Raw genomic sequence first — 264,110 nt, 5'->3', positions numbered from 1 at the left:
TAACTTCGTGGTGGAGTTGCTGTTGTTCTCAGTTACTTCCACTTTCTTATAATATCACTAACAGTTGACCATGGAATATTTAGTAGCAAGAAAATTTCATGGATGGACTTTTTGCACAGGTGGCAACCTATCACTGTACCACACTTGAATTCACTGAGCTCCTGAGAGCGACCCATTCTTTCACAAATGTTTGTAGAAGCAGTCTGCATACCTAGGTGCTTGATTTTATACACCTGTGGCCATGGAGGTGATTAGAACACCTGAATCCAAAGATTTTAGAGGGCTAGCCCAATACTTTTAGCAATACACTGCATTTAGGCATTTGTTAACAGTAAAACACTCCTCTTCTGAATGTACAGGCCCTGGGCTTTTTCTGCCTCCAAACCCCTGTGTGCATGAACACATACACTAACATAAGTGTAAATATATGTGCTTAAGTGCACATTTGGAGACATTTGCTTTCAGAGGCATAAAGAAGAAAAAAGCCAGACACCCCTAGGAGTGGCAATTTTTACACCCATGCATGAGGCATTGTCCACACAGGTGCACTTAAAGCTAAAGTAAAAACCATTTGTTTACTTGTACCTACTGTATAACCACTTCAGCTCTGGAAGATTTTATCCCCTTCATGACCAGGCAATTTTTTGCTATTTGGCACTGCGCTACTGTAACTGGCAATTGCACAGTCATGCAATGCTGTATACAAATGAAATTTTTTTCACACAAATAGAGCTTTCTTTTGGTGGCATTTGATCACCACTGCGGTTTTTATTTTTTTAATATAGAAATAATAATAATATAGAAATTAAAAAAGACTGAAAATTAAAAAAAAACAAACAATATTTTCTGTTAAACATATCCAATAATAAAAAATATCCAATAAAAAATAAATAAATACACTTTCTTCATACATTTAGGCCAAAATGTACTCTGCTACATGACTTTGATTAAAAAAAATCCCAATCAGTGCATATTATTTAATCTGCAGGAAAGTTATAGCATCCATAAACTATGGTATACACAGTGGTGAAAATAATTATTTGATCCCATGCAGATTTTGTAAGTTTGCCCACTTACGAAGAAATGAAGGGTCTATCATTTTTATAATAGGTGTATTTTAAATATTAGAGACAGAATATCAAACAAAAATCCAGAACAAATCAAGTTGCAGTTCAGTGAGTAAAATAAACATTTTATCCCCTACCAACCAACAATAATTTTGGCTCCCACAGACTGGCTATGTGCTCATGTGGTACACAGATTAGTCCTGTCAATTTAAGAAGGTGCTCCTAACGACAATGCATTATGGGTATAAAAGACACCTGTCCACGAAATATCTTTCTTCCATTCAAACCTCACCATCATGGGCAAATGACCAAAGAGCTGTCAAAGGACACCAGGGACAAGATTGTAGACCTGCACAAGGCTGGAATGGGCTACTACACCGTCAGTTTGGTGAGAAAGAGACAACTGTTGGAGAGATTATTTGCAAACGGAAGAAATACAAAATAACCATCAATAGCCCTCGGTCTGGAGCTCTATGCAAGCTTTCGCCTCATGGGGTAAGGATGATCATGAGAAAAGTGAGGGATCAGCCCAGAACTACACGGGAGGAGCTTGTGAATGATCTCAAGGCAGTTGGGACCACAGTCACCAAACAAACCATTGGTAACACAATACGCCATGGACTGAAATCCTGCAGAACTTGCAAGGTTCCCTTCTAAAAGAAGACACATGTACAGGTCTGTCTGAAGTTTGCCAATAAACATCTAAATGATTCAGAGAAGGACTGGGAGAAAGTACTGTTGGCAGATGAGACCAAAATTGAGATTTTTGGCATTAACTTGACTCGCTGTGTTTGGAGGAAGAAAAATGCTGACCATGGCCCTAAGAAAACATCCCTACAGTCAAGCATGGAGGTAGAAATATTATGCTTTGGGACTGTTTCTCTGCTAAAGGTACAAGCTGACTTTGCCGACATTGAAGGGCCAATGGATGGTACCATGTATTGTAAAATCTTGGATGAGAACCTTCTTCCCTCAGCCAGCACACTGAAGATGGGTTGTGAATGGGTCTTCCAGCATGACAATGACCCAAAACATACCGCCAAGGCAACAAAGGAGTGGCTCAAGAAGCACATTAAGGTCATGGAGTGGCCTAGCCAGTCTCTAGACTTTAATCCTATAGAAAATTTATGGAAGGAGGTGAAACTTCAAGTTGCCAAGCGAAAGCCCAGAAATCTTAAGGATTTAGAGAAGATCTGTAAAGAAGAGGTGACCATAATCCCTCCTGAGATGTGTGCAAACCTGGTAACCAACTACAAGAAATGTTTTACCTCTGTGCTTGCAAACAAGGGTTTCTCCACTAAGTCACATTTTGCTTGGGGATCAAATACTTATTTTACTCACTGAACTGTAACTCAATTTATAACAGTTGTATCATGTGTTTTTTTCTGGAGTTTTGGTTGATATTCTGTCTCTATCATCTAAAACACACCTATGATAAAAAATGATAGACCCTTCATTTCTTTGTAAGTGGGCAAACCTGCAAAATCTGCAGGGGCTCAAATAATAATTTTTCCCCACTGTATATTTGAAAATGGATCAATACTGATGTACTGACGGACTATCTCATTTCTTGATGCTCTTAAAATGCCAGGACTGTACAAATACACCCCAAATGACCCCTTTTTGGAAAGTAGACAGTCTGAGGTATTTCATAAGAGGTATGGTAAGTTTTTTAAAGTTGTAATTTTTTGTCACACTTTTTTGGAAAATGAAGAAATTAATTTTTCTTTTACAGTTTTTTTTTAATGAACTGTTGTTACCAGTTCAGTACATAGTCATGATATCACTTGTGTGGCAGTGATCAGGGACACTGACTCATACCTCCCAACTTTTTGAGATGGGAACCTATTAGCAAATGTATGAAGGCACAGGACACACCCCATTGTGACATCACCTTAAAGGAGAATTATATAAAAAAAAAAGCACCCACTTTAAAGTGCTTATTTTTTTTACCAGTACTATTCCTTCATACTAGCTTTTGAAATTTACAAATGCAACAATTTAGAAACTGGATGAAAGGCTTAGCACTGTGAAATACTCTTTGAAAGACAAATAGGGCATTTTGTATACAACTGTATAGATCAGACCAAAATGAGGAGGAAAAAGGGACAGAGGGACTTTGTTCCAAATTAGGGACAGTCCCTTAAAATCAGGGACAGTTGGGAGGCATATTGACTGATGATGGCATGTTAGCAAAAAATACGTTTTTATTCAATATTTTATTTTTTTTTTAAACTTGATTTTTTTAACTTTGCTGGTACAATGAAGATCATGCTTAGAACTGTCATGAATGGATTAAGTTCATGACAGTTCAGGATAGTAGTGATCTGTGACTGGCTACAGCTAATCAAATGATACAGGGTGCTGTGATTGGCCCAGGTATCATGTGATAGCTGTGGGCTAAACACAGCTCACTAGTAAGAGAAGCAAAGCTATTATGATGAAATGGTTAATAAAGCTTGCCCGCACTGTGCTCTTAATGGTCAGCATGCCATCCATGGAGAGAGCTGTGCCACAGCCGTGACTCCCACGTGCATGCACGGGAGTGAAGTCATCGCAGCTCAGCCATTCAAACAGCTACAGCCCTCAAACCCAGAAGGAAACTGAGTGAAGATGGAAACCCTGTCAGCGGTGACAGTGCGATGCTGGAGGCCCTCTTAAGGTAAGTATTTCATAATGTGCTAGTGTGCAATGCATACTAGAACAGGGCTTGAAATTTCCACTCGCCTGCTCGCCAATGGCGAGTAGAAATTATGGTGGGGGCGAGTGTGTCCCCCAGGGCTGTCTTCCTGAGCAGGCTCGGAGCTCAGGCCGGATCTGTCATTGGAACTGGGAGCTGTCAGACTGCTCAATAGCTGAGCGCAGTGACAGCAAAGCAAGGAGTGTGTGCTGTGCTCTCTGCCTCCCCCTAGAGTGCAGTACCCGGCTCTGTGAGTGAACAACGAAGTACTGCAACTTTTTATGGGGTGTGTGTGTACATGTGTGTGTGTACATGTGTTTGTGTGTATGCATGTACAATTGTTCATGTGTCTGTGTGTATGTACATGTGTGTATCTGTACATGTGTCTGCGTGTATGTACGTGTCTGTGTGTGCATGTACATGTGTGTATGTACGTACATGTGTCTGTGTGTACATGTGTCTGTGTATGTATGTACATGTGTCTGTGTGTATGTACATGTGTCTATGCGTGTGTATTTTTGTGTATGTACATATATCTGTGTGTATGCGTGTCTGTACGTGCCTGCATGTGTATACATGTGTCTGTGTGTGTGTACATGTTTCTGTGTGTGTATGTGTATATACATGTCTGTGTGTGTGTACAGGTGTCTCTGTTTGTGTGTGTTTGTTGGTGGCGAGTAACTCTAAGGCCTGGCTAGTAGCCCACGACTTGAATTTTTAAGCCCTGACTAGAACATTATGCCATTATCCTGTAGATCTTATTTATTTATTTTATTTTACTAACTATTAACTAGTTTACTAACCCTGTGAGTGTACAGGGTGAGGGCTCTGCGATGGGGCCACACAAAGAAAAGAAGGAACCCAGAGCGCTGTTGGGGGACCCCAGATGAGGAGGTTCAGGGCTGCAATACCATTCCATAGAGCAGGTAAGTATAGCATGTTTTTTATCAAAAAAAGACTTTACAATCACATTAAAGTATAACTAAAGGCAAAAGTTTTTTTGTTTTTTTGGGTTTTTTAAGGTTTCGGATGGAGTGGAGAGGAATTAGAACACCTGTCAGGTTTTTATTGTTGTCTGTGTCCCCGTTAGGGAAAGTCACCCCCTCTATTTGTCCATTATCATTATCATTAAAAATGAAAGTAAACGAAAAACCTAAATTTTAGGTTGCCACTAGAACAGAAACAGGAAGGAAATCTTCACTAGTTCTGCTGACACTAGTGACAACAAGGAATTTCCTCACAGGTGGTTGAGATTTTACTGTCCCCCGACCTCCCACCTTAAAGTGGAACTTCACCATGAAGGGTAAGTTCTGTTTGATGCCCCCCCCCTCTTCTATTTTTGCCACTTTGTTATGAAGGTGGAGCGGGTACCTGGTCTTGATAGGTCCCTACTCCCACTTCCATTTGAATTGCCACGACGAACCACCAGAAGTTCTCCCCCCACTTGCAACCTTCTAGGACACGTCACAGGTCCCAGGAGGCTGCAGGACCATTCACGAAGCACAGTGCAGCTCGCTCATGCGCAGTGGCCAGCCAGCTGTGAAGCTGCAAGGAATCACAGCTGGCTTCCCACAGTAAACATACCAGTGCTGTGGACCCAAGGAACCGGTTCAGGTGAGGATGGCACTGGACCCCTGGACAGGTGAATATCCTTTTAGTAAATTCAGCAGATACAGGATTAGTAGCTGCTGACCTTTAATATTTTTCAAACAGGGTGAAGAACCACTTTAAAGTACAGTGCTGTGAAAAAGTATTTGCCCCCTTCCTGATTTTTGTGCATATTTGTCACACTTAAATGATTCAGATCATCAAAAACATTTTAATATTACACAAAAATAACCCAAGTAAGTACAAAATATAGATTTTAAATGATGATTTCATTTATTAAGGGAAAAAAGCTGTCCAAACTTGCCTGGCCCTATGTGAAAAAGCAATTCCCCCTAAAGCTAATACCTGGTTGTGGCGGCAACAGCTACAATCATTGTTTGCGATAACTGGCAATGAGTCTTTCATATCGCTGTGCAGGAATTTTGTCCCACTCTTCTTTTCAGAATTGTTTTAATTCATCCACACTGGAGGGTTTTCAAGCATGCCCAGGGCCAGTGCTAGATTATTTTGCACCCTAGGCAAGACCAGCTACTCGTGCCCCCCCCCCCCAATAAATAAATACATTTTAAAAACAGTAGAAAATATTAAATCAACAAAACATGAAACTGCAAAATTTCTTTTAATTTGCAAAAATAAATGCCATTAGATGCCACCAGCATCAATATTAAAGACAAAATCAGTGTCACGGATGGACTGTATCTGTGGCTGGCAGTGGCAGGGTGACATTTCCAGTGAGTTGAGGATGATGGATCTACACTCTGACAGATCCCAGGCTGGAATTCCCAAGGCAATAGAGGGAGATAAAATGCTGTGACAGCAGGCACCCCAGCCCACACACACACACACACACACACACACACACACACACACACACACACACACGCACAGAGAACTGAACTGAGTGATCCCACACAGTGACAGATCTGACACAGCACACCACCACCAACACTGACACAGATCAGCAGGCCCATCAGGCACTAGATGGATGGGCCACACTCACACAGACATGAGACATCAGAGTCAGACATTACCCTCCTCTGCAGGCGCAGCTCCTCCAGTGATGAATGGGAAGAGAGGGGCTGGAACACCATAGTGATCAGCAGCTGCTAGCTGGCTTGCAGTAAGGGACTGAGTCTGAGAAGAACACTGGAAGGAGCAGCAGCTCAGCTGCTACACTGGCCCCAGACATCGGGCATATTTCTCTGTCCTTTCTTCCTTCCCTCTGAGAGTGTTGGCCCAGGTGCCCCTAAATGGCAGTGTGCCCTAGGCGGCCACCTAGTTTGCCTAGTGGAAGCACCGGCCCTGATCATGCCACAGCATCTCAATCAGATTGAAGTCTGGAAGTCCACTCCAAAACCATAATTTAGTTTTTTTAAACTAATCAGAGGTGGGCATGCTGGTGTGTTTTGGATCATTGTTCTGCTGCATAGCCCATGTGTGCTTGAACTTGAAGTCAGGAACTGATGGCTGGACATTCTCTTTCAGGATTTTTGATAGAGCACAGAATTCATGGTTCTATCAATTATGGCAAGTTGTCCAGGTCCTGAAGCTGCAAAGCAGCCCCAGACCATCACACTACCACCACCATGTTTGACTGTTCTTTTTATGAAATGCTGTGTTAGTTTTACGCCAGATGTGACAGGACCCACACCTTCCAAAAAGTTAATCTTTTTGTCTCATCAGTTCACAGAATATTTGCCCAAAAGTCTTGGGGATAATCAAGATTTATTTTTGGCAAATGTGAGACAAGACTTTGCGTTCTTTTTGCCTCTCCCATGGATGCCATTTTTGCCCAGTCTCTTCCTTATTATTGAATCATGAACATTGACCTTAACTGAGGCAAGTGATGCGTGCAAGTCTTTTTAGATGTTGTTCAGGGTTCTTTTCTGACCTCCTGAATGAGTCATCGTTGTGCTCCTGGAGTAATTTTGGTAGGCCGGGCACCACTGTGCCAAGTTTTCTCCATTTGTGGATAATGGTTCTCAGCTTGGGTCACTGGAGTCCAAAAGCCTTAGAAATGACATTTCCAGACTGATGCATGTCAGTTACTTTGTTTCTCATCTGTTCTTGAATCTCTTTAGATTGTGACATGTGTTGCTATTTTAGATCTTTTAGCATGCTTCACTTTTCAGACAGCTTCTATTTAAGTGACTTCTTGATTCAACAGGTCTGGCAGTACTCAGGCCTGGGTGTGGCAAGTGAAATTTATCTCAGCTTTCCAAAAAATATGGTTAATCACAGTTCATTCATGATTTAGCAAGGGGGCAATTACTTTTTCACATAGGGTCAGCGAGGTTTGGACAACTTTTTTCCCTTATTAAATGCAATCATCATTTAAAAACTGCATTTTGTATTTACTTGGGTTATCTTTGTGTCATATTATTTTTTTTGATGATCTGAATCATTTAGATGTGACAAAAATGCCAAAAATAGAAAGGAGGCAAATGCTTTTTCACAGCACTGTACTTTAACCACTTCCCGTCTGGCCGTTGTATATAAACGGCCGGACGGTGGCAATGCAGGGGTGGGAGGCCGTTTATAAATGGCCTCCCCGCCCCCTGCTTGTGCGTGCTCCCTGGGAGCGCGCAGCACCGCGATCCGGTTCCCGCTGTGTCTTCCGGACACAGTGGAACAGTGATCGTCGTACGGGACCTCTGTGTGAGGTCCTGATCATGTGATCACTGATTGGCCAATCAGTGATCACATGCAGAGTAGTAAGCAAGATGTCACTTGTGACATCATTGCTTACTACTTGTGAAATCTGTGAATGATCACAGAGGTCACTTGGTAAAAAGCTATTCACAACAGCCTTGTACCATGTGACAAGCTGTGACCAATCACAGCTCACACAGTATTTCTCAATGGCTGCAAGAATTCAGCCAAAGAGAATGAGAAATTATTGCTTTTACAGCCTTTATGGGTGTAAAAGCAATCAGTTTAAAAGAAAAAAAACAATCTTCATCACCCCCCATAAGTAGTACAGTGTCACCATGGTGACACTGTACTGCTAGGGTGACAGTATGCAAAACAAAAACCATAATTAATAATATAAAAAATAAAATAATTTTTTTTTAAAAAATTATAATTTTTGGTTATAAACTAATTTGGGTTATTTTTTTTTACTAAAAAGATAACTGAATTAATTATCAATATTATTATACAGGATTTATATAGCGCCAACAGTTTGCGCAGTGCTTTACAATATAATGGAGATAGTACAATTAAAATACATTTCAGTACAGAAGGAATGTGAGGGCCCTGCTCGTGGAGCTTACAATCTAAAGGAAGGGGGAGGTGATACAAAAGGTGATAGCTGTGGGGGATGATCTCGCGGAGGTGAATCAAGTACAGTTCTTTGGTGGAGGTGGAGCAGGCTTCCCTGAAGAAGTGAGTTTTCAAAGATCGCCTAAAGGCAGGCAGGGTGGGGGCTGACCGGACATGCTGTGGTAGGGAGTTCCAGAGGATGGGAAAGGCTCTGGAGAAGTCCTGGAGGCGAGCGTGGGAGGAGGTGATGAGAGAGCTAGAGAGGAAGATATCTTGGGAGGAGCGGAGTGGGCGATTTGGGCGGTATCTGTGGATGAGGTTGGTGATGTAGCTAGGGGCAGTGTTGTGGATGGCTTTGTAAGCTGTGGTTAGTATTTTGAATTCTTTAAGTTGGGTTAGTGGAAGCAAGTGAAGGGATTGGCAGAGAGGGGCAGCAGTCACTCATCGGTTGGTAAGGTGGATGAGTCTAGCAGCAGCATTCATAATAGACTGAAGGAGGGATAGCATGTGTAATGGTAGACCAGTAAGGAGGGAGTTGCAGTAATCAAGGCGGGATGTAACCAAGGCGTGGATAAGTTGTTTTGTGGTGTCATTGGTCAGAAAGGGGCAGATTTTGGAAATGTTCCGGAGGTTGAGGAGGCAGGATTTAGCCAGTGATTGGATGTGGGGCCCAAAGGAGAGGTCAGAGTCTAGGATTACGTCTAGCACCCTGGCATGAGGGGAAGGTCCAATGGTTGTGCTGTTGATCTTAATGGTAAAGTCATGAGTGGGGAATTGGGGAGGAGGAAATATTACAAGCTCAGTTTTTGAAAGATTGAGTTTAAGGTGGTGATGTGACATCCATGCTGATATGTCGCTTAGTAGATTTGTGATACGCGAAGAGATTGAGGGGGTGAGCTGGGGAGTGGAGAGATAGATCTGGGTGTTATCAGCATAGAGGTGATATTGGAAGCCATGGGAGGTTATCAGTTGGCCCAGGGAGGAGGAATAGAGAGAGAAAAGGAGGGGCCCAAGGACAGAACCTTGGGGTACCCCAACAGAAAGAGGAAGAGGAGCGGAGGAGGAGGAGTTGTATGTGACACTGAAGTGCGCTGAGAAAGGTAAGAGGAGAACCAGGAGAGAGCAGAGTCACGGAGGCCGATGGAGTGGAGTTTACTGAGGAGGAGCAGGTGGTCGACTGTGTCAAAGGCAGCGGAAAGGTCAAGGAGTATGAGTATGGAGTAGTGGCTGTTGGTTTTAGCAGTTAGTAGGTCATTAGTGAGTTTTAGTAGGGCAGTTTCTGTCGAATGTTGTGGGTGGAAGCCAGACTGTTGGGGATCAAGAAGGTTGTTGTTGGTGAGGTAGCAGTTCATACGGTTGTTAACAAGGCGCTCGAGAAGCTGGAAGGCAAACGGGAGCAGGGAGATGGGTCTTATGTTATTCAAACAGGTGGGGTCCAGCGAGGGTTTTTTGAGAATGGAGGTAACCAGTGCATGTTTGAGTGGGGAGGGAAAGGTGCCCATGGAGAGTGAGAGGTTGAAGATGTGGGTTAGAGAGTTTAGGATAGAGCAGGAAGGAGGCTGCAACAGTCATGAGGGGACAGGATCCAGGGGACAGGTGGTGAAGTGGGCCTTGGAAAGGAGTTTGGTAACTTCCTTGGTGGTAACAGGGTCGAAGGAGGAGAGTGTTGAGTGTGGTGTTGTGCCTGGTATGTTGATTTGAGGAGGAAGCTTGACACTGGAGATCTCATCACGAATTGTGTCGATCTTCTTCTTGAAATGACTGGCAATCTCTGTGCAGTAAGTAAGTTGGTGGGTGGAGGCAGTGGGGGGTGGAGTAAGGAATTAAGGGTAGAGAAGAGTTGATGAGGATTGGATGAGAGGGTCTTGATGAGAGTGTTATAGTAGGTTTGCTTAGCAGCGTGGAGGCTGGAGTTGTATTTGAGAAGAGCGGATTTGTACAGAGTAAAGTCTTTCAGGGATTTAGTTTTACACCATGCTCGCTCAACTGAATAAATTTTGTCCAAGATTTATGATGAAATACTATTTATTTTCAACATTTTATAAGAAAAACACTTTTTTTCAAAATTTTTGGACTTTTTCATTTATATAGCAAAAAATAAATAAAAATCCCAGCGGTGAATAAATACCACCAAAATAAAGCTTTATCTGTCTAAAAAAAATGCTAAAAAATTCATATGGGTACAGTGTTGCATGACCGCGCAATTGTCATTCAAAGTGTGATAGCGCTGAAAGCTGAAAATTGGCCTGGACAGGAAGGGGGTAAAAGTGTCCGGAAATGAAGTGGTTAAAGTGGTTCTTCGTCCTGTTTGAAAAAAAAATAAAAGTCAGCAGCTACAAATACTGTGACAAATATGTAAAAAAAACCCAGGAATGAGCAAATACTTTTTCACAGCACTGTATAACTAAAGGTAAAACTTTTTTTTTTTAGTTATGGATAGAGTATAGATGGAGTAGAAACCCTGTCAATTTTTTTATTGGTGCCTGTGCCCCTGTTAAGGAGATTCACCCTCTCTATTTGTCCCATTTACCATTATTATTGAAAGTGAAAAACAAAATCCCAAATTTTGTGCTGCCCCCAGAAAGTAATGGAGGCGAGAACTTCCAATGGTTCTGGTGACTTGGGGGTCTCCAAGGAATTCCATTAATTTGCAGAGATTTCCTCTTACTTCCTGCTTGGCTATGGGACAAGAAATGAAGGTAAATCTCTGCAATGGGATAGATGGCGAAAAAAAAAAATCAAAAAATTCTATCCAAAATAAAATAAAAGGTTTTGCCTATAGTTCTACTTTAAGCTGCATGGGGGCTGGAGGAGGTGGTGCACATGCCAAGACCACAAAACTTTGCTCCACAGTCATGGCAAAAAATTATACTCCATGTCACATTCCAACGCCACATGGGACCCATTTAAGTGAATGGGCCTACACCCCAACCATGTGTAATGCATGTGGTTGTGTTACAGGATTTCGAAGGTTAAGGCAGCCTTCCAGCTGCAAAAAATAAAAAAAAACAGGTGATCAAATATGACTGAAAGAAAGCTGAATTCATGGGAAAACAGGATGTAAATTTCATTTGGGTGCAGCGCTGCACGACCGCACAAGTGCCAGTTAAAGTAACGTAGCGCCGTAACGCAAAAAAAGGCCAAGTCAGGAAGGGGGGGGGAGAGTAAATTCTCAGGAGGGCAAGTTGTTAAAGCTGATTTCCAGGAATGTAGCCACTTTGTAAAAAGTGAAGACACAGTATGCAAGGAGCTGCATAACATCTCCTAGACTTATCTCTGTTATTTAGATCTGCCAGTGCTCTGCCAGGGCATACACTGAGATACTCTGAGAGGAGAGAAGCACACAGAGCAGCTATGCCAGCCCCCCCTCCCGCTGGTCATTCACAGAAGTCTTTGTATTTTGTGAGGTCACAAAATAGCAGAAGGTCCAATATCAGGCTCCCCGAATTACAGGAATAGCTGTTTTCCAGGAGGGCAGTGAAACTGTCAACACTGTCAAAAGTAAATAAGAAAGTCCAGGAGATGTATTGGACTTAACTGACAGTATGCTTTCACTTTTTACAAAGGAATTCAATTCCTGGGGTTCAGCTTTAAGACCCCCATTTGTTCTTTTTCTGACCAATTTGGAAGATTTCTCTTCACTTCCTGTCCCAGAAACACAGCTGGAAGTGATATTCCCATATATTCCTTCACTCTAAAGTTAGGGAATATCCCTTTTTATACTGCTGTCACCAGAACAGGCAGATTTGTCCTCTCCTCCTGTTTCTTCGACAACTGAAAAATCTTGGGACGCAGACAACAATATAAAATGGACATAGCCTCTAACCTTTCCACATTCTTTTCAAAAGCAAAAACACATTTTGTCTTGACATACACTTTCAGTTATAATTAAGTAGGCCAGATTTAAAATGTATTGAAAGAAAGCAGTTTAAAGTGGCTTTTTGTAAATGTTACCTTTTCAATACTTTTTATTTGCTGCTCTGTCCATGGCCTGACAGGTCTTGCCCCTTTGTTACTGGTCTGTACACCTGCAGCAGTGCCAGAGGTGCTCAATGATATGACCAGCTCTAATCAACCATCTCAAGCAAGTTGAACTGTGTTCTGCTATAAAGTGAAACAAAAAGAAAGCGTACCAACCTTGCGCATTACCTCAGTAAACTGTGATTATCACATCACAAGGGTAGACTCTCAAAAAAAAAAGGCTGACGCGTTTTGAAGGGGTCCCTTCTTCATCAGAGCACTGATGAAGAAGGGACCCCCTTTGAAACACGTCAGCCTTACTTTTGAGAGTCTACCCTTGTGATGTGATTGGCACTGGTTCTACACTCCTAAAGTTCCTTTGAGGACCTATATGCTTGATTTACATCATTTTTTGTGAGTATTATTCTCAATTTAATAAAATCACAGTTTACTGAGGTAATGCGCAATGTTGGTGCACTTTCTTTTTGTTTCACTTTGCAGTACTGGTCGGGCTTCCCCAGTCTTGTTTAGAGCCTCACAACCTTCTATGCAAACGTGGTCGAATTTTCTCAAGTTCCGTTTCCATCCATCCACCCTTGCTCTGGGTCATAGAGCGCAGGAGAGGTTGTTTCTGTTTCCACTGTGTGTTGCTATGTCAGCTTGTACAATGCTTTCTAGGGTGACACTGCTGAGCATGCATACAGTAGAATCAAACTTTTTGACCCTGAAGTCTTTTAGCCTTTCCTTCCTATACCTCCCTTGAGTACCAGAGTGATCTTTTTTTGTTCTGGAGATGCTTCAGTTCTGTACTTTAAACTTTTTTTTTTAGCTTTTGTAGTCTACCATAACTTTTTTCTTTACATGGTACTAAGGTGTTTCTTGATAAAAAAACAAAACAAAACAAAAGAAAAACGAAAAAAAAAAATCACTGTGCAAATATCATAGCTTTTGCTCAGCTGTCATAAATATTGCTGTATTTTGCCTGTGTGCCATCTAGTGGCCAAAATGCAGCATTTCCCTGAAATATCAAAATGAGAAAAATACTTCATTATGGCCACTAGATGGAGATATCAATCATAGGAAATAAACATATTTTACAAAATACAGGGATTATTTGTGACAGCTAAACATATACATAAAACACTCACATAGAACATTTTATATACATTTTCAATGCATATTTGTATATTTGCTAAGATTTAATTAGGGAAAAAAAGGAAAAAAATAATCATTTTTCAGTAATGTTCCTTTAAGCAACCTTTACATAATTTGCATATCCTCAGATGTTTACACCATAAATTGTCAAAATCTTATTAAAAGGATAGCACAAAAGTGTGATTTTATTTATCGTAGGGGAAAGGTGCCAAGTACACAGGAAAAAGTAATGTGTTTTCATAAATTGTAAGCATAACTTTAAGATAAGATCAATTTACATGAACAAAATAGCATGATGACGACATTTTCACAGGTTTGCGATTGCTACAAAATTGTATTTTGCCTGCTTTGGCACTTACACATTAAACACAAATGCTGCCCACAGCATGCCTCTGTAGGGGTTCTCTTATTGAGCCTCTGTAATTGTCTCTGACAATAGCTCGTCCCTGTAACCTGTCCAGCAAGTGACATAACCTGTAGGCATGGGGTCATTACTTGATAAGGCTGATCAGAAGACAATCTCATATTTATGGCAGAAGCAGGTAATTCCTATCTGACCACACTGGGGAGAATGATCCGCAAGACAGGTTTGTTGAGTCACTGTTTATCTCCCCTCTCTTGAACATATATGACAAGAGAGAGGCTCTTTTTACTCAAAACATAGTGTGATTTGCTCTATTGACTTTTCCATTCAATGATATGTGCACTTACCTGACAGCGGGCTGATAGTCATACCTCAAAGTGGTTGTAAACCCTTACATATACCCAGTGAAGTGACTGTTCTCTGGTGATACACAAATCCACCTACATATGTTGTACTTGTTTATCTATAGCAATCTTTCCCCTACATCCATTCAAAGCGCAGAATTTGCACAGATCTCTCAGCTCTGAAAAGCAGGGGGTGGGGAGCTGAGGGTACAGTCAGTGAGGATCGCTCTGTGAGAGCTGATTGGATGGACAGGACACACCCTCCTTAACACAGCACACAGGAACCGAGCTGAGGCTGTCAGGAGGCTATGCTCTCCTCTGTCACCATTTTTCTCTTGGTGTCAGAAAAACTTGTCAGAAGTGACTCATGCTGATAGCAGAGAAACAAGGCAGAAGACAGAAATGACACTTAGTGCTTTGGATTGAGACAAGTGCACACTATAGAGCAGCGGTTCTCAATCTGGGGGTCGACCGACACTTTCACAGGGGTCGCCTAAGACCATCGGAAAACACATATTTCCGATGGCCTTAGGAACCGAGACACCGCTCCTCTATCCGTCTCCAGGTGTGGGCGGGATGACATGCCGTCCCTGTCATCTGGACACACCCCCGGGATCAATCCTTCGCCGGTGATTGGCCGCCGGAACTGTAGCTCAGGAGAGGCACACAGGCGGCCAATCACCAGCGAGGAGGTGGAGCTTGGAGAGGAGGAGCCAAGCGGCACCGCGAAGATCGAGCGAGTGAAGAGGAGGAGAGCAGCCGGAGAAGGAAGACATCTGACCGGTAAGTGTCTGTACCATGGGAGAGGGAGGGAGCGAGTGAGCGAGCCCAGGCTGGAGCAGGGGTCAGCAAGGTAAGTATCATTGGTGTCAGTGGGAGGAATAGTGCCCCATCATTGGTGTCACTAATACCAATGATGGGGCACTATTCCTCCCCCCACTGACACCAACGATGGGGCACTATTCCTCCCCCCACTGACACCAACGATGGGGCACTATTCCTCCCACTGACACCAACGATCGGGCACTATTCCTCCCCCCACTGACACCAACGATGGTGCACTATTCCTCCCCCCACTGACACCAACGATGGGGCACTATTCCTCCCACTGACACCAACGATGGGGCACTATTCCTCCCACTGACACCAACGATGGGGCACTATTCCTCCCACTGACACCAATGTTGGGGCACTATTCCTACCACTGATACCAATGATGGGGCACTATTCCTCCCACTGACACCAATGATGGGGCACTATTCCTCCCACTGACACCAATAATGGGGGCACTATTCCTCCCACTGACATCAGTGATGGGACACTATTCCTCCCACTGACACCAGTGATGGGGCACTATTCCTCCCACTGACACCAATGATGGGGCACTATTCCTCCCACTGACACCAATGATGGGGCACTATTCCCCCCACTGACACCAATGATGGGGCACTATTCCTCCCACTGACACCAATGATGGGGCACTATTCCTCCCACTGACACCTATGATGGGGCACTATTCCTCCCACTGACACCAATGATGGGGCACTATTCCTCCCACTGACACCAATGATGGGGCACTGTTCCTCCCACTGACACCAATGATGGGGCACTATTCCTCCCACTGACACCAATGATGGGGCACTATTCCTCCCACTGACACCTATGATGGGGCACTATTCCTCCCACTGACACCAATGATGGGGCACTATTCCTCCCACTGACACCTATGATGGGGCACTATTCCTCCCACTGACACCAATGATGGGGCACTATTCCTCCCACTGACACCTATGATGGGGCACTATTCCTCCCACTGACACCAATGATGGGGCACTATTCCTACCACTGACACCAATGATGGGGCACTATTCCTACCACTGACACCAATGATGGGGCACTATTCCTACCACTGATACCAATGATGGGGTACTATTCCTCCCATTGACATCAGTGATGGGACACTATTCCTCCCACTGACACCAATGACGTGGCACTACTCCTCCCACTGCAAAATTACAGTTATGAAGTAGCAACGAAAATAATTTTATGGTTGGGGGTCACCACAACATGAGGAACTGTATTAAGGGGTCGCGGCATTAGAAAGGTTGAGAACCACTGCTATAGAGGGATATGCTTTGTTCATATATCACGTCTGAGGTTTACAAAACAAAGCACCAGTATATTTATTACTATATATGCAGTCTAACTGCATTACCATGATAAATAATGAGGGTTCAACTGGCGTTTAAGCTTATACAGCCATTGATGAAATGCTCCATGTGAATGTCAAGGTGTGTGAAAGGTTTATTTTGAATTTGTTAAAGTCTTTTCGATACCAAATCAAACATTGTAATAATTGTATAGGCAGCTTTGGGATTTTACATTATGCATCTGATACAGTAAGTGTACCATTTCAAAGTTTCACCTAAGAATTTTAATAGCATGATGCTCTCAGTGCAAAGAGCATCATTGTCCTTTGGAGTCACGGTTATTATTTCATGTATAGCCAGTGATTCTTCAGACATGCGAGCTTGGTATGCTAATTACAGATCTTCTCATTCTGAATCATGGGGATGGGGACTAATGTAAGGTAGTCCATATATTAATCATCTTTTTTATTCAACCAGCTGGTTGAATGAAAAAAAAAAAGATCAATGTGGATGGGGGAATCACTCCCGCTGAGTTATTTATATACTGACAGCCATAGCCAGTGGCATTGATTGATCAGGAAAAACCTGACAGAAGTATAGAAGTTGATCAGTAGACTTCTGTAAAACCAAGGTGCCCATACGTGGGACCCTGCTGTAGCGTCTGAATTTGGATCCATGTATGGTCAGCATAACTCTACACAAATTTTGCTGTAGCTGTATTGTGCTGTGCACTTCCCATTCTTCACAGGTTCTCTATATACAGGCAGACTAAGGTTTGTGTACATGGGCATTTATATGTTTACAGCTGAAGCAATGGTATCATTGCAGTATAGGCATAGCAAACTGCATGAGCGCTGAAGAAGTCAATGTAAATGCAAAAACAAATCAAAGCAACTCAAAAGCAAGCCAAAGAAACACAAAAGAATACTGCATTTGACTTCCTTCTGTGTCTAATTCCCATGCCCAAGAAGTCCTATGATGATATTATCATGGTCAGAGATACTCCCTGCAACAGACAGTGCTGTCTTCCACTGTTAAAGCATACAGGTGATACTTGAAAAATTAGAATATCGTGCAAAAGTTCATGGGATCCTGGACATGGGTCTCACATGTCGTATTCCTCTTGTCAAGCCGCTCCTGAACAACAAACAACATCAGAAGTGTCTTACCTGGGCTAAAGAAAAACAGACCTGGTCTGTTGCTCAGTGGTCCAAAGTCCTCTTTTCTGATGAGAGCAACTTTTGCATCTCATTTGGAAACCAAGGACCCAGAGTATGAGGAAGAATGGAGAGGCACACACTGCAAGATGCTTGAAGTCTAGTGTGAAGTTTCCACAGTGTGTGTTGATTTGGGGAGCCATGTCATCTGCTGGTGTTGGTCCACTGTGCTTCATTAAGTCCAGGGTCAACGCAGCCGTCTACCAAGAGATTTTGGAGCACTTCATGCTTCCTTCCACAGACGAGCTTTATGGGGATGCTGACTTCATTTTCCAGCAGGACTTGGCACCTGCCCACACTGCCAAAAGCACCAAAACCTAGTTCAATGACCGTGGGATTACTGGGTTTTGGATTTGGGGTTTTCATGAGCTGTAAGCCATAATCATCACAATTATGACAAATCACGGCTTGAACTATCTTGCTTTGCATATAATGAGTCTATCTCATATATTAGTTTTCACCTTTTAAGTTGCATTACTGAAATAAATTAACTTTTGTACGATATTGTACTTTTTCGAGTTTCACCAGTAGTAAGAGACAGGAAGGAGAGCCAGTTGTGGCAAGAAAATGGTGGCTGAGAAGAGGTATCTACTCATGGACGGGTGGGTTGTGCCCACAAATGGGAAAGGTATTCAATCAGTGAGTGCTCCTGTGTGGAACCAGTGCTGCAAAGCCAGTGATTGCAATGGACATGCATTGATTGATTGATTGGGTCATTGTCCAGACCTGGAGCTGCAATGGCAGCTTTCCAGATGTGACTGGTGGAGTGTGAGTCAGTCTGTGTAGGAACCTGTGGAGCCTCGAGAGCATGGGTGTCAAACTGGCGACGCTCCAGCTGTTGTCAAACTACAAGTCCCATGAGGTATTGCAAGACTGACAGTTACAAGCATGACTCCCAAAGGCAGAGGCCAGTTTGACACCCCTGCTCTAGAGGCTGTAAAACACGACTGAGCCACGGTTTATCCACTCACTCTCAGCTTTAGCTGCAAAGACAGTGGAAGTGTGTGTGCATATGCCTTAGCTGCAATGCTGTGCATCTCTGTGTGGCAAAAATTATCCCCACTGTCACGTTCAGTGGGCAGTACCACCCACTGAACACAATACATTCAAATGAATTGGGGCGCCCCACAACTGTGTCCAATGCTCACTGCCTGTCAAATGCTCTCTGAAGAGCGATACGAACATGGATCACTCTTCAAAGAGCGACATGTGTAAGCTATCCCTAAGAGGTTAGCACTCTGTCTAGTTAAAAAGAAAAAACAGGATACCAAAACTTGTTCTTACTGTGTTGTATGAAAAACAACCTCTGTGAGTGTAAACTCAAGTGCTCCTGTAACATAGTTATATTGCCTGTTGATCCAGCCTGTACTTTCATTATGTCTCTTTTTTCTTTAACAGGGTGACAGTGCTGTTCATTCTACAGTACTATTGTGCAGCATCATTTGCATTCTGTGCAATGGGCAGTCTTAGAATCTGTACACACGATGAAAATATTAATAGTTTTTTTTTGCATGCTAGTCTTGTATCAAAAATGAAAAGGGTACTAAAGTTACAAATATTCTCGTATGATAGAATACAACTTCGGAAGTGATGTAATGTATTTTTTTTTTTTTAAATATTTATTGATTTTCAAAATATTAGGAAATTTAAAATCCACAATAGAAATTCTCTACATTCATATACCGTATATTCTCGAGAATAAGCCGACCCGAATATAAGCCGAGGTACCTAATTTTACCACAAAAAACTGGGAAAAACTATTGACTCGAGTATAAGCCGAGGGTGGGAAATGAGGCACCCCATTATTGGTGTCAGTGGAATAGTGCCCCATCTTTGGTGTCAGTGGGAGGAATAGTGTCCCATCATTGGTGTCAGTGGGAGGAATAGTGTCCCAACATTGGTGTCAGTGGGAGGAATAGTATCCCATCATTGGTGTCAGTGGGGGGGTGGAGGAATAGTGCCCCATCGTTGGTGTCAGTGGGGGGGAGGAAAAGTGCCCCATCGTTGGTGTCAGTGGGGGGGAGTAATAGTATCCCATGATTGGTGTCAGTGGGGGGTGGAATAGTGCTCCATGATTGGTGTCAGTGGGGGGTGGAATAGTGCCCCATCATTGGTGTCAGTGGGGGGGGGAGGAATAGTGCCCAATCGTTGGTGTCAGTGGGGGGGGGGGAATAGTGCCCAATCGTTGGTGTGAGTGGGGGGGAGGAAAAGTGCCCCATCGTTGGTGTCAGTGGGAGGAATAATGCCCCATCATTGGTATCAGTGACACCAATGATGGGGCACTATTCCTCTCACTGACACTTGCTGACCCCTGTTTCAGTATGGTGCTGCTGCAGCCAGCATATGTGGTTGCAGCAGCACCTAAGCACGGCACACTTACCTGCATCTCCTTCACTTGATTTTCGCGGGGCCGCTCAGCTCCGCCTCCTCGCCGGTGATTGGCCGCCTGTGTGCCTTTCCTGAGCTACAGTTCTGGCGGCCAATCACCGGTGAGAAGGCGGAGCCGAGCAGCCTTGCGAACATCCAGTGGACGAACCGAATGAAGGAGCAGCCGCGCTTCCTGGACCGGATCGTCGTGGGACCAGAGCCAGGTAAGAGATAGCAGCCCCCTGCCCACCCCTGTACTTAGTTTCCCTTCTGTTCTGTCCCCCTGCTAGACATCTGCAGACGTTGACTCGAGTATAAGCCGAGGGGGGCGTTTTTCAGCACAAAAAATGTGCTGAAAAACTCGGCTTATACTCGAGTATATACGGTAACAACAGTATCTAATTTAAACATTAATTTCCCATATTTTCCTTATTTCTCCCAATCCCCCCACTAGCAGCTCCATAGTCACCCCCCCACCCTAACCTCCCACCCCACCCTACATCCACCGCTCTTTGGCAAGAGAAAAAAGAGGCTCTAAATCGTGCTCTCATCATAAGGGGGCAAGAAAAAGAGAGGCCTTACTCTCGTCCATTCACACTTGATCTAAACTCTTCCCATTTTTTCCATTTCGCCTGATATATCCCCATACCATCTTCCTGGGCATAAAACAGTTTCTCTAATCTTACAATATGGTCCATTCTAACTATCCAGTCTTCTTTTTTTTGGAGCTTCTACTTGACGCCAAAATTTTGGAATCAATCCCTTGGCTGCATTTAGAAAATACCATATTCCTGATTCTTTATATTTATGTACTGCTATTTCTGTATTATGTAAAAGGCAGGTTCCAGGGTCCTGACTAATATCAATTTCCGTAATCTTTCTAATTTGGTGTACCACTTCTCTCCAGAATATTTGTATCTTTGGACATTCCCACCATATGTGATAAAACGTGCCTATCTCTCCACACCCCCGCCAACAAAAAGGTGACTTCTCCCCACTCATCTTATGTTCTATACTTGATGTAATGTATTGTATTGTTTTGTATTGTAATGTATTCTTTAGTTTCTGAGCATGTGTGGTCTTGGTCTCTCGATTTGTTATGAACAAATACTGTACTGATTAAACGAAAATCATTCATTCTGGTATTGTGTGAGAAAAATTTTCATGCTTGTCCCTTCAGATAATTCCACATGAAGTGTCGTGATCTGCTCTCGAAAGCTGTGTACTAAACAATCAGATTATCGGACGATCACTTTAAAAGCAGTATTTTTCATCTGGACTTCTCCTCATGTGTACTCATCGTGTATACCAGGCATTAGTCAGAAATTTCATTAAATGAAGTTTAAAGTAAACATGTACCCAGACCAGGGGTGGACTGACAACTCATTGGGCCCCCAGGCAATAGGGGATCATGGGGCCCCCGGTGTCCTTGCTCAAACTCAACAAAGCCTATGAAAAAGGTACCAGGGGCATCTCATGGGGCCCCCTACTGACCCCGGGCCCTCAGGCAGTGCCCGAGTCTCCAAATGGTCAGTATGCCCGTGACCCAGACTATACTGTACATACTAAAGTGCCTATTCTGAACAAGTCATAAAAGAACTTTATAACAAACCCTCATTCATGCGTTCTAGTCAGTGGAACAATGAGCTAAACAAGACATAAAAAGATACTTCTCTGACTTGCTTACATGACTATAAAAACATTATTTTCTTTTAAGTTTTTCAGACTGGACCATAGGTACATAGGTAAACTTTAGTATATATATATAAAAAAAGAAAAACCGGCATCTTTGCACGTACAATGGCATATGATATGTCCGATGCACTATGTGTTTTGTCATAGAAAAATGCCAATTCATTCTTCAATCTACTTGTAGAGCTACCCCTGACCAAGCCACTTGGTAACTTGGGTTCTCTGTTCTGCACCTCGGCTCCAAGAACATCTCAACCCTTCTGACACACCTGGTTGAATGAAAGTTGCTGCAAAGAACATGAGTATAGGTACTTATAACTCAGCTGTGATTTAGCAACAGGAGACAGACAGACGACCATTTAGTGATACTTGAACTCAATGTGTTGGTACAGGTTCCAATGAATGGTGATTTGAGCATAAATGAGTATACATAATGTAGGTTCTTCAGATACAATCTGCAAGACCGTATAATCACTATAGGCTAAATGGTTAGCACTTCCACCTGGCAGTACTTTGGTTGTTGGTTTGAATCCGAGCCACAGCACCACCTGCCTGGAGTTTGCATGTTCTCCTTGTGCCTGTGTGGGTTTCCTCCAGGTACTCTGGTTTCCTCCCACACTCCAAAGACATGCTGGTAGGTGAATTGGCTCCAGTGTAAATTGGCCCTAGTATGTGTATGTATGAATTTGAGTTAGGGACCTTAGACTGTACACCCCTTGAGGCTTAGGGATTGATGTGAATGTACTACATATGTAAAACGCTGCATAAATTGATGGTGCTATATAAGTACCTGAAATAAATAAATAATTCCAAAGTAACTTAGAAGAGAGTTCTGTACCACTAGACTGGGATTAACTAATGAGTCAGCAAAGTCATCAATAAACAGTACATATAAGCAGTAACTGCAATGTGAATAATAATACCATAACTAGTCTAGAGTGCACTTCATGGCTAGGATGTGGTGCAATGTCTCCTGGGAAGGTACCTCTGAGCATTAGCAATAGGTAGGTGTCTGTGTAACAGCTGTAAAGGGACAGTCTTTAGTCTTAACTCTTCAGCCGGCTAGCGTTGGGCCCAGTCGTACCATTGGTGCACTTGAGAATAGTCCCAGTTAAGCCTACAGGAAGCAATAAGGCTACTAGATGGCTATATGGTCAGTTCCTAAATGGCTTAGTCTCTCAAACAGCCGTTAGTAAATTCCTACAGCAGCACCTCACAAGTCCCAGTGATACTATAGCTCACCATCAAGTTACACAGCGAACAGTCCACTCTCTGCTTTGCTCCCAGGTGACTCTAGTTGTCGGCTCCTTCGAACTCAGCACTGCGGATCCCACTCAAGCTTTCAACGTGCAGTAGTGATGGTGCACACTGGACAATGACGTGCACTCTCTGGACTCCCTCGCGGCAAGAGAAAGCTGTGTCTGGTACAGCCTGGGGAAATGCAGCTCTTTCCCTTCCTCCTGGCAATCTCTCCCTGGGGAATGTAGAAAAAGCTCTTGGTTAGTTACACAATAGAATCACTCCTCCCTGTAAAGTATAACCTTTGAAGTATTATAGCTATATCTGCATGCAAGATCTAAAACACTGCTGCTTCTGACGGTTGATGTCCCAAGATTTGAAGTGAGATTTGGTATGCTGCTCACTGTTCTCCTTGCTGCAAGCACTGCCACTACCAAGATGGCTGCTGCTATATAGCGACACATTGCAAGGCATGGTAAGTCAATAATCAGATCAGCTACAGGGAGACCACCTAATAACTGATCTTCTACCTGCCTTCTTTGGGCACAACTTATACAGTTCAGTTCTTATTTAAAGCCCTATTCCAGCCCTCCCTCTCACCCACATTATTTGGCTTCACCCCCTAAGTCCCCCATTCAGGTCCAACACTGCTGTTGTTTCCCCCTGAGGCTGGCGGTCGCTTCCACTCCCCTCCCCTCCTATGATGTCCACCTCTTGTCATGGTAAATTGTCATAGATGCGTTCATGAATTCCTCAAAATGTGTTTAGTGAGTTAATTCAGCTTCTAAATTCTCTTCAACAAAAATAGAAGAGATATTGTTCTGCTTGGATTACACATAGACCAATATGCAGGAAAAAAAGTGGTTGTAAAGGCTGCAGGTTTATTACCTTAATGCATTGTCTGCATTAATATAAAAACCCTTCTATTTCAGTTCCCCAACAAGCAGCCCCCCAAAAACTTACTTGAGTCCAATCTCGATCCTGCACTGTGCCTGATAGCAGTGCAGCTGCTCTTTCTCCTTCCTCACTGAGCTCAGTGAGAGCAGCTGGAGCCATTGACTGCTGCTGTCAATCAAGTTCAGTGACAAGGGAGAGGGGGTGGGGTCAAGCCACACTGTGTGTGTCTATAGACACATACAGCCCAGCTTAGAATTGAGCCTGTGTGCCACCATAGGAAGCAACTTCCTATAGCGGCATACAGAGAAGAGGAAGAGCCGAGAGTGCTGTGAGGGGACCCAGAACAAGAAGATCGAGGCTGTTCTGTACAAAACCATTGTACAGGGAAGGCAAGTATGACATGTTTGTTATTTTTTAAAATTAACTTTACAATTGCTTTAATAGCGTAAAAGTATAAAAACACCCTTTTTATATTTTTGGTATCAAGAGGATCATGAATGGATTATATACATCTTCAGGAAAGCTTTGTAAACAGACTCAGTTCTACCCATCAGCAGGCCCGGACTGGCCATAGGGCGCACCGGGCATTTGCCGGGGCCGCCTGGACAGTAGGGGCTGCTGGGCGGCACATAGAGGAACCAGACCACACATTTCTCAGTTCCACTATGTGCGACCTGGCTGCCCTCCTATACATCTCCTGTATGCCGTGGGCTCCTCTATGCTCCCCCTTCGCCCCCCCCATCTCTTGCAGCGCTGCCGCCGGTTCCCCCCTCCCTGTGGTTGCTTCAGAGCTTCTCTCAGCATATTCTGTTCCCAGTGCTGACACTTCCCCGCTCACCACAGGTGGGAGAGGAGAGAGAAAGCTGGTTCTGCCCCATTCCCTTCCAGCCTTGTGTCTTCTCTTCCCCCTTCTTCTTTCTCTCTCTCCTTCTTTCTCTCTTTCTTTCTCTCTCTGTCTCCTATTTCTTTTTCTTTCTTTCTTTCTTTCTCTCTCCGTATCTCTCTTCTTCCTTCTCTCTATCTCTCTCTCCTTCTCTCTCTGTCTCTTTCTCTCTCCTTCCTTCTCTCTCTGTCTCTCTCTCCTTCCTTCTCTCTGCCCCCCCTCTCTCTTTCTCTCCATCCTTCTCTCTCTGTCTCTGTTGGTTCTATTGACCCTTAGACCCCTGGTCTAAGTTCTCTGTCACTCGTTCTGTCTCCTCAGGCCTGGAGAAGCATTGGTTACAAGTAATCACACATGAGACCGTCTTGTAAGTAACCAAAAACTTCTAATTTATTCCACAACGAAAGCACTCTTATATAGTACAATATAACGTGCAAGTGAGAATACAAGCATTTATGTCAATCCTGAATAATGATGAGAAGCAAAATTTAATTTTCCCAAGAATAAGGAATGTCTATAATATTACATAAAAACTTATCTGCTACATACAATAGAATCTCGCTAGATACTTTTCAAGGCTGTGAACATGATCTTTCTCAGGCATTTGTAATTAGTTATAAGTAACAAACAATTATTTTCTCATGGAACAGAAATATTTGACATTTAATTGTATCATAACAGAAACAGGTGCTTGTTAATACAAAGAAATAATTGGATACTTTTACCGTCTCTACCAAGGCTAAGCTAAGATAAAAGATAGAAGAATTTTGTGAGTATAGTTCTGTAATACATAACTGACATAGCATATTTTCATTAACTCATTCTGGTTATAATACAAAACAATTAATCAACATGGAATATAAAATGGAGTGGGAAAAACAAAATGACAGACCTAAAAGCCATACATTTCCCTTCAATCCCCTCTTAAAATCATTATTTACATATATGATTTTTATTCTCCCTTATACAACATAGTTCTTTTTCTGCTTCTTTCTATATTTGGCTAGATAACTATTGTACTCTTTGGGTTTTGGGTTCAGTGGGGCAGTTTGTTCTTAGATCTCTTCTTCATACATAGTTATACCTATACCTTTGTTCATAAGCTTCTTAATACACGGGAAGATGTAGCAAACCACAAAATCTATGGTAATCAATATAATCAGGATAATAATAGCAAGCTGCACTAGTGTCTGTTTCCAGCTAGTGAACCACCCAAAATACTGATCCCAAGAGTTGTCTAAGCCGGAGTTCTTCTTAAACTCTATAGACAAGTTTTCAAATTTCTTTATGACTAATGTGACTTTGCCATTTGGGCCTGTGTTGTTTAGGATATAAATGCAACAAATGTCTACCATGTCTATGTATTTTGCATGTACCACTCTTCTCAGCTAGGATCATATCTAGGGCCATCCTGTTCTGGAGTGTCATCTGTGAAATGGCTTCTAATTGTTCAGCAATTCCCTTTAGGACATCCCTAGTATAATTAACAAATCTTTTTTGATTGTATTAAATATAATTTATCCTATCAACGTTCTTGTTTACGGTAACAATGAAAAACATAGACTCAAATCCAGTTGCTGCTTGGTTTTTGGCCTTAAATTCATCTGGAACCCCTCTTGGTACCCCTATGGTATCTATATATACATAGCTAACATCATGTGCAGTATGATACATATTACACAACCAGAATAAGTGGGAGTTATGGGAACATTGTACACTTTGGCAGTAATCAATAATAAAGGTAGCAACCTCAGTATTTGATGAATTATACCACAATATGGTGTGGCCTGAGTCCTGTATTATCACCACTTCACCATGGCTAGATGCCAACAAAATCAGTATGATCAGGAGAAAGTGGCAGAACCATGGTCCAAAATTGGGGAAGCAGTTCATCTTCTTCAGGGTCAGGGTTTTCTACCCCCGTTAGTACCCCCTTTCCTTGATTGTCCTGTTCGAGGTCAGGGCTTTCTGCCCCCGTTAGTACCTCCTTTCCTTTTTTCCTTGGGTCTGGTCCTGGGCCTTTCTCGACCAGCTTCGCTCTGGAAGCATGGATCCAGATGGAGCTATGTTCAGTGAGAATTGCTGTTCTAGTTACTGCTACGACCGTAGTTTCTGGTCCATAGACGAAATCCTGCTGTTTCTCGTCAGCGGTTTCACCACAATACGATCTCCAGCCTGGAACGGGTGGGTATTTTCCTGTAAAAGAAACGGAAACTTGCGGATAATATCGTTCTCTTTTTGTGAGATACATTTCTTGCCATCGGGAAAACACATTTGTGATCACACAAGCTGGTTGTTGTCCTCCCTTTTGTTTGGGGTATGTGTGTAAAGTCAATTTGAAAAAGATATTGTGGGGTGAGACAGGTGTTGATGCATGGCTTTATTTGGGTTGTTTGGGTTACTCCTGATACATGTGATGCATCTTTTCACATAATCTTGTACTAACTCCACCACTTCTGTAATATAAAAATCTTTTTGGAGTTGTTTTAGGGTTGCCTTCCATCCTATATGTCCTATCCCATGGTATTGTGCAATGTATATCGGGGCGCTACACCGTGGGATGCATGGTTTCCCCTCTTTGCAGATTAATCCAGTCTTTGGATTCTTCTGTAAAATAGGGTAGCACCAGTCTTCGAGCTCCTTTTGTGGAAACTGACTGCTACAAAGTTGTGATCAATTGAAAATCATCTGGGAGGATGGGCATAAAGTGGGCATCTGCAGTAAAGCAAATTATTATTGAGCTACCTTTTTTGCTTCATAATCTGCTAGAGCGTTACCTTTTGTTATATCATCGTCCCCTTTGGTATGTGCTCTGCAGTGTATGACAGCAAGTTCCTTGGGAAGTGTGAGAGCCTTGAACAAATTGGCTAATAGTTGGGAATGGGCAATCCTTTTCCCATCAGCTCCTATGTAGCCTCTGAGAAACCATAATACACCATGGTCATACACTGTTCCATAGGCATATTAGAATCCGTGTAAATAGTGACAGACTGATCTTTGTACAATTCAAAAACAATTCAGCAGCCTGGGCTGATTGAAAAGGGATTGGTTTTACTTCTATAACAGTGTTAAGGAGTTTAACTACAGTATAGCTGGCATGATAAATTATCATTTGGCCTAGTGCAGGAGCCATCTATGAAAACAACATCAGCATTTGGGATTGGAATCTTTAATAAATCTAGTCTGGGTGAAATATTAGCCTCAATGGATTTGAAGCAGTCATGAACCTCGGGTCCTAGATCGTTTGACAATTTGAGACCCAACAGTGCGTTTAGGATCATTGCTGGACCTGGGTTGTTATACTTGATATGCAACATGGGGTTGCTCATCAAGATAACCTCATATCCGCTGAGTTGTTTGGAGAACATGTGCTGAGTGTGTATATTTCTTAGTAAAATAGCTACATTATGTGTAGTGTGCAATATCATAGGGTGTCCTAAGGTGAATAACATAGACATCTGCACAGTCATAACATAAAATGCCAACACTTAGAGACACGCAGGCATGCCTTGGACCTGAACTGGCACCATTTTTGAGAAAAAAAACTACAGGGCGAAGTCTGCCTCCGTGCTCCTGGGCGAGTACACCAGCCATGGTCTTACAATTGTCCCTTGCATACCCATGAAACATTTTTACATAATCAGGAAGGCTAAGGCCTGGGGCAGTTACCATTGCATTTTTCAAATACACATATGCATCAACCATGTCATCTGACCACTTAACAATTTCTGACATTTTCTCTGGGTTGTGACTTATCATAATAGGAACAGTCAGGTGTCCACTGGCGGCAGTAACCAATGGCTCCAAGAAAGGAGAGCATATCTTTCTTGGTTTGTGGGCGGGCAAGTTTCAGGAGAGCCACAACTCTCTTTGGACTGACTTTCCTTTCCTCCTTTTGTAAACACAAAACCCAGATATTCAACACTTATTTTACACCATTGTAGTTTTTTCTTTGACACTTTGTGTCCACCTTCAAAAAAACATTTCAACAAACTCTCCCCATCCCTCAGGCTGGCCCCCTTAGTGAGACTGCAGAGGCAGATGACATCCGCGTACTGCAGCAGGACTGACCCATAGTCCGGTGTCCACCCCCTCAGAGTGACCTGGAGAACAGTTGCGTAGACTACAGAAAAATCTACAAAAAACCCTGAGGCATTAAACAGAAAACAAAAATGGGCTGTGTCTCTGCATCAACAAGGACGCTAAAAAATGCATTTGCTAAATTAATTACTGAAAAACATTCAACATCAGACGGTATGGCTGTAAAAAAAATGGAATGTCAAACACCAACAGAACAATGTTTTGTAACACAGTCAATGTCCTCTATTTCTAAACATTTAATTATTAACATGTCTCCTACAGTGAGAAATGAATATCCCTTGATCTGTGTTGCCACTTTGTATCTGGTTCTACCTGCCTGTCCGGGACTGAAAATTTTATCTATTCCTGCTTTATTTGCCAAGTCTACTAATAGGGACCCTGATATCTCTTTTAATCCTTCAGCAGAAAAAGGTTTCCTCATCCTGTGTGGAATCAGGAATTCCTTGGGTGGGGGTTCTGGTTGGTCTTCCACCGTGTCCTGGACTGGGACAGGGGATAGGGCTGTGGGTTGGATTTGCTGCTGTGCTGCAATGAAAAAATCACGTCCTCTTTGGAGAAGGAAAGATATATTCTGACAGTATGGAGCTGACAGTACGCAACGGGTCTAGTGACACATAACCACTTATCACTCTCAACAAAAGATAGACAATAAGAACTTAAATATTGACTCTATTTCAATTACTTTCACCCGTTCACTTACCAACCGGGTTCACTTATTTTCATAAACAAATTATCTTATACTATATGCATTTGATGATAGAAGCAAAGAAAAGAAAGTTGGTTACCCTCAACAGACTAGTCAAGACTCTGTAATTAACCTAGACCCTGTCTAGGTATTTCAAATGTAGACCCCGTCTACATAAATCACCTTTCCTTATCTGAGTCTCCCGGAGACTCAATGAAGTATTCCCAGAATACTCCTGTCACAGTTCAGAGATCGAGAGTTAAGTCAGAGCCCACGGACAGCCGGACAGACAGACAGATTTTGTTTATCTTACCGGGTGACCGCAAATGGGTTGACCTCCCGATCTCGGTGGGACCTCCAATTGAAAGGTTGTCCATAGCCCCTGGCTATCAGTCTTTATAGTCGGTTTCAGGTATGGACGCGTCGGGGAGATTGACTTCACCTCAGAAGAGAAAGACATACACACAGTGATAGGTGAAATTAATCTCTCAAGTTTATTATCGGGAAGGAAGGTCTATTTACAATATCTACAATAACGTGACTATTACTATCATAACCTTTATAATGTATCAGCAAACCACATTTACACAATGTACATGTCATTACATAGACCTCCCAGTTGGTGTCACCATGCGTTCACCTTTCTCAGGTCAACAACCAATAAGGTCTAGCTGAGAGGGTGGTGCGTCTTACACCTTCTGACAATAGGTCTTCAGTGATTTCGGTCTGTACACTTACCACCCAGACTTACTACTCATACAAAACAAATTATCTTATACTTCTATATGTAGAAAATAATAAACTTTAGACACAGAATGAGTGACTATAGGCAATCTCCCTGAGATTTCTTAGTCTCCCGGAGACAATTTTACTAACACTCCCGGAGTGTTCTGCTCCCAGAGCACATATTGGCTTAAATGGATATCGGACTAATCAGAGCCTCCCAGTTTCCTTGTATCCAACTTGTACAGGTTATATAGAAAATAATTCTACTTACCGGACAAGTGGATGGTTACTGAGCGGGTGATGCCGATATCCCGGACGAGCCCCCAAAACTGTTGGTTCTATTGACCCTTAGACCCCTGGTCTAAGTTCTCTGTCACTCGTTCTGTCTCCTCAGGCCTGGAGAAGCATTGGTTACAAGTAATCACACATGAGACCGTCTTGTAAGTAACCAAAAACTTCTAATTTATTCCACAACGAAAGCTCTCTTATATAGTACAATATAACGTGCAAGTGAGAATACAAGCATTTACGTCAATCCTGAATAATGATGAGAAGCAAAATTTAATTTTCCCAAGAATAAGGAATGTCTATAATATTACATAAAAACTTATCTGCTACATACAATAGAATCTCGCTAGATACTTTTCAAGGCTGTGAACATGATCTTTCTCAGGCATTTGTAATTAGTTATAAGTAACAAACAATTATTTTCTCATGGAACAGAAATATTTGACATTTAATTGTATCATAACAGAAACAGGTGCTTGTTAATACAAAGAAATAATTGGATACTTTTACCGTCTCTACCAAGGCTAAGCTAAGATAAAAGATAGAAGAATTTTGTGAGTATAGTTCTGTAATACATAACTGACATAGCATATTTTCATTAACTCATTCTGGTTATAATACAAAACAATTAATCAACATGGAATATAAAATGGAGTGGGAAAAACAAAATGACAGACCTAAAAGACATACATTTCCCTTCAGTCTCCCTCTCTCCTTTCTTCTCTTTCTCTCTCTTTCTTTCTCTCTCTCTCTCTCTCTCTGTTTCTCCCTCTCTCTTTTTCTTTTCTTTCTTTCTTTCTTAGTTGTCTCCTACAAAAAAATGTAAAAAATTTATAAAATATAAAATTGTAAAAAATGTAATAAAAATGAAAACCTAGACACTAGGTGGTAGAACTACCAGGGTTGCAAAGGTCGCTCTTGTGATTGGGCCCTGGCATTCCACCACCAGGCTCTGAGGAAAGGGTCCCTGAGCTTGGGGCTGCTCAGTCCCAAATGCCCGAGCCTATTTTTTATCCCAGTCCGGTGTGGGGTAGCCAAACATCAGTAAAGTATTTTGCTGCTATTTGAAACCATGTCTCATATGAACCATTCAACATGGGGAATTAGCCATTTTCAAAGTAGTTCTGGTCTCTTATTTGCATGGTGACAGTTCTATAGAAGGGCAGAACCAAATCTCCTGCCCATATAAGATTTGACAGCTGTTACAGCCTTGCTATTCCTCCTGAACAGCATGTTGCATGTTAAAGATACTCTGTATTTTCATATTAAAAAGCAAACCGAGATATCGTTCTAACTCATAAGGAAATACAACTGTTGGCAGACAATGTTATGTGATTGATAATACATTTCTTACTTATGACAATATATTTAACATAGATTCTAAAATATGTTGCAAATAACTGGTGACAGACAAGCTCATTTTAAGGATGAATCTATGTTGTGCATTAGAAAATTAAATGATTTAGCTGGTAGGCTGTCATAGCTAACAGCACATTTTACACATCATAATTGTACATGCAGCATACTATAGTACTTTGAGCAAACGTTTGCATTCAGTTTGCCCCTATGGCAATGTACTGTACATGGTGTGATCATTCAAAGGAATTTCTGGTATTTGGTAACCAAATTCTCATGATCTTAGTTTAACTGTTGTCAGAGCAGGTGTGCGCCTGTCGTTTAGCCTTCTCAAAATACACAAGATTGGCTAGCCTTGCTCTCAGACACCCAATTCCACTGACTAGTCACTGTGCATACATTATGTTTTGTGTGACAATATATCATGTACATGATAGGACTGTAAAAAGTTTAGCTCCGGAAGATTTACCCCCCCCATGACCAGGCCATTTTTTGCTATATGGCACTGTGTTACTTTACCTGACAACTGCGTGGTCATGCAACACTTTACACAAATTAAATTTATATAATTTTTTCCCCACAAATAGAGCTTGCTTTGTGGTATTTGATCACCTCTGGGTTTTTTTTTTGCGCCGTAAACGAAAAAAGACCAAACTTTTTTTAATGTAAAAAAACAAGATTTTTTACTTTTTGCTAAAAAATATATCCAATAAAAATTTTTAAAAAATATGATTTCTTTATAAATTTAAGCCAAAATGTATTCTGCTACATGGTTTTGGTAGAAAAATCCCAATAAACGCATATTGATTGGTTTGCGCAAAAGTTATTCCATCTACAAACTATGGTGTATATATACTAGTAGTGGCGGTTCAGGGGCTTATAGCGGGGCTATGATATTGCGGGGGACAGTCTGACACTTTGTGGGAATCAGTGACACTAATACAGTGATCAATACTAAAAATATACACTTTCGCTGTATTAATGACACTGGCTGGGGGAGGGTTAAACATCTAGGTTGATCAAAGGGTTAACTGTGTGCCTAGCTATGTATTTTGTGTAGACAGTAATGTGTTTTTACAAGGCAATCTGCTAGATTTTCTTTCCCTTGTTTACATAGCTGTGTTCTGTCAGTCTCCTCAGCAATCAATGAATGGCGCTCATCCATTGGCCAGCACCTGTTGATCAGCTTCTGCTGTGTCTAATCACAGCAGAAGTGATGCTCAGGCAGCGAGTGCGAGCCCACTATGGCAGAAGTGCAAAATCACATTTATATATTGATTTTGCACAGAATGTCTGCCCTGCTATAGAGCGGACAGCAAGTGGTTAATATGATGCCTGTGGGACTACAGTTGATTTGAATTCTGTCATGTGAATTTGGCCTTACAGCTGCAGTGAGCATAAATACATACATAGGGCCAATGATTTGTGTTCATATAATTCAGGTATCTCGTTGTGGTTTATTTGATGCATAAATAGATCTGTACACATATCACAAAAAAAAATTGCTTTTTAAGAGGTTTTTGACAGGCAGTTGGAAGGTGATATGTCACCTTGTCACCGCCTTTTTAACCCTCTAATCGCGGTTGCAGTGCAGCCTCATTCATTACCACATGCCAAATGCTACAGGACACTGGGGTCCCAAGGCAGGTGTGGGGGGTGCGCGCGACACACTGGGTGACACCTACCGCACGGGGTGACACTGGACCCGCTCCAACGATCCGATCCATCCTGTGGGGATCGTTGGCTTTCTTTACAACTTACCTTTTTGTGGAGCGGGTCTGGTGTCATCACCGTATAGGTTGCATGCCGACGATCCCCGCAGGATGGATCGGATCTACCGATTGGGGGGCATAATGGATTGGACTCCGATCTTTTATGCTTAATCGGCAGATCTGAACCATGCTGCGGGGATGATCGGCATGCAACCTATACGGGGTGACACCAGACCCGCTCCACAAAAAGGTAAGTTGTAAAGAAAGCCAACGATCTCCACAGGATGGATCGGATCGTTGCAGCGGGTCCGGTGTCGGGGTGCAGATCCGATCCCTTCTGCGGGGATTGTCAGAGGTGGTGTCACCAACCCTAGAGACGCCCCTGCTACAAGGGTATATAAACTATCACAGCATGTGTACGGCATGTGTACACCCTCAGCCGCTGTCTTTACAGCTTCAGGGGGAAAGGATGGGGGTGGGGGGGCATAACAAGGAGCCCAACCACATGTTTTTACCTCCCCTCAACCGTATGTGTAAAAAAAACCTTTAACCCATTCACTGCCAGAGCCAACCTTGTGCAGTACAGCAAACAAGGGGTTAAAGCAGGCAGTGTTATGTTGCTTTCTCATCACTTGCTTTAACCCCTTGAACCCTGAAGAAGCATGCAGTTGCCGTGCGCTTGCAGATTGGCCCCATATACTTGAATGGGTCGCGATTGGCAGCCACCAAAAGCAGCAGGGGGCTTAATTCCTGGTGCAGCATGTGTACACCTTTGGCTGCTGCCTCAGGGTAGGGATTGGAAAACCATGGCTCAACCACAGCAATAAAAAAAATTGACAAGAGTCCTAACCTTTCCATCCTCTACATAAAGTGATTTTAGGCCCTATGGATACTGGGCATTTAGCCCATGTGTATTAAATTCTGATGTTTTCATGCGCTTGGTAGGTACTTGCGAAAATCTAGACAGGCTGAAATACGTAGTGATTGGACGCTGTACTCCAGGGTACAGGCTGTATGCATTCAGGAATGTAGGACCAGAATGCAGAACATGTGCAAACATCCTTGAGCGCATACAGCCTTAAAGGATAAATTTACCTTTCATAACATGTTAAATATTACACTGATATTGAGGGTATAACATGTAACATGTCATGAATAGACCAGCCCTTGCTTCACCTCCCCCAACTTTCCTCCCGCTATCTGATAAAATTTTAAAAAACGCAGCTGTGTAGGGCTCCTCCCACAGTGAAACAATGATAAAATAAGCACTTTTTCTTATGCTTTACTTCTGTAAACTAAACGTACATCTTTTAAAATAGACTTTAGTTACTAAAGTCTCTTTTTAACCACTTGCCGCCCTGCCACTGTATAAATACATTGGCAGGGTGGCACGGGCAGGCAAAACCACGTTTTAAAACGTGTGTTTTGTAAACAGGTAGGGGGGGCACGTGAGGTGCGCCGCCGCCCTACCTGTCCCACTGATCACAGCCGCGGGTGTCAGTCGCCGGGTCACAGCCGGTCCTTACCGGCTATCTCCCGGTGATCGGCGGCAATCAGTGACAGAGAGCACAGCTGCAGTAGCTGTGCTTACTGTCACTTCCCTGACAGCTCGAGAACAAGCTGATCGAGACAGAAAAGTTTCTCTCTCTCAATCAGCCTGTCCCCATCCAGCACACACCCCCGCCCCCTAGTAAAACACTCCCCTCCCTGCAAAATAAACTTAACCCCTTCCTCCCCAGTGCCATTAGTACAGTTTTAGTGTTTTTTTTTTTGCACTGATCACTGTATTGGTGTCACTGGGGATGTCAGTGACCCCAAATCAGTACCCCCCCCCAGTGTCAGAATGTCCGCCGCAGTCCCGCCATAAGTCGCTGATCACCGCCATAAGTCCCTGATCGCCGCCATAAGTCGCTGACCGTTATTAGTATAAAAAAAACTAAAAATCCCAGTATCTTTCCCGCCATTTGTAAACGCTATAACTTTCACGTAAACCAATTAATTTACACGTATTGGGTTTTTTTTTTAGCAAAGACATGTCGCAGAATGCATTTTGGCAAAAATTTATGACTAAATTTGGTTTTTAAATTTTTTTTTACTGGACATGTTTTATAGCAAAAAGTCCAAAATATTGTTTTTTTTCCTTAAAATTGTTAGCCTTTTTTTATAGCGCAAAAAATAAAAACCGCACAGGCGATCAAATACCACCGAAAGAAAGCTCAATTTGTGGGGAAAAAAAGGATGTAAATTTCATTTATGTACCATATTGCATGACAGTGCAATTGTCCGTTAAACTAGCGCTGTATAGCAAAAAAATGGCGTAACGTGCAGTATCTATACCATAGTTTGTAGACGCTATAACTTTCACACAAAGCAATCAATATACACTTATTGGGATTTTTTTTACCAAAAACATGTAGCAGAATACATTTTGGCCTAAATTTATAACCAACTTTGAGTTTACTATATATTTTTTATTGCTGAAAGTAAAAAATATTGTTTTTCTTAAAAATTTTTGGTATTTTTTTGTTTATAGCGTGAAAAATAAAAAGCGCACAGGTGATCAAATACCACCGAAAGAAAGCTCTATTTGTGTGAAAAAAAGGACGTAAATTTTGTTTGGGTGCAGCATTGCATGACCGCGCAATTATCAGTTGAATTAGTGCAGTGCCGAGTAGCAAAAAGAGGCCTGGTCATTAAGGGGGGTAAATCCTCTGGAGGTCAAGTGGTTAAAGATGCAGGAGATAAAAAAGATATAAAATGTTCACTACAGGTTTAAAGCTGTAAAACTTGATATTTTGATTGCACCCTATTGCTATTAAGCTATTGCTGTTATGTTTAAATTGACATAATAAAGCTATGTTATAATTGCAGTTTTTTATATTTTGGACTGTTTATTCTAAAGGAAAATGTAATTTCATAAGCTTTAAGGGGGCGTGGTTGGGGGACAGGCCGGGGGTGGGGTTGGAGGCAGACCAGGCCAAGGTTGGGTGGGGTAACTGGTGGAGAGTTTGGTTTGTGCCTGGCTAGTAGGTCTAGACTCGAAATTGTAAGCCCTGATATACACTGTATATACAACCATCTTGGTCCCAGGAGATGGCATATTACTTCTGTTACAAACAGAGCCAATATGTAAAGAGATAGTGTGAGTCAAGGAATAACTTATAACTTATAGGGCTATTCCTCTTCCTGGGAGATTGGGTAGCTACTCTTTTTACCTTAAAGGTACACACCTTTTGACCACTACTTGTTAGTAACATGTCAGGTACAAAATAGAAGGGTGGTTGCCCAGCACCTGCAGGTGATTCATGTAGTCAGGACTTTGTACAAGTTGTAAGTTGGTGCTTGGAGCAGGAAAAGATTGTGCCTTTTGTGCTTCTTACAGGTCCCAGTTGGAATTGCCTTCCCTGGCAATCATTTCTGCACACCACCCACCCTGTTATCCTCAGGTCCTCATTCCTCTTTCTATCTTGCATAAGCATTTTCTTCTGGTATGTAAGGCATTATGATGCAGTTAATGCAACTTATTGCTCCCCCTGATCTCGAGAGAATAAAACACTCACTGTCACTCCAGCAGATTCTGATGTAGTGTTGCCTGATAGCGGAATTTCAGTTGGCAGTTGTTTCATCAAAACAGAAGGAAACTGTTTCTTTTCTAATCAGGAGTGTGTGTTTCACTTTTAAACTACTGTTACTTTAGTAACTATTGTTTTTTTCCTTTCCATGGTGTCTGGCTTCAGTTTTCATAGACCTAAACTTTCCACCAAGGTGTTTCCTCATGACCCCTATTCATTAGTTATACACAAAGTCTGGAAACACCCAGACAAGCAATTCCTTGTCTCTGGGTCACAAAATGGACAACTCCTCCCACAGCTCACATTCCTGTGTCTCCTCTTAATAAAGCTTTGACAATTCCTATCATTTCCATGTCCTTTAAGGACCCTACTAAATCAATAAGTAAGGATACGATGATTGCTGAAGGATCAAAAGGTTGATTCTCAATTTAGTGATTGAATTGATCACATGAGCACAACATTGAATTTCAAGTGGGATGACGCGCTGGATGCTAGCAAAATTATGTTTCTAGTATCCCCTTTTTCTGTCCAGATCCACAGAGCAATATGCCTTACAGTAGAACTTCACTCTATCAGTCGACATTGATTACTTTAAATCTACTATATATACTGTTAGCATTAGAAGATAGATAGGAAAGTATATCATATTGTTTTAAATATTTTTTTTACATTTCTTCGGTTACTTCCTGGTTTCAAAGCCTAGGCAAATGATGTCATGCATCACAGGAGTCTTCAAGAAGGGAGGAGGGGTTTTCTCAGCTAAGCACACCCTCCTACCTTGCATGCTTGAGCTAAGGGTAGATGGATTCCAGGAAGTAAATGCTACATGAATCATTTGCCCTTACTCAATATGGCCAGGGCCAAACATTCTACACAGTGTTTTTCAAAGTGATTTCTCAGACAAATAAAGCAAGGAGACAATGATGAGTGGGCGAGTTTGCTTTGAATATTAAAAATTAATTAAACAGAGTTTTTGGTTTGTGGAACCCAGGTGCAGTGTGGTTCCATTTCAGGTGCTGGTCAGTGGAGCAACAGTGTAAGAAGACTTTGTTAAGACTACCCTTGGTGGAAGAGCGGTGCACAAAATCATTAAATAGGTGACAGAGAGGTAAGAGTACTCACTTACCCCAGATACGCAAATATAAGTGTAGCACTACCCCCTTAGGAGTTGCTGAAATTTGGGTCCTCCTATAGTCCTGCACAGCCAGGCAACACCCATTTCCTTCACTCAGATTTTCTTCCAGGAGACAGTAACCAGTCCTCGAGCTTCTTTTGAAGTTTTATTAGGGGATTGAACTTGGATGGGGTAAGGGGTGTATGTGATGCCAATGGCTCCAAGGTCCTCTGCCTGTAGATGAGCCCCTCTCCATCTGGGCCCCCTCCCAGGGTCCCTCTCTCCAGCCTCACTTCCTTTCCATCTTCCATGCAAACTCTCATGCTGCTGAGGATGGCCAGGATCCCTCGAGAGTGCAGACTAGCCACTCCTTATGTCCGCCTACTGCTTCTAGAACTTTCTCCAAAGTTCTAGTGCAAGGGGAAGTCTCAAAGAGCTAGTCTGCAGAGCCTCTCAGCTTCTGACCAAAATTTGACCCCTCTGGTTGTTGCACCAGGCTACTGCTCAGCCTCTAACAATTGAAACTAGAACTCCCCCTAGCTACCTAGGAGGGTGCTACATAAGGATCAACTGTGTAGGTTGACACTTTACATTACTCCAAGTCATGTTCCACAAGTTTTCCTCCACCCCTTCAGGCTTAGGAAGTTCTAAATGTCCTTGGAAAACCAAGGGATCCAAGCCTGCAGATGCAAGGTATCTGTTTTAGCATGAAGGTCCACCTTAACATCGCTATCAGAGGAGGGGGATGCCTGATGGCTCTTGTGAAAATTTAGGAAGCTTGCATAGCCAATGCATGAGTACTGGAAGTAGTATGCACAGGTTACAAAATAACTTTTCACCTTCATCCTCCACCTCAATTTATCTCAAAGATGAACATATCTCCTTTCAGCTATTCAGGGGTTGTTGAACCAGGGATTATCATTTTCTTTTCTCCAGCTGAAAGATTTATTTATTTAAAACCTGCTTACAGAACAAAGTTGGCATTTGTTCTTCTCAATCGTTTCAGATATAATCTATTAGATATTATTTCCTCCCTTCACTGCGGAGACTTTGTAGCATCCATCATAATAAAGGATGCGTTTTTACACATTCCGATCCTTCTGTGTCATCAGCAATTTCTTCGATATGACACAAGTGACAACCACTACCAGATTGTGGCCCTTTCCTTTGTTCTTACTTAAGCCTCTAGAGTATTCACAAAGGTCCTCATACCAGTTCTGGGTCTTCTTCATCTCAGAAGTATTCCAGTCAGTAGATACTGGGGCAATCTACTGCTTAACTAGTTGCCGACCGCAGATAGCCGAATGACGGCTGCACTGCGGCCGGCCAGTTCTGGGTGGACGTCATATGACGTCCTCCCAGAACGCGCTCTCCTGCGTCCCCCAGGGGGCACGCACCCGGCGATCTCCGTGATCGCTGTGTCCTACGGACACAGCTGATCACGTGATGTGGTAAAAGGCCAATCACAGCGGCCTTTTACCACGTGATCAGCGGTGTCCAATGACACGCTGATCAGAGGGAAATGCAAGTGCTGATTCTCGGCTGCACTTTCCTCACGCTGTCAGATCGTGAGGAAAGTACTGCCGAGAACCGGCAGTTGTCAGAGCGAGGATCGGCACCGATCATCAGGGCACTGATGATCAGTGCCCTGATGATCGGTGCCCAGCAGTGCCACCCGCAAGTTCCGCCCACCTGTGCCCAGCAGTGCGCCCACTAGCTCTGCCCACCTGTGCCCAGCAGATCACCCACCTGTGCCCAGCAGTGCACCCACCTGTGCCACTCTGCAGTGTCACACACCTGTGCCCAGAAGTGCCACCGACCTGTGCCCAGAAGTGCCACCCACCTGTGCCCAGCAGTGCCACCCACCTGTGCCCACCAGTGCCACCCACCTGTGCCCACCCACCAGTGCTGCCCACCAGTGCCAACCACCAGTGCAGCCCAGCAGTGCTGCCAGTCAGTGCCACCAGTCAGTGCCCAGCGGTTGTGCCAGTCAGTGCCGCCAGTCAGTGCCCAGCAGTGATGCCAGTCAGTGCCGTCTATCAGTACCCATCATCAGTGTCACCTATCAGTGCTGCATATTAGTGCCGCCTATCCGTGCCACCTCATTAGTACTGCCTATCAGTGCCCTTTAGTGCTGCCTATCAGTGCCCATCAGTGCTGCCTCATCAACGCACATCAGTGAAGGAGAAAAATTACCTGTTTGAAAAATTTTATAATAGAAACAAAGAAACCTTTTTTTTTTTCTTTCAAATTTTTTGCACTTTTTTTATTTATAGCGCAAAAAGTAAAGTAAAGTAAATACCACCAAAAGAAAGCTCTATTTGTGAGAAAAAATGATCAAAATTTCATATGGGTACAATGTTGCATGACCGCGCAATTGTCAATCAAAGTGCGGCAGCGCTGAAAGCTGAAAATTGGCCTGGTAAATAAGGGGGTATAAGTGCCTGGTAGGCAAGTGGTTAAGGAACAGACCTCTCTGACCTTGAGATTTAATGTGTGAATAATGAAGCTGACCTTGACAACTGGAACACAACATAGAGACGGTATCTCTGCTTCCATCACATGCTTGGAGTACTCAGGACTTCTCTTGGATGCCTTTAAGGCCAAGGTCTTCCTGCCCAGGGATAAACTGACAAAATTGCAGTCAAGTTCAGCATTAATCCCAACATCACTCTTCCCTGCTGAGCTGCATGTGAGTGCTGTGGTTAAGGTTATTAACCCTTGGAGCAGTCCCATTTGCTTAATTCCACTCCAGGACTTTACAACAGAACATTTTCACAGTACTGTCTCTGGACAAGGTAATTCAGTTGAACCAACAAAGCAAGATGTCTCTGTCATGGTGGCTGCTGTTCCAAGATAATATCAGAGGACAGGATTTTATTTTCTCTTTCACTTGAACATTGTTACAATGGTGACTATAGGTAGTGTCTATCCTGTATTTGAACACCCTGCGATTTTGCAAGTTCTCCCACTTAGAAATCATGGAGGGGTCTGAAATTCACATTGTAGGTACATTCCCACTCTGAGAGACAGAATTTTAAAAAATTCAGGAAATCACATTGTATGATTTTTAAAGAATTTATTTGTCTTGCACTGCTGAACAAAAGTATTTGAACACCTGAGACAATCAGTGTTAATATTTGGTACAGAAGCCTTTGTTTGCAATTACAGAGGTCAAAAGTTTCCTGTAGTTCTTCACCAGGTTTGCACACACTGCAACAGGGATTTTGGCCCACTCCTCCACACAGATCTCCTCTAGATCTGCCAGGTTTCGGCGCTGTCGCTGAGCAACACAGAGTTTCAGCTCCCTCCAAAGATGTTCTATTGGATTTAGGTCTGGAGACTGGCTAGGCCACTCCAGAACCTTGATATGCTTCTTACGGAGCCACTCCTTGGTTATCCTGGCTGTGTGCTTCGGGTCGTAGTCATGTTGGAAGACCCAGCCACGACCCATCTTCAAAGCTCTGACTGAGGGAAGGAGGTTGTTGCTCAAAATCTCACAATAAATTGCCCCATTCATCCTATCCTTAATACAGTGCAGTCGTCCTGTCCCCTTCACAGAAAAGCACCCCCAAAGCATGACGTTACCACTCCAATGCTTCACAGTAGGGATGGTGTTCTTGGGATGCAACTCGTCCTTCTTTTTCCTCCAAATACGACGAGTTCTACTTTGGTCTCATCTGACCACATGACTTTCTCCCATGCCTCCTCTGAATCATCCAGATGGTCATTGGCAAACTTCAGACGGGCCTGGACATGTGATGACTTGAGCAGGGGAACCTTCCGTGCAATGCATGATTTGAAATCATATCGGCGTAATGTTCTACCGACAGTGACCTTTGAAACTGTGGTCCCAGCTCTCTTCATGTCATTGACCAGCTCCTCCCTTGTAGTTCTGGGCTGATTCCTCACCTTTCTTATCATCAGTGATACCCCACGAGGTGAAATCTTGCATGGAGCCCCAGTCTGAGGGAGACTGACAGTCGTCTTTAGCCTCTTCCATTTTCTAACAATTGCTCCAACACTTGATCTATTTTCATCAAGCTGCTTGGCAATTGCCCACTAGCCCTTTTCAGCCTTGTGGAGGTCCACAATTTTGTCTCTGGTGTCTTTTGACAGCTCTTTGGTCTTGCCCATGGTAGTAGTTGGCGTCTGACTGACTGTGGGGTGGACAGGTGTCTTTAAAGAGCTCAGACAAGTGCTACTAAGTTAGATTAATGAGTGGAGTAGAGGTGGAGTTTTTAAAGGCACAGTAACATGTCTTTGAGAGCCAGAATTCTTGCTGTTTTTTAGGTGTTCAAATACTTATGTTCAGCAGTGCAAGTCAAATAAATCCTTTAAAAATCATACAATGTGATCTCCTGAATTTTTTTAAAAATTCTGTCTCTCTGTCAAGGCCCTACCTTTTCCCTGAGGTTATGTTACTCCATGTGCTGGCGTCCATCTTGGATTCTGCTGTGCATGGTGGGAATCCTTTTATGCCTTCAGGTCTCTGAGGTCCATCCCCCAGAGGGGCGTGGCTGATGACATATAAGCCTGTGGCCCGCACATGCTCTTTGCACTTGTGTCTTGTGTCTTTGTGTTGCTATTACTCTGTTCTGACTCTTGTGACTCTCCTGGTATCTGATTCGGCTTGTGACTTGACTATTCTTTGTATTTTCCTTTGATCTGACCCTCTGTTGATGAACCCGGCTCGTGACCTGTGATTCTCGTCTGCTGTCCTGTACTGTTTTGTCCTGCTGTTGTTGACCCCGGCCTGTCTGACTACTCTTTTGTCTCTTCCACCAGCTACACGCCATTGGCGGCGGCCATTACCGCAGCTGAGGTGTCTCGGGGGCCGCGACCTGGTTCCTGGCTGCGTCAAGTCCATCCCCACCATCAGGGGTCCTGGTGAAGGGCAGCCTGGGACTTAGACTCCGCACCCTGAGGGACTTCAGTCTGTGGGTGGTGGTTGTCGTCAGCCAGTGCGTTACATTGTTAGGCCTGCCTGTCCGTTCCTGCCCTGACACTCTCAGAGTGGGAATGCACTTACAATGTGAATTTCAGACCCCTCCATGATTTCTAAGTGGGAGAACTTGCAAAATCGCAGGGTGTTCAAATACTTCTGTTCCTCACTGTATCTGAGGTGCACATTCCCAGGGTGGGGAACTGGCAAGAAGCTTTTCTCAGCAGACAACAACTGGATCCATGGAAGGTGTCCTTTAGTTGGTGGTAGAACAACACTTGACCCATAATCAGGTGTCTTTCTTGTACATTTTTTGTAAGGTCCTCTTGCTAATAATTCACTGATTCATATGCTCATCCAATAGGTTGCTCCCCCTGTTCATCCCCACTATGAACATTGGATTGTAGTCTGGTATTGTCAGTGTTACAAACCTATTTGGGATATTTCCATGACCTTGTTATAACCTAAGGTAGCCTTTCGTGCAGCCATCACTTCAGTTAGAAGGGTTTCTGAGTTATCACCATTGTCCTGTTTGGATTGGATTTTACATTAGAACAAAAGTTGTTTTGAAACCAAGGACCTCCTTTTTGTTTGTCTCTTACCTTATTAATGATATTATGTTACTTTCTTTGTGTCTGGCACCAATTCTCCCCAAGGAGATCTTTTTTTATTGCCTGGATAAGGTGCAAGCCACCAGGGTTTACCATTCAGCCACTGATTCTTTTAGGCAGATTGTTTTCCTGTTTGTAATTCCAGAAGGCCCTAAAAGAGCTTCTGTTGCTTCCAGATCCACTATTTCTATGTGGATTTGAGAGGCTGTTTTGCTGGTTTTGTAATAAAAAAAGTTAGGCTGGTTCATCTGTGTTGTCTAGGTGTGCCTGCTCCTTTGTTTCAACTGCTTTTGCATATTGCTAGGATGCTTATTAATATTAAAGCTACAGTTGCAAGAAAAAGTATGTGAACCCCTTGGGATTACGTGGAGTTATGCAAGAATTCAAGTTATTGTTGAAGTCACAACAATAGAAGAACACAGCCTGCTGAACATAATACTACACAAACATTAGATGTTGCCATGGTTTAATTGCACATAACATGTAACATTCACAGTGCAGGGAGGAAAAAGTATGTGAGGCCCTAGCTTAATGACTTCTCCCAGAGCTAATTGGAGCCAGGAGTGAGCCAACCTTGACTCAAATCAGTGTGATGATATTGGATGTGTTGCTGACAGCTGTCCTGCCCTTAAAAAACACACACCTGTTTTGGGTTTACTGATTTCAAGAAGCACTGTCTGTGAACCATGCCTTGCAGAAAAGAGCTCTCAGAAGACCTACGATCAAGAATTGTTGACTTGCATGAAGCTGGAAAGGGTTACAAAAGTATCTCCACTGTGAATGTTTACATGTTATGTGCAATTAAACCATGGCAACATCTAATGTTTGTGTAGTATTATGTTCAGCAGACTGTGTTCTTCTATTGTTGTGACTTAGATGACGTTCAGACACATTTTATGCCCAATTCATGCAAAACTCCACGTAATCCCAAGGGGTTTACATACTTTTTCTTGCAACTGTATATTCATCAATGGACTATAGAGAAAGTGGGATTTTTGTACTCATCGCAAAATCCTTTTCTCAGGATGCATTTAGGGTCACAACTCCTTCCCCCCAATGGTTATTGCCTCAAAAAGGCTGGCCTCCAGTTTTCATGCTTTGTAGTGTCCATTTCTCCTATAGGTTGCAGGAAAACCCTTAGGTTGCTCAATATCATCAAAGCTGTGTCCCTCACTGAACTCAAAGAAAAAACAATGTATGATCAGTAGAAAAATCTTGTTTTTATTTTTTGCATGGCATATGTGAACTTTTGGATTGTGCTTACCTCTCAAAAAACAGAGTTATTTATTATAAATCTCTTATACAAAATGTGTACAGTTTTCTTACATTTATAAACTGGAAAAATTAAACTTTGACAAAATAGATACTTATCCTATCTAAGATAGTTACTCACCATATGGAGTGGATTTATTAAAGGCAAATAGACTGTGCAGTTTGCAAGTACAGTTGCACTTTTTTTATTTAGTAAATGTGGTAAAGCTTCACTTCATACAGAATACCCAATCAGGTTCAAGGGAAAAAAAAACATTTTTGCTTGCACATGATTGAATTATGCAAATCAGCAGAACTTTACCACATTTAATAAGCTCCGAGGAAAATGAGTGCAACTGCACGTGCAAAGTGCACAGTCTAATTTGCCTTTAGTAAATCAACCCCTATGTGTCTCTGTTTGAACCCTTATCTGTATAGTCAAATCCTTTCCATACTTTATCATAAAATGTAAAAGATAAGTGGCATATAAGGATGAAGGTAGTGGTGTCTAGGGGCGTCCCTAGGGCTGGTGTCACCCAGTGTGGTAACACTTGGTGTCACCCCTCCGACGATCTCTGCAGGATGGATCGGATCTGCGGATACATTATGCTCCCCAATCCACAGATCCGATCCATCCTGCGGGGATTGTCGGCTTGCAACCTATACGGGGTTAACTGATCTCTCCACGAACTCCACCAAAAGGTAAGTTGTAAAGCAAGCCGATGATCCCCGCAAGATGGATCGGATCTGCGGATTGGGGAGCATAATGGATCGGACTCCGATCCATTATGCTCCATTATGCCCATTATGCGCGCACCCCCCGCACCTGCCTAGGGACGCCACTGGTAGTGTCAAACAATCCAGCTTGGTTCACTGTCAGAAGCCTTTATAATAGTCAATTACTCACATAATCAAATGGCCTGGCTATGCAGGTATACATTATTAATTTAGCACTGTAAAGGGTCCTCTACCCATTTTATTAATATTTTTCAATTAGTGATAAATACATGAGTTTACTTTGTTTTTTTTTTCATTTTATAGCAGTCTGTGTGCAGTCTGTTTTCTATTAGTGTTGCTCAAATATGGCAACAAAGAATGTTCAGGATTTGAAAGATATGGAATTCGAACTCCACTGAAGTTGATGGGGAAAAACATTCTGTTTTTGTTTCGGGCCCCATGTTTCTATTTAAAAAAAAAGAGAGAGAAAGAGGAATGTGTACAACAGTGGGGAGGGGCGATGTTATGTGCTTTTCGAGTGTAACATGATACAAAAAAGGTATCCCCAGTACACTTTCAAGCTAGTCCTCAAAAACTAACTAATCTGTTTAAATACTCAGGTTAAAAATAGAGGTTTTTATTGCATACCTTTGCAAAAACACATGGAAGCCACACTACGACATCAAGGCACCTGTGATGGCATGTGGTCCTAAAACCATCTGATTTTCCCAACTGTGGGACATATATAGCAATGCATAAACAAGGAGCAGGCTCACCCTTACTGAACATGGCAGTGTGATTTACACATGCATTTGTAAATGTACATAGATTATCCCAAATCTTGAGGTAGTCAAGCATATCAAAATTAGTATTAAAAAAACAAACATAAATAAATAAATACATACTCTCGGGAAAACTCAAAAACACATGACAAAATACAGGACATATTTGCAAATGAGGGCAGCTAAAAAAATTTTTCTTAACCTGAGTAATTAAACAGATTAGCATGTTTCATGAGGCTAGCTTGAAAGTGTAGTGGGACCTCTTTTGTACTGGTTTGTATACTGCCCTACCTATTTGTTCTTTTCCCTTTTTGCTAGTTTTTTCCTGTCCCCGGGCTCTCGGGCAGTGCCCGAGTTTCCAAATGGTCAGTTCGCCACTGAGTATTAGCCATGTATCGGTCTGCTCCCCAAAATGCCCTTACATCAACATTGCCAGTGGCTATTGCACACTTTTCATTTGGAAAGCTTTTGGACTTCTTGACCATTTAGGAATTCCTAAACTCATGTGGCCCTCAATGGAAGATAAAGAAAATAAGATTTTTGTACTCACTTTAAAACATTTTTTTTAGGTCCATTAAGGGACACAGGAGTTTCAGGAATTTGGGAAAGTGGCGAACAAAAATGTTAATCCAACCCAACCCTGCCTATAACCACATTCATTTTGTAAGCAAACAATACAAAAAGTGAATAACACAGAGGGGGAAAGACCCTTGTCCCTCAATGGACTACACAAGAAAGATTTTATGCTCCTATGTACGTAGCATTTCAGTCAACTTAAAGAATTGGGAGGCAGCGACAGCAAGGGGTTACTATGTTGATGCAAGTTCAAAAGCCCTTTTCAATACTGGTAAATTGCATCTTTTATTCCAATAATACATGGTGACCTTCCATTAAGGTTCTTCTTCAGGCATTCCCTGTTATAGTTTGACAATATTCTGTACCCCAAATGTGCCCCTGCATTGCTACCCTGTCATTTGGGCTTTTGGGGGAGACTATAAGTGACTTTTTTAAGTCCCCTTACACAGGCATATACATTGATGTTACCAGAAACTCACCATGTGAAATGCCCTGTAGCCAAAGTTAGCATGCATGCTTGTAGACAGGACCCATACAGAAGAAAATATATTTGAAATATATTTTTAAAAAATTCCTCCAAAATATATTGACATATATTTGAAATACTATCATTTTTGCCATATTCATTATATTTCAAAATATATTTCAATGTATACACACTGCATGTTGAAATGCATTTTTTATATATTAGAAAATATATGAAAAATATTTTTAAAAATGTATTTTTTTCAAATATATTCTTCAGATTTTTTTAATATATAAAAAAGTCATTTTAACATATAATTTTATATATATTTGTAAATGCATTCCAAAAATGTAGATTTGTATTTTTAAAGACATACAGTATATATAAAATGTATTTTCATATATTTTGTAATAAAAACACATTTCAACATACAGTATATATATACTTTCCCAAATATATTGAAATATATTTTGAAATATATTGAATATGGCCGAAATTGTAGTATTTCAAATATATGTCAATATATTTGGGAACAATATTGTTAAAATATATTTCAAATATATTTTTATTCCATGTGGGGAGGTGGCGGCAAAAAGACTGCAGGAGACCAGCAACACTGAGATGCAATAAAGGATGAAAAATATGCATTTTATTTTTAGGAAATGACAATTGTTTATGATATACAGTGCTTCAGTAAACTAAATACCATTTAGTAGGGATTAGCAGCAGCTTTAATATGTGTTTATTTATATCTGCCTGGATCTGTATTGAAAAAATGAAAGACTCCCATTGCTGAACTCTTTTAAAAATTCTGGTTGCCTAGCAAACCTAGTGCACTAGCGCTGTTAATTACGATTGAGCCCAGAGACACCCAGGCAACTTGCCTTTTCAAAAGGACATAAGGAATGGGAGCCTCTATAGTGCTCTCAGTCCAGGTTTTATTCAGCTGTCAAGTGATTTAAATTAGAAAAGTAGAGAGAAGCAAAAAGATTTTTTTCATAATGGCATGGGTCAGGTTGGCCTTTATTTCTATCGTGATAGGTTTCTTTTATGCAAACACATACTTTATACAAGGTTCTCCTGACATATATTTTAGAAAAAATATTGCAACATTAGGGCTTATTCACACTTGTCCAACTTTGATGCATGGAAATAAATGTCAAGTGGAAATTCCATTCTTTTTAATGTGGCTAGTTCACATGATTGTATATGCTGCAGTTTAGTGTCAAAGACAAAGGGAAACTCTATGGGCCAATTCACACTCGAATGGGCAATTCACGTGTGCGATACCATGCACGCTCCATTCACACAGAACAGTGTAACTCCATTTAAAGCATACTTGTACTTTCAGAGAAAGTACACTTATCTTTTTGCTTACCCCCCCCTAACCAACCTAAAATATCCATCCTTTTATTTAACCGCTTTCCTGCCCGCCACCCTATAACAGAAATACTGCTACAGGGCGGCAGGGCTGCACAAAATCACACACACACATATATATATATATATATATATATATATATATATATATATATATATATATATATGTGTGTGTGTGTGATTTTGCATTTCCATGTAGGCCTCAGCTGTTGATCACCAGGTTCCAGCCAGTGATTCCCCGCCGGCATCCAGCGAATGCCGAGTACCACTGGCGGGGGGTGAAACCTGTTTGTAAACAATACCAATCTCTCCCCTGCCAGCTCCTGCACATTGCTTTGTATTGCTCTGCACAGCAGAGCAATACAAAGCAATGTGCTAACACAGTGAAACACACACAGCACACAGTAAAACAGCACACAGTTAACCCTTTGATCGGCCCAGATGTTAACCCCTTCCTGCCTAGTGTCATTAGTACAGTGTTGGTGCTTTTTATTAGCACTAATCACTGTATTAGTGTCACTGGGGATGTTAGTGACAGTTAGTCCCGTCCCCCCCTCAGTGTCAGAATACTCGCCACAGTCCCGCTATAAGTCACCGATCGCCGCCATTTCTAGTATATAAAAAAAAAATCCAGTATATATACCGCCATTTGTAGACGCTATAACTTTCACTAAAAACCAATTCATTTACATTTTTTTAGCAAAGACATGTAGCAGAATACATTTTGGCTTAAATTTATGACGAATTTTGATTAATAAAATTTCTTTACTTGACATGTTTAATAGCAAAAATATTGTTTTTTTTCTCAAAATTGGCGGTCTCTTTTTGTTTATAGCGCAAAAAATAAAAACCGCGCAGGCGATCAAATACCACTGAAAGAAAGTTCCATTTGTGGGAAAAAAGGGCATACATTTTATTTGGGTGTCAGTGTTGCATGACCGCGCAATGGTCAATTAAAGTAATGCAGCGTCGTATTGCAAAACATGGCCTGGTCTGGAAGGGGGATAAATCCTCAGGAGGGCAAGTCGTTAAGATGTATACTTACCTGGACTTGACAGTCGCAATCTGCAGGAGGTTTTCGGAGTCTGTGGCTGAAATCTTCTTTTTGCCTAGCTGGGCCTGCAAAACAAAGTTATGGTAGGCACAGCCAAGCAAGGAATAGCGGGAATGAGGGAAAAAAGAGAACTGTACTTTCTCTTACAGTACAGTTATCTTTTAAGGAGGGGCCGTCATAAATATTTTGGTGTAATAGAAGACACAACTTACAAAATATTATACCTTGTAACTGTCATAACAGAGGCTGAAACTTCTACGGATCTGTAATCCCAATGGTGCCCAACTCTGAGCCTATAAATGAATATTTGTCTTTCCTAGTTGCATTCGGCAGCGGCACCCATAGGGCTTGTTCATGCATAAAGTTGGGGCGATTAAACGGCACAGTTTTACTGCCCCCAATCCCAACCCCCTTTAGCCGCTGAGGCAGCAGCCAAAGGTATACACATTCTGCAGCAGGAATTTACCCTCCTGTTGCTTTTGGTATGTGCTACCGCCTGCTAATTGCAACCCATTCAAGTAAATTGGGACACTCTGCAAGCACCCCGCAACTGTATGCTTCTGTAGGGTCCACGGGGTTAAAGCAGGTGGTGAGAAAGCAACACAACACTGCCTGCTTTAACCTCTTGTTTGCTATACTGCACAAGGTTGCAGGGCACTTACAGAGCGGCCTCATTCTCATTCACTTGAATGGGTCATGCTTGGCAGGTGCTACACACACCAACCATGACAGGGTGTACAGGGGCGGACTGACAACTCATGGGGCCCCCGGGCAATAGGGGATCATGGGGCCCCTGTGTCCTTGCCCAAACTCAAAAAGCCTATGAAAAAGGTACCAGGGGCATCTCATGGGGCCCCCTACTGACCCTGGGCCCTCGGGCAGTGCCCGAGTTTCCAAATGGTTTCCAAATGGTTAGTTCGCCCCTGAGGGTGTATAACTCCTGCTGTGGCTGTGTCCTGTGTACACCCCTGGCCACTGCACCTAAAGGGGGCGCAGTGGGGCGGGGATGGTAAAAACACATCTTAACAAACTGCAAATGTAAACAAACCCTTACTGTTCTGAGCCCCCTATAAGGCTGCTTTCACATTGATGTGCTGTAGTTTACCTGCACTGCGGATGCAGTACAGTGCATCTGCAACTTTCCTGAGTTAGCTGCGCTTTACCATAGACTTCTATTATATCCTGCAGGTGTGATACACTTTCTGAAAGCGCACCAAAACTCCCGCATGCAGGAGTTTTGGTGCTCTTTCAGAAAGTGCACCAAACACACAGGATATAATAGAGGTCTATGGCTAAGGTCAGCAAACCTGCAGAAAAGCTGCAGGTACACTGCACCGCACCTATGGTGTGCATAAATCGCAGCACATCAGTGTGAAAGCAGCCCTATATTATTATGCCCAATGTATTGCTTCACACTGATCTGAAGATCTCTTCTTTCCTGCTGCTGGCACCACTCTGGAGATCGCTAGTCGGGATTAGAGGTGGAGTGTAGTTGGTATCACTCCACATGTGACAGGAGCCAGCACCACAGAGGAGGCATTGGCTTATGCAGCTCTTGCTCCCTACTACAGCTCCAACTTTACAAGTAGTCCCTTTGCATTGCACTCTGATGCTCTGGGATGGTGGGTCAGTAAGCCCAGACCGTGATCTACCACCTGGCCGCAATCTATGGGTGGCTGGCCCCTGTGTTAAGGTGACCCTGTCTGTAAACTAAAAAGAGCCATATGCTACAAAAATCCTTTCAATGATGAGAAATCTTCCTGAAGTCTACAGAGAAACCCAACACCTCTGGGAGTGTCAATCTTCTGGTCCTAAGATGTGCTCAGTTCCGCTAACATGGTACCTCTACCACAGGGATAAATAAACAGAACAAGGAAAGGGCAAAAATAAACAGACCACAATCACACATCCTCCTCCTCACCGCAAGCGAACATGGAGTCAAGCCACTTATCCCAAATTTTATATTTAGCGGGGCATCCTCTATGCATATAAATAACCTTCTTGTATGGTAATGTACTGTTTATTGCAGCGACCCACTGCGGAAACGTAGGTGGCAGTGCTCAAAGCCAAGTACGGGCAATCAACAATCTGGCCATAAAAAGAGTTTCCTGTAAGAAAATAGTTTGAAGTTTGTCGGTTTCTGAACTAAGGAGAAAACCAAGTAAGCATTGCTTAGGGCACAGAGTCAGAGGGGAGCCCATTTTATCATGGAGAAACCAGACCACCTGAATCCAATAGCCCTGAATGAGGGGACAAGACCATATGAGATGAAAAAAGGTACCGTCAGAAGCCCCACATTTAGGACAGAGTGGACTGTATCGTGGTCTGCATCTAGATAACCAAATAGGTGTTAGATAGGTTCTATGTAGTATATATAGCTGGGTGAGGCAGTCCGACAATTTCGGGGAGACCAGCTTATTTGAGGTCAATACCTCTTCCCACAGTTCATCATCTAGCACCCCCACGTCCACCTCCCATTGGATTTTAAGTCGATATGCCAATGCAGGGGGTAGAACGAGGGCATTGTAGAATGCAGAGGTAAGTTTTTTGGACTCCGTACCCAGAATCACATCCATAAGGTATGTAGAGTCCAGCTGCAGAATAGAGCCACCAAATTGGGCATGCAGTGCATGGAGAAGCTGGAGATAGCAGAAGAGCATAAAGTTAGGGAGGTCAAATTCCAATTTAAGGTCCTGAAAGTATTTAATACCAGCAGTAGTGAACACCTGTGAAACATACAAAATCCCCTTGTTGATCCATAAATGAAAATTGGGAAGAGTAGTTTCGGGTTGTCCCATAAAGGGGTGTGAGCGTGTATGCAGGGAAATAAATATATAATGCAGCGCTAAATACATAAAGTGATAAATTCATATAAAATGAAGTGCAAAGTAATAGCGCTAAAGTTACCACAACATATATAAAGTGTGTCGTCAAAATTGACGAAATTAAATATGAATGGAATATTCAATAGTGACAATAGTGAAAAAATTCCACACAAAAAGTTAATAATGATGAACTGATTAGTAATGATGAATAAATCCGAAAGAAATTGGATATGAAGAAACATATAATGAGTCCAGAGTGATCCGTAAATCTCCGTGCACGTGACTTCCGTGATAAGGGTTTGTAGTATGATTGTACTCACCAGAAGCGCAATGATAATGCGCATGAATATATATCCAAATAATCATTGGTGAACATCTGGGCTCAGGAGGGGAAAGGGGCTCCGCTGGCACACTGACAGCACACAAGGAATGACTCCAGACCTCACACTCTACCCTCACAGCACACTGGGACAGCTCCGTTAGTACCTCTCCACCAAAGATATGTTTTGCCAAAAAAGGAAATTCTCCACCTTGAATGGCTCGCAAAAACAAGCCACAAACAAGAGTAAGAATCAAAGATGGCCGCCGGCCTTCCATGTGGTCTCGGAGGCGTGACGTCAATGCGGCAAGGCTCCTCACTGACGCATTTTGTGCGCATGCACGTTATCAAAGGGAAATTCCTTTACCCAATTACCCATTTACCATCCTTGAAAGCTCAATGTTTTCTTACTATTATTCAAATAGTTTACAGTATTTCCTGTATAAAAAGTCATTTTCCTGACTGAATGCGCAAAGTTGAAATTTTTTATACAGTATAACTGGCACTCTCAATTTCTTTGAAAACTTTTTTCGGCACACCCTGCACAAAAAGTTGCCTACCCCTGAGTTAGAGGAAGAGAGTCTTGGGTCCTAATATTTACAGTAACCATAGGTTGCTCAGCTATTTCCTTTTCTGCAAGGGTGACAGTACCCTATAGTGTGTAATTTATAGAACAGCCTAAATACTGTATACAATGCATTATGTTTACTCATTGCTGCTTTGTACACATGAGCACTGAACACTTGCAATAATTCAAAAATTATACAGTATATCATTACAACTATTTTGGGTGGCAGAGCTTATAGAGGAAAATACGCTATAAACACCAGTGGATACAACTGTCAGTATTAATTTTAATGCATTTTGAGTACCTGCAGCATAGATGAAGTACCGGCTGCAAGCTTCTGAGCATAGTACAGGGAAGGACACTACATTATTTTTTTTTTTTTGGTGGGGAGGGGGGACTAGGGTGCAACTGTCTGGCAGAAAAACCTTAAAATGGACTTATCTTTCTATTTTAGGGTTGCAGCAAGAGTCCAAAAATGTGGCTACCAAGTAGAAATCTATAGGCTTCATATCTGTGATCAAGGTGGGCAACCTGTAAATAAACAAACATGAAGTTCACCAAACTGTCTGAATCTAATGCCATAGCATGCTCCACCTTCAATGCAATCTTTTGCTAACATCAACATCAGCAGCATCTCTGACATGCTACATGGAGGGGCACCACCTTTGTTCTTAAGGTGCTGCATTATCCTTCAGCATAAACATCCCTGACTAGTGGTCAGGTTGTAAGCAGGTTAGAATTAGCTAGATTAGTGCTGTTCCAGCCGGAAGGGTAGGGGCTAATGTTCTTGCAGTCCTTTCATTGACATTATTGGTTCTGACCCACTGCAACTGTATAAATTGGGACAGTGGGCTGGATCAGAGAGTGCAGGTGACCTGTACCCCAAAGAACTACTGTGAGAGAAGGCCGATTCATGTGCCTGGCCCCTGTCATTTCCCTGGAACCCTTCAAGATAATTCCACCTAGGTAAGGTGTAGAAATGGCGCAACTATCTTGTACATCTTAAAGACTTGGGTTCGCCCTGAAGGGCCCAACTTCTGGAACTTGCCTCTGTTGGATGTCGCAACTACATGGACTCATCTCTGCAGGTATGACAGGACAGGACATTGCCTAGTTAGTATGAGAGGCTAGGGACTTAGGAAAATGAATGGGCTGCCAAATCTCACTGCATGGGAAGCACAGGAATCACACAGGAATGCGGACCACATTTCTGTGTGATCCTGGTGTGAACCAGCCTGAAACAGATGACAAGTCCAACAGAGTATTTAAAAAAAGATAAGATGATCAGAGATGAGTCCCTTGAGATAACTAAGTTGTTCCTTTCAAAAACCTTTAGCAAGGATACAGACACTCCACATTTTGACTGAAATCTACTGGTCAGTTGTGACCATTCACAGCACAGAGTTCTGTTTTTACAAACACACAGAACTCTGTGTACACAGAACAGTAATCTGGATGTTTCTTCTCCCTGAAAAGCAGGGACTCAGTGGTGATCAAATACCACCAAATTAAAGCTCTATTTTTTTGAAAAAAATTTAACCCCTTCACGCCTAAGGGTAAAACAAATCTAAATGCCTAAGCACAATTTTGCATTGTTGACATGTGTTAGTAAAACCGTACATATCATCACAATTACTTTGTACATCCAGGTGAATTATGCCGCATTTTTTCAGGACAAATTGGGCTTTCATTTGGTGGTAAATGGTAATGGATATCTCCTGATTTTTTTTTATATTATCAAAGGAAAACTGGCCTAAAATAATAAAAAAAAATATTTTTTTTGTATTTAACTGTGTGTTTCTTGTTACTACCATAACTTACCACCAAAGAACAACCCAAAATAAATTCTCCAGCTCTTGACGATCGCAGCAATACCATATATGTGTATGTTATTTGTTGTTTGTACTTTGTACAGCCCAGAAACAATAGTGCGCATTTTGCTTTTGTCTTTTTTTTTACCTAAAACACACTGACACTAACTGACACTGATACCAATTTTTTTTTAAATCCTGACCTTTGACCCTGACCTTTTGACTTTGACCTTGACCCAAACACTAACCCTGGCACTGAACTAGATCAAACCTTGATGTAGGTATTTTTCTTTTTTATTTATTTATTTTTTTATTTCTTTTAATAAACTTTTTTTCCCCTCTATGCCATGAGTTAGAGAGATACAATGTACCTCTCTCCTCCATTCATAGAGAGAGAAAAAAAAACAAGTGGGACGGGCTGCACAGTGACTGATCACTGTGATAGCCAATCATGTGATCCGGAATTGGGAGTCCTGGGTCCCGATCGTTAGAACGGGACCCTGGGCTCTCAGTGACACCGCAGTCTTTGTGCTGGGAGTGCGTCTTGCGGTCGCTTCCAGCACAAAGATAGGTACACAAATATGCGGTCCCACAGAAAAAAACCCAGTTCTGTGAGGCCACATATTTGTGTTACGTCGGCGTCAAGGGGTTAATTTGGGTACAGTGTTGCATGACAGAGCAATTGCCAGTTAAAGGATAAGTTCACCTTTGGGCACATGCTACTTGTTCCACCCGTTTTTAGGGTGGAACACACAACATGTTCCCATTCCTGCAACCGTTGCTCGCTCCACTGCCATTAGTGACAGCAACTGGGGTATCCTTTCCCCTCACTAGTGGTCACTATTTTTAGAAAAACTGGGGCGGGACTCCACCTGCCTACCCGTGTCATTCATTCACAGAGTTGGGAATGGGAAGCTTCAAGTACCAACAGCCTTTGTGGCTGTTTAGTTGTAGTTCTCAATGAACTACCATGGTGCTGTTGAGTGCTCAGTTCATTGTCTCTTCCTGTCAGTGTGTATCTGCCTGCCTGTATGAGGTACGAGCAGACAGATACACTGACAAGTTTGCAGTGGCGAGTTCTGCATGGCACCCATGATCTGCTGATCGCGGGTGCTATACTTTATAGGCTCCATGTAAACAGCTCACCCCCAGCCCCCTTACCTGAATCAGATCTCAATCCAACGATGTGCCTGAGAGCAGCAGCACTGTTCTCTCTTTACAGGGACTGAGGCAGCAGCAGGAGCCATTGTGTTGCACATACGGTAAATAATTCAACTGTGCGAAGGATGGGTCGGGTGAAACCAGAAGTGTTTTATTAGGAATGGATGTGACTGGATATGTTCACTGTAATCACTGTCCTCTATACCTTACTAAATATTTCCATATACATTAATAAGTATTTTCATATACATTAATAAACATCTTTAATTGCAATACTGAATATCTAGACCTCTGCAGATATGCTAGTGACCTATTCTGCATAACAATAGCGTATTACAATAGAGAAATCACATTCCCTGTATCTTAGCGCCAAATCACATAGCTGCAATATATATTCACATTTATGCTACAAGTAATCTGATTGCATCATAGTAACAGCGACATTTACTAACCACCAGGGCACATGTTAAGTCATTTTGTCCTATTTATCATGTTAAACATCCTCCTGCTTACCATTAACAAACACAGAAAACCCTTAATTACATGTGACTGGATATGTTCACTGTAATCACTGTCCTGTAGGAAACAAAGTGTTAGACTTTTTGTTCCTACTTCTGTGTCTGCCTATTATCACAGGAAGTAGTTCTGCCCTCTTGTGATGGTACAATAAAAATGCAATCACTAGTATCTTCTATTGACAAAGATAGATTACTGTTATATTAGGTATTAGGCTTTGGATTTAAATTTGATGGGGCTGCCTATTTTCTACACCTCTTACACTCTCCCCCACAAATTTGTTATGTCGTCCCTGACATACGCAGAATTTTTTTTAAGAAAACATTCTTTTACTTGTCTAGTAGTAACCATAGGAAGCCAATGGTAAGTAGTAACCAAGTTACTTGAGGAAACATCCTCCCTGTGACATCTACTCCCTATTACATCACAGCTTCCCACCAGGCCCACAGCGCTATAGTACCTGGCAAGATATAGTTGCGTGTAACCAACTATTTAGTAAAACCCCTTTCTATACATATTTGTATAGGTTACTAAGTTTAGACAAAGGTGATGAGAAACTAGGGAACATCTTATTACTTTTATACCTTTTTATCATAATGGCGGAATACCCATTGTACATCAACAATGCAGCATAACGTTGCCATCAACTGCTCTGTACTTTTATCAGCCGACTCTGTCTCTTTGTAACATCTAGTTCCCTCACCTAAAACTGTTTCCGCCTGAGCTACAATATCTGCAGTACAAATGCAATTACATTTTTCCTTACTTGAACCAACAGAAAAGCAACATATAATTATTCTGGTTTTGGTAATTAACTTTGGTATAGTGTCCCAAATAGTAAACAATGGATCAATAAACATAATTACTTCTACCAACTTCTATAGTCTTCAGCAGGACATTCTGAACTGAAATACCAGCTAGAGTCAACAGGTAATGTAGGAATACTGTCTATAACCTGTATAGATGAAACTCTGGTAACACTACTGGGTTGACCTAAAGTGTCATATGTCAAAATCTTTGGTTGTCTCCTGTTCCTGTAGGGTTGTATTCTACATTGAGGAAGTGAATCTGAAAGGTCCTCATTCTCCTCTACATCATTTTCAACAAGTTGTTCTGTGTTCTCTGTTGCTGGGCATTCTTCTTCTATACCTCCAAATGCATACTCAGTTTGTTCAATTTGATCTATAGGCTCAGTCTCTCTGACTCCTTCTAAATCATACTCACTTACTTCCAGCTGACGTGGATAGAACTCAATAGCTTCTGGATTTAGCTCTGTACTTTCCTCTGGGTGGTCATGCTGGGTGACTGGGATGAAAGATCTCCAGTTTCTTTGTTCGTGATCTGATTCATTTTCTGATTCTCCCTCAGATATCTGTGTAGGTTGTTGAGTTGTATTTCGATCCTTCACTTGCTTTCTTGCATTGGTTCTTTTGGGTATCTGTTGACCTTGGTCACTAGGTAGATAATCACATGGCAATAGTAAGTTGCGATGTAAAATCCTTGTTCGGCCTTTTCCAGTTTCTGGTTTGATTTCATACACTGGACTGTCTGCACACTTCTTTTTAAGAACAACATGTATGGTATCTTCCCAAAATGATCTCAATTTTCCTGGACCTCCTCTTTCGGTAAGATTTCTGACTAGAACTTTGCTACCTGGTAGAAGTTCAGCTCCATGAATTTTCTTGTCATAGTGTTCTTTTCCTCTCTGTGCAGCTTGAGTAGCTATTTTTGAAGCAACCTTATAGGCCTCAGACATTCTATCTGTCCATATGTTCACATATTCAGAGTAGTTCTTGTATTTTTCAGTTACTGGAGTGTCAAACATACTATCAATGGGTAATCTTGGAGACCTTCCAAACAGTAGGAAGAATGGAGATTGTCCTGTAGCTTCACTTCGAGTACAATTATATGCATGGACTACCTTTGCTAGTGAATTTTTCCAGTCCTTTTTGGAATCTGGTGACAGGGTACGAAGCATTGATAGCAGGGTACGATTAAATCTTTCAACTTGCCCATTACCTTCTGGGTGATATGGCGTTGTGTGAGAATTTTGGATGTGGCAGTGCTTCCCTAATGTCAAAAACAAGTGATTTTCAAACTCTCTACCCATATCATGGTGAATTCTGGTAGGAAATCCGAATTTCAAGACAAAATCATTAAATATTTTGTCAACAACAGTTTTTGCGGACTTGTTTTTGGTTGCATATGCCTGAGCAAATCTTGTAAAATGATCCATTACCACTAAGATATACTCATATCCACCTTTACATTTCTCAAGATGAAGAAAGTCAATGGAGACCATCTCAAAAGGATACGTTTTCACAATATTGTTCAACGGGGCCCGAACAAGCTTATTTGGCCGTTTGTCTTTCAGACAAGTATATTGACGTGTGATGTAATGCTCAGTGTCCCTTTGCATATGTGGCCAAAAGAATCTTTCTCTGATTAAATTTACAGTCCTTTCTACTCCTAAGTGTCCCATCTCTTCATGTAACTCCTTCCATACTAAGTGATGGTACAACTTGGGCAACACTAGTTGAGAACCAGATGATGTTTTCCGTCTCAAAATTTTATTGTCGTCGAGGTAGAGTTTGGTCCATTGTTTCATAAGTATGAAAAGATCAACAGGTTCACCTTGTCGTTCCTGTTTGGATGGAAACTTGTTTTGGCTTTTATACTTCCATACTTTTCCAATCACAGAGTCTTCCTTCTGTGCGGTTCTTATTGTCTCTTTTGGTATTTGAGTTACCTTCTTTGGTGCTGCATCGGTTGTATTGGCAATCGTCATTGGACATAGCCAAGGTATCCTTTCTTTTTGATGTGCTTGAATTGCTTGGGTTATGGAAGTGATGACTTTGGGGTCTACTGCTTGTGAACATTGTTGCATGTATTGTTCAGGACTCAATGGCATACAAGAAAGTACATCTGCATCAGCATTCCTTCTCCCAGGACGATATTTAATAGTGAAGTTGAAGTCAGCTAGTTCTGCAACCCATCGATGTCCTGTAGCATTCAATTTTGCTGTAGTAAGCACATAGGTTAGTGGATTGTTGTCAGTATATACAACAAATGATGGACAGTAATATAGGTAATCTCGGAATCTATCACATATTGCCCACTTCATTGCTAGAAACTCGAGCTTCCCTGAATGCATGTGGTAGTTTTTTTCAGCAGGTGTGAGAGTTCTAGACCCATAAGCAATCACCTTTAGTTTCTCCTCTTGCTCTTGGTATAATACGGCTCCTAGTCCTTCTTGTGAGGCATCACAGTGAAGAACAAAGGGTTTGGAATAATCGGGGTAACCCATAACTGGAGGATGAGTTAACACTTCAATGAGCTGGTTCAGTACTATCTGATGATGGTCAGTCCAGGCTATAGACGGATAGGATGGAAGTTGACCTTTTGACTTTGGGATTGGTTTCCTCCTCTTCTTTGTCTGGTTATCTGGTGTTGAGGTTGTGGTAGGTGTCAAACCTGCTGACAATAGTTCATAGAGAGGTTTGGCAATTCTGGAGAAGTTTTGAACGTAAGGGCGATAGTAGGAAATAAATCCTAATAGTTTCCTGAGTTCTCCGACGGTCTTTGGTTGGTTGTTTCTTAAGGCAAGAACAGATGCTGTGTCGGCCGGGTCCATAGAGTGGCCTTCTTTTGACACAATCTTGCCCAGGAATCTGACTTTATTTTGAAAAAGTTCACACTTCCTGGCTGTTAACTTGATTCCGTGTTGTTGGTAACGTTGGAGTACTGACCGGACATGCTTCACATGCTCCTCGAATGATTTACTGTGGACAAGGTTGTCATCTAAGTATGGTAGACAAATCTCATCTCTCAGTCCTATTAAACATGTCTCCATACTGCGTTGGAATTCGGCTGGTGCAGAGCTCAGACCAAAGGGTATTCGGATCCATTCATACAAACCCCAAGGTGTAATGAATGCTGTCAATGGTCGACTGGCTTCTTCCATAAATCCTTGATGGTATGCTTTCCCCTGGTCCAGCACAGAAAACCATGAACTTCCTCCTAGACTGTCCAGCATGTCTTGGATTCTAGGAATTGGATGACGGTCGGGAATGGACTTCTGGTTCAACTCTCTATAATCGCAACACAGTCTTAAACTGCCATCTTTCTTTCTTACGCACACAATGGGTGAGGAATATGATGATTTTGATTCTGTAATCCATCCTCGATTTATCAGATCCTGCAGATATTCCTTAACTTCTTGGTGCAGTGGTTTCGGCACAGACATGTAAGTTCTCGTGACTGGTGTACTGTCTTTGAGACGAATCTGTAACTGTAAAGAAGGAATACATCCTACATCAGAGTCATCTTTGGCAAAAGCATTGCATTCTTCCTTTAGCATTTCTTTGACGATTTGTTGATCTTCAGGAGGGAGGTGTTTCAAAGGCACTGGCGGGTCCCAGCACTCCTGTTTGTCATCCCCCACCCGCGGATAAGTCTCATTTGGATTTAAAATTTTCCCTTTTGGTCCTACCTTGAGTGTCTGTGGTTCAGAGGTCACCGAATTAGTAAACACATTTGCTGATTGTTTCAATTGTACTTGAGCCGGATATGTGGTTTTTATGGGCTCTACACCTCCAATCTTTGTTTGGCCTGGTAACACAATGTCCCGTTTAGTTGTATTCCAAACTGGAATGGTCAGTTTGGAGAATTGTCCTCTTTGAAATGAGACTAGTGTCTCACCCATATGCAGTCCATCTGGCAGGTGATAAGCCTCACTCGGTGTAAACAAAACTGTCTGAGCCTGCAAGGACGGTTTGGTGTGAGCACTACACCGGATGTATGTTACAGTATTTGCAGGGATTCTTTGGTTCTTAGTACCAGTCTTTATGATAGCACCACTGGTTTCCCTACAGTTGGCTTGTAGTAAGCTTACAAGGACTTCTGCTTTGGGGGTTGGCAGTTCCAAAGCTGTTCTTAATATGTCCACAAAACCTGGGATAACTTTCTTCTCATCAGCAACTGTCTCTTTGAATGTTTCTTCAATTATATTATAGCCGATAATTGGCTTCTCAGCCACTTTCTCATCCTCAGAGACTACTAGTGGTACTAATAACTGTTTGGTAGTATTACTGCTCGATGTAAGCTGAAAGGTTACCTCAATCCAACCTGAGAACGGAATCTTTGTCTCATTGGCTGCTTTCCCTTGGAGTACCCCTGGTCCCAGCAGTTCTTCAAACGATCGGAGCACTGTGTGTGGCAGTACTCGCTGTCTCCAACCCTCATTGATAATGCTAACCTGAGAGCCAGTATCCCATAAGGCCTGGACAGGAGTGTTGTCTATTTCACAGTTCACAAGGCATCTCTTTCCAATAAGACCCAGTAGCTTGTGCTTTTTCAAAGTGATGCCATTCACATTGGTTGGCAATTTTTCAGCTGTCGGGGATAGTCTTTGAGCAGGGCAGGTTGGCGTTTTCCTCCAGTAGTCTGCGTTTAACTTTCCAGCCAGGGCTCTGATGGTAGGTTGGGGACTGGTTTCTTTACTACTGACATTTGCATTTTGGGACGCAGGTTTGGTTCTGGCACAGGTTACTGTCGGTCCCTTAACAGCAACCTTCTCCCGTTTAACTGATTTTGTTTGGCCGCTCTGCATTGTCTCGCCCTATGTCCAGCTCGACCACAGTTAAAGCAATGGTCACATGCAGTTCTCTGATCAGTCTTTTCACAAGATTGACAAGTCCCTGTCCTTTGTCCAACAGTTGTTCTAGGTCCTCCAAAGCCATGCTCTTGTCGAGTTCTCGAATCTTGGAGAAGTGTTTTCATATCGAATATTTCTTGTTGCAACTGTATTACTATCTTTTCAAGGTCAGAGTTACTCTTTGAAGGCTGTTGGATTGCCAGACTACTTGTTTGTGATGGAAGCAAAGGGAGGGTGCCTGGTACCTGAGAACAATGGAGGATGTTGGCCTGGCACTCTCTTCCCTTCGTCAGGTTACTGTGCTCAGATTTCTTTTGTTTCTGCTCCCTTTCCATCTCCATATTTGTAGCCTCATTCATCTTCTCTATGAGCAACTCATCTGAGACTGTAGGATCGTCCAAGTGTTGTTTTAGTTGGAACTTGATATGGTCACTTCTCAGTCCGGTGCCCACTGACCTTAAGAATTTCTTTTGTATAAATTCAGTGCCAAAGTGTTCATCTGAACCTTCCCCTTGTGAAACGAACAGCAAACGGTCCTTCAATGCAATGGCCCTAAATAGGAAGTTCTGGGGAGTCTCTTTACTATTCTGTGATATATTGATCAATTGTTCATATAGGTTGGAAGCATTTTCCTCTTTATAATGGCTTTTTAGGATTCTCTTAAGTGGCACTAGGGTCAGTCCACTCTTCAGCTCTAGCATGCCTCTGAGACTTGACCCAGGACTAATGGCTTTCACTACAGCTTCCACAAGCTCCGACTCGGGATATCCCTTTTGCATTCCCATGTCAATCTGGTGCATGAGGTTAGTATAGGACAGCTTATCTTTCTGTTCCTTTTCACCTATCTGACCAGCAATTTTAAAGTCCTTTCTGATTGTAACTTCTGGCAAGTTAGTATGGGAAAGTCTCTGAGCAACTAGATTAGGGTCTTGATTTGCAGGACTTCTTTTTGAGTCTTTGTCTTTAGTGCTAAGTTCTTTCATCTGTCCCTCTATCATCTTGGCCGTTTCTTGAAGTTTTTCCTGTATACTGTAGTATTGCTGTTTTAAATCCTTTAACTGTTGTTCTGCTTGAGGGTCTTTGCCACTATCGCTTGGTGCTTCAATGTTATCTCTCTTCTCTAACTCACCAATGAATTTCTTAGTTGCCTGCAGAAATTGTGTCACCACTTCTTCACTTTCAGTCTCTACCAGTTCATCTAACACCTCATTCACTATCCGCATGTAATGGCGCCGGGTTTTTCCTTTTGCCATACTTGCTTCAGAGGCCTTTATAAACTGGCAAGTCTCCATGAGATCATTGACTGTCATGTGAATCAGGTGTTCACTGATTTCGTCTTGCAACTTTTCGATATCCATACTCCTGTTTTTCTGTAACTTCACCACGGACAACGTAGTCACTCCTTTTTACTTCTGTGACCTTTCGGCGTTCCTTTCACCCGGCCCCATGTTGGGCGCCAATTTTGGTGCACATACGGTAAATAATTCAACTGTGCGAAGGATGGGTCGGGTGAAACCAGAAGTGTTTTATTAGGAATGGATGTGACTGGATATGTTCACTGTAATCACTGTCCTCTATACCTTACTAAATATTTCCATATACATTAATAAGTATTTTCATATACATTAATAAACATCTTTAATTGCAATACTGAATATCTAGACCTCTGCAGATATGCTAGTGACCTATTCTGCATAACAATAGCGTATTACAATAGAGAAATCACATTCCCTGTATCTTAGCGCCAAATCACATAGCTGCAATATATATTCACATTTATGCTACAAGTAATCTGATTGCATCATAGTAACAGCGACATTTACTAACCACCAGGGCACATGTTAAGTCATTTTGTCCTATTTATCATGTTAAACATCCTCCTGCTTACCATTAACAAACACAGAAAACCCTTAATTACATGTGACTGGATATGTTCACTGTAATCACTGTCCTGTAGGAAACAAAGTGTTAGACTTTTTGTTCCTACTTCTGTGTCTGCCTATTATCACAGGAAGTAGTTCTGCCCTCTTGTGATGGTACAATAAAAATGCAATCACTAGTATCTTCTATTGACAAAGATAGATTACTGTTATATTAGGTATTAGGCTTTGGATTTAAATTTGATGGGGCTGCCTATTTTCTACACCTCTTACACTTGCCTCCTTCTGTTGTCAGTCAAATCCTGTGAAGAGGGAGAAGGCGGCAAGGCCGAGCCACACTGTGTGTGTCATCACACACAACCTGGCTCGGGATTGAGCTTGCACCAGTGTGCCCATAGGAAGCAGCTTCTTATGGTGCCACACGGAGAAGAGGAGGAGCTGAGAACACCAGTGGGGACCCCAGAAGAGGAGAATTGGGGCTGCTGTGTGCAAAACCATTTCACAGAACAGACAAGTATGATGTTTATTATTTAAAAAAAAAAACATAAAAAACTTTACCATCACTTTAAGGTAATCGTCTTATGTAAGGCAGTTTGTATTATAGTGAACAATTAACAAATATTCATTTGGCCTACAATTACAACTACTATTATCTGCTGGTGTCATTCATTCTATTAGTTGTATTGGTTGACAGTGTGGGTGTTGTGAAGCTACAGTTTGCATTTGGACTTTGAATAGATTTAGCAAAGTAAAAATCTGCCAACTCTCTTTATCAGTCATGAGGATTTTCCTTTTAATGTGTAAATAGATGTCAGCTTTTTACTTAGGCTGGCCATAGACTCTGCAATTTTCTTTCCTGCAGCACAGTTAGTGTTCATGGGGGGGGCAGTTAGCTGTCTCTGCTGGGAGAACGCAGTGATTATTGCTAGCGGCAGTAGCCAATGGCACGAATCACATCCTGAAAATTAGACATGCTGGTTGTACCCAAGTTGATCGATGGATCGACTTGTGTACAATCAGCCTGCCCATAGATGGATTAAATCTGAGCTGGTCTCTGTTGAACGGGCCCAGATTCTAACCATCTATGGCCAGCTTAAGCCAGCCATCAAACTGGCATTCACATCAATATATATATATATATATATATATATATATATATATATAATTTATTTAAAATGAATATACGTGTCCTATACATATGACATGAGGAAGTCAGGGAGACAGTAAACAATAGGCAGTGCCAGGACAGAAAGTGCTAAGAACAAGGAGCAGAAGAACAACCTGAGTGCTGCTGATGTTTAGGTTGACCATCTATGGTGCTACCACTGTCCTTCAGCACCCTCACTGTCAGGCCTACATCAAAAATAAGGGCACAATCGAAAGCTACTCTGACTCTGCGAGATTAACCAGAGGATTGGAGAATCCTGCTATCCAAAAACACACACCCTGAGTGACAGGGCAAAAGAGTTACAGGAGCTCAAGTTTGTAATTAAGAAAAAAAGGTAAATTCTTCCCTCAGGTCAGGGCCTTTCGAGAGCACAAGTCTCAAATGTAGAACAGGGGCGGACTGACCATTCGAATACTTGGGCACTGCCCGAGGGCCCGGGGTAATCAGGGGGCCCCATGAGATGCCCCTGGTACCTTTCATAGGCTTTTTTGGGTGTGGTTTGAGTGTGGGTGAGGACACAGGGGCCCCATGATCCCCTACTGCCCAGGGGCCCCATGAGTTGTCAGTCCGCCCCTGATTTAGAAGTTAAGAAAAAAAGGACATAAGAGGTAAGGGGGTGTAAAGGCATGCAGCATAAAATCCGGGATAGTTGGGGACTATGCACCAGGCGTAAAGAAAACCGCATAACTGCAACAGGGGAGGATTCTCCTTCACTTCGAGCAGGAATGTAAACTCTTTTCTTCTGCAGACCTTACCTGCACCTGAAACAGACATGGCAGCTTACCTTAAAATCAAGGGAAGCACTTTTTTTTTTTTTTTACCCCCCCACCAGGGGCGGACTGACAACTTATGAGGCCTCCGGGCAATGGGGGATCATGGGGCCCCTGTGTCCTCGCCCATGCTCAAACCACACCCAAAAAAGCCTATGAAAGGTACCAGTGGCATCTCATGGGGCCCCCTATTGACCCCGGGCCCTCGGGCAGTGCCCGAGTACCCGAATGGTCAGTCCACCCCTGCCCCCCACCTCCCTGCCTTATGTACAGATATTCCTGAATTCCTCTCGTTCACCAGAGACCTAACTGGCCCTCTTCGCTGCATAGTTGCCACTTGCCAGGTGACCCAAATTTGGCAGAAAAGTACTGATATGTTCACGTGTATGATAAAGTATTGTGTAATTTTTGTTTTCGTTATTGTTCCGAAAAGGTTGACAAAAATAACAGGGATATTGCACTGAATATTATTCTCTGTTTTTGTTCTATGTATGTAAACATGACACTGTCCTGCTTCATGCTCAGGCTAGGTTCACACTAATGCGGTGTGGTACATCGCATGTGATTCGCACAGGAACCGCACCGCATTCCTATGCAAATCACATGCAATTTGTGTGCAGTGCGATTGGAGCCATACATTATGTACCGCTCAAATCGCACTGCACCTGTGCCAAAAAGGTGCAGGACCCTTTTTTGGGTCTGCACTAGAATCAGATCGCATGGGTATTCACACCTATTCGATCCGATTCTGCACATCGCACCGCGTTTTGCGGACCGATTTCAGGGTGTTGTTAACTTAACATACACACCCGCATTGGTTCGCGTGAATGGGGTGCGATTCTGATGCGGTGCGGAATTCGCACAGAACCCAGCCTCAGTGTGATTTTCAGTATCTGTTCCTATTCTGTATGTAAAGATGCTGCACAGTACCGCTTCTCTTATCTTGTATGTTGAGTATGATTTTCAGTGTATGTTATGATGTCTGCATGGACACTGAGTGCTTTCACTTCTGCATCCTGGAACCGATTTTTACCATATGTTGTTATTTGCCAAGTGCCCTGGACAGATTTCTAGATCTGCTGAACATCTTTGTGTGCATACGTACATAAGTCTGTTTTTTACTATGTGGGTGGTGCAGCCCATTAAACAATTTATCCATATCCAGCATAAATTGTTCTATCAGGTTAACATCTCTGTTGCAGCTTTAGTGGGCTCCGACTCCGGGTGCACTGCTCAGATAGCTGGACACATACACATCACTACCAAGCGCATATATTTTATAAAGCAGATATAGATAGGTGTCTCTACATATTTATATGCTCATATTGGTGGCGATAGAATATTTATGTAGGCATAGTTATATTTTGTATATAATAAGCTGTGATGGTATAGAACTAGATCTGTCTAAACAAAATGATGGGCATGCTGTTTAGTATAGTTGTATGGCTGTCTCTCTGCAGGCTTCTAGGTAGATGGGTATTCTACTATACTACGGCAGGGAGTACAGTTTTGCAGAAATATCAGCTCTTTTGCTGCTCAGCAGTGGGCAGACCACAGAGTTCAGAAAAGCAATAAGTCTGGTCTAGTTTCAGAAATTGTTCTTGTAGTGAAGTCCCTCCTTACCCACCTTGTTCAGCGATGGGTGCAGGGCTTTTTCATTCCCTTTCCCACAAAGTCCAGCACTCCTGGATATGCCCAGGGGATATAAATTCAATGGTTTCCCACCCTTAGATGCTCAGAGTGACCACCCATAATTGGACAACAGTGATTAAACTTGCTGACTGTCATCAGGTGGGGAGGTCCTCTGTCGTTTTTCCTAGCATGACTAGCACACAGCTTCATCTTAAGCCACAGTCACTGTGGTGGGTAGTGTGTTGGCTAGGGTTGCCACCTCATCCTTTTAAACCAAACGCATATGAATTACACAGGTTCTGAGGCTAATTTAATGCAGGTAAGGTACTACGTGAGCTTAAGTACCACCTTAACCAGCCATAGAACCTGTGTAATTAATATGTGTTCGGGTTTAAAGGGATGAGGTGGCAACCATTGTGCTGGCCCTCGAGTACTGCCTTTCAAGTAGGTGGCACTGTATCTTCAGCCGCCGCCTTCTACACCTATCCCTGGGACTTCTTCCACTACCTGGGCATCCAGACTAGAGACTCCTTCTGCCTTCCCTCTATGGAGCCTGCTTGGAGATCCATGTGGTCCACCACCTGGGCTACCAGCTACAGCCAACCTCATTGTGACAAAGGTGGTAGACCCCTTTCCCTTTCCCAGGAAACTGCAATTATGTGTTTGCATAAGATTGAACTCTACTCTGCTGTTTATTACTACCAGTAGTAATTTCTTATTTTATGTTCTCTCAGCTACTTTTTTTCTGTATTGTGCTGCCACCTAGCAGCATGTGTGGGAACTACCCCTGTACTGCAATTGCTGTATTTATTGCTATTATTTAACCCCTTGATGCCGAGCGCACGCAGATATGCAGCTTCTTGGTGTCTGGGCCTTGAAGCCGAGCGGCTGCACATTTGAGTGCCATTAGAAAATACATATGTGCTGAGAGCGCGCACCCTGCACGCTCCCAGCACATATGTCCGTGACTCACGGAAAGGTCCCGATCTCCCCATGTGATTGGGACCTTTTCAAATCATGTGACTGCTGTAAAAGCAAATCACGGCGGTCACATGACCCTACAACCCCGCCCACCTCCCAGCTTCTGAAACTCTTAGAGGGTCGGGAGGTGCCAGTGTGAAGTGGTTAAAAATAAATAAGTGATGTAGCGCTGCTATATAATAGCTCCAGAAAATGAAAAAGTGACATAACTGAATAAAACGTCCATACTAAGTCCATAAATGGACATTTATGGACTTAGTATGGACGTTTTATTCAGTTATGTCACTGTTTCATTTTTTGGAGCTATTATATAGCAGCGCTACATCACTTTTTTATTTTTTATTTGCTCTACTATTGTGGGAACACAATTTAATTTTAACAGCGGTCACATTTATTACAATTTTTATTTTATTTTCTGCTTGTGTGTTTTTCTTTCTTTTTTTTCTCTCTCTCATTATTGAGGTAGCGCGGGGGTTTCACTCCTATATTTAACTGATGGCTATTATTTGTTGTGCTATTGCATATCCCTGTTACCATCCTGTTTGCACTGTGCATTCATCCAGCATACATTCAAGGAAACTCAGGTTGCACATTGCTGTTTGCCTGATACCTCAACGTAATGTTTTTACCATTTCAGAGAGGAAGAATGGGGAGTATAAAGAGCTTTGTGCTCTATAAATGCAATTAGCAGATAAAAGTAGTGATACCATGTGTAAATGCAGATCAGGAGACTCAGAGTGAAGTCAAATCTCCACATTTGTTTACCTGTTCCATATCAACGATCCAGACAGTAATGAAGACATTGAAGGAGGAATTAGATTTGCAATAAGGTTTATACTGCTGTCTGTGTCCCTGCTGCGACAATCATTTCTTGTCCCAATGGATACACCGGTAGCAAGGAGTATTTCTGCAACAATAACACAAGGAAAATCTGACTTCATCCTCTCAATACTCTTTACAAAACACAATTTTACCTGTGGAAGGGAATCGGGGTGCCCCTGTAAAGTGAACCACAACCCCATTAGTCCTGTAAAATAATAATCTGAAACTTTTCAAAGACCAGTTATACTTGTGCACAACACAATAGAAACATGCTCATGTGCAGTGCATTGCAGTGGCATTCATTCCAAATGGCATCCCAATGCATTGTACAGTAGAGGCCTATGCATAGCAGCACAACCACAATACTGTGCACTGTGATACATAGGCCTTGGTTCAAAGTGACAGCTGAGCCCTACAGATTAAATTCAGACTACATTCATGCAAAATTCATGTACTAATAGATTGTTGCAGCATAGGCGATGCATAGATTATTACAGAATAAGTGACTCGTGCATTTATGTAGCATACCCAATGCTGCAGTTATCCATAGTATGAGAGTGTACTTTAACACAGCACACATTATCATGCGTCAAAACATGTGTGTGCGTTGCATGTTCTGTTTTAACCACTTTAAGTCAGGACACTTTCACCCCCTTCCAGTCCAGACCAATTTTCAGATGTCAGCGCTATCACACTTTGAATGACAATTGAGTGGTTATGCAACACTGTACCCATATGAATTTTTTAGGATTTTTTTGAGACAGATAAAACTTTATTTTGGTAGTATTTATTCACCACTGGGGTTTTTCTTTTTTTGCTATATAAATGAAAAATTCCAAAAATTTAGAAAAAAAAAGTGTTTTTCTTAAACAATTTTGCAAATAAATAATCTTTCTTCATAAATATTGGCCAAAATGTATTCAGCTATCTTTTTAGTAAAAAAAACAATAATCCAAATTAGTTCATAACCAAAAATTATAATTTAAAAAAAATTTTTTTTACATTTTTATTTTTTTTTTATATTAATATTTTTTTTTAACATACTGTCACCCTAGCAGTACAGTGTTACCATAGTGACACTGAACTACTTGTGGGGGGTGATGAGGATTTTTTATTCTTTTTTTACACTGATTGCTTTTACACCCATAAAGGCTGTAAAAGCAATCATTTCTATTTCTCTCTCACTGCATTCTTGCAGCCATTGAGAAATACTGTGAGAGCTGTGATTGGTCACAGCTTGTCACATGGTACAAGGCTGTTGTGAATAGCCTTGTACCATGTGACCTCTGTTATCATTCACAGTTTTCACAAGTAGTAAGCAATGATGTCAGGAAGTGACATCCTGTTTACTACTATTCATGTGATCACTGACTGGCCAATCAGTGATCACATGAATCGAGACCTCACACAGAGGTCCTGTAGAGTGATCAGTGTTCGGACACAGAGGGCACCAATCGCAGTGCTGCGCGCTCCCAGAGAGCGTGCATAGGCAGTGATCGCGGGTGATGTTTACAAAGTGGTTAAGCACCACTTAAGGCCTTTGTTAGACCTCAGTCCATGAGGCCAGTATATTCACCTGTTGAATCAGAGCTTCTTCACAGACAACTCAGCCCTCCAATAAGACATGGCAGTTTAAAGTGGAACTTTAGTCAGAAAGTCCTATTGGACCACTTCAGGCATGTATACCCTTTTGCATGTACAGGTGTGTTCAAAATAATAGCAGTCAGACATCACTAACCTGATCAATCACTGTTTTTGGTAGAAATGATATTTCTACATGGCAAATAATTTACTAGCAGGTGTAGTAGAGTAATAGAAATCCAACAGACCCAACAGTCATGACATGCATGCTGCTGATTCTGTGTAATTGAATCACTAATTGAAAGGGGCATGTTCAACATAATAGCAGGGTGGAGTTCTATTAGTGAGGTCATTCATTCTTTGAAAAACAGGTGGCAATTTTTGCCCTTATTTAAGGAAGGAAGGCAGCAAATGTTGTAAATGCTGGTTACAGTGCATTTCTCTCTGAAATTCTGAGGAAAATGGGTCGTTCCAGACATTGTTCAGAAGAACAGCGTACCTTGATTAAAAAGTTGATTGGAGAGGGGAAAACATATAAAGAAGTGCAGAAAATGATAGGCTGCTCAGCTAAAATGATCGCAAATGCTTTAAAATGGCAACCAAAACCTGAAAGATGTGGAAGAAAGCGAAAAACTACCATTCGAATGGATAGAAGAATAGCCAAAATGGCAAGGACTCAGCCAACAATCAGCTCCAGGAAGATCAAAGAAGGTCTAAAGTTACCTGTGAGTACTGTTACAATTAGAAGACGCCTATGTGAAGCCAAGCTATCTGCAAGAAGCCCCACTGTTGAAAAAAAAGACGTGCTGAAGAGGTTACAATTTGCCAAAGAGCACATTGACTGGCCTAAAGAGAAATGGCGCAACATTTTGTGGACTAATGATAGTAAGATTGTTCTTTTTGGGTCTAGTGGCCGGAGACAGTTTGTCAGACGACACCCTAACACTGAATTCAAGCCACAGTACACTTTGAAGACAGTGAAGCATGGTTGCACAAGCATCATGATATGGGGATGTTTCTCATACTACGGTGTTGGGCCCATTTATCGCATACCAGGGATCATGGATCAGTTTGAATACATCAGAATACTTGAAGAGGTCATGCTGCCTTATGCTGAAGAGGAAATGCCCTTGAAATGGGTGTTCCAACAAGACAACGACCCCAAACACACCAGTAAACGTGCAACATCTTGGTTCCAAACCAACAAGATTGACGTTATGGAGTGGCCAGCCCAATCCCCGGATCTTAATCCAATGGAAAACTTGTGGGGTGACATCAAAAATGCAGTTTCTGAGGCAAAACCAAGAAATAGAGAAGAGCTGTGGAATGTAGTCCAATCATCCTGGGCTGGAATACCTGTTCACAGGTGCCAGAAGTTGGTTGACTCCATGCAACACAGATGTACAGCAGTTCTCAGAAACAGTGCTTATACAACTAAATATTAATTAAGTGATTCAAAGGAACGCAAAATCTTCAAATATTTTTCAGTTTATATAGTGAATGTTTGAGTTTGTAAAGAATACAAACACTGCTATTTTTTTGAACAGTCTAATATTCACTTTTCTTCCATTTTTTTAGAGGAACAACACAAATTTAATATATTTTTCTTCATGTTTTGATTTGGAATAGAATGTGTAGTGCTCCCAATGCATTTGTGTGTATGGAAATAAAAGCTATTAGAAGGATTTTGAGCTTTATTCACTTTTTTCAACACACTGCTATTATTTTGAACAGAACTGTATAACGATGTAAAATATTATAAATAAGTTCCTATACTGTTTAAAATCCAGTAATACACTGTGTCACTCTGCTCTGTACATGCTAATTTGCTCTCTATTTTTCAGCATTGTCCTAAAAATGTAGAGGCTGATCTGTTGACAGTCAAACATTTACTGCTGCTCAGGGGCTTTGGGCTTCAGCAAAATGGCAGCCTATTGCAAAAACAAACAGGGACAATGCTGGAGGAAATTTACAGCACATGATCATTTGATAGTATAAATATTAAAGCGGAGTTCCACTCAAAAACGGAGGCTCCACTTATTTGCTTCCTCCCCCCCTCCACTGCCATATTTGGCACCTTTTGGGGGGGGGCAGATACCTGTTTTTGACAGGTACACGCTCCCACTTCTGGCTCAGTTTGCTGCGGTGAAGTGAGCCAGAAGTTGGGCCCCCTCCTCCCTCCCGCAGTCTCCTGGGAACTTTCACAGGTCCCAGAAGACAGCTTGAGCTGTGAAGTTGCAAGCTGTCACAGCCTGGTGCCCACAGTGGAGATGCCAGCGCCGTGGAGGAGAGAAGGAGAGAAGGGACGGCAGGGGTGGGAACATCGCTGGACTCCAGGACAGGTAAATGTGTGTTTATTAAAAGTCAGCAACTACAGTTTCTGTAGCTGCCAACTTTTAATAAACACAAAAACGTCTGGAACTAGGCTTTAATGTGGAATGTACATTCCTTGTAAAATGCAATATATGGTTGTTCTCTGGTCATTGTTCTGTCTTTGCTACACATTTCCCTGGGTGTAACTTGGCATGCAGCTAAACCCTCCTATTCTGCAATAAACCAGACCAAATGTAATCTTGAATCTTTATTAGCAAAACAGGGTGGGCTGAAACTACTGGGAAAAACAAATGAGAAATACATAGAGTTAATGTATGAAAAATACAGAACACAATTAAATGATTAAGCTGTAGGGGATGAAAGTTCAGTCCACAACATGTGGTTCAGGGATGATGGTCTCTACCTTAGTTCTTAAAATGGAATCTGAGCTCTCAGGATGCACCTGTTTCTTTTTCTTAGAATAAAGGATGATACAACAAGGAATTAGAGTATCACCTGTTCATTCCCAAAATACAAGAGAAAGAACCCCCTTGGGACTTTAATGCAGTTAATGAAATGCCACACACATGTTCATGTATGTAAAAAATTGTATACTTTATTTTACTAAATTATTTAAGAAAACCTTATATTTAATATCTCATCAGTGGCTCAGACACAATTTACTCAACATTAGCCCCTATCAAGGGCCAAAAAATACATATAACAATGATCCCCAATAACCCTGACACGTTTCAATCATTCCAATCCAAGATCTTCAGGGGTCATAAGAAGAAGGCGATTTCTAGATAAATACTGTATATACAAAATGAATAACATATCATAATTCCAACCATAATACAGTAGTTACATATTCCTCAGAAATATACTTACAATAGATCAATTGAATAACCAACATGTATCAGAGCAGCCTTAAAAACACAGAATCCCTTGCCTCAATGGATGGTAATGTGAGTAAACTGAGGGTACACGAATGGTCACATGAACATCTCAAGATATTGACGACAAAGAGAGGAGTCAATCAAAGCCCTCACCCCAGCAACAAAGTCACTCTGTGAGGTCACTTTATAAAGAACATGAAATAGTAAGTATTATGTGGTAAAACCTCAAAAAATGAAAGGCAGTAAACAAAGGAGAACTACTGTGATTACTGTTTAAAAATTAAAAAAATGTACTAACCATTCAACAAACAAAAAAGACAAACTATTCCTCTTCCACATTGGTGGGGGAAGGGGGGGGGGGTGTAGAGTTCAGTCGTTCAAAACATTCACTATATCATTTGATCTGTAATGGAAATTATGCAGACTTATTGTAGTTACAAACAGATATGCAGTATTATTATTATTACATAGGATTTATATAGCGCCAACAGTTTGCTCAGCACTTTACAATATAACGGGAGACAATACAGCAACAATACAGTTCAATAGAAGAGGGATAGGAGGGCCCTGCTCCTCGGAGTTTACAATCTAGGAGATATATAAGAGCTTTTACAAATACATACCATTATGTCAGAAGAATGGGGTAAAAGTGCCCTTTAGCAAAATGCCAATAAATGCTCCTTCTAAAGGGAAGAAGAGAAATAAACCACATAACTTCCAAAGTATAGGATGTTCAACAAATGGAAGTGGAAGAAGGAGCAAATAATAAGGTAGCAATACCAGGGAAAACCCCTCTCAGCATCACCCATGCTTACCCAAGATCTTCAATGTTACAAGGATTTCCACCCCTGTCAAGACAAGCCAACAATAACCTCCTTTTACGCTCGGGTATTTATACTCCGATGTATATTAATTACCTCATTAATTTTCCATGATTAAGTCCAACCTGTGCCGCCAATAAAGAACATTGCCGCTTATGCCACCATAGGACGCCAAATGGCGCCCACCATGTGGTCATCCCAGCACCCATGAGGGAGAGAACCTTCCTCAAAGTCTGCTGCCATCCCAGAAGCAAATGTGACATCACGCCTGCATCTAGCACCAGGACATCAAAGCCCACATTGGGCGCATGCGCAATAGTCAGACCTTAGGATGTCATTGCCATGGGAGATCGCCCCCTGCAGACGCTGCAACAGAGCAACCTGCTCCATCCGCACCACAGGGGGCATGAGGGGTGGAAATGGTGGACGATGCCAGCTGACATGACCACCCCTTCACGTGCTGGGTGACCAACAGGAAACTCACCCATCCAGCCAGACACCGATATCCATCGTAAAGACAATCGAAAGACAAACAGATATTAGAGTAACAAAATTTTACACCAAGTACATTTGCATGTTCCATAGTTCAAATAACATAATATACAATTCTCCTATAAAAAAAAAGTCAGTGCACATCTTCTAAATTAATGTACATCCTCTAAATCAAAATACATAATCAAATGAGATATTAAGTACATGAGCAAAAAACATGGATAGGCAAATAGAGGTCTTTTGATTGAATTTGATCAGTTTTTCCTGAGGTATAACCCTTCAGAAACAGATGGAAAGATATTGCCTCATTTAAACCTGGAGGGACAGAGGCCTGTAATTTGTATATCCATTTCTGCTCTGATTGAAGAAGCTTTTTGTTCCAGTCTTCTCCGCGATCAGGAATATGTACCCGATCCACAGGAATAAATTTCACTTGGGGAACCCTATAGTTGTGTACCAAAACTTTATGTCTGCCAATTGGCAGATATCGGTTCCTAAGTTGCATGCTATAGATGTGTTTCTGTTAGGTCTTACCTAAATAAAAGGCACTGCATTTACAGGACATCATGAACACCAACCCTTTGGTCTGGCAATTGGCAAAATGCAAAGTGTATAGTGTTCCCCATTGAGTAACTACTTTTCAACTGAAACTACTCTTCAAACTTCCTTTGCCCGAGATAATAGGGCATCCCGTCGGATTCACAGGATCCTTATGTATTTTGGGCAAACTGTAGAAAGTAGGCATTCTAGGTAACTTTACTCAAATAAATTCCTACAGTTTTTAGAAATTATACCTGCTCCAAGGGCATTATGAACTAATTCATAAAATTCTGATGTAAATGCTTCAATCAAGGTTACAGGAATGGGTCTAAACCAGCAATTGTTTTGTAAAATCTTATAGCACATCTTTTTATACTGTATGTTGTCCATAATGACTACATTTCCTCCCTTGTCTTGGGGTTTAACCACTTCCTGTCTGCCCTTTTAGCAGAAGTACTGCTAAAGGGTGGCACGGGTGCGCAAAACCACGCATATATACAGTCAGGTCCATAAATATTGGGACATCAACACAATTATAACATTTTTGGCTCTATACACCACCACAATGGATTTGAAATGAAACAAACAAGATGTGCTTTAACTGCAGACTGTCAGCTTTAATTTGAGGGTATTTACATCCAAATCAGGTGAACGGTGTAGGAATTACAACAGTTTGCATATGTGCCTCCCACTTGTTAAGGGACCAAAAGTAATGGGACAATTGGCTTCTCAGCTGTTCCATGGCCAGGTGTGTGTTATTCCCTCATTATCCCAATTACAATGAGTAGATAAAAGGTCCAGAGTTCATTTCAAGTGTGCTATTTGCATTTGGAATCTGTTGCTCTCAACTCTCAAGATGAGATCCAAAGAGCTGTCACTATCAGTAAAGCAAGCCATCATTAGGCTGAAAAAACTAAACAAACCCATCAGAGAGATAGCAAAAACATTAGGCGTGGCCAAAATAACTGTTTGGAACATTCTTAAAAAGAAGGAACGCACCAGTGAGCTCAGCAACACCAAAAGACCCGGAAGACCACGGAAAACAACTGTGGTGGATGACCGAAGAATTCTTTCGCTGGTGAAGAAAACACCCTTCACAACAGTTGGCCAGGTCAAGAACACTCTCCAGGAGGTAGGTGTATGTGTGTCAAAGTCAACAATCAAGAGAAGACTTCACCAGAGTGAATACAGAGGGTTCACCACAAGATGTAAACCATTGGTGAGCCTCAAAAACAGGAAGGCCAGATTAGAGTTTGCCAAACGACATCTAAAAAATCCTTCACAGTTCTGGAATAACATCCTATGGACAGATGAGACCAAGATCAACTTGTACCAGAGCGATGGGAAGAGAAGAGTATGGAGAAGGAAAGGAACTGCTCATGATCCTAAGCATACCACCTCATCAGTGAAGCATGGTGGTGGTAGTGTCATGGCGTGGGCATGTATGGCTGCCAATGGAACTGGTTCTCTTGTATTTATTGATGATGTGACTGCTGACAAAAGCAGCAGGATGAATTCTGAAGTGTTTCGGGGAATATTATCTGCTCATATTCAGCCAAATGCTTCACAACTCATTGGACGCCGCTTCACAGTGCAGATGGACAATGACCCAAAGCATACTGCAAAAGCAACCAAAGAGTTTTTTAAGGGAAAGAAGTGGAATGTTATGCAATGGCCAAGTCAATCACCTGACCTGAATCCGATTGAGCATGCATTTCACTTGCTGAAGAGAAAACTGAAGGGAAAATGCCCCAAGAACAAGCAGGAACTGAAGACAGTTGCAGTAGAGGCCTGGCAGAGCATCACCAGGGATGAAACCCAGCGTCTGGTGATGTCTATGCGTTCCAGACTTCAGGCTGTAATTGACTGCAAAGGATTTGCAACCAAGTAATACAAAGTGAAAGTTTGATTTATGATTATTATTCTGTCCCATTACTTTTGGTCCCTTAATAAGCGGGAGGCACATATGCAAACTGTTGTAATTCCTACACCGTTCACCTGATTTGGATGTAAATACCCTCAAATTAAAGCTGACAGTCTGCAGTTAAAGCACATCTTGTTCGTTTCATTTCAAATCCATTGTGGTGGTGTATAGAGCCAAAAATGTTAGAATTGTGTCGATGTCCCAATATTTATGGACCTGACTGTATATTGATTATTTTGCAGTTCCAGGTAGGGGGTATGTGCAAGATGTGCGCGTGCCCTACCTGCACCGCCATTCGTCTCCTCGGCTGTCAATCACTGTTTACTCACCGGCGCCCAGTGATTGCCGAGCATCTCCGAAGGGGGGTTTGTAAACAATACAGTTTTCTCCCCTGTTAGCTCCTGCTCACTGCTTTGCAGGGCTGTGCATAGCACAGCCCTACAAAGCAGTCTGTTTACAGTGAAGCACACACAGCACAATATGTAAAACGGCCCGCAGCTAACCCTTTGATTGCCCCACATGTTAACCCCTTCCTGCCCAGTGCCATTAGTACAGTGTTAGTGCTTTTTATTAGCATTGATCACTGTATTGGTGTCACTGGGGATGTCCGTGACACCAAGTCAGTTCCCCCTCAGTGTCAGAATGCCCGCCGCAGTCCCGCAGTCCTGCTGTAAGTTGCTGATCGCCTCCATTACTAGTAAAAATTAAAAACAAATGTACAAATGCACAGGCGATTGAATACCTCTCCTCCTCTCCTTTTAGATGAATGAAAAAAAAAAAAGACTCCTGGGATGTATGACATAATTTCATTCTAGGCTAGAAACGAGGAAGCAACTGAAGAAATGTAAAATACAAAAATAATACATCTAGTAAATATCATATAGCTTCCTACCTATTTAGAAGGATTAAATATAGTTAATGTTGATTGAGAGAGCTTAGTTCTGCTTTAACTGCTTACCTGCTGCCGTATAGCAGATACAGTCAGGTCCATAAATATTGGGACATCGACACAATTCTAACATTTTTGGCTCTATACACCACCACAATGGATTTGAAATGAAACGAACAAGATGTGCTTTAACTGCAGACTGTCAGCTTTAATTTGAGGGTATTTACATCCAAATCAGGTGAACGGTGTAGGAATTACAACAGTTTGCATATGTGCCTCCCACTTATTAAGGGACCAAAAGTAATGGGACAGAATAATAATCATAAATCAAACTTTCACTTTGTATTACTTGGTTGCAAATCCTTTGCAGTCAATTACAGCCTGAAGTCTGGAACGCATAGACATCACCAGACGCTGGGTTTCATCCCTGGTGATGCTCTGCCAGGCCTCTACTGCAACTGTCTTCAGTTCCTGCTTGTTCTTGGGGCATTTTCCCTTCAGTTTTGTCTTCAGCAAGTGAAATGCATGCTCAATCGGATTCAGGTCAGGTGATTGACTTGGCCATTGCATAACATTCCACTTATTTCCCTTAAAAAACTCTTTGGTTGCTTTTGCAGTATGCTTTGGGTCATTGTCCATCTGCACTGTGAAGCGGCGTCCAATGAGTTCTGAAGCATTTGGCTGAATATGAGCAGATAATATTCCCCGAAACACTTCAGAGTTCATCCTGCTGCTTTTGTCAGCAGTCACATCATCAATAAATACAAGAGAACCAGTTCCATTGGCAGCCATACATGCCCACGCCATGACACTACCACCACCATGCTTCACTGATGAGGTAGTATGCTTAGGATCATGAGCAGTTCCTTTCCTTCTCTATACTCTTCTCTTCCCATCACTCTGGTACAAGTTGATCTTGGTCTCATCTGTCCATAGGATGTTATTCCAGAACTGTGAAGGATTTTTTAGATGTCGTTTGGCAAACTCTAATCTGGCCTTCCTGTTTTCGAGGCTCACCAATGGTTTACATCTTGTGGTGAACCCTCTGTATTCATTCTGGTGAAGTCTTCTCTTGATTGTTGACTTTGACACACATACACTTACCTCCTGGAGAGTGTTCTTGACCTGGCCAACTGTTGTAAAGGGTGTTTTCTTCACCAGCGAAAGAATTCTTCACTCATCCACCACAGTTGTTTTCCGTGGTCTTCCGGGTCTTTTGGTGTTGCTGAGCTCACTGGTGCGTTCCTTCTTTTTAAGAATGTTCCAAACAGTTAATTTGGCCACGCCTAATGTTTTTGCTATCTCTCTGATGGGTTTGTTTAGTTTTTTCAGCCTAATGATGGCTTGCTTCACTGATAGTGACAGCTCTTTGGATCTCATCTTGAGAGTTGAGAGCAACAGATTCCAAATGCAAATAGCACACTTGAAATGAACTCTGGACCTTTTATCTACTCATTGTAATTGGGATAATGAGGGAATAACACACACCTGGCCATGGAACAGCTGAGAAGCCAATTGTCCCATTACTTTTGGTCCCTTAACAAGTGGGAGGCACATATGCAAACTGTTGTAATTCCTACACCGTTCACCTGATTTGGATGTAAATACCCTCAAATTAAAGCTGACAGTCTGCAGTCAAAGCACATCTTGTTTGTTTCATTTCAAATCCATTGTGGTGGTGTATAGAGCCAAAAATGTTATAATTGTGTTGATGTCCCAATATTTATGGACCTGACTGTATACTGCTACTGGGCGGCACAGGTGTGCAAAAATCACATATATATACGTGATTTCGCACTTCCAGGTAAAGGGTGCTCGCGAGCTGTACCCGCGCCACCATTCATGGCCGCAGATGTCAATCACCGGATAAATTAGTTTATACCATTTTACAAGCAAGACCTAACAAATTGCAGTTAAACATGGACACTAGATGTCACCACAGAGATAGTTATAAATGTTATACCATGATAGTTACAGTATATAATGTACAGGCATACCTCGGTTTATGAATTTAATGCGTTCTCTGGGACGTTTGGTATTGTGAAACATTTGTAAACCGAAATGTGGTTTCCTATAGGAATGCATTGAAAACCAATTAATCCGTTCCAAACGTCAGAAAAAAGTACAAAAAAAATGTCTTTTATCTGTTCCAAACTCTTTATAAACTCTTAAAAGGCATAAATACTGTACAGGGACATGATTAAAAATTTCCAGAATGTCTCCAAAACTCGATGCTCCAACACCTCCACACTCAATGCCACGTGCTACCCACAGACTCCAGCATGCACGAGGCCGGCGCTATAAACTTCCCAGGCGCAATTCATCCTGGGGAAACTTGCTTCATATTGTGAAAAAAATTCGGTAATGCATTGAAAACCATTTAATCCGTTCCAGAGGTCAGAAAAAATAAAAAAAAAAGTCTTCTCTGTTCAAAACTCTTTATAAAATGCACTTTGAAGGCATGTATACCGTCAAAATCTTTAAGGTCCTTAAAGATTAAAAAGTTTTTGACGGTATACAGGTAAAAAAATGGAATAATAAGTCACTTATGCAGGCCATAGATGGGGAGAAAAACGGCAGATTTTCGGCCGATTAACGAACTATCGGTCGGTCTAAAAAACTTACCTGACCACCAATTATTACGAAAATCGGCCGATTAATGAGTAACCTATAACGGGAAATGATGTCATTTTGTGGCCTTTGTGATCCTTTTTCGGAAAACGATCGTTCGTTTTTGACCATCAATGAGGATAAAGTCGGGCGTTTTTCGAAAATTTTCCAACATCACCGATAATCTGAAAGTCCAAAATACACGAAAAACGGCCGACAAAATCGTCCACTAACGATAAGATAATCGGCCGGTTTTATTTTCGGACGAAAAATCGGCCGTTTTTCTCCCCATCTATGGCCTGCATTAACCAGAAAAAAATTGACCTTATGGCCAAAATATTATTAGAGGAAAAGGATTTGGTCATCAGACCTGCGGATAAAGGGGGAGGAGTTGTGGTCATGAATAAATCAGACTATCTAATTCAAGTACAGAATATCCTCCAAGATAAGGATACTTATTCAGAACTTCCAGGGAACCCTTTAGTATCATACAAAAAAGCTTTGAAAGTTTTAATAACAAAAGGATCAGACTCAGGAATCCTAAATAAAAAAGAGCGGGATTTTCTGTGCCCCACTGTACCCAGGCATCCGGTCCTCTATTGCCTACCCAAAATTCATAAGGACCCATTAAATCCTCCAGGTCGCCCCATTGTGAGTGGCATAGGGTCCTTATGCTCCCGGGTAGGAGAATATATTGATTTTTTCCTACAGCCAATAGTCCGCAATACTCCATCTTTCTTGAGGGATTCAAAACAAGTCCTGGTTGAGATTATGGACATAAAAATAGAGAAACCTACTTTTTTGGTTACTGCGGACGTTGCTTCACTCTACAGCAATATTAACCAAGTGGATGGTTTAGAGGCAGCGGAATATTATCTAAATGAGACCATAGATATACCACACATACAGAAGCAATATTTATTGGAACTATTAAGCTTCACAATGAAGCATAACTATTTTTGGTTCGACAATAAATATTACTTGCAGATCACAGGCGTCGCAATGAGTGCAAAGTTCGCACCAAGCCTGGCTAATATTTTTATGTCTAGATGGGAGGAGGAAGTTATATACTCCATGGATTGGCCGCATTTACTACACTACTGAACTTTTTTATCACTTTGAATCATAACAGCCTGAACATTAAGCTCACTTTTGAATATAGCTACAGTAATATAAATTTCCTGGACCTCACTCTCATTAACGATGGGACTAAGATTACCTCCAAAACCCTTTTTGAAAGCACGGACAGAAATGGGTACATCCCAAAAGACAGTTGCCACCTACCGAGGTGGCTAGATAACATACCCAGGGGACAATTCCTTTGGATACGGCGGAACTGTGGTAATATGCAGGATTACATTGCACAGTCTAACATACTCAGAACTAGATTCATAGAAAAGGGCTATGACAGCCAACTATTGGATTTGGAGATTGACTGAGTGGCTAGTCTGGACAGGACCAATCTGTTGACTACACAACACAAGATCCAAAAGGAGATATTCTGTCCCTTTACAACTACCTTCTTGATGCAATATAAAGAAGTTGCCAAAATTATTAGGAAGAACTGGAACATCCTCAGGAGTGACCCAGTATAGTGTAAAGCCTTACCAGAGCATCCAGAAATCATTTATACAAAGGCACCTTCACTGAGAAATAGACTAGCCCCCAACATTGTCAATCCTCCCAAACAACTCACTTTTGATTTTCTAAACAGAAAAGGGTTCTTTCCATGTAACAGATGTATGATATGCACTTGCAATGGTATTCACAAGAACCCGATCAAAAGTTTTCGTTCTAATTCAACTGGCAGATCTTTTGACATTCAATCTACTATTACATGCTACAGCTCCTATGTTGTCTACCTTTTGGAATGTAGTTGTGGTAAACAATATGTAGGTAGAACTACTAGGAGACTGCGAGACAGACTGAGGGAACATCTAGTCAATATTAAGAAAGGTTATAAGGAGCACTCCTTGTCTATGCACTACCGCCAACGACATAAGAATCCCCATTCCCTGCGATTTGTGGGTATCGATATCATCAAAAGTAGTTGGAGAGGTACCCACAAAAAAGGAGCAGTTTCTATGCTCGAGACTAAATGGATATATCTCCTCCAATCCCAATCTCCTCAGGGACTAAACGTGGAATTAGACATTAATTGTTTTATTGATACTAGCTGATAGACCATTCAAGATCTGAAGTATACTGGTTTTAGAATTTAAACATATCAGTTTTATGTCATGTTTATGATGGATTTTAATGATATCGTTTTTTTAACCCTATTGGTTTTATTTTATGTGTTTGACGTATTTTATGCATCATTTTGCCTTTATCTATATTCCCATTAGATACGAGTCATTTGTATTTATATTGCTATAGTGATTCGATGTACCTAATCTCACCAAATGAGGAGTGGTTTAAATCGAGATATGGAATTTCTCTTTTAATAATGAAATAAGCAATTTTTTATGATTGAATAAGCTATTTATATTACAATGGGGCATTAATTATGTTCCATGTGTAATTATAGCAATTTTTCTTGCCCTATATTGGTTCCCAGATTGTAGGATCTTGTTCCCAATAAGATTACTGTCTAGCTTACATTCTGCATGTCCATATAATCAGACTATATGGAACAATGCTTTTTGGGCTTCTAAAAGATGGCCACCGTTGGCACCAATGCGCATGCGCGCACGTTTGATGGCCGTCCGCGATTGCCAATGTGCATGCGTGAACCAAAGCAGCGGCGCTGCCGCATTACGGTGCGCATTGGCGCCATTCTCATTATTTAAACACTGCACCTACCATTGGCACAGTCCCTCTGATGATGTGTATTAACACGATACGCGTTAGGGAAGTGCCAATCTTTATATCTCTTGTACATGTACCTCTGGTCTGGCCGTTCACGAGCAGCTGAACCTTTATTGTAAGTTTACTTCTGATTGCTTATCAACTTTAATAAACGTTATCACACTATTTGAGGCCTTTTTTCCACGGGCTCTTTATTTCTGGGGAGCCTGTAACTCTGAAGGTCCTGTGGCTGGGGGCTGTACATAGCAAGATCACATCTGCAAGTGACATCCCTGGATCCAGGATACATCTCCTCCACAGACGGATGACATCTAGTGGTCACCCCACAGATGACACCTGCTTGTTCCATTAATACAGTGGCTGGATACATCTTCTGCACCGACGGATGACATCTAATGGTGGCCCTACAGATGACACCCCCTTGTTCCAGTGATACAGTGGCTGAGTACCAGGGGCAGGTCTTAAATGCCCCATGCGCTATTTATGCGCTATCTGGTTAGTGCATTATTTGACTATTCTTATCACCACAAAAGTCACTCTTTATTTATGGTTTTTGGCATATCGAAGACTGTATGCACACTTCACCTCAGCACTTTTGATGAACTCTCGTTGGCACTCTACTAATCCACTGACATCAAGTCATTATATGTGTTTTATCATATATTTATGTAAAATTACCATTTGTGTAGCGCTGCACTTTTATTCTTTATCATTTACTGTGGAGGTTCCCGAGGTGCCTTTTGTTGCCAGCGGCTACCATATTTTATACACTCAATTTTTTATATATAAGTTGTAAACCGAGGTACGCCTGTATAAGTCCAGTATAAGGTGATGGATACACAATAGGTGTTCCAGAACATAACCCACCAGAACATGAAGATGTAAATGGGTCTGAAGGTTGTTCCAGCTGTAGCTGCACAAGGAAGTTTGGTGAAGAAGGGTGCGCAACCCTGGTATTGAAATTAATTTTATAGCATGATATGGATGTGACTGTTCAATTTTTGACTCGTCTGCAATGATTTGGCTGTGAATTGAGTAGGCCAGGCACAAATCTGGGCTCCATCTCAAGATGAAAAGCCCACTAGAAAGAATTAATATAACTGTAAACATTTTATTCTCTTTGTTCTCCATCTCAGTTTGGAATCTATTTTAAAATAGTTACCATTCAGCAGGTCCTCAAATGTGCACAAGTTAGTAGTTTTCATTCATACCCTGCTACATAACTTACATTGGTTTTGCATCCCTGAAATAGCAAAATATGATTTTTTTTCTTTTTCATTAGTGATGAATTCCCAGCCTGTTTGGCTGCTGCTACACTACAAAATGGATCATCAATTCCCCTAATTTTGATGTCTACTGCACTCTCTCCAATGTTCTACTCAGGGATGGACTGACAACTCATGGGGCCCCCGGACAATAGGGGATCATGGGGCCCCTGTGTCCTTGCCCAAACTCAAAAAAGCCTATGATAAAGGTACCAGGGGCATCTCATGGGGCCCCCTACTGACACCGGGCCCTCGGGCAGTGCCCGAGTTTCCAAATGGTCAGTCCGCCCCTGGTTCTACTAGATATTTGTGTGCTGTTTTCTACATGTTTGTAATAGCAATACAGAACATGGTACGTGCATAAAAACAATGGTTATTCATTATCCAATCACAGACAGATTAGCTTTACAATATTTATTTGAATTATTTTTCGGTATGGAAACTGTGAGTAGAAGTTGGGAAATAACAGAAAAGATGAGCAGTTATGTATTAAATTTTCACACTATCGGATTTAGCATCTTAACAACTGTTAAATTTTAGTAGCGCAGAATCTGCTTCCAAAGTCACTGCTTGCCTTTTCACAGTGTCATACATAAACCAAAGAATGGCTACAGCTGACATGCTCCCTCTGAGTCACACTGTCATGCACACATCAAATGGGTGTGTTCCGAAGAATGAGAGCAGACAAAGAAACCAGGAAGCTAAACCTGCTTTGGGTGTCAAACTGGCGGCCCTCCAGCTGTTGCGAAACTACAAGTCCCATCATGCCTCTGCCTTTGGGAGTCATACTTGTAACTGTCATTCTTGCAATGCCTTGCAGGACTTGCAGTTTGGCAACAGCTGAAGGGCCACCAGTTTGACACCCGTGTCTCCTACTCACTCAGAAGAACACTTTTATAAAGGAGAATCTCTACAATGCCTTACTCTTCTCCACATTGTGACAATTTGATTTTACTGTAAATACATGCTGCCGTTGATGAGTAATCAGTTTATAAAGTATGAAACCCTAACTGCCTGACAAGGATTTTCATTATGAGAACTAAGGTCGTTGGGCAAGTTGTGCTGCCAGCAAAATGTTGGTCATGGTACAAACAAATAACAAGTGGAGCGTTGAATGATCGCCACCCAGCAGGACAATAAAACTGAATTTGCAGGTAGCATCTCTACAACCATCCAAACCAGGCTAGGTATTGCAATGGTTCATAGACTAATTTTTGGGTTACATAAATGAGCATATTGGCAATGATGAAATATGGCACCAGATGATGAACTAGAGGTGGTCAGGTAGCAGCCCAGGCTCAGCATTAGGAGTATCAAAGCGCAATGCCAGAGCGACAGAAGGGATCATCAGCAGATGGTACCAAGACAGTGACAGGGTTCAAAAGCTCCCAGTTCTCTTTCTTAAATATATACTTCATGGAAAACTCAGGATCTGTCTCTTCGGCAGTGCCCCTGTGGGAGGCGCATAAAGCCACGGTGCGGGGTCATGTTATACAGCTGGCGGTGGTTCGGAAGAGGGAGCAGGAGCGCCGACTTTTGGAGCTTCATTCTCTGCTGGCCTCTGCGAATGCTCATTGGAAGTCATCTCCATAAACGCGCCTCTTCGGAGGTGGAACGGGCCTCGCTTTGGAGCAAACACAAATTTTATTCCTGTGCTAATAAGCTGGGTCCGATGCTGGCCAGGAAACTCAATTCTGTGGGGCAACCCCATAAATCAATCCGATTGCAACTTCCTGTGGGTGGCTGTACTTCTAATCCCCAGCAGATTGTCTCCCGTTTCGCAGACTTCCTTTCGCGCCTTTACGCTAAACGGGATCCCTTCCCTGTGGCTCAGGCAGATTCATTCTTCCAAGATCTCTGACTTCCTGGATTATCCGAGGCAGCGCAGATGGCCCTCAACGCCGGTGTCACCGTATCGGAAGTGCTCCAAGCTATCACATTTCTATGGTCCACCGCGGCCCCAGGTCCCGACGGTTTCTCCGGTCTCTATTATAAGAAATTTGCAACCCTGTTAGCGCCCTTCTTGGCTGACTATTTTAATGAGTTATGACAGGGCTCTTTGCCCTCTCCAGACGCGCTTAGAGCTCATATCTCCATGATTCCTAAAACGACCGATGTTGTGCAGGAACTGCAAGCCTTCCAGCCCATTTCTCTTCTTAATGAAGACATGAAGATATTGGGCAAGATTCTTAGTTTTTGTATCAATAAATATTTGCGTAGTCTAGTCCACAGAGACCAAGTGGGTTTTGTCCCTAGGGGGCAGGCGGGTGATAACGTTCGTAAGGTGGTCCATCTTATACATTTTCTACAACAGCGTAAAATCCCAGGATTCTTATTGTCCTTAGACATATATAAAGCCTTTGATTCCCTATCCTGGGAATATCTGTGGTTTGTGCTGTCTCGGGGTTTTGGGGATTCTATTCTTTCTTGGATTCGAGTTTTGTATTCTTCCCCTTCGGCTTCCGTTAAGTACGCTGGTATTTCTCAGATTCCTTTCCTATTTGGCAAGGGATGAGACATAGCTGCTCCCTGTCCCCGGCACTCTTTGTCCTGGTGCTTGAGCCGCTGGCTTTGGCGCTCCGGACCGATTGTAATGTGTCGGGGGTTACATACGCGGGACAGGAGTTCAAGTTGAACCTTTTTGCGGACGATGCTCTCTTGACTCTCACTAATTCCCTGACGATGCTTCCAAACTTGCAACAGGTTCTGGAGTGCTTCTCCTTGATTTCGGGTCTCCATATTATTTGGATAAGACTGTCGCTCTCAATATTACCTTGGCCTCAGATTTGGTTTTGCGCTTACAGTCCCATTTCCGTTACAAATGGGCTTCTTCTTTTCTTGGATACCTAGGCATTTGCTTGACCCCCACCTATGATTCATTGTTTGCTGCAAATTATTATCCATTGCTTCGCTCTGTGTCTTCTCTTATGCATTCTTGGCAATTTCTGGACCTGTCTTGGATAGGACGGGTTAATTCGGTGAAAATGACCATCTTGCCGAAATTGTTATACTATTTTTGCATCCTCCCATTGCGGGTTCCTCCTCATTTTCTTCAGTTGATTCAGGCGAAGATTATGCGTTTTATCTGCGCCCCAGAGTCTCCAAAACTATGCTTTTTGTTCATAGACTGCAGGGTGGTCTTGGGGTGCCTAATGTAACTAGGTATTAGCAGGCGAGCCAGATTGCCCCGCTGTCTATGTTGCACACTTCCTCAGACGTTCCTCTCTGGGTCCTGCTGGAATTACCTAATTGTGCCCCTATTGTGACATCGAAGCTTCTATGGCTTCCCCTGCCCTGCGCCCTATGGTCCGATTTTGCTCCATGGCTTACAAGTGTGGGACTCGGTACGTTACTTCAGTGGCCTAATGTCACCTTTCTTGCCTTTGCTCCCAATTACTAACAACCCTCTCTTGCCACCAGGTTTGGCTCAACCAAGGGCGTTTTCTTGGTGGGTGGCCAATGGTTTTTCACAGGTGTGACACTTTTTGACTTTTCAGACTTTTTCAGTCCTTCCCTACCTGGAATTTTCTTCGGGAGTCATGGGATGTCCCTCTGGTGGAATTTTTTCGTTACCTTCAATTGCGGCATTGGTTGATCTCACTGCGGGGCACTTCTGCTTTCCTGTACCAGAAATCTGCCTTTGAACTGCTTTGCCAACAGCGTCCAGGCGCCCTGGGCCTTATTTCCCTTCTTTATGCAGCTTTGAACAGATGCACGACGCATACTTCTCTTTCATATGTTGTTCAGTGGGAGCGCAACCTGGGGGCAGTCGTGGTCCTGGAGGACTGGAATAGGGCCTGGTCACTTATAGCTAAATGTTCATTTAATACGACCACGCTGGAGGTGGCATACAAAGTATTGTTTCGTTGGTATTTGGTTCTGGTTCGTTTGGCCCAGGCAAACCCTGCCTGCAGTGATCGATGCTTTCAGGGTTGTAGCCATCATAGTGATGTATTGCATATCTGGTGGTCATGCCCAAGACTGTTTCGTTTTTGGTCTCATGTGTTTGGCCTTCTTTTCACCTTGTTCCATCTCTCCTTACGCCAGGATGCTCGGTATGCATTGCTACATTGTCCCATACCGGGTCTCTTGGCTCATCAGCAAAAGCTGGCTTCCTATTTGTTTTTGTCGGCAACTAGAACAATTGCACAGCGCCTGGAAGAGCCCATTTGTCCATCTTCAGGGGGTGCGGGACCGAATGACCACTATGATGCTCAATGAACAGATGTCAAGTATCTGCAACAACTCCCAACGTATATTCCTGAAAATATGGGAGCCGTGGTTGCAATATGCCTTTCCCACGCTCCCCCCGGCTAGTCTGGGGATGTGATGTTGTTCGGTATTGGTGTTCTTGGACTCCTGCTCTTGGTTTTGTTATCTTTTTTCTTTTATACTCCTCCTTCCTTTCCTTTTTTTTTGGTTTGTTTTTGGTGTGGCAGTGGATAGCTGCCTTTAGTTTGAGTTACTATCGGTGTTATACTAATGCTTTGTCATTTAAGTGCCATTGATAGCCCCTGCATGGGTGTACCTTTTGCTCTGTTGGTGTTAGAGCACAGTTTTTTCAAATTTTTTATGTGCCATTGATAGCCCCTGCGTGAGCGTGATTTGTTGCTCCTGTGTTAAACTGTTAAAAATTAATAAACACCATTGAATTACAAAAGCTCCCAGTTCTGCTATGTTGTCACTGGGCGGCAATGCCTTGTGTATAGTGGGGAAGGAGCCAGAGATCATTTTGGGAGGAGATTGACTGTGCTATGCAGGCACTGGACAGATGAACACAACTGATCATCAGTGCCCTGATGATCGGTGCCGATCCTCGCTCTGACAACTGCCGCTTCTCGGCAGTACTTTCCTCACGATCTGACAGCGTGAGGAAAGTGCAGCCGAGAACCGGCACTTGCATTTCCCTCTGATCAGCGTGTCATTGGACACCGCTGATCAGGTGGTAAAAGGCCGCTGTGATTGGCCTTTTACCACATCACGTGATCAGCTGTGTCCGTAGGACACAGCGATCACGGAGATCGCCGGGTGCGCGCCCCCTGGGGCGTGCAGGAGAGCGCGTTCTGGTGGGACGTCATATGACGTCCACTCAGAACTGGCCGGCCGCAGTGCAGCCGTCATTCAGCTATCTGCGGTCGGCTACTAGTTAACTGATAATTGCGCGGTCATGCAACGCTGCACCCAGATGAAATTTACGTCCATTTTTTACCACTAATTGAGTTTTCTTTCGATGGTATTTTATCAGCTGTGCGGTTTTTATTTTTTATGCTATAGGCAAAAAAAGACTGACAATTTTGAGAAAAAAAACTATATTTTGGACTTTTTGTCATTAAACATGTCCAGTAAAAAAATTTAAAGAATCAAATATCATCATCATAAATTTAGGCCAAAATGTATTCTGCTACATGTCTTTGCTAAAAAAAATCCCAATGCGTGTAAATCTATTGGTTTATGTGAACGTTATAGCATTTACAAATGGCAGTAAAGATACTTGGATTTTTTTCTTTTTCCTACTAGTAATGGCAGCGATCAGTGACTTTTAGCGGGGCTGTGGGACTGCGGCAGCTATTCTGACACTGGGGGGGAACTAACTTGATGTCACTGACATCCCCAGTGACACTAATACAGTGATCAGCGCTAAAAAACAGCACTGACACTGTACTAATGGCACTGGGTAGGAAGGGGCGATCAAAGGGTTAACTGTGAGGGGCGATCAAAGGGTTAACTGTGTATAGGGAGTGTTTTACTAGGGGGTGGAGGGTGTGTGCTTGATCGGGATTGCTCTGTTGTGCATAGCCATCCTGAGCAGTGTGCTCGAACTGACAGGGGGAAAGACTGTTTGTAAACAAAACAGTCTTCCTTCCCGTCGGTGATTGTTGGTAATCACCGGGCGCCGGCAGGTAATCACTGGCCAGGACCCGGTGATTGACATCCGCGGCCGCGAATGGCGACGTGGCAAGGGAGCACATGGCTCGCATGCGCCCCCTACCCGGAAGTGCAAAATCACGTATATATACAGCAGTATATATGCTATATGACGGCAGGTGAGCGGTTAAAGCAGAACTAAGCTCTCTCAATCAACATTAACTATTTTTAATCCTTATGCTTCTAAATAGGTAGGAAGCTATATGATATTTACTAGAGTTATTATTTTTGTAGTTTACATTTCTTCAGTTGCTTCCTTGTTTCTAGCCTAGAATGAAATTATGTCAAACATGCCAGGAGACTTTTTTTTCCATTCATCTAAAAGAAAGGCTCTCAGTTAAGCACATCCTCCTGCCCACATGCCTGATCTAAGGGTAGATGGATTCCAGGAAGTAAATGCTGCATGAATCATTTGCTCTTACTCAAGATGGCCACAGCCAGAAATGCTGGGGGAATGTTTTTCAAAGTGTTTTCTCAATAAGATAAAGCATGAAGATATGAATAGATGGGTGAGTTCACTTTGCATAATAAAAATTAATGACATTTCGTTTTCAGTTTGTGGTGCTCAAGTATAGTTTAGTTCCACTTTAAGGCCAGGTGCAGTGCCACAGTGCATTTCCCAGGGTGGGATCCTGGGAGGCAGATATATGTTCCTCTACTGGCCTGGTGCTGTGCAAAAAATACCTTTCTGTGTAATTATTATTTTCTTAAGACTCCAACAGAAGTTGATTGTCTTGTGGAGGTCATTGAATATTTTCAGCTGGGAACTTTGAGGACAGTCCAGTCTCTTGCTGCATCATTCCTTTTTCCTTTGTCACTAATTTTTAACTTCCCCCCACATTATTTTTTCTTTGCCCATCTGGCTTTCCTTTTCCACAACCTATTCCTTTTTTCCCTTTTTCGCACCCTTTTCCCCCATTCTATGTTTCCTTCCTTAGTAGTAATAGCCCATCTCAATTGGTTTGTTTCTTCCTTAAAGGATAAGTTCACCTTTGGAACATGTAACATGTTCCTTTAACTGCAGCCGTGCCCACCCTCCCTCTGATGGATAGTATGGGGAGAAGTTTCCCAGTACTATCTGTCAGATTTGAAAAGGATGCGGTTGTGCGGGGCGCAGCCCACATGGCCACGTCACTCATCCACAAAGTTCTGTGAATGAGTGCTTACAAGTCCTGACAGCCTTAGTGTCTGTTGACTGGTAGTTTTCATTGAAGCTTCCTGTCAGAATATCTGCTTGCTCGTATATCCCATACGGCAAGCAGATTTTTATTTGGTTTTTATTTATTTCAGGTACTTATATAGCGCCGTCAATTTATGCAGTGCTTTACATATATATTGTATATTCACATCAGTCCCTAACCCTCAAGGGGCGTACAATCTAAGGTCCCTAACTCACATTCATACATACATAAACTAGGGCCAATTTAGACAGGATCCAATTAACCTACCAGCATGTCTTTGGAGTGTGGGAGAAAACCGGAGTACCCAGAGGAAACCCACACAGGGAGAACATGAAAACTCAAGGCAGGTGGTGCCATGGCTGAGATTTGAACCAATGACCCTAGTACTGCCAGGCGGAAGTGCTAGCCATTTAGCCACTGTGCTGCCGTAGACCTGCATGGTATCCGCGATCTACTGAGTGCTGGTGCAATGCTTTCCAGGCTCCTTTTGACAAAAATAATAAATGCATATTTTTACCTGCAAAAAAATGTGCATATATTATTTTTGTCCAAAAGGTGAACTTATCTTTTAACTATTTCCCTCCTCTTTTTCTTCCTTGCTAAAGCATTTATAAATCTAAAAATCAGTGACCATGCAGGTGATGTCTTCTTTTATCTTGGACATGAGGCTCTTCAGGATTTTGACCGTTGATATGTTGTGTGGAAACAGATATCATTATTACATTGGTTATACTAATTCTTCGAATAAATAGTCTGAAGCCCTGTAGAGAGGGTCTTTCCCCAGGAAGGAGAGTTCCCAGCCTCAGGGGGCTATTTCCCTTGAGGCAGACTATAGACTGTGTTACTGCTCTGTGAGGTCTCAGCGGTGGAAGAGCTGGAACCTGGGAGTAATCTGGTACTGACTGCAGGACATCACCAAAGGGATTTAGTCTAGAGAGGGACTGTCTCACTCACTGGGTTGTCCTGAGGAGGCTGGAAGGTGGCAGCTGCCCTGGGGACTTGTGAGTAATGACCATGATTTTATTCTTGGTGCCTTTGTGCTTTTGGGGTATGTGTCAGAGGTAGCCTGGACTGAGACAGCTCTTATAGGGTCTCAGATACTGGCTATTCTCCGTCCTCACCAGTGTTATAGACTGTGAGCTTAGAGAAGAGTGCCCACCTGTACTGTGCAGTGTTCCCGAGATTGCATTGGGTGCTAATAGCTGTGCAGGGTGACCCTATGTCAAAGAGACTTGCTGTATGGAAATAATTGCAGTTGCTTAAGGAGAAGACTCCTCTAATTGCTACTAACCATTATGGAGTATCCTATGCCCCTGACCCCTCTCCTGTTACACGTTTGATCAGAAATACTGTAAATCAAAAAAGACAACCCCTAGACTGATGGTGCTGAAGTGCGTGGACTGTTGTTTGGGTGAAATGGCCTCGGTACCGTACAGGAGAACCAGGTAATACCAGTGGCCCCTACAGGGGTAGTGCTACAGTACATGGATATATGTAATTTTATTGTCCTAATAAATTATTCTATGCAGTATCCAATGGCTGTGCCTTGGCTTTTGCTTTTTAGTTTATTCCCCAAATAAGATGTATTATTTATTAGTATAAACTACAAAATCAGCTCAGCTGCACTAAAGATGATCCTACGGGGACACACCCCTCCTCTTCCTCCATTGCAAAATGTTCTTTCACAAACTACAGTGCCTGTAACATCATTTGTGAATGGGGGAGAGAATTATGTGACTGATCAGACTCTCCCCCATTCACAGATCATGATACCGGCACTTTAATATGTGGAATAACTTTTTTCAGTTGAGGAGGAAGAGGAGGGGTATGTCCCCATCGGATCATCTTTAATGCAGCTGAGCCTGGAGACCTGAAGCTGTTAACTCCAACAGCACCGAAAGTTGAGCAGCATGAAGAGGACATTTCTGGTGTACTGACAGTCCATTCAATTTAACGTATGTGTGTGTGTTTGCATGCGTTAACACACTAATCCCTCAGAGCCCATTAATTTTACTACACATTCCTGCAACATGTAATAACGTGATAAAATGCATGCATCACTCTAATACATGGCAGCACACTAATCACAGTGGGATGCGTTGTGGTGCCAGTCGTTACACATAACGCACAATGTGTGTTGTGGTATGTGGAAGGAGCAATTTTCCTTGTGTTGGTGCCAATTAAAAATTAACTTGGAGTAACTCAGGACCACAAAGCCCAAGAAGCACTCAGTTGATCCCACTGTTTTTTTAGCCACTATTGTTACCTACAATTATATTTTGCCATTTCAATTGTCCATTTTTAAGGACCCAATCAAGATGGGTTCACTTTGTTGTGTTGTAGTAACACGTGCCTTACTGCAACAAGCAAAAACAAGTTGGTACACTGTGGTGCTGTTCATTCCTAAATGGCACCTCACCAACGCAAATGCATTGCAGTATGCCACAATGCATAATAACGCACTACGTGCATTGCAAAGGTAGCGCATATGCCTTTTTCAATGCACCAAGCAGCTCATTCTAATGAATGGGTTGCCTTAAAATGCATGAACCTGTGGCATAATGCACATTACAGCACATGTATTAACATGTCACAACAGTGTGAATCCAGCCTCATAATGTCTATACATCAGACTTAAAGTTTAACACCAGGTAAACTTTTACTTTAAATAGTCCCTTGGGCCTGGGTGAAAGAAGAAAAAAAACTGGTTCCTACATCCACACAAACGAGTTGGATGGAGGAATCCCCTCCACTGGAACATTGTATTCTGACAGTGAAACCTGGTGCTGTCAGCATACATTGATCAGCAGCTGAAGCCACTGATTGACAAACGTTTTTCAACTGTGCTGCCAAACAGGAATGGCCACAAAATGATCAGAGTCCAGTCCGTCCCTGTTGAACCGGCCAAAGTTCAATCCATCCATCCACCTTAAGGCTTTAAAAATGAGGCGTAAAGGACAGGAATATCTGGTTCCAAATGAGGGACAGCTGGGAGTTATGGACAGAGGAATTTGGTTCCAAAAGTCCCACAGTCATGTGCAATAATGGTAAACTGTATGCCAGGGGACATTTCTAGGAACAAATATTCAAAGCCTTGGAAATAATAGCGGTCATAATCACAGCAGTAATAAAGAGAGGGAAGAACAACACTCCCCTGCAAGCAGCAATTTCACTGATAGAATGTTCCTTTAAGGCACTAGTCACTAGCAGATCTGAAGCAACAAGTGACCAATCTGGTAAAAGTGATTGTTGGGCACAGGACAACTCTTCCTTGGGTTGCAAGGCTTTTGGCACAATAGGGAAAATATTTCCTTAGCAGAGTGAATTGATGATGATGGTGACACAGTGGTGGTTTGGCCTGTGGACCGACTTTCCTGCTATCAGTTGTGATGATAAGGCTGTGCTAAGTGTAGTCAGACAATAGCTGCTAAAGAAGCTAGGCCGCAACTTCTAATAACTACGTGCAATGTCCTCAGCTGTGTGCAGGGAAATAGCTAAGGTGGAGCAGGTGTCAGTGTTCCCTGTCCTTAATAATGCTTGGGACTCTCTCACCCGAGGGATGGCGTCTGGTGGTCACTCTTTCCTCGATGGTGAGGCCTTCACACACTGTTCCCACCTTCAGTGTTCTGTCCAGTCACCTGCTAACAGATTAACTTTCTCCACAATGCAGCAAGGGCAGCAGACTCTCCTTGCCTCCTCTCTCTCTATAGCCTGTTCCAGTCCTCCTGCAGTCAGCACAATCTTCTCCCCAGATCTCTCCCCTCTCACTCCTCGTCTCATCTCCCAGCCAGGAGCAGACTGACCATTCGAGCACTCGCACGCTGTCCGAGGGCCCGGGGTTAGTAGGGGGCCCCATGAGATGCCCCTGGTACCTTTCATAGGCTTTTTTGGGTGTGGTTTGAGTGTGTGTGAGGACACAGGGGCCCCATGATCTCTTATTGCCCCATGAGTTGTCAGTCCGCCCTGCTCCCAGCCTTTCATATATGTATGCCTCTGCCCATACGCAAGCTCATCTGGGAAATGTAGTTCTTTACTTCATCTTGTGTCTGTTTTAACATCCTGCATCCACTTGTAGCAGGGTGTTACATTTGGAAAATGAAGAAATTTAATTCTTTTTCCTTTGTTTTTTTTTTTAATATACTGTCGCCAGTGCAGTACAGTGTCATCATATGACTGATGTGGTGGTGATCAGGGATACAGAATGGTGATGGCATATTTAAAAAAAAATAAACTAAATAATTTATTATTTTTAAACATTTTTTTTGTAACTTTTTTTTACTAATGTTTTTATTATATGCTGTCATCAGAGTACTTCAGTGCAGTGTTACCATAGTGACACTGTACTACGCTTGGGGGGTGATCAAGGATTTTTTTTTTTACACTTTTATTGCTGTTACAGTGATGATCACTGTAGCAGCAATGTTTTGAACTGTCATGAATGGGTTGCATTCATAACAGCTGTAATTACTATTGTGCACTGTGATTGGCCCACAGCTATCACATGGCACAGGATGCTGAGAATGGCCCAGGTACCATGTGATAACTGTGGGCCAATCACAGCATCACAATACTAAGCACAGCTGTTATGAATTACACCCATTGATAACAATTGTGTTTACATTGTGACCATGTGGCCATGTACTAGGAGCCACAATCTGCTGTGTCTGGTGGACATAAAGGTCATTGCGTGCCCCTCAGCTGGTGACATACAGGTACAAGATTCAGCCTGCCCATGCTGCCCCCCCCCCCCACAGTAAATGTACTGTGAGTGGGCAGGAACTAAATGCTTTTACCTGTGTATATCCAGTGACACTCATCAAAAAATTTAAAAACAAAAAGTATAAAAAAAATCTAAATCAAATCAGTCAATCAACAATGCTGTATGTTTCTTACATGCAATAGTGTTCTCCCAACAAACACTCACAAACACAAGCATACATTAAGACTACAGAAATATTGCATCCATGGCTGATCATTTGTCCCCAACTGCTGGTTGTGAATAGCAGCGGGAAGCTGCAGCACATCTCAACCTGTCATTGCTTTGTACATGATTCCTTAGTGTAGCTGTTCATATATACCTGGAATTCCTGCTAAAGGAATCCACTTGTGGCCCTAATTACCATGTGAATGGAGTGTCAGGGAACTTTTACACAGCCACACTGCAGTTTGGCTGCAGTGCTGGTGCAACGCAGGTTACCCGTGGTTTTTGTGTGGGTCACCAGCACTTTCCAATAAACTTCTATTAGATTGGGTGTTTTTTGGTGTGTTTTCTTACAGCGCACCAATGACTTTTGGTGCGCTTTCAGAAAATGCACAAAAAAATGCCCAATCTAACAGAAATCTATAGGAAAGAACAGGTAACCCGCTGGAAAATCGCAGGTACACTGCTCTGCACCCACGCTGCAGCAAACTGCAGCATGTCAATGTGAAAGAATTCTTAGGACTTATTAACAATGTTGCATTTTAACACATGTTGCAAATTCCAAAACACGAGTATTCAACTTCCCCATGATAAAAATAGCATTCTCTTCCCATCTGGGCGCTGCAGTGACATGTATTTTGAAAAATACAGCATGTGTATTTTTCTCACCCTTAAGTGCTTTTGGAAGGCCTAAAGAAGTCAATGGCAACGCATCAAAATGCATGCATTTTGATACATTGGCAAACCCATTTATGCTGAGCTTGTGCATATATGCAGCGTTGCGGAAGTGGGCCTTCTTCTGAGGTACCGCATAAATGTGCGTGGAAGTAAGGTGCATAGCGGACTCCCATTGTGAAGATCAAGTTGTCATGAAAAGTTCTCGGCCTTGTACTAACGATCGGGTGCCCCGAGCAATGGCTCTTGATCAAATTATTGCTGTGATTTTCTGGCTTTAACAAGAAATCAATCAGTAAAACCTACCCCTGTGCTATCTTTCTCCTCTGAATGGAGAGACTACTCAGAAAAGAAGACTGTAAAGAATAAAAAAAGTTTTGTGAAATTTTTTTTTTTAAAAACATAAAAAGAAAATGACTAGACCTGGGCTTGATCTATGCTAGGCCCCTTTCACACTGATGCGGTCCGGTTTCACCACACCGTGGTTGCAACTCAGTGTGCCTGCAGGTTTGCTACTCTTTCCCATAGAGTTCTATCATGTCCTGTAGTTTTGGTGCACCTTCTGAAAGCACACCAAAACCGTTGGACATAATAGAACTCTATGGGAAAGCCCGCACTAAACTCACGGGTACAGTGCGCTGCACCCAGGATGCACTCAAACTGCACTGCATCCATGTGAAAGGGGCCTTATTCTCAGGCTCAGGGCCAAAGATCAGAGGTCACTATCAGGGTACAAGGTCAGGGTCAGAGTGTTTTAGGTATGCCAATAGGTTGTATTTCAACACAATGCACTGGTACACAACATTGTGGTGTGAACAAGGCACATAGAAAACCATTTTTTCTATGTGCCCTTGCAGTGACCTGTGTAGATTTGGTGTGGAAAAGTGCAGCTCACTTCACATGGTGGGAATGTGCCCTATATATTTTCCTTTAAAGGCTAAATCTACCTTTCCTACAATGCTATATTTAGGATGTAACATGGTGCCTATCAAGACCCCCCCCCCATCCCCAAAATGCCCCCACCTACCTGAACTGCGGAATTCATCTCCCCACAGGATTCTGGCTCTGCTATGATTCATTCAGAAATCTGTAAATGGAGAGACCAAGTCCAAGCAAAGTGGGAATAAATGAAAATAAAATATGTCCCTAGGGGGCATCATTCCAGTATGTACTAGTGTGGAACCATGTAATATATTGTAGGATGTTAAATATGCCCCCCCTGGTAGGATCCAATAGCAGTACATTCAAAAGTCACAATCAATTAGCAACTTCTTTCTTTTTATTATACTAAAATGTGGTTCTAAAAGATAAGTGAATAAATTTTGGACAAGATTTATGAAGAAAAAACACTTTTTTTCATTTATATAGCAAAAAATAAAATAAAAATCCCAGTGGTGAATAAACACCACCAAAATAAAGTTAAATCTGTCTCAAAAAAATGCTAAAAAATTCTTATGGGTACAGTGTTGCATGACCGCTCAATTGTCATTCAAACTGTGATAGCACTGAAAGCTGAAAATTGGCCTGGACAGGAAGGGGGTAAAAGTGTCCGGACTTGAAGTGGTTAAACAGCTGATTCCGACTTTTTTGATGAAAAAAACCGAAGGTGCAAGCTAGAATGTATTTAGCTGTATTTCTCCTGCGACCTGTTTTCAGGTGACAGTGGGCTGAAGCCTGCTGTTGGCTGACATCACTTACTGGTCCAGGCTGGGGAAAGATCTCGACTTTAAAGTCGGGATCCATCCCAGAGTCTGGAGCAGCACCTGGCTCTCCCTCTCCACAGCCAAGCGCTCTGGTGAGCGCTGGGTGGGGCAGAGCAGACAGGAATGACTGACACTCAGCGCTCTCTGCACAAAGCGGCTGTGAGAACTCAGCGATCAGTGGTCATGTGATTGCTGAGTTCTCACCCTTAGAGTCCATGGGGGACAAACGCATCATCGGACCGATGCTGCATCCACCTAGGTAAGTATGACTTTTTTAAAAAAAAGAAATACAGGTGTACCTCGGTTTACAAACGCCTTGGTTAGCGTAATTTTCGGTTTATGAATGAAAATCCATTGAAAATAATGCCTTGGTTTATGAATTTTTTTCGCAATACGAAATGTTTGTCGGTGCTGATTTTTAAATGCAATTCCCGGCTTTTTTTTTCTTCACTATAGCTCACAAGATTAGCTGTCACTTTCCCCGGAGTTAAAGGAAACATTGTTTCTTTTAACCAGTACACGCCCAGCCAATAGCCAAAAGGCGGCCGGCAAAATGTACTGCATTTCCGGGTTGGACGCCAAATGCGTCCTCCCGCACATGCTCAGTTTGCGCTCCTGCAGAGCCGCGCAGCGGCGCAATCTGTCACCGGCCGTGTACCTCGGACACGGCCGATGACAGATCTGAGTATCGGCCCCGTTGCCAGTACCATGTGACCTGCTGTGACCAATCACAGCAGGTCACATGACAGTTGTATACAATGGATGGCTTCATTCATGCCATCCATTGTATACTAGTGTCTAACTGTGAATGGTCACAGCTAATCACATGCACATGTCATGTGATTAGCTGTGGCCAAATCACAGCTAAGCACAAAAAAAAAAAAACCTTGAATGAATTGATGTCATTCAGGTGAATGCTTGCTTATAGCAAAGTAATTCTTTGCTATAAGCAAATTGTGTAAAAAAAAAAAAAAAAAAAATGCTTATCATTTCCCCAAAGTAGTACAATGATACTATGGTAACATTGTACTACTTTGGACATAGTGAAATATGAAAAAGAAATCTTTAAAAAAGAAAAAAAATGTAATAAAAAATTAAAAATAATAAAAAACATAGCTCACAAGATTAGCTGTCACTTTCCCCGGAGTTAAAGGAAACATTGTTTCTTTTAACCAGTACACGCCCAGCCAATAGCCAAAAGGTGGCCGGCAAAATGTACTGCAGTATGAAATGTTTTTCATACTGTCAGCAGTCAGTGTTCCTGATCACCGCCATGCCAGTTATATGATGACGCTGTACTACACTGGTGACAGTATGTAAAAAAAGAAATAGTGAAAATAATTTTTTGCATTTTTTCATTTTCTGAAAAATTATGACAAAAAAAATACAACTTCAAAAAACTTGCCATTCCTCTTATGAAGTACGTCGGACTGTCTACTCTGCAAAAAGGGGTCATTTGGGGGATATCTGTACTGTTCTGACATTCTTGGACCTCAAGAATTTAGATTGGTCGTCAGTACTTCAGGACTGATCAATATTCAGATCTATCCCATAGTTTGTGAACTCTATAACTTTCCTACAAACTAAAAAATACATCCTAATTTGGGTTATTTTCACCAAAGACATGTAGTAGAATACATCTTGGCTTGAATTTATGAAGAAAAATTATTTATTTGCAAACTTTTATAACAGAAACAAAGAAAAATGTGTTATTTTTCAAAATTTTCAGTCTTTCTTTGATAATTTAGCAAAAAATAAAAACTCCCGGCGGTGATTAAATACCACCAAAAGAAAGCTCCAGTTGTGTGAAGAAAATGATAAAATTTTAGTCTGGGTACAATGTTGTATGACCGCGCAATTGTCATTCAAAGTGTGAGAGCGCTGAAACATGAAAAATGGCCTGGGCAGTAAGGGGTAAAATTGCCCGGTATTGAAATGGTTAACTTGGGGAAATAAACTAAAGAAACTTTCTCTTTTAGCTGGGGGAAAGTGACAGCTGAATTTCAGAGCTATAGTGAAGAAAAAAAAAGCGGTAAATATATTTAAAAACCAGCACCATAATAAATTTAAAAAAAACCCCTTCGGGACTGGTCTGGATTTTGAGGGGAACTCCCACGCCAAAATTAAAAAAAAAATGGCGTGGGGGTCCCCCCCCCAAAATCCATACCAGACCCTTATCCGAGCATGCAGCCCGGCAGGTCGGCAAGGGGGGGCGAGCGAACGCCCCCCCCCCCAAATCATACCAGGCCACATGCCCTAAACATGGGGAGTCTGTTCCCCACAACCCTGTCCGGTGGTTGTGGGGGTCTGCGGGCAGGGGGTTATTGGAATCTGGAAGCCCACTTTACCAGGGGCGCCCCCAGATCCCGCCCCCCCCCATGCAAATGAGTATGGGGTACATGGTCCTGATACTCATTCACAAAAAACAAAAAGTATAGTGTGAAAAAAGACAGGACACTGAGCCACCCGGGGACATCACGCATGTGACCCCACCCCATGTGACATCAATGATGTCACATGGGGCGTGGTCACTCAGGTGATGTCCCTGGGTGGCCCTGCCCCTGACCTATTTAAGAACTAATCATCAGTTTACATCTGTTTTTCATCCGTTTCCATCAGTTTTTTAATCTGTTTGTTATCCATTTCTGTCTGTTTTAATCTGTTTTCATCCATTTGTTTGTCCGTTTACATCCGTTTTTCATTCATTCCAAGTTTTTTTTAACGGAAGAAAAATAGGATTTTCTTCCGTTCAAAAAAAAACGGATGTTAACAGATGCGGACATTAACAGATGTAAACAGATGATCATCCGTTTACATCCATTAGTCCATAGAAATACATGGGTGTCTGTTTTTCATCAGTAAATGGACAGATGAACAACGGACATACAGAACGCCTGTGTGAAAGAGGCCTTACTGTGGTAAAAAATGAACGTCAGTTTGACCCTACCAACGATCTGAAAATCATGCAATTGTTTCTGAAACAAACATTCTAGTGTATGGCTGGCTGTAGTCCATTGATAGTTCCTGCACCTTGGTCCAGATACTTCCTGAACCTTGGTCCAGATACTTCCTGAACCTTGGTCCAGATACTTCCTGCGCCTTGGTCCAGATGCTTTCTGTACCTTGATACTTCCTGCACCCTGGTCCAATTGCTTCCTGAACCTTGATACTACCTGCACCTTGTTCCAGATACTTCCTGAACCTTGATACTTCCTGCACCTTGGTCCAGAGACTTCCTGAACCGTGATACTTCCTGCACCTTGGTCCAGAGAGTTCCTGAACCTTGATACTCCCTGCACCTTGGTCCAGATACTTCCTGAACCTTGATACTCGCTGCACCTTGGTCCAGATACTTCCTTTACCTTGATACTTCCTGCACCTTTGTCCAAATACTTCCTGAACCTTGATACTTCCTGCACCTTGGTCCAGATACTTCCTGTACCTTGATACTTCCTGCACCTTGATACTTTCGGCACCTTGGTCCAGATACTTCCTGTACCTTGATACTTCCTGCACCTAGGTCCAGATACTTTCTGTACCTTGATACAGCCTGCACCTTGGTCCAGATACTTCCTGCACCTTGGTCCAGATCTGCAACTGGAGGAATAGTCTGCAGGCACCAAAGCATTGCACCCATGATCTGCCGCTTGCCCTTGCCATGTTTAGCAGGATCCAATGCAAAAAACGAGGAAATGCACATTTGTGTCTTTAATCAACAGGTGCACTTCTTGCTTTTGTAAAGGAGAACTATGCCTTTAATCCTATGGAGAGATGAGTGTGTCTGCTGACTTGTACCCACACAATGAGCTGTAGCAGGCTGAGCAGGTGACAGGTCTGAGAAGTGTCTGAGCATGCTCACTCCCACACCTGTCACCCAGCCAATGCATGCTCAATCCACCCACAGGAAAGCCCTGGCCGGATTTTCCCACCCTCCATTCTTATCCATTTGCTGCCAGGCTAAGCTCGGAAATGAGGATCCTGTAATAGAATAATTAGCGGTGGGGAAGCTCTCCTCCTCCTTCTGTCACTCAGGCGGAGGAAGGCAGAGCTCTCTATGACATCCCCTATGGAGACATGAGATGATTCATCAGCAGTGGGATGCTGCGCACTGAGCCCATGGAGGAGAGGAGGCTGGGAGACCATTAAATCCTGGCCTGAGCTCAGCTTCCAGCATCGTCACCTTCCACTACTGGAAACATGGAAGGCATCCTGAGAAAGCTGCAGAAGGAAGCGACTGGCAATAAATACAAGGCGATCAAGGATCACTGTGCCATGGCAATAGGTAAGAAGACAGTGCTGCACCTGTCACATCCTGGCTCCTCCTCTTGTGTCATAGACCTTTCACTCTGATCATGGCTGCATTCTCCTCTATACCTTCATCTATGCAAGTTGGATCGCTGACATTGGCTGAAATCTGATGCATGCTTCCTTGCCTGCCTATTGACAGATGTGGCTTGTTTACATGTGCTGGTGTATTTATTCCTGTGCTGCAGATGTCATTACCAGGCTTGCCATACACACTGCCTAACATCCTTCTAATATTTCTCATTTATATAGTAAACTTTCAAAGCTAAACTCCAGGCAGACCTGTATGCACAGCTGAAAGCGTTTCTCCTGCACCAGATCCTGTACATCCCAAAAGATTTGTAATGATGTCCATCCAGACCTATGATTTACATAGCTCTGCCTGATGGCAGAGACTGGTTGGTGACCTGACTCTTCTCTTCTGCAGTTAAGCAATAAAGCCAGGTCAACTTCCTGCGCTGGGCCTGTGATTGGACAATGACTTAGGATGGCCATACATTATACAATTTTCTTGAGATCTTTGCTTTAGATTTACCAAAAATCATATAATAGGAGGTCAAACCTAAACAATACTTTCAGTTGTATCCAATCAGGCAAGTCCTTGCACTACACAATTGAAGGTAAATCCAAAGGAAATTGGGCAGAAATTGTATAGAAAATTGTATAGTGTATGGCCAGCCTTACCCTAGGTCCACACCTAAGCATTTAGACGAAGTGCACTACAGTCCAATTAACATGATTTCCAATAGGACACGTTCACATCTCCGTGTTTTCAACCTGTGTGTTTTTTTTGGAAAGGGTCAGGGACTTTTTTTGAACAAAAAAAGTTGCATGTTTGGTTCTACAGATTTCAATGGAAATGCTGCAAATGCGATTTGCATTTTAAAACTGCCTAGCAACAAGAAAAATTTATCAAAAACGCAATGCAGAACCGGCTCAAACACAACCTGCATAGGTATGAACCTACCCTTAGAAAGAGCAGCCTGTCACTATCACCTCCTGTCTGCATATATTGTTTCAGAGCACTTGATTGGCCCCTGCTTGCTGTCCCTCCCTCTTTTAGTATGAGCTTAAAGAGGAACTTCAGCCCCCCCCCAAAAAAAATACTGTAGCTGCTGACTTTTAATATAGGGACACTTACCTGTCCAGGGATCCAGCAATGTCCTCATCTGAGCCACTTTTTCAGTCGGCATCTTAGGTAAAGGAAGCCGGCAATGAAGCCTGCAGGCTTCACAGTTGGTTTCCTACTACACATGCATGACCCGCACTGCACTTTGTCCCACAATCTTCTGGGACCTGTGATGTGTCCGAGAAGGCTGTGGGGGGCTGACCCCCAAGTACCTACCCCCCCCAAGTTCCAAATGTGGCAGTGGAGGGGGGAGGATGCAAACAAACGGAACGTCCCCTTTTGGGTGAAGTTTCACTTTAAGGGCCCATTCACACTAGGATGCATGCTGCATTTTTCTGTGCGCTTCACATGCAGTTCTGTGCAGTGCAGTTGAGCCCAATCATTTTGAATGGGCTGTAATTGCATTGCAACAAAAGTAGTACATGCAAACGTGCTGCAAGCAGATTGCAAGGTACTGTGTTTGCACATTTGGGGTGTTAAAATTGCACTGACACCCACTGCAGATTTCAAGGGCAGTGCGTTTTTGAATGCAGGAAACCCACACAGAATACATGCAGCGCATTCTAGTGTACTGCAGGCCATACATGGTTCAAATTTGGAACAATTTTTTAGTCCAAAAATCGAAAACATCGTTCACTCGGTAATCCACCATCAATGATTTCGAAAATCGGCCGACCAAGTCATAAAGTTCACCTCCTATAACAGGCAAAACTTCTGTTCCTTCCAGGTCATGGCTCATGCGCATATTCTTTTCGTAAAAACGATCGTACAATTTGACCATCGAGTCGAAAATCGGTCGTTTTTCACAAATTTTCCCAACATGCCCGATCACCAAAAAGGGGAGGAACCACGAAAATCAGCCAGTGCCATTGACCCACTAACAGAGCAAAAATCCTCTGATTATTCTTAGGCCCGATTTTCGGATGAAAAATCGGTTGAATTTCGACCCATGTATGGCCAGCCTTAATGGGCCCTTACTGTACAGAGGAATAAATGTGGCTGATGTTAATCTCTTGCCTTCGAGCTAATACACACTAGTGTGTTGATCTGTGTTTTAGCACACTTTTACAATGCAGATCAATGCACAGACAATAAACAACAATTGTTTTCTATGTGTCCTATTCACACTACAATGCCGTGTTGCATTGAAATGCACCATGTATAGATTGCAACGCATGTAAAATGCATGTCAAGGCACCGCAACACAAGTATAGAGAAAAAACGGTGCCTTGTCATTTATTTTGTCGCTAACCCACAAACAGGAGCAAGATGTGTCGTCACAGAAAACATGCAAAATACATAGCATTTTAATGCTCATCACGCAAGTTAACAGGCATTAAAACGCACCTGCAATGCATGGAAACGTACATTCATTTTCCCTGCATTTTACTGCAAATCAGTGTGAAATCCGCTTTAATGCCCTTGTGTTGAGGTGTGCGCTGTGTTCTGCGCTGACAGTGTGCTCCCATGACAGCAACTGAGCTGTCACCAACAGCTCCTGGTCTCTGGTTATGACTGAGAGCCAACAGGACAGGCTCCAAACGATGTGACCACAGTTGCTGCCATTCACAGTGATCAGGAAGTCTGTTTGGCTCCCCTTGCCTTAAGAACCAGTTAACGGACAACAAGGAGGGGCGGGAAGGGGTTAAAGCTGAACTCTAGGTATGATCTTACATTGGTCTAGCTTGGCACAATGTAAGTATGTATATCTCACACCTGAGGAATTCTGGGGAATAATTGTAGTAGTCAGTGCTATTGATAGCAGCAATCTTCCATGTCCGGTGTTGAATTGCTTCCCCACTGTACCATGACCTTAGGGGGTCGCTTGCACAGCACTGATAGCATTCACAGAATGCCACATTTTTTCACTAAATACAAGGCATCTGATTGGATGATCTCCACCTTTTCCAATCAGAGAACACCTTGTATTCCTTGAAAAAAATGTGCATTCTGTGAATGGCAACTGAGCCGAGTGAGCGACCCCTTGTGGTCAGTATGCAGCATTGAAGCCACTTGACATGGGACCTGGAAGATAGCAGCTATCACTGTAGTATTGCAGACAGATTTTTAGCTTCCCCAGCGACTCAACAGGCATGAGATATGCATATGTACCGCTTTTGCCGCATTCCAGATGCATTGCATACAGAAAAAATGCAGCAGGTTCTACTTTTGTTGACTGCACTAAATGGACTGCATTGGTGTGAACTAGGGCCATTGGCATACATGGGAAACACTGTGCTTGCATTTTTGATGCAGATTAACCAGTTTAAGTCCAGACACTTTTACCCCCTTCCTGTCCTGGCCAATTTTCAGCTCTCAGCATTTATTCACCACTAGGATTTTTATTTTTTTTGCTATATAAATGAAAAAGTCTAAACATTTTGAAAAAAGTATTTTTCTTATAAAAGTTTGCAAATAAATAATCTTTATTCATAAATCTTGGCCAAAATGTATTCAACTATCTTTTTAGTAAAAAAAAAACAAAACCCAAATTAGTTTATAACCAAAAATTATAATTTTTTTAAAAAAATTTTGACATTTTTATTTTATTTTTTTATATTATTAATGTTTTTTTTTTTTTTTTTTTTTTTTTCATACCGTCACTCTAGCAGTACAGTGACACCATAGTGACACTGTATTACTTGTGGGGGGGGGGGGGGGTGATTTTTTATTTTTTTACACTGATTGCTTTTACACCTATAAAGGCTATAAAAGCAATCATTTCTCCTTCTCTCTGGCTGCATTCTTGCAGCCATCAGGAAATACTGTGTGAGCTGTGATTGATCACAGCTTGTCACATGGTACAAGGCTGTTGTGAATAGCCTTGCACCAAGTGACCTCTGTAATCATTCACAGATTTCACTAGTAGTAAGCAATGATGTCAGAAGTGACATCTTGCTTACTACTATTCATGTGATCACTGATTGGCCAATCAGTGATCACATGGTTGGGACCTCACACAGAGGTCCCGTACAGCAACCGATGCCATGCGCTCCCAGAGAGTGCGCTCAGGCAGGGAAGCTGGAGGACGTTTATAAATTGATCACAGCTTGTCACATGGTACAAGGCTGTTGTGAATAGCCTTGCACCAAGTGACCTCTGTAATCATTCACAGATTTCACTAGTAGTAAGCAATGATGTCAGAAGTGACATCTTGCTTACTACTATTCATGTGATCACTGATTGGCCAATCAGTGATCACATGGTTGGGACCTCACACAGAGGTCCCGTACAGAAACCGATGCCATGCGCTCCCAGAGAGCGCGCACAGGCAGGGAAGCTGGAGGACGTTTATAAATTGATCACAGCTTGTCACATGGTACAAGGCTGTTGTGAATAGCCTTGCACCAAGTGACCTCTGTAATCATTCACAGATTTCACTAGTAGTAAGCAATGATGTCAGAAGTGACATCTTGCTTACTACTATTTATGTGATCACTGACTGGCCAATCAGTGATCACATGGTTAGGACCTCACACAGAGGTCCCGTACAGCAACCGATGCCATGCACTCCCAGAGAGCGCGCACAGGCAGGGAAGCTGGAGGACGTTTATAAATGGCCACCCACTCCTGCACTGCTCCCGAAGTGGTTAAATAAACCCTGCACTGCAGCTGGTATGAATCAGCCCTGAGTCAAATTTAGGTATTTGTACACGTTACATTTAAACATATGTTTCATGTGTTAATACATATCAGCATTAATTAATTAATTTTTTTACCTGTCTAGAGTTCAACTTTTAGGCTCCATGTACACAAGCCTACCCTGATTGGCGGCCGCGGGAAAACGCAAATCGCGGTAACAGCAGTACTGCGTTTTTGACATGGTTTTGCCGCATTTTGCATTTTCCCGCTGTTGGCGGTCAAAACGTTCCTATCCTGAACGCGATTCTTTCCGTGTTCAGGAGAGGGAGGTTTAACCTTAGCTAAATGCGGCAGCTCCTAAACTCTGCTAAAAGCCTATGTGTACATGGACATAAGCTTTTATGGAGTTGAGTTTAGGAGCTTTGGCAAAAAAATGCCAAAAGCTCCTAAACTCAAGTTTAGGAGCTGCTTGTGTACATGAGCCCTTCAGGAATATACTTTCACCTGAAGGAATGTTGTTTTTTTTTTTTTTTTTTTGTTACTGTGTACTTATGTTTTCGCTGTGTCCTGTATTTGTTATGTTTTGTGGTGATCAGCAGTATGTAGAGTGTTTCAAGCTGGTACGTTGTATATGAATCTGTACTTATTTAAATTCTGTGTTTGGACATATTATTTTTTATTCCTTACAGGCTACGTGGTTCTGTTTGTGTAAATATAAACTGTCTAATGGTTTTTCAGTGACATGTCGTCACTTTGGGGTTTATTTACTAAAGCTGGAGAGTGGAAAATCGGGCTCACTTCTGCATAAAAACAAATCAGCTTCCAGGTTTTAGGGCCAATTCACACCGGTGCGTTTTTTGCGTAGCTGTAAAACAAAGATCAACAGGACATCTGAAAAACAATTTCCAATGTCAAAATGTATGCCAGCGGACATCAGTGTATGTCGACGGACGTCAACCTGCATTAAAACGCGACTAGAATAGCTGGAAATGTACATGCATTTTACCCCTTGTCAGTGTGAATTGGCCCTTATTGCCAAAGTGTAATTGAACAAGCTGAGGTTAGAAGGTGATTGCTTTCTATGCAGAACTGAGCATGATTTTCACTCTCCAGCTATGTAAGCTTCGTTGTGTGCGTATCATTAGTATGTGCTCATTCCTGCCTTCATTCTGTATTTGGAATGACTATTTGTAATCCTGCTCTATTGAATTTACAGGTGTTTGTCTTGACCAGGGGTGGACTGACATCATGGAGCCCCTGTGTCCTTGCCCAAACTCAAAAAAGCCTATGAAAAAAGTACCAGGAGCATCTCATGGGGCCCCCTACTGACCCCCGGCCCTCGGGCAGTGCCCGAGTTTCCAAATGGTCAGTCCGCCCTTGGTCTTGACCATATGTAAGGGAGCCGAAAAGTGCATCTAAAGCCAACTTTTTTTTTTTTTCCATCTTCGATAGATTGGGGAAGGGTTACAACTATTTCTTGCTCAATGGCTCTGTCTTGAGGCCTGCTCTTTATCTTGCACGCTCTCTCTCTGTCTTGTGAAAACTCCCTCTGGCTTGTGCGCACGCTGTCCCTCTGTCTTGCCCACACTCTCTTGTGTGCACTCTTTCTGTCTTTTGCGTGCTCTCTCTCTTGCGTTGCCTTTTGCATGCGCTCTCTCTGTCTCTGGTGCGCACGCGCTCTCTCTGTCTCTGGTGCGCACGCGCTCTCTCTGTCTCTGGTGCGCACGCGCTCTCTCTGTCTCTGGTGCGCACGCGCTCTCTCTGTCTCTGGTGCGCACGCGCTCTCTCTGTCTCTGGTGCGCACGCGCTCTCTCTGTCTCTGGTGCGCACGCGCTCTCTCTGTCTCTGGTGCGCACGCGCTCTCTCTGTCTCTGGTGCGCACGCGCTCTCTCTGTCTCTGGTGCGCACGCGCTCTCTCTGTCTCTGGTGCGCACGCGCTCTCTCTGGTGCGCACGCGCTCTCTCCGTCTCTGGTGCGCACGCGCTCTCTCCGTCTCTGGTGCGCACGCGCTCTCTCCGTCTCTGGTGCGCACGCGCTCTCTCTGTCTCTGGTGCGCACGCGCTCTCTCTGGTGCGCACGCACGCTCTCTCATGCACACTCTCTGTTTTGCGCACTCTCTTGCTGTCTTGATCTGTCTCTCTCGCTCTCTTGCTTACATGCTCTCTTTTGCTCGCACGCACGCTCTCTCTTGTGCTCTTTGGGGCTTTCCCTCTCTCTTATCTGCTGACTTGATTTTCTTGCACTTCCTGTTGTGTCGGTGAGGCAGAAAGTGAAGGAAAACCTCAAACTGTAGAAGTTTTTTTTTTTTCTTTAGATTTTCTATGAAATAATTGACATACTGTATATTCTCTTGTGCCAACTGTTGCTTTCACCAGAAGCTAAGTGGGACAATTTGCAGAGACAATCAGAAAGAAGTGATGTTATGGATTTACTAAACTTTAAGCAGAACTCATGATAAGGACCTGATCTAACCACTTGGACCTGTAGACACATGGGGGAAATTCATAAATGGTGTGGTAGACACCCTTTAGGCTAAGTTCACACATGCGGGTCGGGGATTGCGTGCTAATCGCATGTGTTCCTCTACCCACAGCACAAAACACACTGCTGCCATTCATTCCTAATGGCACCCCCATGCATCGGAATATGTGACATTTTCAGATGCGTGAAATCCTTTTCGTCTGACAGCGTTTTGAAAAAAGGGTTGTTTTTCTGTGTGTTTCTAGAAGGTACAGCTTTCCACTCAAATGAATGGGCTGCTGTGCCTTTGCAAATGCAGAAAGAAGGACCCGCACAAGTTTGAAGCCTAGCCTTGGAATTCCATCGTGCTTTAGCACCGAAACGGGCTCTGCGGCCATTGTGACTAGTTTCCCATCAGGTACACCTCCCCTTTGACTTGTCATTTCCCAAATATAGCCATCCTTACTGCCTTTGTTTACATTCAGCTTTCAGACAAGGAATCTCCCATCTCACAGCTGAATGGGGCTAGCAATAGATCCCAGTGTGGGGTCACATTCATGACATCTTCCCAGCACTGGCATGCCCTGCTGTGAGCATTGGTTTACAGTTTGTGAACAGGCAGGTTTTTTTAATGCAGAAGAGACAAACTTTTCCGTCTGCCAAGATAAATGAACTCCTGCGCATGCATGGGACTGACATCATCTTGGCGGCAGTACAAACTACCTGAATTTAATGCATGTGTCAGTACTGTTACGGATACAAATGCTTGCCTAAATTTATGAACACATAATTGTCATAAATGCCTTACCACAATCCAAACACAGCCTTTTGGTGCCCTGAGCCACAGCACTCTGCTAAGATCAAAGAATATTTACTTACTTTACTGGTCCTGAATTGGGTTGGAATACTATATATGGGTGTAAATAAGCTTGCATAGGATGACTGTAGCTCTACCGATGATGGCAAAATTTGTGTCCCTTGCCCTGTTCCTGGTCTCTCACCTCCAAATTTCCTGTATCAGCCTATAGATTAGCAGATCTTCATCCTCTCCATCCTCTTGGGTCTTTTTGATAAAGGTATCATCGCCCTAATTCCTATGGCATTAGAGGTTTTTCTCTAACTCATTCACTGTTCCCATCCACCTCATCATGGATCTCAAGTTCTGAATTTTTTTTTTTATTTTTTTTATTTTGATCCAGGATTTCTGCATGGAATTCAACATATCTGTTATCTCCTTTCACCAGGTAGACAATCTACTGATTGACTTCTGTACAACAAGCCTGTTAGAAAATTTCCACACGATCAGCACCACCGTCTATAGCCAAATAGCTGTATTTTGATAGTGGGTAAATCTCCCCGCTGTCAGAACACAATAGCTCAGTGGGGAGGATTTCCCCATCCATCTCAGAATTGGGTCTTTTTTTTTTTTTTTATTCAATCAGCTGATTAGCGTTTCACTTGTCGCTTCCCCTGTTTGTTCCCCTGTGACTTTGTGAGATTTGAATTTGGTTCTCTGTGCCCTTCCGAGATCACCTATCAGAGATATTCCCTTCTCAACTCTCGCCCACGAAGTGGTGTTTGCTGTAGCCAGCCCCCTGGATGAGTGTCTGAACTTTCAGCCTTGTTCTGCAATGAAACCTTTCTGGTATTACCTAGGGACAAGGTGGGGTTGAGATCCAGGACTTTCTTTTTCCCTAAGGTAATTTCACCTCAACCAGGACATTGTTTTTCTGTCTGGCTCCAATTGACCAAAAGAAAATTTAGGAGGTTTCTGGTACTGCGTTCTGGTATGAATGGGCCCTTACTCTTTCAGTATTATGTAACAGAGCTACTGCCTGACTTGTTTTCTACATTCTACAAGTCAGATATTCAGGTCTCATCTGATGCCAGGTTCAGACGTTATGTCCTTCCAGTGGCTACAGTTCCCAGTTTTCTGTTGTGTTTTTTGGGTCCATTAACCTTTTGTTGCTATGGAGGGATTTCTCTTCTTTCCTGTCAATTAGACATAACCTGAAGCAATAGGAACTCTTTCCAAAGTAAAGTTCCTCTGAGTTGTCCCAATATAGGTGGCACTGTGGCAATAAAAAAAAAAAAAAGCTTTTAGATACATTCTTCAGTGCAGGAGAAATACAGTATATGCACTAGTCTTTAATTTTTATAAACGTACATTATGCTATGCTTTACTGAGATTTGGAATAAAGTTTTGTCTGCTGGGTTTTTTTGTCCTTTGGCATGCCTGTCCGCATTTCAGCTTATCTTTTAGGAAGAATGATTTTTATTTTTAATGATTGTGTGTCAGGAATATACTATAGTTTTCTGGTTGACTGCTGATGTTTTTTCCTATTTTATATATTCTACATTTTTTTTTTTCTTTTTAATTGTTTTGATAAAGGAGTTCACATTACCAACTGAAGGGCTTTTACCCTTAAAGATCTGTTCTGTCCCCTATGGGACAAAGAACATGTAGTACTTTGCCCCAGGTTTTTAGGTGTATGTGCTAGCTATGAGATCTCACCTGCACCCTTCCCCTCCTGTCACAGCCAATCCAACAACAGCTAGGAAGGAGAAGGATGCTTCATAATAGCAGCTCTGAACACTTTCCCCAGACGACAGGCAACGCCAAGAGGAAAGCAGGACAAGTGCTCCAAGCTGAGACAAACTGCCATTATGAAGTGTTTGTCTCTTTCCTAGCTCCTAATTCCTCATAGCTAGGGTCAGAAAGCACCTATCCATATGGGACAAAGTGCTACATGCATTTTGTCCCATCAGGGATAAGGGGACAGCGCAATTGTGTGTGTGTGTGTGTGTGTGTGTGTGTGTGTGTGTGTGTGTGTGTGTATATAATATAATATAATATGAGAGCGAAAAATCCTCTTCATTGTTAAATGAATGTTAGAAAAAACATCAACCACTTTGACAACAAAAAAATTGTTTTGTATTTGACCTTGTTGTGAAGTTAAATTGACTATACTGCACTGCAATACTCTGCAAACATTTTTCTGAATGTGAAATGCTTCCAGAACCCGAAATTGTACTCTACCAGTTTCAACTAGAGAGTTGACCCCTTCCCTGTGCTTCTTAATTTGTCAGTGAGGCTGCCTAAGGAAGGTCAAATCACAGAATTCCTAAAAGAGACCCTGTCACAAAAGTAAAAAATCTTATTAATGCACATACCCTTAAAGAATAAGCTGGGTACTTATTTTTCCCCAATGTTGCAGAACATTGATCCATTGATGAAGATTTGTCCCCTGACTTCTGAGAGTATCAATTTTCTCTGTCACCCAAAGTGTTCAGTGGTCCTCTCTGTCGACCTCCGTGTCATTACACAAGTCAAGGGACTGAGGGGCGAGCATGCAACTAGATTACAGTGGCAGTTTAGTTTTTATTCACCACTATAATTATGCTTGCTTGAATATGTATGTTTTCTTTGACATCATATGAATTTTCATAGTTTACGTATGCATAATGCCTAGATTGTAAGCTCTAACAAGCAGGGCCCTCTGTTTCCTCTTGTACCAAATTGTATTGTAACTGTAATGTCTACCTTCATTTTGTAAAGTGCTGTGCAAACTGCTGGCACTATATAAATCCTGTATAATAATAATTTGCTATCATCCACAGAAGTCCTAGAAACCCCAGAAGGTGTAACAAAGATCCTGCCATATCAACTGAGGTAAGTAAATCTGAATCTGGCAAAACCGTATCTCCTCTTTATATTATATCTTTGGTAGCAGATGATATTCTTTCTATGTGTCAGTTTTATTTCGTATTATTTGCATTATAAGAATTATATTTTATTAGTATGAACAAATATTTGAAAACACCTTCTACTGTTCTGATGTGTTTAAAAGTTGGATATAAGGGTTGCCCCCCACGTCTCCCTTCCTCTGTATTATAGCAGTGAAGACACTTGTCATTAAAAGAGAAGTGTGGGAATGTTTTTACAATTAAACTTGTGTAAGTGGATGCAGCATCAGTCCAATGCTGCATCTGTCCCCCGCCAGATCTAAAGGTGAGAAATGAGTGATCGGACACCGCTGATTGCTCAGTTCTCCGTGCTGTTCTGAGCAGAGCTGTATGCTCTGCCCCTACCCCTTCCCCAGCACTCAATCGGGGGGTGGGAGCGGCTGGGTCAGACTTTCATCGGCTCGCTGAGAAGCTAAGACAGGTGCCAATCCAGGTTTCTGAGTGGATCCCAACCATATGGTCAGGATCTTTTTGCAGCCTGGACCGGCTGTGTGATGTTAACTGATAGTGGACTTTAGCCCGCTGTCAGCTGAAAACAGGTCACAGGAGTGCAGAACGAACTGCACTCCTGTGATCCACAGGAGAAGTAGAGCCAAAAGAGCTTTGGTTGTACTTCTCCATTAACATCCACCATATTCAATTGCCGTTAACTTCTGACATACATATATTCAGTACTGATTGCACCAGTGATGTAAGTTTTGCATAGCCTACTGGGTTTTCTAGAGTGCACGGCAAGTGTGATTTCCTGTAGGACTGTGGTTTGCTCATATTAGATGTACAGAAGGAGCTGGAATAAAACCCTTATTAGACTAATACAGCTGTGTGTGCCATTCGAACTTCAGCTATTTGTCTTTGTAAACAGGCATTTTTAGGCAGGACAGTTAAGGTTAGTTGTGCGTGTTCTTGTGTTTTTTTTTTTTTTGACTATTGTCACAAGGTAGGTCTCCTCCACGGGGTGATATAGAGCAATAAAGACCTGAAAAAGGAGTTTTATCCTAAGCCAAACAAGATTTTCAAGCCCTCCTTATACACTTTTCCATTCTAGCAAGACAGTTAACATAACTTTATAATAAAATTTGAGTAGGAATATATGTCCACATTAAAGAGGTTTTATTAATCGATCCCTTTTTAATGTCTGGCTTAAAATGGACCCTGCAGTCATAATGCCATTATTTTGAAGATCTCTTGCTATCGCTGATCACTGGGAGTCGTTGTTTTTTGCTGCATTGTTGCTGACCATCCAGCCTACGGCTAGATATCCAGATTGCTGTTTCTGGATATAACAATGTACCAAGTGATGGCTTCATTGCTTTCTAATTACTCAGGAGAACCATTAGTGGGTATGCAAGCAATATCAATTCAAATCTGCTGCCCTGGTTCCTGTCTGCTGGAAGAAACGTATTAGTCATAGACCACTACACTTACCATAATTTGAGTTTTATGTTCTTCCAGTGGAGCAAGATTGCAGGAAACTCATCATGTGTCCTCGAAGCTGGTTTCACTTTCTGAAATAGAACGTTAAAGTTTGGAGTGTCTGGCCTGCAACTACACAGTTGTGTCTTGTCCAAAATACCAGCTTTCTAGCAATAAGGCAGTTTTGAGCAGTTGGGTGTTCAGTTGCTTTACAGTTTATGTAAAAGGAAAGCCATGGACAACTAAGCCATGTTCCTGCATTCATTTCAAGGCTGCAGTTTTGTCGGAAGTGCATTTTATTCGAAGCTACAAAATGCAGTGACCCATAGCTTCTAATCAGATTTCAGTTTACTACATAATCAGGTCAGTAAAACATTAGTATGTTGGGATCTTTAACTTTGCACATAATAATTGTCCTTTTTATTGTCTCTACTAAATAAACCTATTTGGCTTTGACACTGCTTATTCCCCAAAACCCATACCAGCAATTGATGCTTTCATAACTATAATGTTCAGTACATATTTGGCGCTGTCCACTGATTTAATTCTATACTTAGTACAGGGTATTTATGAAAACTAAACTACAATTATATATTTTGACCTTCTCGAGCTTTGTACAAGCTTGTGTTACAGTTTGTTGCAAATCATGTGTGATTTTTATATGCTAACTGCCATCAGACACTGAATTTTCATTTTTAAACTCCTGAAGTATTTCTAATCTTTCTTGTTTTCATAATGTTTTTGTTTAGGGAAAAGTGCCTTTTTCCCCTTCAACTTGCTTTGGAGTCCAAAAATACCAAGCTGGCCCAACATGCACTGGCTGGAATGCAGGTAAGAGACCATAAAAGTTTTAGTTTATTCAGTTACATGTGTCCTGATAATAGCTGTGCAGAAGTTTGTTTTAGAGAAAAAATACACCAATTGGTATTTTGTAAAAAATGGAAAAAAAAAAAAATCAGTCCTGCACAGAAAAGTCACCTCTGTGCTGCATACCAGTGTTTCTCAACCTTCTTTCAGTCAAGGTACCCTTTTAATATTCTGCACAATCTTGAGGCACCCCAGTCTCAAATGTAAAACACTAAACTAATAGTTTTACATACTACAAGGCATCATACACACACATAGGACACCCATCACCTAAAGACCTGGTGTAAGATGGAAGAATTTGGGTTTTTAGAGCACTAGGTTGCCTTTTCATTGGGGTGCAACCTGTATGCTAGAGATGGTTTACACCTAAATGGAAGGTGTCTGCTGTGCTGGAGGAGAGGTTTATGGGAAGGCTGGAGGAGCATTTTTAAACTAGGATTGAGGGAGGAGGGAGAATTAGATTATAATGGGGCAGACAGATCAGAGAGAGGTCAGTCTAGGTGGGTGGAATGGGGAAAGATGGGGGAGGGCTATGGCAGATAAGAAGGTTCCCATGTTACAAACAACCATTGGAATTGGTACCATTTGTATGAAAATAAAAAATATGCAAAATACGTGTGCAAAAGGTGTCATTGAATTTAAAGTGTTTGTTCACCAATGCTAGAAGTCTGCCAAGCAAAATAGGTGAGTTGGAAACTTTGGTGCATGAAGAGAACTATAATTTAGTTGGTATTGCTGAATCTTGGCTTCATTCTTCACATGACTGAGCCATTAATATTCCTGGCTATATTCTCTTTCGGAGAGACAGGGTAAGTAGAAAGGTGGTAGTGTTTGGCTCTATGTGAGAAGTGATCTCAGAGCGAGTGTGAAAGAGGGCCTAGTTGATGGAGAGCGAGCTAAGGCTGAAGCATTCTTGGTGGAACTGCACATGGGGGTGCGTACTACAAAGGTAATCATTGGAGTTTGTTATAGGCCTCCCAGTGTTAATGAGGAGGTGGAGACTCAGCTCCTTGCACAGATCGAAAGGGCTGGGACCGTAATAATAATAATGGGTGATTTTAACTACCCAGAAAGTGACTGGAGTAATGGTACTGCAGGAACAGTTAAAGGGGGAAAAATGTATAAACCTACTACAGGACAATTTTATGGTACAGTTCATAGAGGCCCCAACTAGGAATGATGCTCTGCTGGACCTGGTAATCTCAAACCATGCAGAGCTTATTACTAATATTCATATAAAAGAACATCTTGGCAGCAGTGACCATAACATGATTTAGTTTGTTAGCTGTAAACATCAAAAACACAGGGGGAAAATAAAAACACTAAATTTTAAGAGAGCTAATTTTCCAAGGCTGAGAGCTGCTCTCCAAGAACTAGACTGGGAGGGAATATTGGCATTGATGAACACAACACAGAAATGGGAGTTCTTCAAAAAGACTGTATGTGAACACACTGCAAAAAATATTCCTACGGGCAGCAAGTTTAAAAGGCTAAAAATCAAACCTATGTGGCTTACGGCCAAAGTTAAAAAAAGCTATAAATAATAAGAAAAGAGCTTTTATTAAATATAAAAATGTGCCTCCAGTGCTGACAGAGCAGGGCAAACAAGGATGCTGTGCAGGTGCCCATTGTCATCCTTATCAACCGATGATGTCATTGGTTTTTAGGATGCTGTCAACTAGAAGGTTGTAATAGTGAACCTGTGGCTTTTTGTAACTAAGAGGCAGGCTTGATCCACCAGCTGGCTTGTATGCAATTTTAGGCGTTTTGCCAAGGCACCCCTGACGAAACCTGAAGGCACCCAAGGGTGCCTGGGGACCCTGGTTGCATACAATAAATAAATGTCCTCAGCATATAGGGAAAATCTCTATCGTTGTGGTAGTATACTTCTCACTATTTTTAGCCAAAATATAAGTGGCGTTGACCACACAATGTCATAACATATTTGGCTAAACAGCCATCTACCAGGGAGTCAACAACTCAAAGATACAAATACAAAAGAATAAAAAAAAACACAAAAAGTGAAGAACGTTAAAGGATGACCCAACGGTATTTACAATATGTACCAAATAAGTCTATTTCCTGAAAGCTAGTTTAAAATTTTATTACAAAATTATATCAACTATGAAGAAACAATACATACTGTAGAACTGAATTTTTGTGCAAAAGTACACATATAAAAAAAACAAATGGCAAATGTCATAAGTCAAGTCAATGTGTTTCGCTGTAGTTACCACTTCTTCAGGACTTTATATTAGTAGATGACAGATGCCAACCATAGATAATCTTTAGTCCAAGATCAAAAAGGATACAGAATAAATACGTTACATAGGCATAAATCAACAATTCTCCACCACATTTACAAAATTCCAAAATGGAAAGTGGGAGGGGACATGAATGGGAGGAGCAAGAAAGGAGGAAAAACAAATCTATACACACCAAATAACTTACAGAAACCACATAAATAGAGAGAAGAGTATCTCTATTCATGTTTTTGCAAGTTATTGAGTCTATATATGTTTGTTGTGTATGTTTGTTTTTTTTTTTGTTCTTGCTCCTCCCCTCCATGTCCCCTCCCCTTTCTATTTTGGGGACAGGGTTTTTTTTTAATAAGTCTTATGGTATTTTGCAAATGGGGTGGAAATTGTTGATATGTTAAATTTGAGATATGAATGTGCTGGTAGTTAAGGGGTAGAGCTCCTGTCCGATTTTCATGGTTGTCTGTGTCTTTGTTTTGAGAGATGTTCTTACTCCTGTACCAGTGACGGGGAAGGGGGGTCAAAGGGACAGGAAGTAAGGGGAAATCTTTCAGATACCGAAAACAAATTTTATTCAAAACTAAGAAAATTCAAGGATGTAGATGAAAGGCAGCCAAGTCCTATTTAAGAGTAAGGTACTCTCACTGCAATCACACAACTTTTCTGTAACATAATTTTCAGGGCTTTCACTGGGAATCTAAGGGGAAATATAGGAGTTTGTTGTCGAAAAGCTGGTTCTCACAAATCTTTAGTGACAAACCGACCACACAAAAGTCCATTGAATGCAGTTGCATCAAGGTTGTGATGAGGCTACCCATTTTCATGGTGCACGGTGGAAGGCAGTATCTCGTGCTGAATGTGATGAGCCTTAAGGTTGTGGTGTGTTTTTTTTTTTTTTTTTTTAACATGCTGCAAAAGTTGAAGGTGTTTTTATTTAACCCTGAGGGACTGTGTTGTTGGGCTTTGGGCTTGTGTTGACACCATCAGTTTGAGATGATGCTTTTGAGAGAATTCAGAATTCATTGACAGGAGTAGTTGACCTGCAGTTTTTTATTTCAGGTACTTATATAGCGCCGTCAATTTACGCAGCGCTTTACATATATATTGTACATTCACATCAGTCCCTAACCCTCAAGGGGTGTACAATCTAAGGTTCCTAACTTGCGTTCATACATACACATACTAGGGCCAATTTAGACAGGATCCAATTCACCTACCAGTATGTCTTTGAGGTGTGGGAGGAAACTGGAGTACCCGGAGAAAACCCAGCAGGCACAGGGAGAACATGCAAGCTCCAGGCAGGTGGTGCTGTGATTGCAGTTGATTTGCTTCAAATTAGTTTCGCATTTCCATAGTCCTGTATGGAGATGTAAAACCCATTTAAAGCTAATAGAGGCTTGTCATCACAGGCAGTAAGGTTTCGTTTACACTAACCATGTGGCAATAGAACAATGTTTTTTGACTTTTTTTTTTTTTTTTTTTTCGTGGTATTTCTTGATTATTATTTTTTGTGTTTGTGTGTCCTTCTTCTTCTTTTTTAATAATAAAGCGGAAATAAAACATTTACTGTAAAAAGAAAATCTATGTATTACTTTTGGTGTCATAAGTTTAAAAGTTATTAATGTAAAAATTATTTTGGTCCACAGCAGATATACAGGAGTAGGAACTCAAGTTGTTGAGGACTTGGGGCCCATTCACACATCATGATCTGCTGCAGCGCCTTAAACACACATGCATTAGTGCCCGCTATGGGAAGACAGCCCATTCATTAGAATGGGCTGTTTATTGCACCACAAGGGATTAAAAATCACACATGCAATATTTGGCAGTGTGATGCCTTGGCTTGGTTTGTTGCAATTCAGGGGTGCTGGGAAGGTTCATTTTGGGTGCATTACTGCAACATGTTGATGTGAATAGCCCCTTAGAGATGCAAAAAAGGCACAGAGTCTAAAAAACGACTTCACGTCAAACACTGCTGTTGGATATCTGTTTATCCTACGTGGTTTGATTTTTGACCGGTGTGCAATTCGATAAAAACAATCACATTTACAAACACTCGAATAGCCACAGCTTCCTTTCCAATCGATTTTAAGAATCAATTTAGTTTGAATTCAGTCAAACTGAATCTGTCGGACAGGGCGTAAAATTATCAATCTTTGCATCAATCCACAGCACTGGGATACTTTGTTCATGAATACGATCATATTACAATTGGATTATGAGATTATACGGTGGACGCTAAGACGCGATCTATATGATATTATTGTAATTAGTTGCTTATAATTGTAATTAGTTATGTATTGATTGAAATCCACCTCCGTATGTGGGATATGGATCAAATGGGTTGTCAACAATAGACTGACTATTTCTGTTAGAAGAATTTGATCCGGAAAGGCGTTTATTATTTATCAAAGCATGTATTGCCACATTAGACTTGCATGTGTACCATAGATATTTATCTAATGTAGAAAAATAGGTCAAACATATTTCAAATGATCAAAGTGGACCTAGGATATTTTTTTTTTTTTTGTAAAGAATGACAAAAATAACCTTTCCCTATAATTTTAGATAATATAAATTACTTTCTCAGTCAAAAAAGGTGACAGTCCTAACTGTAAAGACCCTAGCTTTTTGGTTATTATGCTCTGATATTTCTGATATACAAATATATACCTTCTTCAGAGGAATAATGTAAAATAAACTGCCTGTTTCAGTAACATGCTAGTGACTATAAAGATAAAGAAATACTGTGTATCCCACCCGTTCAAAAGGGCTAAAAATTAATGAATTGATAACTGTGTGTTTTTACTTTATTGGTGAAAATATATACATTGTTCTGAAACCTCTTTCTGATATACTGTTCGTAAGTTACTATTTGGATTCAGATGACAGGTTGCACAGTGAGCAGAGTCAGTGACCTCAAAGCTGACGCATTTCTTTTCTGCTACTATTTTTTACTATAGAAGCTTCTGGCTGACGACAGATTTGTATCCGTGGAAACAGACTCAGATGAGCGGCAACTACTTAACCAAATGCTCAACGCTGTTAAAGTGACTCCATCCCTACATGAAGATCTACAGGTTGAAGTTATGAAGGTATGCAGTATATAATGAATTAAAGGGTACGAATGCACAAAGCACAAATTGTGTATAATGATATTAAAACAAAATCTTGCAGGCACGTATGGCCTCATGTACACTGGGTGCTAGCCCATGTGACTCCAGCATTTAGGTGTGGGAGGAGGGCCTTGAAGCACTGTCTATCCCGGCTATTGCCAGTCTGTAAACATCTATGAGAAGCTAAAAGCTACTGCGGCTGAACTGTTTTACCTGGCAGAACCAGTATCTGCTCAGGGACAAATGGTCAGAACACAGACTGCTTGTATTCCGGGCACTTTTTTACTGGGTGCATACTGATTCTGTGCTCCATTCAGCCACAGCAGCTGTCAGCAGCAGGGCTGGATGGGTGCGCTTGCATCTTCCAATGATCAATAGGTGATGCTTTAAACTCAGCAGCAGGGCCGGATGGGTGCGCTTGCGCCTTCCAATGATCAATAGGTGATGCTTTAAATTCAGCAGCAGGGCTGGATGGGTGCGCTTGCGCCTTCCAATGATCAATAGGTGATGCTTTAAATTCAGCAGCAGGGCTGGATGGGTGCGCTTGCGCCTTCCAATGATCAATGGGTGATGCTTTAAATGCCTTTACAGCTCATCAGTTTAGAGTAAACTGTAAATGATGGCCCTGGAATTATTGCTCTTACATGTGTGGTTTACATACACTCTGTGCGCATGTTTTGCATTTTTTGGGGCAGGACAACAGAGGTGTGTGTGTGTGTAAAAAAATAAATATATATATATATATATATATATATATATATATATATATATATATATATATATATATATATAAAATTACATTTTTCTCCCCTCGCCCTTCAGGACCGCACCTGGGGAGAGCACAGCTCCACCCATAACACAAAAGAAACACCGCAGCTTTAAAGTCCACCTCTTCCACCATGCCCTCAGTTATGGTGTTTCTTCTGCCATGGTGGAAGCGCCGCAGGGAACCTGGACTGGGGGGGGGGGGGGGCTGTAAGCTGCGCACTCTGCAGGATAGAAGAAACAGAGGGTCCAGCAGCAGCGGTGGAAGCAGGCTCATCCTGCAACAGCCTACCCCAGGTAAGGGGGATACAGTGGGGCCCTCTATCCTTACAGTGGGGCTCGTTTGGTGTTTTCACTTTGTTTTTGTTGCCTTTCATGGTACGGAAGCCTGCTGCTGTGGTACAGAGGTGACTCCGCTCTGCTCCTCAGCTCGGGAATGGGGTGACTTAGGGGTTTTTTGGGCTAAGTCTCCCCCCTCTGTCTCTCGCCCTCTCTCGCACCTTGACAGTGGGTTTTGAAGGTGGGCTAAGGAGGGTCCAGACGGAGGGGAGCCTGATGTAGTTTTTTATGTTGCCCTGCTCCTTTTTTATGTTTTAGGTCAAGGCCACGGTCAAGACAAAAGGGGTCTCGCCAATTAAAAGAAAGTGTCCATCTTGTAGGAGTTACCTGAGAGATTCATGGCCGAAACCACTCTGTAAAGCATGTGTGGCGGATTAGCAAATGAAGCAATGCAGTGATATGTTTGCGGCTGTCAAAAAGGAATTGTCAGAGACACTGGGATCGGTCCGATCTTTGCTGGATAAACTGCCGACGCTTCACCCTCCTTTGCAACAGAGCACATCGTCCAGTACTCGGCCGTCCTTTTCAGGACAGAAGGATATCAGCGACTCAGATGAAGAGAGAGTGCATCCTCCCATCCCTCAGAGATTCGGAAGAGGAGGATGGTGAGGAGCAAGTTGCAAGCTCATCCAGATACAAACTTTCATTGGAGGAGGTGGACGACCTGCTGGAAGCAATATATATAAGACTCTGGAGATCCAGGAGGAGAATGTCCAACTGTCAGTCCACGATAAACTGTACCAAGGCCTGGGACAAGCTAAACATAGTCTTCCTGGTCCATCGGGTTTTATCAGACTCCATAAAGAAAGAATGGAAGGATCCAGAAAGGGGCCCTTTTTTCTCCAAATCCCTAAGAAGAAGGTTTCCCTTTTGAAGAAGACGTGTCCCTGGTGTAGAATAAGAAACTGAGATTGTATGCAGCCTTCTCCCAGGTTTCAAGACGCACGGACCTGGCTTTTGAGGATATGGGCATTCTGAAGGTTGCAATGGATAAGCGGGTAGACTCTCTCCTTAAAAAAGCATGGGACTCTTCCCTGACCAACCTCAAGCCGGCTATGGCCTCCATGGTGGTGGTGAGAAATTTGGAGTGCTGGTTAAAACAGCTGAGGGATCATGTCGAGGTGGGGACCTCCAGGAGGGAGCTTTTGGAGTCATTCCCGGTCCTTCTAAAAGCCGTGAAGTATATGGCTGACGCATCAGCTGAATCTGAATCAGAATGACGGCCAGATCTTCGGCATTGGTCAACTCAGCTAGGAGAGTCATCTGGCTCAAGACTGGTCGAGAGACTCGGCTTCTAAGATGAAGTTATGCGGAATCCCCTTTTCTGGGGACCTGCTCTTTGGCTCGGATCTGGAGTCAGTGCTGGATAGAACAGAGGATAAGAAAAAGGCTTTCCCGTCAAAATAAGAAGCAACTGGTCAAAGATATTTTGTCCTTTTTCACAAACCCAAAGAAATAGGGAACAGATCCAGAGAGTTTCCAGAGAAACAGGGGTGAAGGAGGGGTACTCTTCAGACCCCCAGAGCTGCTGTCCAAGAGCCAATGACATCTCTCTTCCGGTGGGAGGGAGGCTTCGGGCCTTATCACTGTGGGAAGGAGCAACATCCAGTGCCTTCATCAGTAATATTGTGTCCCAGGGGTACAGCCTGGAGCTCTCCCGGACCCCACCAAACAGATTTTCTGTGACCAGTCTCCCAAGGTGTCAGGAGATGGCCTCAGCAATGACATCCCTTTTGAAGGAATTGATGCAGCAGGAGGTCATCATTCAGGTGCCAAGGGAACAAGAAGGGGGTTCTACTCGCACATCATCTTAGTCCAAAAGCCTTCAGGGAAGTTCCATCTAATCTTGAATCTAAAGCTACTGAACAGGTCCATTTGGTGCAAGCACTTTTGCATGGATACAATTTTTTCAGTAAGGAAGCTTTTATCCCCGGGTTGCTTCATGGCAACTATCGATCTGTGGGACACTTATCTTCATATTCTGATTGCTCAATCTTCTCAGAAGTTCCTCTGACTGGTGGTCAATCTGGGATCGTCCATCTGAAACCTGCAGTTCAGAGCTCTACCCTTCGGCCTGTCATCTTCTCCAAGGGTGTTCACCAAAGTCATGGTGGAAGCACTAGAACCTCATGAGGTTGAGATTTGTTTTTGGTGGTGCCATACTTAGACAATCTACTTATGTTTGCAGAAACCAGGATGCAGCTGCTGTTGGATCTTCAGATGACTCAGGCTCATCTGAGAAGCTTGGGATGGCTGTTAAATCTGGAAAAGTCCAACCTGATTCCGGCCCAGAGAATAAGGTTCCTGGGTTATATAATATGAAATTCACCCTAAAAATGCTCAAAAAAAATTCCCCAATATGCTAAATAAACTTGAAAGACCATACAGTCCCAACCCTAAAAGTCAAATTATTCACCAGTGTCCATAAATAAAGTCTTTCAAATTTCCGATTCCAACAAAGGAAATAAACTCCAAAATCTTTGCTGTCGAGCCCTCCAAATTGGCTCCAAAGGAAACGTGAACCTCAAAATAAGAAAAAACTTTGATAGTGTATTACCATTATTAAATCAATCCTAAAAAATTAACAAATGTGCACTGTACACTTCAAATAAACGTGACCCCATATGTGATTGTGAACACTGTGTAACAACCGTGATCGTGCATCACTCTGTGAATTAGAAACATTTCAGAATTATTACCAGTGACATTCAGTGTGTACTTCTACAGTGTAAGGAATGAATACCCTTACCAAATTGCTATAATAACACACTAGTAATCCAGCAGGGGATATATTCATTAATCTCCAAAGACATCTTCACAGCCTGAGTAATAATCCCATAGATGTCATCACAGCCTCATTGATAATCGGAAGATGTCATCATGGCCTCAACAGCAGTACTCCATAGTACCCTCAGTACCCATGCTCCACAGATGTGTATATATAAATATATGAAAAAGGATATAGTGTAATTCTGCTTTGAAATATCACAATACACTTTATTATTGCTCTTACATGATTCACATTAAAAAAAAGCCTTATTCCCATGACTGCAAACCTCGAAGCAGCGTCCAGGAGTTTTTGGTGTGATTTTTTTTTTCCACTTCTCAAAATGGCCACTCCGCTACTTCCGGTTCCTCCGCTTATGTCCGACTTCACGTCCCTTGATGCGTTTCGTCACTTCCAGGACTTATTCATTCTCAATTTAGAGCGGGTCCTGCCATGGTCATTTCCGAAGGCTGAACACTTAACGACAGACGCGAGTGCATGGAGGTGGGGAAATCAGTCGGCACAGGGCTCATGGTCCAAAGCGGAGGCCAGGAAGTCCTCCAGATGGAGGGAATTGAAAGCCATCCAGCTGAGTCTTCTTTCCTTTCATCAGTCTGTGAAAGGGCAGCACATTCAGGTCCTATTGGACAATACAACAGTGGTAGCTTCCATTTTAAGGCAAGGGGCACAAGGAGCAGGGGTCTCCTGGAGTTGGCTTTAGAGATCCTGTCTTGGGCAGAAAAGAATTTTGGCCTCCCTCTCGGCCATTCATGTAAAAGGTTCACAGAATTGGCTGGCGGATTCCTGAGCAGAAGAAAAGTAGTAGAATCCGAATGGGGATTGAATCAGGGAGTGTTCCAGCTGATCAAGGAAGCTTGGAGTGTTCCTCAGGTCAACCTATTTGCAAGCCACCTAAACACAAAGGCATCGGTGTTTTTCTCCCACAGGGAAGACCAGGCTCTGGGTCTGGACGCGTTCGCTCATCCCTGGAATTACCCTTTGACCTACGCATCCCCCCCACCCATTTTCAGCTCATTCCTCTAGTACTTTGAAAGTTCAAGCAGGAAACAACAAGCTTAATTCTGATAGCACCCACTGGCCAAAAAGGCCTTGGTTCTCGACACTTCAGAACCTATCCTCCAAACCTCCCTGGATACTGCCGGTCAGAAAGGATTTGCTAGTCCAGGGGCCAGTGCTGCATCCAGAAGTGGAGCGATTCAACCTAACAGCGTGGTTCTTGAAGAACTCTTAAGACGAAAGGGGCTGTCAGAGAAGCTTATCACCACCTTACACTCAAGCAGGAAATAAGTGACTAGAGCAATATATCTGAAAGTATGGAGAAATAATTCCTGGTGTTCAGAGAAGAGTTTCCAGGTGAACAGTCATGTCAGTCCTGGAATTTCTCCATGAAGGAATGGAGATTGGCCTAGCTGCACTCACCCTTAAATCTCAAGTAGCAGCTTTATCTGCTTTCCTGGAGAGGTGCTAATTTAGGTTTTTTTAAAGCTTTGGCCAGGACCAGGCCAGTTCCAGTTAGTTTTTCCAAAATGGGATCTGTCTTTAGTTTTACAGGGCCTCTCAAAGAAACCGTCTGAGCCCCTGGAGGAGGCGTCGGTGCGAAATTTAGTTTCTAATTGCTATTACATCAGCTCGAATTATTAGTGAGATCCAGGCGCTGTCAATTTCTAAACCTTTTTTAGTTATTTTTCCGGACCGGGTGGTCCTTAGAACGGATCCAGGATTTCTCCCAAAGATCTCTTCATCCTTTCATTGTACGCAGGAAATAGTATTGCCTACCTTCTGTACAGCTCCAGCTAATCCGGGGGAAGAGGCTTTCCATATGCTAGACGTGAGAAAATGTCTGAGATTTTTGGAGGTGTCTAAAGGGTTTAGAAAGTTGAACTCCTTATTTACACTCTTTGCAGGAAATCGCAAGGGAGAGAGAACCTCCAAAAGTACTCTGGGCAGATGGCTCAGACAGGCCATCAAAGAAACCTACGGGACACTAGACAAGGTACCTCCAGTGGAGGTTGCAGCACACTCTCTACAAGATCGATGGTGGCCTCTTGGGCTGAAAAGGCTGGTGCATTTCCAAAACAGATTTGCAAAGCGGCTACATGGTCCAGTTTCTCCACATTTTTACGGCATTATAAAGTGGATTTGTTGGCCGTGACAAACCAGTCTTTTGGCAGGAAGCTCCTGCAAGCGGTGGCCCCACCCTATGGGTAAGGTACTCCGTTATCTTCTACAGGTGCTGTCCTGAAGGGCGAGGGGAGAAATCCTTAGTTAGACATACCGGTGATGGTATTTCTAGGAGCCCTTCAGGACAGCAGTCTCTAACCCCCAGCATGTCAGAGGTTACTCGGCTATAACTGAGGACATGGTGGAAGAGGCGGACTTTTAAGATGCGGTGTTTCCTGTGTTATGGGTGTAGCTGCGCTCTCTCCAGGTGCTGTCCTGAAGGGCTCCTAGAAATACCGTCACTGATAAGTCTAACTAAGGATTTTTTTTTTAGCTATTTTAATTTTTATTTTTTTTTAACAAGGGGCTAACAAGCTATCAGGGAGTCTATTAGACCCTTACAGTCTCCCCTGCCCTCTGCTCCATCTGACTGAGCACAGGATTTCAACAGCTGTGATTTTGACAGCTCTGCATCAGAAGTTCTCTGAACTGAGTACTTCAAATTCACGTTGCTGCAGAGGAGTTAGGAAAACCAAAGTTTCCACCATCTTAACAGTAGATGTTGTGCTCCCGGGTGGAGTGGAAAAGCCTGGGAACCTCCTGGGGTGGAATATGGGGGGAATGTTGAACAGTATGCACCAGTCACCATAAAAGTGATCAGGTGGCTATACATCCCAGTGCCAACTGATCAAAATTGAAAGGAGCTGACTGCTGTTACTGCAGGCAGGAGCTTGTTTCACATGGTTTACTCTTTAGGAGGGCAAGTGAAAGTGTAATAAGTACATTTTATAGAAAAAATGCACATATTCGAATTGAACTCCTGTTCTTGGGTCAAAATCTTTTTCCTGCATTGACATGCTGGCTTAGTGATAACACAATCCTAAAAGAGAAATAAATCCTAGTCCCTTTGCAATTTTGGGCTGTGTTAAAAAATGTTTAAAGATCTTTTTGAAATTGAATATACATGCTTATGTGCTAAATGGAAGATTTTGTTTGCCTTCAGCACATACACATCATTTACTTGCTATAAATGCTGTGTGAACTGGAGAGACTGGAAAGTAGTGCTTACTTTTCTGATCAGATAATTGAGTTTAAACAAATGTCTCCTCTTGGAAAGTCAATAGTTAAAGTGTGCTTAGGAACCAGAATAACCTGTTGGCTCATTGCCATCTGGTATGCTAAACCTGGGCTGATGTCCCTGTACAACCAAACAGGATTAAGCTTACTTTTGTAAAAAAAAAAAAAAAGATGAGCTTGGGTCTGCTGGAACACTGCCTGTATTCTACTCTCTGCAATCTAGTACTGGAGATAAATTATGCAAGCATTATTAGCCAGGTGTATTATAGTAGATGTAGCCCCTTCCTGAATGATGTTTAGTTTGCACAAACACTGCACATCATAAACCATTGCCTTTTGTTTTGTTTTATAAGGCTTTATTCAAGATTGATAAATATAACATGCATATCGATGACACAGCAGCCTTTGTGAATTGTAAATCGAGAGCACATTTTTTTTTTTTTCTTTTTTAAATGTTTTGCACACACATGTAAAAATCTTCATTTTTGGCCAAAAAATACTTAACCCCCCCAGAACATTCTAAATTATATGAAGGCAGAGGCCCTGCAGAATAAACACATGATATTTGCACAACTGTTAGTAATCGCAAATTTTTAGGTAACAATATAATAAAATTAATTTTAGTGTAAACACACAATATCTATCTTTTTTTTTTTTGCATTGAGTAAAGAAATATCAAAATGCCAAGTCTTAAAATTTGCATGCACCCGTGATATTGCATAAAAACTATGGTACCCAAAGATCTCCATAGGTGAAATTTTAACAGCCTTTACAGCTCATCAGATTATCCAGTTACTCAGGAGCTCTTGTGCTAGAATTATTGTGATGCAGCAATAATTGCACATGTGGTGCGACCGCGGTTTACATACGCATACCAGTGCTCACTCAGGGGGTTGGGGCAATGTAATTTTATATATATACATACATACATACATACATACACACATTTTATTATCAATTTAATTATTTTAAACTTTTTTTCCTGTTTCTTTTACATGTGAGATTAAGGCATGGATATGTCACACTCTCACACCACTCTCCATCCTTAAAGTGGAGTTCAGGAATGGCACCTTTGCGGAGCGGGTACCCGAAATTGACAGGTACCCGCTCCCACTTGCGCTGCGATCGCCTAGGCAATCGGAAGCGGAAGTTGTCCTCCTACCCTCCCTCCCCATAGACTTGTGGGACATGTGACAGGACCCAGAAGATGATGGGGCCATTCAGGAAGCGCAGTGCTACTCATGCATGTGCGGTTGGCACCCGGCTGTGAAGCTACAAGCTGTCACAGCCGGGTGCCCACACTGAAGATGTGAATCGGGCTGCAGCGGGGGCACCGCGGGATTGTCCGACAGGTGAGTGACTGTTTTTTAAAAGTCAGCAGCTACAGTTTTTGTAGCTGCTCACTTTTATTTTTTTACAGAGTAAGTGGAACTCCGCTTTAAAGCAGTAGTGAAAAATCTTCTCCCTGCAAGTTAAGAGCATAGTGTGCATGTATGCATCGCATACTAGCACATTGTAAAAAACTTGCCTGAAAACGAAGCCCTCCAGCAGGGCGCTGTCACAGCGCCCTGGGGTTTCCATCTTCACCTGGTCTTCCTTCCAGGTTTGCTAGCTGTGGCCGTTTGACTGGCCCAGTTGTGATAATGTCACTCCCCTGCATTTGCGGGAGTATCGACCATGGCTCTTTCAATGGAGAACACAGTGTGTGGGAGTATCGGCCACGATGCGCCGTCCATTGAGAGCACAGTGTGTATGTGTTGGTGGCATCACTGGCGCTACTAAAGTAAATATCTCCTAAACGGTGCAAGTTTAAGAGATATATTTATTGTACCTACAGGTACGTCTTATTATAGGCTTACCTGTAGGTTTAAAAAACCCCCCAAAAAACGGGACTCTACTACCACTTTAAGCCAGTGGTCGTGGTCCCAGGATCCCGGTAAGAATGGGAGAGTCCGAAGACCATGTGGGAGGAATATTTTAAGAAAAGGTGCACATTTCAAATTGAAATTATAACAGAAGGAAATGGGGAAAAAAAAATTGCCAAGCCTCCGATAGTGTAGCTCAGTTTAAGAAGAACCTCAATATACAATTAAAATGCACTCACAAATGTTCGAATTGACAGGGATATAGTAACTTGAGGTGGGACGATCGTGAGAGAGTTCAATCCAGGTGGGTACCGCTGGATATCCGAGCCTCTGTGGGAAGTGGTGCAGTAATCTGGACTTTAATCTGGGAGCTGTCACGAGAGAGCTGTCAGAAGCTGTCAAATGACCTGTCAGACCCTGGGACTCTGTAGCCGATGGGGACTCTTTTTCAGAGGCTTGACCTTGCCTCCTTACTCAACTTTTTTAACCTACTTGATAATTTTTATGTCTATATTTGCATTCATATTTACATCCTTATGTTTCAACTTAGTGGGCTTTAGACAATTTGAGTCACCCCCATTTTTCAATATATGTGCGGTCATATACAGTATATGTGTATGTATCTATGTGTGTGTCTGTAAAATATATATATATATATATATATATATATATATATAATAATATACAATCACTGTTCAGCTAAGGTAGCTCAGAGAGTGTGTGTGGTGTTTTTATTGTTTTTGTTTTTTGTGTTTTTTAATTTATAACAACATATTAAAGCTGATATGAGATTTTCAGTGATTGGGTTATGAATTCTTGAACTATGCAAGCAACCTTGGGCAAATGGAGAGAATTAATATATATATAATCAACAGTTCTTCACTGCTAAGTCCATCCTGCCTGTGCAGAGCAAAGTAACGGGATCGATTTAAAGTGTACGACAGTTAAGCTGGCTTTACACTAGTAGAATTTCAAGCGAATGTTCATACAAATATATTAGTATGAACAGCAGTATGAAAATTATTTGTACGAATGTTGTTCAAAATTGCTGCAAAATTTTGTTTACTTTTCACATTTGATTTTGGAGTGAATGTAATTTCCTAAACAGAAAAAAAGCTGAAATTTGTTCATTTGAGAAAAACGTTTCATCCTGCTCCTTTTTCATCCTCTCGTATTATGGTTGAAAACTAGCACTGATCTGACCCCACTAATGATTAGAAAAACAAATTGTTCTTAAAATGAAAAATTTCAAATACAATTCTACTAGAGTATTACCAGCTTAAGAGAGGGTGAATCCCCAACAGGGACACCGACCATAATAAAACATTTATGGGATTTATAGCTTTACCCTATTCTGTAAAGATATCTTTATTTTAGTGTTTCTCCTCTCTCGCTGTCCTAGTAACATGGTGTCACTGATGTGGTTGACATCTGCATCCTGAAATCTTCCCCAAAGTAACTATCCAATGCTCACTCCTGCATCCTTCTTTCATTGAGCAACCAAATTCAACTCCGACTTCACAAATTATTTTGTTTGGCTAATTGAGCACAATTGCTATCATTACAATATAAAATCTTTTGGGAATATTTCCCAGAAGGTTGGCGTATAAAGGAGGTGGGGAGTGTAACTCCATATTAATGCCCATGGCTTGGGAGTGGGATGTCAAATTTCAACTTTTTCATTTGAAAGACATGGGGGGTGTCTTATGCACAAATGTTCACCCTTCTGATAACATTGCTCTCTGAATGTCCTTTTAGTTCTAAATTGGGTGGAGTGAAAGCCCAAGGATCACTTATGTTTTTGGTAAGTGTTTACATTTTTTAAATTGTTTGTCCTACCCATTTGCAGGTTCTCCTGTGCATAACCTATACATCAACCTTTGATCTGAATGGGAGTTCAGTCCTGAAGATTGCAGAGGTATGTTTTAGGTTTAAGCATGCCATTTCAGTTAGTGTGCAAGTGTTGTCTTCAATTTTTACCTTCATCTGCTCTAATAATGCATTAATATGAACTCCTAAAGTTGAACTTCTGACAAAAGTTATTTATTTTTGCTGTCTGTGGGGGTTATATCTCCCCATCTACTGTTACATTAGATGATTGCTCATTCAATCCATAAAATATGTTTTGCCTGGAGTTCTGCTTTAAGCTCTTTCAATTAACCCAGCACTCATCTGTATGCGTTGCTAATCAATTCTATTATAGGAGGCCATGAAAATAAGAATGATTTTAAATACAAGCTGTCTTTAACCCCCATGCTGCCAGAGCCAGTTTTGCATTATATGCATACATGTTAAGATGCACATTTTAGGCCTGAAAATTCATGAAAACCTCCAAACATATTTTCTGAAAACTGACCCTGAAGAATAAAATGGTGATAGTTCAAATTTTTTTTATGTCAAATGATATTAGTTTAGATTACCCCATTTTTTAAAGTAAAATATAAACAATGAGGTTGCGCCGAGTAAATAGAAACCAAACATGTCAAACCCTAAAATTGTGTGCGCCCATGAAACGGCAACAAACACAACATTTTTCAGACAATGCTATAAAAGACTTTACAGGTCATCAGTTCAGAATTAATTGTAAATGATGGCCTTAGAATTATTGCTCTCACATTGGTGTGCGCAGATTGGTGTCTATTAGACCACTGAAACTGTAAGTGGTCCAATGCACTTCACTTCCGGTTTCTCAATCGCTAGGGAAGATAAGCTAATGGACATTTTTCTTTTCTCCCTTTCCCCAATCTGTGACACCTGCTATGCCAGTTCCAGGTTCTCAGATGGGACAGTGGAGCCCAGAAAACATGGAGGGGAGTCTGAAAGCTGACAGTCAAGTTGTGAAATTTACATGCATCCAGGAGTGGTGTAAAACCTGATGCTGCAGATGTAAGTACAGCAAAATGTCTCTCGGTATTAAAATCCTCTTTCTCCAAAGCTTTCAAAAGCACCACCTCTCCCACACACACTTAATAACTGATATAGAGGTTGATTTACAAAAGGCAAATAGGCTGCTTACTTTCCAAGGGAATTTTCTGTTACCTTAATGAATGTGGTGAAATTCACTTTGCAACAGATACTCAATCGCTTGCAAGGAAAATAAAACAAAAAACAAAACCGTATTTTTGTTCAGTGATGGAAGTCACTGAACAAAGGGAACAGCCTACCTGCTTTTAGTAAATCAGCCCCAAAGAGTGAATCCTCTTATCCTGACCATAAATGTTGCACTTGTGCAGCTAAACAATAAATCCATGGATTATGGGTGGCTATACCTCCCTCATTTATTGAGCATTGTAATGTTTCTATACACAACCTTTTTCTATACATAGCATTAATTTTTCCATAAGTGCTCTGCACATACCAGAGCATTTGTGAAGTACATCCAAATCATTTATGAGTTCAGATCTACCATCTAAGGTAAAGTTGACTTCAATTCCATAGACAATAATGCAGACCTACTGTAATTTAATTGGCAACCCTGGGAAATGGCCAGAGGTACGGTATATATTCTAGTCATAACATTTTCCAAGGAATGACCAGTGTCTCCTAAAAAGAAAAGAGCATGTCAACCGCATACAATGCTAATTTTTTTACATATAGCCCTGTTGTAATGCTATAATGTACAAAACATCTAAGACAGGCGGGGCAGCCATCTGCACCGGGAGAAGACAGTGATTATTGCTAGCGGCTATAACAGCCGCTAGCAATAATAGTATGTAAATTTTGCAGGCTGGTTGTACCCAAGTTGATCGATTTTGATCAACTTGGGTACATTCAGCCTGCCTATACATGGTTCGAATCTCGGCCTGTTCAGCATTCAGCAGATTTGAACCATCTACAGTAAGCCCGGATTAATTGTCGTGGCTAGTGGTTTATAATTAAAAAATAGAGGAGACAAAGGGCACTGTGATTTACTCTGAAAACAAGAATCCTGATGCAGTATTTGAACAGATTTCAATTTTCTAAGGCCAAAATGAAACTTTTCTATCACTACCCATAAACAGGATCATTCAATACTATCAAATGCCTTAGTAGTATCTAAAGGAAATATTTTAGTTCCCATAAAGGTATTTGTTCATTTGGGAAAGTACCCCAAATTTTAGGAATGACTGTTATTACCTATTACTGTGTGATATTTGTGTTGTAGAACATTTTAATATATTGTCAATAAGAGAAAAATATGAATTTGCTTACGCAAGCAAAGTATGAGTAAAATGTACATTTAGGTAGTGTATTTGTGCATAAATATTCTATTATCTAGAAATGTCCTTTTTATACTAGAAAGATTTGCCTCCTACAATAGAATTAAAGGTTTCTACGGGATGTGTTTAAAGGTTTTAAGTGTATAGAGTATATATGGCCACATTATGCTGTATAGATTATCTATAGCTATAACCAAATTGCTGCTCTGTATTATCTTATTTTCTAAGTGACCAGTCTTTATTTTGCATAATCTTATTTATTTTGCACCTTTTATATTAAATGATTTGTACCAAGAAGTCTTTGTATAAGTTCACTTGAACCCTTATAAGTACATCCCGTCTTTGTCTTGTCTGTTGTGCTATGCTTTTATCCCTTGTCTTTTTACTTTTCCATCTGTAGTTGTGTTTGGCATGCCATAAATCAGGATCTCCTCAGTTGCATGAAATAAGAGCTTCCATTGCACAAATCCTGTTTGTTCTATGTGGTCGTATTTTCCCTGGTCCTCTGCAGCCCACTGCTCTCCTAGAGGTATCATGTGTTGAAATGCCACATGGTTTTTATTTACTTATTTATATTGCTTAATAGTATTTAAAGGAGATCTTTCATTATTATTTTTACAGTTCTTTCCCTTTTATGGGTCAAAGTACATGTAGTACTTCATCCCATGTTGCTAGGTGCTTTCTAACCCTAGCTATGAGGTCCTGCACTCCCTACCCTCCAGCCGCAGCCAATCCGACAACAGCTGGTAAGGAGACAGCAGCTTCATAACTGCAGCTTGTCTCAGCTTAGAGCACTTTCTTGAGGCATGTAATGGCAAGGGGAATGCTGAGGTAGGGGGGAAAAGTGCTCTGAGGGAGGGGGGAAAAGTGCTCTGAACCGAGGCAAGATTCCCTTAAGAAGCAGCTGTCTCCTTTCTAGCTGTTGTTGGATTGGCTGCAGTGGAGGAAAGGGGGGGGGGGTTGTGCAGTTTGGACCTCTAAGTTAGGGTTAGGAAGCATCCAACATAGGACTAGATATTATATATACTTTTGGCCAATAAGGGACAGAAATGTAAAAAAAATGATCTTATTTAATGTGTTTTTGTGTATATATTGAGCCTGATTTACTAAGGAGGATGAAAATCTTCACTCAAACTATAGCCGTGTTTACTTTGAATACCCAATAATGTGCAAATGAAATAAACAGGATTTTGTTTTCCATGTGGTTGAATCATTGCAGTGAATTTTCACTCAAGTTTACAAAAAATGTGAATGAGGCCTTTAATTGCTGCATACCTGCAGCTGGAGTTGGCTTTAAAATGTCTAGAAGGTCAAAATTCAGGTGCAGCAGTTTTTTCCCTTTATTGCATTGAAACCGCAAATCTGCATACAGGTCAAATTTCCATCACTGGAGCTTGTGGGCACAAACTCTTTGCCCCCCTTGGTGATGCCCCTGGTAGGGTGAAGTATTACACAAGGCATATTCTAATTTTCCTGGTCCTAATATGGCTTAGAATATTGTGATTTGAACCAATGAGCATAAATGTTCACATTCCTAAGGGCCCATTCACACTTTGACATTCATGTGCATTGTGTTTAATGCACGTGTGTTGTTTCACAAGTTAAAATGCCACAAAGAAACAAGCAGTGCTACCCCAGATAAAAGGATGGTGGATGGAGAGGGGGGGGGGGGGTGTAAGGTCTCAAAATAGGGAAGTTTTGTGGTGCAATTCCCCTTCACCCGAGACAGAGCAGTAGGTTTCTGCTTAAAAGGGGGCTTGCATCCTGAAACATCCCTCCTTTTTTAGACAAAGACTTCTCCGTGTATGTGCCACTTTTCTTTATACTGGATCTGATGTGTATACTTTGTTATATGTATAGCATTGTTTATACCAGGAGTCTCCAAACAAAGGGCCAGTATACTGCCCTTCAAGCTTTAGGAGGGCCAGTGGGAGTAAACAATGCCTCATAATTGCTATCAGTGGGAGGAATAGTTCCCCATTGATAGTATCAGTGGGAAGAATAGTTCCCCATTGATGGTGTCAGTGGGAGGTATGCTGCCTCATTAATGGTGTCAGTGGGAGGAATCGTGCCCCATCATTTGTGTCAGTGGAAGGAATATTGCCCCATCATTGGTGTCAGTGGGAAGGATAGTGCCCCATCATTGGTGCCCGTGGGAAGAATAGTGCCCCATCATTGGTGTCGGTGGGAGGAATAGTGCCCCATCATTGGTGTCAGTGGGAGGAATAGTGTCCCATCATTGGTGTCAGTGGAAGGAATAGTGTCCCATCATTGGTGTCAGTGGAAGGAATAGTGTCCCATCATTGGTGTCAATGGGAGGAATAGAAAGGGAGAATGTCACTAACACACCGAGAATCACCAATATGGGTCCAAAAGTTTTAATTAACAATCACTTAGTTACAGCAAGGCAATGTTTCGGAGTCTCGCAGGACCCCTTCATCCATCACGTGCCTGATGAAGGGGTCCTGCAAGACTCCGAAACGTTGCCTTGCTGTAACTATGTGATTGTTCATTAAAACATTTGGACCCATATTGGTGATCCTTGGTGTGCTGGTGACATTCTCCCTTGCTGATTCTGTTTGGTTCCAGCCGACGATCGCTGCAGCACCCACTTATACACACAGCCATTTTTAACGCAGGAACGCATGCGTTTAGATTGTACACTTGCAGTGGGAGGAATAGTGTCCCATCATTTTGTGTCAGTGGGAGGAATAGTGTCCCATGATTGGTGTCTGTAGGAGGAATAGTGTCTTATCATTGGTTTCTGTGGGAGGAATACTACTTTATCATTGGTGTAAGTGGAAGAAATATTGCTCCATTATTGGTGTCAATGGGAAGAACAGTGCTCCATCACTATTATCATTGGGAGGAATAGTACTCTATCATTGGTGTCAGTGTGAAAATAGTGCCTCAAGGGCCAGCTAAAGGTATGCAAAAAGGCTGCATCTGGTCCCTGAGGCCAGATTGGAGACCACTGGTTTATACACAATATAATGTCACCACTTTACTTTACATACACACTTTTTTATACAATAGCATAAAAAATTAACTTATTGAGGGTTTGTTATCCATTGCTTTCCATTTATCTATGGAATGATAGGGAAAACTTCTTCATTGGGTATTTGGCACCCATTTCTCTTTTTGTTTAATTTTTTTTAGTCCTTGTATTGCAATTATATATAGGTGTGCAAAAGTTGTATTCATTTAGTGTAAACTTGGGTCACACTTGGGTTCTTTGTTTGGTTGAGTTATGTCTTTTCTGTCTTCTGCCCAGCTTTGTATTGAAACCTATGTTTCAAGCTGTCATCAGCGAAGTATTAACACAGCTGTGAGAGCCACACTCAGTCAAATGTTAAGTGACCTGACATTACAGTTACGGCAGAAGCAAGACAGCCCGGTGAGAATTCATTTCAATTTTTTTGTCATCTTTTCTTATAAAGTCATGGCTTGGACACCATTGTGTAAAAATGTCAAAAAACAAGATACTTATTAAGGGAAAATTGTCATGGCAAAAATATCAAAATGCTGCCTTTTGCTGAACTCTTTCTTCAAGTGTTATGCTGGTCAACTGGGTTCTGTACTTGTAGTAGTCTACTACAATTTTAAGTTTTAAATAGTAGAAACAGGGCCAGCACACCTAAAGTTACATGCACATTTAATGAAGATGAAAGACATCAGTACCTAACATAAGACTGCTAAGGCATACAGAATATGAAACTATGCTAGAAATGTACAAATTCGGTATACCATGCTTGAATGAGGTTAGGACATCTAGTGGCTGAATGGGATTACTGTGGGGGACAGCACTGGAATGGTGGCGAGTATTGCAATGTTTTTTTTTTTTTTTTTTTCAAAGAGACTAGTTAAAATATATAAAAATTGCCTAGAGCTGGACTTCAAGCGAGGTTGCTGCATTTTAAACAGTACAAATAACTAATAATCATCCTATCAACACATAGGGAGCAGCTTTTGCATTTTTAGTTGTTGTTTACAACCTACAAAAAACCCACAAGAAAGAAAGGATACAGCACCTCAATGTCTAATGAACAGGATATATTTATTGTGTTACTTGTTTCCAATTCCAAAAATGTTGATGTTTTTCGAAAATCTACATGAAAACAGGATGCAATCATTTGCATATTTCATAAACACCTATTTTGTTCACAATAGAAAATAGAAACTATATCGAATGTTTATAGCGTTTGCAAACTATGGGATATATCTGAAAATTGATCAATCCTGAAGTACTGACAGCCAATCTAATTTGTTGAGGTCCAAGAATGTCAGAACAGTACAGATATCCCCCAAATGACCCCTTTTTGCAAAGTAGACAGTCCGATGTTTTTTATAAAGGCGAGTTTTTTGAAGTTGTAATTTTTTTGTAATTTTTTCAGAAAACTAAGAAATTAAAAAAATGATTTTCACAATTTTTTTTTTTTTAACATACAGTCACCAGTGCAGTACAGCGTCAGCATATAACTGGCATGGCGGGGATCAGGGACACTGACTGGTCACGGTACAAAAAAAAAAAGATTTTTTTTAAATTTTTTTTTATTATTTTTCATTTTTTATTACATTTTTTTTTTCTCTTTTAAAGATTTTTTTGTTCATATTTCACTATGACCAAAGTAGTCTGTTACCATAGTAACATTGTACTACTTTGGGGAAGTGATCAGTATTTTTTTTTTTTTTTTTACACAATTTGCTTATAGTAAAGAAATACTTTGCTATAAGTAAGCATTTACCTGAATGAAATCGATTCATTCAGGGGTTTTTTTCTTTGTGCTTAGCTGTGATTTGGCCACGGCTAATCACATGACACAGCTGGGCTGTGATTGGCCCAGCTTGTGCATGTGATTGCTGTGACCATTCACAGCTAGACACACTTGTATACAATGGATGGCATGAAAGGAAGCCATCCATTGTATAAAACTGTCATGTGACCTGCTGTGATTGGTCACAGCAGGTCACATGGTACTAGCAACGGGGCCGGTACACAGATCTGTCATCGGCCGTTTCCGAAGGTACACAGCCGGTGACAGATCGTGCCGCAGCACAGCCCTCCGGGCATGCGCAATGTGCGTTCGTGAAAGGAAGCCATATTGCGTCCACCTGGAGGAATGAGCTGTTGCCCGGCCGCCATCTGGCTATAGGCCGGGCGACAACTGGTTAAACATTTGATATGTTTTCTATTGTGAATAAAATATGGGTATATGAGATTTGCAAATCATTGCATTCTGTTTTTATGTATATTTTACACAGCCTCCCAACATTTTTGGAATTGGGGTTTTATTATTATTATACATGATTTATATAGCGCCAACAGTTTGCTCAGCGCTTTACAATATAAAGGGAAACAGTACAGCAACAATACAGTTCAATACAAGAGGGTTAGGATATTAGGGTAATATTTGTAATATCTCAACAGAATACTGAAATTCTATCATTTGTGATTGATATATATCTTCCTTTTTTTTTTTTTCTCAATAGAATACTGAAATCCAGGAAGCATTACTGGAATTCAGGAGCCAAGGTATTTTGCAGTTGTCTTTTATGTGGGTCAGTTACTTTAGTATTCTATATTAAAAGGAAAGTAGGCTAAGAGTAGAGGAGATTAATTCTCTCTGGCTGTGTGACCTGATAGTTTTTTTTTTTTTTTACTAATATCAACCTTTTTAAACTGAGCTCTGTTTTATTAGATTAGTCAAAGGCTTTATAGCTTTATATTTTCAGCTGGGATCTACTTTTTTCCCCATTCATAACATTTAATGGATTTCAGGCCTATTTAAAACTGGAAGTAACTGTACAATAGAGTTCAGTTCTATTTACAAAACATTGCCTAAGTCCATTCTGCACACATATCTAAAAGGGAAACCAGAGATTCACTCAATATCAATGTTTACCTTCTTACAACGTGCTGTGTGTAGTAATAAAACAAAGCAGTGCTATGTTAATTAACACGGTTTAGAAATCTAAATGAATTTTGTAATGTTCAAGATTTATCTAATTCCGATTCGATCCAACAAACTCCTACATTCATTATTCTGTGACTTTGAATTCTCTGTGCAATTGCTGTGACAGTTCTGCTAGGTGATTGCTATTTTTGAAGTTTTCTAATGATGTGTTATAGGGTGGGGTCAGCATCCTGGTTTTTGCGTTGAATACTCTACCAAGCTGAAAAAACTTAAGCCAAGTTGGCGTCTAATGCACATCAATCAGCAAAACTATTCTAGTGTGCTTTTGAATGCTTCTTGCCTGTAAAAGATGATGGGTGCAATAGTTTGGAAAATAAAACGGCAGAAATATAGTAAATCAGTGGATAATATTTGTGTAGCTATAGCATTAACCCTAGAAAATCCACTCATTCATGGATAAAAAATTTTATATTTTGTTCTTTAACATAAATAAATTTGTATATATAGAAGGCAGATTGTTTCCCTGTCACACAGTGAACATCAGGTGGGTCATTTAATAAGACAGTTTTGACAGTCTTAATGTATAGTATCACATATTAATGATCTCAAATATGTCACCTTTTATTGATTTAGAGGAATCCGAGCTATAAAAGACAGCTTCTGATTTATTGTTTTTGGACTTTGGATGTTGTTGGATATTTTGTGCTACATTATATTAGGTACTGTGAGTAACTATACAAAATACCAGTTTTCTTACTGTTGACTAGCCTAAGTTATTAAAGTGGTTTGTTTAAATCTCACAAAGTTAACAATTAACTGTGAACTGGGAAGTTAGCATGAATTGGTGTGGATTTCTTTCATATGAATTATGGGTTATGTTTGTGATATTATTTTATTTTTTAGCGCAGCGTAAGCTATAGTTTTGTTTATGCTATACTAGAACATTTAAACCTGCACATATGGGTCTCCCATTAGAAATGCCCAAAATGAAGTATCAAAATCAGGACTTTAAAGCTCACTATTATTCTGGGTTATGTAGCCCTAGCAAAGTCACACTAACTATGTGATAAATGTCTGTTAACACATACATTTATCCAGCACAACAAAGGTGTTGTTGTTGTGTGTTTTTTTTTTTTTTTTTTTTTTTACATGCTCAGTACAACTTCACACTGTTGACATGTATCCACCAGTCTGTTAACTTTGCAGACAGAAGCACACATTTTCCGATCTCTCTCCCCGGTCCTTTTGAACAATTCACCTGGATCTTTCATTAGGATGAAAATCATGTGGTGGACTGTTGCAGTGTAATGTCCAGGGAACCCACCCACTCCTTCCCTGGCTACACTCCAGAGAATCCAGATTCCTGACAAAACTGTTCTCTGTAAGTCCATGCCATGGCAGATCCTAACATAGCCTCTCTGGGGTTGTTTATCACTTTGTATATAGTTTTTTTGACAATTGAATTTATATATTCTACTTCTATATGGCTGTCTTATCCCTCTCTGCCCCCATTCTGTATGCGCAACAAGACTTTCACCTTCCAGATCATCTTTATTTCTGAAGTACAATGTATTCTATAGGGCCAAAGCTTGTTCCCTTTAGAAGTATCAGAGGCGGAGGAGTTTGAGAGTAGGACGTAAAATGTCCTACTTCCTTTATGGAGTGTTCAGAATGTTCTGCAGATTAGGGTGGTTTAGACTAGTTTAGCTCTACTGATTTTAATGCAGCATATATGCACATATTTATCAAGTAGCCAAAATGGACTGCATGCTGATATGTAATATAGATTAGAAAGTGCAAATGGTAAAGACCTATGCGCTGCTTTGTTCCAACTATAGTAATAATATCAGGGAAGAAGATTGCTGCACTCACTCCTCTGGTGTACTCACACTCAAAATAAATAAATGAAAAAAATGTGGTGCGCTATCTCCTCATAAATAGAACCATAAGCTTTGAAAGCATAAAGTGACAGTCCAAAAAAAGTAACAAATAATAAATGTCCAATCCAGTATATGTTTCATTAACATCCAGCCATAATCAACACCGTGCTTGACTTGTGGCCCCACTCCCTGCTCATCTTGACCATTGACCTAGAAATTATAAAAGGCCATAAACATGCTTTATAAGGAAAATGTGACTCCAAAATTTCTGATCTGTGACGTGTCCCTTCCACGTAGTATGCTTCTTTAAACTCCAGATCCGTGCAAAATAAAACAAAAACATACTATAGTGCAACACCATTTTGTATAACCAAAAATTAAATGTGCTACAATATCCACTCACATTAAACAAATTATATGTGACTCTGAATTATGGTGAACATTTATGCATTACTCCTCCGTGCCGACTATATTGTGGTGTTTCCCATCACCAGGTAGGTGCACCATGCACTCACCTTCTTCCCTGACCTAACTGATAGGTCATACACACTTAGGGATGAAAGCAGATTCTCCTTATCCACTGCCAGTCCTTAGTAGCTAATTTGTTAGTTCTGACCCTTTAAGGGAACATGCTCTCAGATATCCAGTGGAATTAAGGTGTATATGATCAAATATAAAGGGAATAGATCATAGTGCAACCCCATAAAATATGAACACTTTATTCAAGTAAAAAATGCACTCATAAAAGTAATGAATCAAAAGCATATCATCGCTATCAATCAAAATGGTTCCTCACATCACTCATGCCAGTTTGAGAAAGACCGGAAGTGACATCACTAGGCTCTGTGCGAAGTTGCTTCACAGGTCACGTGACTTCTTCAGGGTAAAGAAGTCACGCGAAGTCAACCTGAAGAAGTCACGTGACCTGTGATGCACCATGTCTGGTGAAACCTAGTGATGTCACTTCCGATCATGCTCAAACTGGCATGAGTGATGTGAAGAACCATTTTGATTGATGGCTATGATATGCTGTTGATTCATTACTTTTGTGATTGCCAAAGCACAAATGTTTTTTCAGAAATCTCTATTTACACTCACCGGCCAGTTTATTAGGTACACCACCTTGCTAGTTCCGGGTTGGACCCCATTTTGCCTTTAGAACTGTGTTAATTTCAACAAGATTCAACAAGGAGTTTGAAACATTCCTCAGAGAGATGTTACTGTTGACTTTCTATCATCTTCAACCAGTCTGCCCATTCTCCTCTGACATCAACTAGGCATTTTTGTCCACCCAACTGCCAGTCACTGGATATTTTCTCTTTTTTGGACCATTCTCTGTAAACCCTAGAGATGGCTGTGTGTAAATATCTCAGTAGATCAGCAGTTTTTGAAATACTCAGACCAGCCATCTGGCATCAACAACCATGCCTTTCTTCCCCATTCTGATACTCGGTTTGCACTTCATCAAGTTTTGAGTGTCCACATTTAAAAGATTTATTACATTGTGCTCTACAGTAAGAGGAATAAATAAACAAAAAAAAACACCACAAAATATGTAAGCCTAGATATTGACAATATTTCTTTAAAAAAAATCTCTATAACTTCCAGCGGTGACCCCTGCCCTCTCTCCTGCCAGCGGTGACCCCTTACCTCTCTCCTGCCATCACTGACTCCTGCCCTCTCTCCTGCCATTATTGAAGCATGTCTACTCTCTTGCCAGCAGTGACTACTCTTGTCCTCTGTCCTGCCACAGTGACCCCTGTCCTCTGCCCTACTGATCCCCAGTACAATGCCTTACTAATTCCGGTGCACCCTCCTGCTGACCCCTATATGCTGTCCTAAAAACTAATAGCCCTTGTACACTGGCCAACAAACTGCTGACCCTATTGTCTGCCTTGCTGACCCCTTTACATTGCTCTGCTGATCTCTCATCCTCTGCCACCCTGACATTTTTTACTGCACCCCCACATCAGACAAGTTAGATCCGGCCCTGTTATGTCTGCATTTTGCATTTGTGTCTAATCTAATGTACTCTTTCCATTTCATCTATTAATAGAATCTGGTCCATCCGTGGAGTCGCTGTGTGATGATGTTGTATCTGTGCTCACTGTCCTCTGTGACAAACTGCAGGCTGTTGTTAAGTAAGTATTGTGGGACTTCTAAAATAAACAGGGAAAGGGTTTGACTGTCTATTGACGTAAAAGTTTTTTACTTATTAAGTTTATCATAGATAAATTTAAGTATAGTCCTTGTATTTGCAGTTGCATAGGAAATGAGAGATCTTATCCTGCTAGGTGCTATGTGTTTAATAGTAGTTTTTTATTTATTTATTTCAGGTACTTGTATAGCGCCGTAAATTTACGCAGCGCTTTACATATACATTTTACATTCACATCAGTCCCTTACCCTCAAGGAGCGTACAATCTAAGGTCCCTAACTCGCATCTATACATACACACATTAGGGCCAATTTAGACAGGAGCCAATTAACCTACCAGCATGTCTTTGGAGTGTAGGAGGAAACCGGAGTACCCGGAGGAAACCCACGCAGGCACAGGGAGAACATGCAAATCATTTGCATTCGTGTTCTAATGTCCAAATGAATATTTGAATCTCTTAAGGTGGCAGCAATATTTAGTTTCGCTTATTCCTGCACATCATTACTGCTGTTTTTGTACAGCAGTGTGAACAAACATAAAGGGTGTGTGTACTTTTAAAGCACATTTGGGCCCCTTTCACACAGGCGGTTAGATTTCAGCTTTTAGCTGAGGAACTTACCGCAGCTAAATGCAGACAATGCATCCCTATGGCTCCATTCACACACTGCGTTTAGCAACGTTTTCGTAACATACTGTTTTATGTGTTTAGGAAAAAGTTGACTGTGCAGTAATGATGTACCGCAGCTATTTGTACATAAACGCAGTTAATCACAGTACAAAGAAAAAAATAAGTAAACCGTTGCATTAAGAAAAGGCAAGAATTTACTACCGCAGCTAAACGCAGCCGCATGTAAATGCAGATAAACGCAATGTACAAACGCAAGTGATCTGTGTGCCAGGAGTGTTGGAATTTCATAATAAAAAACCTGCATTTACAAGCGGCAGAACAACTGCCCGTGTAAAAGGGGCCTAACTCTTTGTTTCATATATTGAAGAAAAGTAAGCAATGTTGTAATAAATCTACTTTGAGAGCTGTCCTAAGAGGCGCACACTGGTGTAAATAATGCTTTGTTTAGAGTTAACCTGGTTCTGTCTGTATTGTAATGGGGATGTCACACTTCCTATCCTGCAACCAGTGACAACTCTATCTCATCTATTTGCACAAATGGCTCCTTCTCTGCCTGAAATAAGTGGGAGTGGCTCTCATATCAGCAGTTGACATTATGCAGCATTTCCATTAGCGAGGGTCATATGCCCCACTCATCTCACCAGTTAGTGGCCTGTGCAAACCGATTAGTATTTTCACTGCACTTCTGTCAAACCTGTATGTCTGCACCACCTAATATGATGTAATATAGCAGCTGAGGTTGTTGCTTCCAGGGTGCATAGTGTAGCTTTTACAACTTTCACAAACAAATTTGAATTACGGGTGGATATCAGAATTTGCATTTAGATATCTTACAATATGAAGTCATCCATTTTAACACCTTTGGACGTTCATATGCCTTGTTGGCTCAGCAAATGTTAATCACATTACAATGACATTACATTACAATTTATTAGAAGATGAGCATTTAAGAGTTTGTCAACAATAATTAAAGTGTTATTAAAGGCATTTTTCTTGTTTTAAAATAACAAGCGTATCATATTTACCTACTCTGTGCAGTGATTTTGCACAGAGCAACCCAATCCTCCTCTTCTCAAATCCCCTGCCGTTGCTCCGTGCCCCTCCCTCTTGAGTGCCCCCACAGCAAGTAGCTTGCTATGGGGGCACCAAAGGAGACTCACTTCTGAGCTGCTGCTCTGTGTGTCCATTCACACACAGCTCACTGGCTGTGATTGACAGCAGCGGGAGCCGAGGCTCTTCTGTACATCGCTGGATCGCGATGGGGCTCAGGTGAGTATTAGTCCTCATGCACACTGGACATTTTTACAGCTGCTGTTTTTGGCTTTTGACATTTTTTTTTTTCTACAGCTAGTAAACCCCCCAGCATGTTATCCTATGTGTCCATGCACACATAGACTGTAATCAACGTTTCTTGGCCGGGAAAAAACCCCAGGACTAGTGGGTGTCTAGAGGAGTTTTTTACTCTAATGCTGAAAAACACGGTAAAATGCCGCAAACCAGCATTTTTGGACTTTTTTTTTTTACCCAAAAATTTTTTCTTTATAAAAAAAAGCTGAAAAATGCAAGAAAATGCCACTAAACACGAATGCAAAAACGCTTAAAAAAGCTGAAAAACTCACATTTTTAACGTGACTTTACACAGCTAATGTTACCAGCATTCTCAAACGTCCAGTGTGCATGAGGACTTGGTGGGGACTGGGGGCAACGCTGCACGCAGAAGGTTTTTTACCTTGAGTCTTTACAACCACTTTAAACTCCTCATGCAGAGGGCGCCTGAAATTTGACCTGGGAAGAACAGCAAAAACGCACAAATAGGAAATTGGATTTCTGGGCCATTCTGTAATCCTAGACTCCATGGAGTTGATTTACTAAAACTGCAGAATGCAAAATTTGGTGCAGTTTTGCATGATCGCCAATCAACTTCTATCTTCAGCTTGTTCAATTTAGCTATGCCAAAAAAAAATCCTGGATGTGAATTGGTTTCTATGCAGAGCTGCACCCGATTTTTTGTAAATCAACCCCCATAATGTATGTTTCAGAAGCATCTGAAGAGAACCCACTGCTCAACAAAGGGAAGCCTTTCCTGAAAAAAACATGGAGGTTGCCATTGACCAGTCATGTAGACTCTCTCTGTTGCTTTAATAGCTAGTGCAAATAAAGATTTTTTTAGGACAAGCTTTCAGGAAGAGAACGCAACCTTTTAGATGTAAAAGACCTGAACCACTTTCATATGTGTCCTGTTTTAAACTTCTGTAGCTTTTTAAAACTATTTGACACTTACTCTCCAATTTCATATGGTCATGTCTCTGTTTTTTGGTACTAATTGACTGGATATTTAGGGTGGATCCCCACCTATGTATGGGAGCTACTACAAACATTAAAACACTCATGGCGTGTGTGTTATAGAGGGAATCCCATTTGTGGGCCCCCAAAATGTCAGCGCAATAAACATATGTGATCCTTTAACGTACCGCAATAATAGGTTGTATGTTGCTTTAGGCAAAAATGGGTCAAGTACATTTGTTTTAAATGGTCTTTGAACATCATGGCCCATAACAAATGAATAAGCAGACACAACATATGACCAACAGTTTGCGTAGCACTTTACAATGTGAGGGCAAATTCAATACAGGATGAATCAGGCCTGCTTGTTAGACGTTACATTCTAAAAGGGGAGGGAGAAGTGATACAAAGGGTAATAACTGTGGGGAATAAGCTGAAGGAGAAAATAAAAGTACAGTTAGGTGGAGGCAGGATAGGCTTTTCTGAAGAGAAAAGTTTTCAGGGACAGAGTAGGAGAAAACTGGGCAGATTGGGGTAGGCAGTTCCAGAGGATGGGAGAGGCTCAGGAGAAATCCTAGAGGTGAGCATGGGAGGAGATGACAAGGGAGTTGGAGAGCAGGAGATCTTGGGAGGAACAAAGAGAAAGATTTGGTTGGTATTTTGAGATTATGTTAGTGATGTATCTGGGGGCCAAGTTGTGCAAGTCTTTATAAGTTATTAGTATTTTGAATTGAATTTGTTGGGTGAGTGGCAGGCAATGGAGGGATTGGCAGAGAGGGGTTTCAGACACTGTACAGTTGGTAAGGTGGATGAGTCTGGCAGCAGCCTTCATGATGGACTGAAGGGGGATAGCCTATGTAAAGGTAATCCAATGAGAAGGGGGTTGCAGTAGTTGAGGCAAAAGATGACCAGGGAGTGGACTAGGAGTTAACATGCATTACAGTGCACGGTAAAGTGTTAATTGTGCATGTGTAGGTATGAATGGGCTCCCAGAGAATTGTCTTATTTTGTTGTAATACAAAACCTTTCCAAGTGATCATTTCTGTTTTCTGTTTTATTTTACAGTGAAAATCACCCATTGCAGCTTCTGTACCTGGAATGTATACTATCAATGCTCAGCAGTTCATCTCCTGCTTTGAATGTTCACAAAGGTTTTATGGACCTTATATGGTAAGTAGCAGTATTAACATGAAGTTATTGTGTTTCGGGTAATGATTGTTGTTCTGATTACTACTTTTTGTTTTTGTTCAACCTGTCTTCATATTTAATAATTAATATATAATAATTCCCCTTTATTCGTCCTTTTTGTTTTTTTTTTAAGGGTGTTTTACTTTTTTGCTTTATATCTTTGCAGGAAGCAGCTATGCCCTGCTCTTGTGGTGATCCTTGGAAACCCAGTCCATGACAAAACTATAACTTCTGCACATAATAACATCTGTGTGGACTCTGACTGCCACTCAACAGGTGTAGCAGATCAGGGTCGTGGATCAGCATGTTCTTCTACAGCTCCGGCTCTCAGTGGCCCAGTTGCCAGGACTATTTATTACATTGCGGCAGAGCTAGTTCGACTTATGGGCTCAGTTGAGTCTATGAGGCCAGTCTTGCAGTCGCTGTACCATCGCATTCTGCTGTATGCTCCTCCACAAAATCGTGTTGAAGCCATTAAAATTATGAAAGAGGTTAGTGAAACCCTCAAGATCTGTTCAATATTTTCTGTCGGTTAACAGGCAAACTCAAAGTGACATTTTAGTTGTGTGGACACCAGCAGATTGACTTTCCCACTGATACCTTTTATCTTCAAAGGCTCCAGAAATAGTTCTGCCCTAGGCACACATGAAACTTAAAATAAAGCATGGCCAGGCTATGCACACTAAAGTATTTACATATTCTATTCACAGAGTAAAAGTACTTTAAAACAAGCCCTAATTTACCTTTGTAGCTAAGGGCATTGTGGGGAAATGTATGTTTAAATCAAAGAGCGGCTTTGAAATCGTATTAAATTTTAATGCAGCAGAATCCTGGCAGAATGTTACTGCTTGTTAAGAATATACAAGCATCGGCCATGTTATTAGGTACACCTTGCTAGTAGCGGGTTGGACTCCCTTTTGCCTTCAGAACTGCCTTAATTCTTCATGGCATAGATCCAACAAGGTGTTGGAAACATTCCTCAGAGATTTTGGTCCATATTGATATGAGTTACTGTTGCCTCCCAAACCTCTCTGCCCATTCTCCTCTGATCTCTGACATCAACAAGGCATTTTCGCCCAAAAAACTGCTGCTCACTGGATAGTTTCTCTTTTTCTGACCATTCCCTGTAAACCCTAGAGATGGTTGTGTGTGAAAATCCCAGTAGATCAGCAGTTTTTGAAATACTCAGACCAGCCCGTCTGGCACCAACAACCATGCCACGTTCAGAGTCACTAAAATCCCCTTTCTTCCCCAGTTTGATGCTCGGTTTGAACTTCAGTAAGTCAACTTCACCACATCTAGATGCCTAAATGCACTGAGTTGCTGCCATGTGATTGGCTGATTAGCAATTTGTGTTATCAAGCAGTTGACCAGGTGTACCTAATAAGAAAGTGTCCAATGAGTGTATAAAGGGTTTAATATCCGTAGTCTGGGAACAGATGCATTTTAAAGGTAACCTTCTGCTTTACTAATTATTTTTTGGGGGGGGGGCATACTTCTTGCCATGGCTTGCTTGCAAATATCAATTGCTTCCCTTCCCCTCTCTGCTTTAGGCATTTTAATTGCCTTTTATTCCAGCCACAGCTTCTGGGCTTCATGACACTGTGTCACCCAAGCCACTCTTCAGTGGTCTGGCTGTCTGTAGGAGGCTTTATCATCAGGAGGATCTATTCCTCAAGTAACATTCACAGTCTTGCTTGTTGTCCTTTGCTCTTCAATGAGATGTTCAGCAGAGGCATACATGTCTACTACTGTAGATTCTAAGTCTGAAAATAAAGTAGCATCCTTTAACTCACTTTGAAACCACATCCTTAGAAATGTTTTGGGTTGATACGGTCATTTTTGCCCCATCTAGGGAAACGTGCATCAGGTGGCAATGAAAGATAAAGTTTACACATTCGGAATTTATCTACACAGACAGCAAAAAAAAACTCCGCCAGGTTTAACCCTTTCCCCACTTAATTCAAAAAGAAAGCATTTTGACTGGAGTTGCATTTTACCAGCGCTGAAAGTACAGTAATTTGACTTGTTCCCTGGAATGTTTGATAATCCAAGCACATTAGTTACCAGATATGGCTCCTGTTTTTGATCAGTCATGATTGTGACAGTCTGACAGTCCGCTGCTGCTGGGGGGGGGGGGGGGGTGTAGTAATTCCAAAATTGATTGGGTAGCTTACATATCCTGTTCCCATAAGTTCCCCAGCTCCCCCTTCACATCATACCTCCACATGGTACACCACTAAAATCTGTGAGCAGTTTAAGGCCCCTGTCCATTTTTCCTGGACCTGATTGGACCCTCTATGGTGCGCCTGTTGTAAACGGACTTGTCTGTTTACACCCACCTACCTCTAATCCGATCCACTAAAAACGGATGGAAGGGGATCTGTTCCCCTCCATTTGGGCAGATTGGATTGGAGGGCAGTCAGGTGTAAACAAACAGCTGGTCTGTTTTTTTTACTTTTCCCCTCTGTTTTCACCTGGTGATCTGGCCAGCTAACACATCTCCTGTATTAGAGTGCCCTCACTTAGGATGAATGAGGAAAGGCATAGAGATACACGTTAATCGCTACTTGTCATACTACACTTTTGTTTACTGTGGTTGAATATTGTAACATCTTTAAGTGGAAATGCAGAATTTATCAGGCTCTTTAGGGTTTTCCAACAGTTGTTCATCACAACTGAGTTTTACCCTTTACTCTTAAACAAGATGTTATTCCAAACCTTAAAATATCAGTGTATCATGTGAGAAATGGACCTTTTTTTTTTTTTTTTTAACCATTTTGATCTGACATCAGATGCACTCTGTCGTTTTGCAATCACTACCCAACTGAAGGCCTTTCCCTAGGTCTTTGAAGATCTTTATTTTTGGGTAAAAGAAAATAACATATACCCAGTCCTTTTTTATTTTTATTGTATTAAAAAAACCTTGTGAATAGCACAGAACCTTTTAACCATTTCCCGACCGGCCGTTGTATATAAACGGCTGGACGGTGGCAGTGCAGGGTCGGGTGGCCGTTTATAAATGGCCTCCCTGCACCCTGCTTGTGCGCGCTCCCCGTCCTCTGGACACAGTGAAACACCGATCGTCGGACGGGACCTCTGTACGAAGTCCCGATCATGTAATCACTGATTGGCCAATCAGTGATCACATGCAAAGTAGTAAGCAAGATGTCAGTTCTGACATCATTGCTTACTACGTGTGAAATCTGTGAATGATCACAGAGGTCACATGGTACAAGGCTATTCACAACAGCCTTGTACCATGTGACATGCTGTGACCAATCACAGCTCACTCAGTAGTTCTCAATGGCTGCAAGAATGCAGACAGAGAGAAAGAGAAATGATTGCTTTTACATCCTATATGGGTGTAAAAGCAATCCGTGTAAAAAAAAAAAAAAAAAAAAAATCTTCATCACTCCCCAAAAGTAGTACACTGTCACCATGGTGACACTGTACTGCTAGGGTGACAGTATGTAAAAAATAAAATAAATATAAAAAATATATAAAAATGCTTAAAAATTATAATTTTTGGTCATAAACTAATTTGGCTTATTTTTTTTTTTTTACTAAAAAGATAACAGAATAAATTTTGGCCAAGATTTATGATGAAATATTATTTATTTGCAAAATTTTATAAGAAAAACACTTTTTTTTCCCAAAATTTTTGGACATTTACATAGAAAAAAAAATAAAAATCCCAGCGGTGAATAAATACCACCAAATTAAAGTTTTATCTGTCTCAAAAAAAATGGTAAAAAATTCATATGGGTACAGTGTTGCATGACCACGCAATTGTCATTCAATGTGTGATAGCTCTGAAAGCTGAAAATTGTCGTGGTCAGGAAGGGGGTAAAAGTGTCCGGACTGGAAGTGGTTAAAACAAATATCGGTGTCATGACATTCTCACATTACAGTGTTGACTTTGTCTTTCTCAAATGTTCTCAAGCAGACAATACATGGAAAATTTCTCTTAAACACACCTTCTTTGTTCCTGCTTTAAATGTGTTATGCGTATCAGTGAATTAGTCCCTAAGAGTGCTTCTTGCTGGTCATAAAATCATTGTGTGGTGACTCTATGACAAATGTGCTTAATAATCTGATTTCAAATTTTAGATGCTTAGCAGTCCTCAGAGGCTCTTTGACCTTTCTGGGCCATGTACATCTGAACCAGAGACTAGAAAGCGGTCAATATCGAAGAGGAGGTCACACCTGGATCTTTTAAAACTGTAAGTTTTCTATAGTATTTACTTCAAGCTTCAACTTTTCAATGTGGTTTTTAATCTGAAAATTCTGCTAGTTTAGTGACCCATTTTAACATTTTTTTCACCATATGTTACACCAGAATTAATGTCCATTGTGTTGACACGTGTTAGCATGCATTTTAGAAATGCTGCATTGTGCTTGATAGATTTCTGGGTAATGGATTTCACAGTAGGTCAGTGCACCTAAATTACATAATGTGACTTCTGTGCAATGCCCTGGAAATTCAGTATGTTTTAATGAAATGAGAGATGCAGCAAAATACATGACACATCTAATTTAAGCAAGCACAGAACATATTTCACCCCTTCACCACAAAAATTATTTTATGGATGCTTCATTCACATTGTAAAATGATCTCTTGCACATAATTAATATCTGGGATTTATGTAATCTTTAAAGTTTTTTGCATCCTTTTTTTTCTGTTTCAGTTTCAGTATAATTCAGAAATCAAATTATGGGCTTTTTTTGCACTATGTTTTATTTTTGTGGTTATCTTTCTTTCAAGATTACCTTTTATTGAGAATGTTGCCTTATCATGGCCATATTAGGAATGAGAGGAGATTGCTTGACATTTTAGTACTGTCCCATTTCAAAACAAGATTGAACTACTCCAAGTACTCAGACTTCTACTCCTAGTATATCACAAATCTGGGTAATTCTAACTGAGCATATGGTTAACATGAACATAGGTCACCTTCAAAGATCACATCATTTGAAAAAAAGTAGAACAAGAGACATAAGCAACTGAAGTTAAATGCAAATATTAACTCTTTATGTAAAAGTTGACCCTGCCGCTTGAGCCTGCCTGTTGCTGAATGAGGCTGGCTGTCACATAGGGCATGTAGGGATGCTCAGAATGTGACCACATCAAATTGTACACAAAGTCGAGATTTTAGCTACCTATATCTTTTTATCACTGGTGGTTTTGACTTGCAGTTTTCACTAAAGGTAACTGAACAGAATCATTTTCCTAAGGCACTGTGTATACGAACAATAGCCGTGTAATACAAAATTAATTAAACAATATTTTTCACTTTTTTTTTTTTTTACGCTTTGTTGCATCTCAGTGCTGTTGATCTCTCTCTTGCAACCCTTTTCAGACTTTTTCTGTCCATATCTATGCAATCCTGCCATAGTTTCTTGACATTTCTCAGGGCAGTTTTTCCTGATAGTGGCATGCCTGTATAAAGTGTGTTGAGACAGCGACTTGTAGCCGTTATTTGTCTTCTCATTTTCATAATACTAAATCTAGAGGCATGGATATTTAAAGTGGTTCTAAAGCCTAAGCCTGTTTTATCTTAATGCATTCCCTGCATTAAGGTAAACCATGTTAAGTTATCAGTATCACCCCCTCATCCCCATTATACTTACCGGCGTCCTCACTGGATCCAGCCCTGTGCCCATCTGTAGCAGCTCTGTCTTCTCTCCCCAGTCTCACAGGCTTTGCTGAGGTAACAGGAGCCACTGGCTCCCACCACTGTCGGTCAAATCCTGTGATGAGGGGACAGGGCCGAGCCACTCTGTCTGTGTCTATCCAGCGTGGTTCAGGATTGAGCACTTCCAAGTACCCTCTATAGCAAGTGGCATGCTATGGGGGAACTTGGAAGGGAGAAGGAGCTAGGAGCGCTGTCAGGGGACCAAAGAAGAAGGGCTTCAGGGCTGCCCTGCATAATTCTTTTGCACAGAGCAGGTAAATAGAACCCCTGGCAAAAAGTATGGAGTCACCACTCTTGGAAAATGTTAATTTAATTGTGTAGAAATAAAACAATCAGACGCCTCAAAACTATTTTCATGTAATATTCCAGCCTTCTGGCTTTAAGAAACACGTAAATAAAAAAGAATGAAAAGTGTAGTCAATTTCAACTGTTTTTTGAAGCTCAAGCAGAGGAAAAAAGATATGGAATCACTCAATTCTGAGGAAAATATTATGGAGTCACCATATACTTTGCAGTTCTAAAACAAACATCTGCATCAGATTACATCTGCTAATTGGTCTGCAGTTAAAAAAGAGTGTTTGCGCACCTTGGTGAGCTATTGCACCAATTTGACATGAATCATGGCTCCAACACGAGAGATGTCAGTTGAAACAAAGGAGAGGATTATAAAAGTTCTTCAAGAAGGTAAATCATTTCGAAATGTTTCAAAAGATGTTGGTTGTTCCCAGTCAGCTGTGTCTAAAATCTGGGCCAAGTACAAATCAAATGGGAAGGTTGTAAAAGGGAAGCGTACTGGTAGACCAAGAAAGACATCAAAGTGTTAAGATAGAAAACAGAAAATGAACAATAAAACAAATGAGGAACAAATGGGCAGAAACTGGAGTCAATGTCTGTGACCGAACTGTAAGACATCGCCTAAAGGAACTCTCAGTTTACATAGAGAAAAGCCAAATGAAAACCATCATTAATACCTAAACAGAAAAAAACAAGGTTACAATGGGCTAAAGAAAAGCAATCATGGACTGTGGATGACTGGATGGAAGTCATATTCAGTGATGAATCACGAATCTGCATTGGGCAGGGTGATCATACTGGAACTTTTGTTTGGTGCCATTCCAATGAAACGTATAAAGACAACTGCCTGAAGAAAACATGCAAATTTCCACAATCATTAATGATATCAGGTTGCATGTCTGGTAAAGATATAGGGGAGTCATTAAATCATCAATAAATGCACAAGTTTATATTGAGATTTTGTCCACTTTTCTTCTATCAATTGAAAGGATGTTTTGTGATGATATCATTTTTCAGGATGATAATGCATCTTGCCATGGGTCAAAGTCCGTGAAAACTTTCCTTCAAGAAAGACATATTCTGTCAATGGCATGGACTGCAAATAGTCCAGACCTCAATCCAATTGAAAATCTATGGTGGACTTTAAAGAAAATGGTCCATGGCAAGGCTCCAACCTGCAAAACTGATCTTGCAACTGCAATAAGAGAAAGTTGGAACCGGAAGAATACTGTTGGTCGATTTAGTTAAATCCATTCCTCAGAGAATTCTGTTATAAAAGCCGGAGGTGGTGCAACAAAGTACTAGTGGTGTACTGTAGTGTTTTCTTATGTTTTTTTTTCATGATTCTATGATATTTTCCTCAGAATTGAGTGATTCCATATTTTTTCCTCTGCTTGATCTGCAAAAACAGTTGCAACTGACTACATTTTCATTCTTCTTTTTTTTTTTTCTTTTTTTAAGTGTATCTTAAAGCCAGAAGGTTGGAATGTTAAATGAAAATCGTTTTGAGGCATGTTTTGTTTAGATTCAGTTTTCTTTCTACACAATTAAAAAAATGAATGAACAGTTTCCAAGAGTGGTGAATCCATACTTTTTGCCAGGTGTTTGTTATTATAATATGTATAATATAATATGTTGTTATTTAAAAAAATACAAAATAAGACATTACTGTCATTTTAACATGCAATCCCAGCAGATTTTCACAGAAGTGTTGAAGATCCTGACTACTTCCTTTTACTTGTTATCTTTCTGATAAAGAACACATATGAGTTATAATAGAGAATAGTTATGCAGACTTGGAAAAACAAATGTGCCCCCACCCACCTTCATTTTCCATGGTGAGATCCTGTTTTCTGTACATTACACAAGCACTTTAAACATCGACTGACTTAAGTTATTTGTTCCTTTTTATGTATGCAACTCTCAGATGTGCTGAAAGAAACCAGTTGGTACAGAACTTCCATGAGTCATCATAGCAATGACCCATGGTTTGATTAAATCATGCTGAGAGATTTGATAAAGAAATGGAGCTGTAAAGTAACATTCTCTTGATGTGCTGTCTTTAGTTAACCAACATGACTTAACCACTTGCCCTCCAGAGGATTTACCCCCCTTCCTGACCAGGCCATTTTTTGTGTTATGGCGCTGCGTTACTTTAACGGACAATTGTGCAGTCATGCAATGCTGCACCCAAATGAAATTTTACATCCTTTTTTCCCACAAATCTAGCTTTCTTTTGGTGGTATTTGATTGCCTGTTTGTTATTTTTTGTGCTATAAAAGAAAAAACAGACCGACAATTTTGAGAAACAAAACTATATTTTTGACTTTTTGCTATTGAACATGTACTGTAACAAAAATGTTAAAAATCAAATTTCGTTATAAATTTAGGCCAAAATGTATTCTGCTACATGTCTTTGCTAAAAAAAAATCCCAATACATGTAAATTAATTGTCTTACGTGAAAGTTATAGCATTTACAAATAGCAGTGTATATATACTGGGGTTTTTTTCCTACTCATAATGGTGGCAATCAGCGACTTATAGCGGGACTGTGGTGGACATTCTGACACTGGGGGGAACTGACTTGGTGTCACTGACATCCCTAATAAAAAGCACTGACACTGTACTAATGGCACTGGGCAGGAAGGGGTTAACATGTGGTGCAATCAAAGGGTTACCTGTGTGCTGTGTGCCATTTTTACGAAGCGTGCTGTGTTAGTGCTTCACTGTACACACACTGCTTTGCATGCTATGCACAGCCATGCAAATCATTGTGCAGGAGCTCACAGGGGAGGAACTGTTACAAACGGTCCCCCCCCCCATCCCCCCGTTGGACATGCTCGGCAATCACCGGGTGCTGGTGAGTAATCACAGGCCGGGACCGGTGATTGACAGCCGTGGCCACAAATGGCAGTGTGGGTAGGGTGCGTGTGCTGCCCGTGCATGCCCCCTACCTAGAAATGCAAAATCACATGTATTTCTGCTATGGGACAGTGCTAAAGAGGTTAAAAAGGAACATCATTTTTTTTTTTTTTTTTTTTTTTTTTTTTTTAATGGTCAGCAGCAACTAATACTGTAGCTGGTGACTTTAAAAAAATTAGGTACTTACCAATGCCTGAGGTCTACTCTCTCTTACCACAGCCACTTCGTCTTACTGCTGCAGATCCCTGGTGCTGCCATCTTGGATACTGGAGCCAAATGTGGCTTCCTGCTGAACCACAGTTGGCTCCTTACTGCTTATGCATGAGCTTGCACAGCACTTTGTGACTGGTCCTGTGGGCTCTTAGGGCATGTGGCAAATCCAAGGAGGTTGGGGGAAGAGGCGAGTCAAGAAGCATCATCCCTGCTTAGGTGAGGACTGCAGATGTGGAAACAGGTACCAATATAAAATTCGCTATGCGGTCTAAAGGAGGATATTGAACTAGTTACATCTGTTTCTAATGCCACACATGGATGCACACACTCGGGGGGTTGAAAGTGACTTGGCCTACCAACATGTGTTTGGATTGAGGTACTGCCAAAACAAACCTAAATAGAAATTGTTTTGTTTTTCTTTGTTTAGATCTATATATTGAAATGTTTTTTATATGTAAACCTATGGTTAGGTACAATTTTTATACTTAATGTAATTATTTTTGTTGTAGGATTATGGATGGAATGGCAGAGGCATGTATGAAAGGAGGTATCGAAGCTTGCTATGCATCTGTGACATGTGTTTGCACTTTGCTTGGAGCTCTAGATGAGCTAAGCCAAGGGAAAGGTCTGAAGGAAGAGCAGGTCCAACATCTTCTCCGACGTCTTGAAGAACTGAGGGATGGTGCTGAATCCAGCAGGGAGTCCATGGAAATAAATGAAGCAGACTTTAGATGGCAGAGGCGCATTCTTTCCTCTGAGCACACACCGTGGGAGCTGGGAACCGAGAAGAGTCCTGATATCAGCATTAGTGTGACAACAGACACTGGACAAACTACCTTAGAAGGTGATATGGGGCAAACCACACCAGAAGACAACTTGGATGGCCAAGGGAATAATTTACAGTCTCCAATTATTAGAGATAATGGCAGCAAGGACCCTGAATTAGAAGTTGTGGATCAGCCAGATGTTGTTCAAAGGAGTCATGTTACAGTCTATCCAGACATAACCAACTTTTTGTCTGTTGACAGTAGAACAAGATCTTATGGCTCAAGATATAGTGAAAGTAATTTCAGTGTTGATGAACAAGATCTCTCCAGGACAGAATTTGATTCTTGTGATCAGTATTCTATGGCTGCAGAAAAGGATTCTGGGAGATCTGATGTCTCAGACATTGGCTCTGATAACTGTTCCCTGGCAGATGAGGACCAGACTCCCAGAGACTGTCCTGGTCATAGATCTCTACGGACTGCTGCCTTGTCATTAAAACTACTGAAAAACCAGGAGGCTGACCAACATAGTGCTAGACTTTTTGTGCAGTCGCTTGAAGGTCTTATTCCACGGCTTTTGACATTGCAAAGAATGGAAGAAGTCGATTCAAGTTTACAGAACTTTGCCTCAACATTTTGCTCAAGTTTACAAGCTGGTAACTATTAATAAGACTAAAGTTATATATTTGACTTCCTGCTTTTGGGTCAAAGGAGTTTATATGTTTGCTTTTCTTTAGTACCAGTGGTAATGATAAGCAAAAATTATGACCTAGTAAAATGTGCTGAGGGAGTTTTTTTCTTCCTGTTTTCGTGTACAGTTTGTCCAATACCCTACAGATCACATTTAGATTTTTAACAAACACCACGGCTTGTTCACACCACCCCCACAGGAAAATGAGCTGTTTTTCTTGTGCAGACTGGTGTCTATACGGGCTATGGGAAAGGGGGAGGGGGCAGTACTTTGTGTCATTACAACACAAGGCACTGTGTTTTTTTTGTTTTTGTTTTTTTTTCCCCCTCTCACGCAACTTTATTGAAATGTCAAAAAGGGCATTTCATTAATTTCTATGCAGCATTATGCACAGCTGAGCTGCAGTGTGTAGAATACAGGGCAGACAGAGCACAACAGTACTATGCACCTGCCACCTGAATACTCATGTGAATAAGGCATCATTTGCCCTTTCTGCAGAAGTGTGAACAAGCCCTGATGTATATTCTCCAGTGGCACAGTTTCCTGCCAGTTTGTTGCCTTTTAATGCAATTATGCATGTAGAGAGATGATATATTTTAATTGGGAATCAAGTTCATTTACATGTTTCTTAATAGTGATTTGTATTCCATTTTTTCTACAGTAATAAGTTTCCTTTGGAGTCAAATCTAAAAATAAATACAGCATTAGGTATATCAAGATTAGTCTCAGTTCCTATAAAATTAGAGACAATAAAACATGTACGACATTGCATCAAATAGACAAACCACTCAAGTCAAAAAGCTAACACACCACAGTAAGACTATTTATTAAAACAGTGACCATTATTTTTATCTAGGTCCACTGAGTTTTGGAAATTGCAGTCACATGGCTAAAAGATAAAAGACCCTTATCCTCATACAAAAGCTTTGAGAATTGAGCCTAAAAACATATTGAAGCTTATTTTTATTTTAAAGCTCACCTACTGCTTGAGGTCTACATTTGCCCCTGTACTGGTCCCTTGAAGGACAGACAGCATTTTATGTTGGATCCTGCTTGCAAGAAATTCTTTGGGAGCTTGACTTGAAGTTGGTATTTGTTTTTTGATATATAGGTAGGTAGATAGACCGAAGTTGTCAAATCTGATTTCTTTTTATGTGGAGGTAAGCAAAACCTTAGACAAATAAGTATCTGTGGATGTAGTACACCTGGATTTAGCCGAGGCGTTTGACACAGTTCCCCACACACAGCTAATGTGTAAGGTAAAGTCTACAGGCTTGTAAAAATCAGTTTGTAATTGGATAGAAAACTGGCTAAAAGATCGTATTCAGAGAGTAGTGGTTAATGATTCATACTCTGAATGATCTAGGGCGGGTGGGTGTCGGCAACCCGCGGCTCCAGAGCCGCATGCGGCTCTTTTTCACCTTTGCTGCGGCTCCGGAGCACACTGCCCATCAGCTGACAGGCAATAGGGTTGCCGTAGCTCAGTGGTCGGCAAGCTGCGGCTCTTTACACATTTTAATGCGGCTCTTCTGTGTGCCGGGCGCCCGCTCCCCTCCCTCCTCTCGGGCGGCCGCCCCAAAAGTCAGGACTCTGCTAGCCCAGCAATGGGCAAACTACGGCCCGGCGGACCTTTTAATCCGGCCCGCGGAGCGTGGCAAACATTGGCTGTCAGGATGTAGGCGGGGCAGCGTGACGAACTCCTCTCCTCTCACAGTCCGCCCTGAAGACCGAAACGGCGCGGGAACACGGCGAGAGGAACGCGCGGAGCAAAGGTAAGTGAATTGACACAATATGGGGAATGAATTACTATAGGGGGGATGAATTACTATAGGGGGGATGAATTACTATATGGGGGATGAATTACTATGGGGGATGAATTACTATATGGGGGATGAATTACTATGGGGGATGAATTACTATGGGGGATGAATTACTATGGGGGATGAATTACTATATGGGGGATGAATTACTATATGGGGGATGAATTACTATGTGGGGGATGAATTACTATATGGGGGATGAATTACTATGTGGGGGATGAATTACTATGTGGGGGATGAATTACTATGTGGGGGATGAATTACTATGTGGGGGATGAATTACTATGGGGGATGAATTACTATGTGGGGGATGAATTACTATATGGGGGATGAATTACTATGTGGGGGATGAATTACTATATGGGGGATGAATTACTATGGGGGATGAATTATTATATGGGGGATGAATTACTATATGGGGGATGAATTACTATATGGGGGATGAATTACTATGGGGGATGAATTACTATATGGGGGATGTATTTTCAGTTTTAAAAATGTGGCTCTCAAAATAAATTTCAATCGTGGTTTTGGCGAGATTTGGCTCAGTTGAAAAAAAAGGTTGCCCACCACTGACCTAAGGCTATGATTGTGATTATGACAATACACTGTGGCCCTGATTAACCCTTTGCTTACTGGGCCCTTAAACCCCCTTCATGACCAGAGCGCTTTTTGCAATATAGGCAGTGTCGGATTTGTTTTAAATGTTGCAATGGTTTTGCGGCTCCCAGTCTTTTTTTCCCTTCGGAAACGGGTCCAAGTGGCTCTTTATGTCTTAAAGGTTGCAGACCCCTGATCTAGGGTCTGGGATTAAAAGTACCATTTCAGTCTTTGCAGATGACACCAAGCTATGCAGTGGAATAACATCCTCACATGATGTCTCCAACCTACAAGCCAACTTCAATGCACTGTTTAAATGGACAACTATGTGGCAAATGAAGTTTAATGTTGATAAATGTAAGGTTATGCACTTGGGGGGCTAAGAATATGCATGCATCATACATACTAGGGGAAGTAACACTGGGGGGAAGTAATGGTGGAGAAGGATCTGAGTGTTCTGGTAGATCATAAACGTAATAATGGCCAAGCTGTGGTTTCCAAAGCAAGCAAAATCTTTGCTTGTAATAAGAGAGGTATAGACTCCAGAGAGAGAGATATCCTTTTACCCCTGTACAAATCATTAGTATCACATCATCTGAAATATGCAGTTCATTTCAGGCACCAATTGACAAAAAGGATATGGGGGAACTGGAAAGTGCACAGAAGGACAACTAAACTGATAAGAGGCATGGAGGAACTCTGCTATGAGGAAAGATTGGAGGAACTGAATTTATTCTCTGTTGAGAAGAGGAGATTAAAGGGGATATATGATCAACATGTATACTGTAAATACATAAGTGGTCCATATAGTGAAATTGGTGTAGCGTTATTCACTAACGCTACAGAGTTCTGTGTGTCCCTCCATGGATATACCTCCCCAGACCATCACTGACCCACCACCAAAATGGTCATGCTGAAAGATGTTACAGGCAGCATAAGGTTCTCCGTGGCTTCTCCAGACCCTTTCACATCTGTCACATGCTCAGGGTGAACCTGCTCTCATCTGTGAAAAGCACAGGGCGCTAGTGGCGGACCTGCCAATTCTGGTGTTCAATGGCAAATGCCAATCGAGCTCTATGGTGTCGGGCAGTGAGCACATGGCCCACTAGAGGATGTCGGGCCCTCAGGCTACCCTCATGAAATCTGTTTCTGATTGTTTGGCCAGAGACATTTACACTAGTGGCCTGCTAGAGGTCATTTTGTAGGGCTCTGGCAGTGCTCAATTATGTTCCTCCTTGCACAAAGAAGCAGATGCCGGTCCTGTTGATGGGTTAGTGACCTTCTATGGCCCTAGAGTAACTGCCTTTCTCCTGGAATCTCCTCCATGCTCTTGAGACTGTGCTGGGAGACACTGCAAACCTTCTAGCAATGGCACATATTAATATGCCATCCTGGAGGAGGTGAACTGCCTGTGCAACCTCTGTAGGGTCCAGGTATTGCCTCATGCTACCAGTAGTGACCCTAGCCAAATGCAAAACTAGTAAAAAAAAAGTCAGATGATGAGTAGGAGAAAAATGTCAATGGCCTCCACCTGTAAAACCATTCCTGTTTTGGTGGTCGCCTCATTGTTGCCCATCTAGTGCACCTGTTGTTAATTTCATTAATGCCAAAGCAGCTGAAACTGATTAACAACCCCCTCTGCTACTTAACTGACCAGATCAATATCCCAGGAGTTTAATCGACTCGATACTATACTCTGATTAAAAAAGTGTTCCTTTACTTTTTTGAGGTGTCTGTGTGTGTGTGTGTGTGTGTGTGTGTAAAATATATATATAGTTCTTTACAGATAATGTGGTGTACTGTATTTATAGCAGTTGATATTTGAAAGCCCATCCCACACATCACTCCCAATAAACACAGAATCCTGTGTACATGTACAGTTGGTGCATTTCTTGCTTGTTTTAGCTGACAAGTTACACAGGAGAGCCCTGAATCTTTGATGTCACAATGATCTTCCCGTTCCCAATTAATCATTGCTACTATTGACATCTTTTATTCCTGCTTTAGGGAGTTCCCGATTTTCTACATCTCACTGCTCTGTTTTTTTTATATTGTAACCTGTGTTTAATTCTTAAAGCATTGTTTTGCTCTAGGAGAGTAATATTTAATTTATTCAAGCTAAGTGCCGGTTCACATATATGCAGATTGGATGGGATCTAAACTGCATGACAAGTGAAATAACACTTCCTATGGTGCCTTTTCACATATGTCCAGTGCACTGGCAGATTCAGTGTGGTTTGAAAAAGAGTCGCGTACGATTTCTGAGCAATGGCTTCAGGTTTAGGTGCGGATTACAGGCTATTGACTTCTATGGGAACTGTTTCTAAACCACATATGTGTGAACAGGATAAAATCCTGAGCTAATCCTGACCTGAACCAAACCTGACCTGAACCTCTAAACAACTACTGTAATAATTAGCTTTGAAACCTGCGCTTCAATCTTCACCGCACATACGTGAATCAGCTGAGCTGATTCACACATGTGCGGTGCGGATTGAAGCTCAGGTTTCACAGCTAATTGATAAAGTAGCTGTTCACGGGTTCATGTCAGGTTTAGGACAGTATTAGCTCAGGATCTTATCCTATTCACACATGTGGTTTAGGAACAATTCCCATAGAAGTCAATAGCCTGTAATCCACACCTGAACCTGAAGCCACTGCTCAGAAATCGTACATGACTCTTTTTAAAACTGACCATGTACTGGACATATGTGAACAGGTACCATAGGAAGCCATGGCATTTCATATGTCATGTGGATTGGATGTGGTTCAAACCGCATCCAATCTGCATATATTTATTTTATTTGTTTTATTAAGATTTAATTATTACAGGTACTTATATAGCGCTGTCAATTTCCGCAGAACTTTTACATATATATATTGTACATTCACATTGGTCCCTAACCCTCAAGGGGCATACAATCCAAAGTCCCTAACTCACATTCATACATACATATACTATGGCCAATTTAGACCGAATCCAATTAATCCACCAGCATGTCTTTGGAGTCTGGCAGGAAACCGGAGTACCTGAAGTAAACTCACGCAGGCACAGGGAGAACATGCAAACTCCAGGCAGGTGGTGCCATGGTTGGGATTTGAACCAACGACCTTAGTACTGCCAGGAAGAAGTGCTATTTAGCCACTGTGCTGCCCATATATGTGAACGGGGACTTGATATTTATTTGTCGGTGAGACAATCCCCCAAAGGGTTGCACTCCACAGAGAGCTAAAATGATACAATAAAATCTATTTCTATGAAAGACTACCTAAGCACTGTTTTTGGTTGTTTGACTTGCTTTATCTGAGACGTACTACATGTTTATGCTTGTTTAAAGGAAATCTCTCACGATAAAAATACCAATGCCAATCAAATCCCCTCTGTGACAATGCTAGTTGCCTGGTGTTAATTCTTGAAGGGAGCCATCAAAGTAAAACAACTGTGCAGCCCTGGGAGGTCAGAGCTTTTAACTTGCATACATGCTCCAAATCATTGACTCCGTAAACTAAGCTGGAGATTCAGTATAGCAGACAGCAGTGACTAGTAGGAGATGGTCAAGAAGATGGCATCACTAGTATTTTTGTCACAGGAGCTTCCTGTTTTAAGTGTGTCTATAGCTTTTCCCATATACTGTAAGAGTTCTCTCATGGACTGAAGGAAGTGGACTGAAGAAGCAAAATCTATTGATTTCCCTTATCCACCCTAAACGGCATAGGTGGATTAATCTCTACTGCCAGCTATTACCGCCCACGGCTGTCAGGAATACCAGAACAGTATTCCTCTGACTGGATGCAGTTGACAATTTATTCACCTGACTTTGATCTTCAAATTGAAGGATGTTGGGTGCCAACAGGGCCACCCACGGCTCTATGAACTAGTTTGCGTATGGCCAAATTGTCAGTTTGATGACTGTCTCTTTACACTGTACACTAGGCACCATTTGAAGAACACAAAAGGCAGAAATGTTAGTCCCACTATGCTCAGAACATGGATGTGCTCCAAGCACTACTTTTCTGCTTTTAAAGTACTGTGATTCACAAGCATAAAATGTAATGGCTCACAAAGCTGTTTCTCTTTTGTTAGCTTAATTTCCTAATAACCTGTGTTGCATAACTATACCTTCTAAAGATTAAATTCTAAAAGGTGCATAACCCGAATTATTTAGTCTGCATGTAGTGCTGTTTTACTACTACCAGTGCAATTATAGCACTATTGATATTTTATCTTTGTCATAAATTTTATTTGGGATAATTAAAAAAGTACAGCATCTGCAATAAATTTGCCAAACAAAAAAGCCGCTGTATACAAGATTCAAGAGTAAGAGAACAATACTTGTAATATCACATAGTTACAAAGGAAAGTACAGCACTTAAACGAAAAAAAAAAAACTTGTGGGGATGGATAAGGAAAGCGGGGGAAACAGATGGTATGGAGTCGAGGCTCAAGCAAGGATTCTTTAAGTCAACTGGGAAGGAATGTCAAAACTTTAGTTCTGATAAATTAATCAGTATATACAGTTAGCTCCATATATATTTGGACACAGACACAATTTTCATACTTTTTGCTCTGTATGCCACCAGAATGAATTAAAACGAAATAATCCAAATGAATTTGAAGTGCAGACTTTCAGCTTTAATTCAAGGGGTTGAACATAACTATCAAGTACAAATTTTAGGAACTGCAACCATTTTCAGGGCCTCAAATGTAATTGGAGAAATGAATATAATCATAAATAAAATGTACATTTGTAATAATTTGTTGAGAATCCTTTACTGGCAATGACTGCCTGAAGTCTGGAACTCATGGACATTACCAAAGACTGAGTTTCCTCCTTTCCAGTGCTTTGGCAGGCTCTTACTGCAGCTGTCTTCAGTTGTTCTTTGTTTGTGGGTCTTTCTGCCTTTTAGTTTTGCCTTCAGCAAGGGAGATGCATGTTAATTGGCTTGAGATCAGGTTATTGATGCGGCCATTGCAGAATATTCCACTTCTTTTCCTCCAAAAGCTCCTGGATTGCTTTTGCAGTGTGTTTTTGGATTATTGTCCATCTGTACTGTGAAGTGTCGTCCAATCAACTTTGCTGCATTTGGCTAAATCTGGGCTGACCGTATATCTCTAAACACTGCAGAATTTATCCGACTGCTTCTGTCTTCTGTCACATCATAAATAAACACCATTGACCCAGTGCCACTGGAAGCCATGCATGCCCATGCCATCCCACTGCCTCCACCATGTTTTACAGATGACGTTGTGTGCTTTGGATCATGAGCTGTTCCAAGCCTCCGCCACATTTCCCGTCATTCTGGTATAGATTAATCTTCGTTTCATCTGTCCATATAATGCTTTTCCAGAACTGCTCTGGCTTTTTTAGATGTTTTTTGGCAAAGTCTAATCTGGCTTTTCTGTTCTTCAAGCTTATTAAATGGTTTGCACCGTTTGGTGAACCCTCTGTATTTGTTCTCAAGAAGTCTTTTGTGGATAGTAGACTTTGACAATGATATGCCCACCTCCTGGAGAGTGTCCTTCACTTGTCTGGATGTTGTGAATGGGTTTTTCTTTACCATAGGGAGTATCTTGCAATCATCCCCCACCGTTGTCTTCCATGGACCTCCATGCCTTTTTATGTTGCTGAGCTCACCGGTGGTTTCTTCTTTCCTCAGAATGTACCACACTGTTGATTTGGCCACTCCTAATGTTGCTGCTATCTCTCTAATGGATTTGTTTAGTTTTTGAAGCCTTACAATGGCCTGTTTCACTTGCATGGACAGCTCCTCTGAACTCTCATTCACAGCAATAGATTCCAAATGCAAATACCACACTTAGAATCAACTCCAGACCTTTTACCTGTTTTATTGATGATGCAATAACGGAGTAGCCCACACCTGGCCATGAAACCGCTTTTGATTCAATTGTTCAATTACTTTTGGTCCCTAAAAAAGGGGGGATGGCTACTCTTAAGAGCTGTAATTCCTAAACCCTTCCTCCAATTTGGATTTCCTGCACTTTCAGCCCACATCCATTATATAACTATAGCTTGAATATGTTTTGTTAAATACCTAAAAAAAAAAGTGTATATGGACCTAACTGTAATTTATGAAAACAGGCGGGGATCTGAAATTAAGGAGATTCCCTACTAATTTTCATAAATCAACTGATAATCCGAATTTTTTATTTGCACTAATCTGAAGATGAGATGAAAAGCAATTATGTGCAAAAATATTTATTAATAATGAAAATCCGTGCAAAATGGTAATGAAATATAATAGGTTATGATAAATAATAAACAATTCAAAATAGCAGTACAACGATCTAATCCAATATAATGGTTAGAAATTCAAACCAGCAATTATTTTCAAATATTTGTGAATTAGAATCAACTATCTAGAAATGCAGCATAGGAAATGCTCAGCAGCACATGACAACAGCTATGCAAATTGACCACATGATCTCTCTACAACCGGATATTCAAAGCTCAACGTGTACCTTGGCATGAATTGATTAAGAATACCATACACAAGCCAATCCAATAACTTCGAATCTATCTGAGGTCAGGATCAAAAGTTTCACCAAGTTGTCGACTTTGTCATATATACCCAGCTACACCATTGGCTAGAAGCTGAAATTAGCTTCAGGGATATTTAAAAAAAAGAATCTTCCCTCCAGAGAATGGATATGAAAATAATTTATATTGCAGTAAAAATTAATTCACATCAACTCCGGTGCTAACCATAACTGAGAGCAGACTAAACTGTTTAGCTGGAGATATAAGGCTAGTACAAACTGCTTGCAGAAAAATGAGCGATATACATTACCAATATTTTCTGTGGTGTCAGTGATGTCCGCTCTAAGTCAGTTCACTTCCGTGTGTGTCAATCTGTTGTTTTCTAGTCTCCTGTCTTGTAATGTGTTGTCCCCTCTCTGTCCATCTCCAAATTTTGATTCCTAGGCGTGCAAAACTTATCTCGCCTAATTATAATATCACACTAGGTGTCATTTTCTTTCCTAATAACCTGAAGGGGGCAGTATAGGTTAAGGAATAATTTTGGATTTTTCTGGCAGGAATAAGCAACCCAAGGTTGCCATAGCTTGGTAAACACAAGACTGTCTTGTAGGGTGGCTTCTATCTTACCATGCATCATGGCCAGCACTATTGATATTATTTTAATAGCCATTATTATAAAATGGTATAATTCAATTTATAAAACCTACCACGCAAGTTATTACTCCTACAAATAATACTAGCTTTAGGCTGGCAATAACATAAAATACTAGAAGAACAAAAACAGAGGGTTCACCAGCCTTGCGCTTTGCCTTAAAAACTCTTTTTATTGAAGAAATAAAACTGATATGTACTTGCAAACCGCATATGATATCAAGCTCATCAATATCTACAGTGACCCACAGTCTGGTCCACTGCGCCACTCCCAGCGTAGAGAACACCGTTCCAATGGCTGACATGTTTCGAGGGTAGGTACCCTCTTCTTCAGATTTCTTTACTGGAAAAATGCATAGGTATTGTTGGCTCTTAAGAAGAGGGTACCTATCCTCAATGAGTGTCAGCCATTGGAAGTGTCTTCCATACGCTGGGATTGGTGCAATGGACCAAAGCTTGATATCATGTGCACGTCTGTTTTATTTCTTCAATAAAACAGAGTTTCTAAAGTAATGTGCAAGGCTAGTGTACTCAGTTTGTTTTTGTTTTTCTGGTGTTCTTTGTGGGCTTCCCGAGTCCTCAGGGGCTTGCCTAGCTTCAAGTTGTCGAAGACCTAAGGTCCTCCATTGCCGAAACATTCACCTCGAGTGCAGGAGGTTGTTCGTTTTGCATGAATAACATAAAATATCAGTGTATGAGAATATCTGGCTTTTCAATAGCTGAACACCAATTTCATGCGGAAAAAAAAACATAACATATTTTATTGGTACTTGTTAGTGACTTTTTGGTGCAAAATAATCATTAGATAAAACAAAGTGTTAAAGTGACTATTTGTACTTTGTAATTTGAGCTATAGTGTTTTTAAATCAACCTCTGCCTCCCATGGGGTTGATTTGCTAAATGAGTAGAGGTCAATGAAATGAACAAACGCCAAAGCAGTTATCATGCATTAACACATTTACAAAAATGCAGCTTTAGGCCTATTTTTGATGCTTTTCTCTTGGCGGTTAGAAGAGCTGGGCAATCTAGTGTGCATGAGGGCACAGGTTAGTGGTGTGCTGCTCCTATAGAGCTAGAGATCGTGTACTGAAATGTGAAAAGCAAACGTTTAGTAAAATTGTTCCTGTATACAGCTGTTTAATTTTTATACATGGTTTCATAGGAGTGATGCATTCTCCAGGCTTTGAAAATAATGGTGGAGCAAGTGTCCAGATGACGCTTTTGAATGCAGACAGTCTGTATGTTGCAGCTTTTTATGCTCTTCTGCTAAACCTAAAGCTTGCCAACAGTGATTATTACAGAAAGAAGACCGCCTTGGCACCAGTGACAATAGTAAGTGAGATGTTTATGGTATACTAATGCAGTTCTCTATGTATCATCCTAGCTTTTTATTTTGGTACTGTATATAATCCCGCTGCTTGATTAAGCTAGCTATTTTAGAATTTAGAACTGCACAATCCCTATTCACCTAACATGGACTATACATTTACATTGATTTCACTGTTTAAACTTTTCTATTTTACAAGTTCTCATTTAATGCAAGGTGCAGCTATGGCTAATTTAGGTTGCTGGACTTTTTAATCTGAGTCCAGTGTTGCCTTCATGCTTGGTAACTTGGTAATCCAGATGGGTTTGTCTCAACAAAGAAAGTGGGTTCATTTGGCTGTATGTATGTATGTATGCATGCATTCGGTAAATATGAACACGCATATATACAGGTGAAACTCGAAAAATTAGAATATCGTGCAAAAGTTCATTTATTTTCAGTAATACAACTTAAAAGGTGAAACTAATATATGAGATAGACTCATTACATGCAAAGCAAGATAGTTCAAGCCGTGATTTGTCATAATTGTGATGATTATGGCTTACAGCTCCTGAAAACACCAAATCCACAATCTCAGAAAATTTAGAATATTGTGAAAGGGTGCAATATTCTCGGCTCAAAGTGTCCCACTCTAATCAGCTAATTAAGCCATAACACCTGCAAAGGGTTCCTGAGCTTTTAAATGGTCTCTCAGTCTGGTTCAGTAGGAATCACATGGGAAAGACTGCTGACCTGACAGTTGTGCAGAAAACCATCATTGACACCCTCCATAAGGAGGAAAAGCCTCAAAAGGTAATTGCAAAAGAAGTTGGATGTTCCCAAAGTGCTGTATCAAAGCACATTAATAGAAAGTTATGTGGAAGGGAAAAGTGTGGAAGCAAAAGGTGCACAAGCAGCAGGGATGACCGCAGCCTGGAGAGGATTGTCAGGAAACCGCCATTTAAAAGTGTTGGGGACTTTCACAAGGACTGGACTGAGGCTGGAGTCAGTGCATCAAGAGCCACCACACACAGACTGATCCTGGACATGGGCTTCAAATGTCGTATTCCTCTTGTCAAGCCGATCCTGAACAACAAACGTCAGAAGCGCCTTACCTGGGCTAAAGAAGAACAGACCTGGTCTGTTGCTCGGTGGTCCAAAGTCCTCTTTTCTGATGAGAGCAACTTTTGCATCTCATTTGGAAACCAAGGACCCAGAGTATGGAGGAAGAATGGAGAGGCAAACACTGCAAGATGCTTGAAGTCCAGTGTGAAGTTTCCACAGTCTGTGTTGATTTGAGGAGCCATGTCATCTGCTGGTATTGGTCCACTGTGCTTCATTAAGTCCAGGGTCAATGCAGCCATCTACCAGGAGATTTTAGAGCACTTCTTGCTTCCTTCCGCAGGCAAGCTTCATGGGGACGCTGACTTCATTTTCCAGCAGGACTTGGCACCTGCCCACACTGCCAAAAGCACCAAAACCTGGTTCAATGACCGTGGGATTACTGTGCTTGATTGGCCAGCAAACTCGCCTGACCTGAACCCCATAGAGAATCTATGGGGCATTGCCAAGAGAAAGATGAGAGACATGAGACCAAACAATGCAGAAGAGCTGAAGGCCGCTATTGAAGTATCCTGGTCTTCCATAACACCTCAGCAGAGCCACAGGCTGATCGCTTCCATGCCACGCCGCATTGAGGCAGTAATTGCTCAAAAGGGGCCCAAACCAAGTACTGAGTACATATGCATGCTTATACTTTTCAGAGGTCCAATATTGTTCTATGTACAATCCTTGTTTTATTGATTGCATGTAATATTCTAATTTTCTGAGATTGTGGATTTGGGGTTTTCATGAGATGTAAGCCATAATCATCACAACTATGACAAATCACGGCTTGAACTATCTTGCTTTGCATGTAATGAGTCTATCTCATATATTCGTTTCACCCTTTAAGTTGCATTACTGAAATAAATGAACTTTTGCACAAAATTCTAATTTTTTCGAGTGTCATCTGTATGTATCTGACTATATTTTTAAAGTAATTTTGTCAATCCTGTACAATGATTAAATACATTACATACCCCCATGGAAGAAAAATGTATTTGAAATACTAATATATATATATATATATATATATATATATATATATATATATATATATATATATATATATATATATTCACTTTTTTTTATATATTACAAAATATATAAAGAATATTTTTAAGAATATTTTCTATATATATATATATATATATATATATATATATTTCTTAAAAATATTCTTTATATATTTTGTAATATATAAAAAACGTGTGTGTGTATGTATGTGTGTGTGTGTGTATGTATATATATATATATATATATATATATATATATATTTGTAAATGCATTCGAAAACTGTAGATTTGTATTTTTAAAGACATACTGTATTTTTTAAATATATTTTGTAATAAAAATGCATTCCAATCATTTCAAATTGCATATAATCACTTTTTTATTGTCTTTGTCTTTTCTGTCTGTTTTGGAACAGAAAGAGTTCATGAAGCAGATACAGTCGAGTGGAGTGTTGATAGTGTTCTCCCAGGCCTGGATTGAGGAGCTCTATCACCAAGTCCTAGACAGAAACATGCTTGGAGAATCCGGGTACTGGGGAAGCCCTGAGGGACACTGTCTTCCCCTAATTACTATGCTCATTAGTAAGTAATGCAATGTTGGTTATCAGCTGCTCATGTATAGAAGAGGTCGAAAAATAAACCGCACAAAAATGTCTTTGAAGATATTTTATACTCTCTTGAGGAGTGTGTGCTCAATAAGCAGATTGCCATTGTCCTCCTACACCGCCTTAAGCTGGCTATATGCTTTTAGATTTCCAAACTAAAATTCTCAGTGAATACGGTGGCTTGATAAATGTTGTTTGAAAGTAGTTAAAACTTTAATTTGCTTTTGACATGTGATTTTGTAGTGAATGTAATTTCCTGAACAAAAACCACATATACAGTTAGAAATTTGTTCATTCAAGAAAATGTTTCCATCCTGCTCCTTTGAATTCTCTCTCGTCACTGCTGTCGAAATTGACAGTTGATTTGACCCAACTAACGATTATAAAATTGAATGAACATTCTTTAAATGGAATTTCTCAAGTGAAATTCCACTAGTGTATGCTAAGTTTTAGTTATCCAGACTGTGCATATGTAGTTATTTTAGCATGTGATCGATTCCCCTTGGTTGTCCTATAGATTGTATGCTTTGGCACTCAGGGCACCCTCCTAGAGTATGAACTGCTCTTATTGTTTAATACCTGGTCTAGCCATCAGGAAGCATAAACATTAATGCTGTGTGAACCTATTTTTTTTTTTAGTAATCAGTAGGTGTATGATATTAAGGTATAATAAAATTCTACTGTAATCATTAGCGCTTAATATAACATTATAAAATTCAGAACATTAGTCAACATTCAGCATAGGACATGCTTTAAATTCAATCATTATAACATATATCTACTGCCAACCCTCAAGAGCATTCCTGTTAGGGCTATTGGAATACATGAAAAACAACAAGGTAAAAATCAAAAATTCTCCATGCAGCTTCCCCTGCAGCCCCACCCCCTAAATACTGTCATGAGCCCGATCTCGATCCAGCTATGTGCAAGAGAGCCTCATTGGCTCAGATACATTCTGCCGATATCAGTCAGAGCCAGTGGGAAAGGGAAGGGGAGTAGAGCCGAGCCTCATTCTGGATGTCTTATGGAAACATGGTGCAGGGCTCAGGAGCGAGTATGCACCAGTACCCCCAGAGCAAGTGACTTGCTCTGGGGGTACTGGGGCCCAGAGCACCTGTAGGGGACCCAAGAAGAGGAGGATCTAAGCTGCTCTGTGCAAAACCAATAAACAAAGCACACGTTTGTTATTTTAATAGAAAAAAAATGAAGCCTTACAATCACTTTAAACATTATGTTAGCACAAATATATGCACTCAATAAAATTTACTGTAGTTTCCATCTAACTTTAAGAAGTAAAATCTTATGTAGTATTCAGCACCTTGCTTTGGTCATATACATCCCTTTATATTTTATTCAATTGCTAATTATAGATATTGATGGTTTGGGAAGCAGTGCTATTGGTGGGCAGCTCCAAGCATCTATGTCGACACAGTCTCCTCTCCCTCCTGAGAAGAATATGGACCCATCATGTCTAGCAGGTATGTCAACTTTACTCCTTCACTCTTGTGTTGATCATTCAAATTGTTCCTCACATGTTCCTAAGTAGCTCGACTTTTACATTCTGTTTGGCAGGGTCCGTACTTTGAGCATTTTCTCCTTTTTGTTAATGGAAGCACATTCTCTTTCCCCCTAAAAATGACTATTTCCTGAATTCTTCTTTTTTTTTTTTTTTTTTTTTTTTGTAAATAAGGCTGTTAGAAATGTAAAACTAACGTTGCTGCCACCTTTGGTCTGGTTGTCTAAATATTTTCTTGTTATTTTTTAATGTAATTTTTTTTATTGTTAATTGAACATATTCAGGTATGTCCAATACCATTTTGTCTACATATTTTCTACTGACAATTAGTGAAGTGTAAATAAAATAAATATAAAAACATTCCTCCCAAAGAAATGGTTTATATATTTTTAATATGAGTGTTTTATAAGAACTTGACTTTTTTCTTTATTCTAGGTGTGGCTTTTGCTCGATTCATCCTTATTGGATGTTGGAAGAACCTGATAGACACTTTATCTGCTCCCCTTACTGGACGCATGGCAGGGAGCTCTAAAGGCTTATCTTTTATACTGGGTGCTGAAGGTGTGAAGGAGCAAAATCAGAAGGAGAGAGATGCTATCTGTATGAGCCTAGATGGTCTCAGGAAAGCTGCCCGTCTTAGCTGTGCCTTGGGTATGTTATTTTTTTGCTCAGATGATCAAATTGCTTAACCGCAAATTTCAATAGTGGTGTTTATTTTCTGTATATACACTCACTGGCCAATTTATTAGGTACACCTTGCTAGGTTGGACCCCCCTTTGCCTTCAAACTGTCTTAATTCTTCATGGCATAGATTCAACAAGGTGTTGGAAACATTCCTCAGAGATTTTGGTCCAGATTGACATGAGTTACTGTTACATTCTCGACCCAGTCTGCCCATTTGCCTCTGACATCAACAAGGCATTTTCGTCCACACAACTGCCGTTCACTGTATATTTTCTCCTCTTTTTTTTTTTTTTTTTTTAGACCATTCTCTGTAAATCCTAGAGATGGTTGTGGGTGAAAATCCCAGTAGATCAGCAGTTTTTTAACCACTTGCCGACCGGCCGTTGTATATAAACGGCCGGACGGTGGCACTGCAGGGTCGGGTGGCCGTCAATAAACGGCCTCCCCGCACCCTGCTTGTGCGCGCTCCCTGGGAGCGCGCAGCACCGCGATCCGGTGCCCGCTGTGTCCTCCGGACACAGTGAAACACCGATCGTCGGACGGGACCTCTGTACGAGGTCCCGATCATGTGATCACTGATTGGCCAATCAGTGATCACATGCAAAGTAGTAAGCAAGATGTCACTTGTGACATCATTGCTTACTATGTGTGAAATCTGTGAATGATCACAGAGGTCACATGGTACAAGGCTATTCACAAAAGCCTTGTACCATGTGACAGGATGTGACCAATCACAGCTCACTCAGTTCTTCTCAATGAGTGCATGAATGCACACAGAGAGAAAGAGAAATGATTGCTTTTACATCCTATATGGGTGTAAAAGCAATCAGTGTAAAAAAAAAAAAAAAAATCTTCATCACCCCTCACAAGTAGTACAGTGTCACCATGGTGACACTGTACTGCTAGGGTGACAGTATGTAAAAAATAAAAATAAAAATAAAAAATAATAATATAAAAAAATAAAATAAAAATGTAAAAAAAAATGTTTAAAAATTATAATTTTTGCTTATAAACTAATTTGGATTTTTTTTTTTTTACTAAAAAGATAACGGAATAAATTTTGGCTAAGATTTATGATGAAATATTATTTATTTGCAAAATTTTATAAAAAAAACACTTTTTTTCAAAATTTTTGGACATTTCATTTACATAGCAAAAAAAATACAAATCCCAGCGGTGAATAAATACCACCAAAATAAAGCTTTATCTATCTCAAAAAAATGGTAAAAAATTAATTTGGGTACAGTGTTGCATGACCGCGCAATTGTCATTCAAAGTGTGATAGCGCTAAAAGCTGAAAATTGCCCTGGTCAGGAAGGGGGTAAAAGTGTCCGGTCTGGAAGTGGTTAAATACTCAGACCAGCCCGTCTGGCACCAACAACCATGTCACGTTCAAAGTCACTTAAATCCCCTTTCTTCCTCATTCTGATGCTTGGTTTGAACTTCAGCAAATTGTCTTCACCACGTATAAATGCCTAAATGCATTGAGTTGCTGCCATGTGATTGGCTGATTAGCAATTTGTGTTACCAAGCAATTGAACAGATGTACCTAATACAGTGGCCAGTGAGTGTATAATCCATTGTCCTGTGTTGAAAGTGTTCAATAACACAAGATACAAAGATGTGAATGCAGTTCTTATTCAAAAGTGATGTGTTAAGTATGCATCAGTTCATCCTTCCCCTCTAATACTAAAACCAAAGATGCATCTCACTATGGAAATTAGATTGCATTTATACTGGGTGAAAATTCTGGTAAAGGATTGTTTTGGTATAGTAATTTGAATGTGAAATAGCCATGGGGGGAAACTTTTTTAATGTTTACATCAGATGCTTTTTGGGCTTTATGAGAATGGGATAATGATCACACAATTGGCTGGTTTGGATGGCTTATTGGCACCCATAGACACAGCCAGCTAAGAGGTAGGAATCGTATTGGTTTTCTGTCTGTCCCCTCAGATAATAGTGCCACTCTTATTCAGTTGCAACCTGACTATGGCCAGTTCTTTGGATTTGTTTCAGGCAACTTGCTTGCTAAAAATGTTTGTTTTGTTTTTTTCTCAGTAAAGGTTTTCTTTAAACCGAACAATCAGTGGGTTAGAAGATCTATCCCAATGGTTATTGCTTCCCAAATTTGTAATTAGTGCTGACCTTTTTTTCACTTTGTTCCTCTCCATTCACATAAATAATGATACTGACAGAGCCAACTTTACAATTTTATGGATTACTTCACAGGCAATCGATTTGGAGTATGTCCAGATCATGTCTGCACTAATGGTGTCTGTCTTTAGGGAGTGTTATTGGTGTATTATGCTCTTTTACTAGGGAGTAGTTGTTGTTTAATTTTTATGTTCATTTGCTCATATATACTGCAAGATATTAGTAAGTGAACTCTTCCAGTTTCTTCACACCCTTACAATAATGATGCAACTTTAATGATATGCCTGTCAGACAATTACAGTGGCTATAAAAAGTCTACACACCCCTGTTAAAATGTCAGGTTTGTGTGATGTAAAAAAATGAGACAAAGATAAAAAATTTCACAACTTTTTCCACCTTTAATGTAACCTATAAACTGTACAACTCAGTTGAACAACAAACTGAAATTTTTTAGGTGGAGGGAAGTAAAAATAAAAAAACTAAAATAATCTGGTTGCATAAGTGTGCACACCCTTAAACTAATACTTTGTTTGAAGCACCTTTTGATTTTATTACAGCACTCAGTCTTTTTGGGTATGAGTATCAGCATGGCACATCTTGACCTAGCAGTATTTGCCCACTCTTCCTTGCAAAAACACTCCAAATCTGTCAAATTGTGAGGGCATCTCCTGTGCACAGCCTTCTTCAGATCACCCCACAGATTTTCCATCGGATTCAGTTCTGAGCTCTGGCTGGGCCATTCCAAAACTTTCATCTTCTTCTGGTGAAGCCATTTCTTTGTTGATTTGGATGTATGCTTTGGGTCGTTGTTATGCTGAAAGATGAAGTTCCACTTCATGTTCAGCTTTTTAGCAGAAGCCTGAAGGTTTTGTGCTAATATTGACTGGTATTTGGAACTGTTCATAATTTCCTCTACCTTGACTAAGGCCCCAGTTGCAGCTGAAGAAAAACAGCCCCAAAACATGATGCTGCCACCACCATGCTTCACTGTGGGTATGGTGTTCTTTTGATGATGTACAGTGTGGTTTTTGCTCCAAACATACAGTATCTTTTGGAATTATGGCCAAAAAGTTCAACCTTGGTTTCATCAGACCATAACACATTTTCCCACATACTTTTGCGAGACTTAAGATGTGTTTTTGCAAAATTTAGCTGGCCTTGGATGTTTTTCTTCATAAGAAAAGGCTTCTGTCGTGCCACTCTACCCCATAGCACAGACATATGAAGAATACGGGAGATTGTTGTCACATGTACACAGCCAGTACTTGCCAGATATTCCTGCAGCCCCTTTAATGTTGCTGGAGGACTCTTGGCAGCCTCCCAGACCAGTTTTCTTCTCGTCTTTTCATCAATTTTGGAGGGACATCCAGTTCTTGGTAATGTCACTGTTGTTCCATATTTTCTCCACTTGATGATGACTGTCTTCCATGGTATATCTAATGCCTTGGAAATTCTATTGCACCCTTCTCCTGACTGATACCTTTTAACAATGAGATCCCTCTGATGCTTTGGAAGCTTTCTGCGGTCCATGGTTTTTGCTGTAGGATGCAGCTAAGAAAATGTCAGGAAAGACCTACTAGAATAGCTGAACTTTATTTGGGGTTAATAAGAGGCACTTTAAATGATGGCAGGTGTTTACTGACTCCTATTTAACATGATTTTAAATGTGATTGCTTAATTCTGAACACAGCTACATCTCCAGTCATAAGAGGGTGTGCACACTTATGCAACCACATTATTTTAGATTACAGTTTGTTTTTCAATTGAGTTGTAAAGTTTATAGATCACATTAAAGGTGGAAAATGTTCTGAAATGGATTATCTTTGTCTCATTTTTTTACATCACAGAAACCTGACATTTTAACAGGGGTGTGTAGACTTTATATCCACTGTAACATACCTTTACACCTGATCTGACTGACAATTTGTCAGTTGGTCACAGAACTATTTTTTAGGGATGCCTTTAGTGTAGCTTCAGTCAACATTATAATTCATAACTTTTTTGCATTTTGTTTGAAGGGGTTGCCGCTAACTGTGCATCAGCACTGGCTCAAATGGCAGCAGCGTCCTGTGTACAAGAAGAGAAAGATGATAAGGAAAACACTGAACATAGTGACACACTTACACAAGGTATACTGTTGTTCCAGATTAACAGATGTGCGTTGCTTATTTTTTATTTAATGCAGCAAATATTTCCCATGCATGCTGTTAGTGTTCATATCTGTGAATTTATAATGATTAAACAACGTAAAGCATATACAGTTGTGTTCAAAATAATAGCAGTCAGACATCACTAACCTGATCAATCACTGTTTTTGGTAGAAATGATATAATGAATAATTTACTAGCAGGTGTAGTAGAGTAATAGAAATCCAACAGACCCAACAGTCATGACATGCATGCTGCTGATTCTGTGTAATTGAATCACTAATTGAAAGGAGCATGTTCAAAATAATAGCAGTGTGGAGTTCTATTAGTGAGGTCATTCATTCTTTGAGAAACAGGTGGCAATTATTGCCCTTATTTAAGGAAGGAAGGCAGCAAATGTTGTACATGCTGGTTACAGTGCATTTCTCTCTGAAATACTGAGGAAAATGGGTCGTTCCAGACATTGTTCAGAAGAACAGCGTACCTTGATTAAAAAGTTGATTGGAGAGGGGAAAACATAAAGAAGTGCAGAAAATGATAGGTTGCTCAGCTAAAATGATCGCAAATGCTTTAAAATGGCAACCAAAACCTGAAAGATGTGGAAGAAAGCGAAAAACTACCATTCGAATGGATAGAAGAATAGCCAAAATGGCAAGGACTCAGCCAACAGTCAACTCCAAGAAGATCAAAGAAGGTCTAAAGTTACCTGTGAGTACTGTTACAATTAGAAGACGCCTATGTGAAGCCAAGCTATCTGCAAGAAGCCCCCGCAAAGTCCCACTGTTGAAAAAAAGACATGTGCTGAAGAGGTTACAATTTGCCAAAGAGCACATTGACTGGCCTAAAGAGAAATGGCGCAACATTTTGTGGACTGATGATAGTAAGATTGTTCTTTTTGGGTCTAGTGGCCGGAGACAGTTTGTCAGATGACCCACAAACACTGAATTCAAGCCACAGTACACTGTGAAGACATTGAAGCATGGTTGCGCAAGCATCATGATATGGGGATGTTTCTCATACTACGGTGTTGGGCCTATTTATCGCATACCAGGGACCATGGATCAGTTTGAATGCATCAGAATACTTGAAGAGGTCATGCTGCCTTATGCTGAAGAGGAAATGCCCTTGAAATGGGTGTTCCAACAAGACAACGACCCCAAACACACCCGTGCAACATCTTGGTTCCAGACCAACAAGATTGACGTTATGGAGTGACCAGTCCAATCCCTGGATCTTAATCCAATAGAAAACTTGTGGAGTGACATCACAAATGCTGTTTCTGAGGCAAAACCAAGAAATAGAGAAGAACTGTGGAATGTAGTCCAATCATCCTGGGCTGGAATACCTGTTCACAGGTGCCAGAAGTTGGTTGACTCCATGCAACACAGATGTACAGCAGTTCTCAGAAACAGTGCTTATACAACTAAATATTAATTAAGTGATTCAAAGGAAAGCAAAATCTTCAAACATTTTTCAGTTTATATAGTGAATGTTTGTTTGTAAAGAAGAATACAAACACTGCTATTTTTTTGAACAGTCTAATATTCACTTTTCTTCAATTTTTTTTTAGAGGAACAACACAAATTTGATATATTTTTCTTCATGTTTTGATTTGGAATAGATTTTGAGCTTTATTCACTTTTTTCAACACGCTGCTATTATTTTGAACACAACTGTACATATTGCACATCAAACACCAAAATTGGTTTTACTGTCCTAAACAGCAATACGTGGTGATATGATATATTTCGTATTAATGTTTTTGTTGTATTTTCTTTTTTTTGTAAACAGTGAAGCAGAAGGTGGAACAAAAACTGGAACAGATAGGCAAACAAGGAGGATATCGGCTGCATAATGCACATGTGCTCTGCATGGATGCAATACTTAATGTTGGCTTAGAGATGGGAAGTCACAACCAAGACTGCTGGCCACATGTCTTCAGGTACAGAATAATAGCTACCCTGCACCTTGCATTGTTCAGTTGCATGTATGATAGATGTGAGAGCCTGAAGAGGATTTACATTCTGTTCTGTTTATTATCATCTATTGCCATTTGCAAGTATTTTCTTTTCATGGTGGTTCCTTAACTGGAATGTACACCATATACCAGCATTTTGCAACCAGAGTGCCCAGGCACCCTGGGGTGCCTTCAGGTTTCTTCAGGTGTGCCTTGACAAAATTGCCCACAATTGTATACAAGCCAGTAGGTGAATCTAACCTGCTTTTTAGTTATACATAGCCACATATGCACCATTACAACCTTCCAACCACTGGTGTCGTAAAAACCAATGACGTCATAAATTGGACTTTGAGTGCCTGCACAGCATTCTTGTTGGGCCATCCCCTGCCCCTTTAGTCAACATTGGGGTTACATTAGCTGAGTGAGGGAAGCACTGGAATACTAGTCTGGAATACTTGTCTGTAACAGTGTGCAAAGGTACGTTTGCTTTGGGAGAATAAATCACCTCTAATGTTGGGTGTCCTACGTGTGGGGATGTTGTTGCATTATGTAAAACTTTAAAAGTGTAAAAGTAAATTTTTTTTACATTTTCGAATGGGATGCCTCCAGATTTGAAAGGGTGCCTTGACTGAAAAAAGGTTGAGAAACACTGCCATATGCTGTAGTCCAATGTATCGTTCACTACTTAAGTGAACGTTATTGGCCTTTTAAATGAGCAGTGCAGACACCATTGTTTATGAGATGCAGTAGAGTAACATACAGCAACTATGCAGATTTTTCCCCTTAACTGATATGACTGAAGTTTACTGCATGAGCTGTGCATGACCATCGCGCTTTGCAGTACCTTGTTGATTTACCTATTGAACGCAGAAGAATCACTTATATCAACTTAGACTTCTCTGAGAGCTGCTGTGTTGTTCCCAGAGAAATGCTTGTTTTGGTCCTGCTTGAGGTCTGGCCATTATTTATTGTGGTAGTTTGGTGCTGCTTAAGATCTAGCAATGATTTATTGTGGTGACATGGTCCTGGTTGAGGTATAGCCAGTGTTTACTAAGGTGGTATGGTCCTGTTTGAGGTATAGCTATTATTTACTGCAATGGCCAATGGCCATTACTTAAAATGGAATGAAGTCTCATTAAAACATTTGCCTATTTATACATTGTTCCACTGCACTTTAACCTAAACTGATAAAAAAAGTAAGTAATACAATACCTTTCACCTACCAGAGGCTTTCCCTGGGTATTGATGCTCAAACATGATGGTTTCAGGTGGGACAAACGGACTTGGTCACAGGACAAGATCTGTGTGCAGGCAGAGCTACAGGTCGGCTGCTTCAGCCTGAAACAAAGAGATCATTTCTGAACGATATTCTAAAAAAAATGTTCTATTGTCCCTACCAATAAAATGTGTTTTTTACTTAATGGCTAGAAGCTTATAGGCTGCTTTGTACAAGAACATTTCTTTGAACTGCTTTACTAAATTGTGATAAAACAGGTTCTCCTACATGGACTCTTCATAACCTTTTCTGCTTCCTACCCTGTAGGGTTTGTGAATACATAAGCACCTTGGAGCACACACATTTTAGCGATGGAGCTTCAAAGCTTTCTCTGACCATCACTCAGTCTCAGCAAGTTTCTACAGATACACATGGGCTTTCTGCAGATGCATCTCAAGAGTATACCCCAGAACAGGAGTCCTCTCTTGGCAAAAGTCCTGTCATCCAGCCAGTTCCCATCCAAGAACTTATCAAAGAAGGTACTAAGGGCCGAGCCTTTGACTTCCGTGGAAATAGCTTGATGAGTGCAAGCAATGCTGCTAAAGCTGTTTGCACCCTCTCTACACAAGCAGACAAGTAAGCAGCTGTTTTTTCTTCTGAAATTCAAATTTCTTGAAGGTTTTTAAAGTGGTTAAAAAAAACTTTTCTCTGCAGCATATTCGCCAGCCCCCAATACCCCCCCCCCCAATATTCACCTATGCCCTCTCTTGGTCCAGCGATGTGCACCGTAACTCAGCTATCCCGGAACACCCTCTCCTCATTGGCTGGGCAGTAGCAGGAGCCATTGGCTCTGGCTGCAATCAATCACAGCCAGTGAACAAATGAGAAGAGATGGGGGGCAGGCCGAGCTGTGGCTCCATGTGTGAATAGACACACAGAGCAGTGGCTTTGGAAAAGCTGCTTGCTGTAGGGGCACCCGGCAGGAGGGGGGGCACTCATGGGGGACCCGAGAAGAGAAGGATCTGGGCTGCTCTGTGCAAAACCACCGCATAGAGCAGGTAAGTATGACATGACATGTTTGTTTTTTAATTAAGCCTTTAGTATCGCTTGCAGCCCAAACATGAGAAAATATTGGAACACATTTCATCTGTTGATGCCTGGATTCCTCTTTTTTTCTTTGTAGGCTGTTTGAGGGAGCTGCAGACAAGCTCAATCTGGTGGCTCTTAGTGGGTTCCTTTATCATCTGAAGAAGGCTTCCCAGGCACAATTGTTTCATTCAGTTACAGATACAGTGGATTACTCTCTTGCAATGCCAGGTAGACCATATATGTTTCAAAACTATTTTTCTGCCAAAATCTTAACATTTTCTTGGACCCTACTACAGGAAAAAGTAAGGGATTTCTTCAATAAAATATATTTTTCCATTGTTCTACAGGAGAAATCAAATCTACACAGGACAAAAGAAGTGCTTTACATCTGTTCCGCCTCGGTGATGTCATGCTACGTATTATCCGGAGTAAATCTCGTCCATTGCTTCATGTCATGCGCTGTTGGAGTGTGGTGGCCCCTCATTTTGTAGAGGTAAAAAAGATGTTTCATTAATGGAGCATGATTAAGTAACAAACTTTAATATTCATAATGGAGTTTTATAGTGTTCTTTCCACCTCTGTGTGTTCCAGCTACTCCTGTTGCATTCTCCATTATATAACTTAAATGAAAATACAAGAGCAAGAATTGGGACCCTTCATAATAGCCACAACACAAGTGCAGATATGTCACCAATAAAAATCCTGAGCTATGAGACACCATTAGAGGGATTTTGAGATTGCAGAACATAGAAATCAGAGTTTGTGGTGTATCAGTGGTCATCATTACCCAGCTTTCCTGGCCTTTTTGGGATCACACCTCGCTAGCATTAGTGATGGTTTGTCCTTTACTACGTTAGTGGCTCATTGCTTGTCAGAGTGTAATTTAAGAAGGAAAAAATATATTCTCTTTAATGTTTTTAAGTAAAGTAACTAGGTAAGGAAATGTACACAGCCAGGAATAGGGGCCCCATAGGACATCCTAAAGATAGAATGATCAATTTACCTACTTCTGATGCAATACATGCATGACAAAGTTTTGAGATTTATTGAGTAAATGTAGTGCTGAATTTTACAGTCTGTTTTTCTGCTACACAGGCAGCCTGTCACAAAGAACGGCGTGTATCGAAGAAAGCGGTTTCCTTCATACATGACATCATGACAGAAGTGCTGACTGATTGGGAGGAGCCCCCACATTTCCACTTTAATGAGGCTCTTTTCCGGCCTTTTGAGCGAATTATGCAGTTGGAGCTATGTGATGAAGATGTACAAGATCAGGCAAGTTTATTCCCAAGTACTGCTAATGGACAGCTAAACTGTTTAACAAATAATCAAAACAGAACAGTCAGAATATTATTGTTTTAATATGCTTTCTCAACTCGAATCGCATAGGGCCACACAGTAATAAGAATTATTCAATGGTCCTGCTGGCTTACAGACATACATATTGGGGAAAAAATGTCAGTTACATGGAATGAGTGTGTATTTTCATGCAATTTGCTCCAACGGTACAGCACTGGCAAGGTGCGCTGAACTGATACATAATAGCCCATACCGTTGACATGTGCTAATTCAAATCCTATGCTACTCACCTGGTTTTAACTTTTCCAGTGGAAAATTCTGATATTATATAAAATGCTCAAAAGAGTATAGCATCAAGTCAATTAAAACTCCTGGGATATTGATCTGGTCAGTTTAGTAGGGGTTGTTAATCAGTTTCAGCTGCTTTGGTGTTAAAATGAAATTACCAGGTGCACTAGATGGGTAACAATGAGATGACCCCCAAAACAGGAATGGTTTTTCAGGTGGAGACCACTGACATTTTTTTACCTACTCACTCATCTTTTCTGACTGTTTTTCACTAGTTTTGCATTTGGCTAGGGCCAGTGACTCTACTGGTAACATGAGGTCATACCTGTACTCTACAGGGGTTGCACAGGCAGTCCATCTCCTCCAGGATGGCACATCAATATGTGCCATTGCCAGGTTTGCTGTGTCTCCCAGCACAGTCTCAAGAGCATGAAGGAGATAGGCAGTTACTTTAGGAGAGCAGGACAGGGCTGTAGAAGGTCAGCAGGACCGGTATCTGCTCCTTTGTGCAAGAATGAACAAGATGAGCACTGCCAGAGCCCTACAAAATGACCTCCAACAGGCTACTGATGTGAATGTCTGTGACCAAAAAATCAGAAGCATACTTCATGAGGGTGGCCTAAGGGCCCGATGTCCTCTGGTGGGCCCTGTGCTCACTGACCGGCACCATAGAGCTTGATTGGCATTTGCCATTGAACACCAGAATTGGCAGGTCCACCACTGGCGCCCTGTGCTTTTTATAGATGAGAGCAGGTTCACCCTGAGTACATGTGACAGACTTGAAAGGGTCTGGAGAAGCCGTAGAGATCGTTATGCTGCCTGTAACATTGTTCAGCATGAACATTTTGGTGGTGGGTCAGTGATGGTCTGGGGAGGCATATCCATGGAGGGACGCACAGACCTCTACAGGCAAGACAATGGAACCATGACTACCATTAGGTATTGGGATGAAATCCTTGGACCCATTGTCAGACCCTACACTGGTGCAGTGGGTTCTGGGCTCCTCCTGGTGCACAACAATGCCTGGCCTCATGTGGTGAGAGTATGCAGGCAATTCCTGGAGGATAAAGGAATTGATAATATTGAATGGCCCCCACACTCCCCTGACCTAAATCCATTAGAGCACCTCTGGGATATCATGTTTCGGTCAATCCGATGCCGCCAAGTTTCACCTTGGACTGTCCAGGAGCTCAGTGATGCCCTGATCCAGATCTGGGAGGAAATACCCCAGGACGCCATCCGTCATCTCATTAGGAGCATGCCCCGACGTTGTCAGGCATACATACAAGCACATGGGGGCCATACAAATTACTAAGTATCATTTTGAGTTTCTGCAATGAAATTTCAGTAAAATGGACTAGCCCGCTGCATCATTTTAATTTTTTTTTCACTTCGATTTTCAGGGTGTCTTTGAATTCAGTCCTCTGTAGGTTGATAATTTTAATTTCCATCAAACGATGGGGCATTCTTGCGTTCCTAACACATTACCCATTCCATATCAGTATAGATATCCAGCATGATATTTTTCCTCATTGAGATCTGATGTGTTTTCAAAGTGTTCCCTTAATTTTTTTGAGCAGTGTATTTTTAATAACAACTATAAATACATGAAAGATCATTTTACCACAATGCCAAATGCTAAAATGCCCACATTATGAATTCAGTTATGCTTTTTTTCAGTTTAAGGCAAATTTGGATTTTAGATTTGGCACTAGGTGGCAGCGTTTCACACTTCTACAGTCAACACATCACTATTTCCTAAAAAATCTGGATATGCTACATGTAGAGCCTTAAAAAGAACCCTGGCCACAAATGGGCTTAGGCACAAATATAAAAATTCAGCCTTAATGATGAAATACTATATTTGCCCTGTTATTTAGCTGCAATTTACATTGATGTGCCTGCATTTTTGCATTAGTGCCAAGGGTTAGAGGACAATTAAGCCTTCTCTTTAGCCTGATTTCACATATGGTCTCCCAGTTCCCAACCACCTAACGCTGGCCATACACATAGAATATCGGCCATTTACAGTGTGAACGACTATTCGTCTCTCGACGACTTGTCTACTAAACACATAGAATAAAGTTCGTTCAAAGATTCTTCTGGTTCACCAAAAGACATGGGCAATACTAGACAGGGGATTTTTCGTTTCGATTAACACATAAACATATACACTTTGGTTGAAACGAACGTTTTCGCTTCTGTTCCATCGACATTAGCCGGGCCTACTTTCGAAATTGGCTGTAACGTTGAGTCCACTAACGGCACGAATGTCGAAAGATCTTTTCAAAAACGAATTTTGGCTGATAGTCTATACTTGTATGGGGGCATAAGACTGGCCACGGCAACAAACTTTGATCTACAAATATATTACCACTTCAAACAACCATAAAATTGTAACAATGTAAAAAAAAAATGAAGACTTACTGCTGTCATTGTTAAATCTGGCTGGCATTTTAGCCAGGAATAAGGCTACATTCGCGCTGATCTGCTGCAAAAACGCATAGGCCGTGCTTTCTGAGCATTTTTAAAAGACACGTGACTTAAAAACTGCATTCAAAATGCTTCCCAGAGGCTTTTTTGAGGCATTTTTTTTTAACTCCCCAAACATGCCCCAAAGATGCTGCAAGCAAAAGTTTTTGCACCGCAAGCGCAACGCCTCAGTGTGAAAACATACATAGATATACATTTACTTATTACAGGTACTTATATAGCACCGTCAATTTCCGCAGCGCTTTACATATATATTGTACATTCACATCAGTCCCTAACCCTCAAGGGGCGTTCCATACATAGGGAAGCATTTTTCTTGAGCTTTTCAGGTGCTTTTTATAAACACAAAAACTCCTCAGTGTGAAAGCAGCCCATAGCAGTCCATAGCACTATCACTTTTTTTTTTTTACTTCATTGAGATGTCCTGTTATGACATTTTATTAATTTCTATGCACCTCAGCTGAGCAGTGTTGCATAGAAACAGAAAAAGAGCTGCATGTGAGCAGGATGGAAAACTGGTTGCAGGTTTCTGTAACATCAACTTTGTGTTCATTAGGGGGTATTATTTTACACTTTTATTCTTGTGGTTGAACTAGATGGAATAGTGTGTTTTTTACAACCAGATTAACTCTGTAACTGTGCAACTCCAAGCTGTCAGGCTCAAAGTTCGGCAAATTATTAATCCTTTCATGAATAGGGCTGAATTATTAGAATAAATTCAGGACTGAATTTTCAGATTCTTTCTTTATTAAGGCATAATGCAATGTGGAAAGTGAATGAACCCATAGCTCCCAATCACTATTCATCTTTTACTAATCTGCAGCAAGATGGATTCATTATTGCTCTTTGAACATTGTCACCACTCTTTACACCGCCTTATTCAATAGGATATAGGTCTGTTTTCATGAATACTTTTATTTGTAAAATTCAAAATCTTTAAAACCAGAGGACTGGCTTGCTATAATGCTTTGTTCATAAACATGTTTTTTTTTTCCTTATGCATTGAAGCATACATTAGTAATAATTTAGAAGGAGATAAATGGGGTTTAGGGAAAGTATGAATGAAACTATAAAGGCCACCAAAAAGTCAGAAGAGGTATAAGTAAGACAATGAGAAGATTTAGTTGAGTAAAATTTTAAGTGTATTTAAAACCAGGAACAAAAATGTAACGTATTGCAGCTTATCACACCTTGGATATGGTGGTTGTGTTTGTTTGCCTTCATGGGCTTAAGGCTGGCCATAGACAGGCCGTTTATCGGCCGAATTGTCGGCCGGTAAAACGAAAAATCGGTCATTGCCGATGCTGCCACCAATGTCCACAAAAAAAGGCCGGTTTTCGTGGATTTTCCAGCATGACCGATAAAAAGAAACGAGAAGATCCACGAAAAACGACCGACGTCATTGCCCACTAACGGCGTGAATATCGGCAGATGTTTTTCGTGTGGACGAAAATTCGGTCGATAACCCATTTATGGCCTGCATTAGTACCGTGGGCTTGGTAAGACTGGAAAATCTGTATAAATAGAGACCATTTTGTAATACTGCAATAATGCTACATATATTCCTATGCTACTCTAATATACATATTCTGTTATGTTAAATTTGACTTTTAGAGCAGCTACATTTGACAATGCATTCATTTGGACACTGTAAAATGGTGTACTTTCTATGGCTGTAAATAGTCAGCAATGTATCTGTATCCATTATCTATCATATTGTGCAATTTTCAAATTACTGCACTTTTGGTAAAATAAATCTTTGAGGCTTGTCATTGTTCCTGAATGATAAACTGTTTGTTTGTTTTTTTATTATTGACTAATTCAGGTGATTACATCCATTGGAGAACTGGTGGAAGTGTGTTCTCCTCAGATTCAATCGGGATGGAGGCCTCTCTTCAGTGCTTTGGAGACTGTACACAGCAGCAAGTCAGATATTAAGGAATATCTTGTAGGAGAATACTCCATGGGTGAGTCAAGAGTTTTGGCGAAGTGCCATTCATTCACATCTTAATGTACCTTTACTAACAAGCATTGTTTTGTGATGTGCTGGGAAAAATTATGCTTCCATCTTTTTTTGGTGTAATGTGATGCATTAGACACCCCAAATTAGAATCCAGCGTACAAGTCCACCATAAAATAATGAGTCTCCTTTTACAGTCATATGGGATTGTTTATACTACAAGATTGTCTTCAACTCTCCATAGATTCCTCTTCTTTTAAAGTAGTATTCTCTCCTCATGCAAAAAATATTTAAAAAAAAACGCCTATAGTGCATTATTTCCTTAAATCATAATAGAATGTAAGTATTAAACTCAGAAAAAAGTGTCAACTTGTCCACCACATGACAACATTCCAGTACCTGTCATCCTTACTCTTGCCCTCCAATCCAATTTTTCTTTCTTCTACATAAATCTTGCAATCTTTTTTTCTCTTCTTTAGTTCTATATGAATATTTTGTTTTTTTGGGAGAATTGCATTAACCACTTGCCTACCAGGCACTTATACCCCCTTATTTACCAGGCCAATTTTCAGCTTTCAGCGCTGCCGCACTTTGATTGACAATTGCGCGGTCATGCAACATTGTACCCATATGAAATTTTGATTATTTTTTTCTCACAAATAGAGCTTTCTTTTGGTGGTATTTAATCGCCACTGGGCGCTTTACTTTTTGCGCTATAAATAAAAAAAAGTGCAAAAAATGTGAAAAAAAAAAAGTTTCTTTGTTTCTATTATAAAATTTTTCAAACAGGTAATTTTTCTCCTTCACTGATGTGCGTTGATGAGGCGGCACTGATGGGCACTGATAGGCGGCACTGATGGGCACTGATAGGCAGCACTAAAGGGCACTGATAGGCAGTACTAATGAGGTGGCACGGATAGGCGGCACTGATAGACAGCACTAATGAGGTGTCACGGATAGGCGGCACTAATATGCAGCACTGATAGGCGGCACTAATAGGTGACACTGATGATGGGTACTGATAGACGGCACTGACTGGTATCACTGCTGGGCACTGACTGGCGGCACTGACTGGCACAACCGCTGGGCACTGACTGGTGGCACTGACTGGCACAACCGCTGGGCTGCACTGGTGGGTGGCACTGGTGGGCAGCACTGGTGGGTGGGCACAGGTGGGTACAGGTGGGTGGCACTGCTGGGCACAGGTAGGTGGCACTTCTGGGCACAGGTGTGTGACACTGCAGAGTGGCACAGGTGGGTGCACTGCTGGGCACAGGTGGGTGCACTGCTGGGCACAGGTGGGTGCACTGCTGGGCACAGGTGGGCGGAACTTGTGGGTGGCACTGCTGGGCACCGATCATCAGGGCACTGATCATCAGTGCCCTGATCGGTGCCGATCCTCGCTCTGACAACTGCCGGTTCTGACAGCGTGAGGAAAGTGCAGCCGAGAACCGGCACTTGCATTTCCCTGTGATCAGCGTGTCATTGGACACCGCTGATCACGTGGTAAATTCCGGTATGATTGGCCTTTTACCACATCACGTGATCAGCTGTGTCCGTAGGACACAGCGATCACGGAGATCGCCGGGTGCGCACCCCTGGGGCGCGCAGGAGAGCGCGTTCTGGGGGGAAGTCATATGACATCCACCCAGAACTGGCCGGCTGCAGTGCAGCCGTCATTCGGCTATCTGCGGTCGGCAACTAGTTAAGAAGTAAAGAAGAAAAAAAAAAAAAAAGGGTTGCAAGATTTATGTAGAAGCAATAAAATTTGGATTGAAGGGTAAGAGTAAGAATGACAGATATTGGAATGTTGTCACGTGATGGATAAGTTCGCACATTAGTTGCACTTTTTTTGTGAGATTAATACTTAAATTCTATTATGATTTAAGGAGATAATGCATGGAGAGAATACTACTTTAAAAGAAAAGGAAGAGGAGTTCACATGTTTATTGTTATGTGGTGAGAATCTACGTATACATTTGCATCTTCCCAGGGGGGAAGAATTATTCTAATCTGATTTTTATTTTTATGCATTTCTTTTGATTTATTATATGCATTTTGGTGGCAGTTACTATAGATAATTCCCAGACGTGGATTTCAATATACATTATATACCCAAAATGAATGGGCTGTCTGAACACAACAAATATTAACACAGCACAGCTCAGTGAATAGGCCCTTATGTAAGTCAAGAATATTGTTGTCTTTCTCTGAGTTCCAAATACTTACCTATTCTGAAGTTACTTCGGTCTTGTCACATGACCGGGTCCCAGCACCTGCTTTAGTGTAGTCCCTATACCCCATGTCTCCATAGTAAGCTGTTGTCACTGTCCTCCCCTTTCTCCTATAAACTGAAGCCACCGCTGGGAGATCATGTGACTAAACTGGAGCGACTAAGTAAGGTAGGTATAGGCATTATTCCATTTATGTTTAGTCCAGTCTTACCTTGCCAACCTCACCAGCAGATCCATGCAGACGCGTCATTGCAAGCAATGCCCAGTGAAATGCCTGATAGTGATCTAATCACTAAGAGATCTTTAAATATTACCATCTACTTTTTGATAGGGGTCTGCTTCTCTGTTCTGTTCTTTTTGATCTAATAGTAAATGCCTTCTTTTTATCTCATAAGCTTACTGATTTGTGTCTGTCTTTGTCTCCTAGGAAAACGCCAGGCTCCAGTGTTCGATGTGTTTGAAGCATTCCTGAATACAGACAACATTCAAGTCTTTGCTAATGCAGCCACTGATTACATTATGTGCCTTATGAAATTTGTCAAGGGATTAGGTACACTTCATTCCTCTTTAGAACCACAACCAATGTTATGCACAGGAGACTTATAATTCTTATGAAAGCTGATAAGTGTTTTTAGGCTCAACATCAGCTCTCAGCAATTTGTGCGGTTTAAATATTTATGTGTTTTTATATTGCAATATTTAAGAGTCTTTGACCAAAATTCAGAATATAATTATTTTGTAATGCTTCAAAAGTTGTGTATGGTAAAAAAAAAAAAGTGTGTGTGTAGTATGTTACTAATTAAACTCAGGTCAGTTCATGACTAACCAGGTGCCCACAAGTGGGTTTCATAAAACAAGCACTACATGTACCTTTTTAATGTTATGTCAGCACTTGGCCTTTTCACATAGCAGCAGGCTTTCACAGCAGAGAGAGAGAGCCCGAAGTGTCAGGGCTCACATACAGACAGGCCTGTGGACTGCTGATACTAAAAATGAGGTCTGGCTCCCAGTTAAGATGAGGAACTAGGAATGGAGATATATTCCTACCCAAAAACCCTTCAACTTCCTGAGACCAAAAAAAGAAATTATGAAGTTTCTGAAAAACACAAAAAAAACATTTTTGTTTTCTCCACAACAGCCACAAACCCTTGAACCCCACACCATGTGTATATGAGAAAGTGACACATATATACATCTTGCACAATCCTGCACCCCACAAATAGATATACACTATATTGCCAAAAGTATTGGGACTCCTGCCTTTACAAGCACATGAACTGTAATGGCATATATTGAGTCTGCTATAACAGCTTCCACTCTTCTGGGAAGGCTGTTTAGGAGTGTGTCTATGGAAATGTTTGACCATTGTTCCAGAAGTACATTTGTGAGGTCAGGCACTGATGTTGGACTTGAAGGCCTGGCTCCCAGTCTCCGCTCTTATTCATCCCAAAGGTGTTCTATCAGATTGAGGTCAGGACTCTGTGCAGGCCAATCAAGTTCCTCCACCCCAAACTCGCTCATCCATGTCTTTATAGACTTTGCTTTGTGCACTGGTGTGCAGTCATGTTGGATCAAGAAGGGGCCATCCCCACACTGTTCCCACAAAGTTGGGACCATGAAATTGTTCAAAATGTCTTGGTATGCTGATGCCTTAAGAGTTCCCGTCACTGGAACTAAGGTGCCTAGTCCAACCCCTGAAAAACACCCCCAAACCATAATCCCCTCTCCACCAAACTTTACACTTGGCACAATGCAGTCAGGTAAGTACCATTCTGGCAAGTGCCAAACCCAGACACATCCATCGGATTGCCAGATAGAGAAACGTGATTCGTCACTCCAGAGAACACATCTCCACTGCTCTAGAGTCCAGTGGCAGTGTGCTTTACACCACTGCAGCCAACGCTTTGCATTGCACTTGGTGATGTAAGGCTTGGATGCAGCTGCTTGGCCATGGAAACCAATTCCATGAAGCTCTCTATGCACTGTTGTGCTAATGTGAAGGCCACATGAAGTTTGGAGGTCTTTAGCTATTGACTCTGCAGGCAGTGCTGACCCTGCTCTGTCATTTTACGTGGCGTACCACTTCGTGGCTGAGTTGCTGTTCCCAGTTGCTTCCACGTTGTTATAATACCACTAACAGTTGACTGTGGAATATTTAGTAGCAAGGAAATTTCATGGATGGACTCATTGCACAGGTGGCAACCTATCACAGTACCACACTTGAATTCACTGAGCTCCCGAGAGCGACCTATTTTTTCAAAAAATGTTTGTAGAAGCAGTCTGCATGCCTAGGTGCTTGATTTTATACACCTGTGGCCATGGAGGTGATTGGAACACCTGAATCCAATTATTTGGAGGGGTGTCCCAATACTTCTGGCAATATAGTGTACATTTGTACAGTATTTTGTGTATGTATTAAAATTGTGTATAATTCTTAATACTTACCATTTCAAGCACTGAATTAAAATTCTGATACCTACATCATAATGGTAGATTCCTATGCTTATTTACTTATTTAATTGGAAATCCACAACTATAGCCCTGCCACTGGCAAGCCTTGCTGGGACCCAGACTCACTGTAATATAAACAGTACAATTTTTTTAATACCATATGGAATTATTTTGTTTCTCCTGTAGAGAAGTAAAGTCCAAGAGGCAGCAAAGAAGTCTTAAATAATTATTTCCTTTTCACAATGTTTCATGGCTGAGATAAAGTTATGGTGCTTATTGGATTATTTGGCTTCAAATAAAATGTTTGTCTCATCTACTGTTTGTGGATGTTTGTCTTTAGGAATCTGTTGTTATACAGTTAGACCCATGTATATTTGGACACAGGCAAAATTTATTTACCAACACATATTCAAGCTATTGTTATATAATGGATATGTGCTGAAAGTGCACACTATCAGATTTAATTTGGGGAAATGTGCATCCAAATTAGAGGAAGGGTTTAGGAATTACAGCTCTTAAGAGTAGGAATCCCCCCTTTTTCAAGGGACCAAAAATAACTGGACATTTGAATATAATCATAAATAAAATGTGCATTTTTAATATTTTGTTCATAATCCTTTACTGGCAATGACTGCCTGAAGTCATTGCTAAAAACTGGGTTTCCTCCTTTCTGATGCTTTGGCAGGATCTAACTGCAGTTGTCTTCAGTTCTTTGTTTGTGGGACTTTATGCCTTTAGTTTCGCTTTCAGCAAGTGAAATGAATGCTCAATTGGGTTGAGATCAGATGATTGACTCGGCCATTACAGAATATTCCACCTATTTTCCTTCAAAAGCTCCTGGGTTGCTTTTGCAGTGTGTTTTGGATCATTGTCCATCTGTACTGTGAAGCACCGTCCAATCAACTTTGCTGCATTTGGCTGAATCTGGGCTGGCAGTATATCTCTAAACACTGCAGAATTAATCCGGCTGATTCTGTCTTCTGTCACGTCATCAGTAAACACCAATGACCCAGTGCCACTGGGAGCCATGCGTGCCCATGCCACCACACTGCCTCTGCCATGTTTTACAGATGAGGTTGTGTGCTTTGAATCATGAGCTGTTCCAAGCCTTCTCCACACTTTTTTTTTTTTTTTTTCTTCCCATCATTCTGTTACAGTTTAATCTCAGTTTCATCAGACCAAAGAATGCTTTTCCAGAACTGGTCTGGCTTTTTTAGATGTTTTTTGGCAAAGTCTAATCTGGCTTTTCTATTCTTCAGGCTTATGAATGGTTTTTACACCGTGTGGTGAACCCTCTGTATTTGCTCTCATAAAGTCTTCTCTTGATTGTAGACTTTGACAATGATACGCCCAACTCTTGGAAGGTGTCCTTCACTTGTCTGGATGTTGTGAATGGGTTTTTCTTTACCATAGAGAGGATCCTGCGATCATCCACCACTGTTGTCTTCCGTGGACATCCATGCCTTTTTATGTTGCTGAGCTCACCAGTGCGTTCTTCTTTCTTCAGAATGTACCAAACTGTTGATTTGGCCACTCCTAATGTTGCTGCTATCTCTCTGATGGATTTGTTTAGTTTTTGAAGCCTTTCAATGGCCTGTTTCACTTGCATGGCTAGCTCCTTTGAACACATGATGTAGGTTCACAGCAATAGATTCCAAATGTAAATACTACACTTAGAATCAACTCCAGACCTTTTACCTGCTTAATTGATGAATAAATAATGGAGTAGCCCACACCTGGCCATGAAACCACTTTTGATTCAATTGTCCAATTACTTTTGGTCTCTTAAAAAAGGGGGGATGGCTACTCTTAAGAACTGTAATTCCTAAACTCTTCCTCCAGTTTGGATGTACATACCCTCAAATTAAACCTGAGTATGCATTTTCAGTCCCACATTACATAACAATAGCTTGAATATGTTTTGGTAAAAACTAAAATTGTGCATGTGTCCAAATATATATGGACTCAACTGTATGCAGCGATGTGTTGTATTTTTTAAAGCAAAGACTTCCTTCAGGGTATCAGTTCATGAGCACCATACTTGCTTGTTGACTTTCTAGTTCAAGAGATTTTTCCAGGCCTTTTACCATTTCCTTCTGCCTTTCCATATTCCTTACTCCTAGTGATAGCAGTGCTTTAGTTCTTCTGTTTTTTGTTAATTGCTTGTACTATTCTAGAAAAATTGTTATACTTTCTAGCAGAAATCTAGTTAATTCCAAAGCGTTCAATACCATTTTCATACAGCTCTACATGGTAGACGTTTTGGTTAATGTCATTCACTTATGTATTCAGTAAAGCATGTTATGTAAAGATATTTACTTAGAAGTAATTTCTTTATTCCCCTGCTTATACTTTTGTTTCCCACTTTTGCTAAAGTAGGTATGTCTAGCATACTGTTTGGGCAATTATTGAAAAAACTATTAAAGATTAATATCCAAAAATATTTCTTTCTTTCAGGTGAGGCTGATTGTAAAGAAATTGGAGACTGTGCGTCAGCATCATCATCATCCACAGACCTATGCCTTCCAGCTCTTGACTATCTGAGGCGGTGTTCACAGGTTAAATGCTATTAACTTACATTTATGACACTGAAGAGCTACTGTCTTAATATGCTTGTAGCTAGTCTGAACATTGCATAATATATACAGGGCTTTGACAAAATTATAGAAACTCCAGGTAAAAACAAATTCCTTACCTAATATGGTGTTGGACTTCCTTTGGCATCCAAGACGGCCTGAATTCTCCTGGGAATTGACAAATATGTTTTGAATGTTGGATAATGGAATCTGATGCCACTCTTCATGCAAGAAAGTTCCAGTTCTTGCAGAGATGCAGGAGGCGGAAAACAACCTTGTTCTCCATAATTGACCATAGTGGCTCTATAATATTGAGGTCCGTTGACTGCGGCGCTGGGAAATGCAAGAATTTGCATGCTCATCAAACTACGATTTGACAACATCAGCTGTCAGAATTGGAGCATTATCATCTTGGTCAATGGCGCTGTCTTTGAGAAACAATGTCTACACCATGGGGTGCACTTGGTCGGCCATAATTTATACATTTTGGCTGACCCATCACCACCTTGAAAGGTGGTGATGGGGCCTGCAGAATACCAAGATGTGGCTGCCCAAACCATGATTGCGCTGGCACCATGCTTTTACCATTGCCACAAGACAGTCCTGGTCCTAAGCCGGGTAAGTAGGACGGTGTTTGCCACACGTAAACAAGTCCTGTGGTTGGGAACAGTGAAGCTCGATTCATCAGACCATATTACTGTCTTCCATTGATCGATATTCCACGATTTATGGATGTTGCACCACTCTCTCCTCTTTTGAATATTAATATCAGTCCTTAATGCTTTGGGAATTGCAGCTCGCCCATGAGTGTTTTGCCTATGGAGTTTCCACTGCAAATTTTTTCTGGACACAGGCTTTTGAAGACTGAGATTGACCTCTGCAATCACTGTTGTAGCAGTTTTTTTCTTATTCCGGGTCACAATCCTGTGCAATGTTCTTTTGTCTCTTTCTGTCAGTTGACCATGTCAACCGTGCTTGTTTCTACAGATGACGTTTTCCTGGAAACTATATGCTATCATAATCTTTGATACTGTACCTCACGACAAAGCAAAAAAATTGGCAACTTCAGTTACAGAGGTACCACCTAAGCAGGCACCAACAATTTGCCCTCTTTGAAATGCAGTAAGCTCTGACATGACTCCATATTACTAGCAGCGCACACAGTGAATGACAAAAGTGAGGCTTCCCACCGGTTAGCTAGTTGTCTTATCACACCTGCAAATCGTGTAGTGCTTTCATATTTTTTATTCAATCTCTGTATGTACAAGTATCTGGTTGCCAAATGCCATTTTTTTCCATGTTAAATATTCCTTCCGTAAGTACAAGGCCCTGTTCACATATCGCATAGCGGGAACAATCATTCCCACTCTCGATTTGTAATTTATCACAATTTCAGTTTTTTTGCATAGAGCAGCCCATTCACTTCAATGGACTGCCCTATGCATGTTTGTCACCCAAAAGAAGTTCCTGCTGATTTTTAAACTCCCGTTTTGCTGCGAGACAATCATGACAGAATTACATTGTTATTGGGGTGCCATTAAAGGATAATGGCACCCAAAGGCGTGTCATGCATTCTGTTGCAATTTGGAATCACAGGCAGAATCTTGGTGATCCTGCCTGCGATTTCAAATCACGAGATCTGAAGCTTAAGAATTATCATAATAAAATATTACCGGGTGCCTCTGGTCACAGAATACACATTGACTGGAACTTTCCAGCAAAATACTATGAAGCTAGAAGCTGATTGGTTGCTATGCAAAGCTGCCCCAGATTCTGTCTGCTCCAGTTTTTAAAAATTCCCCCTATGTGTTTAATGAGAACATTCTAATTATTCTGTATGAAAAAGGAATGGGATGTATTGTTGTATTGCCACAAACTTTCAGTCATTGCTCCTGCTGTGTGGTTGTGACCTATCTGAGAAACATTGAACAAGGCCAGTCATGTAAACAAAAAGTCTATTCGGCCACTCATTATTTTATTTTCTAGTTCTAATAGTCATCACTAGATAATCCCAAGCATCAACTTTAGTTCTTAATACATGTCACTCTCTATTACACTAAAGACAAGTTAAAGGAGAAGTGTAGGAATAGTAAAAAACAGACATTCTTATCTCCCTGCTGCAGCATCGGTCTGATGCTGCAGCTGTCCCCCCACCGACTCTAGCCCAGAGAATCACATGATCACTGATCGCTCTGTTCTCTTTCTGCTTTGAGCAGAGAGCAGTGACAGTCACCACTCTGCTCTGACCCTCCAGTGCTTACTGGAGTGCCAGGCAGCAGAGGGGGTGGGAGCAGCTGGCTGAGGCTCTCAGCACTGAGAGGCTGTGCCGCTGCCAGTCAGGCATTTGGGTGGATGCTGGCATTATTGTCAGGATTCTTCCAGAGTCTGGAGTGGCTCTGTGACATCTGATGACAGCTGATGCTTCAGCACTTCTGTGACCCACAATAGAAGAAGTATGACCAAAACCGCTTTTGTCATACTTCTCTTTAACGTATCCCAGCTCATTATTTCAGTAGACCTGATGCATTATCCTGCTGATTTATAAAGTTCAGTTTGGTTATATGTATATAATATTTATATAGATTGTTTATTATATCTATATTATACTTGCTTTCTGCAGTTACTGGCAAAAATATACAAGATGCCGATGAAGCCAGTCTTCTTATGTGGACGTCTCAACAGTTTGCCACGACGTGTCCAGGAAAGATCAGCAAGTAGTGAAGATGGCATTGATGCAGTGTTATCAGAGTTTGATGATGAGACTGGTGAGTGAATTATTAAAATTTCATGCAAATTTGTAAAAGCATTAGAAAGTTTTGAAAATGGAGTTAACAACAAATTTCAAACACCAGAGAAGATCAAATTAAAATTGTCTGTTTCTATTGCAAACGTGTAGGTATAATAGAAAATGTATTTGAAAATAAGAATTTTATTCACTACTATCTGACAGTTACATTGATTAATCATGTGCAAGTTAAAATGCTGTTTTTTTTTTTTCTTGCCTGTGATTGGGTATTCTTTGTAAAGTGAAACTTCACCACATTCATTAAAGTAATTTTAAAGGTGAAAATTTATTTTTTTAAAAACAACATGTTATACTTACCTGATCTGTGCAGTGCTTTTGCACAGAGCAGCCCCAACCCTCCTCTTCTCAGGTTCCCCGCTGGCACTCCTGTCCCTTTTTCTCCCCACCGAGTGCCCCCATAGCATGCCGCTTGCTATGAGGTTACTCGTGCATGCTCACTCCTGAGCCAGCTCTGTGTGTCTATTGACAAATTTCCTTGCCAAGTGCAGCTTACCTTGAAAAGTGAACGACCTATTTGTCCTTAGTAGACCATTCCCAATATATCTACTGTGTTTCAAATGCTTGCTTTTATTGTGTATACCTTGACGGATGTGTGCCAATATTGTGCTATGTTGGGGGGGTTATCTTTTATCATCCAATCTAACATAATAAAGGTACAGTGGAGAAAATAGTTGTTTGATCCCCTGCAGATTTTGTAAGAAATGAAGGCTCTAAAATTTGTATCATAGGTGTATTTTAAATGATAGGACAGAATATCAACCAAAAATCCAGAAAAAACACATGATACAAATGTTATGTTATAAATTGAGTTGCAGTTCAGTGAGTAAAATAAGTGTTTTGATCCTCTACAAACCAACAATAATTTTGGCTCCCACAGACTGGCTATCTGCTCATATGGTACACAGATTAGTCCTGTCAATTTTAAGAAGGTGCTCCTAAATACAACTCATTATGTGTATAAAAGGAACCTGTCCACAAAATCCCTTTCTTCCATTCAAACCTCACCATCATGGGCAAGACCAAAGAGCTGACAAAGGAGGTCAGGGACAAGATTGTGGACCTGCACAAGGCTGGAAGGACTACAAGACCATCAGCATGAAGCTTGGTGAGAAGGAGACAACTGTTGGAGGGATTGTTTGCAAATGGAAGAAAAACAAAATAACCATTAGTCGCCCTCAGTCTGGAGATGCATGTAATCCCATGGGGATTGCCTCATGCGGTAAGGATGATCATGAGAAAAGTGAGGGATCAGCCCAGAACTACACAAAAGGAGCTTGTGAATGGTCTCGAGGAGGTTGGGACCACAGTCACCAAAGAAACCATTGGTAACACAATATGCCACCATGGATTTAAATCCTGCAGTGCCCACAAGGTCCCCCTCCTCAAGAAGGCACATGTACAGGCCTGTCTGAAGTTTGCCAATGAACATCTAAATGATTCAGAGAAGGACTGGGAGAAAGTGCTGTGGTCTGATGAGACCAAAATTGAGCTCTTTGGCATTAACTCAACTCGCCATGTTTGGAGGAAGAAAAATGCTGACTATGACCCTAACAACACCATCCCTACAGTCAAGCATGGAGGTGGAAACATTATTATGCTTTGAGACTGTTTCTCTGCTAAAGGTACAGGCCAACTTTGCAGCATTGAGAGGCCAATGGCTGGGGCCAGGTTTTGTAAAATCTTGGATGAGAACCTTCTTCCCTCAGCCAGAACACTGAAGATGGGTCATGGATGGGTCTTTCAGCATGACAATGACCCAAAACATACTGCCAAGGCAACAAAAGAGTGGCTCAAGAAGCACAATAAGGTCATGGAGTCGCCTAGCCAGTCTCCAGACCTTATTGAGGGAGCCGAAACTTCGAGTTGCCAAGCAACAGCCAAAAAACCTTAAGGATTTAGAGAAGAGTGGACCAATTACAAGAAACATCTTACTGCTACCAATTACAATGCTACCAATTGCTACCAATTACAAGAAACCTCTTACTGCTGTGCTTGCCAACAAGGGTTTCTCCAACAAGTACTATGTCATGTTTTTCTTGGGGATCAAATACTATTTTTACTCATTGAACTGCAACTAACATATAACATTTGTATAATGTGTTTTTTCAGGATTATTGGTTGATATTCTGTCTCTAACATTTAAAATATGCCCCTTAATTTCTTTGTAAGTGTGCAAACTTACAAAATCTGCAGGGGATCAAATCATTTTCCCCACTGTATGTATTTATAAAACCTTTGTTTTTAGTTAATTGGTCTACATAATAAATGTTTGAGTCTCCAGAGATCTACTGCTGAATAATTCCTTCTTTGTATTTGCAATTGTCCTGTGCTTTTTTTCTATTAGGTCTTATTGATGTATGGATTAATCTTCTGGAGCAGCTGACTGCTGCTGTGTCCAACTGTCCACGCCAGCATCAACCACCTACTCTGGATTTACTCTTTGAGCTGTTGAGGGAAGTTGCTAAAGTGCCAGGTAATTTTATTTCTTGGTTACATAAGGTTTGGTATAACCTCTACTCATGCATTCACAATCTGTCGGTCTTCCTGCATTTGATCCTTTTCTAGGAGTTAGAAAATTGTTTGTGGGAAAAAAAACAAACAAACTGAAAATCCCAGAATAAATATGAGGTTTAATTTAAGTCGTATTTCTCAGGAAAGTTTATACCTTAAAAAAAACAAAACCCCAGGAATCTATTTTTAAAATCTACATTGGAACAACTTGGTTACCAATGACGTCATAGATCCCTCCTTGTCCAATCAGAGAACTCCTTGTATTCACTGAAAAGAATACAAGCCATTTATTTGGATAGTGGAGGTGCCGAGCAAGCACCTCTGCCTTCAATGTACCAGAGGGAAAATCGCTCCTGCACCCCATTGTAGAGCACTTTTTACATATGGCAGACTACTGTGGTGATTTTGAGACTCCCCTGCAGCCCTTTGGATGTAGCATATCAGTAATTACAGGTAACCAAGCTTGCCCAATGTAAATTTTAACATGATTATTCCTAGAGTTAGCGTTTAGCTTTACACTATGTGATTTTTTTCAAATGTTCTTTGTCTTGTAGGTCCAGGCTTTGCAATTTATGCAGTGGTGCATCTTTTACTGCCTGTGATGTCCATGTGGCTGAGCCGCAGCCAGGGTGACCATTCATACTGGGATGCAGCATCTGCCAACTTTAAACATGCGATTGGTTTGTCTTGTGAACTAGTAGTGGAACATATCCAAAGTTTTATAAATTCAGGTACATTTTAATTCAGGCAAAGGTTAATTTTTATAATGTGTATATGTTTCTGTGTCGCAGGTTATTGTAATACATGTTCGGGTGCAGTGAATGGAAACATTCATAATCCTATGACGCATGGGGTGCATAAGACATGTATTTAGTGTGGGTAGTCCAGGGCAGTGCTGTGCATCTAAAATAAATAAATTTTTAGTCTGTAATGTTCCTTCTGATGACTGAATTTGGAACAAAACACAGAAAATTTTCCATCTAGTTTGATTGGCATACTCGTGGAGCGAATCACAAATGTAAAGTAGTAATTTCTGAGATTTTTTTTTTTTTTTTTTTCATATTGCATGTGCAAACCCTCTTACGATAGTAACCAGTAATATACTAATTAGCATTAGTCCTTATTACTTGCCATACTTGTATGTCTGATTTCTTCCAGACATTGGATATGAGAATATGATTAACACCATGCTGAAAGAATTATTCAAGCTTCTGGTGTCCTGTGTGGCAGAACCCACTGAAACCATCTCGAGAGTAGGCTGTTCTTGTATAAGGTAATCAAATTCGGATCTGTTCTTCATATAAACGAAGTGACTGAAGTTCTGAAACACCATAATAGACTTCAGAGATTTTGAAACCGATTAACACAGATAATTTATTTATTTTTAGATACGTATTAGTAACTGCAGGACCTGTATTTACCGAGGAAATGTGGAGGCTGGCCTGCTGTGCTTTGCAAGATGCATTTTCTGCTACATTGGAACACATGAAGGTAATATAGCATGATACAGATACTCAAATGGGGTCACTGAAAGACAAACAGCCAAAGTGTAACGCATGCCAGACAGTAAAAATCCACCTGTTTGCAGTCAAGTGCGCATCAAAGTTTTCTGTGGGCTACACACCATCACTCTTAGCAAATTGTTATTAACGAAAATCTTTAATTCTGCCAAACGTTTGATATTTCAGACACAATGCACTACGCTCTCTGAGAAATGTGCAGTTCAACTTGTATATACACACATACAGTACATACTTAACATTTAATAAACCCAAAGGGTTAGCCAAAGAGAAAGCACAGCAGATAAGGCTTGTTTTGAGGCTTTGTTTTCAAAAATGTTTTAGCTCAGTTGTCTGATGGTAAGCTGTAAAGACTTATTCAATTCAATAAACAATGGGCTTCTCTCAGCATATCTCAAAGTTGAAACAGCTGAAAAAAAACAGACATTATCTTGGGTTGCATAAAAGACTACATAATATTAATATGCAACATTTCATATTTAGTATCAAAATAAAGAAATATATCTAAAATAATTTTTGTAGCCCTGACCATGATAAAGAAAATACATACATAGATCACAGCTATACATTTACTCTTAATTTTCCACAGTATTGTAGAAATATAATTTAAATGTATTTTATATAGGTTGATTTGTCTTCTTGATGAAACCATTATTCAAAAATTTAGTCTATGAATGTTTTAGAATGTTGGGGTGAAATCCTGTTTAACCACTTGCCTAATGGGAACTTTTATCCCCTTCCTGCCCAGGCCAATTTTCAGCTTTCAGTGCTGTCCCACTTTTAATGACAATTGCGCGGTCATGCAACACTGTACCCATATAAACTTTTTATAATTTTTTTTTACCACAAAAATAGAGCTTTCTTTGGTGGTATTCAATCATCACTGGGTTTTTAATTTTTTGTACTGTAAACGAACAAAGAGCAAAAAGTTTGCAAACAATACTTTTTCTCCTTCACTGATGTGCATTGATGAGGCTGCACTGATAGGCAGCACTGATGGGAACTGATAGGCTGCACTGATGAGGCGGCACTGGTAGGCATTAATGAGGAGGCACTGATGATGCTGCACTGATAGGCCACAATGAGGGGCACTGATAGGTAGTACTGAAGGGCACTGACTGGCGGCGCTGACTGGTGGCACTTCTGGGCAGCACTGTTGGGAATTGATGATTGGCAGCATTGTTGGGCATTGATGGGCAGCACTGTTGGGCACTTTTGGGGCTGCACTGATAATTAGGGCACTGATAATCAGTGCCCTGATTATCAGTGCAGATGTCTCCTTTGACAGTTGCCAGTTATCGGCAGTACTTTCCTCGCGCTGACAGCATGAGGAATGTACTGCCTATAACCTGCAAGTATATTTACATGGTGGCCAGCTATGATTGGGCACAGCTGATCGCGTGGTAAAAGGCTGCTGTGATTGGCCTTTTACCATGTCATGTGATCAGCTGTGTCACAGCGATCACAGATGGCACCAGGTGTGCGCTGCTGGGGGCACATTCTGGGAGGATGTCATATGGTGTCCTCCCAGAAATGGACGACTGTACTGTAGCCGTCATTTGCACGGTAGGGAATTGGTTAAAGCAAACCCATGGCTATATTTTTGCTGTAAAATGTCCCTGGAGACTAGCAATCTGAAGAGCTCTTAAATGCCCCCTTGTTTTTGTGGACACCAGCTCTGCCTCGTTATTCATTAGGCCACACATCACAGTGGTGACAATAGTAGCTAGCAATGAGGATCAGGGGGTATAGGTGCTAACAACCTAGGGAGCAGGTCACCAGTTGAAGTGCAGAATGACATTTTAGGGCTTGTTGGAGGTGCTTGCTTTGCATTTGTCACCCTTTTTCATATAGCGACAGTTTCACCTCAAACTACATTGTAAGATGGGTTAGGCTTCTTCGGGAACTGAAGCATACACAGAGAATGTTCAAAGGGTGGCACATTTACCCCAGCTTTATTAATACAGTCCGTCCCTGAGTTACAAACATCCAACTTGTATATGACTTGTACTTAAGACTGGAGGCAGCGTGATGTCACGCTGATCCTAGAAACCGCCAGGCGGCCATCTTGTTTCTCATCGCATGCTGCCATCTACTGTCCAGCGGACCTGTCAGCAATCCCACATCACTGAATGGCCAGTTAAACCTTCCTTATCCTATCCAACACTTAAAAATAATTTTTTTGGCTGGAGTTACACTTAAAAAATTTACCTGTTCCAACTTACATACAAATTCAACTTAAGAACAAGCCTACATGTTCCAACTTACATACAAATTCAACTTAAGAACAAACCTACAGAACCTATCTTGTCCATAGCCCAGGGACTGCCTGTAATGGTAAATGCAAGAAGACAAAAGACATTTTTGAGCCTTGTTTTTAATGTAGTGTAGTCATCTTTGAAAATATCTGGCAACAGACAACAAGATATCAGTACCCTTATATGAGATAGCTGAAGAGCAGGTCTTAGCTGTGTGCATGTTCTGAAAAATGTGGGAATAGTGTACCAAGATTGCACTATATAGACACAGCTCATAGCGTCATACTATGTTACTATGGTTCTAAATATCACAACTATGGAAAAACTACAAACAGATTAGAAGATTAATCGCATTACAAGTTGCATGACAAATGTATGAGAACTGCACAAAACTTGACCTACCTTTTGAACCTCTCTCCTATGGAGAAATATTGATTCCCATAACCTTTCACAGGATTGCGTCTCTTTACCTTCAAAGATAAAACAGTGAATTTATAGTGCCAGTCATAAAGCAAGAAATGAGGTTTATTTAGTTATGAAAAATGTTCCCTCCCCAAGTATCATCAGATAACTCAGATAATCTGGATGTTATTTGCCCTTACTGCGTGAGCATTAAGTAAGCAATTGCAATGCCATTTGGGATTTTAGCAATCACAAATATAACTAAATTTGGCAATTATGCAAAATGTTTTCTTACCGTTAGATATGGAGAGATGTCTGTGATCAAATCTAAATTGCTTACATCTATCAAACACATGAGGTGCTAATTGGGTGGGGGTTGTGGCCACATATTCACAGTGAGAATTGGGAATAAAACCTTAGCACACTGCTATACCTCCTTATGTATATTTTTCAGCCTTTGCATAAAAACAGGGAATCTTGAGTCACGTATGTTGCAATGCTTGTTCAAGCTGGTCATAGTGATGCCTGTCTGGTCAGTTCCCTACTCTGTTGTGCAAAGTGTCAAATACTTACTGCTTATAGCATATTTAACCACTTCAGTACCGGGCACTTATACCCCCTTCCTGCCCAGGCCAATTTTCAGCTTTCAGTGCTGTCACACTTTGAATGGCAATTGCACGGTCATGCAACACTGTACCCATATTCAATTTTTATCATTTTTTTTTCACACAAATAGCTTTCTTCTGGTGGTATTTAATCACCACTGAGATTTTTATTTTTGCTAAATAAAACAAAAAACCGGAAACTTTTGAAATAAAACGCACTTTTCTTCGTTTCTGTTATAAAATTTTGCAAATATATAACATTTCTTCAGAAATTTAGGTCAAAATATATTCTGCTATATTTCTTTGGTGAAAATAATTGAATTTGTAATTTTTTCAAATGTTTATTTTTTATTAATTTGTTTCTTTTTTTACCATTTTATTTTTCAGCACACTGTGACCAAAGCAATACAATGTTACCATAGTAACACTGAACTACTCTGGTCAAGTGATCAAGATTTTTTTTTTAACACATTATGATTGCTAATACCAATGTATGTCATTGATATTTGCAATCATTGTTACTGAATGAAACTGATTCAGTCAGTCTTTTGTTGTGATTAGCTGTGATTGGGTAAAGCTGATCACATGATAAAGATGGACTTGTGATTGTGATTGGTATCTTGTGACTACCTTGACCAGTCACAGCTAACATCATAATTGTGTACAATGGATGGCGTGTTCATTGTATACAATTGACATGTGATCTCCTGTGATTTGTCACGACACTGACAACGGGCCGGTGTAGTGATATGTCATTGGTTGTGTCCCATGGACACAGCCGGTGACAGATCGTGCCGCTGTGCGGCCCGTTTTGACATGACATCATATGACGCCCAGTCACAATGGCGAGTGTTCTGCCCAGCTGTCCTTCTGCTATAGGCCAGGCGGGACGGTGTAAATAGATATTTGGTGCCAACATGCAGATAGACGCAGTTAGGGGGAGCTGCCGACTCAGGCCTGATCACTGATCTGCACTATGCAATAAAAAATTGCAAAATTTGCATAGTAGAGTATTAACTAGCAAGGTAGGGATCATTTAGATGCAGTTTGCCAGCTTGAACATGTATAGCAATATATGTGAACCAAGATTCCCTGTTTTAATGCAAGGTTTGGTAGAAATAGGTAACGGTTTATTGTGCTATGCAGAGGGTTAACTCTTAATTTTTGGTGTTAACTTGTCACATGGTCACACCCCTTTTAGCACCTCATATGTGATATCTATCTATCTATCTATCTATCTATCTATCTCTCTCTCACATGGGTACCAACCCATGCAATCCATACATAAAAAGAAACAAAAAAAAAATAAGTTCCGACATTCAGTATTAAAAAAAAAAATAATGACACGTGGAAAAAGTATTGCACACATGAAGAAAGGGAGGTGCAAAAAGGCATGGAAAGCCAAGACCGCAGTTGAATTCTATCAGTAATTAGAAAGTAATCCTGCTGATTGGTAAAAGCAAAGAGCTCTCTTCTCTTTTAGACCTTTGCAACCTTGTTGTTGCAAAACATACTGATGGCATTGGTTACAGAAGGATGTCTAATCTTCTGAATGTTCTAGTGAGCACTGTTGGGGCCATAATCCGGAAGTGGAAAGAATATAATTTCACCATAAACCAGACACGACCAGGTGCTCCTCACAACATTTCTGACAGAGGAGTGGAAATAATTATCAGATTATTGTCCAAGAGCCAAGGATCACTTGTGGAGCGCTTCAGAAAGACCTGGAATTAGCAGGTACAATTGTTTCAAAGAAAACAAAAAGTAGTGCACTCAACCGCCATGGCCTGTATGCACTCACCACGCAAGACTCCACTGCTGAAGAAAAAGAAGGTTGAAGCTCATTTTTAAGGTTTCTTGCACACAATTTAGACAAGCCTGTGAAATACTGGGAGAATATAGTCTGGTCAGATGAGACCAAAATTGAAGTCTTTGGATGCCATAATACACATCATGTTTGGAGGTCAAATGGCACTGCACATCACCCCAAAAACACTATACCATCACTGAAATGTGGAGGTAGGAACACCATGGTGTGGGGCTGTTTTTCAGCATACGATGCTGGCAAACTTCATATTACAGGAAGGATGAATGGAAAAATGTACCAAAACATTCTTGATAAAAATTTGCTGCCATCTACCAGGATGATGATGATGAAACGAGGGTGGACATTTCAGCAAGACAATGATCCCAAACACAAAGCCAAGGAAACTCTCAACTGGTTTCAAAGAGAGAAAATAAAGCTGCTAGAGTGGCCCAGCCAATCACCTGACTTGAATCCAATAGAAAATCTATGGAAAGAACTGAAGATCAGAGTTCATAGAAGAGGCCCACGAAACCTTTAGGACTTGAAGAATGTTTGTGTGGAAGACTGGGCCAAAATCACACCTGAGCAATACATGCGACTACTTTCTCCATACAGGAGGCACCTGCTTTTAACATTACCATTCTTTTAGATTACATGAAAATAACAATAATGTGATCTTTTAATCTTCAGACTTTGTTGGTTAAGGTTAATATATCTGGGGAGAATGCATATAATGTGAATGTTGCATTGGAAAAATCACAGGAAAATTCACTTTTCTTTTTTTTTTTTTTAAATATTTCTTCCAGATTTAAACCTATGGAAAATATATGTAATAATAATCTGCTACCATATAAATCCCAATGTGTCTCCAAAATGAGGGAATAGGATTAAGGACCCAACAGGTTAACTGCAAGAGAAGAATAAGGTCACCAGTTTGGCTCTGCTGTCTGGCAGGGAGACCTGAATGACAAGAATAGCTGAGCTGATCAATTAGCAAGGAAAAGAGTAAATAAACAAAAGGTGTCTGGTTGGAGCTCCACTCTTTATATAATAATGCAAAAATGGAAATATCTCCACATTTTTAGTCAAAACAATCTTTGTTTAAACTAAGAAATGTGGCTCCTGTGCATCACCATTCCTTCACGTGCCACGCCTGAGTAGGTCTGAACCAGAATTAGTTTTTTTTATCCCAAAATGAAAAGCATTCCCCACTTCTGGTTATATAAACTGTCCTTTCAATAAACGTCCTGAAATTAACATGGTTCCGCAGGGCCATTGCTGGGTCTCAGCTGTGGTAGTAGGGTGTTTGTACGCACCAATAAAGGCTCCTTGTAAAACGTAGGCAAAGTCTGGTTTCCCCTAAAGGGTTTAAAAAAACAGACTCTAGCTGCAACACAATAGGCAGTATGGCTGTTGTTGGGAAGGAGGAGCTGTGCTTTTCCTTTAAATTTGGTGCTCAAATGACCTGCCTTCCACGGCTGTGTAAGCTCTGGGTCCTTCTACTGTTTTGCGAGTCCCATCTATGGTGACCAAACTGTACATGCACAGATGGACTTTATTGCCTTCCCTCCAACTCCTCTGCACCTACATCAGGCATATTATCCTCTGCACAGTACCTGGGCTCCCAGACATTAACGTTGCCGTTTGAGTCAAAAATAATTTTGCTGCAGTAACATCACTTATCTGTGATGAATTCAATCCCATGTCATTTGTCAGATTGCTGGATCCTTTAGAAATCTTCTGTGTAGTGATAACAGTTCCTCTTCCTTCTACTGAACCTCTAGCGATGAGGGAGTTAACGGCTTACTAGCGGGACTAGGCTTGCCTGGGTGTGGGTGGGTCACAAGTTCAGTGCTGGAATTTGAAAGATCCTTCCTCTCAATGGCTTGAAAGGTGCTCAAGACAGATACCAGCCTATAGATAAATAGGAATCTGTTGCCAGGGGCGGAAATCCTTTAGCCTTCACAGAGGGATGCTCTGGTGACTCATTGGAATCTGTTCAACGTGATCTATGTTTTTCTTTCATTGAAGCTGCTTCTTCGCATACTTCAAAGGATAGGGATGGAGGATATTTCAGTGATTCACATCGCACCGAGCTGTTTCAGGAAGACATGGTACTCAGACTTTTTCAAACTCCGGGAAGACTCTGTATTCCCTCACATATCAGCCAGATCTTCTGTCCAAGGGTTGGTTTGCCAACCTGCTTCTCAATCACTGACTTTAACAGCTTGGCTGTTGAAGCTCAGTTTCTGACGGTAAGAGTCCTATCAGATTCCTTATTTGCAAGGTTGCTTTTCTCATCGTCATCACTTTTGCAAGGCAATTTTTTTTTTGTGCATCACAAGGACAAGGTTGTTTTGAGGCCTAGTGCTTTTTTAATTCCCAAGGTGGTTTCATCTTTTCATCTTAACCAGGACATTGTTCTACCACCTCATTGTTCTACTCCTTATCATAAGGAGATTTCCCTCCATTGTATGTGGTGCACACTGTTCAAATGTATCACTCAGCTACAGCTGATAAACATGACCACAAGGGCAAGGTTCCCTTTTTCCCTATCAAAGTGCACTCCAATAGATCAGTTAGTGCTTCATGGACTTTACAGCATCAGGCATCTGTTTCTCAGATTTGCAAGGCTGCCCCTGTTTTTCTGTTTTCACCTTCATTAGTTTTTACCATTTGTATTTTCAGGCCTCAGCTGATGCCTGCTTCCATCATGTGGTTCTTCAGGTGACTCTCTAGGCTCTGTAGAGCCACCTCTGTTAACCTGTTGGGTTTTTATAGGCCTAATAGCCTTTGTTTTCTCGGTTGCAAACCACTCATTTTAACTAGTTTTGGACCTCCCAATGTACCTGAATACTCATTCTGTGTCCCCTAATGTACAATTAAGAAAATAGGATTTTTGACTTGCCATAAAATCCTTTTCTTAGAATACATTACAGAACACGGGCCGATCCCCTCTGTTCCTATAATCTACTCCTACTTTTGCTTGCTAACAGATCTAAGACATGCTGGGAGTGAGAGGGGTTAGACTAGGCTGTTTTTTACAGCTTTTGTTTTTTCAGTGTCCAGTTTCTTGAAGGCAGCAGCATAACCCTATGTACCTGACTACTCCTCCTGTGTCTGTAATGTACTGCAAGAAAATGATTTTGCACTTTGTTAAAAATCCTGTTTTTATGCATTGTTTTGTTATTTAACATTGGTATTTCTTCCTATTAAAGATTGCCCTTTTATCGTCCATGCATTTGCAGAATCTCTTAGGCTACTTCCATAGCGGGTCAGAAAGTTTTTCTGGTGATGCCTGCGAAGTGAAGGTGGCAGCTCCATCTTTGTCTCCAAATGCAGAAGCAGAGTATTGGAGAATCCGAGCCATGACGCAACAGGTAAGTGTGTCAAAAATTTAGGAATTAAGAGCTCAAAAAAATATTAGCCTTAAATGAAATTTGTCTTTTGACAGTGCCTTCATTTTATCAATTGCTAACAGCAAATTAGCCTTTACACATGATCTATTTCTACCCAACATTTAAAAACATAACCTCAGTTTGACTTAATTGAGACAATAAATGGTAACCTTTAGTACATGCATAGTCACAATTCAGTAAGTGCATATAGCCTGACGTTATGTACAGTTGTAAGAAAATGTATGTGAACCCCTTGGGATTACGTGGAGTTTTGCATGAATTGGGCATAAAATGTGCTCTGAACGTCATCTAAGTCACAATAAAAGAACAGTCTGCTGAACATAATACTATACAAACATTAGATGTTGCCATGGTTTAATTGCACATAACATGTAAACATTCACAGTGCAGGGAGGAAAAAGTATGTGAGGCCCTAGCTTAATGACTTCTCCCAGAGCTAATTGGAGCCAGGAGTGAGCCAACCTTGACTCCAATCAGTGTGATGATATTGGATGTTTTGCTGACAGCTGTCCTGCCCTTAAAAAACACACACCTGTTTTGGGTTTACTGGTTTCAAGAAGCACTGTCTGATGTGAACCATGCCTTGCAGAAAAGAGCTCTCAGAAGACCTACGATCAAGAATTGTTGACTTGCATGAAGCTGGAAAGGGTTACAAAAGTATCTCCAAAAGCCTTGATGTTCATGTGTCCACGGTAAGACAGACTGTCTACAAATGGAGAAAGTTTTGCACTGTTGCTACTCTCCCTAGGTGTGGTCGTCCTGTAAAAATGACTGCAAGAGCACAGCGCAGAATACTGCATGAGGTAAAGAAGAATCCCAGAGTGTCCGCTAAAGACCTACAGAAATCTCTGGCACATGCTAACATTTTTGTTGACACATCTACAATAAGGAAAACATTAAACAAGAATGGAGTACATGGGAGGACACCACGGAGGAAGCCATTGCTGTCCAAAAAGAATATTGCAGCACGTTTGAAGTTTGCAAAAGAGCACCTGGATGTTCCACAGCTCTACTGGCAAAATATACTGTGGACAGATGAAACCAAGATTGAGTTGTTTGGGAAGAACACACAACACTATGTGTGGAGAAAAGAAGGCACAGCACGCCAACATCAAAACCTCATCCCCACTGTAAAACTTGGCAGAGGGAGCATCATGGTTTGGGGCTGCTTTGCTGCCTCAGGGCCTGGACGGATTGTTGTCATTGATGGGAAAATGAATTCCAGAGTTTATCAAGACATTTTGCAGGAAAACGTACGACCATCTGTCCGCCAAGTGAAGCTCCGCAGAGGATGGGTGATGCAACAGGACAATGACCCAAAAGCATACAAGTAATTCAACAAAACAATGGCTGCAACAGCACAGAATACGCCTTCTGGAGTGGCCCAGTCAGAGTCCTGACCTCAACCCGATTGAAATGCTGTGGCATGACCTTAAGAGAGCGATTCACACCAGACATCCCAAGAATATTGCTACACTGAAACAATTTTGTGAAGAGGAGTGGTCCAAAATTACTCCAGATCGTTGTGCAGGTCTGATCTGCAACTACAGGAAACGTTTGGTTGAGGTTATTCCTGCCAAAGGAGGGTCAACCAGTTAAGTCCAAAGGTTCACATACTTTTTCCTCCCCGCACTGTGAAAGTTTACATGTTATGTGCAATTAAACCATGGCAACATCTAATGTTTGTGTAGTATTATGTTCAGCAGACTGTGTTCTTCTATTGTTGTGACTTAGATGATGTTCAGAGCACATTTTATGCCCAATTCATGCAAAACTCCACGTAATCCCAAGGGGTTCACATACTTTTTCTTGCAACTGTAATTTCACTTTTGAATTTTTTTTTTTATTTTCATCCTTGCCACAGTTCTGCTTTAAAAAAAATACTCAATTCTCTTCATAGTAATGCTGATTTGCTAATGTGTGACAGGATTAATTAGAGAAGCAACTTTTAAAAGATGATCTCAGAACATTAACTCTTTGTATTCTGCCTTGATAATGATAACAGGAGTAGTTAACAGATACATGAAACAAGGTTGAGCTTATTCGTGCAGATGCAGAGTACCTAATCTTTGTACACTCCTATATATGTGCTGCAAAACGATGTGTACACTATGAGATCAAGCAAAACATGACCCTGAGTAAAACATGAATATGTTTCCTCCATTTTCAGGCTCTGCTGACCTCTAGGAGCCCCATTTTAACCAGTGGGGCTGATCTATTGTCTGACAAAAGGAGGCTGCTTTAATGCTTAGGACCATGTTTAATTGTTACAAAGTTGTATGGCAATGTGCATGTAACAGTAGTTATTTAATATTTGTTTTCTTTTTATTTGAAAGGTGTTTATGCTGGAAACTCAGTGTTCACCAAAGACCCCTAACAACAAAGAAGGTTTTGAGCATGCCCAGTCATGTGTGCTTATTATAGAGCTTCCACCTGATGAGAAGACCAATGGGCACACACAGAAAAGGTATCCAGTCACTGAAATATTTTTAAAGTGAACCTTTGTTTTGTGCAGTGAGCAAATGGGATGGCAGAGAAGTAAACGTAAAACAAAGAGGGGCAGTTAAATGGACCTGTTGGCACAGCACAGATTCACTTTAACCACTTGCCCTTCCTGACCAGGCCATCTTTTGTGTTAAAGCGCTCCATTACTTTAACTGACAATTGCACGGTCATGCAGCGCTTCACCCAAATGAAATTTTATGTCCTTTCTTTTCCCCATGATTTGCGCTTTCTTTCTGTGGTATTTGATCGCCTGTGCGTTTTTAAAATTTTTTGTGCTATAAAAAAAAGTGACAATTTTGAGAAAAAAAACAATATTTTTGACTATTTGCTATTTAAACATGTCCAGTGAAAAAATAAAAACAATCTAATTTCGTCATAAATTTAGAGCAAAATGTATTCTGCGACATGTTTTTGTTAAAAAAAAATCACAATACGTGTAATTGGTTTACGTGAAAGTTATAGCTTGTACAAATGGCGGCGATCAGTGACTTATTGCGGGACTGCAGCAGACATTCTGACACTGGGGGGGGGAACTGATCAGTGCTAACAAAAAAAAGCACGGACACTGTACTAATGGCACTGGGCAGGAAGGGGTTCCCATGAGGGGCGATCAAAGGGTTAACTGTGTGCTGGGAGTGTTTTCCTGGGGGGTGGTGTGTTGGTGCTGCACTGCAAGCACACTGCTCTGGATGACTGTGCTGTGCACAGCCATCCAGAGCAGGGTGCCTGAGCCAACAGGGAGGAGGACTGTTAGTAAACAAAGCAGCCCTCCTCCTCGTCAGAGATCCTCGGTAATCAGTGGGCGCGGCGGGTAATCACCGGCCTGGACCCGGTCATTGACGGTCATGGATGGCGGCATGAATAGTGCGCGTGCGATCCACGAGCGCCCCCTACCCGGAAATGGGAGTACACTTTGAGCCGAGAATATTGCATCTTTTCACAATATTCTAATTTTCTGAGATTGTGGTTTTCCTGAGCTGTAAGCCATAATCATCACAATGATGACAAATCACGGCTGGAACTATCTTGCTTTGCATGTAATGAGTCTATCTTATATATTAGTTTCACCTTTTAAGTTGCATTACTGAAATAAATGAACTTTTGCACGATAGTCTATGTGTGTGTGTATGTGTATGTGTATATATATATATATATATATATATATATATATATATAATTTTGTGCACCCCTGCTGCCCTGTAGTATATCAGCTGTGGGGGAAGCGTTACTACACCCAGGACCCTGCATTCACTATATCTGGTCTCCCACAGTACACAGAACAGGGAGATGTAATTATTTTAGTAAATATAAACTGCTAAATAACTTTTCTCATCGGCAGTATATAGCAGTTATGTGACTTCATTCAAGGTCCATCTGAGCACTGGCTAAAGCTTGTAGGAGTTTTCATTCATGACTGTCCTGTGATTCATAACCCGTGACCCTCTGTCTGGACAGTGCTGATTGGCCCTGTGCTGAAAACATGCATCCTCCCAAAGAAAATAAAAACACTCTAGCAATACACACTAAACTGAGCATGTGCAAAGTGACTCCTAGAGCTCTGTACTATCAGAAGATGAATTAGGGGATATGGAAGAAGGGGATGATCAGGGAAGACAGGATCAAACAGCCTTTTTACACAATGCAGAGGATTAACCCCTTAGTATAACAAGCATGCTTCACTGCTTATACAGACTGATTTCGCAGTTGTGGATTTAGTAACACTTTACGGAGTAACTTCAGCAACAAATAAGGTTTATTAGTAAACCATATTGGGGGAAGGGGTGGCATGCATAAAATTGTAGAGGTTAAAAGTGGATAAAAAGAAAATACTAAACAAAACCAGTTAAGATTCATTTACATCTCACTGCCATATTTCACAGTATTATAGTGATGTCTAATGGCAGGACTGTTTCAATTTCTAAAACATTCTTTAGCTATCCTAGCTGGTCTTTGAGCCTACTGTAGGTGAGCTGCTATATAGGCAAATTATCTGATCTCCTAAATTAGGTCAGTGGGGGTAAATGTGCCCTTGTTCTAGCTCACTGTATGCACCTCCAAAACAATTTGCAACCTTTTTCCATTTCCTTATAAATATGAGGTATGTACAGCAAAAAGGATCATTCCCTTCTCCATGAAAAGGCAAACATAAACATATATTCACAGATATCTTCCAGCATGCTGAAATCTCTGCCTGAGATGGAGGAGTGCTGAAATTCCAAAGTGCTGATGCTCATATCCTTTACTCCCCCCCCCCCCCTGTGTTTGTGTATGTACTTCATGTCCAACCAAACTATTGCATGGCTATTGATGAATATTCTTTCCATCCTATTCCTAGTTCGTGTTATCACAAAACAGATTTGTGTACTGATGCCATGTTTGCATGTGCCGCTTTCTAATTATCTGCTTTTTTCTCTCCCGCCTTTAACTATCGCTGCACTACTTAACAGAAAACTGGGGTAAGATATTTCTACTGCTTTCTCTGCATCGTAATGCTATTTCATTGTGCTTTCATCAATAATGAGTTTGTTAATTTTGCTTCAAATGCTACACATCTGGAAAATGGTTATTTATTAATTAAACAACATAATTTCATTAGTTAAAACTTTCTGAAGCAGTTAACAAATTCTTTGTCAAAGCTCTATGCTCTTCATGCTATATATACTGTATGTATAGGAATGTTGTCTTTTCTTCTTTGGTACTAACCATCCGCACTAAATATGCTTTCTTGTCATCAATATACAGTAGTGGAAAGAAAAAACTACATCTTACACAAGCTGATCACCATAAACCTTTTTTTCTTTTATTTGTACACCTGCTAGTAACCTGTTTATAGCATTTAATTTTTGTTTTTTTTCTGCACTCATTCATTCATTTTATTTACAAAGCATGGTTCTCAGTGATATGAGCAGTTCTTGCAATACATACAAGTAAATGGTTCCATTGATGTAGGTTTGTAATTTTGTGGTTTACAAGATTTGATTAATGGACGTTAAGAGTTGACCACACACCTTTCAGTTCTGTGTGCTGAATAAGAAAAATCACGTGAGTCCTCCATCCATGTTAAACAATGGATGGATGAATCTGCAGCTCTGGCTATTCTATCCTGAGGCTCCATTCACACTAGGTTTTTTCAAATTGTGGGTGGAATGTCCGCGATTTGAAAACTCGTTGTCAAAGTGTGTAAACGCGCAGTTGCGGTTTCAGGTGCCATTCATTTGAATGGCACTTGAAAACGCAGGGCATTTTTGCCGCGTCCGCGATTTGAAAAAACATAGTGTAAATGGGGTCTGACAGTTGGCACCCACAGCTGTCAGAATACCTGAACAGAGCCCGCATCTTTCTAGTTGCAGGCACTGTTCGGTCGATGATTTTCTGCCTGACTTTGACAAGAGTCCTGTTGCAAGCAGATGCGAATGGATTCGGACCAATTCAGCAGGAATTAATGTGCTTTGCACTTATGAAGGACCAATTTTTTTTCCACCAATTCAGAATTTCCATTTACCCAGACCTTACCCAAATCTTGGACAAATAGTAACTGTGTGGTACTAAAAGTATTGTGCTAAACAGATGTAAATGAAACAATAGACTTTCAAGGGTAAATTAAGGTTCTAATTTTTTTTTTTCTCTTTTTCTTCTAAAGCATTCCATTTAGGACTATCGTAGTCAGTTTATTATCCCACCAAGTGTTGCTGCAAAATCTCTATGACATTTTGCTAGAAGAATTTGTGAAAGGTTCTACAGTTTTAGAGGATAAAACTGCTCCTATCCAAGAGGCCAAAACTGTTGGATTCCTTCGATACATTTCTATGCAGAATTTGGCTGTGATTTTTGACCTGTTGTTGGATTCCTATAGAACAGCCCGAGAGTTTGATGCCCGTCCAGGACTGAAATGTTTACTAATGAAAGTTTCAGGGATTGGTGGAGCAGCAAATCTTTACCGACAAGCAGCAATGAGCTTTAACATATATTTTCAGGCTCTAATTTGTGCTTTGCTGACCAATCAAGACAACATTACTGCAGATGTTGTCAAGAAAATACTTTATGAAGAAGATGAGCACAGCACAGACTCATCTCAGCAATGTTCTTCAGAAGATGAAGACATCTTTGAGGAAACTGCCCAAGTCAGTCCTCCACGAGGCAAAGAGAAGAGGCAGTGGAGGGCCCGAGTCCCATCTCTGAGTGTCCAGCCAGTAAGTAATGCTGATTGGGCTTGGTTAGTAAAAAGGCTACATAAACTGTGCATGGAGCTGTGTAATAACTACATTCAGATGCACCTGGACTTGGAGAATAATGATGATCATCCAGGAATTAAAGGAGATCCTTTCTTTATTTTACCATCATTTCAGTCAGAAACTTCTACCCCTTCCACAGGAGGCTTATCAGGCAAAGATACACCTTCAGAAGATGATAGAAATCTAAGCAAAGACCATTTTACTGATACCATGCCACCCAGAAGTTTTGGTGCAGCAATTCCACAAAGCCCTAAAATGGAGAAAAGAGATCCGTCTAGGAAAAAAGAATGGTGGGAGAATGCTGGCAACAAAATCTATACAATAGCCACAGATAAAACAATTGCAAAATTGATGACTGAGTATAAAAAGAGAAAGCAGCAGCATAACCTGACTACATTTGTAAAAGATACTAAATTGGATAAAAAGGGGGACATTCTCTGCTCAAGAGGCCAGGATTCCCCAATGCCTCAAAGACCACAACATCTTGTGGACCAAACCCAGATGAGACATTCATTCAGCGCTGGTCCAGAGATACTGAGGCAAGAAAAGAGATCCCGCTCTGGATCCACTGTTAGCAGTTTTAATATATCAACAAGGGATGCAGAGGCACAAATACAGGTAACTTTTTTTAATCTTTGCAATTATTATGGACTACTTTGCTAAACCATTACTTCCTCCTCTGTTTAATAATTATTCAATGCCCATCTTCATTTCTAATTCATTTTTTGCATATTTTAATTGCATATGCACTGGCAAAGCAGGCAATTGATGATATTCCCTAGTCCATAGCAGGGGAATGCTAACCAGTTGTTGGTATGGGACTGGATCTCTAAATATTTTCTTTTTATTGGTTAAATTAAACCAGTCTCTTTCAACAAGGGTGCCATGGCACCCTAGAGCACCTTCTGGGTTCTTCAGAGGTGCCTTGTCAAAATGCCTTAATAATTGCATCAAATTCCCCAAAAATTATCAACAAGCCAGCAATTGGATCAAGCTGCCTTTTGTTACACAAAACCTTGGGCAAAGTGCAGGTAATCCTATGGCATCCTAACCACCAATGAGATTGTTTGTTAATAAGGAGGATGTCAGGCACCTTTACAGAATCCTTGTTTGCCCCTCTTTGTCAGCACTGGGGTCACGTTAGCAGAGGCAGAAACTGAGGGAGAAGAGAAATGCTTGAATACTAGTCAGTACTTCTATGCAAAGGTGGAGGAATAATCACCCCTAATTTTGGGTGCCCTACATGTGTGGCTACTGCTGCAGTATGTAAAATGATTAGTTTAGTTTTTTTACATTTTAGAATGGGGTGCCTCGAGATTTTGCATCATTTTAAAGACTGCCTTGACTGAAAAAAGGTTGGGGAAACAATGAATTAGACCAGTCTTTCTCAATCCGGGTGCCCAGGCACCCTGGGATGCCTTGAGGTTGCTACATGGGTGCCTTGGCAAAATGTCTAACAATCACCTAAAATATGTATGCAAGCCAGCGGGTGGAAAAAGCCTGTGTTTTAGTTACTCAAAGCTACAGGTTTTCATTGTGCACTATTACGACCTTCTAGCCACCGGCGACCTGACAACCCATGACATCATCAGTTGATGAGGAAGATGTCAGCTGCCTGCACAGCATCCTAGTTTGAGCCTTCCCTGTCCTTTTCCATCACTGCTGGGGTCACAATAGCTCAGTGAGGGAGAAGAGAAACATTGGAATACTAGTTGGTACTAGTGTGCAAATGTGCATTTGCGTTGGAATAATAAATCACCACTGTGACTGTTTTTCACGTATTAGAATGGGGTGCCTCAAAACTGTCCATAATTTTAAAGGGTGCCTCGGAACTGTCTATAATTTTAAATGGTGCCTTGACTAAAAAAGGTTGAGAAACACTGAATTAGACTAACTATTATGGTTACCAGTATGGATTGAAGTGTCAACGCCAAAAACCAATGCTCAATTAGATCCCTTACCATGCACATCTTCTCACTTCCCAATCCTGTCAGTTGATATGGTGATGTGGTTGGAGTTAGTTGCACCCTCTGTTCAGCCCCTGTGTACACCTTTCTCTTTGTTCAAGTGAGTGGAGTCAGGGGTGGAGATGTGGATTTGATGTGTCAGATGACATATAACACTGTCAGTAACTGTACCATGTACAGCCAAGCGACTGTTATCTTTTTAAAGTCAATCTGGTACCTTTATACGATTAAGCAATCTATTTTGAGGTATGTAACTGTAAAAAGGAAAAAACTGCAGCTTTTCGTCATTAGTTTTAATTGTTTTTTATGTCAGGACTTTTTATTTTTACCTGGTGATCCTGCCAATAACATACTTTCTGTAGTGTGACAACACTTCTTCCATGTACTGTATCTATGGATGTACAGTGTTGTAACCTTAGACTGCACTTTGGGTTTGGAGTTGGGGTGGGGTTACATCTCCCACTCTCGTCATCATCTCCATTACCATCTCCATTACATAAGGAGAGGTATTCTGTAATCCACAGAAGAGAACTGGGCAGGGCTGTTTCTGTACTTGCAATCTATTTTAAAGAGACAAAACACAGAGAAATGTGTATATTGAAAATTTTCTTTTTTTTTTTTTTTTTTTAAATTTTGACCTGACTTCCCCCTAGTCTATAGTATTACAGGGAAGATATGTTATTTTGAATTGCTTTTGCCATTGCTTTATTCTTATTATATTGTATATATTTTTATCTTGACCACAGTTGGCTTTATATCCCTTATATTTTAACCTGCATTCATTGGTTAAATGTTTTATATTTTAGGCATGGACCAACATGGTGTTGACCATTCTCAATCAAATTCAGATCCTGCCAGACCAGATGTTTGCAGCACTGCAACCAGCAGTGTTTCCTTGCATCAGTCAGCTGACCTGTCATGTGAATGATATCCGTGTCCGACAGGCAGTTAGAGAATGGCTGGGAAGAGTTGGCAGAATTTATGATATTATTTTATGAAATCGTTACATGTTGGTATTTGTATGAACTTTCTACATATCAAAAGAATATTTCCAAATATATTATAGATACTAAAGGTTTATTACATTTTCTAAGTAGGAGGAGAGGCGTTATGAATGTTTACAATTATTTTTTCACTCCTGGTTTTGTTCTACAATTTGTTGTTGCTCAATGCAGAATGTGTATCAATATCCTCACATCTTCTAATTGATCTTTACTACTACTACTACTAGGGTAATGCTAATATATTTTGCCTAAAATATATATATATATATATATATATATATATATATATATATATATATATATATATATATATATATATATATATATATATATATATATATAGAAAACCTTGTTAAATTTTTGCTTATTGAGCCCATCTTTCCTGCTTCCCTGGTTTTGTTGCACCCATTTTCCAAGAACTAACTCCTTGTTGAAGTGCCATAACAGCTTGGTGATCTGGCTTTGCACTCCTCTTTGTGCTTTAGTGGGTTAAAAATATCTACCTTTATCAACGTGAGAGGGCTTCAAGGTAGATGTGCAAACCTTTGACCTGTTTAACTCCTCCTCACTGGCCGTATGCGCATGTGGCCTTTCAACGGGTGTACTTTAACACCAAGAGGCTGTATATATGCGTACCCAAAAAAAAACAGAATGTTCCGAGAGCATGCACCGTGTGTGCTCCCGACAGTTACTGACGGCTACCTGAAAGCTCCCGATCTCTATTTTTTTTTTTTTACATAGGAGTCTGCAAAGTAGGGGTGGGCAACTGCGGCCCTTAACTGTTGTGGAAGAACATGTCTCATGAGGCATTGCAAGACTAACTGTTATAAGCATGACTCCCAGAGACTTGATGGGACTTTTAGTTCCGCAACAGCTGGAGGGTCGCAGTTGCCCACCCCTGCTGCAAAGCATTGTACCTGCAATCAGTGGATCACTGGTGCAATTTTAGGCTCCTGCAGACAGATCTCTGTCCATACCTCCGTACACCCCTTTACTTTGCTAGGTAAGAACTCTTACTTACCTTTTTACTTATAACTGCTCTGTAATTGGTTTGAAAGTGGTACTAAAGGTGCAGTCATTGAAGAGTTGTGTGTGCTTATGGCTATGTGTTCCCATTGTCCTCCCAGACTGCCCTTGTCTGTCATATTTGACTTTTACCACAGAGTTGCCTTTGGACATCCTGATTTGCACATGTATAGGCATCTCCAGATTTTATAGAGGATACACTTCTAGTGGCAGCAGGACTCCATACTACAAGGAACTGCAGGCCTGTAGCAACATCACTTAATAACCACAGACCAGCAAATCTTGGGCATCATATGTACAAACCTGCTATATGTATAGGAAAGTTTCAGGTTGGGTGTGACCTACTTGATTGCTTCTAGGGGTAACGGTCTTATTAATTATGTCTGAAGGTAAATATCTATTAATGGTAAATATTAGGAAAAATGTTTAGAAGGGTCTAATATCAATTTATTAACTTTCAAGTCACTCCTCAACTCCCATATGAGGTTACACTTGAAATTGCCATTCTAAAACAACTTGAATGTTCGAGTATATGTTATATTAATGTCCATTGGAATGTCTGATATAAATTTTGTTTGTTTTATTTGTTAGAATTACTGTTAGTCGAGTTTTCTTTATTGCGTTAAATAGTTGTTACGATATATAATGTGATGTTTTAGTGCTGTTGGTGAACTATACAGTACATACTGACACATAGTAACTCTCCCCAAAACAGTACATCAGTAAAAGATCTGTAATTCGCAGATCTGTACTAAGCCAGTAGGTAATAATTACTGACTATTAGTTACATTTACCACATGTTCACCTTTAGGTATATTGCGTTTACAGCCCTTGAACAGAAGAGGCACTTGTTACTGAAATTATACATTTGTATACTGTATATTACATTTTTGTGTTTATCAACAGTCATTTATGTACTGCCAACATAATTGAGCTTAACAGCTAAGTAAACTTAAATTAAGCAGTGTAATCCATTATACTTGAGGGAGGGGCTTCAATGTTGTATCATAAATCGCAAATTTTCACTTTGTTTAACCGCTTAAGGACCGCCCTATAGCAGATATACTGCTACAGGGCAGCACCTTGCGTAGAATCACGTGTATATATACGTGATTTTGCATTTCCGGGTAGGGGCGAACAGCCTACCTGCACCGCCATTCGTGGATGTCAATTACCGAGTCTCGGCTGGTAATTACCCGCCGGCGCCTGGTGATTACTGAGCATCTCCGACAGGGAGGGAGATTGTTTTGTTTACAAACAATCTTCCTCCCTGCCAGCTCGGGTACACTGCTTGGGATGGCTGTGCACAGTACAGCCATTCCGATCAGTGTGCCTAGAGTGAAGAATACCCCCCCCCACCCCCTAGTAAAACACTCCCTACACACAGTTAACCCTTTGATCACCCCTCACATTAACCCCTTCCTGCCCAGTGCCATTAGTACACTGTCGGTGCTTTTTTTTTTTTTAACACTGATCACTGTATTGGTGTCACTGGGAATGTCAGTGACACTAAGTTTCCCTCCATTGTCAGAATGTCCTCCGCAGTCCTGCCAAAAGTCACAGATTGGCGCCATTACTAGTAGAAAAAAAAATCCCATTATCTATACCTCCATTTGTAAACGCTATAACTTTCACGTAAACCAATTAATTTACATGTATTGGGATTTGTTTTTAGCAAAGACATGTAGCAGAATACATTTTGGCCTAAATTTATGACTAAATTTAAATTTTTTTTATATATGTAGGTAGGGAAGGACTAGGACCTCTTATTGCTGCTGGGGACATGCAGCCTTCCATTTCTCCTGGTGACCATTGTCACTGAAAATAGAAAATTATGAGAACTTCAAAATCCTACCGCTGTCACCAGAATGGAAGGTGAGGTGAAACCTTCCATTCAACCTTACGTTTTATTAAAAAAGTAAAAAAAAAAACCAAAAACAGTTGTGTATCTAAAACTAACTTACAGCAGACTTTTTTTTACTTAAGGTCATTAATCTGTGGAAAACAGGGATCTGACTATATATGAGGTCCTAATTAAAGTGGTACATGAGAAAACACAATGGGTATGATGGTAAATATTTCACAATCTATATAGAGGTACTGAAGCTGGGATTGTGAGTGAACCATTCACTGAAAGTTATAGGTTTCCATAGAAAGAGAATTATTATTGTTGTTCTTATTATACAGGATTTATATAGCGCCAACAGTTTGTTCAGCGCTTTACAATATAACGGAAGACAATACAGCAACAATACAGTTCAATACAAGAGGGAAAGGAGGGCCCTGCTCCTTGGAGCTTACAATCTAGGAGGGAGGGGCTAGTGGTACAAAAGGTAGTAACTGTGGGGGATGGACTAGTTGGAAGAGTAGAAGATTCCATTATTAGCTGAGGGCAAGATAGGCTTCCCTGAAGAGATCACCTAAAAGTGAGCAGAGTAGGCGATAGGCTGATAAATTGCGGTAGAGAGTGTCAGAGGTTGGGGGAAGCTCTGGAGAAGTCCTGGAGATGAGCATGGGAGGAGGAGACAAGTGAGCTAGAGAGCAGGAGGTCGTGGGAAGAGCGGAGAGTACGGTTTGGGTAATATTTAGAGACAAGATCGGTGATGTAATTTGGGGCAGAGTTATAAATGGCTTTATACGTTATTGTTAATGTTTTGAATTTTATCCGTTGGGCAATGGGAAACCAGTGGAGGGATTGGCAGAGAGGGGTGGCTGATACAGAACGGTTAGTAAGGTGGATAAGTCTGGCAGCAGCATTCATGATAGCCTGCGATGAGGTAGGCCAATGAGGAGGGAGTTACAATAGTCAAGGCGAGAGATAACAAGGGAGTGAATAAGTTGCTTAGTGGTTTCCAAGGTTAGGAACGGGCATATCTTGGAGATGTTGATCATCAAGTCTTTTGTTGAGTGAGTCAATGCTTTCAGACAAAATATGCCCTTATATTATATTGCTCCTGCCTTGATAACTTCTGCCCATACATTTTATTATGCTTCCTGTAATTGCTATCTATGATCTGAATATCCTGATCAATCTACATTGCATATTGAGATACTTCATGTAAGGATTGACAGCAGCTGGCACTAGGGGGAAAGTGTTTATACATATACAGTATGTATTCATTTTATTGATTTTAAGCCCATTCAGACATTTCCTATGTGTGCGGTTTTTTTTGTGCTGTAGCATGTGTTACTGTAAGGAATTTATTCATTTTGAAAGAAGTGCAAATAAGTCTCAAGTCTGATGATTATCTTCCGTGCATTGTGGTTTGCTGAAACACGTGATAAGGTCTACTGGCGAGATTTATTTTGACTCATACCCCACCAAATGGAACCTTGTAGCACCAAAGTCAGTTTTGTGCATTGCTGTACTGCAATGCACAGGTCGGATTAGGGCATTACAGCCAGTAATGTAGTGAATGGTGTATTCACATATAACTGAGACTAATGTAATGTACCCTCTAAAATACCTTTTTTGCTTCTTATGGCAGCAGGACATTATTTTATGCTTTTTAATATGTCAGATGCTTAAAACCTTGAGCTTATTCCTCTCTAGTCAGCTAAAATATCCTAACTAAATTCATTATTATTATTATGAAGATATTTCTGTTTTCACACCTACAGTGAATTTTGAAGTAAAATTTATAGCTGAGCAATCATTACATCACTATAATTTTCACTTGATTGTGTAGGTGTGAAAACAGAAAGGTCTTCGTGCAGTAATGGATTTTGTTTGAATATTTTTGGCTGATGTTTTTGGCATTAGCCATTTATGTAGGCAGTAGACTAAACAGAGCAGCAGCCTAGCAGTGCAAACGTTCATGTAATAGATGCCAAATGCCACTTTAAATAAATGCATTTCTAGCATTATACTATTCTGAATGTTTGTAATAGTATGTCAATAATGAAACATCTTTTAGGAAAAGTAGAGTATTTTTACAGGGAGCACATATTTTCAGTTCTTATTACAGTGTTTAATTGCATTATTGCAGTGTTAAGTGTCAACCCAATATGACATTTCAGGTAGAGAACTCTTTGGTACGTCACAATAGAGTTCTGTGCTGTCACCCAAGTGTCATGTGTATATGTATATGTCTGTGAAGGTTCCCATTAATCCAGGTCATTGTATAGTTAGTAGTAGTTATTTATTCCAAGTACTTATATCAATATACACAGAGCTTTACACATATTGTAAATTCACATCCCCTGTCCCCAAAGAGCTTACAGTCTAAGGTCCCTAACTCATATTCATATATAATACGCGCCAATTTAGACAGAAGCCAATTAACCTGCCAGTGTGTCTTTGGAGTGTGGGAGGAAACCGGGGAACCCAGAGGAAACCCATGCAGGCATAGGAAGAACATGGAAACACATTGCAGGTAGTGCATTGGTTGGGATTCGAACCAATGACCCTAGTGCTGCAAGGCAGAAGTGTTAGGACCTTCCTTGGTTCTAATGAGTGTCATAAACATAGCCACACTAGTATCTCAGTCACGTTAATCCAATACCCATGTGGTGTGTCCGGGCAGATGTTGGTTGTCCAAGAAAAAGTTAGAACAGGGTTGGAAATTGTTCGTTATATGGCTAAAGGTAAGTATTTTCCAGTTGCCGCTATTCTTAAATAGGGTGAAGACCTTTAACAACATCTGCAACCCACATAGAGTGTTGGAAGACGAGTTGCAGGAAAGAAAATCACTAAATTTTTACCATCAACACAGGCAGGGGGAGCCGTCCCTGTCTGGAGAACACGGTGACTACTGCTAGTAGCTGCTAGTAGTAGTTGCATGTACAATCTGATAGGCTGGTTGTACCCAAGTTGATTGATCAACTTGGGTACATTCAGCCTGCCCATACATGGTTGAAATCTATGGCTGGCTTTAGAATAGTGTAGGCAGCCATTTAGTGCAAACATGTAAACATTAATAATTTTGTCATTTGCTGACTACATATGGTTGATGTCAGCTGGTTGTGACCAAAAGGCTGCATTAATGCTGTACGTATGTGAACATTACACTACTGTTAACATGTGTACAGCATAAAAAAAATGAAATTTATGTCCCAAGATGTGGCTCTTTTTTTCACTGCTAAATGCAGCACAACTCAACATTGTGGCCCTGGATGTGGCTATACGGATCATTCTGTAGGCTTTTATATATTGCTGTGTACAAATGCGTACAAACCTATATGCTGTACACATCTGTATGCAGTTTTTAATGCCAATGTGAATGAGCTCTTAATATCTTAACCCAGAGGATTTGACAATTTAACACCTTTTTGTGTAACTTGAACAATTAACACATGTCCCAAATGTCCTGACATCATGGTGATTGGATTTTGTAATCAGAACATGGTGGTTTCACAATAATCATCTTCCTTGACACCGTTCATGACACCCTATTAATTGGATTAGGGTGACTGAGTTGCCCATATGGCTATAAATGCTGGGGTATGTTCATGACACTTAATGGAAATGAGAGAGCTACTTAGATGAGTAAAGTGATTGTAAATGCATTTTTTAAAATAACAAACCCAGTTTATACTTACCTGCAATTCCATTGCACAGAGTGGCCCTGAACCTCCTCTTCTTAGGTCCCCCGTTGACATTCCTGGCTCCTTCTCTCCTTGCACTTCCTATTCCTGCGCACGTGTGATCTCGTTCTCGAGCCCTGCTATCTGTGTCTATAGACACAGGCAGCAGGGATAAGAGCTGCTGCAGATGGGCACCCATAGGATGTGGAAGAAGAGAAGGAGCCTCCTTAGGGAGGTGAGAGGGTAAAACAACTGCTGGGATTTTTTACCCTAATGCGGGGAATGCATTAAGGTAAAAAAATGTATTGCCTTTAAAACCACTTTAAATATCTTCAATGTTATAGAACAAGTTGAGTTGAATGTGAATAATCACTACTTTGGGCCTTTGTGATCTGCTAGAGGTATCATTGTAATGTTAATCACACCCCAAATGCCAAAAAGTGCGCTTGCAGGCATCAAATATCATGGTACCACAGTACCATATGATGGGATACAGCACTTTTTTTTGTTAATGCAGTGCATGTTCTACTTTCTCCACATTCCAATGTGATTTCAGCCTATTCAAATGAATTTTTCTAATTTTATTTGACTGATTGACTTGCTGTTTTATTTCATTACCCCCTCCCCTGCATCTTTTGATTTTGCCAAATTTATAAAGCACTAAATGTTCAGTGTAATTTTGAGTTCTGTGGCATTAGTAGGCCCCCGCAGTATATTTGTAATACAAGCCTCTTTCTTTGTAAGGTAACAACAATTTTACTCTTTTTCTTATAAATCCACATTATTTCAGTTCACTTTTTTCAAAGGCCACTTCACCATTTTCAGTTTCATTGGCCTATTAATTGCAGCTTTTTAAATACTTGGTAAATAGATATTGAAGTTCCTCCTAATACCAGGGAAAGTAAACAAATCTACTTTATAACCTGCCTTAAGAAATACAAAATCTTGGACAGGTCTGTGTGATACAAATTGCCAGCATCTACCCAAAACTGAAATGCACCAAATGGTTGGACTGACTGATTGGTCTATTTCATACTCTAAAATTCTCCTAAATACATGTCCAATTTGGTTTATGGTATGGTTCACAAGATATATATTTGCATTTTTTAAGTGTTTTGAGAAAGAAAAATATATATTCTACTGAAATTTAATGCACCTGAACTTACATTAGATGTGTAAGTTATTACTTAGAAGGTACATTTTAGTATTTATCCCTTTCTTATTTGTAGATTGAAGGTCCAATTATTTTCATAAGAAGAAATCCAACAATGTAAATTATATATTCACAGTGCCATTACTTCACTATTGCCCTTGACATTTTGCTTTAAAACACACTTGTGTTTTGCATAACTATTTTTAAGAAAGTTGTGCAATTACATTTTTTTTTTCATATCCAAATCTCTGCATGTTGCTCACTGTATAATAAAGTAATTATTTTGCTTTGGCTTTAGATAATGCGGTTTGCCAGTGTCAATGTGAATTCAGTTTTTGTTACTACAGTATAATCCTATTTGTGCAAATTGTTTGCCATCTTGTAGCTGTGTATATTTTGTTTAAAATGTATGAAAATAAATTATTTTACCAGCAATTAATTTCATGATCTATGTATTGTACAATAAAAGAATTAAGAAGCAAAATACAGTTTTTTTTGGTTTTTTTTGGTTATCATGCCAATGCTAGTACATACAAATCAACACATTGTAAAGTGAACCTGAACTCAAAGACTGCTTTAGGTAGTTAGGGGGCATTAGAGAAAATTAGAATCAGCAGAACCTTACAATAACTGATATGCCTCAGTGCGTGGTTCTGGATATGATCCAATGCCACACCAAAAACACACTAAGGAGGTCATGTTGAGGTGTTTAGTCAAGGGGAAGGAAGACTGCTTATGTCATACCCCACAATGCAGAGCTTCTGTAGTCTACATGACCTAATGCAAGGTTTCGATCACATGACCATGAACCAGAAATCTGAAGGATCTTCTTGTTATGGAAGTCATGCTGGTTTTCTGACATAATTGTTTTCCGGTCACCACCTTGGAACAAGTATGTTATTCTGACCTTTGGTCTGGCTTCTATTTGCTCGGAAGCGTACATGTTATTGAAGCCTGACACAGCCAGTAACCAGCATTTCCAGAGAGATGGTATTGAAAGTCCCCATTTTGTTTTGCCTACAACAGTCTTCCTTTCAAAGCCAGATGCAAAAAGCAGAGCTGTCCAGATCCGATGGTATTGTGTAAAAATGTACGTTACACTGACTTTCATGTTTCCAATCAGGACAACTGCATTTTAGTTCTAGCACCTGTGCATCATTCATACCTTTTTGTTCACTTTGAATATCTACTTATGAGATGGATCTTAAAAAAAAAAAAGACTTTTGCTAAAACATGATTGGTAGATTGAAATTAACACCGCTTCATCTTATTTACTAAGCTCAGAAAACATTCACTTTGCAAAGTAAACACTCTTTTAGCCTTTAGTAAATCTCTTGCAGCTCTCACTGGTTCCTTCTGCTGAATGCCACCCATTACAGAATACAGTATTGATGCAGAAGTTGACAGGAAAAAAAACCAGTGGGGGGGGGGGGCAACACAGTCGATCAATACTCTAGGAAGTGTCTGTTCCCATGCAAACTTCAGCAGATTTCCCAGCATCCAAACCGTTCATAAGCATAGGCAGCATGCAAGGTAAGTATATATAGATTATTTTATGTCGACAGAAAAAAACAATGAAAACTGGGAAAATCAATCTGACATAAATGTGGTCAATATAAACGTGAATCAAGATATATGAATTAAAAAAATAACTCCAAAGGTCACAATGCATTATACATGTGGCTGTCCATAAAAAAAAGCTGTAAGTTACCATTAAGGTGCAAATGTGTTCATGCCTCTGTGTATCCACCCCAGGGATCAACCACCGAAAAATCAAGCATAACTGCTTACCAGATAGTTGGACTCCAAGTGATAAGAGGTCTAATTGCGCTTTGAGATCGGCCGGGGACACTGAAAAATGCCAGTGGGGACCATTTTGCCAAAGGTTCTTAGATACAAAGAGCACATCAAACGAGGAAGAAAGCACACAAGCTCCATAAAGTAGTATTCTAAAATAGTCTTTTTTTATATCAAAGAAAGGTACTCACAAAGTAGCAGCATAGAAAGAAGCCTGAAATGGCTCTGCTCCACCAAGTGGGCATGATGAAATCAGCGCTAAACTCCATACCATATGGTTCCATTACAACTCTACCCATATCCCAGGCCCAACCCCTAATTCAAAAATGCACGAGTAACAGCCTTCTCTGGGATAGAACAAGAGTTAAAAGGATGACCCCCACCAAGTATTCCCCAAAGAATGCTCCATATTGCCAATCAAATCTTGAATTCTACTCACTACCATCAAGTCAAATGTACTCCGCACCCATTAGTTCCTCCATCAAATGGGTTCTCTACTGCAATGAATCCACCTGCATTTAAGCCTGTGGGCCTGCTATAACTCCCAACTGGGCTCCTGTCCAAATGGAGATTTTTGAGGTTTCCTTCAACCTTTGCTTGTTCCAGCCCCTCCTGCTGCATTTTTAATAACATAAAATGAATTTTAAAAATCCAACAGGAAACGTGGGAGCTCCTCTGAATGGCCACAGTAGATCCAGAAAAGCAAGTGCAGATATCTAATCAACAGAGACCCAGTGAGATGTTCAAAACAGTCAGGTGGCATAATTCTGTAACACCTACCAAAAATGGAAATGCTAGTTTTGGGTGGACGAACCTTTTGAATGTACTCCTCTACTTTTAATAAGGAGGAATATGCATATTTAATGCTATATTTTATGGCAGTATGCAGACTGTTAACATGACATTGAGCTAAATCCATCCTTGTGCACATAATGTTTGTTCATTCATTTGCCGTGACAGCTTACCTTTTGACATTAAGCAGGGTTTTAAAACAATCCTTTTACCAATATATAGTGGCTCCTAATATTCAAACTATCACAGAAAAATAAAAACCTTTCATTTGAAAAGATATAAAGTGACTACAAGCTTGCCCTTGGCCTTTTTCATCTTTTCCTTCTGCCATGGAACCATGGAATTCACATATGGTGCTACATACTGTACTTCTTTCTATTATGATATTCCATAGTAATAGTCACAGTTGTCTTCCATATACTGTAGAATAACATGATTATATAAACCAGACTGCAAACGTACCTCCTCCCTCATATTTCGTATATACGATGTAGAATAATATGTATAATGAATAATGTCCACAGAATAACAAGGGTTTATTTGCAGAGGGAAAAGTGCAGCACAAATAGTTTTTCTATGTTTGAGACGGGGGTTAATCTACTAAAGGCAAATAAGCGGTTCAAAGTTCAATTTTCCCTTAGCTTTGAGGAATGAGGTGAAGCTGTGCTAACTTCCATCATTCAATCATGTACAAGCAAAGATATCTTATATATATATATATACTATATGTATTTGACCTGCACATGATTGGGTATTCTTTGCAAAGTGAATCTTCACCACAATAACTAAGCTAAGGTAAAAATCCTTTGCAAGGTAGAAGTTCTCTTGCAAAGCAAATGGCCTATTTGCCTTTAGCAAATCAGCCCTATGTTGTTATAGTACTAAGATGTGAATAGTGCTTTCCCGATTGATTGAACAATACATTTGTGATCCTACTGATGAAAAAGTTGATGGCAAACTGGATTTGGGTTTCTATGTACTAGATCAGTATACTGGTAGTACAAAACTATATGAGGCATTAAATGCTGCCTAGAGCTCTACATGCCTTACAGAGTACCCCAGGATTTCAAAAACGTGGGAAAATTCTGACTGTTGTTTAAGAACTGAGGACGCCCAATGTTTCTCTAGTAGCCCATAACAGTGATCAATAACCTTACTGACCAATAATGAGGCATGAGAGGTAGTAGGCCATGTTCTTGGCAACAAGAGCTGTTTAACTTCTTTTGCTCTGACAGCATGCGTTTATGCTGCTTCTTGGTGGGTGGGCCTTGACGCCGAGAGGTCCCATATATGTGTACCAAAATGTAAAAAACGTGCCTAGAGCACACGCCCTGCGCTCATGACACAGTTATCGATGCCTAACAGAGAGCTCCCAATCGCAAGTAGTGATCAAGAGCTTTCGGATTATGTGACCACTATGACAGCCCATCAGAGCGGTCACATGATCATAAACCCTGGCATTAGAAACCCCTTAAAGGAGGGGTTAAGATTTCCATGCTAGATGCACCAGATCCTGGAGTGCCATATGAGAGTACATACAGGCAGCTTCTAAGTGACTGCTTTCAATGCTTTCTGACAGTTTAACACATGCATATCTGTTTACACATTTCTTACACTGTTTAGGCTTGTAACCCTAGGGGCTTTGAAGTTCTTGACCCACTGCATTTTCTGTGGATGGTTATTCCTGTAAGGTCGTTATTATGGTGGACCCTCTCCTTCCTCTGGCTGGTGGTTTCATGAGACTTTTTTGATTTTTTTCAACTGTGTCAGGTTTCTGGCAATGTTATGTGTTGTTTTTTTTTGTGTACCATGTTTTCCCCTCTATCCCCTCTCTGGTGCTAGTATAATTGCGCATGACAAGACCCCCCCACCCAGTGTTTGTTAACAGCTTTCCAACTGCCCTCTAGCATAAATACTGCTACAGGGCGGCACGGGTGCGCAAAATCACACATATATATAAGTGATTTCGCATTTCTGGGTAAGGGGAGCGGCTGTCAATCACCAGGTCCGGTTGGTGATTACTTGTGGGTGCCCGGTGATTTCTGAGGATCTCCGACGGGGAGGAGACCTGTTGGTAAACAAAAGAGTCCTCCTCCTTTCACAGAGCTTAGTAAATGTGATAAAATTTCACTTGGCAAAGAATACCCATTCAAATGCAAGGAAAATAAAAAAAAAGTAACTTTGCTTACACATGATTGGAAGTCATCAGAGCTTTGCCTCATTCACTAAGCTCTGGGAAAAATCCTCTTTCAAAGTGAAGTCTATTTGCCTTAGTAAATCAACAAAAATGGTATGATATGGGAGAGAAGGTCTCAAATGTAATGCTAAAAATTTCTGTACTGGAAGATCTAAATATCTGGAAGATAGATCTAATATCTAGCTGACCAAGCACGTCTGTCACCACCTTGTTTGTTTGTTACATACAGGTACGACTTACATTTATTGTGTCTTTTCAGCATACTGCACATCAGAGATCACTTTTTTTCTGGAGAATACTGCTGTTTTGTGATCTAGGTTCGGTGTACGTGAGATTGTTCTAGGACATACTGCAGAATGTCACTATCCTCTAGCTGCTTAGCCCCGCTGCACAGAAGGATTCCGATTTTAATTATGCCCGTAATCTGTACTCCCAGTCCGTAGGGGAACTGTCATTTTAAAAAGGCTGTGGCTGTGATATTTGGCTGAGTTTCTAGGTATTTAATCCAGAGCTCTGCTTAATAACAAGATAATACAGTCCTGTCTGGAGACAGGCTGCTTGTGTTTTGCTCATCTCAGTACACTACTAGAGCCCAAGCTGATTTATCCCTAAACTGGCTAAAGTAAATGGGTCAAAGAGAAATATAGGTCTGTAGTGTCAAGCAAATATAGGTTAGTGAAGTCATTCACATTCCTCATTCTTGTTGCGCTGCACCTATTGGATTTGCTGTGACCACACCTAATATGTAAGAATCATATTGAAATCTGTTATGGAAGCAGTTATAAAACTATCTAGGTTCACTTAGGCTTGCACACTTTACAACTCTAAGACCCCTGGGTGCAACTTGGCATGCGATTTGAATGACGTACGATTTGCATATTTCATGCCAAGTCACACCCTATTGTCCGCAATTAAGGCGGTCATATCAGTGTGGTTCCGACTTGGTCAGAGCCACATCGATTTCTAAAGTAGTACATGCACTACTATTGGTGTGATTTGCATAGACATCTGTGTTAGATGTCTTGCAAATTGCACGTCAAATCGCAATGACATCCTGTCTTTGAAATTGTGCGACTTACAGTGAAGTCGCACGATTACAAAGTCAGGATTGATGTGACCGGGATGTAAAAGCAGTATGGTTTGTCATTTAAATAAATATATAGGGATTTGTTTTGCAGACTCTGCTTTATTAAATATCTTTTACATGGCCTTTCCTGGTGTTTGGTGATCACGGACTTCGGCATCATATTTTCTTTCAGTTACTCTGTTAAGAAATCTCCAGCGTCATGTGACAGGTGTTGAATGCAGGCAGTTCTGCCTTGTTAGATAGCCAGCCCCCAGGGAGTTGGTCATCAATGGGTTAGACCAGTCTTTAACAGAACAGCTGAGCCATGTGCTGAAAGGGTTCTTCAGTCCCCAAAGGAGGGAAGAGCACTTGGCTAAATGGAGTTTCTCCTGTATTAAAGCAATGTATGATCCTCTGTGCAGGGTGGGAGCCATCCCACATGGCTTTTTCCCATGTGGAAAGAGGACCCACTCCTCTTCAACCATGAAAGGTAAAATGTATTCAAAGACTAAACCTGCATTCATTGAATACCACAAGTAAATTATTTACCCAGGGATAGGGTATTCCTAGGAGAGAGAATACCAATACTCATCTACACTCAAGTGTGGGACAAGTAATAAAGGAAGATGTTCTCTAGTACAGGCATCTTGAATCTTAACTAAAGGTTTGATGGGCAAGGTATTTCTTTTTGCCGGTCACACAAATGTGTGCAATAGGGTTGATATCCCTAGAGGTGTCTGTAACATGAAACATGATTGGCATTGCTGGAAGATTGGTCAAAACAGTGGAAACTGCAGTTCGGTGTTTCTATATGTAAAATAATGCACCTGGTAAAAAAGAATCCCCTGACAGAGTACACCATTGGGGGTACAGTATTGGCCAGCACTACAGAGTAAAAAGATTTGGGGGTATGTATTTCAGATGATTGCACAATGAGCAGACAGTGTAGCAAGTCACTGGGAAAAACAAATAGAATTCTAAGATGCATCACTAGAGGGTTCACCAGCAAGAGGAAGGAGGTCCTTATTCCCCTATATAGATTTTTTTTAGATGCTTTTACTGAAGTCAAACTCACGTTACAACATAAATGCACAAATCGACATAGTACAATGCCAGAAATAATCATTGGATAAGTATTGACAATGAGGACAGTCCAACTATGCAATACAATGAATGGACAGAAAAATTATTAAAAGAACTCCTATATAGATCTTTAGTAAACCGTATTTAGAATTGTATCCAGTTCTGGAGACCTTACTTACGAAACAGAACGAGTCCAGAGACAGGTAACAAAAATGGTGGAAGGCCTGAGGGATACAAAATATCAAGATAGAGTTCAGGAACTTAGTATGTACAGTCTAGAGGAAAGAAGAGAGATAGGAGACATAAAGGGGGTAAATATGTTTCCAGAGGGCAATATTGTCAATAGGAAGCCAAGATCAAGAACACAGGGACATGACCTCAAACTAACAGGAGGAAAGTTCAAAACAATTTCTAGAAATTATTTTTTTACTGAAAGGGTAGTTGGTGATTGGAGTGGACAAACATAGATCTATACTCAGACAAAAAAAGTTACAAAAAATATATAAATATAAAAAAAAACTGGCAGACTTGATGGACCACTTTATTTCTCCCTGATCATTTCCGTGCGTTTTGTTTTGGAATGTCTATGGCATTATTGTGATTAGCGCAACATCAATTCTCTGTTTGTTGGTCTTTTTTCTGATGTCACTTTTCTATGTTTCTATGTTAATCCATAGAAGTAGCATCAATCATCAGGTCCCCACTAAGCCTTGCCACCCTCCTTGAAAACATGTCAGCGTCTGCAGTCCATTGTGTTGTCATCATAAGTCCACTTAGGGGCACGAACAGCAGTTCAGGCTGTGACTCACCCGATGCAACCACTCCCACCTAGCCTCAATTTTCGTATTCCTCAAATGTCGTAATTCTCTTGTCAAGCCGCTCCTGAACAACAAACAGCGTCAGAAGCGTCTTACCTGGGCTAAAGAAAAACAGACCTGGTCTATTGCTCAGTGGTCCAAAGTCCTCTTTTCTGATGAGAGCAACGTTTGCATCTCATTTGGAAACCAAGGACCCAGAGTATGGAGGAAGAATGAAGTCCAGTGTGAGGTTTCCACAGACTGTGTTGATTTGGGGAGCCATGTCATCTGCTGGTGTTGGTCCACTGTGCTTCATTAAGTCCAGGGTCAACGCAGCCATCTACCAAGAGATTTTGGAGCACTTCATGCTTCCTTCCGCAGACGAGCTTTATGGGGATGCTGACTTCATTTTCCAGCAGGACTTGGCACCTGCTCACACTGTCAAAAGCACCAAAACCTGGTTCAATGACCGTGGGATTACTGTGCTTGATTGGCCAGCAAACTTGCCTGACCTGAACCCCATAGAGAATCTATGGGGCATTGCCAAGAGAAAGATGAGAGACATGAGACCGAACAATGCAGAAGAGCTGAAGGCCGCTATTGAAGCATCCTGGTCTTTCATAACACCTCAGCAGTGCCACAGGCTGATAGCTTCCATGCCACACCGCATTGAGGCAGTAATTGCTGCAAAGGGGGCCCAAACTAAGTACTGAGTACATATGCATGCTTATAAATTTCAGATGTCCGATATTGTTCTATGTTCAATCCTTGTTTTATTGATTGCATGTAATATTCTAATTTTCTGAGATTGTGGACTTGGGATTTTCATGAGCTGTATGCCATAATCATCACAATTATGAAAAATCACAGCTTGAACTATCTTGCTTTGCATGTAATGAGTCTATCTCATATATTACTTTCACCTTTTAGGTTGCATTACTGAAATAAATGAACTTTTACACAATATTCTAATTTTTCGAGTTTCACCTGTAGATCACCCCAACTTCCAAACGTGGGGGACATCTCTTTACCTTTCTGGTCCCAGAACATCCAAGACAACTAGGTACAGAATGGATGCAGAATGGTTTGCCATGTTGACCACCCCCCAGCTGGAGTTCTTTTGGACATTTTAGTCATAAAAATTTAAACAAGTCTGTGTTCTGTTCTGTCCTGTACTGCATGACCAAAGAAAATAGGATTTTTAACTTACAAGTAAAATTAATTTCCTGGAGTACAATTACAGGACCCTCCTCTATTGCTTGCTACAAAACTGAAGTTAACTGGGAGTGGGAAGTGGTGTATAGAGGATTTCCCTGTAGCCTTTCTTTTTTGGCCAGTCATTTGATGGTAGCTGCATATAACCCAGATGTAATCATTTAAAGAAGCCTATGTCCTGTACTGTACTCCAGGAAAATGGATTTTACTGGTAAATAAAAATAGTATTTTTATGCTGCCGATGCCAACAAAACCCCACTCTCCTTTTGCAGGTACAGTATGCCTGGTTGAGATTGTGTTTTTTACCAACAGGGATGCTTAATAGGTCAGATGGACTCTGACTACCACTAGTATTGTAGGTGTTCTGTGTAATTAGAAACTACAGTCTGGTAGATTTGCAGTGAGGTACAAGGACTTCCCCAGGGTTGAGAAATGATAAGGTTTCCAAAACACATTCCTGCTGATTGACCAGAAGTTGGTAAAGATTAACATGGGTAGATGGAAGTTGCAAAAGGTTTGTGCCCCCAGTAGGTCTGCACCACAGAGGCATGCTAATTCGTTACACCACAATCAGATCGCTGGCCACAAGCAATAATTCTTCTGAGCTTCCTCCTAGGTTTGCTGTGCTGGTCAGACTTCTAATCTAAAAGTGTTTCACTATGTTAGTGCACCTTGTTCTTGTTCTGTAGTTTCTGCACTCTTATTAAAACACTAAGACATATGATAGCACAGACAATTTTGTTATCCTAAGACTGTTATAAATAATGCATTGAACCATCTCTACTGTGGTTTTTTGGTACTACTGGAACTCATGCTGTTCATTTAATATTAATATTGATTTAGATACTTTGCAATTTGTAACTGAGTTTCGTGTATATATTTTTGGTATAAATTGGTAACACCATAATCGTTTAGCTCTACTGAACAGCACTAAGGCTTCTGACTACATAATACACTGCTCAAAAACACTTTGAAAACACATCAGATCTCAATGGTGAAAAATATCATGCTGAATACCTATACTGGTATGAACTGGGTAATGTGTTAGGAATGTAAGGATGCCACATCGTTTGATGGAAATGAAAATTATCAATCTACAAAGGACTAAATTCAAAGACACCCTGAAAATCAAAATGAAAAAATGATGCAGCAGGCTAATCCATTTTGCTGAAATTTCTTCAGAGTAAAAGGGGAACCCCATACAAGTGGAAATAGGGGAACAGCAAATTATCTGGGTTGAAGGGAAAAAGAGGGGAGCCCAGATGCCTCAACCGGCCCATATAGTTGAGAACATATAAACGTCAAATTTGGTTCCACAGCAGGGGGGCCTCTAACACATAAAGGGTATCCGATGAATTGACGCACCAGTCTCCAGCAGGTGCTATAGATAACAGTGTTCCATCATGTAATAGGGTGGCAGGGCAGTTCAATCCTCATGACCGCCATTCGCAGTAGCAGTAACAGATGCCATGGGTTGTTGTCGCCGAGCGGAGCATTGGCGTGCAGCTCTCTGCCTCTGTGGGCGAGGTGGGTCCAAGTCAGGCAGCACACAAAGCCAATCACCCACATGTAACCGGGGGATCGTCAAGTTATCAAGCAGGGTAGGAACATCACTGGCCTGATATGGAAGTGCCTTTCTTTACTATGAAGTGGAATGGGTATCCCCAGCAATAGGTTGCTCCTACATCACGTAGCTTTTCAAGTAGAGTTCTCAAAATTGTCCTTCTCTGGAGCGTGACAATGGTGACTGAACGGTATGTTGCTAGAAGTCTAACCAAGCTTGCTATACGGTCACCTGATCTAGTGGCTCAGGCTTTCATGAAGGATAATAAACTCTCTAACAATCATCCAGCAATATGTAGATCAATCTCAGGCATGAGGAAGATGAGGAGGAAACCTCATTGTGTAATACATTACAATCGCTTAATTAAAATATGTATAGTATGCTCATAGGAGTAGAAGTGACATAGACATGAAATACAAACAACAACGCTGGACCACTCCAGCATGGTGACGTCACTGCTCGGCCCCAACATATTTTGAGAAAGCAAAGAAAAAAAGCTAACCCACTGATGAGTGAAATGCTCCTGGAGGGATGGTGATATTGCACATGGTCACCATTGGTGGTAGTTGAGGCACTATGGAGATCCAACAGTATGCTCCTAGAGTGGTAAACTCTGTTGTCATTACATATGGCATGGCATTTTACCTGGACAATGCCCAGCCTCACGTAACTTAATACATTGAACTTAAAGTGTTTAAAATAGTTCAAAATATAAAAATTTATTTTAGGAGCTGAATATATTTCTCTCAGTTTGGCCGATGTCTATAACACCTCAGAATTGTGACATCCTATCCTTTTATTCTCACACCCTGCACCTGATAAATCTGATGAGTCATCATGATCATTACATACTGAATCTATTCTTCCCATAAACACCTTCAGCTATAAAGCCCAGTTTGGGACATTTAGAGGTACATAGCACAGTGAAATGGGCCACAAAACTAAAAATCAAAATACCTGATTGCCTAGTGAGCTTAAGCTATCTGGGCATTTTTTCAAGGTTGTCCTATTTCTCCAGCCTCCCTCCCATTTTATCACAATACTGCCAGTTGGACTGTGCCCAAAGATAGATTGCCATCCCGCCCTCTACAAGCATCATTCAAAGCAGAATGGAAGAAAGCCAAGTCATGAACAGCAAGCATTAAGCAGCAATGTGGTTACAGCTCCTCTTAAATAAAGGATGGTAACTTAGTATTTCCTCTGTGAAATGGGATATAGTATATTTAAGAGCATCTACCCTCTCCTACTAACCTCTGTCCTAATAAATAAGGTACTTTTCTCGGTCCACCCTTCCTTCGTGGTCTTTATTTCTATATTAGGTACTTCTAGATAATTGTGTATTCCACAAATATTATTTATTTCTGTCTGAGGCTGAGATCTCGCTGTTAAATATGCAGCTTTTTGTGGTTATGTTGACAAAATGTTTTCTGTACTCTCTGGTCCACATAGTGGTTTACCAGCATTTACTTACCATAATGTACTAAGGGCACTTGCCTGGCTCATTAGACAGCTGTTGGTTGCTGTGGCTGAAACAGGAGACTGACTGAGTCTTATTTACACTATGATCATTATACGGTTCTTGTGGCATTACAAACAATAAAAAGTGGTCATGTCATGCATCCATAATGAATACAATGGTAGCCACTTATTAAAATGCTTCAGAATATATAGGCATAGCCCTAAAATGACTTGCTTTCTATAATGTAATATATGTTAAAGGAAACATACTTTCTGGAATTCATAAAGATTGGTCCAGGCAGATTTCTCAAACGTGTCTCTCATGCGTTTTCAAAGTGGTGAAGAATGCACCAAATACACGGACCTGTCTAGAACTTGTACTTGAATTTGGCTCATGCTGTGCCACTAGACATGTGCGATTCGTTTTGTTTCCAATTAAAATTTGGACAAAATTTTCAATAATCGGAGATTCGGGATGCATCCGAATTTCCGAATTCCAATAGTAACAAATTTAAATGAATCTGAAATGACAAAACAAAACTTTGTCCGAAATTCAAATCAAATTCAAATCAAATTTAAATTAACTCTAACTGAAAAACAAATTTGAAATATACAGTAAACATATTGCTGACTATTGATTTCCTTCAAAGAGTATCAGTAGAATTCAATAAAAGTCCTGCTCCACTTTTCCAGTGTTAATAGCCATTGTTAAAGTGTTACTAAACCCACAACAGTAAAATCAGTCTGTATATGAAGTAAAGCATGCTTGTTATACCTAAGGAGTTAATCCTCTGCTTTGTGTAAAAACACAGTTTGATTCTCCCCTTCTTCCAGCATCCCCCTCTTATCTCCTGATAAGACATATTGTGTGGAGTCACTTTGCACATGCTCAGTTTGGTGTGTATTGCTAGATAGGTTTTTCTTTCTTAGGAGAGTGCATGTGATCAGCACAGGGCCAATCAGCACTGTCCAGACAGAGGTCAGGGGTTCTGCATCCTCCTAGAATAGAATGAAAGCTTCTCCTACAAGCTTTAAACAGTGCTCTGCTGAACACTGATAGAAGTCACAAGACTGCTCTAACTGCTGATGAGAAAAGATATTTAGCAGTTTATATTTAATAAAATAATTGCATTTCCATGTTCTGTGTACTGTGGGAGATCAGATATAGTGAATGCAGGGTCCTAGGTTTAGTAACTGTCAGGAATGGACTTGCAAATAATGGTGGGACTCACCTGCCTTGTGGGCTGCAGTACCAGGGCTGGCCAGCGGGTGCTCTCAGCAATCAGAGACTCACCCCTGCAGTCAGCCAAACACCTGAAGCTGATTGCAGGGGTTGTATTTAAGGAATGGCCAGATTCACAGTCAGGGCCTTGGTGTGTGTTTTTCCATGGGCCCCTGTATCTTGTATCCTGTGTTCCTGTTCCTGTTTCTGCTTCTGCCTGACTTGTGTCAGGAACCATCGCGACGCATTGGTCTACACATGCATAGGTGTCTGCCGAGACGTATAGGTGGCAGGGCACTAGGACCCAGGCGCACCCGTCATCTGGACAGTACTAGGCAGGCACTGGGACCCAGGCTACGCCTGTCAGGTGCAGGGCGGGCTATTTAAACTAGCCCTGCACAGACATTTGTTGCCGAATGGTCTTTGTATCCTGTTACCTGTGTGTGAGTACTTCTGATCTGGATTGTTTTGACCTTGTTGCCTTCTCCCGTCCTGACCCCTTGGCTTGCCTGACTCTGCTCCTGGATGTTCCCGTTTAGATCTGACCTCCTGGTATTGACCCTGCGTGTGACCCGACTATCCTTTGCCTACCGTTTTGTACCTTACCGATCCGCTAGTTACCGACCCGGCCTGCATGACTCTGATTTAGCTCATCCATCCAGCCACCCCGCAGGGATCACTAGGCTCCCTTACATCAGACTCCTAGCTCTCTGGAGCCCCTGTCTGACTCCTCTACCCCTGTTGGAGATACCTGGTAGTTGCGACCTGGTACCGGAGCGCTCTAAGTCCATCCCCACCATCAGGGGCCCTGGTGAACAAGTGCTCCGGTGCTTAGACTCCGCACTCTGGGGAGGCTCTACCGGGGGACTGATAGAGGTGCTGTCAGGCGGTCCGTTACAACTTGTTGCCGACCCTGCCTGATGCTGACCTCTGCTGACTTCTCCTGTTTGATCCCTGGCTTGTGACCCTGACCATTCTCTGCCTGACCCTCTGCACCGCGCTGCCCGTGAGTTACTGAACCCAGCTTGTGACCCCGACCACTCTCCCGCCTGTTCCTGGTACTCTGTTTGCCCGTTTGCTACTGACCCGGCCTGCCTGACTACTCTTTGTATTGTATGTATTGTTATCGGTGGGTGGTTTGGTTTGTTTTGTTTGCACTGTGTTTGTTTAGTTTTGCACTGCGTTTTGTATTGTTAGTCTTAATAAATCATATTGTTTATACGATATCTGAAGCCTGCGTTTCCCTGTGTCAGTCCACACACCTCTGGTCATACCCGGAGCCCTGACATTACACCAAGGCCAATCCTGACCAGAAGTGGCTGCACAGGGAAGCCATCTTGGCTTATTGTTGCTGGGAAGGATGGATCTTGATGAGGTGTTGTATTTATCTCTGCTAGTGTTTGATGACAAAGACTATGCCTATCAGACTCTGAAGGAGTATCCCCGGGATCAACTACTAGAGTGTATAAGGATCGCTCATTGCCTAGTAGATCAGGGCACAGAGTTTTCTGAGGTGCAGCCATTGATCCAGGTTTGTGCTGAGTTGGCTCGGTCCTGTACCCCTGAAAGCAGGAATGACTTTTTTCCCCCATTTAGTGTGGGTCAAGTGGAATCACTGGTATGGTTGTTGGAGGATGATCCAGATTGCTTCCATGAGCATTATGCAGCTTGTCCATCGCATGTGCTTATGGATTGCATAAACGCAGTGCAGTCTTTGATCAGACAGGCTATGTGTAAGCTGAGTTTTGTTCAACCAGTACTGCAGACATGGACAGATTTGTTGCACCCGGCCTCAGTCAGCTTGCAACATCATTCCTCTGCTCAAGGCACTCTTCCTGCATCCCCGACAGCACCCCCAGTGATGGCCTAGTATACTCTGCTAACTACCACATACCAGTCCCCTGCTCCCACTCGCTGCACTTATCCTTTCTTTAACCCTGTAAAGAAGTCCTCTGTAGCAACTGCTCCCTCCTCTGTTCCATCCTCCAGCTCTTCTCTGTTGTTAGCTGCTCCATTCGTTTACAGACCTGCGTTTACTTACAGTGCTCCAGTAACTAAAACCAGAAAAAAGCGAAAATTCTTTCCAACCAGTACCATCCTGCCAGTATCCAAACCGGTCAGCCTGCCGTCTGAGAACCCACCTTCCATGGTTCAGCCTGGTGCCTCGGCACCTGCAATTCAGCCTGATGTCTCTACCCAGCCTGATGTCTCTACCCAGCCTGATGAACTGATCCAGCCTGATGATCCTATCATGCCAGGTGACTCGGTGCACGCTGTCATGCCTGGTGACCCGATGCCCGCTGTCGAGCCAGACGATCCAATGCCTGATGACCCAGTGCCCGCTGTCATGCCTGGTGACCCGATGCCCGCTGTCGAGCCAGACGATCCAATGCCTGATGACCCAGTGCCCGCTGTCATGCCTGGTGACCCGATGCCCACTGTCTTGCCAGATGACTCGGTGCCTACTATCAAGCCAGATGACCTGATGCCTGGTGACCTGATGCCCGCTGTCGAGCCAGACAATCCAATGCCTGATGACCCAGTGCCCGCTGTCATGCCTGGTGACCCGATGCCCGCTGTTGAGCCAGACGATCCAATGCCTGATGACCCAGTGCCCGCTGTCATACCTGGTGACCCAATGCCCGCTGTCGAGCCAGATGACCCGGTGCCCGCTGTCATACCTGGTGACCCGATGCCCGCTGTCATGCCAGTTGACTCGGAGCCTGCTGTCGTGCCGGTTGACTCAAAGCTCGCTGTCGTGCCTGATGACTCGGGGCCTGCGGTCTTGCCAGATGACTTGGTGCCCGCGGTCTTGCCAGATGACTCGGTGCCCGCCGCCCTGCCTGGTGGCCTGGTGCCCACCGCCCTGCCTGGTGGCCTGGTGCCCACCGCCCTGCCTGGTGGCCCGGTGCCCGCCGCCCTGCCTGGTGGCCCGGTGCCCGCCGCTCCGCCTGGGGGCCCGGTGCCCGCCGCTCCGCCTGGGGGCCCGGTGCCCGCCGCTCCAACTGGTGATCCGGTGTCCAGCCTGATGTGCCTCTGTCCGGCGTCCAGCCCGATATGCCTCTGTCCGGCGTCCAGCCCAATATGCCTCTGTCCGGCGTCCAGCCCAATGTGCCTCTGTCCAGCGTCCAGCCCAATGTGCCTCTGTCCGGCGTCCAGCCCAATGTGCCTCTGTCCGGCGTCCAGCCCAATGTGCCTCTGTCCGGCGTCCAGCCCGATGTGCCTCTGTCCGGCGTCCAGCCCGATGTGCCTCTGTCCAGCGTCCAGCCCGATGTGCCTCTGTCCGGTGCCCAGCCCGATGTGCCAGTCTTTGATATCCCGCCAGTTACCGGACCTGGGCGGTGGAACATTTTGCCCAGCTAGGACTGTTTGGAGCATCCTGAGGCCGCTCCTTGAGGGGGGGGGGGGTACTGTCAGGAATGGGCTTGCCAATAATGGTGGGACTCACCTGCCTTGTGGGCTGCAGTACCAGGGCTGGCCAGCGGTTGCTCTCCTCAATCAGAGACTCACCCCTGCAGTCAGCCAAACACCTGAAGCTGATTGCAGGGGTTGTATTTAAGTAATGGCCAGACTCACAGTCAGGGCCGTGGTGTGTGTTTTTCCATGGGCCCCTGTATCTTGTATCCTGTGTTCCTGTTCCTGCCTGACTTGTTGCCGACCCTGCCTGATCCTGACCTCTGCTGACTTCTTCTCCTGTTTGATCCCTGGCTTGTGACCCTGACCATTCTCTGCCTGACCCTCTGCACCACGCTGCCCGTGAGTTACTGAACCCAGCTTGTGACCCCGACCACTCTCCCGCCTGTTCCTGGTACCCCGTTTGCCCATTTGCTACTGACCCGGCCTGCCTGACTACTCTTTGTATTGTATGTATTGTTATCGGTGGGTGGTTTGGTTTGTTTGCACTGTGTTTATGTTTAGTTTTGCACTGCGTTTTGTATTGTTAGTCTTAATAAATCATATTGTTTATACGATATCTGAAGCCTGCGTTTCCCTGTGTCAGTCCACACACCTCTGGTCATACCCGGAGCCCTGACAGTAACACTTAAACTATTTCCCATCTGCAATATAGCAGTAGTACTGCTACAGGGTGGCACAGGTGCGCAAAATCACGTATATATACAGCCGTGGCTGTCAATCACAGGGTCGCCGGTGATTGCCTAGCATCTCCAACGGGGGGGAACTGTTTGTAAACCCTTCCTGCCTAGTGCCATTAGTACAGTGTCAGTGCTTTTTCACTGCACTGATCACTGTATTGGTGTCACTGGGGGTGTCAGTGATGCCAAGTCAGTCCCCCCCCAGTGTCATAATGCCGCAGCAGTTCCGCAGTCCCACTATAAGTCGCTGATTGCCACCATTACTAGTAAAAAAAAATAAAAAATCCCAGTATCTATACCGCCATTTGTAAATGCTATAACTTTCACGTAAACCAGTTAATTTACATGTATTGGGATTTTTTTCAGCAAAGACTTGTAGCAGAATACATTTTGGCCTAAATTTATGACGAAATTTATTTTTTTCATTTTTTTACTGGACATGTTCAAAAACATTGTTTTTTTTCTCAAAATTGTCGGACTTTTTTTTTCATAGCGCAAAAAATAAAAACTGCACAGGCAATCAAATACCACTGAAAGAAATCTCTATATGTGGGGAAAAAAAGGACGTACATTTCATTTGGGTGTAGCATTGCATGACCGCGCAATTGTCAGTTAAAGTAAGTAAGCAGCGCCGTAATGAAAAAAATGGCCTGGTCAGGAAGGGGGTAAATCCTCTGGAGGGCAAGTGGTTAATACATTGCGCCAAAATTCAATAAACATTTGCGCCAAATTCAGTTAATTCTTATTTGAGACACTTTTTCATTTTGCCACATTGATTCAAATTCTAAATGACATAACAACAGTTTGTCTCTTGTGAAACTGGAGCTAATTAAAACCAACTCTCTTTTGGCACACAGTGAGATTGAGGACAGAATGGATCCGCAAAGATTAATCAGATTAGGACTTGGTCTAGGCTACTGAGTGTCAGTGTTAGGCTGGCCATACACTATACAGTTTTCTGTCCAATGTCTGCTCAAGTTCCTTTAGATTTACTTTCAACTGTGTAGTGCAAGGGCCTGCCTAATTGGATACAACTGAAAGTGTTGTTTGGGTTTGACCTCCTATTATATGCTTTTTGGTAAATCTAAAGCAATAATCTCATGAAAATTGTATAATATATGGCCAGCCTTAGTGTCAGTCAGTGTCATTTGGTGGCAGTATAATTCTCAGTGTCATTTAGATAGTGTCATTATTTATTTCATTGTATTTAGTTAGTCATTTCGTGTTATTTAAAGTGGTAGTAAACTCTGCTGTAAAATTTGTATTTTTGGGGCCTCCCAGGTGGGTTATGCTATAATGTGCTGCTATGTATGGTATATTAGTACATTATGGCAGACTTACCTGTCAAAAGGTGCCCTCCAGTGCTGCAGTGAGATCGATCTGGAGAGCCCCTGGCGCTTCCATCTTCACCCAGTCTTCCTTCCGGGCCCTGTGTCTTCGGATGAGTGATAGGTCAGGCCGCAATGATGTCACCCCGGCACAGATCGGGGCTGTAAATGTTCGCTGAGCCGTGCATGCATGGCTCAGTGTAGATAACAGCTGACAGGCAGGAGGATGCATTTATGGCAGCAGAGACCAATAGGGTCTCTTCTGTCATAAATACCCTGTATGTCAACAACTTTTTACATTTTGACTTTACTTCCACTTTAACCGCTTCAATACTGGACACATTCACCCCCTTCCTGCCCAGGACAATTTTAAGATTTCAGCGCTGCCACACTTTGAATGCCAATTATTCAGTCAAGCACATGAAATTTGTATAATTTTTTTCACACACATAGAGCCTTCTTTTGGTGGTTTTAATCATCACTGGATGTTTTTTTTTGCTATATAAAAAATACCAAACATTTTGGAAAAAACACATTGTTCTTCATTTCTGTTATAAAATTTTGCAAATAAATAATCTTTCTTCATAAATTTAGGACAAGATGTATTCTGCTACATTTCTTTGGTAAAAATAACCCAAATCAGTGTTTATTATATAGTCTGTGTGAAAGTAACAGAGTCTACAAACTATGGTGTATATTTGAAATTGAATCAATCCTCATGTACCTCATTCCTTGAGGCCCTAACATGCCAGGACAGTACAAATACCCCCCAAAATAACCTCTTTTTGGAAAGAAAAAAGTCCAAGGTATTTAGAAGGTGGGATGGTGCTTTTCTGCCAATTTTTGGGGGGAAAATGAAGAAATTAGACAAAGTATATATATTTTTTACATACTGTCACCAGAGCAGTGTACAGCATCATCATATGACTGGTGTGGCAGTGATCGGGCATACTGACTGGTGAGAGTATGCCAAAAAAAAAAGGAAAATGTCATATTTTTTTCAATATTTTAAAACTTTTTTCTTTACCATTTTCCTTTTTTTTTCTTCTTCCAATTTGTTTAGTTGATAATGTATTAGCAAGTCTTGAATTAGGCCTAAATTGTTGACTCAGGAATATCTTCAATAGCACTAGGATCATTGGTTCGAAACCCAACCATGGCACTACCTGCCTGGAGTTTGCATTTCTCCCTGTGCCTGAGTGGGTTTCCTTTGGGTATCCGGTTTCCTCCCACCAGACATGCTGGTAGGTTAATTGGCTCCTGTCTAAATTGGCCCTAGTATGTGTATCTATGAATGTAAGTTAGGGGTCTTAGATTATAAGCTCCTTGAGGGCAGGGACTGATCTGTGTATACAATATACAGTATATGTAAAGCACTGCGTAAATTGATGGCGCTATATAAGTACCTGTAATAAATAAATAAATAAATAAAATAATAGCATAAAACAGAACAAAATATAATAGAAAATAAAGAAATAGAAAAAAATAATCAATTAGAATAGAATAGAAAAGAGAAGAACAGAAAATCAAAGAATAGAACAGAAAAGAATAAAATCACTTAGAATAGAATAGAAAAGAAAAGATTAGAATAGAAAATCAAATCATAGAATAGAAAATAATAGAGTAAAACAGAGAAAAATAGAACAGAAAATACAGGAATAGAATAAATAATAAAATAATGATGTAGCGCTCAGAACCAATGTATAAATATTATGCATAAGCAAATATAACATACAAATTGTGATATAAACGTTTTTACTAATAACCTGATCTTTCTCAGATCAAATAAGTGATAACCTCAAGTGCAAGAGATCCTAGGTTAATCTCTTAATAGTGTCTTAATCCTTAATAGGATCCAAATGTGAAAAACACAAAGTGGAATAGTGAAAATAAATAGTGATATACTACAATACATGCATTCACAATTAACCCAATCTTAAATTTAAGACCAACATCAAATAAAAAAAACAGTGAAAACAAAACAAGTGATCAGGATGTCACTGATCAAACACAAACGGTGATTAAGTGATCCCAGCACTGGAGGATAAATCATACAAACTGAAGTGAGCAGTGCTTCAAACAATCACATCAACAAATAATACCAAAGGTATTACAACAACCGTGTGAATCAAAATGCATAAAAAAAGTCCAATAAAATTCAAAAATCAGTGTACAAATCACTGGTGAACAAATACACATATGGTTATTTATTATAAATGTGAGCACGTTGGACAGGATTTGAGGCATGGTGTATTGAGCATATTACACTATACTATATTTCTTTTTTTGGAGATCACTGTATAGGAAGATTGGATTCACAGGAAGAAGTTGATGGATGTTTGATGCCTGATCTACGGTTATACAGAGACAATATTGAATTTATTATTTTAAGAGCGCTGGTCACATCTATCATTACAAATATTTTCCAGCTCGCGGGACCCCAATCAAAGTGCCAACAGACTGGGAGCGCTTGTCACTGGGTATGGTTAACTACGCAATTTATCCTTTAACCCCTTGACGCCGACATCACACAAATATTCGGCCTCCCGGAACTGCGCTCTTTTCAATGGGGACGCATATTTGCGTACCTGTCTTTGTGCTGGGAGTGCGCTGCTCAGCGCGCTCCCAGCACAGAGACCGCATTGTCACTGAGAGCCCCAGGTCCTGTTCTAACGATCGGGACCTGGGACTCCCGATTCCAGGTCACTTGATCGCTGTGATAGCCTCTGATTTTTTTTATGTTTTGCTAAACAAACCAAAAACAACTGAAAATTTAGAAAAAAATGTTGTAAATTAGTGATTTTTCTCCTAATGAGGCTGCAGTGATGGTCACTGATAGGCGGCACTGATGAGGAGACACCGATAGGTGGCACTGATGGACATTGACAGGCACCACTGATGGGCACTGAAAGGCAGCACTCATATATGGCACTGATAGGCGGCACTGACTGGCACCGATAGGCGGCACTGACAGGCACCGATAGGTGGCACTGATTGGCAGCACTGATAGGCAGCACTGACTGGCACTGATAGTTGGCAGTGAAAGGCAGCTCAGATGGGCACTAATATGTGGCATTGATGTGCACTGGTAGGCACTGATATGTGACATCGATGTGGCACTGATGGGCACTGGCAGGTGGCATTGATGGACACTGACAGGTGCCACTGCTGGGGGGGCTACACTGATCATCAACATTATTATTATGATAATATGGCTCGTGTCTTTGTGGTCCATTAAAATACTGGGCCTGTTGGTAATTAGGTCCTCGTGGAGGATATGGTCTGGGTGGATAATAACTGGGTCTCCACTGATTGCCTTTTTTAGGTGGTTTCTTATGAAAAGAATTATTCTTTTGTTTCCACCCATTTTTTGGTGTCTGATTAGTGGATTGATGTTGGTAATTATTATGTTGATTCCGAGGTGTATTATTTGTATGGGATGTGGATGGAATAGGATGATTGACAAATTTTGTCTCTTTCACTGGTGTAGTAACTAGAGATGAGCGAATTATTCAAAAATTCGATTCGGCTGATTCGCCGAATTTGAGGAAGAAATTCGATTCGATGCGAATTTATTCGCTACGAATTTAACTTATAAAAAGGGTTTCTAGGCTTCAGAGAGCCTTTATATTAGTGCAGAACACTGTACCTTTAATTTAAATGCCCTTGGAGATGAGGAAGGAGAAGGAGAAGGAGAAGGATGAGAAGAAGGAGAAGGAGAAGGATGAGAAGAAGGAGAAGGAGAAGGATGAGAAGAAGGAGAAGGATGAGAAGAAGGAGAAGGATGAGAAGAAGGAGAAGGATGAGAAGAAGGAGAAGGAGAAGGAGAAGGATGAGAAGAAGGAGAAGGATGAGAAGAAGGAGAAGGATGAGAAGAAGGAGAAGGAGAAGGATGAGAAGAAGGAGAAGGAGAAGGATGAGAAGAAGGAGAAGGATGAGAAGAAGGAGAAGGAGAAGGATGAGAAGAAGGAGAAGGATGAGAAGAAGGAGAAGGATGAGAAGAAGGATGAGAAGAAGGAGAAGGATGAGAAGAAGGATGAGAAGAAGGAGAAGGATGAGAAGAAGAAGGATGAGAAGAAGAAGAAGGATGAGAAGAAGGAGAAGGATGAGAAGAAGAAGAAGGATGAGAAGAAGAAGAAGGATGAGAAGAAGAAGAAGGATGAGAAGAAGAAGAAGGATGAGAACAAGAAGAAGGATGAGAAGAAGGAGAAGGATGAGAAGAAGAAGAAGGATGAGAAGAAGAAGAAGGATGAGAAGAAGAAGAAGGATGAGAAGAAGGAGAAGGATGAGAAGAAGGAGAAGGATGAGAAGAAGAAGAAGGATGAGAAGAAGAAGAAGAAGGATGAGAAGAAGGAGAAGGATGAGAAGAAGAAGAAGGATGAGAAGAAGAAGAAGGATGAGAAGAAGGAGAATTCCAAGCCGGCAAAAAGTGTATCTGCAGAGCTCCGCTATTTCTTAGCGGAGCTCTGCAGATACACTTAGCGGAGCTCTGCAGATACACTTTTTGCCGGCTTGGAATTCTTCTTATTTTCATCCTATTTCTTCTTCTTCTTCTTCTTCTTCTTCTTCATCCTCATCCTCATCCTCTTCTTCTTCTTCTGAGGATGAGGATGAAGAAGAAGTAGGATGAAAATAAGAAGAATTCCAAGCCGGCAAAAAGTGTATCTGCAGAGCTCCGCTATTTCTGACAGTTCTCTGACATTCACTCCATACAGCGGTTGAAACATTGTATCTATTTGTTTCCATAAATGGAAACAAATAGATACAATGTTTCAACTGCTGTATCTATCTGCAGAGCTCCGCTAAGTGTATCTGCAGAGCTCCGCTATTTCTGACAGTTCTCTGACATTCACTCCATACAGCGGTTGAAACATTGTATCTATTTGTTTCCATAAATGGAAACAAATAGATACAATGTTTCAACCGCTGTATGGAGTGAATGTCAGAGAACTGTCAGAAATAGCGGAGCTCTGCAGATACACTTAGCGGAGCTCTGCAGATACACTTTTTGCCGGCTTGGAATTCTTCTTATTTTCATCCTACTTCTTCTTCTTTTTCTTCTTCATCCTGAGAAGAGGTAGAAGAGGATGAGGATGAAGAAGAAGAAGAAGAAGAAGTAGGATGAAAATAAGAATGAGAAGAAGAATGAAAAGAAGAATGAAAAGAAGAATGAGAAGAATGAAAAGAAGAAGGAAAAGAAGAATGAAAAGAAGAAGAAGAAGAAGAATGAAAAGAAGAAGAAGAATGAAAAGAAGAAGAAGAAGAATGAAAAGAAGAAGAATGAAAAGAAAAAGAAGAAGAATGAAAAGAAGAAGAAGAAGAATGAAAAGACGAAGAAGAAGAATGAAAAGAAGAATGAGAAGAATGAAAAGAAGAAGAAGAAGAATGAAAAGAAGAATGAAAAGAAGAAGAAGAATGAAAAGAAGAAGAAGAAGAATGAAAAGAAGAAGTAGAATGAAAAGAAGAAGAAGAAGAATGAAAAGAAGAATGAAAAGAAGAATGAGAAGAATGAAAAGATTCTTCTTCTTCTTCTTCTTTTCATTCTTCTTCTTCTTCTTTTCATTCTTCTTTTCATTCTTCTCATTCTTCTTTTCATTCTTCTTTTCATTCTTCTTCTCATTCTTCTTTTCATTCTTCTTCTCATTCTTCTTTTCATTCTTCTTCTTCTTTTCATTCTTCTTTTCATTCTTCTCATTCTTCTTCTCATTCTTCTTTTCATTCTTCTTCTTCTTTTCATTCTTCTTCTCATTCTTCTTTTCATGAAGAAGAAAAGAAGAATGAGAAGAATGAAAAGAAGAATGAAAAGAAGAAGAATGAAAAGAAGAATGAGAAGAAGAATGAAAAGAAGAATGAAAAGAAGAATGAGAAGAATGAAAAGAAGAATGAGAAGAATGAAAAGAAGAATGAAAAGAAGAAGAAGAATGAAAAGAAGAAGAAGAATGAAAAGAAGAATGAAGAAGTAAAGAAGAATGAGAAGAATGAAAAGAAGAATGAAAAGAAGAAGAAGAATGAAAAGAAGAATGAGAAGAAGAATGAAAAGAAGAATGAAAAGAAGAATGAGAAGAATGAAAAGAAGAATGAAAAGAAGAAGTATTCCAGTACAGCAAAAAGTGTATCTGCAGAGAGCTCCGCTATTTCTGACAGTTCTCTGACAGTTCCTTCACATTTACAGCGGTTGAAACATTGTATCTATTTCTGAATAAAAACATCTGTATCCTAAATGGAAACAAATAGATACAATGTTTCAACCGCTGTACATATGAAGGAACTGTCAGAGAACTGTCAGAAATAGCGGAGCTCTCTGCAGGGACACTTTTGCCGGCTGATCGGGAAAAATCCGATTCGCGCACCCGAAGTATGCTAATATTCGGATTCGCCGCGAATCGAACTTTTCCTGAAATTCGAAACGAATTCCACTTCGCCTGGTTCGATTCGCTCATCTCTAGTAGTAACTATCGATGCACCTTCATTGTCAGCAAGGGAACTTTGCCACTTAAAGACCTGATCTTTTTTAAAATCATTACAGTCCCTTTGATATTTTTTGGTTTTACGATGTTTAACCTCCTGATCTATATTTTCTAGATCTTTACATAATCTTTTAGTGAGATTAATCATATCAGGGGTGTCTTTAAAAGGTTCTAATTTTGCTCTAATATCATTGATCTGTAATTCCAAACCTCTCATTTTCCTTTGTTTTCTTTTGAGGAGAAATTTAACTAGCTCTAATCCCCTCTCCTGGAAAAACTCAAACCACTCCTCTACATCTTCTGTTTCTAGTAAACCATCACAGATAGGTACCTCCCACCTGAGGCACCTAGGCACTAATTTTTCCTTAAGATATTTTTCATAAGTGATCAGGTCCCACCATGTACTAACTTTTTTCTCCATAAAATGACCCAACTTTCTAAAATGCGTTTGTAAATCACTAGTGTGATCATTGTTGGGTTTGGAGAAAATCTCTTCTATGTTGATGGTTCTACTCTCTATGAACCCAAAAACATCCATAATGTGCAGCAAGCAGGTAAAAAAGGTACAATGAGGATAACAGATAATATGCAAAGTCTACTTGCGCTCTTATGTTTAAATGATCAATAAATAAACATGTAAAGCTGCTAACATCTGATCCTATACCTATAGATCTGATAAAGTGTAAAAAACAAAAAGTGATGTAGCGCTAAAACAAGAATAATACTCTGTTAGTAAGTCATGTTAAGCACATAGTCAATATAACATAGTGACACACTCATTAACATGTAAAAAGAAGAATAGTGCGTGATGGAACTAGATAAGTAAAATTAAACACATGTGAGACCCCTGCACACAGTGCACATATCAAAAAAAGTCCAGTGATCCATATCACATTCCTTCCACTCATGCAGAATCAATGGACTGTGTGTGGACCCGCACACCCCGAAGTGCAATCCAAAACCGGCTGGAATGGCCTCTCACCTCCTATCTGCGACCCTGCAGGGCCACGGAGCATGTAAGATCACCACTGGATCAGGATAACCTTCCTCTTGAGTAAATGGCTTCAAGATATATCCCCAGTACACTGATTCCACCTCTCCTGTAATATCCTCAAAGGTCAAATGAGCAGGGTGGATCCCAACTCAAATCCCAATAGGATAAAAAAGAAGAAGAAGACAACCTCCATAGTGTAAAACCGCTTTAATTGTTCTAAAACTGAATACTGTGCACACTTACATCAGCAAGATGAAATACAGCTTGTTCCCATACCATGGGTGTAAGCGTGTGGCTGAAGGGTGTTCCAAGATGGCGCCGCGCCGGAAGTGCGTCACCACGTATTGCCGTCGACGCGTTGCGTCACGTGACCTCGTGACTTCCTCAGGACTAACGTGATTGGTCTGTTGCCCTTCCTTAAATAGGCCAGACTTTCCTCCAATCATGACCCACTAGGCGGGGTCACGGCGGCCATGTTATTGTAGCCCGTTTTTTTGATATGTGCACTGTGTGCAGGGGTCTCACATGTGTTTAATTTTACTTATCTAGTTCCATCACGCACTATTCTTATTTTTACATGTTAATGAGTGTGTCACTATGTTATATTGACTATGTGCTTAACATGACTTACTAACAGAGTATTATTCTTGTTTTAGCGCTACATCACTTTTTGTTCATTACACAGTCTGGATCCCTGAACTCTTTGTGTTCTATATACACCGACAGATGAAAAACCAGCTTTAATACAATAAGTAAAGGATTCACAACATATAGTCTCGCCTGTCCACCTCCCACTCCAATGCACTTCACAGCACAAAGGGTTTAATCATGGAGACCATGAACTGAATGCATTCCTAAATGCACAAAATTTAACTAGATATCAACCTTTACAGGTAGTAATATCAGAGATTGCTGATCAAGGGAATATGCAGTTTCCTTGTGGGGGGAACAGGAAGGAATTTATTGTCCCCCACTGAAGTATATTGGACCGTGCTTTAAAGGAGTTTTTCTTGCCTTTCTCTGCGTCAACTGTGGGTATAGTATTCTGTAAATGGCCATTTTCTCTTTATTGTATTTATTTATTTAGCTTTCTTTTGGATGAACTTGATGGACTGATATTAGGTCAAATTCAGGAAGTTGCATTGCTTGCATAAAAAAATACATTTAATTTACACTAATGATTACTTCACTACTGGAGATTTGTGGCTTTCATCTTGACTTACCAGGTCTTGTTCATTTTTATACCAAATTTAGAATAATGTTGCTCACAAAACACAAAACCTTAAAATCCCTAGAGCAGGGGTACTGAATTAAAACTCATGGAGGTCCGACCAGTAAACTTTTCTTCCAACAGAGGTCCGAACCGCATTTATTTTCAGCCCTTTACTACTGTATATCACAATCCCTATACTTCAGCGTCCTCAGTCCCCCCTCCCATACATCACAATCCCCAACTTCACATCAGTTTCACTTTCATAGTAGTGTTCTCAGGCCCCCTGCACATCATCCCCACCCACCCCTTTACAGTACTGTCTCAGCTCCCCATATCCCTATTATGTGTAAGTCACCCTGTGCCTGTTAGGGGTACAGGGTGATCTGTCCTAGTGTTGGGTTGGGGGGTTGTTGATTGTTTGGTGCCATGTGGTTGCATCCCATTGTTCTATTGTTTGTCTTGCTTGGGAGCAAACTATTATGAGATGTATGTGTTTGTGTGTGTTGGCTTGCTGGGGGGTTGTCTCCGGCGGCCCTCCCTCCTAGTGGCTCTTTCTGTTGGTGTGAAGTTTGAATACCTGTGTGTCTCTTGTTGCTGAGTGTGGATTGCCCCTCCCTGTGTCATTGTGCAGGGAGGGGGGATGTTCCCCTGAGTGTATAAAAAGCCAGTTCGAGTTTCAAATAAAGAGTTCCATGTTCAGACAGACTGGTGTCGTCTAGTCTTGTTTGGTTGGCTGTGGGGTCTGTGGTCGATGTTCGGACAGGGAAGCGGTATTATCGGAAGTACCAAGCTCAGGCTGGGTCGGTTCCGTTACAGCACACCCCAGGGGCGGACTGACCATTCGAGCACTCTGGCACTGCCCGAAGGCCCAGGGTCAGTAGGGGGCCCCATGAAATGCCCCTGGTACCTTTTTATAGGCTTTTTTGGGTGTGCTTTGAGTGTGGGCAAGGACACAGGGGCCCCATGATCCCCTATTGCCTGGGGGCCCCATGAGTTGTCAGTCCGCCCCTGGTACACCCCCATTATTTTCAGCAGTCCTCAACTCCCCTTCAAATCTTCAGCGCACTCCACAATACTGTCCTCTGCCCCTTCACATCTCTCCCCCACACTACTGTCCTCTGCCTCCTTCACATCTCTCCTCAACACTAGTGGCCTCTGCCCCCTTCAAAAAACCACCAGCAGAACTCTGCCCCCTTCACATCCCCCACAATCATGTCCCCCCTATACATCTTCCTCCCCACAGCATTGCCCCCCTACATCTCTCCCAACAACACTGCCCCACCCCCTCACATCACAAATCCCCCCCAACAGTAGTGTTCTCTGCCCTTTTCACATCAACCCCTCCCAATACAGCACTGCCCCCTTCACACCCACCCCAGTAGTATACTCTGCCCTCCTCACATCAACCCCACCCCCAGTTCACATCCCTACCCCACAGTACTGTCCTCTGCCCCTTCACATACCTCCACCACAACACTGCCCCCCCCCTCGTTACATCTCCCCCTGCACAGCAATGCCCCCTTTACATCACCCCACCACCACATGCACACAGCACTGCCCCTCTTCACATTTTGCCCCCCTTTACATCACACACACAGCGAGAGTAGTGTCCCCTGCCCCCTTTCACTCTCCTACCTAAGAGCGGAGAGCGGTAGGTGGAGCATTTCTGGATCGGGTGTGGGAAGCACAGCACATCATTGAACAGAGCTGCTTCTTTCCCCCCATCCTCGGCCACTGTTATAACAGCAGAGCGGACAGCAGGAGACAGAACATTTCTGTAGCGAGTGTGGAATAACAGCACAATATTGAACAGATTGAGGGAGCTGTCATAACATTTCTGGATCGGGTGCGGGAAGTCCAGCACATCATTAAATAGAGCCCCTTCTTTACCCCCATCCTTGGCCGCTGTTATAACAGCAGAACGGACAGCAGGAGACAGAACATTTCTGGAGCGAGTGTGGAATAACAGCACAATATTGAACAGAGGGAGGGATATGTGCTGTTCTCCTCATATTTGTTATTTAACTGTGCATTGCATTTTATTACCAGTTCTTATTTCACCATGTTTGTTTCTATGTATTGATCTGTTTGCTGCCATCTGCTGGCCAGAATTTGCATGCTGCACGCCTCTGTTCTTGCTAGTAAAATTTTTCCTCTGCTGGGCGTGGTTTTAGGCAAGCCTTGGTTCTGGTCACTTCCTGCAGCCATTTTATGTGCTTCATAGCTGTGTAACAGGACATTCAATACCCTGGGCTTGTGAAGGCATCAGTTTTTGACCAGCAGTTAGCCTCAGGAAAGATATCACAGAACAGCATCAATACCTCTACTACATTACAGTATTGTATCACTGTTTGTCGCTGTATTTGGATCAAATAAGCCCACGCTGATTTCATTCCTGTGTATATGTTTGGATCTGTCTAAGCTAAGCATCTGCCGGTCTGGTCTGCTCCACTGCTTGGATACGAAGGTAGGAAGTTACACAGCCATTGTCAGTTATACCTTCATTCGCCTTCATGTGGGGACAGAACTGGATAGAAGCGTCTCCTAAATGGCATGACCGGGTTCGGATGAAAAAGTGGCTAGGTCCGCATCCGGACCACAGTCCGTCATTTAGTGATGCCTGCCCTAAAGTTTGTGTAAACCAAAACAATAAACTTATCTTATTTGCCTTCCTTTGATCTGTTACATATACTTTTGAAATTGTTTTATTATATTTGTTGGATAAGTGCAAAGAATACAGTGAGCATTGTCACCCTAAGAGGAAGTGTGTTACTTGCTGGTTTACCAGGTGAAAAAAAGGGTTCAGACATATTTTAATCTCTGAGTAAATATAAAAGACAAACGTTATACCAATAGAAGCATAAAAGAGTGACAGCAGAAAAAGACCAAGTGGTAATTGAGTCTGCACCCTAGATTCTATTGCTTTACTCTTTGCCAACCACACTATTTGCTTGTTTGCAATCATCTGAAATAATCTCATCTCTGTAATTGTGGTCAGCACTGTTCCCCCAATATTGTACTCTAGGATAAGATTTTTTTCCCCTAAGGCCTCTCTCACAAGGGCAGTTTTCAGGCATCCAAGTGACAATACTAAATAAATAAATATAAGGAATGCGCTAAATAAATATATAACTAAATAAATAATAAAAATAATAAAGAATTGTGAAAAAAATATATATAGAAAATGTTCATAAATGTTCAAAAGTCTCCAAATAATGTCCACACTGTGCTGAATCCACCACCAAAGAAATTGAATCACTCACCAGAGCTCAATGCTGCTCAATAATTGGACCAGCAAAAAGCACTTTTGCTCTGGGAGCAATATAAATCAATCCAGTTCCTGGATGCAATGCTGTGCATTAGATCACCTTTCTTTCATATATCTCCATACCATTGGGACCATGTTTAAAAGTAAAAGAAAAAGATCATGGTGCAGCAAGTTTAAAAAATGTAACAAACTTTTAATGAATGAATAAAACTCACAAGTGAGGTGTCTACACCGACACCATTATCAAAAGCATAGACTTAGGCAACGGTACATGAACGCAACCCCGTTCAACACGGATTCCCTCCTTTCAGATCCAGAGACTGTCTCAGACATCGGCATCCAGTAGGCCACGCCCTACGCGTTTCGTCACCAACGACGTCCTCACGGGGCTTTTTGCTGGTCCGATTATTGATCAGCATTGAGCTCTGGTGAGTGATTCAATTTCTTTGGTGGTGGATTCAGCACAGTGTGGACATTATTTGGAGACTTTTGAACATTTATGAACATTTTCTATATTTATTTTTTTCACAATTCTTTATTATTTTTATTATTTATTTAGTTATATATTTATTTAGCGCATTCCTTATATTTATTTGTTTGAGCAAAAAATTATTTTTGATTTTTTGAAGTAGGAATCTGCTGCTTTAGAGTTTTAGGGTGTGGCGCTTTTCTAAAAACACTTTGATTTCAAGTGACAATACTATCACCTCCTGAATGTCTTTTTTTCTTCAGTGGTGCCTGTCAACCTCAACATGCCAGGTTAGATTTGCTGCAAATCATGGTGGCATGCTTTCAAGCCCCTCTGGTAGCCATTTTAGGTTTTAGGTGAGCAGTAAAAACAAACATCAAAAGTCTATTTTTACCACTCCCATATTGCCCTTGTCAAACAGGTCTAAGTGCATCATTTTTCATTTAGATATAGTTGTGCTGAAAAGTTTGCATACCCTGGCAGAAATCATGAACTTTTTGCATTGATATTGAAAATATGACTGATCATGCAAAAAAAAATCTGTCTTTTATTTAAGGATAGTGATCATATGAAGCTGTTTATTATCACTTAGTCGTTTAGCTTCTTTTCAAATAATAATGACCATGATCAAAAGTTTACATACCCTGGAATGTTTGGCTTTGGCACAGACACACAAGGTAACACACACAAGTTACAATTTCAATTAAAGGTTAATTGGCCACATCTGTGTTTTTTTAACTTGCAAGTAGTGTCTGTGTATAAATAGTCAATGAGTTTGTTAGCTCTCACATGGATGCAGGGAGCAGGCTAGATACTGAGCTATGGGGAGCAGAAAAGAACTGTCAAAGACCTGCGCAACAAGGTAATGGAACTTTATAATAGTGGAAAAGGATATAAAAAGATATCCAAATCCTTGAATATGCCAGTCAATACTGTTCAATCATTTATTAAGAAGTGGAAAATTTGGGGGTCTCTTGATACCAAGTCAAGGCCAGGAAGATCAAGAAAGAGTACAGCCACACTGCCATCAGAATTGTTCGGGATATAAAGAAAACCCAATAGGTAACTTCAGTAAGAAATACAGGCTGCTC

General features: G+C 41.2%; 1 protein-coding gene and 1 pseudogene across 1 annotated transcript; both read left to right on the top strand.

Annotated features, from left to right (window-relative positions):
* The first annotated feature begins 104,753 nt into the window (after positions 1-104,753).
* On the top strand, positions 104,754-224,553 carry ARFGEF3 (ARFGEF family member 3). The gene is made up of 34 exons (XM_089676234.1): positions 104,754-105,161; positions 115,977-116,028; positions 118,265-118,346; positions 123,604-123,735; positions 134,600-134,668; positions 140,224-140,346; positions 142,440-142,482; positions 146,801-146,885; positions 150,879-150,983; positions 151,168-151,492; positions 155,115-155,227; positions 160,640-161,553; positions 172,322-172,491; positions 174,996-175,161; positions 176,555-176,662; positions 177,136-177,351; positions 181,560-181,670; positions 183,480-183,630; positions 185,192-185,500; positions 186,048-186,181; positions 186,301-186,446; positions 187,049-187,228; positions 191,859-192,000; positions 194,655-194,777; positions 199,136-199,236; positions 201,875-202,019; positions 204,405-204,533; positions 205,126-205,302; positions 205,730-205,844; positions 205,960-206,062; positions 214,412-214,543; positions 216,919-217,049; positions 220,728-221,937; positions 224,093-224,553. The coding sequence occupies exons 1-34, from the start codon at positions 105,077-105,079 to the stop codon at positions 224,282-224,284; spliced, it is 6,519 nt and encodes a 2,172-aa protein (XP_089532360.1). The 5' UTR covers positions 104,754-105,076; the 3' UTR covers positions 224,285-224,553.
* Positions 125,414-126,357, top strand: LOC149462906 (lamina-associated polypeptide 2, isoforms alpha/zeta-like; annotated as a pseudogene).
* Positions 224,554-264,110: the final 39,557 nt, after the last annotated feature.

Source organism: Staurois parvus, unplaced genomic scaffold, assembly GCF_062004578.1.
Source record: "Staurois parvus isolate SC_StPar_1 unplaced genomic scaffold, SC_StPar_1.0 ptg000165l, whole genome shotgun sequence".
Taxonomy (NCBI): domain Eukaryota; kingdom Metazoa; phylum Chordata; class Amphibia; order Anura; family Ranidae; genus Staurois; species Staurois parvus.
This window is presented reverse-complemented; position numbering and strand designations above follow the sequence as displayed.

What these genes read in the sequence shown, in the direction of transcription:
- ARFGEF3 (XM_089676234.1), top strand. Translation starts at nt 105,077, where the DNA reads ATGGAAGGCATCCTGAGAAAGCTGCAGAAGGAAGCGACTGGCAATAAA. An exon ending in TTACTCTCTTGCAATGCCAG is followed by an intron (nt 186,182 to 186,300) that starts GTAGACCATATA and finishes ATTGTTCTACAG; the next exon opens with GAGAAATCAAATCTACACAG. An exon ending in CTACATTGGAACACATGAAG is followed by an intron (nt 206,063 to 214,411) that starts GTAATATAGCAT and finishes ATGCATTTGCAG; the next exon opens with AATCTCTTAGGCTACTTCCA.